Below are 288,358 nucleotides of genomic sequence, written 5' to 3'. Positions count from 1 at the left end.
AACGAAATACGGCGACAAATTCGCATAGCAAAATAAAATTGGTTAAAAGAAAAATGTGATGAAATAGAAACGCTACAACATAAACATGACAGCTTTAATGTAATAATGTACGGAGGAAAATAAAAGAATTAACTAGAAAACCAGAATACAAACAAAATATACTTAAAAAGGGAGATATAGTAATGGATACAGAAAACAAATTAATGGTATGGACAAACTATATAGAACAGCTGTTTAACGACAACCGAGACACAATAGATAACGAATATTTCGTTGAAGAGACTGGACCAGAAATAACTGAAAGTGAAGTAAAACACACCATAAAAGAACTGAAAGCTGTGAAAGCTGTAGAACCGGACAAAATACCGACAGAAATATTGCAACTTATAGCCGACTGCAATATACATGTAATTGTCGAATTATTTAATATCATATACAGAACAGTTCTATTACCTAAAGAATGGCTTCTATCAACATCCGTGACTATACCGAAAAAGAGAAACGCCAGACAATGTTGCAAACACCGTACCATCAGTCTAATGTGCCACATACTCAAAGTATTTCTTAAGATTATTTATCGTAGAATATACAAAAAGTTAGAACGAGACATTGGACAAACTCAGTTCGTGTTTAGAAATGCTCAAGGAACTAGAGAAGCATTATTTGCAGTAAATGTGCTAATACAGAGATGTTTAGATGTAAACCAGGACATTTATGTCTGCTTCCTAGATTATAACAAGGCATTCGATACGGTGAAACATAATCCGTTAATAAAACTACTAAGAACAAAGAACATCGACACACGGGATATAATAATAATAAATAATCTGTATTATGAACAAGAAGCTGTCATAAGAATAAATAATTTAAACACCAATAAAATAAAAATCAAAAGAGGCGTTAGACAGGGCTGTGTCTTGTCGCCATCACTGTTTAATGCATACTCAGAAGATATATTCAAAAAAGCATTGGAAGATGAAGTAGCAGGCATAAAAATAAATTGCCTACCCATATGTGAAATTAGATACGCCGATGACACAATACTAATAGCCGAAACTATTACAGATCTACAAAGAATTTTAGATAAGGTTGTTGCAACGAGTGAAGAATTTGGTCTGTCACTAAACATAACGAAAACTAAATTCATGGTTATATCAAAGAAAAATATTAGAATCACCAATCTACACGTAAATAATAAGACGATAGAACGAGTTCAGAAATATAACTATTTAGTGACAAACATTAGTGAAACAAACGATTATACCAAAGAAATCGGAATTAGAATAGAAAAGGCTAGAAGTGCATTCACTAAATATGAAACAAATATTATGTAGTATAGACAGAGACCTGAGCCTAAATCTTAGAAAGCGAGTACTAAAATATTATATATTTTCTGTTCTTTTGTATGGTGTGGAGACAAGGACTCTCAATAAACAATGCCTCAATAGATTGGAAGCATTTGAGATGTGGACGTATCGAAGAATGCTGAGAATCTCCTGTACAGACAGAATAATCAATGAGGAAGAAGGAGAATACATAACAGCAGGGAGATACTGGATTCCATCAAAATAAGAAAACTTCAATACTTGGGTCGTATAACACGTGGTGACAGATATGAACTCCTAAAATTAATTATGCAGGGAAAGATTCAAGGAAGGCGCAGCATAGGTAGGAGAAAAGTGTCCTGGCTGAGAAATCTCAGAGAATGGTTTGGATGCAGCTCAACTGAACTCTTTTGGGCTGTAGTGTCAAAAGTGAGAATAGCAATGATGATTGTCTACTTTCGTCGCGGAGATGGCACGTAAAGAAGAAGAAGAAGAAGAAGAAGAAGAAGAAGAAGGCGTACGACACAGTTTCCAGACAAGATGTATGCGAGAGAAACGGGTACCTAAGAAGTATGAGGAATATGTATACACCAAAGTAGGGACTTGTGTCGGATTGACCGAAAGTTTTCCAGTGATGATTGGTTTGCATCAGTGCTTTCCACTGAGTCCCTACCTGTTTAATTTTGCTATGGATGAACTGACATAAAACGCAAGGGAGTCTCCTTGAACAATACTTTTTGTTGATAATATTGTGTCAGTTAAGTAGTTAAGCAAAACAAAGCAGAAACAGAAAATTTAAAAAGAGAAGTGGAAAAGAAAAAAACAAAAATGGGAACACGAAAACGAAGAATAACAACACAATTTTTGAATTAGAGGTCGGTTGTCTTGAAGATGGTTCTTCTTCTTCTTTGGCCCATTTCTATCCAACTTTGGGCATAGGCCTTTCCCAAATCTGTCCATTTCCTTCTGTCCTTGGCTGCGCATTTCCAGTAATTTTATGCAGTTTTACCAATATCGTCCTTCCATCGCATCTGAGGTCTTCCTTTTCCTCTTCTTTCTGTCCACGGTCCCCAGTATTGTATTTCATCATTCCATTTTTTATCTTCCTGTCTCGCATTGTGGCCCGCAAATCTCCATTTTAACCCTGTTATATTTTCAGTTACATGTTTTACTTTTGTTTCCTCTCTTATCCATTTGTTTGATTTTCTGTCTTGTAGTTTTATTCCCAACATGGATCTTTCCATTTTTATCTGAGTTATTTCTATTTTGTTTATGTTGGCCTTTGTTAATGTCCATGTTTCTGATCCATAGGTCAGAACAGGAAGAATGCACTGGTCAAATACATGGGTTTTTAGGTACTGTTGTATCTTTGTGCTTTTTTCGAAGATAGTTAGATATATCGAAATACCGTTTTCAGATTTGGATTCAGGAGACAAAACTACATAAATCGTCTCTAAGCATTGCAGGTGTGGCAACGCACAAACGAACGAACTTTGCGAATTTATAAACGAAGAGTTTATGTTGAAAATATCGTTAAAACTATTACATTGTAAACAAATAAACTTTGCGCAATTTAAAAAAATGTTTCATGGTTTTGTTCGAAAAACTTTAAATTTTATCTAGTCTCAATACTTTTACTTTCCTTTCAGGTAAGAACATCAACTGTCTCTTCTCCTACATTTCGGGAATAATAGGTATCTATTCACCCCACATAAGTAGACCATCGAAAGTACATAGTGCACTAATTCAAATAAAGATTTGTGAGATTTTATATATAAAAGACGTTATGATCAGCTGCTACGGTTCCTTCTTACAAAAGTTCCCTGCAGCTTTCAATTGTTTACCGAATTTGCTCCCATTCGTTATCGAATTCTAAAGAAATGAACAATATTCATCACGAGTTTCAGTATCAGGTAAATTCTGTGCCGCCAATTTTTGCATTTTTTTATTTATAAGAAAATCTATGTAAACTTGTAAAAGATTTATGGTTTTATAATCAGTTGAAAAACATTTTTTTCAGTTCTGTTTTTTCGGTTAAATTTTTGTTACGCATCATTAACCAAAATGATCCATAATCTTGTTTTTCTACATGGTCTCATACCGGCATTGAAAGAAAAAATAATGTTTCTAAATACCAAATACTAATATTTCTAAATTGTATAGTAAGTTTTTCTTGGTTTTTATGATTTAATATAAAATTATTAACAGTAAGTATGTATATTGGCAATAAGGACAACGTACTATTAGATATTATATGTATTAACCAGAAGGAAATTTTTGCTTTTAAACAAATAAACAAGAAAAATAATCACGAAAATGTGTAATAGTAAGGTCATCTTTACACCTAAAGGTAGAAAGGCTTAGGACTAAGTACGTAAGTATGTAATAAATAAAGTATTGACGGTTAAGACCGCATTGGATTGTCGATGCCCAATTTATATAAAAACTGTGAGAAGAGAGCCCACTTCACATCCTGGACAGGTATTTTGCCACGTAACATGACATGCAATGGATGTACGTTATGAACTTCAAGGGAATTTAGAGGATATCTACAAAAACAAAAGAACTGGTGTATTAATAGTTACATAAAGAGAATATTATCTCTATCTACTATTTGAGCAACAATTTAATGTAATAAAAAGTAAACAAACACTCGTTGTCACAAGGGACTTGGACAATGGAAAAATGGGAATTCGGCATAACGATATAGTGCAGTCACTGAAGGTTTTCACCTCCGATTTCGTTGAACCCCCATCGATTTTCATGAAAATTGGTGAGTAATTAGAGGATACCTCAAGGAATAAAGGTGACATGACGCCAACTTGCGCTTTTACCCTGGGGGTGGATGCCACCCCTTCTCGGGGGTGAAAATAATTTTATTAAAAATAATACCATAAGTCGATAGAGGGACAAATTATAAGCAACATTTGTTATATAAAGTTATTAAAATAAATCAACATTTTTTGAATTATTAACGACCAAAGATTCTATTTTTTCGTAAAAAAATTCATGTTTTAAATCGGTTTTTCACGTATAATTCAAAAACTATAAGCTTTTACAAAAAAGTTATTATAGCTGAAATTGAAGATAATAAAAAATTGAATACATTTCTCACATGAAGAACTAAACCAATGTTAGTTCAAAGTGGCAATTCAATTGGCAATTGAATGTGTATTTTTTTCGACGAGTACTCAAATCTAAGTATTCAAGCTTAAATAACGGGAAAACGATGCAATGTATAAAATATTCCTGCTTCACATTTGCCAAAGTATTTCGGAATACCTATCAAATGAGCTTCAGAACAAGGTAATCGCGTCAAAATTAAGCAAGTTTTAATGAAAATAAAAGAACCGTTTCGAATTTTTTAGGAAAAAGTGAAAAATAAAACATACGCCATTTCCACAAAAATTAAAATTTATAGTAATCTTTACAAGAACTTCTTTATATTAGCATAAGTAATGTTTTCGATCATTTTGACCGGTTTAGAATGCATATTTTTGAAAAAAGGTATAATTTAAAAAAATCATAATTTTTAATATTATTTTAATTCTCATATTCTTTTGATAATAACTCCAAAAATACTCAATATACGTAAAAAATTATATATAACCAAATTTTAGTTTTTTCTGTGTCAAATATTTTACCTGTTTTACGTTTTCTATAGGGTAAACAATAACCGACATAGAAACGTTTAAATCTTAAATTTTGCTGTGGGAACCATGCAACCGGGATCATTTAACCTTTTATTTTTAAAAAAGTAAGGGGTTTAAAAGATTAAATTCAGCATACTTAAATAGAACTTGGAATAAACTTTCAAACAGTTTTTAGATGAACCTGATATCTTAAACACGAACAGAGTTATTAAAAAAAACAATAACATTTTTTGGAAAAATTTTTAAAAGATAAATTTTGAAAACATTTTGGCGCATAAATTTTAACGCTATAAACCTGTTCGGGGCTCATTTAATAGATATTTTTAAGTACTTTGACAAAAATGTTTAATAAGTTTATGTTATAAAATGCATCAATTTCCCGTTATTTCAGCTTGAAAAATATGCATTCAATTACCTTAACTCACCTTTAGTTAACATTAAAAGGTTTTTGTAGTAAGGGGTTTATTTCATTTTTTATTAGCTTCAATTTTGATAATTCTAACTTTTTTGTAAAAACTTACACTTTTTGAGTTATTGATGAAAAATTGGTTAAAAACATGCATTTTTCTCAAAAAATTAAAATCTTTGATCTTTAATAACTCAAAAAGTTTTGATTTATTTTAATAACTTTATGTAACAAATTTTGCTTGAAATTTGTCCCTCTATCGAATTATGGGGTTATTTTTAATAAAATAATTTTCACCCCCGAGAAGGCGTGGCATCTACCCCCAGGGTAAAAGCGCAAGTTAACACCATGTCACCTTTGTTCCTTGAGATATCCTCTAACCACTCACCAGTTTTCATGAAAATCGATGGAGGTTCAACGAAATCGGAGGTAATAGCTCATATCCACCTTCAGTGACTCCACTAATAAAGCAATTGGACTGTATGAGTATTTAACTATCGACAATAGTGGAGAGAGTCATTAGAAAGTGCAAACAATTTAAGTTTAAAATAGAAAAATAAATTATTCCAACATAAAAGAATTCTCCAATATACATCGGAAAGACCTACCCTTAAGCAAAGATCAATCATCGACTTATTTATAATAAGAGTGGTAGAATTTATTATTATTAATTTATGGTAGAAGTGGCAAGGAATGTTGTATTTAAAAGAAGGGTCGGGATAACGTGCCAACGATAAATTTATGGGAAGTTTTGCACAAACTTAGGATTCATCAGGCAGCAGGCAATCTTCAGTATTTTGAAAGAAATATACAGAAACAACAAGGCCTACATTCGTGTTGGTGTAGCCATCTAGTATTCGTAACGGTTACCCTATACTTTCGGATAATTTGCTCTCTCGTTTCCTCTGCATTTTTATTAATTCACAAGTTAGTATGTCCATTTTTCTCATTTGCATATCCAGTGAGAACACCCAAGCTTACTATGAGTTGAACTCATATTTTCAGTATTTTCCCAATATCTCTCATTTTTTCACATTATGTACTATGCGAGGTTTTTTGGTACACCGCAGAATGGTTCTGGTCAGATAGAAACAGTATCAGCTTTTTCTTTAGCAATCACGTAACCAGAAATTCTTTTATGTAATGCAATGGTAATCATGTTATGCCATTTCTGTTACACAGCAAGGAAATACATCTTCTTCCTGGATTCCTTTTGTCATTTACAGTCCTTTGAAAATCAACAATTTAAGAAGGCCATTAAGTTCTTTATTACTCATTATTTCTAGCAAAAGATCGAAATTACCACACGAGTAGGAGCTTGTCATCTGAATTGGAAATATCGTAATATCTAGTTACCATCAATCTTTGCACTTTTTAGTTTTTTCAGGAACTGGTCATTTTTGCTTGAAAAATGATAGAAGCATTTCCAAGGACTCTTGATAATTTAATGTGAGGTCGTTTACTCCTCCATGTGACTCGTTAGTATAGTAAGTGAGGATACCCTTTGTGTTTTGAGCTATTTCGTTCTTTAGAAACATCAAATGTCCAGACAGGCCGCTGAGATTTCACTTTTTACGACTATAATATTGTTTAAGTATTATGTTTATATGGGATTGAGAAACAATTATTGGTGTACTGAAAATTACATTTTGAATTAACTATTTATTTATTTAGCGTATGGCTCTATCACAGTTTTTGTATAAAAATAATAATAATTAATTTTTATAAACGAAAATTTAGTTGATAAATATATTGAATCGATTCATTGGTCGCCATTAAAAAATCGGACCAATTGCCACTGTACGATCTGATGGGGCATTCCTCCACCAAATGCTTAACCGTTTGTCTTTCAGCACCACAATCGCAATTTGGAGAAGGTATTTTTCCCCATCTAAAAAGTGAGTCAGAGCACCTACCACAGTTGGTTCTAATTCTATTTAGTGTAGTCCAGATCCGTCTTGGTTGATTGAAGCCCTCTGGTTTGCTTGTAATACATGGCATATTTCGGATGTCAGGTGGAGCATTCTTCTCCCAATCTTCTTGCCAACGGTAGGTTATTTCGAAATTCCTTTCAATTAGTATCCTTGCAGAATCCAGAGGGTTTTTTCTTGAACGAAGCCTACTTATGTCTCTGTCGTTAATATCAACGTGAGAGCGGAGTACAGGATCGGCGTTAATTTTTCTGTACTCCCTGACAAGAGCATGTTCTCGACTGATTAAAGGGCTTGAACGAGTCACTAATCGCGAGTATATGCAAATTTTAAACTACTATATCTTAACCAATTTTTGTCTTACGGAAAAACAAAATAAAGCCAAAATATTTATAAAAGCAAGACTTACATTTATTTACTCTTTGAGATTTTTCGTATCACTAATACTTACTTTTTATGTTATTTAAAAAAGGCATTTTTTCAAAATAAAAAACTGTTTTTACTATGAAACCAAATTTTTTCAAAACTAAGAACTTCGAACTGGTCAAACTTACAGATCATAAACAATAAATATTTAAAGTAAATGGTAAAGCGCTAACGATAAATTTTTTTGGGGTGCGAAATAGTGGCAGATTTTCATAATTTTTTTTTACTAAAAAAAGGATCAACTTTATTTGAGCGTAACTCGTATAGTTTGGGTGATAGAAACTTTAATAAAAAATAAAAATAAAGCTTTTTTTGAAACATTTAAAAAAAGTTTTAATTAGTTTTTCCCGAAAAAGGCTTCATTGTTTGGTTATTCCAGGTTGAAATATTCGATTTGGAATTGGACGAATAAGAATCATTTTTCATGAGCTTCAACCGTGCTTTTACTGTGTCGACAGACTTCATAGTAAGTACACCATTTTTTGTATCTTATAACTACATTTTTGCTACAAATATTTTTTTGATATCTAATATTTAATTCGATAAATACTTATTTTTGAGTTATTTGCGAAAAACCCGTCTGAAAACGTTGTTTTTTTGTTAAAAAATAAACATTTTTATTCGCAAATTACTTGAAAAGTATTAACATAGATAAAGAAACTCTATAGAACAAAATTTGCTTTACTAGTCAATTTAGGCATTTCCGGACTAAACGTACCTATCTTTTTCACCCCAAGGAGGGGTGTCGCCCCCTCCTGGGGGTCCAACTTTAAAGTGGAGTGTACTAGAACCTAAATCCAAACTGTCAAGCAAATACGTCCGTCGTGACGTTGATAATTTCACTCCAAAACTGTCATTTACTGAAACTTCATTTTCAATACTGCACTGCTTAAAAAACGTATGTATGCAAATAATATAACAACACATGTTTACATATATTAGACGGCAAGATAGGGCCCTTGACATATTGAGGCCCCCATAAGCTTGGTAAGCTTAGGGCGTGGGGGCCTCTGTTACGCCTCTGGATAATTGTATCGAAGTACTAAACGTAGGTAAAAATTAAAGAGAAACCCCATTTCTAGATTTAGTAATATTGTTCTAAAATTCGGCAAATTGCAATTCTCAAATCTTTCAATAGTCACGTACAAAGCATTATAGTTTATTGTCGTCACCATAAAAGTTCGTGAGACCGGAAAGGAGTAACTTTCTAGATAAGAGATAATTCACTTGCCGAATACGCCTATTTAGAAATTTACGTTTTTAAATTGAAACACCAAAGTAAAATCATATACCTATAACAGATTTTTACATAATATTAGACGACAAGATGGGGCCCCTGAATGATCGGGGCCCCCGCAGGCTTCACGCTGCGGGGGCCTCTGTTACGCCCCTGTTGATTAGACCCGTAGTAACCTGTGATTGTTAAGTCTGGGTAATGACGAAACAAGATGAAGCTCAACTCTATTATTATTAACCGATGTTGAGCTTGTATTCGTAGCTGTGATGTTGACTGCCAGCTATCTCACCACCTTTTAAAGGGCCTTCCTATTGGTCTCTTGCCTGTTGGTTTCGAATCCCTGGCTATACGGAATACGGACTATTCTCTCGCTGTCCATTCTCGTCACATGCTGATTCCACTCTCGTCTTCTCTGTCTTCCCGACCGTACTGTATCTTGTATGTTACAGTCTCTTATTCTGTCGTAAGAAAAATACTGAAAAAAGTATATGGCCCAGTGCAAGATGAAGACGGCACATGGAGAATTACGAGAAACAACAAGGTTAATGAATTAAATTAAGGTTATGACATTGTAAGATTTGTGAAAAGTCACAGACTGTCATGGCAAGGACATTTGCAGAAACAAAACGATGCAAAAACAACACAGAAAATATTAAAGTGGAAGCCGATAGGAAGGCGAAAAAAGGAAGGACCAGAACGATATGGTTGGACAGGGCCCCCGTTACCAAATGTGCAAAGTGTGCAATGCACACGGGCGCCATATGATAGGGGCGCCAAAACCCAGGATCAAAAATTGCAAAAAACAAACAAAAAAAATGAATTTTAAAATAAAAGTTGATAAATTAAATAGGATTAGGTATAAATAGGAGAAAACAGAAAGCTTCGGCCATATAATTAAAGGGCCTAAATACCATCTACTTCATCTTATAATACAAGGAAATGTGGAAGGAAAGAGAGGGATTGGTCGAAATCAACTTTCATGGTTGCGAAATATTAGACAATGGTGTGGAACCACAGTAGAAAAATTATTTCGCGCAGCAGCCGATAGAGAAAAGGTTCAGGAACTCGAATGTTCAGGAACCAAAAACCCCGTTTTTAGACGGTTTTTCGCAAATAACTCAAAAAAGTAAGCTGATATAATAACTATGAAGTCTGTAAACCCAGTAGAAATAGGTTTGTAGCTAATGAAAAATAGGTTTATGTTCGTCAAATTTTAAATTTAATATTTTATCGTGAAATAATCAAAAAATGAAGCACTTTCCGGGAAAAACTCATTACAACTTCTTTAAAATGTTTAAAAAAAGCTTTATTTTTGATTTTCAAAAAGTTTCTATCATCAAAAGTAAGTTACGCTCAAAATAAAGTTGATCCCTTTTTTTGGCAAAATAAATCGTAAAAATCACCCCCTAATTAGCATTCCAAATTAAATTAATCGTTACCGCTTTACCTATGTATTGTTTATTCTCGACACCGTAAAGTACAAGAGGACGGCTTCAGTAAAAAGATGTGTTGTTTATATAATATGTAAGTTTCATCGGTTCAAAGTGCTCATTTTTGAAAAGATTTGGTTTTAAAATAATTTTTTTATCTTGAAAAAAATTCCTTTTTTTTTCAAAATACATAGCTTAAATATTATTAGTGATACCAAAAATCTCAAGCAGTATATAGATATTGGTTTTTCTTTTCTGAATATTTTGGATTTTTTGTTTTCCTGTAAGACAAGAATTAGTTAAGATTATGGTTGTGCAAAATTTGCATACACTCGTGATTAGTGACTCGTTTAAGCCCTTTTAACTACAGCTTTTTTTAAAATAAGCACTTGAACCAATAAAACTTCAGATCGTATAAAAAAATACATAAGTAAAATAACTTGTGGTGAAGCAGTAACAATTAATTTCATTTGGGATGCCAATTGGGGGGTGATTTTCACGATTTTTTTACCTAAAAAAAGGGACCATCATTATTTTGAGCGTAAGTTACTTACTTTTGATGTTAGAAACTTAAAAAACCAAAAAAATCGGCGGGTGTAATTTCCTCACCAAAATAATCTTTTACCTGCGTTTATAAGGGTATGTCATAATCCCACAGGTATTTTCCTCACCAAGACCAAAATGGTTATTTCAGGTAGATTTTACTAAAAGGCATCCAATTGAATTATTTATCTACTATTAAATTACAGTAGGTACCTATAATTACAATAATTAATTAATTAGTTATAGTATTTTATTTTTAGTCACAATTGGAATTTTGACAAAAATGGAATGTTTAATAGAAAGTGAAAGCGGTAAACCTTACGCGGTATTGGTATTTGAAAATTTTATTTTTTATAAAGTGAAAGTTTTAAAAAGTGAAGAAGTATTCTGGAGGATAAAACAACTTGTATTGCGAAATTTTTTACTATTGGTGCAACTTTTACAATATCTAGAAGTAGCCGACAACATAATCATGAACCAGATTGTCAGAAGTTAGATCGAAAAATTGTTTATAACTATTGTAAACGTAAAGCCCAAGAGAATTGAAAAACCAGCAAAAATTATACGCCAAGCACTTGCAGCTAATTTGTCTGAAACAATTACTACGATTGTTGTCAGTTACATAAGAAAAAATATATAATTATCGACGAAAAATGATGCCTGGTCGACTTCCTTCCACTATTGATGAGGTTCAAGAATTTGTGACGGGGTGTGCTCAAAAAACAACCAAGAGACAAAATTTTCTCTTTATAAACTGTGTCAAAAATAGGATAATTGTATTTAGTTGTGAAACAAATATAAGACTTTTAGCCACATTGAATTTTATTATATGGATGGCACATTGCAATTATTCATTATTCATGGGCTAATTAATGGGCATTATATTTCTTTATTATACTGTTTACTGCCAAACAAAAGAACAGAAATTTACAACAATATTTTTTATTTGTTAAAATCAGAAATTTTTAAAGCTCTCAAAATTGAATTTAATGCTAGTCAAATTTTTGAAGATTTAGAAAAGGAGTGCAATTATTGAAATGTGTCCGAACACTGAAATATATGGTTGTAAATTTCACCTACACTAAGCTTGGTATAGAAATGTCTTGGTCTCTTGATTTAATATCAGAATATAAAAATGATTCTGAAAGAGGCTCAAACATACCTTTGGCCTTACATATAAAACCAGAAGACGTACCAGATTGTTTTGTGTTTGATTTAATGTCATGCAAACCAGGAAAGGGAGCGTTCAAGTATTACGTAACGCACTTTGGGGGAAGGGGGTCTTGCATAACGTTACGGCGCGTTACATGGGGGGAGGGGGGTCAAAAATCTTCAAAAACTGCGTTACGTAATACTTGAACGCCCCCAAATGAAATTTAAGATAGATATGTTGATTATTTAGTTTAAACTTATGTAGACGAAAATGCCATATTATTTTCCCCATATTTGTGGACAGAGGCAAATTCTTTTGTTATTCGTATCACGAATGCTTGCGAATTTTTTCATTCGCATTTTAATTTATCGTTTTGTAATACTGATGACACAGTATTAATAGCAGAAACCCCGGAAGATCTCCAAACACTGATAAACAGAATAGTAGAGTGCAGCGAAAAGTTCGGTTTATCACTTAACATCAAAAAAACAAAAATAATGATGGTGTCGAAATCTCCACAAAATTTTTCTGACATAACCGTACATGATCAAAGAATTGAGCGTGTTAGAAAATATAATTACCTGGGAACTGTGATTAATGAAAACAACGACAACTCTGAAGAAATCAAGATCAGAATAGAAAAAGCTAGAGCTACTTTTACCAAACTGAAAACAGTTTTATGCGGAAGAGAGCTAAGTGTAAATCTTAAAATTCGCCTGATGAGATGTTACGTGCTGTCAGTTCTTTTCTATGGAATGGAAGCTTGGACACTGAAAAAGATCGATACAAGGAAAATAGAAGCATTCGAGATGTGGATGTACCGCAGGAAACTGAGTATATCGTGGACAGAGAGAGTGACAAACATGGAAGTGTTGCGAAGGATGCAGAAAGAAAAAGAACTTGCGCTTACTATTAAAAAGCGCAAACTGCAATACTTGGGACATATAATGAGGGGACAAAAGTACCAGCTACTACAATTAATTATTCAGGGAAAAATAATAGGTAAAAGTTCCATTGGCAGAAGAAAACATTCATGGTTGAAGAATTTAAGAGATTGGTACAAGTGCAGCAGCTGCCAATTATTTAGATCTACGGTATCAAAAATACGCATAGCCTTGATGATAGCCAAACTTCGGAACGAGGACGGCACCTGAAGAAGAAGAATACGCATCCATCCATATATATTTTCTTTGAAAAGATTAAAGAATTTCAGGTAGATACGTATGTTAAAATTTAAAGTTTGCATATTGCAAAACCTATCAAAGATAAACAAGTTAAACTGAAATTGAAAAATATAGTAAATTTATTAATAAGATATCAGTCTAATCAAATGACTAAAATGGATTTTGTAAAGTGTCTGTCTTATTATAGTAAATATTAAATAATAATTTATACGTCTTTCATATTATTTATATTATAAACTATTATTATAATGTAAGGAAATCAATGTCTTGTATTCGGATTTCGGATGCTTTCATAAATAGACATTCTTAAATTAAACCTATATTTTTATTTTATTACCTGAGTGAGTTGGTGAGGAAAATACCTACCGGAATAATAGGAACCTTTAAATTTGGTGAGGAAAATACCTGTCGGATTATATGTTTTTACTGGTTGGTGAGGAATTTACCTCCGCCCAAAAAAATAAAGCTTCTTTTAAACACTTTCACTTTTTTATAAGCTATATTTTTGCTAAGAATATTTTTTTTCGATAATATATTTAGTTTTAGAGTTATTTTCGAAAAACAGTCTAAAAAAATGTTTTTTTTTGTTGAAAAATGAACATATTTGCTCGCAAATAACTCAAAAAGTCTTACTGAAAAAACTGTATAGAACAAACGTTGCCTGAATTAGTCATTTTATCTAATTATTTTTTTGAACGTATGTTTTTTTGCCCCTGAGAAGGGGTGAAACTCACATCCAGGGTAGAAGCACACATCGGCACAATATCACTTTTTTATTTGACATGTTAGCTGTGTGTATGCTAAATTTCATGTCAATCCAAGCGGTTCTTTAAAATTCGGAGGTTTTGCAATATTTTACCGTGAGTGTTTGGACTATAAATATGAGTTCTAAAGTTTAGTTTTTTGAAAAAGACTAAGTTTTCACTCTAATGGCATATAAAACAACACAATGCTATTCTACATCCCACCAGAATGAAAACAATGGGAACCTTCTCTGGTTACACCTCCGAGGCTTCTACAATTTGCAAGCCATACGGATGCTGAGACTAAGGAAGATGAGGGAATTCTACAATTTACAATTCACGTCCCATCTGCTCAGCGCGGTAAAGTTCCAACGAGAATGGTTCCCTTCATACTCCACACAGAGTAAATGTAAATCAAAAAATGAATAACCATTTTCAGTTTCGTTGCAAAACGAAAACACAGCCGAACCATATTCTAGTCCAATCAGAAAGTGCTGCAAGCACTCCTACCGGTTTCGAAACTTATTAGTCTCTCATCAGGAGGCACATATGCTGCTTTCCCCGATCCAACCAAAACAAACCCCAGCGTGCAGTCCCGGATTGCAACGAACGAAATGGCATAGATGCCCTAGCGGCAACTGCTAGCAAAAAGACTAAGTTTTCACTCTAATGGCATATAAAATAACACAATGCTATTCTACATACCACCAGAATGAAAACAATGGGACCCTTCTCTGGTTACACCTCCGAGGCTTCTACAATTTGCAAGCCATACGGATGCTGAGACTAAGAAAGATGAGGGAATTCTACAATTTACAATTCACGTCCCATCTGCTCAGCGCGGTAAAGTTCCAACGAGAATGGTTCCCTGGAGGTGTAACCAGAGAAGGTTCCCATTGTTTTCATTCTGGTGGGATGTAGAATAGCATTGTGTTGTTTTATATGCCATTAGAGTGAAAACTTAGTATTTTTGCTAGCAGTTGCCGCTAGGGCATCTATGCCATTTCGTTCGTTGCAATCCGGGACTGCACGCTGGGCTTTGTTTTGATTGGATCGGGGAGAGCAGCATATGTGCCTCCTGATGAGAGACTAATAAGTTTCGAAACCGGTAGGGGTGCTTGCAGCACTTTCTGATTGGACTAGAATATGGTTCGGCTGTGTTTTCGTTTTGCAACGAAATTGAAAATGGTTATTTTCCATATTTATTTTTCACTAACCATGACCATGGAGAAGAAAGGCACAAGAAAGATCTGAATGGAAGGACATAGTCAGACAGGCAAAGGTATATCCAGAGTTATGATGCACAAAAGAAGAAGAAGAAGGAGTTTTATTTTAAAAGATTTTTTCATAGTATTTGCTAAATTTGAAGTAAAACGCGCCACAAAAGAATACCTTTGATAAAGTTGGCAGTTTATGCTCTTTTGTGGCGCTTTCAAATTTAGTAAATACTATGGAAAAAATGTTCAACATAAAACTATAATTTTATTCTCCATCAAAATGAATAGTTATTTTCCTAACTAGTGCGGAAAGTGATACTTTCATGCACGAGACTGCCGTTGACCCGAACGACGCGATAGCGGAGTTCGGGCAAGCAGTCGAGTGCGAGAAAGACACTTTCCGCTTGAGTTAGACACAATATTTTTTCTAGGGCCGTACGTTTGAAAAAACGCCACAAAAAATAGAGTTGACAAGGTTGACAAAACTAAACTTTCAATATAATGGATTACCACGACGACAATATTGGTTTCCATGACGACGATTCAAAACCATTGTAATTATCTATTGATCTGACTTTTAAATATTATGTCAACCTAATTTTATTTCATCGAATTATCAGTAGTAATTGCACAAGAGCTCTAAAATTCTATATTAATTTTAGAGTTCGAGTGCAATTTGTTTCAATTATTTCATGAATAAAACTGTTCAAAACCAAAATTTTATTGTAATTTATATATGTAAGTACCAATTAGTGAAATTAAACACACAGTTGTTATAAATATGTACATATTTGACGGTTGAAAGTCATCACTTTTATAATTTTTAAAACATTTGTCATTAATGTCACTGAATGTATTTTTTCGTAGCAACAAAGGGCATCTGACGTAATATGCTTAACGACGGGAGATTATCAAAAATTATCACTAGTAATACCACTAGAGGTCAAATTATTTCCGGAAATTTTTTTGAGATCATGAATATTTTGAAAATTTCCCGAGTCGCAGACGAGGGAAATTTTCTAAAAATATTCATGATCAAAAAAAAATTTCCGGATATTAATTTGACTTCGCGTTGTATTCGGTAAGAAAATTCCACACCAAATTTGCATTTGAAAATCCAAAGCTGCATGAACAGATTAATAGCGGGCCATAGCTTTGTCAGCAATTATTTAGGCTTTCAAATTCGTAATTTCTACTCATTGTAGTTGCATGGGAATACCATTTCAAGATAGAAAATAGTATATTCTTCAATTTTACATAAGTTTTGAGTAACTACAAGTGATAGAAAATGAATCAAAACTAAATTATGTAAACAAATAAAAACCAGTCTGTCAAAAATGTTCTGTTATTGTAAACGTCAAAAAATTTCCACTATAATTCGCTGTTGGGTACCCCACGAGCAAAAAATTTCCGATAAAATACCTCCGTTGCCATGGTGATCTGTCAAAATAACGTATTTTGATTGGTTCAAAATTACAGGTGTGGAATTTTCACCTTAATTTGCATGTCTGTAGCTTTCTATTGGTCAGAATCTCCTATGAATGAAATAATCGCGTTAATTTCATAAAAACATAATAAGATAAATTTGAAATAAATTAGTAAATAATATCTAAATATTAGTTTATTACTTGTATTATAATATATTATAATGCCATATTACAAGGTATTTTACTTTCCCGCACGCCGTGCGAGAAAATTTACTTTCACGCACGCCGTGCGGGAAAGTGCAACTTTCAGAAACGAAATGCGTGCGTGAAAGTGGCTCTTTTAGCACGGCCGTAGAAAAATACATTTTTGCACCACATAATAGTCATATCAGCTATTTTGTTGCTGGAGTATTTTGTGTGCCACTTATTTTTGCCGCATTTTTCCTTCTTTTTCTTCAGCCTGTTTGCATCCACTCCTGCAGTGGCGGCTTTAGCGGGTAGGCAGGGTAGGCAACTGCCTACCCAAAATTTGTGGGCAACGCATGTGGAATTGTGGATCATACATCACGCAATGGGCCGAGCCGTGTATTACACTGCCAGAGCCGTAGTGACACAGCCGGCGTTGTTAGCAGGGCCGCGCGGGCGGGCTCAAGGTTACACACAACCGCCACCCCCTCCCCCCCCCACTCTCTCGTGCACGCTCAAGTCTCCCTCTCTCACTCACCCTCACTGGCCGTCGCCAATGCCACTGCCACAGTCTGCTTCAACTTTACGCAATGAATTGTTCTCATTTGAAGTAAAAACTAAAAGTGGGACCAAGAAGTTGAAAGTTCCCCAGCATAGCGACACAAGATAGGTCTCAAAGTACAAAGGAGTTAACTTTTTCAAAACCCAGTTTAGCTCAATTGTAGTGGCACTGCAAAAATGTGCTCAAAATAAAGTTAAGCCAAGGGAAGCTGCAGAAGCTAAAGGCCTCCTCACCCAATTTCGTTCTTTTGATGTAATTTATTTTCTTGTTTGCTTAGACGAAATTTTATGCTACCTAAACATACTTTCCAAGCAACTACAGTCATCAAACATTGACATTGGGAAAAGCTTAAGACTTATTAAAGCAACAATAGAAAGTCTATGTAAGATGCGAACAGATGACAAATTTGAAGAGTTATACAAAAAAGCTCAAGACATTTTTCAAGTTCAAGGAAGTGTGAGTGACGTTAGTGTGGAAAACAGACCTATAAGAAAGCAGACGCCATCCAGCAGTCTATCTGACTTTTTAGTTTTTGAAACTACCGGAAAAGGGAAATCAACGTGCAATGATGAAAGTGTTTCTAAAAAAACTCAATTTAAAGCAGAACTCTTTAGCATAGTTGATAATATTTCAGAAGAAATGGAAAAGAGATTCTCAGAAAATTCAAGTCTTCTAGCTTGCATATCATCATGTAATCCAAACTCACAAAATTTTCTGGATCCAAAAGAATTGTGTTCCTTTGCTAAATTTTGGGGAAAAGATGAAGAGTTTTGCATTCAACTAAAAGCACAGTGTGACTTAGGCAAATCTATGTTTTCCAAATGTAAAAGTACAGAAGATCTGTATAAAGAGCTTTTTTCCTTCGGTTCATTCAATGAGTTGAGATATATAGTGTCCGTTGTTCTAGTGATGCCTGTAAGTTCGGCGACAGCTGAAAGAAGTTTCTCATCGATGAGACGAATTAAAAACTGCTTAAGATCTACAACGATGGGGCAAAGACTTCACAGTTTGGGAGTGATTTCAATAGAAGGAGGACTTAGCTACAATCTCCTATGTCACCCTGAAATTGTTGTAGACGAATTCGCCGCTCAAAAAGGGAGAAGACTAAAGTTCCTTTTAAAATGAACTCCATCAGTTACATTTTTCTGTTCAATAGAAGGTTCAATTAAACAATTCATTAAACATTTTAAAATAATATGTACAACTCTTTTTCGAACACTGTAAGAATAACTAACTTGTGTAATACATTTTGTGTGATTTGCCTCGTCAATTTGATTTTGTCGTTTTTATTTCCCAATACTAATTAGGCTAAATACATTATATATACATAGTGCACTTACCCTAACAGAGTTCTGTATCAGGTACCGGTAAGTTTATTAAATTTATAACATAAGACTAGACTATAGAGGTAGGCCTACATTAAGTTTCTTGGAAAATATATATTAGTATAATTGTTACCTCCAGCTAGGCATTAACCACTTAACAAGTTGTTTGGAAAATTAAGTCAGAGAGAGCCTAAAAACTCACAATTTCGTTTGTCATTTCCAAAAAATTTTAAATACCCCCCAGACCCCCGGTAGCTTGCCTACCCAAAAATAAAATCCTGGAGCCGCCCCTGCACTCCTGATTAAAAGCCTCCCCATGAGGTGTCCAGTCTTCACTGTTTTGTGCTATTTGCCAGTTTCTCCCAACTTTTGCTTTAATGCCGTCTAACAATTCTTTTGGTGGTCTTCCTCTAGTACGACTGAGTTCGCGTGGTCTCCAATGTACAATATTTCTCGTCCACCTTTCGTTGTTTTGCCGTGCCTACGTGTCCTACCCAGTTTCATTTCACTTGCGCAATTCTTCCAATTATATCTTCCACCTTCGTCCTGTTTCGCACGTCCTCGTTTCGTATAATATGTTCTCTCAGAGATACTCCAAACATAGCTCGTTCGATGGCCCTCTGGGTTTCTTTTAATATATTAGCTGACAACTTTGTAAGTGTAACGGTCTACATTCCGTAAGTCATAACTGGTAGCATACAACTGTTGAATTCCCTTTTCTTTAGATTTTTTGGTATCTTTTTGTTTTTCAACACATGCCTCAGTCTTCCTGCTGATGGTCACGTCATTCGGATTCTTCTAGTTATCTCTGCCGTATGATTCTGTTTGTCTAGTTTGATCGTGTGACGTGTGACCTAGGTGTATACGCTCTGAGCTTCGCTGGTGTCGCTCCTAGTGGATTATAATTCAACTTTAACCGGTAATTTTTAAATTTATTATTAAATTGATATCGCTTAATATTTACAACGCTAAAAAGTAATTAAATTGTAAAAGATTTTTTTAAGATTTTGCTAATCATTTTGACGTTCTATTGATGAAATACTTATTAATTTCTTACTTCGGATACTTTCACAATTATCGTGTAGAGATGGCGCTAAGATTAATTTATAATTACATATTACGGAACATTAAAAAAACGTAAATTGAGTATTTAAAACGTAAGTATATTTAAGGTAAAAATATATACCACAGCTTTGACCAACTAATATTTTTTATAATTAATGTTTTTAATTTTAATTTTAAATTAATCACTTTGACATTTATGTCAAATTTCCAGTAAACGTTTACAGACTTGTCACTACTGGCGCTCGCGAATTTATAAATATCCCTTCTACGTACGAGCTCACAGCGTATACTGTTCGATAATTTCGATCTCACCTCCATCTAAGTTGATTGTGATATTTTGATTTGTTGTTTACCGCGTTTAGCGTTTTTTATTCCTGTTTCTATTATACATTTATTCGCTCAGTTGTGTAAACGGACAAAGGACATTTAATTAAATACAAAGAGGGATGACTTTATAATAATAATAGGGACTGCAAAACTTCTGTATGCAAAATTTGATAATTTTTGTACCAGTTTTCTATTAAGTATATTATTATGGTAAGCATACATTTAAATTTTATTACTTAAACTAAAACGTTATTAATGTAAGTAAAGCCCTCGCCGTCAATTTCCTTGAAATAAATCAATTAACCGTTGACAGAAATACAGGCTGTAACGCATTAAAAAATAACAACCGGCTATAAACACGAAAACACCAGAAATGGATATAAATGAGCTTATTAACGAAGCCACACACAAACATACGGAAGCTACTAAAAATGTCAACACATCGACCAACACTATTATTTCCAATTAAGAAGGCAATAATTTCAAGAAATTTAGGGGATGTAAAAACGTCTCGAAACGTGGATTTTTAAATGAAGTGATTTCTCTATTTTGATCGATGTTAATTTATTTTTGAATGTGTGGAAAGCTCTACATATACTTACACCAAAATCAAAATGAAAAAATCCATAATTGACTATATACTAGTTGAAGGCAATAGCACTAGAAAAATAATGGGTACATAGCAAAGGAGAAGTACAAAGGGCAAAGGAGAAGTACATAGAATACTCAAAATAGGTAGCGATCACTACCTACGTGGTCGTAACTAAAATACGTCAAGAAATAAAAAATAAAGAAAAACCAAGTAGGTACAGAAAAGGAAAAACCACTTATAAAAGAAACAATAAAAACGTATAAACTAAGAAACAAAGAAATGGCAAACATATTTGAGAAAAAGGTAAACAAAAAACTTAGAATAATAAAAGAAACAGAAGTGAAATGATGTAAATAATCTATGGAAATTATGGAACAACTCTAAGGATCTTCTATTGGAGGCAGCTAAGGAGATTTGTGGAACAAGTAAAAAAGACTCAACAAAGAAACAAACATTTGGTGGTACGAAGAAATAAAACAGCAAGTAAATGTGAAGAAAAACATGAAAGGCATGGAAACATGAAAGATAAAACAAATAATAACTCAGTGGCGGCTCGTGACCTCAGTATGCGGGTAGGCGACAAATATACCTTTAATATAATATACTCTATCGTCCCATCTACCGGCCAACGGCTTCAGGCGGATGAGCTGGTAAATGGCAGGGCACTCTGTTGTCCTGAGACTGAGAAATCGGTCTCGAAGGCGGAGGAACCAAGACAGTGGTCAACGGCGTCAGGATGCAGAAGGCAACGGGAAACCACTGCATTAAATATCCAAATGGAATCCCTTGTAAAAAAAAACATCAATGGCAATGTTCAAAACGAAATATTCCGGAGTAAAATGTTCCCCAATCGGATCTCCGGGGGGAACAGTGGCGAACGAAGTCGTAAAACTTAAAAATAAAGTTATGAGAATAGCTACTTGGAATGCAAGAAGCTTGTATACAGCCGGGAAATTAATAAACGTAACAACAGAAATGGAAAGACTACATGTGAAAATACTTGGTATCAGTGACGTACAGTGGAAAGGATCCGGCAAATGTCCAACTAGAAACGGCATGTTCTACTATTCGGGAACTGATGATACAAACCACCGTTATGGCGTCGGAATAATAGTCGAAAGGGAAGTCAACAAATCGGTACTAAGTTTTACCCCATATTCAGAACGAATCATAGCAATCCAGCTAAAGTCGAACAAAGGAAAAATTAACATTATTCAAGTCTATGCACCGACAGCAGAGAAAGAGGATGAGGAAATAGAAGAATTCTACAAGCAACTAGAATACATTCTGGAATCGACCAAAAAAGAAGAGGTGGGCAATTTCAACGCTAAAGTTGGTAAGGTGAAAACTGATGGACGCACTGGTGAATTTGGACTTGGACAACGAAACGACCGAGGTGAACGTCTCGTACAATTTTGCCAAGAAAAAGAATTTGTAATAATGAACACAATGTTCAGATTGCCAAACCGTAGATTGTACACGTGGACATCACCAAGGGATAATGCAGACAACATCGTCAGGAATCAAATCGATTATATACTAATCGGAAGCCGGTTTAAAAACTCCATCACGTCTACAAAAACCTATCCAGGCACTGATATAGAATCGGATCACAATCCGGTGGTGGCTGTAGTAAATATAAGATTCAAGAAACTATGGAAAAATGCAGCTAAACAAAAGATAGACGTTAAGCAACTGAAAGACGCAACTATACTGGAAAGGACAAGAGAACAGGTAAACAACAATCTTAGAAACCTCGCTGCAAAAAATAGGAACACAGGCAATGTAGAGGACAAATGGATGGAGATAGAAAAGGCCCGAAATTTTGTACCTCATGGAGGAAAGGCGAAGAAATAAAACCAACAAGACAAAATACAAAGAAGTGAACCGTGAGATTAAGAGAAAAATTAGAGAAGCCAAAGAGAAGTGGGTTCTGGAAAACTGCAAGGAAATAGAAGAATATGAAAGAAAGTACGATAGCTTTAACATGCATTAAAAGATCAAGGAAATAACAGGTAAAAAGTGAAACAAGCATCCATCGTAAAAGACAAAAAAGGTAAAATAATTACAGATTTAAATGAAAAACTGGCAAGATAGACAGAATACATTGAAGAACTTTTTGCAGACGAAAGACCAGAAATAGCAGTGGCAGAACCTACAGATGACACAACAGGGCCTGGAATCCTAAAAAGGGAGATAGAATTTTTTTCTCCCATAATCATCACTACGATGATGATTATTACAATTACAATCTGGTCATACTTGACTAATGAGCAATTTTAATCTAACCTAAATTATTACTGTTCCTTAAAATTAAGAGCTTGCCCCATAGCGTCTCTTATCTAACCTAACAAGATAGTGCACTATTCTAGCATACACACTAACGCGCACAAGCACTATGCTCTGCTTTTCACTATCACCTATCACTTAAACTAGTTCATAAGGTTTTGTCCTCTTCAGTCTTCTAACTTGCCCAGTAGTATCGAGGAGCTGGATTGCCTCAATATTCTCGTGCATGTGAAGTCGTTGCTCGTGACTTCCTGCCATCTTCTTAATGATTATATCCACAGTTTCCATTCCTAGGTCCTTATGGAGATCATTGTTTGTAACATACCAAGGAGCATCTACAATATTTCTTAGTATTTTGTTCTGGAATCTTTGTATTACTGTTATATTACTTGGTCTAATACACCCCCATAGTGGGCATCCATAAGTCCATACAGGTCTCAATATTTGTTTGTAAATTAGTAACTTATTATGCATCGACAATGTGGAGTTTCTTCCAATTAGCCAAAACATTTTTTTATATCTTAGATATAAAATAAAGATAGAATATGCTATAGGGAACACAAAATGGGGTAAAGCTGCAGGACCAGATGAAATTCCTGTAGAATTGTTGAAACTTATAGACGACGACACACTTGAAATAATGGTGAACCTCTTTAACACAATTTATAGAACAGGCATCATACCAAAAAAATGGCTCTCCTCTACTTTTATCACAATTCCGAAGACGAATAACGCCAGAGAGTGTTCAGACCACAGAACTATAGCATTGATGAGCCACACACTAAAAGTATTTTTAAAAATATTTCACAAAAGAATATTTAATAAATTAGAAGAGGACATAAGCGCCAGACAGTTTGGATTCAGAAGTGGAATGGGAACACGGGAGGCTTTGTTTGGTCTGAGTGTGTTAATGCTAAGATGTTTGGATGTAAACCAAGACCTCTACGTAGGTTTCATAGATTTTGAGAAGGCCTTCGATAAAGTCAGACACCAAAAGCTGTATGAAATCCTAAGAAGCAAAAACATTGACAGTCGCGACATTAACATCATATCCATGTTGTACTGGGGACAAAAACAGCAAAAATCAAGGTTGATAATGAGTTAACCGAAAAAATTGAGATTCTTCGAGGTGTGCGTCAGGGTTGTGTGCTTTCTCCACTACTATTCAATATATATAGCGAAACAATATGTCAGGAAGCGTCCTAGAGCAAAACATTAGTATGCACATTAACGGAGAGTTAAATAACAATATACGATACGCTGATGACACGCTAATAGTAACAGATAACCTAGTAAATTTACAGTATTTGATGGAAAACATAAACACTCATACCAATAAGTATGGTCTAAAACTGAACATCAAAAAGACTAAATTCATGATTGTAACAAAGAAGCTATACACCAATGTGAATTTAACCATATCAGCCAGTTGAAAGAGTTACGTCCTACAAATATTTAGGGGTTTGCTTCACTGATACTAATGACCAGACAAGAGAAATCAAGAGGCGAATTGAGATAGCGAGACAATCGTTTGTCAAAATGAACAAGTTCCTATGCAGTCGGGACATAAATATAAACTTAAGAACGAGAATGTTAAGATGCTATGTTTTCTCCGTTCTGCTGTACGGCATGGAAGCTTGGACACTGAAAAAGATAAACATCAAAAACATTGGCATTCGAGATGTGGTGTTACAGGAGAATGTGGAAAATACCATGGACAGAAAGAGTAACAAATCAAGATGTTTTGCTGAAGATGGGGAAGGAATGCGAAGTCATAAAAACCATACAAACGAAAAAACTGGAGTATCTAGGCCACATAATGAGAGGAGAAAAGTACCCTCCGTTAAGACTCATAATCCAAGGAAAAATCTTGGGAAAGAGAAATGTGTGACGTAGGAGGATTTCCTGGTTGCGAAATTTAAGGGAGTGGTATGGGTGCAGTTCAATACAGTTGTTCAGAGCTGCAGCCAACACAGTTAAGATTTCTGTGATGGTAGCCAACCTCCGATAGGAGACGGTACTGCAAGAAGAAGAAGATAATATACTCTACACTCTACTATACTCTACTATACTCTACTATACTCTACTATACTCTACTATACTCTACTATACTCTATATTTACTCGTATACCTATATATACAGTGTGTCGCATTTAAGATGAAGACACCCCTATATTGCGGCTATCAAAATAAATACAGATTTTAATGGTTCACATTTTTTAAGATAGTCAACTCAAATTTAAATTCTGAACGCGGCCTACTGCGAATCTAAAACAGGGCCGAATTTTCGATATTTTGCTTCGCGTTAGAGATATCGGAAAAATATATTTGGAAAAGTTGTTCCAAATAATATTCTAACCCCACGTACCAAATTTCATGACAAAATTTGCACTTTTAGTTTTTTCAGTATTTGTAGTCAGGATCCTAAAACATACAATTGACTATCCCGAGATGCAGCTCGGGACAACCATTGTCGAAGACGCAAAAAAATGTCGCCTTTAGCCCCAAAAAATTCCTTTTAAATTCTCGCCCACTACGGCCAGACAAGCCACAATTACAGCGCTGTGCTTAGTGTAAAGAGTGAGCAGTGAGAGATGCACACCATTCTGTTCTGTTCTATAGGGTAGTGCCATTATAGAAGTGAGTGGCACTACTACATGGAGCCTACAACAACTACAACTCCGGAGAGAAATTAAAAAGTGGCTTTTTTATTTTAGATACTTAGGTATGGTGTCAGAATTTATAAATTACAATTTTGAAATAAGTAATTTATATTAATAAATATTTTATTATTGTACATTTGAAGAGGTTAGGCGGCGCCTACCTTTCCTACCCCGACGGTGAACCCTCTATACTCTGGGTATAGAGATTTTTGAAGAGAAGAACTGAATAAAGATGGGTAAAATAAATGATAAGAGATTTAAGACAAAAGAAGAGGGGCTTAGCTCAGAAGGAAAAAAAATCAAAAGGGCAGAGAGACACTAAATCTCAAGTATGAGTATTCGGGCTAGCTTCCATACACCGAATATTGGCTTTAGAGATATAAGAAGAAAATTTGGTAATGAAATGATAGTAACTAGGAAGAAAATGAGACTATTAATACAAAAATGGAAGGAAAATAGATAAGAATGCTAGAGATAAAATAATATCGAGTTACAACAAAGAAAGAAGAAGAAAAAGGGCGCCAACTCGAACGAACAACTCGGCTCTCAGAACCAAGAAGTTGGACAGGTTCGAGATTTTGAAGTAACGAACAACAGGAACTCTATGACACTGGTTACAACCACCTGAAATACAAAATACTAAATACTGATCTTGTCTTGCTATGTTATATGCTGGTAATACAGACTGAAATAAAACACCAACCTTAATACATACAAATATATTAATAATAAATATTAAATGTTAACACTTTACATATAACGCAACGTAATAACAGTGATAGTGGATGGGGAAAAGATAAAATAGGACCGCAAAGGCCACTCAACAAGCAATTATCCACTATCACTGGCCAAGCAAAAGTATTAAAATCAAAATCCAAATCAAAAGTCCGTTGGAATAGCAAAAAGGTCTATATAAATGAGTTGGTCAGTGACTCTTTATATATTTTACAAAAAAAACCTACGAGACGTATTCCCTATTTAAAATCCGCGACAAAATTTTACAACCCGATTCCCTATTAAATTTTAAGATACAATTATTTATGATTATTAAACAAGACCTGATTTTATTTATTTTAACTAACTCCTACTTATACTGAATCAAAAAGAAAAAAAAACGACCTAAAACCCTATCTATCACGAAAATATATGTACTCTTCCTAATCGTATGCATACGAAAAGTTTACAATGTAGCAAATATATCTTACCCAAAAGTAAATACAGAAAAAGTAAATAAACTTAGCTTTTACACAACAGCCGGTTAAAAGTAGGGTTGCAAGTCCATAGAGATGAATTCTTTTGGCACGCTAACGCTGGTTGGCTGCTGTGGTGAGTAAGTCCTACTGCAAGGTCCTGGGTGAAGATGCTGGTTGTAGTAAAATCAGGTATGGTGTATTATCCAACAAAAACAGCCCACTCTAGGGATAAACCATCACAGAGTGGCTAGCAATCTAACTAGTACATAATTAACGTGATAGAGTCACGTTGTGTGACTAAATAACTAAGTTACGGGATCTAAAATAAAGTTTATTTAATTAGTTATGATGTATTTCAAGAACAGTAGCAGTACATATTGAACAGGCCCAAACAAAAACACCAAATATTAGGTAGGTTAGGTATTCATATGTCATGTCAAAATTTCTGAAGTTTACTTCAATTCAGACATGACAGGGACGTGCGCATTAGATGGGCGTGACAGAAGGCTGTATAGATACTCGTTAAAACTTTTTATAAATCACAGATAAAAAAACTTAAATAAAAAGCCTAACGATCAGGTATAAAAGATATTAAAATTTAGGTTTGGACACTAGAAAAAACTATGGCCTTGATTGAATGTTCCTTTCAAATATTTAAGGATAATATGAGCTATAATATGGAATTTATGTGGTAAATTACTCTAACAAAAGATCTAACTACAATGATGCATTGGATTTCACAACGAAGGAATGAGAGATAAATGTATTATGTACTTACTGAAACAAGGCAGGCACGCCGGAATATCCACTTCTGTTATGTGAAGAAGTCCAAAGACATGTTTAACTTTGGTTATCTAGTTTTGTAGATGGGATTAGCTGACGCTTAATTTCCTTCTAATTATTTGATTTCCATCGAAAATTTGTTTCAATCCCGTCACTTAAAAGTGAGAATAACCTCACTCGCGGCGCGCCATCCGCCCTTCGAGCCGTTTCCTGACCAACTGCTGTTCAATGTTATCGGAAATCGATTCGTATCGATCCGATAGAAACATGCGCGGTGCTTTCCTATTGCTTCGCTGCGAAAATAGGCACCTAGGCGATTAAATAGTAGGGTGGAGTGAAAACTGGCTCGAAAAAAAAATATCCTTAAATCAATTGACCTATATGTGGAAAAGTTGCCTAATATAATGGTCTATTCTAGAAAAAAAAAGTGGCTTAAAATATTGCCATCTTCTACTGCCCATTTGACCGTAAAATGTAAAAAATTAAAGATAAATATTTTTTAAAGCCGTGATGCAGCTCTTCGCTTATTTCCATAAAAAATTCGTAATTTTTGATGAAAATAACCCAGAACTCACTGCGTGGAGGTAGCTGCATATCGAGTTCCACCGCCTTCCCACCCCTTATTTGTACTTTTGTGATTAATTTTCATTAAAAACTTGAAGATATTGACTTTTTGTCTCGAATACTGGCAAACTAGCTCTAGAAGCAATTCGTGCCCTTAAAATCCATCCCTTGCTGTATTTCCACATACAGCAACTGACGCTTCTGTTACTAATTTGATGCACCTTTCCACTGCTTGCGTGTGGCATGGATATTTTGGAATTTCAATTTCAGCTGGAACATCTAAAATCATTTCTTCTAGTTCTTCATTAGAAATACATTTTGTCAGGGGAGGTTCTATTATTGTTGTCGACTGCCAGTCACTCATATCGATGTAGCCTTCATCATAAAAATTTAAAGATGGCAATTTGAATTCCCGTATTTCTTGTTGGTTTGCTGTTTTCCTACACTTCAATAATCTTCTAAGACCTAATTCTCTCACTGTTTTCGGCTGAACAGCGAACGGCTGTTCACCGTTCAGCGAAAGCTCAAGCTGTCTAATAATTCCATTCTTATTAAAAGTATTTACTGCTGTACCATCAGAACCTATAGCCTGCAAATTTGAAACGTCAAAATTATGCTCCAAAAATTCTAGAATGCTCTTCTTTATACTTTGCGAATTGCCAGATGCAGGAGTCAAATGACCAATATATTTGGATCCTGGTTCTGAAGCTAGGACTATATGCTCCTCAATCTTCGTTTTCTTGGACAAACTTCCTTCTTCACTAGTTTGAACTAACGTTTGGTCTTTTCTTCCATCAAAATATATTCCATATACCAATTCAGAACCGCCTTCTTTATCTTTTCTCTTGAGCTCAAATCGAGCTTTTGCCCTTTCTCTACGAATTTTGCTGCGGTCGACAATTTTTGATGAATCTTATGTAGTAATTATTCCTATATCTTTTTACTATATCTATATATTTAACGCTGCACTAACAAGAATAATTGCTGCCGTCCTATCAGAAACACCCGTTCTGTCACATGCCTGTGCTACACTTGGTAGTTTTATTCTCATCTGAGAAGTTGAAGGAGTATCGACCCTGTCTTCTAATTTAATGACATTTTCTTCTGATGAACTGTTGTTTGAAGTCTCTTCTTCTAGATTAGATGACACTGACTGGTATGCTCTGCCAATTAAAGATTCTTTGTATTGATCATCATATTCATCATGCCTGATTCTCCTTTCCTCGGTTTTACTTTTACGCTTCCATCTCTTTTCGAGTACTTTTGTAGTTTTTTGATCACCTCTACCGATTACCATTTTACACGAAGTTCTTTGGTCGGTTAGAAATTCACGTTCAAGTACAGGCACTTTTAATGTACAAGAACAGCTTAAAAAGTCTTTACATTTGCATAAAGACATATCAAAGAGTTTCTTTTCGGCCAATTCTCTAAATAAAACAACCTGTTTTGAATTATTAAGTTTACCGTCCTTTTTTAGCCGTTTCATTATGTTACGATATTTACCGTGGTATTCTCGAATTTTATGTAATATTTGTTGGTCTGATACAACACAAATGGAACTTTTCTGCCACAAGTTCTTCAAGTCTTTTATTAAACGGGAACAGACATCATCAGCGAAACTAGGTCTTTGTTTACTTTGTTGTAGAACAATTTCTTGTCGACGATATAAGTAACATTTAATAATATCCGCGTAGGTCGGCAACACATTGTTCTTAAATGCTTTTGGTACACCAAACACAGGGCACAATGAATCACTGTTAGCCTCGTTGGCGCTAACCCGGCGCAATGCAGTGTCAAAGAGCATGTAGTATTATTTCAAGGTCATTATATTGAGTTGCTATTTGGTTCTAGGAATGTTTTGTAATACCTTCTTGACGTAATTATCCAGTAATAATTATTCATAAGATATTAGTGACAATAATAAGATATTCTATATATATTTTTAAATATAGGGAAAATTCCAATTTTCAAAGCGGTTTGGGCAGTAGAAGTTTTAAGTTGTTTGACCTGAGATTTTTTTTGGTGAATACTGGTAGTAAAAGGCAACTTTTTCACATATAGGCTTTATGGAATTATGAAAAAAAAAATTTCGCTCCACCCTATTAAATAGGCGTCTCCAAAGAATTTTCTAGAGGGGTATTTTTAATGAAATATAATTGAATGAATCGAAAATCGTAATTAATTTTAAATGGTCCGTAGCATAACTGCTACAACGGGCCACCCCAGCAATAACTACAATAACTAGAAAAGTGAAAGAAAAAAGTTAAACATATTAGTAACAGCAGCAAAGACAGATAATTGAAAAAAATTCGGAGATAAAATGGAACAAGATATTAAAAGTAACCAAAAGCTATTCTACAGAACCCTAAAGACGATAAGACCACAAAAAAAAACAAGGAAGGTACAGCATTAAAGATAAAAATGAGAAATTAATAACAGAAACAAAACAAATAGTAAAAATATGGAAGCAACACTTTGAAAAACTATTAACAGATATAAACCAAGACAACATTAATGAAGAAGAAAATAAGATATTGGAAGATAAAGCAGATAACTCGATAAAAGAGAAAGAACTAGAAGAACCAATAACGACGTTGAAGTATGGAAAAGATTTGAATGATAACAACAAAAAGATATCTATGAATTACAACAGAAATCATAAATCACATGGGAAACAATGAAGAACAGTGTTACTAAAAATAAAGAATAAAATATGGAAAAATGAAATCCAGGCAGATTGGAAAGTGTCACTAAAAGTATCCATATACCCATATATAAAAAAAAGAGATAGAAGAGAATTGTAGTAACTACCGAGGATTAACGTTGCTATGTAAATGTATGAAACTCTTCGAAAAAATAATAAACAAACGATTAAGAGGCTACAGTAGCGATCAACAGGTAGCAACAAACGCGGTCCAAGATTGCGGCTGTAATTTTGAATAGTTTGTCGAGATATTTGGCACACTTATTCGTAATACAATAGAGAATGGCGGTACAGAGCCAAATTTGAGAAATATATTAGTATGTGGAAATTACTCTGTAATTAAATACAATATTAAAAAAACGAGCCTGTACCACCATTAAGAAGATGTAACCCTTATAGTAGGGTTATATTTTTTTTTGTACTAAAATTTGATTGATGAAAGAAAGGGGTAGTGAGAAACGGCTTAACAAGTTAAAATTAGAATGAAGATAACAAATTATTTATGAGGATGAGGATGAGACGTAAAAGCTCAGGAAGTGGAGATCGGCTTATTTTCGTGCTGTTGTTTAGGGGAGAAAGAGATAGTGATAATGGAAGAAACCAGAAAAATTAAAAAGTAATGAAATACTAAAAAGAAAAGAACTGACCTATGATCAATAAACCAAAGATGGGCGCCAGAAGTAAATGCCTTTTAGAGCCTTTACTTCGTTGATAGAACAGTGTGGGAGACTAGAAAAGAGAGAGAGAGAGAGAGAGAGAGAGAGAGAGAGAGAGAGAGAGAGAGAAATAAGGAGAAAGATATAAACAAACCAAATAACTTAATCCTGAAATAAAATATTATATGAACCCATATAGTTGAGAGATATTAGGTGCAGGTGAAATGATACAAACCCAATAGGTATACCTTATTTTTATTGTGTAAAAAAAAATATCTAGATATATGTAGAGTAAGATTTTGGTAACTAATGTATATATATATATATATATATATATATATATATATATATATATATATATATATATATATAATGTAAAATTTCTAGCTAAAAATATAAATAATGTATAATAAGGTAAAACATTGGCTTGCAAGATGAATATATAATAGTAAAATTTAATTAATAATATAAATAATGAATATGAGTAATGTTAAAATTTTGGTTGCCAAGATATAAGCAGATAACGTCAAAGTTTCCGACGATTTAACGATTTCTATGAGTTTACGTTTCTTTCAGATACAAACAATAAAGAGACAGAAAAACAATAGTGAGTGCTAGTCAACAGAACCAGATGATATTCTTCATAAGACCGTATTAATATACTTGTATATTATCTACCACAATACCTAAGTTACTATATAATGAACCCTATAGAGACCAATGCTTTAGGTCTATAAGTACTTATGTTCCCTTACATGCATTGAGATTTAGATGAAAAATTGACAAAATATTATTTGTTGTGTAGACACAACCGATAGTAAAAGATATTATAAGGGAAGTTAAAAAAATAATCTAGTACTTAACAACAAATGTCCAATAAATATATAATATATTGCGGAACACAATTCGGTCTATAAATGAGAACATTAATTAAGTACACTTATCTTTGTTCCAATCTAGATGAAATTCCTTCAGCTCTAATTCCAAGTGTTGGCTTATGGACGTGCCGGTTTATCAGACGGTAAGCGGCTCTATGAGTATACACATCTTGGGGAAGATTTACGTTCCGGATAATTAATAGGAATGTTATTCTTAGTGCATTTTCCATATAAGTTGTCTTTGTGGGATATTAAAAGCTTGGTTCTATTTTATAATTCTCTAGGTACGGCTAAAAAGAGAGGTTCTCATTAGGTATCTAGAAATTTTTTCCTGGATACAAGGTGAGACAGACCGGTTACAAAAGATAACCGAACATATTCTTCCACATAAATGGGAAGGTCATTTATCCAAAATGAAATTACATTATTACTTAAGTAATATATTTCTAAAAGTAGCTTTGCTAAATTTGACTTTTTAAGGTATAAAATTATTCATTTTGATATATGTGTTTCCTAAATTTCCAAAAGAAATTTTAAAATAAAATCACTTACCAGACGTTCATTTTAGGTATATTATATCTTTACAGATATATTTAGCTTGCTTTGTAATTGCAATTCCAAAATAGATTTATTCAATCTCTCCTATTCTTTTATGTATGACGTCTGCCGGTTTTTCTCCAACACATATTTGTCTTTATTTGACCTTCTTAAGTCGTTGGTTAGCTAGCATTAATTCTGTTTTCATTTTTCCTACCTCGATAATAAGGTAAACTTTTTGTTATTCGATGTTAATTATTACGGTTGTCGGGAGTGGCTACTCGTAAACGTAGCGGAACGCTACATTCCCCCTCCACTCGATATAATTTTCCTTCAGAAAATTATTCTGGCAAAAACCAAAACGAAGTTTATTCTTGGCAGGGTTAGTACTTTAATATGGGTCAGGAGTAGTAGCTCCTAGCAGTTGTAGCTGTAGTTACAGTCACAACCACTCCACAAAGTTAAAGATAGGATTAGTACATCAACTAACTAATCTAATCTAACCTAAAACATTAATTTTGAATTTGGCTCAAAGTGGGTAAACATCCACATTATACCACATATTCACACAAGGGAAATAAAAGGCAACACTTCTCATGCTTCCGAGCATGGAAGAGTGCGGGCACAAAAGTATGACACACTTGTGTGGATCCAACACAAGAGTGCATCAAGGTAAGTTCCCAAGATTTCGGAACCGGTATGGTTTACGGAGATCGCGAGAAAGGAACTTTTCCTTCCTTAACGTAGACAAGGACTAGTCTGATGATCTGCATCCAGACTTTATTTACGAATGAACCGTATACTAGGTATCTTAAAGTTTACTAATAGTTATTCTTGCTGTACCATTACTTACATCAATTAAACTTATTAAATCGTTCACATTAAAGGCTTAGATTACACGTAACCCCAAATTGTTATCAACGTGAACTAAAGGTACTAGAAAAAAATATTCCTGACTAAAACAAAGTATCCACCCAACTACATAAAGAACCATTAAATTTGGCCTTACTCACTATCGGACTCACTATCGATTTGGATATTAGCACCTAAGTTAATCCAAAGATGAACACAAAATTTATTGTTGACATATTCAACCGAGAGTAACCAGGATATTCTCCAACCGATTCAAAACATGGTATCAAAGATAACTTAAGGTAAGGAAATAGAGATGTAACATAACTCTCTTAGGTAAGATAAGATAAGATAAGATAAAGTGAAGTACGATACGCTAAGTTAAATATATTATATATCCAATGCAGATATAAACCAGGTAGTTAAGAATGCACAGCAAAACAAAAAATGGACAAACAAGACAGTTCCACAAATGGATAGCCATTATCGTATCCATCCAAATATGGTTCCGTCAGTATAATTCATAATCCATTCCCGAATTGACTTAATATAATCACAGGTAATAATCATTGAAAGGTAACCTAAAGATAACCTAACTTAATATCTGTATCCGATAAATTTATAGCCTAAGGCTACAGCTGATTTCAGTGTACGATATACCAAAACGTTTGATAATCAGTGTATTTTTATACTAACACATGTATAAGCATCAACACAAGTAAGTTCTTAACTACAATTTCACAAAGGTAAAACTAAAATTTAAGAACCAAAATCAAACAATTTCATCTGAAACCGTATATTTATAGATCAGTTCCTAAAATCAATGACAGAAGAGGTCCGAACTGGACTACTATAGTGGACCAATGAGTAAGAAAACGAAAACCAAATATTAGAGTAGTCACTAAACAACAGCTAATGAATGTATTTTCCAAAATTATTGATATAACAACCATCAACGAAATTAATATTAAAGGTATTGGGTTATCGCCTTGTACAAGAAAAAAAATCCATTGTATAACTTGATGAAGACTTAATCTATGCTACAGAACCGAAGATGGTCAACGACCATATTCGCCACATAGCGACTCCAGGTAAAAGTACATCCGTCACAAAATATAGCATGGATTACGAAATCCGCTAACGATCTAGTCCGGAATTTGATCAACGAATTCGAACCCACGTATTATGCTTAGATACACCTATATACCCATATACAACAAAATTTACTAATAAAAGTGAAAAGACAATATTTAAAAGCAATTTACCTATAACAGTCTAATATTTTGAGAAGTGATAATAATGGAATACCCTGTATAATGCATTTATTACACCAGACAAATGTTATGACATTCCCTGTGCAAACGCGGAGTCCATAATATATGTGAACAACTTAACTATCAAAGGTAAAATCAAGAGCAGAGGTAAAAATAATAATTACCAAATAGCAAAAATAAGAGTTTTTTTAGGAAACTAGCAAGTTGCAGACTGCGATAAAAGGTTCCAAAATTAATGCAGAACGCAAGTTAATACCTAATCATCCTCTGAGGTCGAGGACTCAGAATCCATGACTGTTTTATCAGGTAGGAGATCTTTGACATGAAAACGACCAATTCGTTTATTGGACGAATTGTCTTTTAGTTCATAGACAAGAGGCTATATGACTTTTAAAACCGTACATGGAATATACTTCTGACAAAATTTCGCCGCTATGGCATCATTTTTACTTGATTTCACAAAATTTCGTTTTAGGACTCGGTCTCCAGGATAAAAACGTAACGGTCTTTTCCTTAAATTATAATATTTCTGGGAACGTAAATAAGAAGATTTCAATCTCTTCCGAATATCGGCAAATATAGGGGGTAGGTTTTGGAGATCCTCTAGTCGATGAAGATTCTCAGAAACTTGTGGTAAAGTAGTTGCATTATCGGAAATTAAACCAAAATAATCGCCTGAGAGAGGAACATTTCGACCAAAGTTAAGATACGCGGAAGAACATTTAGTGACCTCGTGAGTGGAAGTCCTTATGGCTTGGGCAACAGAATGAATGTATTGATCCCACGACCTATGGTCCTCAAATGTATAAGACCTTAAAGCGGTAACAATACTACGATTTACACGTTCTGAGTGGTTCGCTTGAGGGTGATATGCAGCATTATAGAAAATCTTCTGCACCCTATATTTGCACATAAGAGTCTTGAAAGCGTTCGAGATAAATTGGGGCCCATTGTCACAGGAGATAATTTGAGGAACACCAAATACTAAAAATACTTTTTCTTCCAAATACTTAATAATTGCTGTGACTGTGGCTTTCCGAAGAGGGCAAACCAAAGGAAATTTGGTGAAATAGTCCACTACTACGAGACAATAAGTATTTCCTGTATAGCTACGAGGGTATGGACCAATTAAATCGAGAGAAATCATCTGCCAAGGGAAATTAATATTTCTAAAAGAACCCATAAGACCAGCTTGTGGTAAGTTACTTGGTTTACAAGTAGCACAAACTATGCATTTAGAGATGTACCTTTTAATGGATTTGCGCATGCCAGGCCAATAATATAACTCAGCAATACGGTGGTAAGTTTTATAGAAACCAAAATGGCCAGCAGTAACTTCGTCATGACACATACGCAAAATATTTTCCCTGTTTGGCGTAGGTACAACTATTTTCCATTCGGTCATATTCGATAATACCTCAACAGGACTTAAAATGTGTTTGTACAGCACATTGTTCTCCACCTTAAAATCGGGATATCTTTGTGGGTCTTGAGTAACCTTATCGACCATATTTTGATACCACGCATCAGGAGTTAACGAAGATAGATCTAAAACATTAATATCAAAAACACGGGAAAGAGCATCAGCAACCACTACTCCGGCTGCCTTTCGATGGACAATCTTATACGAATAGGCAGTCAGTTTACATATCCATCGGGAAAGTCTCTGAGAAGGGTTTTTCATGCTGTGAAGCCATACCAAAGAACTATGGTCCGTAATTATCGTGAAATTACGACCCTCTAAATAATAACGAAAAGCTTCTAAACCCTGAATAATAGCTAATAGTTCTTTCTCCGTAGTCGAATAGTTTTTCTGCGCCTTATTCAGTTTCTTACTTGTATAAGCTATTGGGTATTCAGAGCCATCTTTCACCTGAAATAGCACGCCACCAGAAGCGGTGTTAGAACAATCGGTCATCAGATAAAAATGTTCGTTAAAATTAGGTGAGATCATGACTGGAGCGCTCGTTAGTGCATCTTTAACGCGCCTAAACGCTTCATCGGCCTCAGGAGTCCAAATAATCGTTTGGCCTTTTTTCCTATCCTTCAGAAGATCAGTAAGGGGTGATAGTAAGGTAGAATAAGACGGAACAAACCGACGATAATATCCACACATGCCTAAAATTCTGCGAACTTGGGTGGTAGTTTTTGGGATGGGAAAATCTCTTATAGCGGCGACCTTTTCAGGGTCTGTCCTAAGACCCTGGTTATCAACCATATAGCCTAAAAACTTCAAACTTGGTCGACAAAATTGACATTTATCAAGATTAACCGTTAAATTGGCCTCTTTTAACCGGACAAATAATTTATTCAAAATTTCGATATGAGTAGAAAAATCCGGGGTGACTACCAAGATATCATCAAGATAATAAAACACGTAGGGCTCTAACTGAGGACCTATTACTATATCCATGAGACGACACATAGTTTGGGGAGCAGATACTAACCCAAAAGGCATTGTTACAAATTGAAACAATCCTTTACCATTGACGGCAAAAGCGGTATATTTCCTACTCTCAGTACTAAGAGGTATTTGTAAAAAAGCTTTTGAAAGATCTATAGACGATATGAACTTCGAGTTTTGAAGTTTGCTCAGAATAATATCAATTCGAGGGATCGGGTAAGCATCCCGATTTACTGTGATGCTGTTTAACTTACGTCCATCAAAACAGACCCTAAATGATCCATTCTTTTTTTTCGTGAGCCATAATGGACTACTATAGGAAGAGGTAGACGGTTCGATGATATTAAGTTTAAGCATTTCATCAATCTCTTAGTCTAAATCTTTTTGCCACGCTTGGGGTATCGGGTATTGGTATTGCCTAAATGGTGTGGGATTATGGAGAGGAGATAGAATTAAACTTGGAGATAGTTTCTTGTAACTGATTTTGTTCCTCATTTGATAAACTAGAAAAATCTTGTACGGCATTCAAGCTCGAAATATTAAATGAAGATATAGACATAGAAAAATCAGAGCAGTTAAGTGTGCTATTAAAAACATTAAGAAAGTCCATTCCAAGGATAACTGAATTTTGCACTGAGGGGATAACATAAAAAGTAACATTTCTGCGGATATTCGCTACAGAGACTTCTGTTACGAATTTGCCCGTGATAGGTTGTACAGTGCCATCAGCAGTCGATACTTGAAGAGAAGAAATCGGGTTAACTTTGACTTTATCGTTGTCTATTAAACGAAGAGATAAAGAACCTAGTAAAGATATGTTTGAACCACTGTCCAGAAGTGCTAAACAAGATTGACCTAATACTTCGATAGGGAGATACGGACGATTATCGTTATGTTTTCTAACTAATAGAGAATTTAAATCTAAGGTTGTTTTATCAATCACTATGGTGTTGCCAGAAAATTGAGATATAGGTAGACAGGTATCTCCTTCCTTAATTTTTCTGGAAGAAGGTAAAGGTAACGGAATTAACGCAGAGTTAAGTTCTTGTTCGAGACCAGGAGATGGGAGATTTAATGAAGATACTGAGAAAGAAACACTATCATTATCTGATTCGACATTAAAGGGTGTCTGCTTCAGAAAACTTAATCTTGAGATAGGTTGTTGTTTGAAGTTGTTGTCTTTTTGGACGAAATACCTTTCCCTTTTCGACTGGTAGAAGGTACGGGAGGGCTTGACGTGTTGAGTCCTGTATTGTTTATGGAAGTTACGGAATTCCCTGATGGAGAGACTGTCAGGGGAGGGCTCAGGGTACAATCCTCTAAACGACCGTTTCCCTGACAATTCCTACAGTTGGGTTTAGTGGTATTTTCAAGGCCACACCCAAAACAAAAGGGACGCAATCTGGGGTTTGGGCATGCAGAGAAGGCATGTCCCTGAGTATAACAATTCCAACATACGATCGTGGAGGTAACGGTAGATACATTGTGTTTCGGTACTTTATTTTGCCATGATCGATTTCGTGAAAAGGAATTCTGACTAGAAGACGGGAAAGGACGAGACGAAACTACAGTTGAGGGTTGATTAGACCAAGAAAATGTTTCTTCTAACCGCTTACATTTTTCCGTAAGTTCGTCGATACTACGGATTTCTACAAGAGCTAGTTGAGAGTGATATGAGGGTAACAAAGATTTCCTGATGATTCTTACCTTTTCGGATTCCGTGAGAGGAATGTCAAGACGACTACACAACCCAAGGATGTTGTTGATAAACATAGTAACGGGTTCATTCTGGAGTTGTTTCCGCTTTTTAATGTCATCCAAAAGATCATCTTGGTAGGAATATGGTAGGAAATCAGCTTTAAGTTTTTGCACCAGATCTTTCCAGCAAGAAAGGTTAGAGCGATTATTCATAAACCAAGTGAACGCAGGACCGGTAAACAACTCAGCGGAGGCTGCAAATAAGTCATCCTCTGGAATACATCTAGAGATTCGCAAACATTCAACTTTCTCTAAGAAAGCGACAACAGTATCACGATCACCTGTACCAGAAAAAGAAATACCCCATTTATGAACTTGGGCAGATTTAGAAAATGGGAAGGGTGACGCATTGTGTATGGGTGCATTTGGAGTGGAGGTAGCAGCTGGCTTTCCCCGAGCATCGAGATCACCTTCAATATCCAAGATTTTGACTGCGACGGTTTTCTGGTATAATTCCTGTTCATCGGTATCACACTCTAAGCGACTTACTCGTTCAGATAAATGAGCTACTCTAGACGACAATCTAGCAAAGGTAGGATCCAGTATTGTACCCCTGAATATCCCGATTTTCTGGGTAAGGTCTTTCAGTGTGTCCTCAATCTCCTCCTTATGTTTGTCAAAGGGAATACAGGAGGAAGAAATTTGCCGAAAACTCCTATTTTCCTTCTCCTGTCGCAGAGCTCCACGCAATATTTTGCGTTTAGCCTCGACGGTAGGATATTCAGTAACATCAATACTTCGGATTTTAAGCTCGTAATCTAACTCTTTTACCAGTAAATGATCAACTTTAAAAGTGGACATTTTAAAAAAGAAACTTTCAGTATCAAGACAAAACACCCCAATGAAGTTTAGATAGATAAACTCAATAAAAAAATTTTACAACTGGCACAAAACCCGCAAATTTAATCGAATACAGTAATCTAAAATTGAGATGAAAATCAGAACCTAATAAACATATATCTATAGCGCAAAATATATAATTGTGTGGATACAATTGCCAGTACAGGATATCATAATAATTATAAGATACCAAAAAATATGTAACGTATAAAAATGTAAAATTCAGTTTATTAAATATTAACGTCACCTTCAATAAACATTTATATTACCTTTTAACTTATGTTCGTATACCATCCAACAATTAATGCTATATCCTCAATTCTAAAATAATTTCCCTTACACCTGTATACTCTCTCAAAACAAAACAAAATTATACACTGTCTTTTACACTAAACACTGTCTTTTACATTATACACTATCAACTTTTTCTTTTTTTTTTATTCCAAAACAAGAAACAAACTGTAAGTGATAATTCGCAATAACCAAATTGAATAAGAGAATGTAGTGTAACTAACACTAAATCACCACCTAAATGAAAAACAATACCCCACGTTGGGCGCCACTTTGTAACCCTTATAGTAGGGTTATATTTTTTTTGTACTAAAATTTGATTGATGAAAGAAAGGGGTAGTGAGAAACGGCTTAACAAGTTAAAATTAGAATGAAGATAACAAATTATTTATGAGGATGAGGATGAGACGTAAAAGCTCAGGAAGTGGAGATCGGCTTATTTTCGTGCTGTTGTTTAGGGGAGAAAGAGATAGTGATAATGGAAGAAACCAGAAAAATTAAAAAGTAATGAAATACTAAAAAGAAAAGAACTGACCTATGATCAATAAACCAAAGATGGGCGCCAGAAGTAAATGCCTTTTAGAGCCTTTACTTCGTTGATAGAACAGTGTGGGAGACTAGAAAAGAGAGAGAGAGAGAGAGAGAGAGAGAGAGAGAGAGAGAGAGAGAGAGAGAGAGAGAGAAATAAGGAGAAAGATATAAACAAACCAAATAACTTAATCCTGAAATAAAATATTATATGAACCCATATAGTTGAGAGATATCAGGTGCAGGTGAAATGATACAAATATTTTTATTGTGTAAAAAAATATCTAGATATATGTAAAGTAAGATTTTGGTAACTAATGTATATATATATATAATGTAAAATTTCTAGCTAAAAATATAAATAATGTATAATAAGGTAAAACATTGGCTTGCAAGATGAATATATAATAGTAAAATTTAATTAATAATATAAATAATGAATATGAGTAATGTTAAAATTTTGGTTGCCAAGATATAAGCAGATAACGTCAAAGTTTCCGACGATTTAACGATTTCTATGAGTTTACGTTTCTTTCAGATACAAACAATAAAGAGACAGAAAAACAATAGTGAGTGCTAGTCAACAGAACCAGATGATATTCTTCATAAGACCGTATTAATATACTTGTATATTATCTACCACAATACCTAAGTTATTATATAATGAACCCTATAGAGACCAATGCTTTAGGTCTATAAGTACTTATGTTCCCTTACATGCATTGAGATTTAGATGAAAAATTGACAAAATATTATTTGTTGTGTAGACACAACCGATAGTAAAAGATATGATAAGGGAAGTTAAAAAAATAATCTAGTACTTAACAACAAATGTCCAATAAATATATAATATATTGCGGAACACAATTCGGTCTATAAATGAGAACATTAATTAAGTACACTTATCTTTGTTCCAATCTAGATGAAATTCCTTCAGCTCTAATTCCAAGTGTTGGCTTATGGACGTGCCGGTTTATCAGACGGTAAGCGGCTCTATGAGTATACACATCTTGGGGAAGATTTACGTTCCGGATAATTAATAGGAATGTTATTCTTAGTGCATTTTCCATATAAGTTGTCTTTGTGGGATATTAAAAGCTTGGTTCTATTTTATAATTCTCTAGGTACGGCTAAAAAGAGAGGTTCTCATTAGGTATCTAGAAATTTTTTCCTGGATACAAGGTGAGACAGACCGGTTACAAAAGATAACCGAACATATTCTTCCACATAAATGGGAAGGTCATTTATCCAAAATGAAATTACATTATTACTTAAGTAATATATTTCTAAAAGTAGCTTTGCTAGATTTGACTTTTTAAGGTATAAAATTATTCATTTTGATATATGTGTTTCCTAAATTTCCAAAAGAAATTTTAAAATAAAATCACTTACCAGACGTTCATTTTAGGTATATTATATCTTTACAGATATATTTAGCTTGCTTTGTAATTGCAATTCCAAAATAGATTTATTCAATCTCTCCTATTCTTTTATGTATGACGTCTGCCGGTTTTTCTCCAACACATATTTGTCTTTATTTGACCTTCTTAAGTCGTTGGTTAGCTAGCACTAATTCTGTTTTCATTTTTCCTACCTCGATCGTAAGGTAAACTTTTTGTTATTCGATGTTAATTATTACGGTTGTCGGGAGTGGCTACTCGTAAACGTAGCGGAACACTACAAAGAACAGAAAAATACAATTTCTTCAAATAAACTTTTTTATCCCTTGCCTAGATTTTGTGTCATTTTGGACCTACTTAAATGTTTTATTTCTAACAAGAATTCGAACATATTATACTTAATAACTAATTAGCCAACATAGAGAAATTGTCACTGTCATTTTGATAAACCTGCGCCAGATTTTCTCTTATCTGTTCTGCTATCTTTATCGATATCTATTCAGTGCAGTGTATTATTTTAATAATTCGTTATTGTTGTTTCATAGGAAAGTAGTGTTTATTTTTAGTTAATTTATTATATTTTTGTGTAATACATTGAAGTTGTTGGCCTATTTGAAAAAATAGATTATTGTTAATTGTGAGTTTTAGTTATATGTATGTAGGTAGGTAAGAATATTTTACATAAAAATATTTCGAATTCTAATGCGAGTATATGTATAAAGTTAGAGTACCTTTGCCGCTCTATAAACTAAATAATACGGCTCTTGTTTCGCTTCACAACGAAATGATTATTTATTATTATTATTATTTCGTGCAAATACCTATGTTAACATAAAGTTTTCACCCATTTTGGTTTATTTTTATAAATATTTATTTACTAATAACAAAATTGTTTTGTATTACATACTTCCATTTAACGCGCCTATGAGTATAATTGTCAAACTATTGATCTTAGATAATGTCAAAGATTACCACTGTTGTCAAAGTTTCGCAGACCTTACGAAAAAAGGTATGAAACTATCTCCCGAAGTTATATTGATGACGCGCTACTGTGCTCTTAAGAATAATGACAGAAAACACACTAGACGAAGCACAAAGTGGATTTAGAAGTGGTAGAAGTATACAGTATCATATATTTACTTTAAAAACCAGGTAACACAAAAAGCGATTAAAGAGAAACAGAAAATATACGTAGCATCTCTTGACCTAGAAAAGGCCTTCGATAAAGTACCAAGACAGAAACTATGGAAAATACTAAGAGAAAGAGGTATTGACAACAAGCTACTAAGAATGATACCAATGATATAAATTAGATAGTAATATCTATATTTTATATAATGTATTATTATAATAATAAAAATAGAGGTATATATATAAATGAGCTTATTAACGAAGCCACACACAAGCATACGGAAGCTAATAAAAATGTCAACACATCGACCAACACTATTATTTCCAATTAAGAAGGCATTACTTTCAAGAAATTTTGGGGATGTAAAAACGTCTCGAAACGTGGATTTTTAAATCAAGTGATTTCTCTATTTTGATGGATGTTAATTAATTTTTGAATGTGTGGAAAGCTCTATACACCCGTATACAATACATAAAAGTCTAATCTAGATTCTTGCATACCAATGGAATAGTGCAGTATAATATAATGAAATCAAGTGGTATTGTGTTAACTATGAAAAAATTTCCTCCTATTTCTTATTTCTTAATAAAATGTTCTTTTCTATCACAATTCAAAATGTTGTATCTCTTTATTTGTCATGATTTCTCCTTTTTCAACGAAAATTATATGTATAATGTTTACGTTTATAAATTCGAAAAGTCTGTTCGTGCGACGCCGCTCATGCAATGCTTAGAGCGGATCTAGCGATGGATTCTTATGTAGTTTTATCTCCTGAATCCAAATCTGAAAACGGCATTTCGGTATCTCTATCCCTCTTCTAGAAATTTGACCTCAAATTCGAAATTATGACGTCACAATCCTTCTTGAAATATATTTGTTTTTCGTTTGACGTAACTAAACGTCAACACAAAATTGAAACGTCAAATAAATAAATCTTATTATTAATGTTTATGTAATGTTAAATGACCGCTTCACTATTTTTTTATTTAAGCTGTCTACCCAATGATATGTATTATGTACATTATATTTATGTATATATTATATACAGGGTGTCACTTAAGTTGCACATATTGTACGGGAAACTTTTTTATTTTTAATTTTACGAAAAAAAACTATTCTTTATAAAAAGTTCTGCATGGCCTATAACCTGAGATTCAACCATCAGATATCAAATGTTATCTGTATTATACGAGGTATTTCAAAAAATATGAACTTCGCTAGAGAGTAATGTATTATTTATTTATTTTTATTGTTGTTGTTGTTGTTGTGTACCATTTGAGCTCTAAGTCGACTTGTTCACATGATGACAGTATGCAGGCCCGGCCCCAGGGGTGGGCGAACTGGGCGGCCGCCCAGAGCGGCGAATTTAGGGGCGGCAATTTTAAGAGGACAGCCAATTTTTGAAATTGAAGAAATAATATATGATGTTTTTAATATTATAAAAAATTAATATTATGAACAAGAGCATCAAAAATGCAACTGTAAAAACGAGAATTATTAAGTGAAGTGAGACAATAATAATTGCAAGGTTTATTCGACGGGAAATCGACAACACTGCCTTCTTCATCGCATAATAATAGTGGGACCAGAGCTAAATTAAATTCACTGAATTCAGTTAAAATTAAATTTACTGAAAATGGATATAATAATTTGAAAAATCTGGCTGAAGCTTATTGCTAAGCTGACAGAAGTTATTTTGCAAAAACTGAATTAACTGAAACTGAGAATACCTTTGGACGATATGAGAAGACAAGGGTATGATAATATGGGGCAAACATGAAAGGGAAGAACTTTTTGTCCCATATTCTAGTCATTCACTTAACTAAGTCGTGAACGATGCTGTTATAGCCTCACAGTTAGCAGTTTCTTTCTTTTCCTTAGTCACAAAAATTTACAACTTTTGTTGACCATCTATTCATCGTTGGGCTATACTAAAAAAATCATCTTTCTAGCATACCATTGAAATTTTGTCGAAAACTACGTAGATAGGAACTAGATGAGAATTTATTCAATTACTCCGATCAGATACCAAATTGAAGAAATCTACCTTGAAGAAATCTCTGCTCTTGTAGAAATCACTGTCAATAAAACCAACGATAAAATGGTTGCTCATGAGGCAAGCTGTTTGGAAAATCAAATACCATGATACATGATTTTACTTTTCATTGCTCTGTGGTAATAGGTATGGCATGGCATTTTACTTCACATCAACGTAGTCAGCAAATCACTGCAGAGTATTGATCTTAATTTGAGTGTATCAAGCTGTCAGTTTATTAGAAAAAACAGAAATCCATTTTAATTCTCTCAGAAGTGATTTAAAAACCAGGACTATTTGACAGACGCAAAAGAGTTCCATTAAAGTTAGAAATTGAAAACCCGAGAATCAGAGGCACACTAACATCAAGAAAGAGGAAAGTGAAAAGACAATTCGGCTATGAGGCTGAAGATGAAAGAATGGACGTAGATCCAGAGACACGATATATATGTTGACTTCTATTTGTGATAGATTTCAGCAAATTAAGAGTAGTGTAGGAAACAAAGGTTTAACCTTGCAAAATGGACACAAGTCCGGTTTTATTTTTTTCTGGTATATTAAGGGGTGCTTATTATAAAACTAACTTTTTCTGAAAAAATTTCGCTCCGGAACCCCCCTTTTCACCCCCTTAAAGGGGGTAATTTGTAGTTTTTGCGGGACATAGCCCTTCCTGTACCTTTTACAAAAATTTTTCTTTATAGAAATATAAAGAGGACTATATTTTCTACGATTTATTTCCCTACAGCATATGTCTATCATCCACCGTTTAGCGGGGGTGGCGCCCCAAATTTGACAACTTTTTAAAAAAGATGTTTTTAAAAAATATATATTTTTCCCTAACTGTAAAGGAAATTACGAAGAAATCCTGCGGTAATTATTCATAAATAAGTGACAGATTTTTTGGTATAGGTTTTACTTAAGGATAATTGCCCTATTTTTAATTACAGGGTGTTACATTTTAAAAAACCCCTTTTTATACCATCTGAACCATTTATGCTAGAGTAAAAAGACTTTCAGCGATTACCCATGTACTCGTGCTATTTACAAATTTGTATAATGCACCCCCATTTTTCCCCGGAACCACCCCAAAGAATAGAAGAATTATTAAATAAAGTGATTTTCTTGGAATCCTTCACACACAATGCCCTTTATTAGTATGCTTTATATATTATTTTGTGCACGTTATTATTACCCATGCATGGACACCAAAAGCGATTTCCTAGTGCAACCCCTGCAGCCAAAAAAAAGTAGATAAAATGGGGGGTTGGAAATTTTTTTTGTTTTTTGCTTTTTGATTTATATGGGCATATGCTTCATCAATAGTGCTTTTCAAAAATATATATAGTTATTGCAAGATCCCTGCGGAAACCACCCCTGTCCTTGAAAATATACTGCAGAAACTACCCCTATCCCTTGGCGGGCATGTTTTTACGATTTTATCATTACCTATGCATTATTTTTAAACAAAACTTATACAAGGTTAAATACCACTATTTACTCTAAAAATTAGGTCCTATTCATTTTTTTCGTATAAGCAACCGTTACGGCACAGTGGCGCCGTAAACTTCATATATGCTTTGGCGGGCTCCAGTTTTTGCTTTTTTTTTCGTCATCTGTTCGTTTTATTGATAAAGTACTTATGTAAAATAAAACAACACAGTGTAACCTACAAATTATGACCTATGCACATTTTACATTCTTTGCGCCCCAAAGCCACAGTGGTGGCCAAAAATCAATTTTTGCATATTTTCGCCACCTACACGCGTTTTATTGCATTAATGTTAAATTAATAGCACAATATTCACCCTTAAGTGGTCGCTAAGCAGTGGCGGATCCAGGGAGGGGCGATGGGGGCGATCACTCCCCTCTCAAACCAAGTGATAGTATATTTAAAGATTAAAAAAATTTTCATTTATTTTTATAGAAATTTAGCCAATTGGCACCCCCCTCTTAACGATGCTGGATCCGCCACTGTCGCTAAAGCATAAAAAGTACGCCATTCTTATAAAAATAATAATATAACATAAGTATTTCTATAAAAATAAATGAATATTTTTATAATCTTTAAATATAATATCACTTGGTTTGAGAGAAGGAGGGAGGTGATCGTCCTCATCACCCCCCTGGATCCGCCACTGCTTAGCGACCACTTAAGGGTGAATATGGTGCTATTAAGTTAGCATTAATGCAATAAACTGCGTGTAGGTGGCGAAAATATGCAAAAATTGATTTTGGGCCACCACTGTGGCTTTGGGGCGCAAAGAATGTAAAATGTGCATAGGTTATAATTTGTAGGTTACACTATGTTGTTTTATTTTAGATAAGTACTTTATCAATAAAACGAACAGATGACGAAAAAAAAAAAACAAAAACTGGAGCCCGCCAATGCATATATGAAGTTTACGGCGCCACTGTGCCGTAACGGTTGCTTATACGAAAAAAATGAATAGGACCTAATTCTTAGAGTAAATAGTGGTCTTTAACCTTGTATAAGTTTTGTTTAAAAAGAATGCATAGGTAATGATAAAATCGTAAAAACATGCTCGCCAAGGTATAGGGGTAGTTTCTGCAGTATATTTTCAAGGATAGGGGTGGTTTCCGCAGAAATGTTGCAATAACCATATATATTTCAGAAAAGCACTATTGATGAAGCATATGCCCATATGGATCAAAAAGCAAAAAACAAAAAAACATTTTCAACCCACCATTTTATTTATTTTTTTTTGGCTACAGGGGTTGCACTAGGAAATCGCTTTTGGTGTCAAAGCATGGGTAATAATAACGTGCATAAAATGATATATGAATCAAATTAATAAAGGGCATTGTGTGTGAAGGATTCCAAGAAAATCACTTTATTTATTAATTCTTCTTTTTTTTTGGGTGGTTCCGGGGAAAAATGGGGGTGCATTATACAAATTTGTAAATAGCACCAGTACATGGGTAATCGCTGAAAGTCTTTTTACTCTAGCATAAACGGTTCAGATGGTATAAAAAGGGGTTTTTTAAAATGTAACACCCTGTAATTAAAAATAAGGCAATTACCCTTAAGTAAAACCTATACCAAAAAATCAGTCACTTATTTATGAACAATTGTCGCTGGATTTCTTCGTAATTTCCGTTACACTTAGGGAAAAATATATATTTTTTAAAACATCTTTTTTAAAAACTTGTCAACTTTGGGGCACCACCCCCGCTAAACGGTGGATGATAGACATATGCTGTCGGAAATAAATCGTAGAAAATATAGTCCTTTTTATATTTCTATTAAAAAAATTTTTGTAAAAGGTACAGGAAGAGCTACGTCCCGCAAAAACCACAAATTACCCCCTTTAAGGGGGCGAAAAAGGAGGTTCCGGGGCGAAATTTTTTCAGAAAAAGTTAGTCTTATAATAAACACCCCTTGATATACCAGAAAAAAAATAAAACCGGACTTGTGTCCATTTTGCAAGGTTCAACCTTTGTTTCCTACACTAGAGCCATGGAGAAATTTTTGAGTTTTTGTACGACATAAACTAAATTAAGCATATGACTTCTAGTGATTTATCAAATAAATGTTTTAAGCTATGTGATGCTTTAACTTTTGACGAGTCAAAATATCTAAATTATGCTAAACTAAAAGATGCAGTCAAAGTATTTTTCACGATTGTGAAGCCCAAGGGTACACCTCTAGAGGCACTGAAAATGATTAGAGAGTATGATTTTGATTTCGCAGCCAACGTTAGTGTTGCTTTGAGGATTTTTGTAACCCTACCAGTGAGAGTGGCCTCTAGAGAGGGAAGCTTTTTAAAGCTAAAATTAATAAAAAATTACTTAAGATCAACTATGTCCCCAGGAACGTTTGAGTGCACTAGCAGCAATCTCTATTGAACACGAAATAGCTGAGTCCCTGGATCTTTGAGAATTATTAAAGACTTGAAAGACTTTCTCGTGCCAAGATAAAAAGAGTAGTACTTACTTGAAAAAGTAAGTGTGTAATTATGGATATGCATAGTTTTGGATATTAAAGCATGTTTTAATATAATAATAGTAATGTAGTAAAGTTTCATGAAAATTTTGCAAATATATGTATTTTTAAGCGTGTATCGTTCAAATACAGTGGAAAATGGCGTATTAAATAATTTAGCACAAAGCACACATCAATAAAAATACAATCGTGATTTAAGTTGGCGATCGCTGAAGGAAGGTGGTGAATCATGGGTCTACCAAAGGGGGGGAGGCGCGGTCGCCAATCTTGCCCAGGGCGGCAAAATCCCTAGGGCCGGGCCTGACAGTATGGTAGCAAGTGACCTGCTACTTGTCACTTGCTACCATACTGTCATCATGTGAACAAGTCGACTTAGCGCTCAAATGGTACCTAGAGCATATTACATGAAATATTTTGAACATCCATGCTGTTACAGCATGGATGTACTACAGTAGTTCGCATATTTCATCAATGTTTCTTTGACGGATTACTTTTAAAGGGGTTTTACCCACATATTTTTATAATATTGTATTTTGGTGGTTGGCATGTTAGATCACGTAAGCACTGATGATAATTGGTCAACCAATCGAAAACTAGTTCTGTGATGTAGCCCTTATAAGAGATTTTTAAATAATTATATACTTATATACCTTTTATAAAGGATTCTATTCGTTTTTGTATTATATGGTATACAGTAAACTACAGGAAAACTTTTTCCTTGTGGACATCCTTTAGAGCCGTTTGCTACGCTGACGATGCTGTCCTTATCGCCGATTCTGATGACAATCTCCAAGGCTACTGCATGCATTTAATACCAAAGCTAAAGAACTAAATATGCTCATCAACACCGAGAAGACTAAGTGCCTAATAATTTCTAAAGAACCGATAAGATGCAAATTAGAAATTAACTCCAAAACTGTGAAACAGGTGAATCACTTCAAATATCTTGCAGCGGAAATAACAAGCTATAGAAATATCTCAAAAGAGGTGAGAGAACAAAGCAATGAAAGCAGCTGGAATCTCGGGATAACTGAAAGAAATCGTATGGAAGAACAAATCACTAAATACTGAAAACAAAGTCAAACTATATAAGACAACAATAAGACCTATTATAACATATGTGACAGAGACAAGACCAGACACAAATAGAACGTTACAAATGATAAGAACAGTTGAAATGAGAACAGTAAGAAGTATACAAGGCAAAACTCTACGTGACAGAATAAGAAGTGAAGATATCAGACAAAACTGTGGAATACAGGACATAGGAAGGTGGGTCAGGCAGAGACGGAGATATTGGAATAAACATATAAAAATAATGGAGCACAGCAGACTCGTTAAAAGCGCAAAAACGAATAACCCAGTAGGTAAAAGACCACAGAGTAGACCACCAAAACGATGGCGAGAATGCTGGGCCTCATCGACCGGGAAAGACTTGATGGCAATGAACAGGCAGTAGCCTACTAGCATCATCGATCATGCTAGAAAGAAGAAGAAGAAAAATAAAAAGACTTATATAACTTTTTAGGTTTCAGCTAACAAAAACATTTCCAGGATGAAAGAAGTTCAAGACGGGGTGCCTGAAGGCAGCATTTTATCGCTGATACTATATAATATGTATTTTGTTTTAGATTTGTCCACTGAAACGAGAACAAATACAGTCCTATATGCAGATAACACAGCAATATACACGGCAGACAAACACAATACGGGAATCGTGGAGGGTCGAGAGACTTGAAGACTACCTATAACGAATTGCAGACTACACACACAAATGGAAGATAAAGATTAACACAGAGAAGACCAAGTTCATCATCTTTACACAGCAGTCCATACCAACCAGAAAAGAATTAACGATGAAAGGAAATAGAGCCCAGTAAAAAAAAAGCCATCAACTACCTAGGAGTCCATTTAGACAGAAGATTGAACTTAACAAAACACAAGCACATCCAAGAAGTCACGAAAAAGGGGCATTATTGGCGAAGACATTGATTCAAACCTACATATACAGGACCAGTCCTGTATCGCATGCCAAGAATATTCAATTATACCAGGCTTGCGTTAAAGCGGTGCTGTTATATGCAGTCCCTGTCTGGAGTTATATACAATTAATTCGGAACAATCCATGCTTGTTACTAGTCTAGCTTTAACGAAAACAGCAGATGAAACCAATGATACAAATAAGAATGTAACAGAATAACTCTTATCGTTAATATTTATTTTCATGTATTATATAATATTTTATTTATTTTTCTAAATTATTTATTTATTACTTTTGTCTATAATGCATTCAATCCAAACCCACATATTTCCACTGTATTGGGATTGCTCCTTATTAGTCCTGTCGCCAGGGGGGGTACAACGGCCTCGTTAATTCAGATGGACTTACTCAAGTTTTTTTATGTATTTTGACCCGTAGAACACGAATTTTTTGGGTAACAGTTGATCCGGATGTCGATAAGATTGTTATAGACCAAGAACTTGAGGAATCAAATAACAGCGATTTTTGGCAAAACAAAACAATATTTTGTATTTTTTGGGCCATTTTAAGTAAAAAATATTTCTACAAGTTTTTTCGTAGGATGCACAGTTTTTGAGATAAACGCGGTTGAACTTTAAAAAAATCGAAAAATTGCAATTTTTGAACCCGAATAACTTTTGATTAAAAAATAAAATAGCAAGTCTGCTTACCGCATTTGAAAGTTTAAGTCAAATTATATCGGTTTTGATTATTTGCATTGGTAAAAATTTGTTTTTTTATTGTTTAACAAAGCTATAAACACGTAGGGTTTCCCGTGCTTTTACATGCGTTTTAACGCATGTAACGTAGAAATAGACTTGATTGCACTAGTACCTATTCTACCTACTCGTTCGATTTTAAATGAGAAATCATAGAAACATCACTCACGCACTAGTTGTTTGTAGCTTTGTTTAACAATAACACAATAAATTTTTAGCAATGCAAATAATCAAAACCGACATAATTTGACTTGAACTTTCAAAGGCGCTAAGCAGAATTGCTATTTTATTTTTTAATCAAAAGTTATTCGGGTTTAAAAATTGCAGTTTTTCGATTTTTTGAAAGTTCAACCGCGTTTATCTCGAAAACTGTGCATCCTACTAAAAAACTTGTAGAAATATTTTTTGCTTAAAATGACCCAAAAAATACAAAATATTGTTTTGTTTTGCCAAAAATCGCTGTTATTTGATTCCTCAAGTTCTTGGTCTATAACAATCTTATCGACATCCGGATCAACTGTTCCCCAAAAAATTCGTGTTCTACGGGTCAAAATACATAAAAAAAACTTGGGTAAGTCCATCTGAATTAACGAGGCCGTTGTACCCCCCCTGGCGACAGGACTATATTGCCCGATTATGTATTTACCTAGCCTACTTCATAGGCGAACAGGTTGTGGCTTGGTAGGGGTTTCATCCATCGTGCTTCCATAAAGCATTTCCGGTACAATTGTAACTCTTTGAAAATATTTGAAATTTGAAATATTTTTTAAATTACCCCTAACATACGCGAATAAAGTTACGCTGCACATATAGTGCAGTCACTGAAGGTGGATATGAGCTATTACCTCCGATTTCGTTGAACCTCCGACTTACATGAAAATTGGTGAGTGGTTAGAGGATATCTCAAGTAACAAAGGTGACATGGTGCTAACTTGCGCTTTTCCCCTGGGGGGTGCCACACCTCCTCGGGGGTGAAAATTATTTTATTAAAAATAACCCCACAATTCGATAGAGGGACAAATTATAAGCAAATTTGTTATATAAAGTTATTAAAATAAATCAAAACTTTTTGAGTTATTAAAGATCAAAGATTTTAATTTTTCGTGAGAAAAATGCATGTTTTTAACCGATTTTTCATAAATAACTCAAAAACTATAAGTTTTTGCAAAAAAGTTATTATTATCAGAATTGAGGCTAATAAAAAGTCAAATAAACTCCTTACTATAAAAACCTTTCAATGTTAACAAAAGTGAGTTATAGGTAATTGAATATATATTTCTTTCGTCGAGTACCCACATCTAAGTATTCAAGTTTAAATACCGGGAAAATGATGCATTTTATAACATAAACTTATTAAACATTTGTCAAAGCTCATAGAAATATCTATCAAATAAGCCCTCGAACAAGTTCATAGCAATAAAATTTATGTACCAAAAATGTGTCAAAATGTATCTTTTAAAAATTTTTCCAAAAAATGTTATTGTTTTTTGTAAATAACTCCGTTAATTTTTAAGATATCAGATTCGTCTAAAAACTAGTTAAAAGTTGATTCCAAGAGCTATTAAAAAACGTCGAAGTTAGTTTTTTTACTTCTTACTTTTTAAAAAATAAAAGGTTAAATGGCCCCGGTTACATGGCTCTAGCAGCAAAATTGAAATTTTAAACGTTTCTATCCCGGTTACTTTTTACTCTACGGAAATAGTAAAATGGGTGTAAAGTATTTGCAACAGAAAAAACTAAAATTTAGTTATATATCATTTTATACGTGTATTGAGTATTTTTGGAGTTATTATGAAAAGAAAATGAAAAGTACGATAATTTTAAAAATTCTGATTTTTAAATTTATATCTTTTTTCAAAAATATGCATTCTAAACCGGTCAAAATTGTTGAAATCATTAACTATGTTAACCTAAAGAACTTCTTATGAGGATTACTACAAATTTTAATTTTTGTGAAAATGGCGTATGTTTTATTTTTCACTTTTTCCTAAAAAAATCGAAAAAGTTCTGTTATTTTCATCATAACTTGCTTAATTTTGATGCTATTAACTACTACTGGAGCTTATTTAATAGGTATTCCGAAGTACTTTGACAAGTGCTAAACAAGTATATTCTATAAAATGCATCGTTTTCCCGTTATGTAAGCTTGAATACTTAGATTTGAGTACTCGTCGAAAAAATTATACATTAAATTACCCATAACTCACTTTGAAACAGCATTAGTTTAGTTTTTTAAGTGGGGAGTGTATTAACTTTTTTATTATATTTAATTTTGGTAATATTACCTTTTTTACAAAAGCTTATAGTTTTTGAGTAATACGTGAAAAACAGCTTTAAAACATGCATTTTTTTTAAGAAAAATTAAAATCTTTGATATTTAATAACTCAAAAACTATTGATTTATGTTAATAACTTTATATAATAAATTTTGCTTGGAAGTTGCCCCTCTATTGATTTCTGGTATTATTTTTAATAAAAAAATTCACCCCCGAGAAGGGGTGGCATCCACCCCCAGGGTAAAAGCGCAAGTTGGCATCATGTCACCTTTGTTCCTTGAAGTATCTTCTAACTACTCACCAATTTTCATGAAAATCGATGAAGGTTCAACGAAATCGGAGGTGACTCCACTAATATGCAGTGTTTACTATTGAAATTGTAGATTCTTTGTTACACACAATCGGTCTTCAAGCACATGAAATTTTGATTTTAACATACCGAATGCGCATTTAATATTTTACGACCTTTGAAAATACGAGAAGTAAAAAAATATGTTAGAATCATTCAACACTCTTTGTGGGAAAGGCCACATAAGTTACGATAACAAAGGGCGAATTTAGAGAATAAATTGAAAGAATTCAAAGATTCATTATTAAAAGTGACAACACAAATATGTGGATATAGTAGAACTAGTAATACCAAGAAACAAACAAGCTGGTGTAGCGAAAATATCAAGAAATAAGTTAAAGAAAAGAAAAAATTGTGGAAAAATGATTTACAAAGTAGAAGTTAACAAATGACATATATACAAAATACAAAGAAATAAAGTTAAAGAACTGATCACAGGGGCAAAAAAGGATAGCTGGTAAGAGTTTGGAAAAAAATGCAGCAAAATAGTGAAGGAAATAAGAAGCTATTTTACAGAACACTGAGAAACATGAAAAAACCAAAAAGCGTAAATCTTAATCAAATAAAAGATCAACAGGGAAATATCATAACTCATAACAGACCAAGCAGAAATTATCGAGCTATGGCAAGAATATTTTACAGGGCTACTAAATACTGAAAATAAAATAGTGATAAATGAAAAGAAAAATGGGTTCGACAACATAACCGAATCAAATAAAACTGGAATACAAATTGAAGAACTAGAGGAAGCTTTGAGTAAAATTAAAGTAGGTAAAGCAATAGGATGTGATCAGCTAGATGCAGAATTATTAAAATTCCTAGGACTGAATGGAAAGAAACAATTGCTGGAAATACTAAATATGGAATGGAAAACTAAGAAGATTCCATCGGTGTGGAATATCGCAATAATCTCGCCAATACGTAAGAAAGGAGATACTAGGGTTTGCGAAAATTATAGAGGAATATCTCTCTTATGCGCAAGAATAAAAGTATATGAAATATCAATAGAAAGTAAATTACGTAAGATGATAAAGAGGACCAAGACTAGCAGATTCACAAAGTGGATTTAGACCAGCGCACGGTGTACAAAACCACAACAGTGTACTTTGCAACAAATAATTAAAAAAGCTATGATAGATTAGATATTAAAAAGGCGTTTGATATGGTGAACAGGACAGGAATCTGGCAGAGCCTAAAGAACAAGAATGTAGATGAAGAACTGTTGAAGGAGGTATATAGTCTGTATGAAAATACTAATAACCAAGTAAGAACAAGCAACAAAACTTAAAAAATCTTTAAAAATAACGATGGGGTCAGACTGGGTGGTGTATTGAGCCCATTATTGTTTATAAGCATGATGGACGAAGTAATGAAAGCTTGCTGGTCAAAAACAAATAATATATTGCAGGATACAGAAACATACAATTAGTGAAAGTCGAAGCATGCATATTTGCAGATGATATAGTGCTTATAGAAAAAACAGAAAATGATCTTCAAAAGAACATGACAATATGGACAGAAGAATTAAAATCATACGACTTACTAGTAAACACCGAGAAAACTAAAGTGATGGTAGTAACAAAAAACAAAACAAAATTAACATTAACAATGAAGGAAATAGAATCGAACATATAGAATTATACAAGTATTTAGGGATAAGTTTGAATAATAAAGGTACACAAGAAGACGATATTGGTGCTAGAATAAATTCAGTAACTAGAATATATCATGTACTATACAAAAACTTCTTGAATAGAAAAGAAATAACAACAAAAACAAAAATTATCGTATACCAAACAATGTACCAACCTATCTTAAACTTCGGGGCAGAAAACTGGGTACTCGACAAAAAACAAACAAAGCGACTGCAAGCAAGTGAAACGAAATACTTGATGAAAGTGCTGGTTGTTAGAAAAACAGACGGAAGAAGATAGAAAGACATTAGACAAAAACTAGAACCAAAATCACTAAAGGCTAAAGCAAAAGAAAAGAAACTGAAATGGTGGGGACACATGATCAGATTGAACGAAACTAGATAGGTGAAGAAGATATGGGAAGCGAGAAAAATAAGGAACAACCGCAGGGGACGACCAAGAAAAACATGGAACAATAGCATAAGCGAAGAAAGAGGTAAGATATGGAGTGAGGCGAAGGAACTAGCTAGAGACAAAAAAGAGTGGCGTAAATTTGTAGAAAAAATTTAAGAGAGCTTGTACACCTTGACACCTTCAGGTCAAAGGGGTTCCAATCAAAAGCCTCATGACCAATCAAGTAGTATGAGAAAGGTCCATGATTAGTATCCTTGGGGAAGCAAGTGGAACTCGGAATATTTAGTTAAACTTCCTTTACCAGTTGAGCAACGTCTGCTACGCCCATCAAGACAATTGAAAAAAACCTGTATAATTTATGTTTCGACATCCAGAACTCTTGAAGCACTTTACACGGATATGTTTGCAGTCAATTGATATTTCTTTCCAAGTAATTTAATTCAGAAATTGCATATACAATGTATGTAAGTAAGTCCAAATACCTTCGCAAGTAAGTCGTACAATTTTAGTATATTAAGGATTTCCACAGTTTTCACTGTATTCCTTCACTCAACCTTTTTTCCAGCTCTTTCTGTCTTGCCAGTCCCCTTCCTGTAGATTTCTTCTCGCCATTGCTTCGTCCATTCATCTCTGAAAGATCTTCGTAGTCTGCATCTCTTTCATCTTCCTATCGGGCTCCAATCTGTTATTCTGTTTATCTAACGATTTTGGTCTGCTTTTCTGACATGTCCGTATCAGGTTAATCTCTTCTGTTCGATATAGTCTATTATGTCCGAGTTCACTCCCATTAATTTCTATCTCTCTTAATCTGTATCTTATTTATATCTCTTCTTGTTACTCTACAGGTTCTCCTTAGGAATTCCATCTCTGTTACCCTTATTTTTTTTGTTTTCTTATTTATTTTCCAATTTTCACACCCTTAAGTGTGGATACTTCTTGTCATGGTATTATATATCCTTCGATTTGTTTTTTTGCTGATGTTCTTATCCCACAGTACCGGGTTCAATTTTCGTATGCAGTCTCTTGTTTGTCCTAGTCGAAATTTTATATCTTCTTCAGTTGTTATTTGTTTGATATTATAAAACCTAAATACAGTGGAACCTCGATAACTCGGATTAATCGGGACCGCGGCCGATCCGGGTTATCGAAAATCCGGGTTAGCAGGAGAATATGGTAAAAATTAATAAAGTACGGTACACTTACAGATAAACTCCGTTATAATTGAAATAACATGAAATATATATGCACAGTACACATCTATGTGTACGGAAGCGAACAATACAAGATTGTACTACATACAATACAGTCACAATCGGAACGATGTTATGTTATTTTAGAACAGTGAAGACTAAGACCATTGTTTGAAAGAAATTTTTAAATAGTCTTTTTTAAACAATGCTAAGACAGTTTGATTTAAATAAATAAAGGAATACTACTACAGGTGCCTGTGGTTTCCGATAATTCAAGACAATGAACCTCGCTCTGCCATGCCGCCGTGTGCCATGAGTCATTTTTATTATCGTATAGTTCAAATTACACAAATACACATTATCTCTGAAATATTATATTACATACAGTCGGAAAAATGAAAGAATATCCATGAACGATCACATCAATCACTTAATTTGCATTTGCTGTCTTTTTCTATAACAAAGGTTTGATATTTATAGAAAAAGACAGCAAATACAAAATAAGTGATTGATGTGATCGTTCATGGGTATTCTTTCATTTTTCCGACTGTGCATACATTTTTATTTTGAATTGTTGAAATGTTTGTGTGATGAAAATCGGTCCGGGTTAGCCGGACTTCCTGGTTATCGGGGGCCGACTTATCGGGGTTCCACTGTACTTGTACTTGTCGGTGCAGCTTTGTTTACCTTCGTCTATTTCCAGCTGTTTAATTTCTATATTCTCCGTTGTTAGGTATTCAGTATTCTTTAGGTTTATTCCCATCTTATTCTTTGTATACTCCTGTTCCAGTTTTCTCATCATAAAACTGAGGTCATCTTCGTCTTGTGCGATTACTATTTGGTCGTCAGCAAAACGTTAAATTTCAGTAATAGTCGATTTTAGTCTGCAGAATTGTAGAGCTAAGTCTTGAAAATCGTTTTGTGTGGCCGAATTGTTTGAAAATATAGTAACATATTTTCTTCTCTACTATATTTTATATTGCTATATAAAAGTGCATTCAGTATCTTTCAGGAAAAAGCTGCCGTGACCGCTGGAAAAATATACGGCCTACATTTGGAAAGTCGCTAAAATCTCCGAAACAAGGTTGGGGAAGATCAAAAAACCATTTTGGCAGCTTATCTTTCTTTTGTACTTTTTTTATATCTAAGAATTTATATGCAGAAACTAATGATAGCAAAAAAGAGACAAATGAGTAAAAAAGAACTTTAGAAACATCAGATGTCACGTCCTCAGAACGGAATCTCGAGAAAGATGATGAAGTAAGAGACATATTGCCTTCAGTTAACACGGAATAGTAAATAGTTGTACCAGTCCTACGAAAAGGAAAGACTTCTCAACAACAGCAAACGCAGCAAGGGAAAAATGATGTCAACAATGCTTTTTTAGAATGGGTGCCAATGAGAAAACAAAACATCTTGAAATCGGAGGAATATGACCCAGACTAGCTGTTTTTCAAGTCTGTGTTGTCTGATCTTAAAAAACCGACGATAAGCGCAGTAGTGTTGTCAAAATGAAGATCATGCAATTAATTAACGAGAAGTTAGACGAAGCCGAAAGAAATGCTAGCGCATCAATTTTGCCATGGGATTCTTAAAAAAAATGGGAAATGACCAGTTCTCAAACTTCTTATTAGATATCAACTGTAAATCATAAAATGAAGTTTTGATTTTGACGTTTCGACTGCCAAATCTATTCCTTGTAATTCTTCTTCTTTAAGTGCCGTCTCCTAATCGAAGGTTGGATATCCTAATCACTATATGTACTCTATCTACCGCTGCTCTAAAGAGTTCTATAGAACTGCATTTATACCAGTCCCTTAAATTCTTCCACCATGACACTCTTCCTATTCCTATACTCCTTCCGCCTCTTATCAGTCTGTATTATCAGTCTTAGTATTTCATATCGCTGTCCCCTCATTACGTGTCCCAGATATTGTAACTTTCTTATTTTTATTGTGTTTATTATTTCGCGTTCTTTGCCCATTTTTCGCAATAATTCCGTGTTCGTTTTCTTCTGGGTCCATACTATTTTAAGCATCCTTCTGTAACACCACATTTCAAATGACTGTAGCTTATTTATGTGTTCTTGCTTCAATGTCCAGCTTTCAAGCCCATATTGTAGTATCGAGAACACGTATCATCTCAGAGCTTTTACTCTCAGTTCTAAGCTAAGGTCTTTGTTGCAGAGGATTGTTTTCATTTTTACAAACGCATTTCTTGCTATTTCTATCCTGGTTCTTATTTCTATTGTTTGATCATTATTCTCTGAAATCAGGTTCCTAGGTACATATTTGTATTTATCAACCCTTTCTATCGGTACATTTCCCAAATGTATGCTTGTTTGTATGTTTGTTTTCTTAGTTATTATCATGTATTTTGTCTTTTTATATTCATTTTTAGTCCATATTCTTCACAGAAACTGTTTGTTTTGTTGAGTAGTAATTAGAGTTGTTCAGCAGAGCTTGTCATAATCACGGTGTCATCTGAATATTTTATGTTGTTATTAGATCTTCCGTTAATTATTATTCCTTCACTTTGAGATATTATTATTTCTTCAAAAATGTCTTCACTATATGAATTAAAGTGTAATAGAGACATAATACATCCCTGCCTAACTCCTCTCCTAATTTCAATTTCTGGACTGGGTTCGTTATCTATTACAATTTGTGCTGTTTGATTCCAGTGAAGGTTTGTTATTATTTGTAAGTGCCTTTTGTCTATGTTTTTTGTCTTTAGAATTTGGATTAATATTTCATGTCTTACTTTGTCAAAATCAACGTAACAAACATGCACATCCACATTCATGTCCATGCATCTTTGAGTTAACACATTAAAAGCAAATAACGTCTCTCTGGTTCCTAGTCTGTTTCTGAACCCAAACTGACTATCATCTATTTCTTCTTCCAGTTTTTTATTTATACGACCATGTATTCTTTTCAAGGATAATTTAAGAATCTTCTTCATGTACCATGTCCTTTCAGAACGTTGGTTACCGTCATAGCTATCTTAATTTTATTCACTGCCACCCTAAATAGCATGCTTGTATTATCACCATACCAATCTCGCAAGTTCTTCAACCATGAGGTTCTTCTTCGTCCATTGCGCTTGCCTGCTATTTTTCCTTGCATAATATTTTGCAGCAACCTATATTTGGGACGTCTCATTACATATCCAAAATAATCCAGCTTTCTCTGCTTGATGCTTTTTATGACCCCAATAGTATTGCTGAGACGTTCTAGTATTGTGGAGTTTCGAATCTTCTCCACCCAGGAAACTTTTAAAATTCTTCTATAGCACCACATTTCGAAAGCCTTAAGCGATTTAGATTGATTTTATTCACAGTCCAGTACTCGACACCATAAAGTAAGAGAACACGTAGCAGCGAAGTAGGCGGATCCTAAATGCCAATTTTAGGTCTCTGTTACATAACACCTTGGACATCCTTCTAAAAGTGGCTCTAGCCTGCTCTATCCTAGATCTAATTTCGCCGTGACTTTTTGCGTTACAATTTAATTGCTGTCCAAAGTAAACGATTTTATCAACTTGCTCAAGTTTGGTATTATTTACATAATATATAGACGGTTTTATATGCTGTTGTTTACTTATTACGAGTACTTTGGTTTTCAGTATGTTCAGATCCAGACCTGCCTCCCTACAACTCTCAACGACACTATAAAGTAGTATTAGCAGATCTTCTTGACTAGAAGCTAGGAGTACTGTATCGTCCGCATATCGCAAATTATTGATGACTTCACCGTTTACAAGTATTCCTTCTTATTTTTCAGAAAGAGCATTTCTGAAAATTCTTTCGGAGTAAACGTTGAAAAGCAGGGGTGACAAGAGGCATACCTGCCGTACCTACTCCTCTTTTAATATTAAGAGCCTGTGATTCCACACCATCTACTAAATCTGATGTATAAATTTGCAATTATTCGAACATCTCTGCCGTCCAAGCCGATGTACTAGAGCTTCGATCAATATAGAGTACTTAACACGATCAAATGCCTTTTGGAAGTCAATAAAACAACAGTATATGTCTACAGATATATCTCGACATCTTTGAGCAAGTACGTTCATCCCAAACAATGCTTCTCTTGTTCCAAACCCGTTACGGAAACCAAACTGTGTGTCATCCAGGTATTCCTCGGATTTTATTTATTTATTGTAGATACGACTATGTATTACCTTCAGAAAAATTTTCAATAAATGGTTTAACAAACTGATGGTTCTATAATCAGCACAGCCTTTTGCTGTTGTCTTTTTAGGTAGAGCTATAAACAGTGAATTAGACCAACCATTAAGTAGTTGTCCGCTGGTATAAATGATATTGAAAAACGAAGTTATAGCCTCTAAAACATTGCTATCATTTATAAGCTTGTATATTTCAGTTGGAATTTCATCAGAAGCAGTCGCTCTGCCATTTTTTGATGATTGTATGGTTTTGATTACCTCAGAGCGTGTTATTAGGTGTCCGTCGCAGTTAGTAATATCGGGAGGTGAACTACTCCTATCGTCTTAGAATAGGTTCGTAACGTAATTTTCCCATTCTTTAAATTTGTCCTCTACTTCAAATATTACTTTACGATGTTCATCTTGTAGCAATGCAGTTTGTTTCTTATTGAAAATACCAGCCGCTTCTTTCACTTTTTTTTACATGTTAAACGTGTATCTGTTTTCAAGTTCTTCAATGTCATGACACTGTTTGGCTAGATGTTGGCTCTTTTCTTCTCGTATTTTACGTCGAATTTCTTTTTGTATGCTGTTATAAAGTGTTCGTTGTTTTTCGCTAGTCGCCGTTGTTCCATCAAATCCAATATGTTTTCTGTCATCCAAGCCTGCTTTTTTAGCTTTGAGAATTGTCTGCTGCAATTTAAGAATGTGACTTATTAATTGTTCTATTAATTGTTCTGTATTCACTGCAATCTTTAGCGTTTGTATTTTCAGGGATAGCACAAAAGGTGGAGAGTAACCATTGTTTTGGTATGTTTCGTGTTTTGTACACTGTGTTAAACAAGTATACGATAATGTCTTAGGTTTCATCATTTATGAATTTTAAGCTTTCTACTGGGATTTGGTCTGGAACTACTGCTTTAATATTGTTGCTGTTTTTTAATGCCGATTTAATTTCTTTTTTTAATATCTTTAAAACCATATCATCTTCTACTTCGACTTCCATCTGCTCTGTTCTATTGTCTTTGAATAAACTCATTTCTGTCCATCTCTTTAATTTTTCGTTAGTACTTAACACAAGTTTACTCCTTGTGATTATCAATACAGTACAACCTGCCATATCCGGACCTCCTCATATCCGGACGGTTCTGCGCCGTCCAGATCTACCGAAATCTGCCGAGAAAGGCAGTTCTGCTGTTGGACAACGCACTAAAAGAAGAACTAAAAGATGGCGAAATAATGTATTATAGAATCTTTAAAAAGTGTCTATCGATGAAAGTTATTGACGGCGTTAATTACTGGAATGTATGAAGGGGAAAACGTTTCAGAGAATATAAAAGAAGTAGTGGTCTTGATATTCGGATTTTTTCATATCCGGATCGGTCTGTCGCCACATTGATCCGGATATGGCAGGTTTGACTGTATATAATTATATAATTAAACGTTCCAAATTGTCTTGTTATGTTGGAAACAAAAAAAGTTTGGTTTGTTGGTATGCATTAAGATTAACGCATCTCTATATATAAGATTAACAGAAAACATGGCTTGATACATTTATTATTCCCTAAGATATGACATTAATATTTCTCAAACGATAATTGCCAAGAAAATGCATAAAGTTCGCTCTGGCGACAAGTTAATTTAAATCCCGCCTCCAGATCACTTAAATTAAGTCATTTCAAAGAAGTGGGGGCATCTCGCGCCGCCTTTTGAGATATTTCAGGACCTTCCCTGAAATCTTCTGAAAGCTCTGCCAGTTTTCAGTGAATATTCGTCATCGAATTATAGAAAATCAGTAAACAAGACATTAATTTTAATCTTGAGTGTCGAGCGCGAAGATTATAATTGAAATAATATCAAATTTGAATCGGTTTTGACAGTTGTATTCGGGATTTGTACCATTCGTTGTTGTCGTTCTGTGTTTCCGTGAATATTTATATTAATTATTGCGGCGGCTGATGACAGATGATCCTGAGAACGTGAAGTGACTGCCTAATATTTCGAATGGGTAATAAACTTTCTCTTTTATTCTATTATTGCGGAAAATTCCGCAATATCTATATTATTTTATTTTTATGCACACTGACCGACCATGCCAAGATATCTTCATATTTGTAATTTTAACGCAGATAATATTAGATCAGGGCTGATCTGTTTTGAGGTGGATGTGAGAGGTGGCATTCGAATTTTTGCAGATAAAGTTAGGTGACAACTTCAATAATTATAATTGGTTATACATACGAGGTTAAAAATGTCTTAAATTATTACCCTTTCTGCATAATAGCAATAAATACAAAATAAGGGGACAAAATGACGTTTTTCAGCCACTTTGGTTGCACTTAAAACCTTCGTAATTCGCTAAAAAAATGCTTATAACATATTTAAACTGTCCACCAAATTTCACTAAAATCGACCTAACAGATTTTCCATAATAATTTTGCAATCTAATTTTTTTTAAAAAAGTTCAAATTTTTTAAAAACTTTCTGAACAAAAAGTAGACCATTTAAAAGTTTTCTAATTTTTTTACATATAAACATGCGCTCTACCTATCTAATATACCTTACAGAATTAAAATCGAATTATTTAAGCAGCCTCAGCAATGTTTTAAAGTTATAAACAATTTTTTGGCTTATAAACAAATTAGGGCTGTCGCCAGGGAGGGGTACAAGGGCCTACTTTATTTAGATTGGCTTACCCAAGATTTCATATGTATTTTGACTCGTAGAACACAAATTTTTTGGGTAACAGTTGATCCGGATATCGATAAGATTGTTATAAACAAAGAACTTGAGGAATTACATAACAGCAATTTTTCGCAAAAGAAAACATTGTTTTGTATTACATTATTTTTGTACTTGGGTAATTCTAAGCAAAAAATGTTTTTACAAGTGTTTTCGTAGGATGCATAGTTTTCGAGATAAAACTTTCAAATATCGAAAAATTGCAATTTTTGACCCCGAATAACTTTTGATTTAAAAATAAAATAGCAATTCTTCTTGCAACATTTGAACGCTTAAGTCAAATTATACCGGTTTCAATTATTTGCATTGCTAAAAATTAATTTTTTGATTGTTAAACAAAGCTATTTGTTTATAAGCCAAAAAATTGTTTATAATTTTAAAACATTTCTGAGGCCGCTTAAATAATCCAAAATTAATTCTGTATTAGATATGTAGAGTGCCTCTTTATATGTAAAGCCAACTTCTGAATGGTCTACTTTTTGTTCAGAAAGTTTTTAAAAATTTGAACGTTTTTAAAAAAATTTAGATTGCAAATTTATTATGCAAAATCTATTACGTCGATTTTAATGAAATTTGGTAGACGGTTTAAGTTTACTATAAGAATTTTCTAAGCGAATTATTAAGTTTCTTTCTAAGTGCCACCAAAGTGGTTAAAAAACATTGAAAAACAACAGGCTTATTTTGCCTCTTTATTTTGTATTTATTGCTATTTTGCAGAAAAGGTAATACTTTAAGACATTTTTAACCAGTTGTATATCATACAAAATTCAATTGTCTATATTTTATTTTTGTACGACTTTGTTCCAAAACGAATCGTTTTAAAGTTATAAGCAAGGAAAATAGAAAACATCGATGTTTTTCAAAATTTTTAAATATTTTAATTTTTTTTATTATTGTTCCGGGTATATTTAAGAAAGAGCATAAGTCAATTATTATTATTGAAGTTGTCACCTAACTTTATCTGCAAAAATCCGAATGCCACCTCTCACATCCAAAATAGACGTTTTTTCATAGATCAGCCCTGGTATATATTGTCCAAAATATTTTTTATTTTTTATTAATATTTATTTTATTTATACGCACAACAGGCCGTTTAGACCTAGAGCAATTTTATAAAACAATTATAAGATTAACGAATTGCAATTATTTTAAATAAAACTCGAACCTAAGCATATACAAAATTATTAACTACTATGAAGAACCTGATGAACAATATTTCTCCATTCACTTCTATTTTGTGATTTTCTTTTTCAGTCCCCACCTTCACGTGTTTAAGGTCTTCCTCCACTTTATTAATCCACCACGTTCTGGGTATACCTAAATCTGCTTTTGGGGCGGATTAATTTTTTGCTCATTTAGACCACAATCGAAGAGGAACTGTTTTTTAGCATCCTTAAATTTTTAACATAATTAATTGCCACTTTTTCAACATGTGATATTGCGGTTTTGTAATCTTTTTACAAAAAATTGTGTTTTTTATATTTTTTTTCATTACAACTCATAACTGTTATAACTGATATCTAAATGAATGTTTTATGAAATGTATATGGTGCTACCCCAATATTTTTTGCTTTAATTGAATTTTATTCAACTGTTCTACTAGCACATTGTTTGGTCTCGACCACCAGCGCCGGATTAACCATTAGGCGGACTAGGCGGCCGCCTAGGGCCCGAGCAATTGATGTGGCCCGCATCTCGCTCAAATGCATTTATTAATATTGAATTATTTAAGCAGTAATTTAAAAAAAAATGTAAAATGTTAAATAAATCAAATAGGGCTATCTGAGACAAAAAAAGAGAATGGTTAATTTATGATCAATCAAACTCAGTTTTTTGCTTTTAGTATGATACAATTGATCCAAAAGATGGCATAACCCAGACATCCAAAGTGAAAGTTATCCTCCAACACCAAATTGTTCTATATGGTCCACATAATGTTCGAAAAAAGTCACACCATTTTGAGCGTCGGGGTGAGGGGGGAGAAATCGGTAAATTCGTAGTTTTTTTACGTTTTTCGTCAATATTTCTAAAACTATGCGGTTCAGCATAAATAACCTTCTATACAAAAATGTTCTACATTAAATTTGAAATAAAAAATGTCCTATGCATAATCCTTCTAAAATGAACGGTTCCAAAGTTACGGAGAGGTAGTATAGATAGTATATCTGGTCCAAAAAAGGCCTAACCCAGATATCCAAAGTAAAAGTTTTCCTCCAACACCAAATTTTTCTATATGGTCCACATATTGTTCAGTAAAAATTTACACCCTTTTGAGCATCCGGTTTGTGGGGAGATGGGGGAGAAGTCGGTAAATTAGTAGTTTTTTACGTTTTTGTTTACTCCTGTTTGTCTGCCTCTTATTTTGTTTCAGTTGTTGTTGACTGTACATTGTCTTTCCACCTTTTCGGCGACCTTCCAACGGGTCTTCTGCTAATACGGCTTGTTGTTTTTACAGATGTTCGCTAATCTATCTGGTTCCATTCGGTTTACATGTTCGTTCCAGTTTTTCTTTCTTGTTTTTATCCACCTGTTAATATTTTGAATTTTGCATCGTTCTCGTATACTTCTGTTGCTTTGTCTGTCTCTTAATGATATGCCCGCTATTGATCTTAATACGTTCATTTCGATATTGTTGATTTGTTGTTTCGTCTTTCTTGTATCGGTCCTTGTTTCCGCTGCATATGTTAGGATAGGTCTTACTGTTGTCATAGTTATTAATCAATGCTGTTGTCTTGTATACTTTTATTTTGCTTTATGCCATATGGTGCCATATGGTTTCTCGAGGCAACCACTTACTCTTGCCGCTTTTGTTGCTTGTGTTGTGGTCTCTGTTCTTATATTCCTGTCACTAGTGATCTCTACCCCTAGGTAATTGAATTTCATTACTTGCTCTACAATTTTTCCGTCTATTTCTAACTTGCATCTACGCGGCTCTTTACTTATCACTATACATTTAGTTTTTTCTACTGATATTCTCATATTAAGTTTATTTGCTGTGATATTGAAAGTGTGGAGCTGCCTTTGTAGGTCATCCTCGTTATCAGCAATTAGTACTGCATCATCGGCAAAGCAAATGTAGTATCGTGATTTTATGCGCTCCCATGTGGTATCCATGTCGGTCCCATGGTAACATAAAATTTAAAACAAAAAAGATCCTATACATAATTGTTATAAAATCAACGGTTCCAGAGAGTCACGGAGGGTGAAAAGTGGAGGTTTTGGATACTTTTTATATTTTTTAGGCAATTGATCATGATTTTGGGTGGTGAGGTTGATGTTTCTTCAAAGGCTTATCACTAACATACCATCGGCCATTGAAATAGCAAATTTTATTTACAAAACCCAATTCTGTTAAAGAAAATTTCCTTCATCGGTAATAATATTATAAATTGCCAATGGTATATAAAAAGTATCGAAAACTTCCACTTTTCACCCTCCGTAACTCTCTGGAACCGTTGCGTTAATTTTATAACAATTGTGTATACGATCTTTTTTGTTTTGAATTTTATGTAGAACATTTTTTTATAGAACATTGTTTACTCTAAAGCATAGTTTTAGAAATATTGACGAAAAACGTAAAAAAACTACTAATTTACCGGCTTCTCCCCCATCTCCCCGCCAAACCCGACGCTCAAAATGGTGTGACTTTTTTCTGAACATTATGTGGAGCATATAGAACAATTTGGTGTTGGAGAATGACTTTCACTTTGGATGTCTGGGTTTGGGTCTAGTTATACCATACTATCTGTATTCTGTCAAATATCAGGAAAATACAACCGACTTCAAGACAAATTAAGCAATTATCTTCAAAGGCATTTTTATAGTCCATGTATTAATCATTCCCTCAATTTGGTAATCAATTTTGCAACCAAGTTTTGCAACCAAGTTTTGCTTGCTGGTAATAATTTTTGGTATGGTGCGTTCTTTTTTTTCAATTTCTACCCACCTATGGGCCTTATATAGTCCATTCACTCACGGTAAAATATTGCAAAACCTCCGGATTTTAAAGAACTTTTGGATTTGAAAGAAGAGGTGATTGACATGAAATTTGGCATACGTATAGCTAACACGTCTAAGAAAAAAGTGATATTGTGCCGATGTGTATTTTTTCTCTAAGGTTGAGACCACCCCTTCTCGGGGGTGAAAAAATATACCATCAGAATACGTCCGGAAGTGGATAAACTGACTAATTCTAAGCAACTTTTGTTCAATAGAATTTTTCATCAAGTCTTTACATTTCGAGTTATTTGCAAGTGAATATGTTCATTTTTCAACAAAAAAAAACACGTTTTAGACGGTTTTTCGCAAATAACTTAAAAAGTATTTTATCGATAAAAAATATTCTTAGCAAAAATATAGCTTTTAAAAAATTGAAAAAAGGTGTATGTGTGCAGTCTGTAAACCCATTAGAAGCAGAGTTGTAGCTTATGAAAAGCAGCTCCTCTTCAAATTCCAAATCGAATTTTTCAATGTGAAATAATCAAAAAATGAAGGACTTTTCATAGAAAACTCATCATACCTTTTTTAAATGTTTAAAAAAGCATTATTCTTGTTTTTTAAAAAAGTTTTTAGCATAAAAAGTAAGCAAGATACGCTCAGAATAAAGATTATCACTTTTTGGGTAAAAAAACTGGTGAAAATAACCCCCTAATTAGAATCCCAAATGAAATTAATCCTTACCGCTTCACAAGCTACTTTACTTATGTATTGTTTATATGCTCTGTAAGTTTTATTGGTATAAAGTGCTTATTTATAAAAGGGCTGTAGTAGAAAGGCCTTGAACAAGTCACTAATCACGAGTTTATGCAATTTCCTTTATTTAGCTTAATGCATCGACCACTAATGACCATTAGCATGGTACAGTGGATTTCTCCTATCAGGTACCTAGTGTAATGTGTAGTGTGTGTTGAGTAAATGTCTTGTTACTTAGCAAAGTCGACGTCATTGTTTTTGCAAATAATTGTATCTGAACGTCTGCGGTCACTCCGGTGAGTACCGATCCCACAATAATAGAAACTATTTTCATTTATTAATTTTTAATAAATGAAAAATTCTCTACTAGTGTATGCAAATTTTGAACAGTCACATCTTAACCAATTTTTATCTTCCAAAAAAGCAAAAAACTAAAATATTCAGAAAAGCAAAACCTACATTTTTTTACTCTTTAAGATTTTTGGTGTCACTAATGATTTTTAAGTTATTTTGAAAAGAAAGACATTTTTTTCAAAATTTCAAAAAAGGGCCTAGCCGGGTAAGATGGTGAAAAGTGCCCCCAACCCAATCTAAATTCCATATAGGCCACTTTATAGCACATATAGAGGAATTCACTTTCTGAAATTTTTAGCCCCCTAGGTGGTCACGTGACCCCCCTAGAGCCTAATTAGGCTTTTTATGTTTTTATTTTTTATCTCAGCCGCATTAAGAGCTAGCCAAAAAGTTTATTTAAAAAAGTTATAAGTTTCAAAAAGATCTATATGAAAATTTTTTTTTTATTTTTTTGGCGGGAAATTCGAATTTTTAGAACAATTTTAAACTTTTAAATAAATCTGAAAAAAAAACTAAGACACTCGTTTTTACGAAAATTAGTTATAATGTGTATTTTTACACAATCTTTCACCCTCAATTTTTTCAGATTTTTAAAATTGGTGAAACGTACCTTTAAAAATAAAAAACCGCATTTTTTCGGTTTTTTTTTTTCGTTTTTTTGATACAATTTTATACATATTTTTCAAAAAATTTAACACCGTCACTAGAATAGGTAAAAAACTGAAAAATAATTAGGATTTGCTTCATAAAAATTTTTTGTAACGCCATCCATTTTCAAGATACAGGGCGTTGAAGAAAACAAAATTTTACATATTTTTTACGATTTTGCCGAAACTACTGGCAACATTGTAATAAAACTTGGCGGGTTTTAAGAGGTAGTTATTGTGCATGTTTTGACATACAACTAAGGATTTAATATTCATCATTGGCGCGCATAGGGGTAATGGTCTGAACTTTTCAAAGAAAAAAAGATAGTACGCCACTGACATATTTCAAATTAACAATCATTTTTGAATTCCTCGTTCAATTTGCAATAAAGAATCTATCTTCTCATTTTTTCATACGACGCGCTGTATTGCTGCAAAAAATAAAATATCTTAACGCTTCCAAAGTATTCGAATTAATTTTGATAATGGATGTATGAGTTTATTATGTATGTAGATGTAGAAACTACTAGAAGTTCGAATACTTTGTAAGGGTTAAGATCTTTTATTTTTTGAATAAAAATGGCGCGTCGTATGAAAAAATAAGAAGATACATTTTTTGTCACAAATTGAACGAGAAATTAAAAAACGATTGTTAATTTGAAATATGTCAGTGGCGTACTATCTTTATTCTTTAAAAAGTTCAGACCATTACCCCTATGCGAGCCAATGATGAATATCAAATCATTAATTGTATGTCAAAATATGCACAATAACCAGCTCTTAAATCCCGCCAAGTTTTATTACAATGTTGCCAGTAGTTTCAGCAAAATCGTAAAAAATGTGTAAAATTTTATTTTCTTCAACGCCCTGTATTTTGAAAATGGATGGCTTTACAAAAAATTTTTATTAAGCAAACCCCAATTATTTTTCAGTTTTTTACCTATTCTAGTGATAGTGTTACCTTTTTTGAAAAATATGTATAAAATTGTTTCAAAATACGAAAAAAAAACTGAAAAAATGCGGTTTTTTATTTTTAAAGGTACGTTTCACCAATTTTAAAAATCTGAAAAAATTGAGAGTGAAAGATTGTGCAAAAATACACATTATAATTAATTTTCGTAAAAACGAGTGTCTTAGTTTTTTTTTCAGAGTCATTTAAAAGTTTAAAATTGTTCTAAAAATTCGAATTTCCCGCCAAAAATTAAAAAAAAATTTTTTCTTATAGATCTTTTTGGAACTTACAACTTTTTTTAATAAAGTTTTTGGCTAGCTCTTGATGCGCCTGAGATAAAAAATAAAAACATAAAAAGCCTAATTAGGCTCTAGGGGGGTCACGTGACCACCTAGGGGGCTAAAAATTTCAGAAATTGAGTTCCTCTATATGTGCTAAAAATTGGCCTATATGGAATTTAAATCGAGCTGGGGGCACTTTTCACCATCTTACCCGGCTAGGCCCTTTGTTTTACTTTAAATCCCAGTACAGTGGAACCCCGTTAACTCGGATTAATCGGGACCGCGGCCGATCCGGGTTATCGAAAATTCGGGTTAGCCGGAGAAAATGGTAAAAATTATTAAAATATGGTATGCTTACAGATAAACTCCGTTATAATTGGCACACAGACACTTGTAAACCACGTTCGCGTTCCACACATACAAAGCGTCGTCGAGAGTCTCATTTTTAGCTTTCTTAGCTTTGCACCGATTGTCCAAACTGTCTTTTGTTATCATTTTGAAACAAAAACAACATTTTAAGTTTTATTGCCATTACGTAGACAAAAAATCACGAAAACACAAAATCTGAATATATTTACGCGGAACGAACAATGCGACTTTACTACACACACACAATACCGTCTCGCAACGAGAACGAACTTACGTTATTTAATAAGAGTGAAGACTAAGACCATTGTTTGAAAAATAATTTTTTAATAGTTTTTTCTAAACAATGCTAGACAGTTTCAAGTAAATAAAGGATACTACAGATGCCTGTTGGTTTCGATAACACAAGAATGAGCGTTGTCTGCCATGCCAGTCATTTTTACTAAGGTATATTATGTATCAAATTACACAAATACACATTATCTCTCATTGTATAATGTGTTTGACATTGAAAATTGAAACGAATGAACTACATATAATAGGAATTAGCTAAAGCGACAAATTTTTACGAAGAAAGTTTATTATGATAAATAAAATTAGCCTGAAAACTATAAGATATTATAGTATTCGAACAATATGTTTATAAGGAAAGATAAAAGAAAATATTTTAAGATGTTGAAAAGAAATTGGAAAATCCAGCATAAAGGACATACATTTTTATTGTTGTAATGTTTGTCTGATAAAAATCGGTCCGGGTTAGCCGGACTTCCGGGTTATCGGGGGCCGACTTATCGGGGTTCCACTGTATTTTGAAATATAAGCACTGTGAGCCAGTGAAACTTACAGATCATATAAATAATATATAGGTTATAAGTACAAACTACGCGGTGATTTTAAAAAATTTTTTGCCAAAAAAAGGAATCAACATTATTTTGCGCTTTACTTGCTTAATTTTGATACTAGAAACTTGTTTAAAAAAAAAACGAAAATAAAGCTTTTTTAATAACATTTTAAAAAAGTTGTTACGAGTTTTCACCGAAAAGTGCTTCATTTTTTGATTATTTACGTTGAAATATTTCAACGTAATCAAATATTAAGTTTTATGGTACCTACCTTCTTGGAGTTTAGTACTTTGTTACCTCTAGACCACATTTTTGTGAACAATGGATACTTCTCTTCATAATTTGTTAATTGTCAAACTTGGAATTAAATCTCAAATAAACTAAAATAATCGTTGACTAAAAAATATGATGATTATAACTAATACTTGACTAATAAAACTAAAATAATGTTCATTTTTTTAAATACAAGTTAACCCTTACTTGCAATCCAGTAAAACATCCTGTGTAGTACTTAATTCTACTCTCTTTGATTTTCAAACTACCCTTCTTTGATAATATCTACTGGAAGCAGCTCCTGAAAACATTTAATTTAGTGTCGTTTCGGTCTACTCCAGGACCACGAAGATTTTTCCATCTTTCTCATGACAGTTTTCCTCCTGTGTCAGTAGGTTTTAATTTTAATCGAATATTCCTTTTCGCTTTCTTTTGACTACTTACTAGCGAGACGAGGAACTGATAAAGTGCGAAGGATAAGGTTCTTAGTAGATTTCACCTTATCTCTGAGACCTTGACGATCCTGGATCTTGGAGATCACCAGGTGGAATTTCTACTTGTTGCAATTTTTTTCCTTGGATTTCCCATTTTAATTAGGATGATATTCTTAAGTTTGGAAAGTGAATGCTATGGATAAGTCTTTGAGGGTTTATACGTTTTAGGTTACTATAAAATATCGTTCTCCGTTTTTCGTCTATGTAACAATGCCTTTTAAGTGTTCATGTAACTCATGGTTGTGTCCAAAATTTTCCGTTTATTTCAAATTTTCACCCGTGTGGAGCTGCCCCCCCCCCCACTACTTAAAAATAGGAATATTGAATCGATTTTTGCGGCAGAATCACGATCTATTTATGAGCTCTTGAAATGATATAGTTTCGATTTTTGAGCTCATCCCTTCACCCCCAAACAACCCTTTAATTGAAGAAAAATGCTGAGAAAACTTAAAATATATCGTATTGCGGATATAATTTCTATAGCTTATATAGTCTAAGAATAAACTATTAAATCACGTGAATTTCGATTATTGAGCTAGAACCCCTTCGCAAGAAAACTACCCCATCTTCCCGGCTTAAGAGAGAGTGGTACTTAAAATACATTAAATTAATTATTTGGCGACTACATATCAAATAATTATAAGGTCCCAAATTACGCGCATTTAGATCAGTAAACTGCAATTTATTTTGTATAGTGCAGTCACTGAAGGTAAAAATCAACGATTACCTTCAATTTCGGTGAACCTTCATCGATTTTCACAAAAATTGGTCAGTGTTTAGAGGATACCTCAAGAAACAAAGTTCACATGGTGCCATCTTGCGCCTTTATTCTGAGGGTGGATACCGCCACTTCTCGGGGGTGAAAATTATTTTATAAAAAATAACTGCACAAATCAATAAAAGGACAAATTATAAGCAACATTTGTTATATAAAGTTATTAAAATAAGTCAAACTTTTTAAACCCCCCCCCCCACATAATGCACTATTACGGGAGTTTAACTATTGCGTAACGCAATTTTTGAAGATTTTTGACCACCCCCCCAACCTGCGTTACGTAATACTTGAAGGGTCCCTTATTAAAGATCAAATATTTTAATTATTCGTGAAAAAAATGCATGTTTTGAAGCGGTTTTTCGTAAATCACTGAAAAACTGTAAGTTTTTACAAAAAAATTAATAGTAGTTTAATTCGTATAGCTTATATTCTAAGAATAAACTCTTAAATCACGCGCATTTCGACTATTGAGCTACATCCCCTTCGCAATAAAACCATCCCATACTCCCGGCTTAAGAGAGAGTTGTAGTTAAAATAATTTAAATTAATTATTTGGCGACTACACATCGTTTAATAATTTATGAGCTCGCAAAATATACGATCTCAATTACTGAATTGCAATTTTCTTTCTATAGTGCAGTCACTGAACGTAAAAATCAACTACGACCTTCGATTTCGGTAAATCTCCATTCATTTTCACGAAAATTGGTGAGCAGATAAAGGATACCTCAAGAAACAAAATGAACAATAACAACTTGCGGTTTTAGCCTGGGGTGTATGTCATCCCTCCTCGGGGGTTAAAATTACTTTATTAAAAATAACCCCACAAATCGAGAAAGGGACAAATTCTAAGCAAAATTTGTTAGGTATATAATCTTATTAAAATAAATCAATACTTTTTGAGTTATTAAAGATCCAATATTTTAATTTTTGTGAAAGAAAATGCATGCTTTAAAGCGATTTTTCATAAATAACTCAAAAATTGTAAGTTTTTATAAAAAAATTTTAATCACAAAAATTGAAGCTAATAAAAAATATAATAAATTGCTTACTTAAAAATAATGTTAATTTAAAGTAAGTTATAGGTAATTAAATGTATATTTTTTCTCCGACTATTCAAACCTAATGATTCAAGCTTAAATAATGGGAAAGAGATGCATTTTATGTAACACTTACTAAATACTTGTCAAAGTACTTAGAAATACCTAGGTATCAAATGAGCTCCAGAAAAAGTTGCTAGCATCAAAATCTATACTCCAAAAATTTTTCCAAAAAATTGAATTTTTTGTGAATAACTCAGGTTATGATATCAGGCACATCCAACTATTTGAATGGTAATTTCAAGAGCTATAAAACTGTATTTCATTTAATCTTTCAAATACTTTATTTTTTTAGGATAATAGTAAAGGGCTCCTGTTACATTGTTCTCGTAGGAAAATTTAGGCTTAAACGTTTCTATCTTCGATATTTTTATTCATACAGAAATCGAAAGACAAGTAAAATTTTTGCTAATAAAAACAACTCAAATTTCGTTACCTATCATTTTTACGTGTATCGAGTATTGGAGTTATTATCAAAAGCAAATAATTTAAGTAAATAAAAAGTAAAAAATTTTGATTTTTTTAAATCATACTTAAAATAATAACTTCAACAATACTTTACTTTACTTTAAGTAGAACTCTTCCAAGCCGGGAATATGGGATGGTTTTCTTGCGAAGGGGTTGTAGCTCAATAGTCGAAATGCGCGTGATTTAAGAGTTTATTCTAAGAATATAAGCTATTAGGTCTGGATCCCGCGTATGAAAAAAAAGTTGATTAATAGCAAGCTGAAAATTTGTTAATAGCTTAAGGGTGTCTAGTCGAATAAACTTTGATATATGGGAACACTGAAACAGGGGTAGTTTTAATTGTGGAACAGGTTAAAAATTTGGAACGGTCACAGCACGAAAACGGCACATTTATTTTGTCCGACAGAACAGACTTAAACTCTCCGAACAGAGATTAAACTCTCATGAAAAAATCAGACTGCTATTTATTACCTGTCATAATTCCTGTCATTTGACACATTCTACATGTTCCACTCATTAAAACGCCCATTTGGTGATAAATAGCAGTCTGATTTTTGCATGAGAGTTTAATCTCTGTTCGAAGAGTTTAAGTCTGTTCTGTCGGACAAAATAAATGTGCCGTTTTCGTGCTGTGACCGTTCCAAATTTTTAACCTGTTCCACAATTAAAACTACCCCTGTTCCAGTGTTCACACATATCAAAGTTTATTCGACTAGACACCCTTAAGCTATTAACAAATTTTCAGCTTGCTATTAATCAACTTTTTTTTCATACGCGGGATCCAGACCTATATACGAATTAAACTAGAATAGAATAGCTTTATGGACAAAGCTTGATTAAAGTCAGAAAAAATAAATAAATAATATCTAACAATAACAATAACAAATACAATTTTCTGAAATTTGATAAATTTGAGAAATATTCAAAATAACATAGCTAAAAGGAACTACAACGTTAACGGGGTTTTATTATTTGATATGGTCAATAGACATCTATATAAAAAACCGCGGAGTGCTACCATTTAAAGGGGTGCGTTTTTGAGAAATGGGTGAATTAGTCCCTGGGCACAGGTTACATTAGGGTGAGTTCTATGCACTTTTGGTACAAACACGTCTACATAAAAATTGTTCCTGGTTAAATTTCCTATCCAAATATAACTTTTTAAAGTCAAAGATACTTTTTTTTACAAAAATATATTCAAAAGAAAAAGCACAAAGAAACCCAAAAGAAAGAAATTTTGTTTTTGTCCCATAACTTTTGTCCACGAGGATATAGGTATAGACATTGCTTCACAGAAAAAAAACTTACATATTTTCTCTTTAAAATGATTTTTGGTAGAGGTCATTAGGATTTACAGTTTTCGAAATATAATTTTTCAAAGTTCGCCACTCACAGAAATTTTGGGCAATTTTACTTGTTATTTGGCAAATATTGTTCTGTAACTTTTTTCAGCGTAACTTTAGGTATATGCAATGTACACGTAATAGGAATAGAAATCAATTTCCTTTAAAATGGTCTAATGTATAACGTTGTACGACTTTTTTTAAAGAGATTATGGTTTTTCAAGGTATTATACTTTTAACGATTTTTTTATAATATAATATAAAAATAAAATAAAATTATTATATAATATATTTATATAATACCTAATATAAAAAAATATTACTTTTTCCATTTTTACGATTATTTTTGAAATTTCTCATTATAACTTTTTTTTTCTTGTACATGAATATACTATATACTATCTATATATTGCGCAACAAAGAGGGCTTACTTTCTGTTCTTTAAAATGGTGTAGCATCTAATTATATTTAAATACATAATGGAAACCGAGTGATTTCTTGATATTTTTTTACGTGTATTATTTAAAATTATTTCTTTTACAAAAATTACATAACATTAGTCTTAAAAAACATCACTTTAGTTAAAATTATTTAAACGTTGACATTTAAAAAATTTTCAAAATCCAAGTCCATCTCTTCGTTAGCATTAGCTTCAATATCTTCCTCTGACACCTCAGTTATCTTAGAGTTCCCACAATTAGTACCCATGCACATGCACCCTTTGCAGAATATTGAACAACTAATTCCTATCTTCCTACAACCGCAGTTTTTTGTACATCCTTCGGTACATTTACATGCTATTTTTTCAAGCAAAGCTTGTGGTGCAGGAGCTTTGACAGTAAATATTGGAATTAATCCAAATTTTGAAGTTTGCCCGGCCGAGTCAAGTGGATCCAAAGTATTACCTATAAAAAATAAGATTCAATCATAACACACAATCACATAAAAAAGTTATAATGAGGAATTGAAAAAATAATCCTAAAATCAAAAATCGTTGCAAGTACTTATTACAATTTGAAAAAGCATATCTTATTCAAAAATAACCCTAGAATTTTTTATAATACACCATTTTAAAGTAAACAGAATAAGCTTTGTTTTTTATTATATAATATAATACCATATATAAAAAAAGTTATAATGGGAAATTTAAAAAATAATCGTAAAAAATATAAAAACTCGTTAAAAGTATAAAGTCTTTAAAAAGATAACCTCTTTAAAAGAAGTTGTACAACATTATACAGTAGACCGTTTTAAAGGTAATTGATTTCTATTCATCTTACATGTACCTTTGCATATACCTAAGAATACGTAGAAAAAAGTTACAGAACAATATTTGCGAAATAACAAGGAAAATTGCCCAAAATTGCTGTGAGTGGCGAACTTTGAAAAATCATATATCGAAAACTGTAAATCCTAATGACCTCTACCAAACATCATTTTAAAGAGAAAATATGTAAGTTTTTTTTCTGTGAAGCAATGTCTATACCTATATCCTCGTGGACAAAAGTTATGGGACCAAAACAAAATTTCTTTCTTTTGGGTTTCTTTGTACTTTTTCTTTTGAATATATTTTTGTAAAAAAAACAATCTTTTACTTTAAAAAGTTGTATTTAGATAGGAAATTTAACCAGGAACAATTTTTATGTAGACGTGTTTGTACCAAAAGTGCATAGAACTCACCCTAATGTAACCTGTGCCCAGGGACTAATTCACCCATTTCTCAAAAACGCACCACTTTAAATGGTAGCACTCCGCGGTTTTTTCATACATAGAGATTCATTGACCATATAAAATAATAAAACCCCGTTAACGTTGTAGTTCCTTTCTATAGTACATAATCAATAGCCTAAAATCGTCAAATATAAAAAAAAATATACATAAATACAAAATATAAGTTAATAAAGTAAAGAAAAAAAACAAAATCGATATATTGCAACAATTTATAGAAATTGCAAAGTGAATATACAACAAAGTAAACTATTTATAGACATAGGAACTAATAAGTTTAAGCTGCTGCATGTGACACCCAAATATAGATAAATTTGGTTACTTGTACATTACTGTAATTTCTTAGTTAGTCATTAAGAAACTCTTCTACTGAATAATATGGTCGTTTAGATAGATGAGCTTTTGTCATTTTACGGAACTTGGGGAAAGATGTTGCAGATTTGAGTTGTAAAGGAAGATGGTTGTATAGTTTTTTTGCGGAATATAATATAGATTTCTTTACTAACTCAGAGGACGGGATCGGTAAATAGACATCAAAATTTGAATTTCTGGTGGAGTAGTCATGACGAGGCCTTGCTGGAAAGACATGCATGTGTTTACAAATTAAGCAAACAGTTTCTAAAATATATAAAGATGTAAGGGTTAAAATGCCGTGATCTTTGAAGTAACTTCTGCAATGTGTTGTTCTTCTGAGGCCAAACAGATACCTTATTGCTCTTTTTTGTAATTTAAAAATAACATCTAATTGGGCAGCTGTACTAGAACCCCAAAAAGGAAGACCATATCGAAGATGAGACTCGAACAAAGAAAAATATGTTAGTTTAGAAGATGCTAAATTGAGTTCTTTCGAAACAGATCTTATAGCATAGCAGGCTGAGGCGAGTTTCTTACTTAACACATCGATATGAAGGGACCATTTGAGGTTGCTGTCTAAAAAATACCAAGAAATTTTACAGAATCAACGGTAGAGATCTGGCTGTTATTAACAAGCAGGGGTTGAAGAGCACTTTTATAGGATAATGCTACTGTCTTATCCACGTTAAAAGAGAGTAAATTAGAGTCAGATTAGGTTTTTATCGTAAGCAAATCAGAAGTTATAGTTGCATGAAGAGATGCAATAGTTGAGTTGCTCCAAGTGATACTGGTATCATCAGCAAAAAGAAAAATTTTTCCATCGATTTTTAAGTTAGTGATGTCATTTATAAAGATAAGGAACAGTAGAGCACCCAATACTGAACCTTGTGGTACTCCTAATCTTCACAAAATTTTCATGATTTTCAAGGGATTTTTCCATTCCATTATATCTATTTGGACTTTATTTTCTATTTTCAATAATCGTACTATAGTCTTCTCTATGACAATTGAGTTTATTTCGCTTTTTTTTCAAGTTAGTCCTGTCGCCAGGGGGGTACAACGGCCTCCTTAATTCAGATGGACTTACCCAAGTTTTTTTATATATTTTGACCCGTAGAACACGAATTTTTTGGGTAACAGTTGATCCGGATGTCGATAAGATTGTTATAAACAAAGAACTTGAGGAATCACATAACAGCGATTTTTCGCAAAACAAAACATTTTTTTCTATTTTTTGGGTCATTCTAAGCAAATAATGTTTTTACAAGTTTTTTCGTAGGATGCATAGTTTTCGACATAAACGCGGTTGAACTTTCAAAAAATCGAAAAATTGCAATTTATGAACCCGAATAACTTTTGATTGAAAAATAAAATAGCAATTCTGCTTACCGCATTTCAAAGTTCAAGTCAAATTCTATCTGTTTTGATTATTTTTATTGATAAAAATTAATTTTTTTATTGTTAAACAAAGCAATAAAAACATAGTGCTTGAATGATGTTTTCAATGCATTTCTCATTTAAAATCGAACGAATAGGCGCGCATACAGACAATTTCTACGTAGATTACGTAGGTATTGTCCTTTTCATGAGCATTTTTCAGTGCGTAACAAATTATAGGGAAAAGGGTAAGTCCGTGATAATACACATTTATGACATTTATTCTAACATGACATTTTAGTTAAATCTGACAGTTGTCACATTTTATTTTCAATTTGGAATAAAAACAAATCAAATTTGTTTCTTGCATTTATAAAATGGTACAGTGGAACCTCGATAACTCGGATTAATTGGGACCGTGGCCGATCCGGGTTATCGAAGATTCGGGTTAGCCGGAGAATATGGTAAAAATTAATAACATACGGTATACTTACAGATAAACTCCGTTATAATTGAAATAACATGAAATATAAATATATGCACAGTACACATCTAAATTATGTATAGTTGTGTAGAGCAGGGGTCACCAATTAGTTTCCCTGAGGGTCCGCTTCGAAAACCTATGACACTTCCGGGGTCCGGATTTATGCTGCCTGTGTCTGACTGTTCTGATTCGGTTTCTTTTTGGATTATTGTTAAAAAATATCCCCTATAAACAAATCGGAAGGGTGCCGAGCGAAATTTTTGGGCAGAAATTGTTTAATATTTTTTTTAACAAATTCAAAATATCACCTTTTTTTGTCCGCGAAAATATGTGTTTAGCATTTTTGGGTCATCTTAAATAAAAAAGATCTGTCATTTTATTAAATCTTAAGATCAAGCATTGCAAATGCATATTTTCGCATTTTTCAGATTTTAAATCGCTTATAACTCGAAAACTTTTCAGAAATATGACAAGAGACCTTTATTGCTTATAATTACCCAAGAAACCTAAAAATACATTTTTCGAGGCAAAAAAGTAATTTTGAATTTGCTTAAAAAATTGTTTCACCCGGCACCCTTCTGAATTGTTTAAAGGGGACATTTTTGAACAGGAATCCGCAAAGAAATCGAGTCAGAAACGTTTTTCATACGAAAGTGACCTCACACATGGACTAATATGGAAAGGAAAACTAATAATATCTGATTGTTTTTGGTTACTGTATACTTTTCTGTAAGTTTTCCTGGTACAATAAAAAAATATAAATTCATTGTGTATTGTTTTGATGTTATTATCAGTATATTTTGAAAACAGCAGTAGGTATTGTAAATTGTTACTGAGAATATCTTAAAAATTAGGAATTTATATTTTGAATGCCAATGAAGTTTTTAGACATCTTCAATTTTGTAGAAAGGAAACTGAGGAATTTAAAATAAATAATCATAGTACAAAATGCATTAACATATTATCTTTTCTACATTAGTTTCAATGCAAGGTGTTTGTTGCAAACTTATTAAATCTGAAAATTATTTTAATTAAATGCACATCTGAAAAGTACTCCTACTTAATAGTAGAGAGGAAATGAATATAAAAAATGCACACGACAATTTTATATTACAGCTTAGTTAATTTCAATAATGATTAGGAAGTATTACAATAAGAGGGAAAACTCTTTACAAAATTAAATTATCAGAGAGAAAAATGACATTTTTTATGTACAACCTATCTGAAGTTTGGAGTGAGTTTAGTGCAACTGAGTCTCATTAGGGAGTTGAGATACTCATCTGTTAAGTGAGATCTCTACCGATTTTTAATAATAGTCCTGTCGCCAGGGGGGGTACAACGGCCTCCTGTATTCAGATGGACTTACCCAAGTTTTTTTTATGTATTTTGACCTGTAGAACACGAATTTTTTGGGTAACAGTTGATCCGGATGTCGATAAGATTGTTATAAACCAAGAAGTTGAGGAATCACATAACAGCGATTTCTCGCAAAACAAAACATTTTTTTGTATTTTTTGGGCCATTTTAACCAAAAAATGTTCCTTCAAATTTTTTCGTAGGATGCATAGTTTTCGAGATAAACGCGGTTGAACTTTCAAAAAATCGAAAAATTGGAATTTTTGAACCCGAAAAACTTTTGATTAAAAAATAAAATAGCAATTCTGCTTACCGCATTTGAAAGTTCAAGTCAAATTATATCGGTTTTAATTATTTGTATGGGCAAAAATATATTATTTTATTGTTAAAACAAAGCTATAAACACCTAGTGCTTGAATGATGTTTCAATGATTTCTCATTTAAAATCGAACGAGTACGTAGAGGAGATAAAAGTGCAAGCGGGGCTATTTGTAAGTAGCATGCATTAAAACGCATGTATTAGGCACGGGAAACAGTATGTGTTTATAGCTTTTTTTAACAATCAAAAAATAAATTTTTAGCAATGCAAATATTGAAAACAGATATAATTTGACTTAAACTTTTAAAGGCGGTAAGCAGGATTGCTATTTTATTTTTTGTTCAAACGTTATTCGGGTTCAAAAATTGCAATTTTTCCTTTTTTTGAAAGTTCAACCGCGTTTATCTCGAAAACTATGCATCGTACGAAAAAACTTGTAGGAACATTTTTTGGTTAGAATGACCCAAAAAATACAAAAAAATGTTTTGTTTTGCGAGAAATCGCTGTTATGTAATTCCTCAACTTCTTTGTTTATAACAATCTTATCGACATCCGGATCAACTGTTACCCAAAAAATTCGTGTTCTACGGGTCAAAATACATAAAAAAAACTTGGGTAAGTCTATCTGAATTAAGAAGGCCGTTGTACCCCCCCTGGCGACAGGACTATAAAGTTCATTCTTGATAAAGCGGATTCGCACACATAAGTTGAGCCAAGCATAGTACACAATTTCATGGCCAAACATTTTCAAAATTGCCAAACACTAGGTATATTCTGAATTTATTGACGGTCCGCACAAAACTAGCTCACGGTCCGGATGCGGACCGCGGTCCGCTAATTGGTGACCCCTGGTATAGAGTATAGAGTTTAGAGTATCGTTCGTTTCTTGGTAAAAGATTCTATTTAAAACTCTATAAAAAGTTCTATTTTTTAGTCCACTGAAATATTCTCAACTGCTCAAAATTGGCAAAGAAGACGAAAACCTTTTGCAAATATGTTTTCGACCCTCAGGAATCCGAATCTGAAATTAGTTTTGCGAGAAAATGCCGGGAAATCCGGAAAAATCGTAAAATAGAGCTTTTCTGCAGTTTTCTTGAAAACTACAATAGCTAGCGGAAAAATAATCAAACCATCGTGTTTATTGGACGATTTTATGTAAAAATAGATGTGCTTTTTTGCGAGAAAATGCCGGAAAATCCGGAAAAATCGTAAAATAGAGATTTTTTGCAATTTTCTCGACAACTACAGTAGCTAGCGGAAAAATAATTAAACCATCGTGTTTATTGGACGATTTTACATAAAAATAGATGTGCTTTTTTGCGAGAAAATGCCGGGAAATCCGGAAAAATCGTAAAATAGAGATTTTCCGCAATTTTCTCGAAAACTACAGTGGCTAGCGGAAAAGTAATCAAACCATGGTGTTTATTGGACGATTTTACATAAAAATAAATGTGCTTTTTTGAGAGAAAATGCAAGGAAATCCGGAAAATTGTAAAATAGGAGATTTTACGCAATTTTCTCGAAAACTACAGTAGCTAGCGGAAAAATAATTAAACCATCATGTTTATTGGACGATTTTACATAAGAATAGATGATTACTAAAAAATAAAAGTAATCCCAACGATAAGGAATTAAATTCTTGTGTAAAGTGATAAAAACTTGTGTGATATCGAATATAAACAAAGCAGGTTTTACAGTAAGTGGAAACAAAACAATATAATATTATTGTGAATGGTGTATTTCTACAGCAAAATAAAGCATATTAATAAACAGAATCAGCTGAAAGTAGAAAACTTTATTATAATATAATTAATGTTATTATAAACAGATAACCAGGGCCGGATTTTGATTTTTACCTAGGAATAAAAGTGCTGGAAAATTAGTAACGGCCAGCGCGGGCGCGGGTGGGAATTTGAACTGTGAGTAGAGCTCTCCACGAAACTTCACTCGTGACGCATTGACTAATAACTCTAGCACGAAAAATAACTAGGAATTAAGAACAATGAGTTCAGATAGCGAATTAGCTGATGAAATGAAAAGGAGAAAGGAAGAGGAGGAACATGATGAAAATGATGAGAAAATTAGCAATGGATATAAAAGACATAAAAAATAACAATATACATCTGGAGACGAAATCACACAACTAAAGAATGAAATTAAATAACTGAAAGATCAACAAAGCGGCTACAAAGATGAAATCAAAAAGCTGCGAGAAACAAACGAAACAGCTATAAAACAAATAGGTCAATTAGAAAAAGAAATTAGTACCTAAAGCCAATGAAAAAATAGAGAAATTGGAAAATGAAAGAAAGAGGAAAAATGTAATAATCATCATCATCAATGGTGCTACAGTTCTATGAAAGAGCCTCGACCTTCCCAAGTCCTATTACGCCAGTCAGTCCTATCCATTGCCAACCGTTGCCAGTTTGCTGCGCCTATTTTTCTACCATCCTCATCTACGTCATCTTTCCATCTAAGTTTTGGCCTACCCCTATTTCTACTTCACAAAGGTTGTGACATAAGGATTCTTCTAGGAGGGTTGTTATGCTGTGATCTTGCTAGATGTCCTGCCCATCTTAGTCTTCCTATTCTTATAAGAGATACTACGTCTTAAAAAATGTAATAATACAAGGAATAAAAATTGATACAAATGATCAGAAAGTTTTACGAGGGGCTATGGAGAATTTTATAGAAAAAGAGCTACAAGTTTCAGTAGATGTAAATGGAGCAAGGAAAATAGGAGAAAATACTGTCATAGTGGAACTTAACAGCGTGAAAAACAAAATAGAAATAATGAAATATGTCAAAAGAAGAAAGAATTATCCAGAAAGAAATTAGAAGCAAGGCTATGGTAGAGAGGCATAATGGAAAAAATGGAAAAATAGGATACCAGAAGCTAATCATTAATGGTGAAATATGGACATGGAATAGCAGTCAACAACAACTCATAAAAGAGAAAAATATACAACCAAAAAACTAGCAATACAACTAAAGCAGACTGAAATAACAGAGACGACATGGCAAAGTAAAGGTAAACGAACATATTTATATTAGTAGGAACATGGAATGTAAGAGGAACATACGAAGAAGGAAAACTGAAACACCTAGTAGATGAATGCAAAAAATTTATTTTTCAATAGCGGAGGGAAAAATTTTTTCCCTCCGCTATTGAAAAATAAATATTTAGCATTCATCTACTAGGTGTTTCAGTTTTCCTTTTTTTTCCCTCCGCTATTGAAAAATAAATTTTTTGCATTCATCTACTAGGTGTTTCAGTTTTCCTTCTTCGTATGTTCCTCTTACATTCCATATTCCTACTAATATATGTTCGTTTACCTTTACTTTGCCATGTCGTCTGTGTTATTTCAGTCTGCTTTAGTTGTATTGCTAGTTTTTTATAGAATAGTTATTTAATAGAATGTTAGGCACAGGATTTGTAGTAAACAAAAAGTTGAAAGATCTAATCGTTGACTTTAAACCAATTTCAGAGAGAATATGCATACTAAGAATAAGAGTAAAATACCAAAAAATAACATTTTTAAAGATACATGCACCGATGTGGGGTGTAAGAATGTGTTAATAGAGGTAGCACCTTTTATTGGAACGACCACATGAAACGTCGTCGACGGGAGATTGTTTTTGATAACTGGTCCTCATAAGGCACTCAACTCTCACCACTTATGGCTCCACGTGCCACATCTTGGGTAACTGCATTGGTCTGCAGGCTAAACTAAGTGAGGGTAGCCAGACATGGTGATAGGTTGGACAGTGGCAGCTGGTTGTTACAAAACTGACCATGCGGCGAGAATCATAGCCACAGAAACGGCACATATACAGCGTTGCAGAATTCAAAGGGAAACCACTGCACTATTTTCCCAAGAGAATTTTTTCCCATAACGATGACAATTTCAGTAAGTGAAGATGGAATGTGTAGCGACCCGACTCACGCCATCTCGGTTCCGGGTCGGATGGTGTGAAATTTGCTACCGGCTGCCAAGGTGTGAGGGACCAGGCACCTGGCAGAAATTGTGAGAATGAATCCAAATTTTCATTTAATTTAAGAAAATGTCAGCGAATTGGTACATGGTACGTCCAGGGACTGATCCAAAACCCAGGAAAGTTACACATAATTAAAAAAGAAATGGCAGACCACAATCTTTCGGTACTGGGACTCTCTGAAACTCACTGGAGAGGTAAAGGGCATTTTAAAACAACTGCTGGCAACGTCGTCTATTTTTCAGGCCCAGGTAACAAAAGTACAAATGGAGTCGCAATAATTGTACCCTCTAAACTTAACGACTGCGTAATTGGATATAATACTATTGATGGCAGGATAATATCCCTTAAAATGAGAATATCAACCAATACCCTACACCTTGTCTAGGTATACGCTCCTACAACAGCTGCACAAGAAGAAGACATCAACAGGTTCTATGGTGGTCTAGAAGAAACTGTTCGTGCTATTACGAAAAGTGAACTCATCATAATTTTAGGAGATTTTAACGCCAAAGTGGGGTCATCTAATGAAAATATTGAAGGAGTGCTGGTCAAAAATGGACTGGGACAGAGAAATGAGAATGGCGACCGTCTAGTGGAGTTCTGTGTAGAACAACATCTTGTAGATCAACATCATAGACCTAGAATGTAGAAACAACAAGGAATCAAATAGACTGAATCCTAATAAGATCAAGATGGAAGTCGTCGGCCATCAACTGTCAAAACATATCCTGGCGCAGACTGTGGAAGCGATCATCAACTCCTGGTATTGAACGTTCGACTTCGTTTTTAAAGTTCCCAAAAGAAGACCCCAGAGAAAAGTCATGTCTCTAAATCCATCAAAAATCAATGACTTCCAACACAACCTAGAAGAAGCTCTCTCTTTAGACCAAGTAGATAGTGACCCTGAAAGCACTTGGACAATACTGACGGATGACCTTGCTGTTATGGGTGAATATTTTCGCAAATGGAGGCTACGGCCCAATGCAACGAAAACTGAAGTGTGCTGTTTCCATCTGAATAATGCCCAAGCCAACAAAAAACTCTCCGTTCACTTTGAAAACAGACTACTCGCTCTAATAACTCAACACCAAAATATCTTGGAGTGACTCTTGACAGAACCTTAAGTTTTAAGGAACACCTACAAAGAACGGCAGAAAAACTGAAGACGCGAAATAATATAATCCAAAAGCTATGTGGCACCACATGGGGATCCTCAGCCTCCGTTCTCAGATCATCCGCTCTCGGACTCGTATACTCGGCGGCTGAATATGCTTCGCCGGTATGGCTCAATAGCAAACACACGAAGATCATAGACACCCAATTAAACCAGACAATGCGAATGATCTCAGGTACAATTCGACCAACACCGAACTATTGGCTTCCCATTCTGAGTCACATTCCACCGCCTAAACTAAGAAGAAGTCATTCTCTTCTCAGAGAATATCGAAAAATCGAGGCTAACCATCAACTACCCATCCACCATGATAAGCTTGATATCGAAATGAAAAGACTGCGCTCCAGATATCCCCCATTGTTAAGGGCCACCTCCCTACATCAGGAACATTTCGACCTCACCAACGCTTGGAGAAGACAATGGGAGAGCGACTCACCACAGGAATCACACCAAATGGCCTGTATCGATCAGAAACCGCCAGGCTTTGAACTGCCCCGCAATACATGGACGGCGCTGAACAGAATAAGGACAGGGACCGGTAGATGTGCTGACAGCTTGCATAGATGGGGAAAGGCCCTTACTCCTGAGTGTGATTGTGGTGCGCAACGGCAGACCATCCGCCACATTATTGAGGAATGCCCCCGAAGGCGATACCCTGGAGTTTTCGATGAGTTCCTGAATGCGACCGAAAATGTTTTACAGTGTATTAATACATTAGATGTTCGTTTGTGATACTTCATGTAGTGTTTTATATACTTTTTTTAAAATTATGTGTTCTTGTTGTATCTATGCCATACGATAAATAAATAAATAAGCACTTGGATTTATTTCAAAGATAAGGTAATCGAGGCTGCAAAAGACTATGAGACAGCGGTTTCCACTGGCCGTAAGCCATGGATATCCGATAATACGTGGACTGTTATTAAACGCACAAAATAACACAAAGCTAGACACGGAACAAACGATGAATACAGAGAGTTATCGAAAGAAATCAAAAAACAGTGCGGCAAAGACACAGCTGATTATATCTCTCAAATATGCAGAGAGATAGAGGAACATGGCTGTCGAAATCAACCGAGGGATTTATTCCAAAAGATCAAACTCCTTACCAGAGAATTTAAACCTCAAACGTGGTCTGTAATAGATAAGGAAGGTAATCTAAAGACCGATACTGACGAAATATTGGAAAAATGGCGAAACTACTGTGACGAGCTATATAAAAATACCGAGGTATCAGCAGAAAATCAGTGGCCCTCTAACTACCCTAGAGAACCTACTGTCTTACTCGCTGAAGTCAAAGATGCAATTAAATCACTAACGAGAAATAAATCCCCAGGCATTGATTCAATACCATGTGAAATACTATAGTTACTAGGTGACAAAGGACTACATATCATCCATTCTATCTGTGTCGCTGTTTGGAATTCAGGAAAATTGCCATCTGATTGGTGCACCTCAATTTATATCCCGCTACACAAAAAAGGAACTACTACCAGATGTGAAAACTACCGCACACTGTCACTAATAACACATGCTAGTAAAATCTTGTTGCATATCATCAAAAACAGATTAAAAACCTATCTACATTACCAAATACCTCAGGAACAAGCGGGATTTGTAAAGGGTAAAGGTACAAGGGAACAAATCCTGAACCTGAGACAACTTATTGAAAAGTCTAGAGAATTTCAAGTACCTATGATTATATGCTTCGTTGACTACCAAAAGGCATTTGATTGTGTAAGCTGGATAAATCTGTGGTCAATTTTAATAGAAATGGGCGCACCAATGCACCTGGTGACACTTATTAAAAATCTGTACCAGTCTAATATAGCGATATTACGACTAGATCAGAAGTTCTCAAACCAATTCAAGACCGAGAGAGGTGTTAGACAAGGATGCGTGTTGTCACCTGACTTATGTTTTAACATTTATGCTGAACATGTCATAGAAGGATGGGCCTTTAGAAGGATAGGAAAATCTCCAACTTGAGATTTACTGATGACACTACACTTATAGCAGCAAATGAGCAAGAAGAGTTGAGCACGAAAGCAATAAAGTCGGTCTGAAAATCAATAAAGCTAAGACAAAAATAATGGTGGTCGACAGATTCGACACTATTCAACTGACTAACATGTTACAGGAATACCAGATAGTAAACACCTTTGTCTATCTCGGGTCTAGTATAACTAACGATGGCAACTGTGAAGCAGAAGTTCGGAGACGTATTGGTATGGCAAAAAATGCCATGAGACGCCTAACTAAAGTTTGGAAAGACAGATCAATCTCTCAAAATATCAAGATGAGACTGGTGAATGCCCTTGTATTCTCAATATTTCTATGCGGAGCAGAGACTTGGACTCTTCGCGCATGCGAGCGCCAAAAAATTGATGCCTTTGAGATGTGGTGCTGGAGAAGAATGCTGCGCATACCATAGACAGCTCATAGAACAAACGTTTCCATTCTAAACCAACTCAATATTAAAAAAAAGCTGTCTACAATATGTCTGCAACGAATTCTGCAATTCTTTGGTCACGTGGTTCGCAGAGGTGATGACAGTTTGGAGAGATCAATAGTCTCTGGAAACGTTCCGGGGAGAAGATCAAGAGGACGCTCACCAACTAGATGGTCCGATCAAGTAAAGAATTCAGCTGGAAACTCATTCTGCGAAGCTCTTAGAGTAGCTGAAAATAGAGACCAATGGAGAAAGATTGTTAGGAATATTGGAAGAAATCACGATCCTCAGTAATGGGGAAACGACAAGAGAGAGAGAGAGAGAGAGAGAGAGAGAGATGCACCGACTGAAGAGAAAAACATAGAGATAAAGGAAGACTTCTACAGTCAAATAGATACAGTATTCGAAAATATTCCCAAATACGATATAAAAATAGTACTAGGTGATGCTAATGCCAAAATAGGAAAGAAGAAATATATACACCCACCATAGGAAAATAAAGTATGCATGAAGCAACGAATGAAAATGGTCACCTCTTAATAGATTTTGCAAAAGAAAGAAACATGATCGTTATGAGCACGTACTTTCAACACAAAAGAATATACCAAGGAACATGGAAATCACCACATGGGAAAACCATAAACCAAATAGTTCATGTGCTCGTCGAAAAAGACATGGAAAATGTATAAAGAACATAAGAACATATAGAGGACCAGATGCAGACACAGATCACTTTATAGTCGGAATACAACTGAAACAGGTTATACCAGTTCTTAGAAACCAACAGAAAAAAGGTACAAAGTAACTAAACCTATTAGACTACTGTCAGAAGAAGAACAAAGTAAATATGAAAGACTAGTCACTAGAGAACTGGAAAATATTGCAGAAAATGGAAACATCGAACAAAAATGGATGCAAATAAAAGTATGTATGACCAAAGTAGCGCAAGTCAGTAATAGAAATATAAAAGATGGATTCAAAGAATGGTTTGATAAGGAATGTAAAATAGAACTGGATGAAAGAAATAAGTTAAGACTGAAAATGATGCAAGTGAAAACACCAGAGATGGAGATAAAATACAAAGAACAAAGAAAACGAACTAAAAGAATCATACGAGCAAAGAAGAGAAAGTAAAACGAAGATAAATTGAAATGCATAGAGGAAAACTATAAAAATGAAGAAGTCAGAAACTTATATCAAGGAGTAAAAAAATGAGAAAAGGGGGTTCCAAAGAAAACCTGTACACTAAAAAAACAAAAATGTAAGGAATTTAGTAAGCGACAAAGAAATACTGAACAGATGGAGAGAATACTTCGAAGAGCTTCTAAATAAAATTCCCACAACAGAATATGCAGAAGAAGAAGAAGAAGAAGAAGAAGAAGAACCGAATGAAAGTATTGATCAGGAAGAAATACAAGAAAGACCACCTAATGAAAAAGAAATAAAAGAAATAATAGAGAAACTAAAGAAAACAAGAGCCCAGGTAAGGATGAAATAACAGCGAAATGTTTAAATATGGAGGACCAGTATTAATTAAGCATTTGGAAAAGCTGATAAAAGAAATTTGGGAACAAGAACACATACCAAAAGAATTGACTGAAGCCACACTGTGTCCAATTCGCAAAAAAGGCGACACAAGTTTATGCCATAATTACAGGGGAATAGTCCTACTAAACGTTGCATATAAAATACTTGCAGTACATATAAAAGACAAGATAACACAAAAGATAGATAATGACATAGGAGAATATCAATGTGGATTCAGAAGAGGAAGCAGCACGGTGGATCAAATTTTCCTACTGCATGAGATACAAGCGGGAAGCTACGAATACGGGAAATCTACAATGGCCCTTTTCACTGACTTTAAACAAGCTTTTGACAGAGTGAAACGGAAAGAAATATACAAAGCACTATGTGAAATTGGAATTAGTGAAAAATTAATAAAGATGGTAAAAGTTACACTCAGAGAAACAGAGAACAGGGTTAAAATAAATTGAAAGGTAACAGATAAGTTTAGGGTCGGTGCAGGGGTACGACAAGGAGACCCACTGTCATCACTGTTGTTCAGTATCCTTCTTGAAATGGTCATCAGAGAAGCCGAAATTAACAGGACTTGACTTGTATACCAACGAAAACAAACACCAATGCTTGGCATTCGCTGATGACATAGAAATGATAGCCAGAAGTAAACAAGAATTAAAAGAAATACTAAAAAGACTAGAGGCGATAGGAAGAAAGAAAGGGATATACATAAACGAAGAAACGACTAAATATATGGAATGGACAGAACGAGAATACACACAAGGACAATATCTGACAATAAACACAGAGGCAAAATATATGAATTCGAAGAAGTAGAGAGATTCCAATATCTAGGAGCGACATTCACTAGGAGACCAAATATAAAAGAAGAAATCCAAGCGAGAATTATGGCTGGTAATCGTTGTATCTTTGCTCTAAACAACTTCTCCACTTCCAGCACTTTTATTCCTAGGTAAAAATCAAAATCCGGCCCTGGTTATCTGTTTATAATAACATTAATTATATTATAATAAAGTTTTCTACTTTCAGCTGATTCTGTTTATTAATATGCTTTATTTTCCTGTAGAAATACACCATTCACACGAATATTATATTGTTTTGTTTCCACCTACTATAAAACCTGCTTTGTTTATATTCGATATCACACAAGTTTTTATCACTTTACACAAGAATTTAATTCCTTATCGTTGGGATTACTTTTATTTTTTAGTAAACATCTATTCTTATGTAAAATCGTCCAATAAACACCATGGTTTGATTATTTTTCCGCTAGCCACTCTAGTTTTTGAGAAAATTGCGAAAAATCTCTATTTTACGATTTTTCCGGATTTCCCGGCATTTTCTCGCAAAAAAGCACATCTATTTCTATGTAAAATCGTCCAATAAACACGATGGTTTAATTATTTTTCCGCTAGCTACTGTAGTTGTCGAGAAATTGCGAAAAATCTCTATTTTACGATTTTTCCGGATTTCCCGGCATTTTCTCGCAAAAAAGCACATCTATTTTTATGTAAAATCGTCCAATAAACACTATGGTTTAATTATTTTTCCGCTAGCTACTGTAGTTGTCGAGAAAATTGCGAAAAATCTCTATTTTACGATTTTTCCGGATTTCCCGGCATTTTCTCGCAAAAAAACACATCTATTTTTATGTAAAATCGTCCAATAAACACGATGGTTTAATTATTTTTCCGCTAGCTACTGTAGTTGTCGAGAAAATTGCGAAAAATCTCTATTTTACGATTTTTCCGGATTTCCCGGTATTTTCTCGCAAAAAAGCACATCTATTTTTATGTAAAATCGTCCAATAAACACGATGGTTTAATTATTTTTCCGCTAGCTACTGTAGTTGTCGAGAACATTGCGAAAAATCTCTATTTTACGATTTTTCCGGATTTCCCGGCATTTTCTCGCAAAAAAGCACATCTATTTTTATGTAAAATCGTCCAATAAACACGATGGTTTGATTATTTTTCCGCTAGCTATTGTAGTTTTCAAGAAAACTGCAGAAAAGCTCTATTTTACGATTTTTCCGGATTTCCCGGCATTTTCTCGCAAAACTAATTTCAGATTCGGATTCCTGAGGGTCGAAAACATATTTGCAAAAGGTTTTCGTCTTCTTTGCCAATTTTGAGCAGTTGAGAATATTTCAGTGGACTATTTTCTTCCAATCCGTAACTGTAGATGTACCGACCGACATCATATGATGCTGCAATTGTTTTTAAAGATTCGCCTTTATCAATCCTATTTAATGCTTCTAGTTTCTTTTCCATTGTCACTACAACATTTTTACGTTTTGTTGCCATTACGTAGACAAAAAAAAACACACACATACAGAACGGAAGCGAACAATACGACTGTAATACTACACAATTGGGTCACAATCAGAACGATGTTATGTTATTTAAGAACAGTGGAGATTAAGACCTTTGCCTAAAAAAGAATTTTTTAAATAGTCTTTTAGTCTTTTTTATACAATTCTAAGACAGTTTGAAATAAATAAAGGAATACAGGTGCCTGTTGTTTCTGATAATCCGAGAAAATGAACGTCGCTCTGTCGCTGTGTGCTATGAGTCATTTTTACTATCGTATAGTTTATATTACACAAATACACATTATCTCTCAAATATTATATTAATACATTTTTGTTGTTGAAATGTTTGTCTGATGAAAATCGATCCGGGTTAGCCGGACTTCCGGGTTATCGGGGGCCGACTTATCGGGGTTCCACTGTATTTTCTTTGATTTGTATAGTGTTATAATTTATGCAGATTATATTTGTAATATTATTATCTAATTAAAAAAATTATATTTTTTATTATGGCGCCATATATCGACAAGTAGAATAACTAGAATAAATGTTGTAAATGTCTGTAATCACGGACGTGCCTTTTTTTCTGTCACATACAATTTAATGCGTTAGAAAGAAATCGAAAAACTGTGACGCACTGAAAGATGATCATGAGAAAAAGAATACATTAAAACGCATGCATTGGGCACGGGAAACACTATGTGTTTATAGCTTTGTTTAACAATAAAAAAATTAATTTTTAGCAATGCAAATAATCAAAACCGATAGAATTTGACTTTAACTTTCAAATGCAGTAAGCAGAATTGCTATTTTATTTTCTAATCCAAAGTTATTCGGGTTCAAAATTGCACTTTTTCGATTTTTTGAAAGTTCATCCGCGTTTATCTCGAAAACTATGCATCCTACGAAAAAACTTGTAAGAACATTTTTTGCTTAGAATGACCCAAAAAATACAAAAAAATGTTTTGTTTTGCGAAAAATCGTTGTTATGTAATTCCTCAAGTTCTTTGTTTATAACAATCTTATCGACATCCGGATCAACTGTTACTCAAAAAATTCGTGTTCTACGGGTCAAAATACATAAAAAACTTAAGTAAGTCCATCTGAATTAAGGAGGCTGTTGTACCCCCTGGCGACAGAAATAAGTGTAAATAGATACAGTCATACAGTCTCCACTTGTGGATACAATCTATTAAATTCTCGTATTTTTATTCTTGTATTTAAGATTTCTATCCATTTTTTAGTTTTTTTTAATGTTTACTTCCTTTCGAAATATTTTTTTGTTCCTAAATGAACATTTGTTGTATGATATTGCCTGCTTTTAAAAATATATTGAAAATATAATTAATTTAAGAACTGGAAGTATAGTAAGTACGTTCATTTCTGGAGGGATATTTTAACTTTTGTTTAACTATACAGGGTGTAACAAAAATACAGGTCATAATAAATTTAATCACATATTTCGGGACTAAAAATAGTTCGATTGAACCTAACTTACCTTAGTACAAATGTGCACATAAAAAAAGTTACAGCCCTTTGAAGTTACAAAATAAAAATCGATTTTTTCCAATATATCGAAAACTATTAGAGATATTTTATTGAAAATGAACATGTGACATTATTATAGCAGTAGTATCTTATCAAAAAAATTATAGTGAAATTTAGACACCCCATAAAAATTTTTTGGGTGTTTTGTTCCTTTAAACCCCCCCCCCCCCCCCCAAACTTTTGTGTACGTTCTAATTTAATTATTATTGTAGTATCATTAGTTAAACACAATGTTTTAAAAACCTTTTTGCCTCTTAGTACTTTTTCGAAAAGTCTAGTTTTTATCGAGATATTTTGAATATTTGTCAAATCCTCCACATATTTGTATATGGTTAAGTACGATTATGGAGACTTGGTAATAATATGAAAATTTATTTATGATTTACATTTTTAGGTATATTTTGAACCATATTAAAAAAAAGCCACATCTCGATAAAAGGTGCCTTATCGAAAAAATACAAAGAGGCAAAAAAGTTCTAAGAACACTGTGTTTAACTAATAGTATCGCAGTAATAGTTTAATTTGGAACGTACACAAACATTTGGGGGTTTAAAGGAACAAAACCCCCATAAAATTTTTATGTAAACATATTAAAAATGAAGCCGCAACTCGATAAAAACTGCCTTATTGAAAAAATACTAAGAGCCTAAAAAGTTTTAAAATTATTGAATTTAATTAATGGTACCACAATAATAATTTAATTGAACGTACACAAAAGTTTGGGGGGGGGGGAGTTAGAAAGAATGCTACATGTCCATTTTCAATAAAAAATCTCTAACAGTTTTCGATATATTCGAAAAAATCGATTTTCATTTTGTAGCTTTTTTATGTGCATATTTGTATTAAGGTAAGTTAGGTTCATTCATTCGAACTATTTTTGGTCCCAGAATATGTGATTTAATTTATGACCTGTATTTTTGTTACATCCTGTATTTACGCAATAAGATTCACTGGATTATAGTACAACTGTAACCGCATCACATCGATATGGTGAAAATAAGAATTCAATTTATTTCAGATTAGGGATCCCATTGAAAATGACTGCGTCTTAAAAGGAAAAAAAGTAAAGGTGCCAAAATATAGTTGTGAGAACAATTCAGTTAAAAATGTACACATTTGACGGACATGTGACAGAATTTAGTACAGATCAGGATTACAATAGCCGGAGTCATTGTTCGGAGAACTCTCGTCAGTTTTCTGTCACCAGTCTTTTGAGATTGGGCCACAAAAGACGGACCTCCGGTTCCGACCAGGATCTTGATTCGACTGAAGGTGAGCTCCTTTATAATTTTTTTATTATTATTATTTTGATTGTTATATTGTTTGCTGAGTGTTATGGGGAAACGGGAAGTGGAGTTCCGTAGTGGAATGTCAAGGTTGAAGGTTGATTTTTGGAAATTCTGGTTCGGAAATAACGAGCGAAAGAGTTGGCTATTGTCGAGAAGGGTGAAGGTTAGTTGATTTTGCATTGTAAAGTTTCAACAGTATCGATTACATCATAGCATTTTTATGTATAAATAATGACCCTGAAAAATTACATTCCCATAAGTTATAGGGATAAAAGGGTTTAAAAATTTCAATTGTATCCATTTACAACCATATTTTTATTTGTTTTCTGTATTTAGTCATCACAACGATTTTTACCTTACCCACTGAGTAGAGTAGAGTAGAGTAAATTTTACTCTTTAGTACTTTTACTTTTTAGTAAAAATTTACTCTACTCTACTCTACTTAGGGGGTAAGGTAAAAATCGTTGTGATGACTAAATACAGAAAACAAATAAAAAATATGGTTGTAAATGGATCCCCACTGTTACTGTATATTTATATATTAGCGCAGTAAATGAACGGGAAATTCGGCGATATCGTGTAATTTTGAGGGGCAACTCCGAATTGCATGAAAATTTGGAGTTAGGTTCTACTTACCCTCCCCTTCAAAGTTGAAATTGTGCCGTTGGCTGCTTTTACTTGGGGGGTGAGAGTAACCCCTTCTCGAGGGTGAAAAAACACAGGTTCAAGATAAGACCGGAAATGGATAAATTGACTGATTTTAAGCCACTTTTGTACTATAGAGTTTTTTACGTAAGTCAATACCTACTTTTCGAGTTATTTGCCATTGAAAATGTTGATTTTTCGACAAAAAACTACGTTTTCAGACGGTTTTCTGCAAATAACTCAAAAAGTAAATATTTTATCGAAAAAAATATTCTTATCAAAAGTGTAGCTTATAAAAAAACCCAAAAAAATGGTGTATCAGTAAAGTCTATCAATCAAATAAAAACAAAGTTGTAGCTCATGAAAAATACGTTCTTATTCGTCTAATTCCAAATCGAATATTTTAAGGTGAAATCACCGAAAAATTAAGCACTTTTCGGGAAAAATCCATTTAAACTTTTTTAAAGGGTTTTTTAAAAAGCTTTGTTTTAATTGTTAACAAAAGTTTTAGCATTAAAAATAAGCGAGTTACGCTCAAAATAAAGTTGGCCCTCTTTTTTTTAGCTCTCCAAATGAAATTAATCGCTACCACTTTACAAACAATTTACTTACCTATCTATTTTTTATATGATCTGTCAGTCTTACCGGTTTAAAGTGTTTATTTTTGAAAGGGATATAATTGAGAAAGCTTGAATGGGTAACTAATCATGAGTGTATGCAAATTTTGAACAGCTATATCTTAACCAATTTTTGTCTTACGGAGAAACAAAATGAAACTAGCATATTTAAAATAGCAAAACCTACATTTTTTTAATCTTAAAGATTTTTCTTATCACTAATACTTTTTAAGTTATTTTAAAAAAATAAAATTTTTCAAAAATTTTTAGAAAATTTTTTTTACTATAAAACCAGATGTTTTCAAAAATAAGCACTTCAAACCAATCCAACTTACAGATCATATAAACAATACACATACAGTTAAAATAGATGGTAAAGCCAAACGATTAATTTCATTTAGAGTGCTAAATAGAGGGAGGTTTTCACGATTTTTTTTTTACCAAAAGAAGGGGCCAACATTTCTTTTTAGTGTAACTCGTTTATTTTTGATGCTGTAAACTTTTGTAAAAAACAAATAATAAGCTTTTTTTCGATACTTTAAAACTGTTAATAAGGTTTTCCCGAAAAACGCTTCTTTCTTCGGTGATTACGCGTTGAATTATTCGATTTGGAATTAGACGAATAAGAACGTATTTTTCATGAGCTTCAACTTTGCTTCTACTCAATTTGTAGACTTTACTGGTACACCATTTTTTTCGTTTTTTTATAGGCTACACTTTTGCTAAAAATATTTTTTTCGATAAAATATTTACTTTGTGAGTTATTTGGGAAAAACTGTCTGAAAACGTAGTTTTTTTGTCGAAAAGTCAACATACTCGAAAAGTATTGACTTCGTAAAAAACTTTATAAAACAAAAGGTGCTTAAAATAAGTCAATTTATCCATTTCCGGCATTATTTTAAGCACGCGTTTTTCACCCCCGAGAAGGAGTAAATGTCACCCCCCAAGTAAAAGCAACCAACGGCACAAATTCAACTTTGAAGTGGAGGGTAAGTAGAACCTAAATCCAAATTTTCATGCAATTCGGAGTTGCCCCTGGAAATTACACTCCAAAACGGTCATTTATTGGGCTATATACAGTTACTGAAATTACACAACCAGGATATTCGTCCTATATTGCTCATTTCCAAAATTTTCCCTTGTTTTATCAGTTACGGGACTCTATATACTGACTTTTCATACAATGGTTTGTATAATATTTGTATATATTTAAATTAACGTGATCAATTTTTTATCCTTCGCCTTTTTCTGTAGTCATTTGTCATTTTCAATTCATCTTTTTCATAATATGCTTAATCTTCTTCTTCTCCAGCCTGTTTGCATCCAATCCTGGACAAAGGCCTCCCCATGAGCTCTACTCTTCTGTGTTTTATGCTATTTGATGCCAGTTTCTCCCCACTTTGGCTTTGATCTCGTTTAGCTACCTTTTCTGTGGTCTTCCTCAACTAACACTGTGTTCGCGTAGTCTTCAATATAGAATGTTTCTCGTCTATCATTTGTTGTCTTTTCATGCCACGTGTCCTACCCAGCTGTATTTCATTTGAGCAATTCTTCCAATTACGTCTTCCAACTTCGTCTTGCTTTACGTTCTCTGAGAGCAACTCATAACATAGCTCGTTCGATGGCCCTCTGTGTTGTTCGTGATCTATTGACTGATAACTTTATAAGAGTCACGGTCTCCATTCCGTAGAGTAGATCATAACTGGTAGAATACAACTGTTGAATACTTTTTTTTCTTTAGATTTATTGGTATCTATTTGTTTTCGTTCTTTATCCTCCTGCTGCCTAATTCATTCTAACTCGTCCAGTTATCTCTGCCATTTGATTATGTTTACCTAGTTCGTGATCGTGTGACCTAATTATAATATATACTCTTCGACACTTTCGATCTCACTTCCATCCATGGCTGTTGTGATATTTTGATTTCCCATCACTTTGGTTTTATTTAAATTCATTTTTAAACGACCAGGTTCCGACCAGGATTTTGATTCGACTGAAGGTGAGCTTCTTTACAATTTTTTTTATTATTATTATTTTAATTGCTATATTGTTTGCTGAGTGTTATGGAGAAACAGAAAGTGGAGTTCTGTGGAATGTCAAGGTTGAAGTAGATTTTTGGAAATTTTGGTTCGGAAATAACGAGCGAAAGGGTTGGCTATTGTCGAGAAGAGTTAAGGTTAGTTGATTTTGCATTATTAAGTTTCAACAGTATCGATTACACATAGTATACATTGCAATTTTATGTATAAATAATGACCCTGAAAAATTACATTCCCATAAGTAATAAAAGGGTAAAGGTATAAAAGGGTTTAACCATTTTAATTCTATCCATTTACAACCAAAGTTTTTATCTGTTTTCTATATTTAGTCATCATAACGACTATTACCTTAGCCACTGCTAATGTACAATTGAATATACTCGTACAGTTACTCAAATTTCACAACCTTGATATTCGTCTAATCATGTCTACTTCTTAAACTTTCTTTACCTTATCAGTTGTGGGACTTTATATTGTGATTTTTGATACTGTCTTGTAATTCACGTAATTCATCTAGTTCATAATATGCTGAGTAGTCTTCGCTATAAACCAACCCTATAGAATAGAATAGAATAGAATACTTTATTTGTCCTGCAAGATCATTTACATGATCGTCAGTTTAAAATACAAATATATGCATATATAAAATATCACTTAAAAATTATTATAAGATAAAATATAAACAGTACATAGAATTAATTATTTACATCACCCATATATTCGCTTACACTATAGAAACAATTTTGCAATAGGTACGATTTTAGTTTGTCTCGAAATTTATTTGGGTTTATTTCAGATCTAATACCATTGGGAAGATGATTGAAAAGTCTTATACCCATAGAATACTGGGATTTTTCGTATCGTCCAGTATTATGTTTTGGTAGTCTTATAAAGTCATTTTGTCTAGTGGGGTACTGATGATAATAAGAGTTTGAATGAAACGTAGTTATATTAGATTTTACATACAGTATACATTTAAAAATATAAATAGAAGGTACTGTTAAAATGTTATATTTTTTAAAATATTGTCGACATGAAAACCTGTATGGCAAATTGAAAATTAATCTAATTATCCTTTTCTGAGAGACAAATACTCTTGTACCACTCACAGCACTACCCCAAAGATTTATATTACAGGCCAAGTGAGAATACACAATTGCATAATAAATATTCAATAACTGTTCAATTGTAAAAAAACTTTTTAATTGTAAAATTGCGTAATAGCTACTATTATTTTCTTGCAAACGTGATTAATTTGAGATTCCCAGCTCATATTACTATCTAGATACAAACCCAAAAGTTTAGTGGTAGTTGTCGAATGAACCATGCTATTACTTTGATAGAGAACTGATGAATTGAGTTAGATCTATAGTATAATTGCATGCTAGTGGTCTTTTTAGCATTAACAACCAAAGCATTCTTTTTACACCATCCTTAAAGAAATCCCCCATTTCCTTAAAAACGCGTCCATTATAGCCATATTGAAACCAGGAAAAGCAAATGATCAACCCCAAAACTACCGACCGATTGCACTGCTGAGCTGTGTCTATAAACTGTTGGAACGCTTAATCTACAACAGAATTAGTAACACCATATTGAGAGTGATACCTATTGAGCAAGCAGGGTTCAGACCTAACCGCAGCTGCACAGATCAGATCCTATCCCCAACAACACATATCGAAGCAGGTTTTCAAAGAAAGCAAAAAACATCCGTTGCTTTCATTGACCTATCAGCTGCATACGACACCGTTTGGAGACAAGGACTAATCTGCAAACTGATCCGTGCCATCCCGTGCCAAAAGGTAACCAAACTCATTGATAGCATGCTCACCGACAGACCTTTTCACGTCACAATGGGCAACTTAAGAAGTGTCCAAATGAAGCTCAGCAATGGATTGCCACAGGGATCTGTTTTGGCACCCTTACTCTTTAATTTATACATCGCGGACCTACCTAGGACAACTTCGCAGAAATTTGGGTACGCTGACGATTGGGCCATTGCAGCAAGACATAATAACATGAATGTTAGAGAAACAATACTGACGGATGACCTTGCTGTTATGGGTGAATATTTTCGCAAATGGAGGCTACGGCCCAATGCAACGAAAACTGAAGTGTGCTGTTTCCATCTGAATAATGCCCAAGCCAACAAAAAACTCTTCGTTCACTTTGAAAACAAACTACTCACTCATAACTCAACATCAAAATATATTGGAGTGACTCTTGACAGAACCTTAAGTTTTAAGGAACACCTACAAAGAACGGCAGAAAAACTGAAGACGCGAAATAATATAATCCAAAAGCTATGTGGCACCACATGGGGGTCCTCAGCCTCCGTACTCAGATCATCCGCTCTCGGACTCGTATACTCGGCGGCTGAATATGCTTCGCCGGTATGGCTCAATAGCAAACACACGAAGATCATTGACACCCAATTAAACCAGACAATGCGAATGATCTCAGGTACAATTCGACCAACACCGAACTATTGGCTTCCCATTCTGAGTCACATTCCACCACCTAAACTAAGAAGAAGTTATTCTCTTCTCAGAGAATATCGAAAAATCGAAGCTAACCATCAACTACCCATCCACCATGATAAGCTTGATATCGAAATGAACAGACTGCGCTCCAGATATCCCCCATTGTTAAGGGCCACCTCCCTACATCAGGAACATTTCGACCTCACCAACGCTTGGAGAAGACAGTGGGAGAGCGACTCACCAAAGGAATCACACCAAATGGCCTGTATCGATCAGAAACCGCCAGGCTTTGAACTGCCCCGCAATACATGGACGGCGCTGAACAGAATAAGAACAGGTACCGGTAGATGTGCTGACAGCTTGCATAGATGGGGAAAGGCCCTTACTCCTGAGTGTGACTGTGGTGCGCAACGGCAGACCGTCCGCCACATTATTTAGGAATGCCCCGAAGGCGGTACCCTGGAGTTTTCGATGAGTTCCTGAATGCGACCGAAAATGTTTTACAGTATATTAATACATTAGATGTTCGTTTGTGATACTTCATGTAATGTTTTATATACTTTTTTTAAATTATGTGTTCTTGTTATATCTATGCCATACGATAAATAAATACACCATCCTGTAAAGTCTTCTGATATAACATTTAGTAAGACAGTTAATTCCTCAACACTTGAAGCAGATGTAGCAATAGTTGTGTCATCTGCATACATAAATATGTTATTTGATCTGACATATTTGGGCATATCATTAACATAGCATATGAATATTAAAGGTCCCAGTATTGAACCCTGAGGAACCCCAATATCAACATCACCATAATATGATCGACAGTCATTAAGTTTAACGAGAATTTTCCTAGAATGTAAATATGATGACAGCCATAATGAGAGCTGACCCCGAAAACCAATATTTTTTAACTTCTCTATAGCAACTCTTACGTTTATAGTATCAAATGCCTTTGAAAGATCAAAGAAATATATCAGATATATTCCTCAGAGTAGAATGAAATGTATGTAATTTTAGCATTCAGATTTTTAGAGGGCTGTGTGTTTTTTGTGATTTTTTGCAAACCCTTAAATTCTTTCTAAAATAGGAAGGTAGTATAGTATGTTTTAATCTATAGTGGAGGAGTTTGCTAGATTTTCACTTGAATCCTAGTTCATCCTGGACTTTCGGTAGAAACACTTGAATTTGAATAGATCATCAATCTGGGGCTTTTTATAACATTTGTTATAATGAATTTATCGATGTTAATTCACTCGTCTGCTACTTCGTCAGCCAAAGACATTACTTAGAAACTATTAGTAGGGGAGGAAAGTATGCTAAATGTACAGTCACTCGAGCGCTTTGGGGACCTATTGGGTTGTGAAGAGTAGGTTCTAAAACCAAAAAAAGTTAAGTAAAGTTTTCCATTTTAGTGGGGACTTTCCATTTTTAATTTAATTTTCCATTTCCAACAATCGTTTTTCCGATTATAGCGCCATCTATCGATATTCGAAAAAATGTTTCAAATAAAAGTTACTTATTTTAACGTAAGAAATCCGAATCTATAATAAAAAATGGGGGCTCCTATTTAAAATTTTAAAGTAACCCCCCACTCCACATCCGTGGAGGGTCATATTTGGTGCCATTCGATAGATTTTTCAAATATATTGAATAAGTGTATTTTTCAGTTTTTCGATCTGATGTTCATTTCGCGAAATATCGCGGGATTCGTACTTAAAATTTTAAATTTACCCCCACCCCTCTATTTGGTATCATTCGATAGATTTTTGACAAACATTGAGTACGTATTTTTTAGTTTTTAGATCTACCGTTTATTTCGCGAAATATTCGCTTTTTTCTTTTGAAACTTTTTGACTCACCCATTTCCTTACGCCCCGCCCAAATCGTCAGATTTTTGAAATACGCTGTTTTGCATATACTTAACTTACCTTATCTTAATCTGACGATTTCGATTTTTTCTAAGGATAGATTTTTTCTTCGGTCCCCCCTTAACTCCCCTGTGTTTAGAGCCAATATATGGTAGAGGTACATCTACAGGGTACCAAGGTTCTCCCCATATGATAATCTGACGCGCTCGAGTTACTGCAAAAATCCTCGCTTGGGCTCCCCTACAAACTTGAAAAACTTGAAAAACTTAATACAAACTTGAAAAAAGCTTAAAATCTTAAAATGCTTAAAAAAAGAGAAGATAAAAATTCAAAGAAATTGTATGGCTGTAACTATGGTGAAGATACCTTATAGTCCAGAAAGTCACTGCGCATCCGCTAGGAAAAATATTCTAATTCGGATTTTTTGCACAATCTTACTCAAAAAGGACCCCTTTTAACAAATTTGCATGTTGCCAGGACCAACAGTTGGTCAAAAAATTTTTAAACGTTTTTTTTTTGTTTTTTTTCCTAAAATTATTTTTTTTGCATGAAACAAATTTTTTTAAAGTTTTTTGGATCATTCCAAACAGAAAAGGTCTTTAGTGACTTTTCTCTAAAGTTGATAGTTTTTGACATATAAGCGATTAAAAATTGAAAAATTGCGAAATAGGCCATTTTTAACCCTCAAAAACTATGTGAAAAACTGAAAATTTGAATGTTGCCAAGGTAGGTAGATATTCTTTAAACATCGATTGATGAAATCCCGAAGAGTTTTTTGCAATACAATATCAAAAACCCCTTTGTTTTTTAATTGCCAATCAAGCGTGCGCGACACTATTTTCCACCGTTGCATGTGTACAGTATGGTGCAAATGAAAGGAATAAATTCGTTATTTCGTAAACCGGTGACTTTAAGGAAAAATCCTAAAACAGGTCGGTTTTTATTTTTAAGTTATGATATTGTGGCATATATAGTATACTAGTGACGTCATCCATCTGGGCGTGATGACGTAATCGATGATTTTTTTAAATGAGAATACGGGTCGTGTGCTGGCTCATTTGAAAGGTTCCTCAATTCTCTCTTCAGTAATATAAACATGTACATAATTATTTATACAGGGTGTCCAAAATTTTTTTATTAAATTAAATCATTTGGCAAATTGACAAAAAAATCAAATTATTGGACACCCTGTATAAATAATTATGTAAATGTTTATATTACTGAATAGATAATTGAAGAACCTTTCAAATGAGCTAGCACACGACCCCTATTCTCATTTAAAAAAATCATCGATTACGTCATCACGCCCAGATGGATGACGTCACTAGTATACAATATATGTCACAATATCATAACTTAAAATTAAAAATCGACCTGTTTCGGGATTTTTCCTTAAAAGTAGCCGGTTTACGAAATAACGAATTCATTCCTTTCATTTGCACCATACTGCATACACATGCAACGGTGGAAAATAGTGTCGCGCACGCTTGATTAGCAATTAAAAAACAAAGGAGTTTTGAATATTGTATTGCAAAATACTCTTCGGGATTTCATCAATCGATGTTTAAAGCATATCCAGGGCCCCCGTAAGGGCTACTGGCGCCTGTGTGCAAAAAAGGATTTTGGCGCCCCTTAAGAGCGTAGACGCAAAATTTCCGACCAATGCTTTTGAAATGCATTCATTTTTTTTTCGAACCTTGAAAAAACTAATAAAAATTTTTGAAAAATTTAAACGCAGAAGGAAAGATTACATTATTACCGAGGGTCTAAAGTCGCTGAAAACTTCTTTAATAATTATTTTAATAAGTTACAGGGGTGAAAAAAGGGAAAATTTAGTGTGATTTATAATTTCAAATATCTCATTCAAAAGAAACTTTTTATTTATTCCGTGATAATGTAATCCTTCAATGTGCGTTTAAATTTTTCAAAAATATTTATTTCTCAGCATTAGAAAACAAATGAATGCATTTAAAAAGCATAGGTTCGAGATTTTGCGCCTATGCACTTAACGCATTTTGGATCATGTTTTTTATTTATTGAAGTTAAACTTCTTTAGGCGCGATTGGGAATAATGTTTAGAGTTAATTTTTATAATAATGACAGTATGAAGTAGGTACGCGTACACAGACAATATTAATAAAAACGATAGTCTGAAGTTAGTTGCTAAATATTTTAACTTCTTTATAAAATCAAAAAGCTAATTGGGGTAGCGATATTTTCCGAGACTTTGCTGTTACAATTTCATTCATTACATCGCTAAAATTTATACACACGATCAAATATTTCTTGTTCAATTGCTAATAGTGCTAGCCCAGACAATATTTCTTGAAGTATTGTCGATCTTAAATAATTTTTAACCTCGAAAATGATGCTACAATACTTGTCTGAAGCTACAAATACCTACATAATATACCTATGCAATGTCAAAAGAATTCTTAGTGAAATGCTTACGTTTGGAAGGGTAGAGATTAAATTGTTTTCAAATATATATTGTAAAATTCTTAAGGGGTCAGTATCATCAGGCAATGAAAACAACTTAAACGCTTTAATTTCATTAAACAAATCATTGGAGTCGATATCCTGATTAGGTATCCTGATCTGTCAGTCGTTCTTCAAGGACAAAACAACGTTTTAAAAGATCGCTGTCACTTAATTTGAATATGTCGCTAAAAATCCGAAAATATTATTAGTAGTAATTACACGAGAGCTCTAAAATTATCGATTTGTATCCCGAGTGACACTTTGACAGTTTTGATTTCACGACCCGAAGGGGAGTGAAATTATGTCGAAAGTGTCACGAGGGCAAAACAAATCGATAATTTAAGGGCTCGAGAGTAGTTCGGTAAGCTTATTTCATGAATAAAACTGTTTTTTTAAATAATTTTAACTAATAGGTATTAAAGGGCATCTGATGTAAAATACTTGACGACGGGAAATTATCAAAAATTATCGCTGTAATTTTTATTTTTGTAGGTTTCTATTGGTCAGAATCTCTATGAATGAAATAATCATACTCATTTAATAAATCAAATCGGTTTTTTAAAAAGCTTCAATTTTGATCTAAAATTTTTAAGAAAAAACTAATTTGAAAGGTGATTCTTAGATCATGATTATGATCATGTCTCATCTTGGTGTTCATAGTCAAACAGTTTTTATTTAAATTTCCTCCTGACCGTTGGCAACGGTGGAAAGTCTTCTTAAATTTCGAGAGACAGTACTAGTTATTTCGCTTATACAAGAATTTCTTGAAATGATTGGTCAGATTTATATTGCTGAAAGTGTTCAACTAAAGTTAGGTAGGATTGGCATACTTTAATATTAATTGTAGCACTTTGCATTTGTTTGCTGATAATATTTATATGAAATAAAAGTCATACCAAATAATAATTCCGCAAATAAATTAAAAATTTTGTGCAGACGTTAAGAGGGAACTCGTTTTATGTCTAGCATCAATGTGAAAGGAATTCTATTCAACTACTTCTAGAAGATTTTTGCAAACTCTAATTAAATAAAGTTTAGGGGGCATTATTGAATTAATTCTGCTCGCCCATCTTGTCCCACTTAGAGGCTTTAAACTGTAACCCTTAACATTTTCTCAAAAGATCCCACCTTTTTGCGGATAACGAAATAAAATTATATAACTCTTGCACAAGATTAAAAAACTGTATTGTAGCTTGTAGCATCTGATACTTTAGAAGCGTCATTTACTGTTAAGTTCAAAGTATGAGCTGTACAAGGTACAAAAAGGGCTCTCAGATTAGCATCAAGAATGCATTTTGGAAGCCCAACTAGCTTTCCCTTCATGTTTGCTCCATTATCATAAGCTTGTCCTCTAATATTTTTTATATCTAAATTTAATTTTTTCAAAATTTCTGCCAAAAATGTATAATATATCCCTTCCCCTAAAGAGTCCAGTATTGGATTAAACGAATTAAAACTTTCCTTAACTTCAACCTTTTTGAAGGGGTGTTAAGGACAACATGTCTCATAACAAGAGTAATTTGCTCAGTATGACTAGAGTCTGGTGTACCTACAGTCTAATATTATTTCGTGTGTATTTATATCTAATCGTGTTTAATTTCTCAACTTTTATTTTAAAATAAATTTTTGATTTTTGTCTTTTTTTGTAATTTTTGACCCTGGGTTTTGGCGCCCCTAAAGGATTGCGCCCGTGTGCTTTGCACACTTTGCACATATGGTAGCGGGGGCCCTGAGCATATCTACCTACCTTGGCAACATTCAAATTTTCAGATTTTCACATAGTTTTTGAGGGTTAAAAATGGCCGATTTCGCAATTTTTCAATGTTTAATCGCTTATATGTCAAAAACTATCAACTTTAGAGAAAAGTCACTAAATACCTTTTCTGTTTGGAATGATCCAAAAAACCTAAAAAAATTTTGTTCCATGCAAAAAAAATAATTTTAGGAAAAAAACAAAAAAAAAACGTTTAAAAAATTTTTGACCAACTTTTGGTCCTGGCAACATGCAAATTTGTTAAAAGGGGTCCTTTTTGAGTAAGATTTTGCAAAAAATCCGAATTAGAATATTTTTCCTAGCGGATGCGCAGTGGCTTTCTGGACTATTAAAGAATATTCGTGGCAAAACAAAAAACAATGACGTTTGAATGATGATAACCGGATAAGAATATTAGAATAGAGTCACTAGGTCCATATACAGCGAGGACGTTTGAGTTGGAATAAATTCATTATCTCGAGAATTTGGAGAAAAATTCTGAGATAGGTCGATTTTTATTTTTAAATTAGGACTTTTTGCCATATATATCATACTAGTGACGTCATCCATATAGGCATGATGACGTAATCGATGATTTTTTTAAATGAGAGTAGGGGACGTGTGATAGCTCGTTTGAAAGGTTATTTAATTCTGTATTCAGTAACATAAACGCTAACATAATTATTTATATAGGGTGTCCAAAAAAAAATTTTTAATTAAATTAATTGAGACAAAAAGAAGAATGTATGTAATTCATTTATTTCAAAACACGTTTTAATGGTGTCAGAAAACAGAATTGGCAAATAATCATTGTTTTTCGCTTAAATTCAATGTTAAAGCTGCCACCCACCTGTCTTAGCTGTTTGAAGATTGCAATTAAGCGAAGAGCAATGCTTATTTCTGAAGTAAACATTATTACCTGTTTCTTGACAGTAGTAAAATGTTTTTTAAATTAAATAAATTACTTACATTTTTCTTTTTACTTCAATAATTCTTTTAATAAAAAATTTTTTTGGATACCCTGTATACACAATTATGTTAGTATTTATATTACTGAATAGAGAATTAAATAACCTTAGCTATCACACAACCCCTATTCTCATTTAAAAAAAATCGTCTATTACGTCCTCACGCCCACATGGATGATGTCACTAGTATGATATATACGGCAAAAAGTCATAATTTAAAAATAAAAATCGACCTGTCTCAGGATTTCTCTCCAAATTCGCCCATTCTCGAGATAATGAATTTATTCCAACTCAAAAGTTCTCACTGTATGTACGATTTTATGTAAAAAATATTATGTTAAAAAATACATTGCTCACCATTTCTTCTTCTTCTGCTTCTTCAGGTTTTCCCTTTTCAGGGATCGCTGTTCCTTACCCTTCTTCGCCACTCATTTCTGTCCATCGTGTCTTCTTCACCTAAACCTCCACATAGTCCTTCCATCTTCTCCTCGCTTTTCTCTACCTCTCTTTCCATCAACTTCAACCTTGTCAGTCTTTTTTTAACCTTCTTGAAAACAGTTCAATCCTTCGTCCTACATAGTTTTCATTCTGTAGTCGCCCCTGTGCCTGATAACTTCATCTACAAAATACTCTGCGAATGCAACAATTTCTACGTGGGAGCAACCGCAAGACCACTAAGTTTCAGAATAAACGAGGATGAAACATAATCAAAAATGGGGACTTCGATACATCACAGGTATGCAAACATGCCTGGGACAATGAACACAGAGTACAGTGGAATGATGCATAAATAATCATGAAAGAAACAGCCGTGAAAAAGAGAAAAATCAAAGAAGCACTCCCTATCCTCCTCAATGAAGAAAAATGTGTAGTAATCCTATCAGCAGAATGTAGCAGGATTTGGTTGCCGATACTAAATGAAGAAGTCAACAACAAGAATATACCAACAATACGGATAATAAAATCTAGGACACATCGTCTACAATCATACACAATACATATGCAACACACAATGCACGAATACCACACACAAAAATATAAAAAGCACAATTTCTTCTTTACGTGCCATCTCCGCGACGAAGGTTGGCAATCATCATTGCTATTCTCACTTTCGACACTACAGCCCGAAAGAGTTCAGTTGAGTTGCATCCAAACCATTCTCTGAGATTTCTCAGCCAGGACATTTTTCTCCTACCTATGCTGCGCCTTCCTTGAATCTTTCCCTGCATAATTAATTTTAGGAGTTCATATCTGTCACCACGTGTTATATGACCCAAGTATTGAAGTTTTCTTATTTTGATGGAATCCAGTATCTCCCTGCTGTGCTGTATCCTCCTTAGTACTTCCTCATTGGTTATTCTCTCTGTCCAGGAGATTCTCAGCATTCTTCGATAGGTCCACATCTCAAATGCTTCCAATCTTTTGAGGCATTGTTTATTGAGAGTCCATGTCTCCACACCATACAAAAGAACAGAAAATACATAACATTTTAGTACTCGCTTTCTAAGATCTAAGTTGAGGTCTCTACTACACAATATTTGTTTCATATTAGTGAATGCACTTCTAGCCTTTTCTATTCTAATTCGGATTTCTTTGGTATAATCGTTTGTTTCACTAACGTTCGTCCCTAAATAGTTATACTTCTGAACTCGTTATATCGTCTTATTATTTATGTGTATATTGATGTTTCTAATATTTTTCTTTGATATAACCATGAATTTCGTTTTCTTTATGTTTAGTGACAGACCAAATTCTTCAATTGTTGCAACAACCTTATTTAGAATTCTTTGTAGATCTGTAATAGTTTCTGCTATTAGTATTGTGTCATCGGCGTATCTAATTTCACATATGGGTAGGCCATTTATTTTTATGCCTGCTACTTCATCTTCTGATGCTTTTTTGAATATTTCTTCTGAGTATGCCTTAAACAGTGATGGCGACAAGACACAGCGCTGTCTAACGCTTTTTTGATTTTTATTTTATTGGTGTTTAAATTATTTATTCTTATGACAGCTTCTTGTTCATAATACAGATTATTTATTATTCTTATATCCCGTGTGTCGATGTTCTTTGTTCTCAGTATTTTTATTAACGGATTATGTTTCACCGTATCGAATGCCTTGTTATAATCTAGGAAGCAGACATAGATGTCCTGGTTTACATCTAAACATCTCTGTATTAGCACATTTACTGCAAATAATGCTTCTCTGGTTCCTTGAGCATTTGTAAATCCGAACTGAGTTTGTCCAATGTTTTGTTCTAACTTTTTGTATATTCTACGATGAATAATCTTTAGAAATACTTTGAGTATGTGGCACATTAGACTGATGGTACGGTGTTCGCAACATTGTCTGCCGTTTCTCTTTTTCGGTATAGTCACGAATGTTGATAGAAGCCATTCTTTAGGTAATATACCTGTTCTGTATATGATATTAAATAATTCGACAATTACATGTATATTGCAGTCGGCTATAAGTTGCAATATTTCTGTCGGTATTTCGTCCGGTCCTACAGCTTTCCCAGTTTTCAGTTCTTTAATGGTGTGTTTTACTTCACTTTCTGTTATTTCTGGTCCAGTCTCTTCAACGAAAAGCACAATTAATGCAGGGCAAAGAATCCATTGTCATATTTTGTCAGCGGTAGCATGACTCTTGCCTACAATACCACGGCCAAGTAAGTCAACCTCAATTTTGAAAAAGCATAACCTCTTCAACAACTTGGCGGTTAGTATATACCCTTGTTAACACAATTCTTAAATAATCTTTTTTTGAAAACGATTTCCGAACAGGTAATCGAAAAGTGAATTCTTTTATTACGAGGAAAAACGAAAAGCCCCAGATACAAAGTTTACTACCTTTTAAACAATTAGAATAATTGAAATAAAATTATAATAAACAATATTTTAAATCTATAGTCCTGTCGCCAGGGGGGGTACAACGGCCTCGTTAATTCAGATGGACTTACCCAAATTTTTTTTATGTATTTTGACCCGTAGAACACGAATTTTTTGGGTAACAGTTGATCCGGATGTCGATAAGATTGTTATAGACCAAGAACTTGAGGAATCAAATAACAGCGATTTTTGGCAAAACAAAACAATATTTTGTATTTTTTGGGTCATTTTAAGCAAAAAATATTTCTACAAGTTTTTTAGTAGGATGCACAGTTTTCGAGATAAACGCGGTTGAACTTTCAAAAAATCGAAAAACTGCAATTTTTAAACCCGAATAACTTTTGATTAAAAAATAAAATAGCAATTCTGCTTAGCGCCTTTGAAAGTTCAAGTCAAATTATGTCGGTTTTGATTATTTGCATTGCTAAAAATTTATTGTGTTATTGCTAAACAAAGCTACAAACAACTAGTGCGTGAGTGATGTTTCTATGATTTCTCATTTAAAATCGAACGAGTAGGTAGAATAGGTACTAGTGCAATCAAGACTATTTCTACGTTACATGCGTTAAAACGCATGTAAAAGCACGGGAAACCCTACGTGTTTATAGCTTTGTTAAACAATAAAAAAATAAATTTTTACCAATGCAAATAATCAAAACCGATATAATTTGACTTAAACTTTCAAATGCGGTAAGCAGACTTGCTATTTTATTTTTTAATCAAAAGTTATTCGGGTTCAAAAATTGCAATTTTTCGATTTTTTTAAAGTTCAACCGCGTTTATCTCGAAAACTGTGCATCCTACGAAAAAACTTGTAGAAATATTTTTTACTTAAAATGGCCCAAAAAATACAAAATATTGTTTTGTTTTGCCAAAAATCGCTGTTATTTGATTCCTCAAGTTCTTGGTCTATAACAATCTTATCGACATCCGGATCAACTGTTACCCAAAAAATTCGTGTTCTACGGGTCAAAATACATAAAAAAAACTTGAGTAAGTCCATCTGAATTAACGAGGCCGTTGTACCCCCCCTGGCGACAGGACTACTAAGACTTTTCGTTAATAAACTGCTTTCTGGCTGCATTCCGTATCTCCGGATTTTACAATATATAATCACAAGAGACGACGAAAATAGGAGAAAGCAAATAGAGGACGCTTAGGCCACGCATTTACCTTCCCTTCGTCAAGGAAAAGGACCGAAAGACAGTTTCTAAATACTCAAACTGAGTAAAAATGAAAAAGATAAAAAAGATCAAGGCAGGTTTTGTTTATATTTGATTCAGAGTTGGACCACCATCTCCACATAGCTATTTCAGCATCCTTATGCCTCATCAGTGAAGCTCAGAAGTCTCAACTCTGAAGGAAATACAAACAATTCTGCCAATTTAAGGCAAACCATCGCAATGCAATGAACCCACCTCTGAGACGCAATTTAGCGACATCTCTCGTATTACGAGGAAAACAACGAAAAGCCCCAGATACAAAGTTTACTACCTTTTAAACAATTAGAATAATTGAAATAAATTATATTAAATAAATTATAAATAAATTTATTTCAATTATTCTAATTGTTTAAAAGGTAGTAAACTTTGTATCTGGGGCTTTTCGTTGTTTTCCTCGTAATACGAGAGATGTCGCTAAATTGCGTCTCAGAGATGGGTTCATTGCATTGCGATGGTTTGCCTTAAATTGGTAGAATTGTTTGTATTTCCTTCAGAGTTGAGACTTCTGAGCTTCACTGATGAGGCATAAGGATGCTGAAATAGCTATATGGAGATTATGGTCCAACTCTGAATCAAATATAAACAAAACCTGCCTTGATCTTCTTTATCTTTATAATTCTTTTAGTTAAAATGTAATTATGTGACTTAATCCTCTTCTTTGTGTGCCGTGCTTGTTTTCAAGCGTTGGCTATCGTCGTATTAACAAGCTGATGAAATGTTTTTTGGTTGGCAGCTATGTGAATCAATTCCTCGACCGTTCGACCTGTCCATTGTCTAATGTTACGCAGCCAGGAGAATTGTTTTCTTCCAACCAGGGCCTATTTTACCACTAGGCCCATGAGGCATCTGCCTCGGGCCCGCATTTTAAAGCTAATGGGGAAAATTCTTCGCGAGTGGATAGTGTACAGTACAGTCCTAAATGTAGCCATTTTTATTGCTACGTTTGTAAACTGATTTCCACGAAAATTATTGTTCTTCTAACTTTCGATGGGTGTGTCGCATTTAAGATGAAGACAGCCCAATATTTTGGCTATCAAAATAAATACAGATTTGAAGTTTTGCAGTCATACAGGTTGAAGGTTCACATTTTTTAAGATCCTCAACTGAAATTAAAATTTTAATGGCGATCTACTGCGAATCCAAAAACAGAGTAAATTTTCTATATTTTGCTTCACGTTAGAGATATCGGAAAAAGTTATTTGAAAAAACTCCCAAATCTTATTCTATTACTCTAACCCCACATACCAAATTGCATGACAAAATTCGCACTTTCAGTTTTTTCCCGAGCACTAAAATTTAGTGTTGCCCAAAATCGGTCTTGGTCTTGCAGTCTTGGTCTTGTTCTTGCATTTTCGCAAGACCAAGACCAAGACCAAGACCAAGACCGCTTTATTTTAGCAAGACCAAGACCAAGACTGACCGTGCAAGACTTGAGCAAGAACAAGACTAAGCCTGCAAGACTCTTGCGTCTTGCAGTTAGGATTGAGTGTCGTTTTAGTGAATATAGTAGTTCGGGTATATGCTTAGAGACTATGAGATGCAAAAAAAGGTAAAAAAAATTTGGAAAATTGGACTTATGCGCATTATGAACAATACAATAAACATACATAGTGAATCAAAATATACATTAACCCTCGTAAGGCGGTGCGGGGTGCAGCTGCACCCCAGACCTCGTTTTTCTCACCTATCTTTTTTAATAATTTTTTTTTGATTTTTGTCAATTTTTTTATTCGCATTAAATTCAATTCTAAACACATTACACCCATTGCAGAATCTAAAACGTTTTACGTTTACGTGATTTTTTAGAAAAATGACTTTATTGTGCAAATGATGAAAATTTCATATCCTGAATTGGACATTTCTGGTGTTCCACTTGGAGCTAACAGAGCTACGGGACAAGGTCGGTGTTACTTATGTCAGAGAAAAAAGACCGAAAGTCCCGACATAACTGTATTTTGTGTAAAAACTTTGTGTTGGTCACTCTGTGAAAAATTTCATGTGTTTATCTTGCAACGATAATAATTTTTTTAAGAAGAAATGGGTACTTTGTAAAATTATATTTCATACTATAATAAACAAGTCCTAATTATCTTTCAAATCAATTTTCCCGACGTTCACATATAAAAAAATGGATATACAGATGGGGTGCAAATGCACCCCGCACCGTTGTTTACGTAAGAATCTAAGCACCGCTGTACGAGTGTTAAAAGAACACTTGACATATTTATTTGACACGTACTCAGAGGTCATAATAAATTTGTACAATGTAAAAATAAAATATTTTATAATACATTCTTTCTTATATGTACAATAGCAGACGACGCCTTCGCTCTGAAATTCATTGTAATTGTCTAGATTTTGAGAATAGGTCCTTTCATAAAATAATCTTGTGTTTTGACGCCGACAGTAATAAATATCCTTTTGAAACTTGTTATGATGTCACCAAAGCTGATATAATACGACACCCACTTAATTGTTTTTCCTTATCAGTTTAAAGACTAAAGATATCGTAGGTATATAAACTTTTTGCAGAGTGTGCAATTATTATATCAATGGGTCAAACAAAATACCATTCTAGATAAATGTTCTTTAATACAGTCAAGGTTATGCCATTTATTGGATTTTTTGTGTTTTAACCATGTTTTAGCACATGTAAGGTTATTAAATGCAAATGTTTATTAAGAAACAGACTGACTCCCGTGGGACATCGTAGATAGCTCAGTTAGTGAGAGTATAGGCAGGGATAGTTTAGATCGTGGGTTCAAACCCCACCCGATGTCAGTTGTTTATACATTTATTAATTTGGTTGGTTTTGTAACTAAAGGAACAGAATCATGAAAATTGGAACGAAGGGGTTTTAAAGAATGATATATTTAATGAAAATATTTTCATCTATTTCCTACTTCCGGTTATACCGGAAGTTGCTTATAACTTCATTTTTTTGAATGGGAGAACCTGTATATTTTTACCTACATTTTTAAATTCTCCTCGATGTCTTCGTTGTTAAAATGTTTTGTAATGTTATATAAGGTAGTTTAAAAGAGAGTTAAATTTTTTTCTTAATTTCGCAGCAATATTCACACCCTGTAGAATTGTAGTAGTTTGACATCCAAAACTATATTTATGTTCAGATGATTTTTAATATAATCTACTATTGTTAAGAATTGTTAGTATACCCCATTCCACGAATATACGACTCTCTTGGATTATCGCGACAACGGATATTTTACTGTGCAAAATATGAAGGACGAAAGAAAATTGCAAATTATATTGTTGTTTATTGGAGTAATTATTAGAGCAAAATACTTTCGTACTTCTTATGTTGCATACTAAAATATTCGTCGACGCAATAATCTAAAACAGTCGTATATTCGTGGAATACACCATATAGCTAAATTTTTAATTTTAGAATACAGGGTTGGTCGAAACTCGGAATGAGTATTTTCTGAGTTTGCTTAAATGGAGCACCCTGTATTTTAGTATTGTAATGATATAATATGGTACTTTTTTATTTCTTAAGTATTTCCCATACCTAACTGCTTTAGTTTGTGAGTTATTGGTGATTCAAGCCAAATATTATTTGCAACAAAAAATATGTGAAATTTTATTAGGTTGGCCGTGAACATAAAATGTTCGCAAATAATTCAATAGCAAATAATTTTTCGGAAATATATACATATTAATCTAGAGTCTAGAGTCTAGAAGTCTAGACTGATCCTAAAAATTACCAATAATTGTTGAGCTATTAAAATACCTACGTAGTTAAGATTGTTAGTGCGATTAACAATTAAGCACAAATTAAGGCAGTTAGGTATAGAGAATGCTTAAGAAATAAAAAAGTACCATAAAATATCATTTCATTACAATAGTAAAATACAGGGTGTTCCATTTAAGAAAACTCAGAAAATATTCATGCCGAGTTTCGACCAACCCTGAATACCAAATTCAACATTTACCTATAGACTATGATTAATTTATGATTAATTATTTATATGGGAAATAAGCCACAATTAAAATGAAAAAATAATTTTATTAACGTTTCGACGCCCAAATCGGGTGCCTTTGTCAAAATACAAAATATTACTAAATAAACAAAAGTGTTGTTGCTAAGCAAAAAAAATTCTTCTAATAATTTATTTAATCTGACTCATTTATATTGGCAATTCAGACATATATTATACATTTTAAAGTAGAAGATTTTAAAATTATATTGCCAACATTTATGAGTTGCGTTCCTTTCAACATTTATAAATGTTGGCAATATCATTTTAAAATCTTCTACTTTAAAATGTATAATATATGTCTGAATTGCCAATATAAATGAGTCAGATTAAATAAATTATTAGAAGAATTTTTTTTGCTTAGCAACAACACTTTTGTTTATTTAGTAATATTTTGTATTTTGACAACGGCACCCGATTTGGGCGTCGAAACGTTAATAAAATTATTTTTTCATTTTAATTGTGGCTTATTTCCCATATAAATAATTAATCATAAAAATGCCACAAGGAAATAGCTTCAGAACAATAGTAGACTATACGAATATTAAAAATCATTTAAACATAAATAAAGTTTTTGATGTCAAATAACCAATTCTACAGGGTGTGAAAACTGCTACGAAATTAATAAGAAAACAGTAAAATCCTGTATAAAAGGTATATTTAAATTACCTTTAAATATACCTTTTATACAGGATTTTACTGTTTTTTTGTATTACATGGTATACAGCCAACTACAGGAAAACTTTTTCCTTGTAAATTTTTAATAAGAAAACGTAATTATCTTTTAAACTACCCTATATAATATTACAAAACCTCATATTTCAGAAAGAAGACATGGAAGAGAATTCAGAAATGTAAAAATATACACGGTGTCCCATTAAAAAAACGAAGTTATAAGCAACTTCCGGTATAACTGGAAGTAGGAAATAGATAAAATATTTTCATTAAATAGATCACTCTTCAAAACACTCCATTCCATATTTCATGATTCTGTTGTCTTTAGTTCTGGATATATTTTTAATAGGAAAGTTTATCTGCCTCACCCTGTATGTTAAGTCAAGCTGAAAATGTACCTATACTGTTACGTTGTTCTAAGATCTAAAGTAACGTTTAATAAATAGTAATATGCTAGTGGGCAACTGCGAGACTTGCAAGACTCTTGCTGCAAGACCAAGACCAAGACCGGGAGAGCAATACCAAGACCAAGACCAAGACCAGGTGTATTGGTGCAAGACCAAGACCAAGACTCTTTAAGTCTCGTCTTGGTCTTGCATTTGGGCAACACTACTAAAATTCCCAAGATGCATCTCGGGCGCGGCCCAGCCAATTTTAAGTTTTAGGATTCTGACTACAAATAATAAAAAAACTAAAAGTGCAAATTTTGTCAGGAAATTTGGTACCTATGTGGGGTTAGAATAATATTTGGAACATCTTTTTCAAATAACCTTTTCCGATATCTTTAACGCGAAGCAAAATATCGAAAATTTACCCTGTTTGTGCAGTCGCATAGGTTGCGTTTAAAATTTAAATTTGAGCTGAGTATCTTAAAAAATATGAACATTCAACCTGTATGACTGTGCATTACTTCAAATCTGTATTTATTTTGATAGCCAAAAGTCTTCATCTTAAATGCATGTATGTCATTTTCGTTAGTAAATAATTTGGTTGTTGAACTATAAAAAGATAGATCGATCTTGGACAAAAATTTAATGGTTGCTATTATTCGTTGAAGCACGTTTCTTCCATATTATTTTTCTTCTAAATAACTTTTTTCCACTAATGTTAAAATTTGTCCTGCTGTACTACTTCTCTTTACTATGTACCAATTGATTAAATACGTTCAGGATATCGCTTATGTTGAATAACTGTCCTAATAATATTTTTCCAGTCATCATACGCATCGAAACTTAGAAAAACAATAATTTCGTGGAAATCAGTTTACAAACGTAACATTAAGGGGGGTATGGTTTGAACTATTTAATTTTTTTGTTATTTCAAATAAAAGTGCATATTTTCAAGAATACTCTCTGAAAATTTCAAAATAATCGAAGTAAAATTACCAGAGATACAGGGCGTTGAATATCCCTACCTTCGACTCGCGTTGCCGCGGCTTCGCGCCAGCACGCTTGAGTGTAATGAGAAACGTTAAACAACTGTTCGCCTTCTCTTTTGTAGATTACTCCGGAATTCAAAAAACATATTCCAATGTTCATCACTTTACGATTTGGCAGACAAATCAGAAGATGAAGATGCAGTTGTCAAAACTTTAAACGTATTTTTCTCAAAACTGCTTTTTCAAATGCGGTGGACATTGTAACTGAAAAACTACTTGACCGATCTACCTGAAATTTTGCATAGATTTTCTTTAGACATTTCGTGAGGTAACAACGTCGAGATATTTTTCGTTTTGTGCTTATTTTTTGTTCAACAATATTAAATCTGTTGGTTTTCACAAAATTTTTATAAAAAATTTCGTATTTTTGACTTCTGAGTGATACCAAAAATTCAAAGATCATTAAAAATAAAAAAACGTTGTTACCTCGTGAAACTCATAAGCTAATTAAATCTTTTTGAATTTTTTGTTTCGTATGATCCAGTGATGAGTTCTGATGTCCACCGCAAAATCCATTTATTTTTGAGCTGCCTGCCAAAATTTGTCGCCAATGGCTTATTTTTAAATATTTTGGATTGAATTTTTTCTTAAATATTCTTTGAATTGTACTTAATATGTTGATTTAATTTAAAAATAAAATAATTCTACCATAGCTTCGAAAAAAAATCACAAAAATGTGCTTGATATGTTGATTTCAAACCATACTCCCCCCTCCCCCTTAAACACGGCTACATTTAGGACTGTAGGTACACTAACAACTCGCGAAGAATTTTTCCGATTAGCTTTCATTTTATAAAAAGTTTCATTTTGCAAATGTCTGGTTTTATTATTATCTAGTTGTGTAACACATTTACTAATTTTATCAATATATTGATTCGATCTATTATTTTTAACATATTGTTGAAATTCCAGATTTAAATGTTTTGGCCAATCCCCTATATCGCTAGGAAAAGAGTCATTGACATTTTCGTTTTCTATATGTATGAGATGACCGAGAGGTACTTGTGACAGTTAAAGTCGCTTCACTAAGGCGTGAAGCACTGTTGTCACAGGTGAAGAATGTTAAAAATTTATTTTGTTATTGCAATAAAAAATTTTTTGCTGATCATTCCGGGCCCCATTAAAATGCGGGCCCAAGGCATGTGCCTCACGGGCCTAGTGGTAAAATAGGCCCTGTGCACATTGCCGCAGGTGCGCCTCGTCTACTCATAGCCCCTATCAAAGAGTTGGTAGTAACATTGCTGGCTTAATCCCATAATCAGGGCCACTTTATCCATTAGGCAATATAGGCAGTTGCCTAGGGCGGCACATTATCTGAGGGCGGCAAAAATATATAAAGAAATAAGATAGATAAAAAGAAAAATTCAATTTGACGAGGGGGTCGATGATGAACTAAACTTTTCGGCTAGTGATAAGATGAAAATCCACACATTCAATATATTATAATCGACACTCTGATAAGGGACCTGAATAGACGTATGGAATCTTATCGACTTATTTATCAACGTTTCCGTGTTATTAACATATTTGCCAAAATTAAGCAATGAAGAAATTATTAAAGAAGCGCTGAAAATCTGATACACAATAAAGACGACAGTCACTGAAGGTGGATATGAGCTATTACATCCGATTTCGTTGAACCTCCATCGATTTGCATGAAAATTGGTGAGTGGTTAGAGGATATCTCAAGGAACAAAGGTGACATGTTGTCAACTTGCGCTTTTACCCTGGGGGTGGATGCCACCCCTTCTCGGAGGTGAAAATTATTTTATTAAAAATATCCACAGAATTCGATGGAGGGACAAATTCTAAGCAAAATTTGTTACATAAAGTTATTAAAATAAATCAAAACTTTTTGAGTTATTAAAGATCAAAGATTTTAATTTTTCGTGAGAAAAATGCATGTTTTTAACCAATTTTTCATAAATAACTCAAAAACTATATAATATTTTACAAAAGAGTTATTATTACCAAAATTGAAGCTAATATAAAATGAAATAAACTCCTTACTGGAAAAACCTTTTGATGTTAACTATACTTAGAAATATCTATCAAATGAGCCCCCGAACAAGTTTATAGCGTTAAAATTTATGCACAGAATATTTTTCAAAATTTATCTTTTAAAAATTTTTCCAAAAAAGTTATTGTTTTTTTAATAACTCCGTTAATTTTTAAGATATCAGGTTTGCCTGAAAACCATTTAAGAGTTAATTTTATTGGCTATTAAACCACGTTGAATTTAATCTTTTAAACCCCTTACTTTTTTAAAAATAAAAGGTTAAATGGCCCCGGTTACATGCTTCTCGCAGCAAAATTTAAGCTTTAAATGTTTCTATCTCGGTTATTTTTTACCTTACAGAAATAGTAAGAAGGTAAAATACTTGATACAGAAAAAACTAAAATTCGGTTTACATAAAATATATCACTGTTTACGTGTATTGAGTGTTTTTGGAGTTATTATTAAAAGAAAATGAAAATTACGATAATTTTAAAAATTCAGTTTTTTTAAATTATATCCTTTTTTCAAAAATATGTATTCTAAACCGGTCAAAATTGTTGAAATCATTACTTATGCTAATATAAAGAAATTATTCTAAGGATTACTTTTAATTTTAATTTTTGTGGAAATGGCGTATGTTTTATTTTTCACTTTTTCCTAAAAAGTTCTAAAGGATTCTCTTATTTTCATCATTCATCACATAATCACATGCTTGATTGTGATGCTATTAACTTATACTGGATTTCATCACAATCAAAAGTGCTTGATTGTGATGCTATTAGCTTATACTGGAGCTCATTTGATACGTACTCCGAAGTACTTTGACAAGTGCTTAGCAGGTATATTTTGTAATATGCATAGTTTTCCCGTTATTTAAGCTTAAATACTTAGATTTGAGTACTCGTCGAAAAAAAATATACATTCAATTACCCATAACTCACTTTGAATTAACATTAGTTTAGTTCTTTAAGTGAGGAGTGTATTTAGCTTTTTATTATTTTCAATTTTGGTAATAATAACTTTTTTGTAAAAGCTTATAGTTTTTGTGTTATAGGAGAAAAACAGCTTTAAAACATGCATTCTTTTACGAAAAAGTAAAATCTTTGATCTTTAATAACTCAAAAAGTATTGATTTATATTAATAACAAATTTTGCTTAGAATTTGTCTCTCTATCCATTTATGGTATTATTAAAAAAAATCACCCTCGAGAAGGGGTGGCATCATGTCACCTTTGATCCTTGACACATCCTCTAACTACTCACTAATTTTCATGAAAATCGATGGAGGTTCAACGAAATCGGAGGTGAAAACCTTCAGGGACTGCACTAAGTGGATTGAAAGACATTTTCCCTAATTTTGACATTTATTTGCACATTTATTCGTGGATCCCAGTTGCCGATGTGTCCGCTGAAAGGTCATTTTCGAAAATGTCAAGAATTAAAAATAATTTCCCATCAAGTATGACGCAAGAAAGTGTTAATAATTTGTCGATTTTGTTAAGAAAAAAAATTTTGTTTGAAAAGTCTTTTTTTGAAAAGAAGTCTTTGATGTGATTGATCTGGAATGACAATTTTTTCTGTTATAGTTATATATACATTGTAGTCTAAGTCCCTTTTTAGTGTATTCTTATTTAAATAAAAAAATGTGCAATTTTTTTTCGCAAAAATGGTACATGTTTGAAGGGCGGCTACTAGAGAATTGCCTAGGGCGTTAATTGACCTAAACGCGGCCCTGCCCATAGTAATCCCATATCAACACAATATTTAACTTAGACATGCCACAAGAATTGTTTCAGAACCATAGAAATCATAGTGCTCATTAACCGATCATTTGTAATTTTATTTCCAGTTTATAGCGTAAATTCAAAGAAATATTCTTAATATATTTATATACAGTGTATCTGCGTAACTTGGAACCGTATGGAAAACAAGTTATTTTAATAACAATTTTACGAAACAAAGTCATTCTTTATAAAGTGCTCTGCATAGTCTAAAACTTAAGACGCATCATCAGATATCAAATATTATCAACAGTATACGAGGTATGTCAAAAAATATCAATTTCGGTCAAGAGTAAAGTGACTTTATATTTCACAATATCGAAAATTATTATTGAGAAAAGTTGTTTGTAATTAAAAATTATGTTATAATCTGCAATTACACTCTTGTAATTGAAAAAAAATTTTGAAAATTTTCCTCAAATCACGGACACCCAACATCAATTTAATTATGATTAATTATGTTATTATGAAAATAATAAAAAGCTAAATACACTCCTCACTTAAAGAACTAAACTAATGTTAATTCAAAGTGAGTTATGGGTAATTGAATGTATATTTTTTTTCGACGAGTACTCAAATCTAAGTATTTAAGCTTAAATAACGGGAAAACTATGCATATTACAAAATATACCTGCTAAGCACTTGTCAAAGTACTTCGGAGTACGTATCAAATGAGCTCCAGTATAAGCTAATAGCATCACAATCAAGCACTTTTGATTGTGATGAAATCCAGTATAAGTTAATAGCATCACAATCAAGCATGTGATTATGTGATGAATGATGAAAATAAGAGAATCCTTTAGAACTTTTTAGGAAAAAGTGAAAAATAAAACATACGCCATTTCCACAAAAATTAAAATTAAAAGTAATCCTTAGAATAATTTCTTTATATTAGCATAAGTAATGATTTCAACAATTTTGACCGGTTTAGAATACATATTTTTGAAAAAAGGATATAATTTAAAAAAACTGAATTTTTAAAATTATCGTAATTTTCATTTTCTTTTAATAATAACTCCAAAAACACTCAATACACGTAAACAGTGATATATTTTATGTAAACCGAATTTTAGTTTTTTCTGTATCAAGTATTTTACCTTCTTACTATTTCTGTAAGGTAAAAAATAACCGAGATAGAAACATTTAAAGCTTAAATTTTGCTGCGAGAAGCATGTAACCGGGGCCATTTAACCTTTTATTTTTAAAAAAGTAAGGGGTTTAAAAGATTAAATTCAACGTGGTTTAATAGCCAATAAAATTAACTCTTAAATGGTTTTCAGGCAAACCTGATATCTTAAAAATTAACGGAGTTATTAAAAAAACAATAACTTTTTTGGAAAAATTTTTAAAAGATAAATTTTGAAAAATATTCTGTGCATAAATTTTAACGCTATAAACTTGTTCGGGGGCTCATTACATATCATTCGGTATGAACGGATCAGAACTCTGTTATTATTTACTTTACGAAAAAAAGTTATTCTTTATAAAAAGTTCTGCATCGTCTAACAGCCAAGATACAATTATAAGATATTAAATTTTGTCAATTTTAAAAAGGTATTTCAAAAAATATGAATTTCGCTGAAGAGTAAAGTACCTTTATTTTTTACAATATTGAAATTTGTTATTATAAAAAGTTGTTCAGAATTAAAACTATATTTCAATATGCAATTGCATCCTTCTAGTTGAAATATTGTGAACTATAAAGGTATTTTACTCTTGAGCAAAATTTATATTTTTTGACATACCTCGTATAAAATTGAAAAAAAATCTTATGATAGCATCTTAGTTTTTTGACTATTCAGACATTTTTATAAAGAATAATTCGTAAAATTAATAATAACGGAGTTATCATAAATAAAAATGATGTTAATGATGTTGGGTATCCGTAATTTAAGGAAAATTTTTAAAACATTTTTTGCAAGTAGAATAGTGTGATTGCATATTATAACATAATTTTTAATTACAAACAACTTTTCTTAATAACAATTTTCGATATTGTGAAATATAAAGTCGCTTGACTCTTGAGCGAAATTCATATTTTTGGACATGCCTTGTATATTATCGATAAAATTTGATATCTGATGATTGCATCTTAGGTTTTAGACTATGCAGAGCACTTTATGAAGAATAACTTTTTTTCGTAAAATTGATATTAAAATAGTTTCCCATATGATTCCAAGTTACGCAGACACACTGTATAGCCACAGTGTAAAAAATTGTAGCAAAAAATTAATACTAAGTACAATTTTAAATTATACATACCATGGAGTAAAACTTACCGTCGCATCGGATACATTCGTCTTAACCATCTCTGAAATCAACCAAGTATAGATACCTCCGAAAAATAATGAGTTTCGCTACTTTCAACCGCTTGCCATTTGTATCTGTATCTTTCAATTGTCAGATCAAAGTAATTTTAAAACACAGTTCAAACGAGACCAAAGGATGTTTTCAGTGACGTGAATAATGTTGCGGCTTTCTAACTCTAATATGACTCAACACTAAGAAAGTCTAAATTAGTAATACTTTTATGTAAGTTTATTAAGTTGTAGCAATTAATATGAACTTTATAAATAAAACCACGCCTCAAATCAATATTAATAACAAAAAATTGTTGATGGTTTCGATGGATACTTGATGATAATTAATTGTAAATATAATTGTTAACTGATTATTGCTGTTTTCCAACTTTTCAAAAATCCTATTTACTATTTTTGAACTGCAATTGTTTATTTAAATGAGTTATACATAGGGCATTTAAATCAAATTTACCAAATACTTTAAATGCAAAACCCTTCGATCAGTACGTATTGCCGGTTCTGACATATCGAACTGAAACATAGGCTTTTAACAACAGCTTCACAATAATTCATAAACTTCAAGTGACTCAGAGAGCTATGTAACGGAAAATGCTCAGCATTAAGCTCAGTGATCGCAAATCCCTTGAAGAATTAAGAAGACGATCAAAAGTAATAGATGTGATCCAAAAGATTGCCATGTTAAAATGGAACTTATGGAAAAGTATGTATGTCGTCGAAATGTGAAATAGTTAACAACACTAAGAATTACAACACTACCAACGAGGATATCTGTTATTTGAAGGAGAATTGGAAACTGTTATTGAAGTAAAAACTTCTTTAGCGACGCTGTGCACTTTTTGGATAGAGAAAAGCATTGAATTCGCGACCGTCATTGCTTCGCCGAAATAAATTCTGTCCGTATACAGTGATAAGCGTGCTAATAATCGACAAAATAACGCAAAAGATGGAAAACATAATACATTGTGAAATAAAAAGAGATGAAACTAGTGGAGGTGGAAATTATCGATAAAAACGTATAAATTAACATTACATTACATAGTTTCCCACCTTTAGACGTCTGTGATAGGAGTATTTTATAAATTTCTCGTGTCACAGTGACACTTGTCATACTCCTCCGATACGTCCAAAGGTGGGAAACTGTGTAATATAATGTTAATTTATACGTTTATATCGATAATTTTCACCTCTACTAGTTTCGTCTCTTTTTACTTCACAATGTATTATGTTTTCCATCTTTTGCGTTATTTTGCCAGATATTAGAGCGCTCACCACTGTATAATATGTATATGTATACACTGCGTCCATAAAGTAACGCATAAATTCATTATTTCGTAAACCGGCAACTTTAAGGAAAAATCCCGAAATAGGTCGATTTTTATTTTTAGTTTACGATTTTTTTGGCATATATATCATAGTAGTGACGTCATCCATCTGGGCTTGATGATATAATCGATAATTTTTTAAATGAGAATAGGGGTCAGGTAATAGCTCATTTGAAAGAGTATTCAATTCTTTATTCACTAATATGTATAAACATTAGCATAATTATTTATACAGGGTGTTAAAAAAAATTTTAATTAAATTAATTGAGACAAAAAGAACAATGTTTGTAATTTATTTAATTAAAAAATACGTTTTATTGTTGTCAAAAAACACAAAAAAAAAATGTTTATTTGACAAATAAACATTGATTTTCGCTTAAACGAAATGTTCAAATTGCCAAGAGGTAGGTGGGTGGCAGCTTTAACATTGAATTTAAGCGAAAAGCAATATTTATTCAAAAAAAAAGGTAGGATGTAGAGTAACATTTTTGGATGTTGTTTTATGTGCTATTAGATTAAAAACTTAGTTTTTTGCTAGCAGTTGCCGCTAGGGCATCCCTGCCATTTCGTTCGTTGCAATCCGTGACTGCACGCCGAAGTTTGTCCTATACTAGTTGGATCAGAGAGAGCAGCATATGTGCCTCCTGATGAAAAACTAATAAGTTTAGAAACCGTTAGAGGTGTTTGCTGCACTCTCTGATTGAACTGGAATAATAATGCGGCTGTAGTTTCGTGTTGCAACGAAATTGAAAATGATTATTTATTTTTCAATATTTATTTGTCCAATAAACATTTTTTCCTATTTTCTGACAACAGTAAATCGTATTTTGAATTAATTAAATTATTACATATGTACATTCTTTTTTTTTTGTCTCAGTTAATTTAATTAAAATTTTTTTAACAACCTGTATAAATAATTAAGTTAATGTTTATATTAGGGAATAAAAAATTGAATACCCTGTCAAATGAGCTATCACATGACCCCTATTCTCATTAAATAAAATCATCTAATACGTCATCAAGCCCAGAAGGATATAATAGAAATATGCTTTATTGTCACTGAAAATTTTTACAATTGTATGGACAAAGCTTACATACAGTCAAAAGAAAAATAATATCAATAACAAATAACAACTAGAATTTACTAAAATTAGATAAATCGTCAATTTACAGTATATAAGCTATACAAGCAAAGACAAAAACAAAGACAAAAAATTGCACAATTTATATAAATTGCAAATATTGAACATACTTACAACAAATAAAATATGTACAACATTAGGAACTGACAAGTTTAAGCTACTGAGTGTGAAACCCAATTTTCTTAGTTATTCATTTTTCAAGAAATTTTACAGAATCAACGGTACTGATCTGGCTGTTATTAAGAGGCAAAGGCTGAAGAGCTCCTTTATAGGATAATGCTACTGTTTTATATACGTTAAAAGAGAGTAAATTAGAGTCTGACCAGGTCTTTATCGTCAGTTAATCCGAAGTTATAGTTTTGTGAAAAGATGCAATAGTTGAGTTCAGCAAAAAGAAAAATTTTCTCATTGATTTTTAAATTAGTGATGTCATTTATAAAGATAAGGAGCAAAATATGACCCAATACTGAACCTTGTGGTACTCCACATACAATGTTTTTGAGACCAGAGTCAGTATAATTTGCTCTAACTAGTTGTTTCCTATTATTCAAGTAGGATTGGAACCAATTCAAAGAAATACATCGAATTCCATAGAAATTTAGTTTTTTAATCAAGATGTCGTGATTTACACAATCAAAAGCTTTGGCATAGTCACATAAAACAGTGGCAGTATAAAGATTATTGTTTAGTGCTTGGTAAACCTCAGGTAGTACAGAAAACACTAGTATGATATATGACGTCACTAGTATGATATATATTCCAAAAATCTTAAATTAAAAATAAGAATCGACCTGTTTCGGGATTTTTACTTAAAGTCGCCGGTTTACGAAATAATTAATTTATGCGTTACTTTATGGATGCACTGTATACAGTAAGGATGTTTCGATTGGAATAAATTCATTTTCACGATATTGGGCGATTTTGGAGATAAATCCCGAAAAATTCCCTTTATATTTTTTCAAATTTAAAATATACAAACAGTGCGAAAATTATGTGCAACCTTTGTTGTTTGACTTTTTCTATATTAATATTTCTCCTATTGACAATGTTATTTGTTGACTTACTCCTTCCGATTATTTGAAAATGGTTCAAATATTAACACATTTAGTGCATTAAGGGTCATTATCTTTGACGCTTTTAAAAAACAAAAATTGGATGCCTCACCCTTTAAGATGTGTAATCAAACACCAAAAGATTTAACCCTCTTTCTACTATTGACAAACAACCTAATAATTTCACGTCATCAATCTCGACGAGATGTTTGAAAAGTCGGTTTCCGACGGCTTATTGATATATATTTTCCCCATAAAAAATGTTTGAATTTCAAACGCGCAGAGCGGCATCATGGACTGTCATCTCGCGAAGTGTGACATACAAAAACAACTGCGTCTCGCCCAGGCTGCTCTGTCTAAATTTCCAAATTGATGCCGCCACTAAACTGTGTTAATTTTAGTCTTTTTATTGGCGTTTTACAATTTTTTTATGCACGTTCCTGTGTTTAATTTTGAATTTTATAGTCGTACCTTTTAATTTTAATGGGATTTTGTGAAAAGAAAATTTATATGGTCGTTAATTCGTACTGGTGTTTTAATATGTGCCCTCGACTTGTTGGCATCCGGACTATGGTAAATAAAAATGTATTTTATAATCTATGAATACATTTTACCAAAAATAATGTTTACAACGCATATTTACTAAGCAATTGTAAGACATAAACCTACATAAACAAGGGGGTTTCTATCAAGAAGTTAATAAATACAGATAATCTAAACAGAATAATACAAAAGATTGCAGAAACAAAGAAGGTTTAAGTAAAACGAAATCCAAAATGCTGGAGATATAAAAAATACTAGACCCTTTGTAAAAGGTATATTTAAAATTAAAAATAGAAAAAGACTGTTTGACTTATACACACTTCCATATAAATCAAAACTGGAACTGGTGTATGTTTTCAAAAAACTGATAGTGTGTAAATAAATTTATTATAATTCAGCTTAGTACTTTCAGCATTTTAAATGCTGAAAGCTCAGAGCTATCGTCTCATAGTTGTAAATACATACCTCAAAAGAAGAGAAATCATTGAACAAACACATTCCAATTTTAAAACTGACCCAGTGGTCAAACCACTGGTCAAGGTAAAAACCCTTAAAAAATATATAAAATAATCACATTTAATGTGTTTTAAAAATCGCTACCATTTTACAATTAACAGCTTTTACTAAGTGATTATTTTATACATATTTTAAGGGTTTTTACCCTGACCAGTGGTTTGATTCCTGGGTCAATTTTAAAATTGGAATGTGTTTGTTCAATGATTTCTCTTCGTTTGAGGTATTTACAACTATGAGACGATAGCTCTGATGGTGGCATTTAAAATGCTGAAAGTACTTAGCTGAATTATAATAAATTTATTTTTCTATTCTCATACTATAAATATATCAATTATGATGTCACTACCTGTATCATAATGAATTTCATTATGATACAGATTTTCATTAAGATACAGATTTTTAAACAACAGAATCGCGATATGGCATTCGCGATAAAGGTGGTACACGCGCAGTCGCGCAGTGACCAATGGCAAGTCAAATACATACGCTTTGACAGTTCTCAATATGTAAACAAACCGTCAAACTGACAAACTACTGAATGTATTTGTGTTACAGAATTAATAAACTTGAATATATTTTTTGTTGTGAATGATCATAGAAAAAATAGTGTATACAACTTGAATTTAATTATCATTATGAAGCTCGTACTCTATACGAAACGAGCCGTATGCGGCGAGTTGAATAACCCTCATACTCGCTTCATAATGACCATCATTAAATGCTCGTTGCATAATATACTATTACACACTATCAGTTTTTTGAAAACATACACCAGTTCCCGTTTTGATTTATATTTAAAATTCCCCAAATAAGGGTTACATTACTTCACAGAACGTTTTCAGATTAAAAAATCCATCATCAATAAAAGCCAATAATGTGCATGCCTGAGCCACAAAAATGTTTTGGGTAAAAACCCTGTAAATGTTGAAAATTGTTATTATATACTACATATTTTTAATAATATTTACTGATGTTGCAAATATTCCTGGATATTACCCAGGGCAACACAGGACTCTTCCCACGTGGTTGGAAGTTAAAGAGGATTAAAACTTCACATATTGAAGTTGAATGGCAACGGTATCTCCCAACCAATACGTGAGGTTTCAATCCTCCTTAAATTCCAACCACGTGGGAATAGTCCTGTGTTGCCCTGGGTAATATCCAGGAATATTTGCAATATCACTAAATATTATTAAAAATATGTAGTATACAGGGTGTCCCGAACAGATTGGTCATAAATTATACCACAGATTCTGGAGTCAGAAATAGGTTGATTAAACCTCACTTACCTATATACAATTGTGCACGCAAAAAAAGTTACAGCTCTTTGAAGTTAAAAAATGAAAATCGATTTTTTTTCACATATCGAAAACTCTTAGAGATTTTTTATTGAAAATGGACATAAGGAATTCTTATGGCAGTAACCTCTTAAAAACAATTAAAGTGAAGTTTGTTCACCCCATAAAAATTTTATGGGGGTTTTGTTCCCTTAAACCCCCCAAACTTTTGTGTACGTTCCAATTAAACTATTATTGTGGCACCATTAGTTAAACACAATGGTTTTAAAACTTTTTTGCCTCTTAGTACTTTTTCGGTAAAACAGTGTTTATCGAGATATTTTGAATATTTGTCGAATCCACCACATAGTTGTATATAGTTAAGTTCGATTATAGAGACCTGTTAATAATCTGAAAATTTATTTATAATTTACATTAATAGGTATATTTTGAAAAAGAAGCCACATCTCGATAAAAGGTGACATCAAAAAAAGACTAAGAGCCAAAAAAGTTTTAAAAACACTGTGCTTAACTAACGGTGCCACAATAATAGTTTAATTGGAACGTGCACAAACATTTGGGGGGTTTAAAGGAACAAAACCCCCATACAATTTGTATGTAAATATATTAAACAAGAAGCCGCATCTCGATAAAAACTGCCTTATCGAAAAAATACTAAGAGGCAAAAAAGTTTTAAAAACGTTGTGTTGAACTAATGGTACCACAATAATAAATTAATTGGAACGTACAAAAAAGTTTGGGGGGTTTAAGGGAATAAAACCCCTATAAAATTTTTATGGGGTGGACAAATTTCACTATAATTTTGTTTTTAGATGTTTCTGCGATAAGAATGAGACATGTCCATTTTCAATAAAAAATCTCTAATAGTTTTAGATATATTGAAAATAATCTGTGACGTTCCGCCCCTTATAGAATCGATTATTGATGGGAAGATATTATTTAACTATCCAAAATATTATTTAATTATTTTCAGAAATATTAAGCCTGGCAGGCAGATTTAGAAAAGGAAGTAGATTCGATGCTTGCTTTAAATATCATAGAACCTTCAACATCGTCCTACTGTTCTCCGCTCTGGTTAACGAAGAAGAAGGATGGATCCTTCAGGATCTGCTTTGACGGTCGAAAACTAAACAGTATCACAACTAACAGGGATGCTTATCCTATCCCCAGAATAGATGTGATTTTGAGCAAACTTCAGAATGCCAAATACATCTCTTCTATTGATTTGTCTAAGGCCTTCCTACAGATCCCACTGAGTGAAGAGAGCAAGAAGTATACTGCTTTTGCTGTCAGTGGTAAAGGATTATTCCAGTTTGTCACCATGCCTTTCGGTCTTGTTTCTGCTCCTCAGACAATGTGTCGTCTGATGGATTTAGTCATTGGTCCACCGTTAGAGCCCTATGTTTTCTATTATTTAGACGATATTTTGGTTGTCACTCCTGATTTTTCCCTTCATATGGAAATTTTAGATAAGTTATTTTTACGTCTTAAGGAAGCTAATCTAACGGTCAATCTGGATAAATGTCAGTTTTGTCGCCCTAGTCTTAAGTTCTTGGGTTATGTTGTGGATAACCAGGGGCTGAGGACTGATCCTGAGAAAATAGTTGCTATCAAAAATTTTCCTATACCAAAGACCACCACCCAAGTCCGTAGGATATTGGGAATGTGTGGCTATTATCGGCGATTTGTACCGTCCTACTCTACTTTGTTGTCACCTCTTACTGATCTTTTGAAGAACAGGAAAAAGGGACAGACCATTACTTGGACTCCTGAGGCTGACGAAGCTTTTAGGCGCGTTAAAGATGCTTTAACGAGCGCTCCGGTTATGATGTCACCTAATTTTGATGAGCATTTTTATCTAATGACAGATTGCTCTAATACAGCTTCTGGAGGCGTATTATTTCAGTTGAAAGATGGCTCCGAACACCCCATAGCGTACACTAGTAAGAAGTTGAACAAGGCCCAGAAAAACTATTCAACTACGGAGAAAGAACTCTTAGCTATCATCCATGGGTTAGAAGCTTTTCGTTATTATCTGGAAGGTCGTAATTTCACTATAATTACTGATCATAGTTCCTTAGTATGGCTTCATAGTATGAAAAACCCTTCACAGAGGCTTTCTCGATGGATATGCAAACTGGCTGCCTATTCATATAAGATTGTCCATAGAAAGGCAAACGGGGTAGTGGTCGCAGATGCTCTTTCACGTGTCCATGATATTAATGTCCTAGATCTGTCCTCGTTAAGTCCTGATATGTGGTATCAGAATATGATTGATAGGGTCACTCAAGACCCACAAAAAATATCCTGATTTTAAGGTAGAGAATAATATTCTGTACAAACACATCTTAAGTCCGATAGAGTCCTTATCCAATATGTCGGAGTGGAAAATAGTTGTACCTACGCCAAATAGGGAAAATATTCTGCATATGTTTCATGATGAAGTTACGGCGGGTCATTTTGGTTTTTATAAGACTTATCACCGTATTGCCGAATTATATTATTGGCCTGGTATGCGGAAGTCTATAAAAAGGTACATTTCTAAATGCATGGTTTGTGCTACTTGTAAACCAAGTAACCTACCACAGGCTGGACTTATGGGTTCCTTCAGGAACATAAATTTTCCTTGGCAGATGATCTCAATGGATCTCATTGGACCTTATCCTCGGAGTTACAAGGGTAATACCTATTGCCTGGTAGTTGTGGATTATTTCACTAAATTTCCTTTAGTTTGTCCCCTTCGCCAGGCCACAACTCCAGCAATTTTAAAATATTTGGAGGAACAAGTCTTTTTGGTGTATGGTGTTCCTCAAATTGTGTCATGTGACAACGGTCCTCAGTTTGTATCGAAGGCCTTTAAAGATCTTCTAGCTAAATATAAGGTTCAAAAGACCTTTTATAATGCTGCCTACCATCCACAAGCAAATCATACTGAGAGAGTAAATCGCAGTATTGTCACAGCTCTAAGGTCCTATACTTACCCTGATCACAGAGCTTGGGATCAATATATTCATTCCATAGCTCAAGCCATAAGGACTTCTGTCCATGAAGTTACCCAGTGCTCTCCAGCATATTTGAATTTTGGTAGGAATGTGGCTTTATCAGGTGATTATTTTGGTGTAATTTCAGACAATTCCGAAAATCTTCCTCAAATATCTGAGAAACTTCATCGCTTAGATGATCTCCAGACGTTACCTCATATTTTCGCAGACATTAGGAAGAAGTTAAAAACTTCTTACCTAAGGAACCAGCAGCACTATAATTTGAGGAAACGAGATCTGCGATTCTTTGTTGGTGATCGAGTCTTAAAGCGCAATTTTGTCAAATCCAATAAGGGTGATGCCATTTCTGCAAAGTTTTGCCAGAAATATGTCCCATGTACTGTCTCAAGGGTAATATCTCCTTTGATTTATGAATTAAAGGACAATTCGACTAATAAGCGAATTGGTCAATTTCATGTAAAGGATTTACTGCCTGACAACACCATGGACGATGTGGATTCTTCAACTTCATCGGAAGAAGATTAGCTTAACAGGGTTGTTTAAGCTAATATCTTCCTGTGTTTGCCTTTAATTAGTTTTATTATGGTATAGTATTTTAGTTTAAATTGTTAATCACCAGATAATGCCTGACCATAGCAATTTTTATCCTTCGGCATGGCTTGATGATTTCTCACGTATTAGTTATTAGGTACCGAATTCTTGTGTAATACCGCTTGTATGAGTTTATTATTATTTTTTTTGTATTATAGATTGCATTTGAGTCATTATCGACAAATATTCTCAAATACTAATCCAGCCAGTAGTATTACCAAGTTAATAACCTCCACTTGTACTCTTAGTTTTGTACTCAACCTCTCAGAATAAAAGGGCTGTTGATTATTATATATTAAGATATTTGGATGTGTGGGCTCATACAAGTATTCTTGCTTAATATAGATGGAGCTATGTTACACTACCATATCTTAGATTATGTGTTATATCTTGGATATTTGATTACATACCTATTATTTTTTTTTATTGTTTTTATATCATGTCATTGGATTTGCCATATTGGAAAGAAGTTGTGGTTGTTAATTTGTTATTGGGTTACTTTATTGATATTTGTCACAGGTACCTTAAATACTTTATATTAATTCGGATTCTTACTTCCTCCACAGGATGATTCTGGAATGAATTTGGAATTTTGATTTATAAATGAATTCTTGAGTCCTTCATATTTCTTCTTATGAACTAGTCTGTTAATGCTCAAAGTTGGTGAATACGTGGGTTCGAAGTTCAGCAACTGATCACTGCTATCCGATTTCGTAATCCATGTCTTTCTTGTCAGAGTAGGCAGATGTTTATCCATGATAATATTTCTGGTTGGGAAATGGTGTACAACACTTCCTAACCATTCTTGTGCAATTGTTCCAAATATTCCAGGCACATTTTCACACGATAATAGGGAAGTCTAGTTTGCTTATTTTATGTCTCTTAGTTCATAGTATATTGATGCTTGACTTTCCATAGACGTAGAGTCGTAATGTTAGTGATTAACCCACTGGGACAAATTATTGATTTTCTTTTTAGTAGATTCCCTCTTCTTTCCTTAGGCATTAATTGTTGCTTAGATTCAGGAATATCTCCTGGATAATCCTATGTATGTTCACATGAATATACAGTCTTATGAAAGATTGGGAGCTCGTTCCCGTCATATTTTGTATTTACCATGGAGTCATAGAACTTATAAGTTCATCCTTTATTTTTACTATTTAGTTTCGATAGGCTCATATTACCGGATGAGGGTAGATCTAGAGCTAATTTAGTTAGTTATTTAGTATTAGTGAGAATTGGTCCATAAATCTTCCTGATCGTTCTTCTTTGGATATGCTCCTATAAATCTGGTGTCCATTGCTAGTCCGATTTTGGATTAAGTGTCCGATTCTTCACTTATTTTGTTTATTTGGTTGTATAGGTTCGTATTACCGGATGTGGGTGTACGTAGACCTAATTTATTTATATGATTTAGTATGGATGTGAATTGGTCCATAAATCTTCCTGGTCGTTCTTCATTGGATATGCTTTTGTGAATCTGTTGTCCATTGATAGTCTGACTTTGGATTGAGTGTCTGATTCCACATTTATTTTGGTTAATGTGTTTGCATTCCTTTGGTATGTTCACTATTTATATTAGTTGGTATTGGTGAAAATTATTCTATAAATATTCCTAGTTGTTCTTCTCTGGATATGCTATTACGAATCTGGTGTCCATTGCTAGTCCAATTTAGGATTGAGTGTTTGATTCTTCACTTATTATAGTTATTGATTTCATTGGTGACTTTAGTATATGTACTTGCGTTATGGTATGAATTGGCTCTCACCTTTGCCTGGTTGTTCGTCCTTGGATATACTCCTTATAAATCTGATGTCCATGGATAGTTCAACTTCGGATTTACTGCCAATTCGACACTTATTTGTCATTATAAATTATGTCTCATCTTTAGCACTTTTACTAGGACTTCGGGTCATATTTTGCAATTTCCGTTATTTGCTGCAGTGACCATCCTACTTTCCCTTGATTATTAGTGGTGATTATTTGTAATCTTGCGAATCAACGGGGAATGATACACTAAGCACTACTACTCTAGTTTAATATTTTGAAAAAAAAAAAAAAAAAAAAAAATTTTTTTTAAATAAAATTTTTTTTTCTGGTGGTTGAAAGGGAATGTGACGTTCCGCCCCTTATAGAATCGATTATTGATGGGAAGATATTATTTAACTATCCAAAATATTATTTAATTATTTTCAGAATTATTTTCTTTCAATGTTTATTCAAATAGAACTTAAACCCATCTCAGAATTTTTAAATGCTTGATGACGTCACATTTAAAACGTGGCAACATTGGTTTCCCCACTTTGACAGCCAATGCTTAGTAGAGGGGTACGAAGGATTCAGCTGTGAACGTGAGCCTTGGATTGCCATTGTTTCTCGAGTGTTCGGTCTGAATCGTAGTGTGCGGGGTCATTAGACTCAATTATTCACCTCTAATTCTCAGTTCCAAATTGATTAAATATTACAATAAAAGTATAGTGAAGTTATCCAGCAGCAGTGGATTTGAAGAATTTTAGAGCATACTATATCCAATGAGTTCTACCCCGGTAAATACACATTTTATTAAGTATTTTATTCAGCCATTTTGGAAGTCCTTGACATTTGCTAACTAAGTTTCACATAGTCTATTTTCATGGTTTTTATGTTTTATTTTCATGGATCAAACTCATCTAGAGATAATTCAATATTCGTTGTTAATTTGTGCTTCCAGTTGGAAAATAGAGCTAATTTAAACTCCATTTTTTATATTCCTTTCAAGTCTACAGAACTCCTATCTTTTGAACGATGATCAAATAAGTATCCATCGCTTAGTCTTACTATATTTTATCCTTGTATAATATATCTATATACCGGTGTATATATTATAATAAAATATTCTTTCACAGTAATTATATTTTGTATTTCAATTGGAAATTACTTGTGTTATTTGACCAAGGTCATCTGATAGCAACCTGATAAAAGGTCAAGCTGTCTAGTCATTCAAGTTTTTGGACTTAATGACCTATTTCTTCTTATTCCCATAGGAATAAAAACACCTCCTCGTATCTCTTGCTTCTTTTTTTTGACATTGGTAGATTGGTAGTAACACCACACTGTGTTTTTTTTAGCACCTACCATGAAATCTTAAAGCCACCCTACAACAACACCAAGGCCAGACCACACAGAGAGAAACAATCAATAGGCGACCAGCCTGGATTATTTCCACATTTTCTTTTTTTGAGTACCTCCAGCTGCTTTCCAACAGTTTTGAGTACCTTCAGCTGCTTTCTACCAGTCTTCCTCTCCTGTACCTCCAGCAGGACAGCTGCTAGCGAGAGTTAGCACCCTTGGGTGCTCATTACATCAACTTCAAGATTAGGAAAGAGTGGTTTGTTTGGGAACATTTACTGTGCTCTTATTAAAGACAGACTGGTTTTGTGATATTTAGTACATTTTTTTTTATAGTTCAATTGCACACACATTTTTCCTGCTTTATATTTTTTATAGGTTTTTTTTTCTTTACAACATAATATTTAATTGATAGCGTTCCCCAACACTCTGCAATCTATAAAGGTATAAATTTCTGAGCTCAGATATTTTCCCTGATAATAGTAGTCGGTACTCTTATCTTGATTATTTTTAGGCTGTGTTCCACTTTTGTATAATTATTTAAACTCATTCCATTATTTTAGTATATGTTTAATTAAATTTTTAAAAATTAACTTCACATATTAGTCAAAATTGTAATTATTAACTTTATTTAACTTGAACTTATTAACTTTACTTAACTTTAACTTATTAACTTTATTTAACTTTAACTTTAATTTATTAAATTCATATGAACTTCTGGATTCTAATCCCTCAGATTAGTTTTTGGTTTCACTTGTTATTATTACTATTATAAACCACGAGTTAGGAAAAGGATCTGTGTATCCACTCGTAGGTTTATTTATTCAATAAGGCTTGTGCCTGTCCCACTCACAGTGAGGTATTTATATGTTATATATAGTATCAGGTAGTATTTAATTAAGGTGTACGTATTATAAACGTACAATTATTATTTGGTGAGGGTTCTACTAACCTAGTTGTAAGTTGTACTTCCTGTATTAGAGGTACCCGTAGTCAGTTTTTCTAACCTTATAAAGAGTATTCTTAGATCATAGTTGTATGATGATTTTGTAATTGACTTTCACTAGTATCACTTTTTCCTGTCATGTTAGAGTTACACACTAGTTACTTGTCCTAACTCAGAGATTGTTAAAAAGATCTAGTAGTTACATTCAATAAATATACATTTATTGTGATTTTTTTTTTCTTATTACTCCTTTATTTTTAGTAGTATATTTTATAATTTAATAATCTTTAATAACTTTTCACATACTTGTACTACAAATTTAACATACTCTATAGCAGCGTAGAATACCTGGAAGAGCGTTAACCTAGTTATCCTTCTTCTGGCGCCCAAAAATTCATTCTATTTTCAGTATATTATTATATTTACTCTATCTATTTTCTGAACATTATCTTCATATCTTCTTTTCGAGCCATCATTGTCACTTCCTTTAATCTATTGTCTGGCCAAAAATAGCCGTGCAAATTGGCCGAATCCTTCCTTGAGTGTCAAGTGGCCCTTCTCATACATATTTAGCTAGCCATTCAAGTTATATCTATCTATTAATGATTTCTCATCTCTAGTCCTGTATCAATTCGATATTCTTTGTCTTGGCATCCTTCCATACAAATACTACTACAAAGTTGTATTTTAGTTACTCCAGCTTCTTCAACGGAGAAGCCACACATTTTTGTCCTTTGGCTACATTAAGTAGATCTTCTTCTTTTTACTACTTCTGTTGGAGTTTACCACTCCCTTTTCATTCACTCCAACAGAAAATCATCAGCTAGTTGTTACATTCGCTAGCAGCTGTCCTGCTGGAGGTACAGGAGAGGAAGACTGGTAGAAAGCAGCTGAAGGTACTCAAAACTGTTGGAAAGCAGCTGGAGGTACTCAAAAAAAGAAAATGTGGAAATAATCCAGGCTGGTCGCCTATTGATTGTTTCTCTCTGTGTGGTCTGGCCTTGGTGTTGTTGTAGGGTGGCTTTAAGATTTCATGGTAGGTGCTAAAAAAAACACAGTGTGGTGTTACTACCAATCTACCAATGTCAAAAAAAAGAAGCAAGAGATACGAGGAGGTGTTTTTATTCCTATGGGAATAAGAAGAAATAGGTCATTAAGTCCAAAAACTTGAATGACTAGACAGCTTGACCTTTTATCAGGTTGCTATCAGATGACCTTGGTCAAATAACACAAGTAATTTCCAATTGAAATACAAAATATAATTACTGTGAAAGAATATTTTATTATAATATATACACCGGTATATAGATATATTATACAAGGATAAAATATAGTAAGACTAAGCGATGGATACTTATTTGATCATCGTTCAAAAGATAGGAGTTCTGTAGACTTGAAAGGAATATAAAAAATGGAGTTTAAATTAGCTCTATTTTCCAACTGGAAGCACAAATTAACAACGAATATTGAATTATCTCTAGATGAGTTTGATCCATGAAAATAAAACATAAAAACCATGAAAATAGACTATGTGAAACTTAGTTAGCAAATGTCAAGGACTTCCAAAATGGCTGAATAAAATACTTAATAAAATGTGTATTTACCGGGGTAGAACTCATTGGATATAGTATGCTCTAAAATTCTTCAAATCCACTGCTGCTGGATAACTTCACTATACTTTTATTGTAATATTTAATCAATTTGGAACTGAGAATTAGAGGTGAATAATTGAGTCTAATGACCCCGCACACTACGATTCAGACCGAACACTCGAGAAACAATGGCAATCCAAGGCTCACGTTCACAGCTGAATCCTTCGTACCCCTCTACTAAGCATTGGCTGTCAAAGTGGGGAAACCAATGTTGCCACGTTTTAAATGTGACGTCATCAAGCATTTAAAAATTCTGAGATGGGTTTAAGTTCTATTTGAATAAACATTGAAAGAAAATAATTCTGAAAATAATTAAATAATATTTTGGATAGTTAAATAATATCTTCCCATCAATAATCGATTCTATAAGGGGCGGAACGTCACAAATCGATTTTCATTTTGTAACTTCAAAGGGCTGTAACTTTTTTTATGAGCACATTTGTACCAAGGTAAGTTAGGTTCAATCAAACTATTTTTGACCCCAGAATATGTGGTATAATTTATGACCAATATTTTCGGGACATAATAACAATTTTCAACATTTAAAGGGTTTTTCCCCAAAACATTTTTGTGGCTCAGGCATGCACATTATTGGCTTTTAATAACACTGATGGTGGATTTTTTATCCAAAAACGATCTGTGATGTAATATAACCCTTATTTAGTGAATTTTAAATATACCTTTTACAATGGATCTAGTGTTTTGTGATTTATAAGTAAACGGACGATAAATAAATAGACGGGGCAATCTACAACATGCATTCCACGACATGTGAATGTATCAAGGTAAAAATCCAACGGATTTGATTCCTAGTACTCAATTTGTGAGTAAACGAACGTAAAGGGATACTGTTTAAGATTTAGTTTAGATACAGAGACCACCACCATCCGCTTATGTATATTTTGTCCTCTTGGACTCCTCAGAGACATAGATTGCAACAGACGCAACAGCGACATCTATTATAAGCAAAACGAAATCCAAAGAGCCGGAGATCTAAAAATTTCTTACGTTGAAAAGCAAATTTTGGTCACAACTTAAATCCGAGCTTTCTACAATTTACACAGAAAACGGACGATTAATATGCGTGGGTAATTAGTCGAGGAAATGAAACTGAAAAAATGGCAAAACCTCGCAATTTTTTCGTCCAGCATCGACTTGTACAAAAATTTGGGTTTAGGCTCATTTCACCCTCTAGTTCATTTTCTATATTGAGCCGTTGTACGCTTTTGGTTTTTTAAGGGTGAAAACTACCCCTAAAAAACTACTTGTAAAAAAATATAAAATAACATTTTAAACTTTAATATTGTCAACATTTGGTTCTTATTAGTTACATAATGATTGTTTTATGCTTTAAGATATACTATCATAATATTTCAACCCTTAAAACCACCCTGGTTGGAGCTATATATAAAAAATTACTTATCCTAAAGAATAATATCAGTTTGCATCGATTTACTTAAAAATGTGGGATTATAATCATCTCACCCTGTACTTCATATTCTATAACATGCTCAAGGGCGTCGATTATTTTTAGGGGTGTACACTACCCCTTATTGTCAAAAATTATATAAAACATTGTAAACTTTAATATGGAAAAAATTTGGTTTTGATTGGCTAAACATAATGATTGTTTTATGCTTTAGGATATAATATCATAATATTTCAACCTTTAAAAACCACCCTTAAGAACATTACAATTTTTATAAGTAGATAATTTAATAGATCTATAGAGGAAAGAACCTAGAATTAAAAAATTACAAAAACATTTATTTACACAAAAATACGAATTTACAAATATGTAGAAGTACAAATAATACAAATAGTTTTTAAGTCATCTTCCAGTAAACGAACCAGTTCTGTGGTAGTATACACGCATTGAAAATGTTCCAAAAGCAGACTATTCGAATATTTCGAAAAAAAATTGGTTTTATAAACATAGCTCCTTCATTTTTGGCGGTAAAAGGTTTTTCAAAAATGATTTTGTAGGATTTTTGAAGAGCTATAAGACTGTGTAAATTAAATTCCGTTAGATCTCATAGTTTTTATTTGGGGTGGGTTTAAAGGGCTTGAATAAGGGGACGGCTGCTCGTAAATAGAGGTTTTAAACAGCTATATACTCGCTAACTATTCACTTTAATGAAAATCTATGTACAATATAATTTTATAAAAAAAAGCTACAATTTAGTAGTCTATCATTTTTTTTGTATCTCCAGTATTTTCAGAGATATTTTGAACTAAAAGGTGAAAAATACGAAATTGCAAAAAATCTTTTTTCTTTTAAACTTAATTTTTTCTAAAATTAGGCCTTTTAAGGAGGTCAAACTTCTTGGGTGTATTGGTAATACAAATATTCAAGGAATTACAGAAAGGTGAAGAGCAATTTTTAATTAGGAGGGTAATTAGGGGGTTATTTTCACTGATTTTTTCGTAGAGAAAAGCAGGTACCGACCTTTTTTTGATCATAAGTCGCTCTATTTGTATGTTAGAATTTCTTTATTATTCTTCTTTGAAAGGTTTAATTGAATACTTAAAAAAAGGTAATTTAAGTTTTCCTCGAAAAATACAAAGTTTTCCCGTTATTTGGCTTTGAATATTTCAAATTATGCATTTGACGAGAAAAGCTAACCTTTAAAATGCCGTGTCTCGGTTTGTGTTAGTATTAAAGATATTATAGAACAAGAATTTAGGTTATGTTACTAAAAGATACAATTTTGTTATCAACAGTTTTTTTTATTAAATGCATATTTTTCGAGGTATTCTCAAAAAACCCTCTAAAAAAGTCGATTTTTTCGACGAAAAACTGTTATTTTCAAGATCGAATAACTCGAAAAATATTAGTTTTACTAAAAAACATTTTCTTCATAGATCTGCTATTTACATCGATTTACATGGTTAAAATGTAATAAAAAATTCCCACCTCAGAGATGGGTTGGCAACCACCCCCAAGGTTTTAGCGTACAGGGGCATGATATAAACCAGGGGTCACCAATTAGCTGACCGCGGTCCGCATCCGGACCGTAAGCCAGTTTTGTGCGGACCCACATTAAATTCAGAATATACCTAGTGTTTGGCAATTTTGAAAATCTTTAACATTAAAATTGTGTACTATGTTTGGCTCAACCTATGTGTTGAACATTAGAGTTGCAGAAAAAAAGACAACCAGAATCAGGAAGCATCACATCCGGACCCGGGAAGCTTACTAGGGTCCTGAAACGGACCCTCAGGGAATATAATTGGTGACCCCTGATATAGACAATGATCCTTGGACTATTCTCTACCTTCTGTGAAAACTTCAAGTAAATCCATGTTGGACGAAAAAATTGCGAGCCAAAATGCTTCATTTCCTCGACTAAATAGGTTTACTTCAAGAAGAAGTAGAAAAATTAAACAGATGGGCGGAATACTTCAAAAATCTGTTAAATACGACTAACAAGAGGAACTAAAGGAAAATGAGAATTGGCATGAAGATGAAGAAGACACGTGCAAGGATCCAACTTTGAATGAAGATATTAAAGATATAATAAGAGACAAAAAATAACGAAAGGGCAGGAGAAAGTGGTATCCCAGCTGAAATTTTTTAAGGACGACAGCGAAAGCCTTAAAAAAATATTCCGATTGACATTAGCAGTTTGGCAAAAGGAAGAAACGACGAAACAAAGGGATAGCGCTCTTATTTCGGCTGCCCCAAGTAGAAACACTGTATATCCATTTTTTTTCAAAATCACTTTTATTGCATTTTTGGATTTGGGGTGTTGTTATCTACCAATTACCAAGGAAGAAAAAAATAAAAAATTAGTAGAACCACAATTTAACATTGCTATGAAACACATTATATCACATTCCGTCTTCACTTCACCAATTTAAAACACATTATATCCATATCCCCAAGTATAAACACTGTATATACGGGATATACAGTGTTTTTATTTGGTTTTTGGGATTTACAGTGATTTACCGTGTGAATCGCATGATTTACATTTTACATTCGCCAAGACCATTGATATTTCGAAGGCAATTTTTAGTTGTTTGTTAGTTATTGATGGTTATTGTGATAAGTGCAGTAGAAATTTGTCGTTTATAAAATATTTAAGTTTATTGTATTAATTATTTAAAATATATTTTTAAAATTAAACTGGGTGCTACCTATTAATTATCAAATATGAATAAAAATCGAATAATATTTTGACCTGCTGAATTCGAATTTATATGTTTCTTTTGCGCCGGAAGTGACGAGAATTTATTATAAACAATTTAATTGTTTAAGTAATTATAATTCGTAAACTAAAAAATATAAATAGTCTTTACAAAATGAATTTTGTTCTTAATAAAATCTACAAAATAATGTTTGGTAAACCTTGACTAATAATTAGAAACAGAGCAGATGCTGCAAAAACATTGCAAAATTACAGAATTTAGTCGATTTTTCACTTGTAAGTCGGCTGAATTTTGAGTAAGATAACTTTATAATAGCCCAAATTATTAAAAAAAACTACAAGCTGTAAAACTAAACCTTAATATAAATATTATATATACAAAGTTATATCAATAAACGAATTTTTTATATTAAAAACTGCATAATATAATTTGTTTATATAGAGAATTTAATATAATTTGTATAAATATGTACCTATACAGAAATAATAGAGAAACTTATTTCTTTGATTCCTGAAAACTAAATTGTTGCAATTTGTTATATGTTCGTTAAAGGAACTTGAATAAAGTATCATTTGTGGTACTTAATGTCTTTAAAAAGTGGGAAATTGTGTACTATATTTTCAGGTTTCCCAAATAAAAACACTGTATGTGTTCAAAACCTAGTCAGGAAATAAAATTCATAATATTTACTGAAAAACAGGAGTATTTTTTACTAAATTAATGTGTGTTCGCTTTTATTTCAAAGAAAATTCCACACCTGTAATTTTGAACCAATCAAAATACGTTATTTTGACAGATCACCATGGCAACGGAGGTATTTTATCGGAAATTTTTTGCTCGTGGGGTACCCAACAGCGAATTATAGTGGAAATTTTTTGACGTTTACAATAACAGAATATTTTTGACAGACTGGTTTTTATTTGTTTACATAATTTAGTTTTGATTCATTTTCTATCACTTGTAGTTACTCAAAACTTATGTAAAATTGAAGAATATACTATTTTCTATCTTGAAATGGTATTCCCATGCAACTACAATGAGTAGAAATTACGAATTTGAAAGCCTAAATAATTGCTGACAAAGCTATGGCTCGCTATTAATCTGTTCATGCAGCTTTGGATTTTCAAATGCAAATTTGGTGTGGAATTTTCTTACCGAATACCACGCGAAGTCAAATTAATATCCGGAAGTTTTTTTTTGATCATGAATATTTTTAGAAAATTTCCCTCGTCTGCGACTCGGGAAATTTTCAAAATATTCATGATCTCAAAAAAATTTCCGGAAATAATTTGACCTCTAGTGGTATTACTAGTGAAAATAGAAATTTGAAAAGTTGAGTCCTTTACGTTTTCTACTCTGGTGAACATTTTTCGAATTGGCGCTTACAGTGTTTCTACTTGGGACAGCCGATTTGTCCTATCTGCAAAAAAGGCGACAAAATGGAGTGCAAAAATTGTGGAGGCGTAGCACTACTAGTAGTCTACAAAATACTTGCAAAAATTGGGAATCGATAAATGAAATAGATATTATGAAAACAAAGTTGTCGAAGAATACCAAGGAGGGTTTAGACCAGGAAAAACAACTACTAATGATAAAATAAATATCTACCTTAAAATTAATTTAAAATAATAGCCGAACAAAACGAATGAATAAAACTTCGAACTAGGTACATATTATGTTATTTATCAAATTATTATATTATATTATGTTCAAAATACAAATATTATTATTTGAAAGCTGTATAATTGTTTAAACAAGTTAAAAAAATTAGTTATAATAAATAATAGTTATAAGTTATTAATATTTATAAATTACTGCAAAAATAAGGGTTTTTTGCAATTATCTCCAATTGTTTATATATTTCAAATTAGAAACTATTAAGATCTAGAATATTTATTTGAAACATTTTTCTCTAAAATCTACAAGGAATGTTTTATAGGCAAAAACATGATTTTTTTAACCTTTAAAATCGTTTAAAAACTAAACAATGTCGGATATTGAAGCAATTGAGAACGAGAAAAATTTGTAATGTTCTTTAGTTATGTCGAAATACTGTAAGTTAAAAAGGTGCAAAATAAATTTCTCCTTTTAAGATTTTAATATAAATACTATTTTTATTTTGGAATCATCTTATATATCAAAATAGCCACAATCCTTTAGTATTCACTATTCAGATTCAGGTAAATACATTTTACTTCCAAAATCATAATATAAAAGGGCAAAGGACTGGTCATAAAATTGATATCGGTAAATCCGTATCTGCTGGTTCGCACATTGTGTCTCAAGCTAGTAAAAGCAATTCAAGAATTCTTGAAAACTGACTAAACTCTGTTGCCAAATCTATCCGCTAAAAAAATTTTCTAATAATTTTGATTTTTCGGTAGAAAATAAATCGGCAGATTAATTTGAAAATTAAGAATTTTGATTTTTCGGTAGAAAAAAAGGAGAATTAGGTAGATCGGTAGATTTGACAGGTATTCGGTAGATCTACCGAAAAATCAGTAGCTGTGGCATCACTGTAATTGAGGTAAGTCTGGCCTCCCATTATGAATTTCTAGATCCGCGCCTGGCCATACCTACATGTAAAATTAAAGTTGATGATCATTGCCAAAAAATATTATCATTTCTACATATTTTCCGGTCAATCTAAGCTATTTTTTTCTAGGGCTGATAAGAATAGTGTGTATTTATTATTAAAATCTAATGTGTTGCATTTTTATTTTTAAAAGAACTAACATCTGTGAAATTCTGTGAATTATCTACCTCGACAAATCGTATGAACATCTATTTCTGGGTGCATGCTTTGTTAAATGATATACCTCCCTCTATTTCAGCTACTTCTCAGCGACCTGTAATCCTGTAAAACTCTTCATAGCCTTCGTCCGACTCCGATATCAACCGATATCAACCGAGTAGATACAATATTCAAAATCAAAATAGGTACTCGCTCTGATACGATTGGTACGAAGTAACGAAGTAATCAGAGTAATCAAAGTAATCAAAGTAACGATTAACATCTATGTATAGTAATCGTTACTTTCGGTATTCGTAAGTAACGAGTACTTTGTATCGAATAGTTACTTTTGCAACATCACTATTGTTGGCATCCCGAGTATGGTAAACAAAAATGTATTTTATAATCTATGAATAAATGTCACCGAAAATAATGTTTACAACGCATATTTACCAGGCCGTTGAAAAACATAGAAGTCTACATAAACAAAGAAGATGTGTATAAACGATTTATAAACGATAAAACAAAGAAGATGTAACCAAAGAAAGTATTCCATCTGTTGTCAATCTGGTGGTACGGAGGCGATATTTATTGTTGTTTTCTGCGCTACTTCGATTGATAACTTAGTTTATAAACAAAGAAGTTTCTACCAAGAAGTTAAGAAACCCAGAGAATCTAAACAGAATACGAAAATGAAAGACACTTAATATTTCATCCGGTTTCAGAAGCAACCACCTTCCTCTTACGTACGTTTCACCCTACCGCGATCTTCAGAGAGTAGTCTGTAGTCGTGTAGTCTGCTCTGAATTCTGAATCAAACGAAAACGAACTGTCTGAACTGTCTTAAAAGCAAAAGTATACAAAATAATTTCCTTGTAGACGCTAACGACATCTATTTAGCACAATGAGAAGTATTAGATCCAAAAATCTAAAACTTATAACATATTTATTTTGTTAAAATAACATATTTAAACCATATATTATGGGGTTACCACTTTAAATGATGTGCTAGTTTAAAACTACTCTGTAGAATGTAAGTATTCCCACAAGTTTTTTCATTCTAACAGTCACAATTTTAACCTTTTTCTTTAGTCTAACGTGGAAATACTTCATTCTAGGCACTGAAGATGTTCTGAATTAGAACGAAAACGTTTTGCAATCCATTTGGATGACTTTTTAGATAGTTTTTAAATAAACGATTTTATACTAGAATATAAGTTGAAGTTTTTACTTCTGTATGAGTTTTTTAAACTATGGTATACAGCCAACTATTGGGTTTTTCCCATTGATTCTAAAACTTATCGTTGCAACCAACATTCTGGCGACAACCTAAATCGTTTGTAAACTTTGTAAACCAAATGTAGCTTTGCAAATTTTAGAACACATGAATTTAGGTTGTTACCAAAATACTCTGAGCTTATTAGCAAAATTCATGGAAAAGTTATTTACCAGCAAGTTTATTGCTGGAATCGAATTATAAGATCCTATATATTAATAATATAGGTATGCAAAGTCCGCAGATAGTGTGCCACTTTTTTTATAAACAAAATGGCGCCGACAAATCGTATTTTTTTCAATAATTGCTCTATAACTCCGAAGATTTTAACTTTACAACAAAAACACCCAAATAAAAATTCACCGCAATTAAATTCTGCATAGAGATTTGTTTTTCCCGATTTCCTCCGACGAAAATTTTGCTCGGAAAATGCGGGTTTTCCCAACAAAATCTCTAATTTTCAAATAAAGTTTTAGGTAAGTAATTATTAATCAATAATTAAATAACTTAATGACATCAAAGCTTTCTTGGTATAGATTGTAATTCCAGAAGCCGGTGAAAATTAAACGAATATTTTAGCAACAATTCAATTGGTAATTAACAATTTACGATCGCAGTAATAACCAAAATAATCATGATACATTGATCAAACTTATTAAGATTATAAAGATGAGATGCTTATTTAATATTTTATCGACAAAATATAAATTTTTCGTTTTTGAAGTTATACTTCTTTACGGGCGTAATGACGGTGAAATTTTATATGGGAAAACCTAGCGACCGGGCGCATGCGCATTATAACTTTGTTCTGATTGGATGTTCAAATGACATGACAAAAATTATCCAATATGGCAGCTGTGGCACAGCTGTGGGACTGCGTTTGGTTATAATGTATGCTTGTTGCGTTTTAAAATTTGTAGGAAGAGAAACAACAAACAAAAAGTTAGTTAATGGTTATACTGCCTTTTTAAATAGTTTTCATATTATATTTTTGGACTTATTTACATAGAAGAGATGATTGTTTCATGCCAATGTGAAAGCTCATCAAACTGTGCCTAGTATGAGTGCCGCAGATCTCGCTTATTCGAAGCTAAAGAATCTTTCACTGGTAAGTGTTTTATAAATAGTTGATCAAATTTTGTTATGATATTTGAACATAGCCACTTTGCACGACGCAAGTGATTGCGAAATTTATTAGTCGTTATACGGGCTCCGATACCTACCTTGAACCTACCAAAATACATAAGTAGTATGTAATACTTTTATTTACATAATTTATATTTATATTTACATAATATATTGTCTTCTTACTCTATGTTTTGTTGTATTTTTTCAATTCTAAATCATTTCAATTCAAAATCAAAATAATTTAATTTACATAAGTTAAAAATGTCAAAAGGTTAATCTGTTTAGTTAGACGATCTTCGCACATAATGACAAGCTGTCTCTGTGGCGCAGTTTTAATGCGAGAGAATCCCAATACAACGCAAATACCAGCCGCGTGGTAAGTTGGTTCGAATCCCAATAGAAACTTTTATTTTTTTATTTTTTTTTATACATTTTATGATTGTAAGTATATTTATTATATAATTTTATTTTCAGAAAATATGTATTTAGTTAAAAATTTTTCCGACAATTAATGTTCAGAAATCATTTGTGACATTTTTAGTGTGTTTGTGTGTGTTTTATTTTTTTATTATTTTAATTTTTGGCACTGTTTTAATCAAAATGTTTGAGAAGTAGTAAGTATAAATTAATTTAATATTTAAATAAAATATAAATAAAAAGTATATTAATTTCGTTTATAATCATATAATCATATAATAGAAGTATAACTTCTTACGTGCGTACAAAGTACACACACATTATTTTTGCATAATCTTTTAATTTTGAAAAAAAAATAGTTATAATACGCTGGTCTAATTAGTAAAGTACAAAGAAAGGTTATTTACCAGCAATTTTATTGCTGGAATCGAATATTATGATCCTATAGATTAATAATATAGGTATGCAAAGTCCGCAGATTGGGTAGCTTTCGGCAAGTTAAGCTTTATCTTGAAGAATAGAGATATACCAATGTGTCTAAAACGAAGAGTTTATGACAAATGTATCTTGCCTGTAACTACATATGGACTGGAGACCATGGCCTTTACAAAGAAAACCTTAGAGCAGCTCAGTACAACTCAAAGAGCGATGGAGAGGGCCATGCTAGGGATTAGTTTGAGAGACAAAATTCGAAATATCGACATTCGTGAAAGAACAAAGATTACTGATATCGCAGAACGTATAGCAAGGCTCAAGGGGCAATGGGTCGGACATGTTGCCCGAGATAATCCCGAAAAATGGACACAGAGACCAACAAACTGGAGACCAAGAGAGAACAGGCGATTAGTAGGCAGACCGCAGAAGAGGTGGGCAGATGATATCAAACAAGTCGCGGGCAAACAGTTGATGAGAATTGCCAAGAGTAGAAATCGATGGAAGCGAATGGAAGAGGCCTATGTCCAGCAGTGGACGAACACAGGCTGAAGAAGAAGAAGAAGAAAGTCCGCAGTTAGTGTGCTACTTTTTTTATTAACAAAATGGCGCCACCAAATCTTGTTTTTTTCAATTATTGGTCTATAACTCCGAAGATTTTAAATTTACACCAAAAACACTCAAATAAAAATTCACCCCAATTTAATTCTACATAGAGGCATGTTTTTCCCAATTTGCTCCGACGAAAATTTTCCCCGGAAAATGTGGGTTTTCCCAACAAAATCTCGAATTTTCAAATAAATTTTTTGGGCAAGTAATTAGTTATTAATAATTAAATAACTTGGTGAAATAAAAGCTTTCTTGGTATAGATTATAACTGCAGAAGCCGGTGAAAATTAAACGAATATTTTAGCAACAATTCAATTGTAAATTAACAATTTACAGTCGCAATAACAACCAAAATAATCATGAGACATTGATCAAACTTAGAAAGATTATAAAGATGTGATGCCTATTTAATATTTTGTCGACAAAATATAAATTTTTCATTTTTTTGCATAATCTTTAAATGTTTAAAAAAAATAGTTATAAACAAATTAACATTTCTCAGAAATTGTTTATTATATTATTATTTAAAAAAATACTTAAGATGCGTATTTCAAAGGTCTTGAAAATGAATGCTTTAAAAATTTTTTCCAACCATTTGCAAAAAAAGTGATGAAACAGCAAAATAAACATACGATTACTCCGTTGTTTAAAATTTGTTTTATTTGTTTCTAAGCTTAAAAGTGAGTTTATGGTACAAACTAATTACTCTCAAAAAATACCAAACATTAGTTCAATGGTTATATTTTAATCAAAGATTAAAAATGTTTTTTTTTGTAACTTTTAGCGCGAAAGTAGGCTTGATACAGAGCCGTGGCGCTTTGGGTTATAATACATAATTTTATTTATTAACTAGTGCAGGTCGCGCGACGGTCGTCGTCTCGAGTGAAAATTTTAGCTACGGTACTGTATTAGTCTACTTTTGCGCGTGTAAATTACAAAAAAATATATTTATTATCTTTAATTAAAATATAAATATTAAACTAATAATCTATATTTTTTGTAAGTAATTAGCTTGTACTTTAAACTCACTTTTACGCTTTGAAAGAATTAAAAAACATTATAAACAACGTAGCAATCGTATGTTTATTTTGCTGTTTCATAACTTTTTTGCAAATAGTTGCAAAAAACTTTTAAACATTGATTTTCAGATCTTTGAAATACGCATTTTATCTATTTTTTAAAATTAGAATATCATAAAAACTTTCTGAGAAACGTTAATTTGTTTATAACTATTTTTTTAAACATTTAAAGATTATTCAAAAAAATTAAAAATCTATATTTTGTCGACAAAATATTAAATAGGCATCTCATCTTTATAAGATTTCAAAGTTTGATCAGTGTATCATAATTATTTTGGTTACTATTGCGACCGTAAATTATTAATTAACAATTGAATTGTTGCTAAAATATTCGTTTAATTTTCACCGGCTTCTGGAACTATAATCTAAACCAAGAAAGCTTTTAAGTCACCGAGTTATTTAATTGGTAGATATTTACTTATCTAAAACTTTATTTGAAATTTAAAGATTTTGTTGGGAAAACCCGCCTTTTCCGAGGAAAATTTTCCTCGGAGCAGATCGGGAAAACATGTCTTTATGCAGAATTTAATTTCGGTGAATTTTTATTAGGGTGTTTTTGGGTAAAGTTCAAATGTTCGGAGTTATGGAGCAAAAATTGAAAAAAACACGATTTGGGGGCGCCATTTTGTTAATAAAAAAAGTAGCACACTATCTGCGGACTTTGCATACCTATATTATTATTATATATAAGCTTCGATTCCAGCAATAAAATTGCTGGTAAATGACTTTTCCCAAAAATGGCCTATTCTCCGATAATCAGCCCAGACTAAAATGTTAATAAACAGATAGGAGTTTTAAATTTTCTTATTTAGGACTTCTCATTCTCATTGTGTTAAATAGATGTCGCAAAGCATCTACAAGCAAATTATTTTGTATAATTTTGCTTACTAAGACAGTTGGTTTTCGTTTTAATTCAGAGCAGACCAAAGGCCTCTGTGGAGATCCTAATAGAGTGAAACGTACGCAAGAGAGAGAGAATGAAATATCTTTTTAAATCAAATATGTCTTTCATTTTCTCTTTGTTTTACTCATACTATGAGTAGGTACACGGAATCAACATTCGTGGAATTTTACGTATATAAATTGACGATAATATGTGGAATACAATCTCAGAGTCCCCTAGTCTGCTTCATTTACTTATCGTTCGTTTGCTTTGCGAATTATAGAAAACACGTATTTAGGTTGTCACCAGAATCTTGGTTTCAGCGATAGAAGTTTTAAATTTTCTGATGTAACATTTTCTCTTTATTGCTTTATCAAAGAAAACAAAATCCGTATCCTGCAGTGATTTCCGAACCATCAGCTCAATGAGCCATATTTTAAAATTATTACTAACAAGCTGAAAATGCGAGCATCATCATAACGAAAACTTTGTTTATTTACGTATTTTAATTCATAATATGGAAAATTGCTATCATGAAAAGTAGTTTAGAATTAATAATTATGTTTTAATGTGCAATTATATAATTCTAATTTAAATGTTATGAACTATAAAGGTAGTTTACTCTTGATCGAAATTCATATTTTTTATATACCTCGTATAAAATTAATAAAATTTTATATATGATGGTTGCATCATAAATCTTAGAACATGAAGAGCTTTTTATGAAGTATAACTTTTCTTCGTCAAATTAAAAATAAAAGAGTTATAAATGGAAATGTTGTTGGTATCCATAATTTGAGAAAAATCATCAAATATTTTTTTCCATTAGAAGAATGTAATTGCACATATCAGACCATAAATTTTTATACCAAACAATATTGTTTCATATACTGTCGGTTCGCTAAACTCAGACACAACTGGCTAGTGATTTTAGTCAATAATTTTGCCAATTAGGCAAAAAAAATGATTACTAATTAGTTAATAATTACTAAATAATTAGCAATTTTGCCAAGTTTGACGAAATTCGCAAAAAACAAAAAAATTACCTACTAAAATAACTAGCCAGTTGTGTCGAGTTTAGCGAACCGACTATAGTTTAATTTCATAGCAAATGGAACAGTCCATTTATCATAAAGGGGAGGCCGTATACTCGTATAAACCTTTTTAAAGCTGTTAATAAATTATTGCTTTTAAAATATACTCAAATTGTATTTTTGAACATCTTATTTATTTTATATAATAATTAAATTCACTATCAAATGTCATTGATGTTTTATTAATACCTACTTAATTTAAAATTTAGTTTGACATTCACGAAGTGTCAAACTCAAATGTAAATAACCTATGCTTTGCTTAACAAATCGAGATTAAAGAACTAGCCTACTTAATAGCAACGATTTCAGCTGGACGTGTAGTGTGTCGGCAGAAAATAAAACCATTGTGACGTCACATTTTAGATTTTGAGGTCGATTATCTCGAAGACGGTTAGAAATATCGAAATGCCGTTTTCAGATTTGGATTCAGAAGAAAAAACTACATAAGAATCCATCGATAAATCTGATCTGAGTATTGCAGGAGAGGCAACGCAATAACACACACACTTCTGCGAATTTATAAACGAAATGTTTTCGTTGAAAATTATACATCAAACGATATATAGACTGTGCGAAGAGAAAATCAGCCATACACAGTTTGGTTTTCGGAATGCATTGGGTACGAGAGAGGCTTTCTTTAGTATACAAGTGCTATTTCAACGATGTAGACGTAAATTGCGATGTTTATGCATGCCTCATTGATTACCATAAAGCGTTCGATAGAGTAAAGCACGACAAGCTGATGGAGATACTTACCAATATTGGAATAAACACCTGTGATTTAAGAATTATCAGCAATCTGTACTGGAGTCAAACATCAACTATTCGGACAGAGGCAGGAGAATCAGACGATATCAAAATCAAACGTGGGGTCCGTCAGGGATATATATTATCACCACTGCTGTTTAACATCTACTCTGAGCAAGTCTTTCAAAAAGCTGTGGATGATGTTGAAAACGGAATTAGAATTAACGGAGAATGTATCAATAACATAAGATACGCAGACGACACTGTGGTATTCGCCGACAGTTCTGAAGGCCTCCAGGAGTTAATGAACAGAATCACAGAAGTCAGCCAGAGATACGGACTTTCACTAAACACTAAGAAAACAAAATGTATGATGATCTCTAAGAAGGAACAGCAATTTGGACGAATCAATGTGATCGGTCAACAAATAGAAAGAGTAAAAACATATACCTATCTTGGTACGAACGTCAATGAAAACTGGGACCATTCCATAGAAATTAAATGTAGGATAGAGAAAGCAAGATCTGCATTTCAAAAAATGGCTAAGTTATTCAAATATCATGAGTTATCATTGCCCATAAAAGTCAGGTTACTGCGATGTTATATCTTTTCTATACTGTTGTACGGAGTTGAGTCGTGGACTCTCACAGACGCCACCTGCAAGAAAATTGAGGCTTTTGAGATGTGCCTTTATCGTCGAATTCTGAAGGTATCTTATACCAACCACGTTACTAATGAGGGTGTTTTGCTGAGAATGCAAAAAGAAAAAGAGCTGTTAAAAAAAGCAGCCAAAATCGAATACCTCGGTCACATCATGAGAAACAGCGAAAGATATGGACTACTGCAACTAATCTTGCAAGGAAAAGTGAAGCGAAAACGAGGACCAGGAAGGCGAAGGATTTGATGGCTGAAGAATCTACGCACATGGTTCAACACAACAACCACAAGTCTTTTTAGAGCAGCAGTGTGCAAAGTACAGATTTCCATGCTGGTCGCCAATATCCGAAACGGATAGGCACTACAAGAGGAAGAAGAAGACTTTCTCATTGTGCTAAACAGTTATGAGGTAAATGAGAATTGGCAAGAAGATAAAGAAGGGACATGGAGGAACCAACTTTGAATGAAGGGAAAGATATAGATAATATCAGACTTAAAAAATAACAAACGTTCCTGTGTTTAATTCTGAATTTTACCGTCGTACCTTTTAATTTTAATGGGATTCTGTGAATAGAAAATTTATGTGGTCGTTACTAGTTCATACTGTTGTTTTGATGTTACAAAATCCTGTTGTTATTTGTGTTTGTGTCCCTGTTTTTATTTTTGTTATGGGTTGATTGTATAGGAAATTAGCATATTTATAGCATTTAATTAGGATAAAACTAAATACATTCCAGGAACAATTTATTTATTATTTTATTTTTGATATTATGAGATCTTACTGATCTTAGGATTGATAATTCACAGAAAATGACGGCAATTCAGTTTGCTAACCGCGTTTTCATGAATCTCCTTATTCAGGCCCCTAATGAGTAGGCAAACACTTATACACAAGCATTAAAATCCTTTAGATTGTCACTTTTACCATTAAAAATATTTAACACACCAAAAACATTATTTGTAAGAAAATTGTAAAATATGCTTTTGGTCTATTGATTCTATTCATAGATTATTTTCATCCATTATGGTAATTAACCTTTTTAAAAACCATATAAAAGCAAGTAGATGGAATTCTTAAGGAGAAACTGCAGAGTAACAAGAAAAGATAGAATAAATAATAACATAGAGATTAAGAAAAGAATGGGAATCAACTTATTAGACCAGGGCGCATCTGCTGTAAAAATATTAGTACATTTGGACGTTGAGAGGTGACTCAAATTTTTTTGCAGAAATTGCTTGAAAATAACTCAAATAATAATATTTGAGTTATCCTCCCTCTCAAAAAGGTCCGGAAGATTGTTTAAATAATCAAAATGTCAAAAAATGAAGGAAAAATTCGATTTTTTTCTTCGTTTTTTTATTATAACTTTAAAAGTATTCATTTCCGAGAAAAGTTGTACTGAAATAAAAGTTGCGTAATTAAATTTTCTACAATATAGAATTGGTTAATTATTTAAAAAATAGTCACCCTTGTTGCAAAATAGCAATAAGTGCGAAAAAAAAACATACAAAAACAAGTATTCGCATTTTACGTTTTTCAACCATTTATGCTACACTTAGGACCTTCATATTTCACCCAGAAAAACTTTATGATACAGTAAAACAATATTGTAAATTTCATTAAGATCGGTTTAATAGATTTTGCAAAATAAATTTTGCAATCCAGCTTTCGCAAAAAAAATTTATTTTTTCAAAATGTTACAGGACTGAAAATAAAGCAGATAGCAAGTTGAAATTTTTTGCTTATAGAAGTGTACTGTTCCTTTCATTTACAATTTGCAAAACTAAAAGCGATTAACTACCACGGCGTCAGGAATTTTTTTAAACAAACAATAATTATTGGTGCTACGCGCAGGACAGCGGATAATTTGCTCTGATTGGGCATTCCATTGACCTTTGATAATGATTGATACATTTTAATTTTTATTACATTTCGGTATAAATAAATAAATTTGTTTCTGGCAAAATAAAAACACATACTCTATCCTTTGAAATAACACTTTTTTTAGCAAAAACTTTCTTTGTTCATATATTTTAACTTAGAGAATAAAAGTTTATTATTTTTAAACATATGCAATTGTTTAAACAATATTTCACAAACAATAATAAAATTAGTTTGATTTTTGTGGAATTAAAATATTAAAATACAACAAAATATAAAGTAAGAAAATAATATATTAGATAAAGATTGGAAGAAATTTTGATGGAAATCAACTTGTGTGAATCGAACACCGCTGTCCTGCTCGTAGCACCAAAAATTAATGTTTATTTAAAAAATTTCCCGACGCCGTGGTAATTAATCGATTTTAATTTTGCAAATTGCAAATGAAAGGAACAGTACACTTCTATAAGCAAAAAAAATTCAACTTGCTATCTGCTTTTGCGAAATTTTTTTTGCGAAAGCTGGATTGCAAAGTTTGTTTTGCAAAATCTATTAAACCAATCTTAATGACATTTACAGCGTTGTTTTACTATATCATATAGTTTTTCTGGGTAAAATATGAAGGTCCTAAGTGTACCATAAATGGTTGAAAAACGTAGAATGCCAATACTTGTTTTTGTATGGTTTTTTTCGCAATTATTGTTATTTTGCAAGAAGGGTGACTATTTTTTAAATTTTTAACTAATTCTATATTGTAGGAAATTTAATTACGCAACTTTTATGTTAGTACATCTTCTCTCAGGAATGAATAGTTTTAAAGTTATAATCCAAAAACCATTAAAAACATCGAATTTTTTCTTCATATTTTGACATTTTGATTATTTAAACAATGTTCCGGACCATTTTGAGTGGGAGGATATCTCAAATATTTTTATTTGAGTTATTTTCAAGCAATTTCTGCAAAAAAATTTGAGTCACCTCTCAACGTCCATCTCAAAACAGATGCGCCCTGGACTATATATAGAAGCACATTTCTTCAAAAAACGTAAGGTAAGGTCGCCAATTAAGGCCACCTTAAGGTTTAAACATCTGTAATATTTTATTCAGGAACAATATGGGGGAAAACTCTTGTATACGTATTGCCTAACATTTTAGCTATCTAATTTCAGGATAAAATACTTACTAAATAAATAAAGAAATATAAAATTTCAACATTGAATAAATCTGGAATTATTTGGCCTTATTAGGAACTGGTAGCTTAATAAGGCCAGTTTCATTTTTTACGCAAATTGAGGTGGATAATAAATTTTAAGGCTAAGAATTAAAGAACAAATACAAAATTTAGTGAAATAGTATATTAAGTATGGAGAACGGTAAGGGTTTTATACCGATCGAAGACAATTGTTTGGACGAGGAGCGGGGCGACGACTCCAATTATTGTCTGAGATCGGTTACCCTTAACTTTCGACATGCTTATAACGTTTTTTGCACGATTGATACCATTATAAATTATAAAATTAAACATTTTCGTCATATTGACTAGTTTCATTCATTTTATCAAGATAGATACTTTGGTTGTTAGGTAGTAACTAGGGTGCATAACAACAATGGAGAATTGAGTTTTTATTTAGTTGTCAATAATTTTAAGTACAATTTTGATTATTATAAATTAAAATATGAGCGAAAGTGAATTTGAAGAAATTGAACGGGCTTGGGAAGAAGGGTGTTCCGCAATTATTCCCGAAAAATCCAAAATCCGTTATCAAAATACCTACCAAAGTTTTAAAAAATGGTGCGAAGACAAGAATTTAAGAATCGAAGAAAAGACTCTATTGGCATATTTCGTTCAAAGACATGCAGTTGAAAGCTCCTGGAAGCCTCTGGGCAGAATATTCAATGATTAAATCCACCGTTTTTCTTTATGATGGCATTGATATTTCCAAGTTTTCAACTTTGATCGCGTATTTGAAGAGAAAAAATGTTGGATACTACTAATGTATGCGATTCTGCAGGAGTTTCTGTTAGAAGTGAAACCACAGCCCAAACAAGTGGGATTTCATTAAATAATTTAACAAATTGTACCATAAGTTTCAATATTAATAAATAATTCGTTAGTTTTCTTTTTTCTTTCAAAAAATAAATTAAAATTAAGTGATTTTTTAACTCGACGGTAAGTGAATTACTTACCGTCGAGTTGGAGTACTTACCGTCGAGTTGGATTACTTACCGTCGAGTTGCTAGTAAATGTCACCTACTGACGTAAAATCTGTCACGGTAAACAGTCAAAAATTATCAATCGTGCAAAAAAAACTTTTATTCATATTAAAAACAAAAATTTGTCAATACATTAAGCACACATATCGCACATTTACACACATCTAGGACAATTGGCTTTATTAGGACACTGTCTACTTTTTTTATTTAACATAAAAAAATAATAAAAAGCAATATAGAGAAAAAACAGTTTCAGTTGCTTAAAAAGAATTAATTTACTATCGCTTTACAAAGAAAAAATAATTGACTTATATTCATTAAGTACCATTTTAGTAATTTTATAACTTACCTAAAATTTATAAACGAACTTCCGCACCGTAATAAACACGTGTCTAGTCTACTTGGCGCTGCTATGTGATACTACCGACTGAATGGCGTAGACGATTTTGACTGGGAAAGACATTTACGGTGACCTCTAATATATAATATCTATATTTAAGAAAATATTTGCAATTGGCCTAATTAAGACACTGGCCTTATTTGGCGACACTATATACAAACTAGGCTTTTATTTAATCGGTCCTTAACTTTATCTTGATGTTCAGTTGTTCTAGTTTTAACATATTTTTAGTAGAGGCATAACTATTTGATCATGGAAGTCTCTAAAATGTGAACCATATTATCATGTATAAGCAATCTACTATATCACTTTGATCTCCAGCGCAACAGATAAAGCTAACATATTTCACTACATTCGGGCAGGGGTCACATATCTGATCCAGATGTGATATATCAAGAATTATCAATGTGTTTTTTATGTTTAGATATCATTTCTTATTCGAATTCATTTTTAATATTATTTTTTAGAAACATCATGTGAAGAAAAGCTAAAGAAACCAAGAAGGAATAGAACAACTTTTACAACAGCACAATTAGCAGCTTTAGAAAAAGTTTTTGAAAAAACACATTATCCAGATGCTTTCGTTCGAGAAGATTTAGCAACAAGAGTTAGTCTTAGTGAAGCCAGAGTACAAGTAAGTAGACTTTGTTTTAACATATTGTTTTCATTTTCACAATCGTCAGAACAATGGGACTCAACCATCGTGGACGACCGTTTAGTCAGTTTTTTACGATTTTGTGATTCTCGAATAAAACTCGAAATTTGGCTACGTTTATCAAAATGTTACGTCTAGTCGACTCTTCTCTATGCAGTTGAAACATGGACATTTAAAACATTAGGGGAATGGGGGGCATGACGGGGTTGCGAGGTAAGACGGGGTACCGCACAAAAACAAGAAACTACACGTTGGTGAAGAGCATGCAGTAACTCAATAGGAAGACTCATTCGACTAACGGTCACTGCAAGAGAAACCGTGAATGAGAGTGCACGCGTTTTTTGTTTACAAACGGAAAACTGTTTTAGCGCTCCGTTGATCTAATTTTGTGTAAGGACATCCATCGTTATTTTAAGGTAATTATGATCACCTCATTAATGTCTTTTTTATCGTTGTTTACTAGTATTCTTATTTTGAGAATGGCATATTGTTTGTGTGAATACGTTAAACATTTAATTAGTGAATTTTTTTTGTTCAAAGTTACCTTTTGAGGCAAGATGGGGTATTGGGTGCGGGGTATGATGGGACATTGGTGGTAAGTCTGGGTTAATTTAAATTTCTTAATAAATAACATTGGATTATTGTTTTAGATAATACCATGGTACGTACTTACAAGAAAAAAACAAAAAGAGGAGAGTGGTCGAGAGATGCTATGAAAACAGCCATAGATAAAGTGACATCGTCAGAACCCTGGGTAGGCTGCCAGATCTGTGTATGTTGAGCTCACAATGCTTGTGCTGGGGTGGACAATGAAGATCTGGAGCAAATGCACATTTTTGTTTGTTTTGTGAGAATTAATTGCCATCACCATCATGCCCCAATTCCATTACCCCATCATACCCCATAGTATCCCATATAGCACACAACGTCCGATGTACGTCCATATAACGTACATTTAAAGTTCAAACGTCCATGGACCAAAACTGGACGTACTATGTACGTACATTACGGGACGTCCATTGGACGTTTGTTTTCAACGTACATTGGATATCCATTTCTGGTCCATGGATATTTTACACAAAACGCGACTATTATATTAAGTCCCAATACAAACTAAATGAGAATCTTCTTGACAACGTTGTCGCTCTTCGCGCTATCGGTCGTGAAAGGTGTAGTATTAGGCAGGTACTTTTAGGGGATTATCGCTGTTAATTTGTTGTGGAATACTGAAGGATGGTTTATTTATGATAATTCACAGAATGGCAAACGCGCTTGTAATATACAACAACGGTACTGACTCTAAAAATAGTTTGGAACAGAAACAGAACAGTCAGTCAGCCATTGTTTTGATTTGCTTGTCTAGATAATGTTTAGAAGAAATGCGTTCAATGTGCTTCCCCGTTTAGGATTTTGTCCTCTTCAGGGTTTGAAGTGAATGTATTGTGTTGGCAGTAAAGCAAACAGTCCGAAAACCGCACTGGGGCAAGTGTCGTGTCCTGGTGTTTTTCCTTGGTTATGCCGGACGGTGGTGTCCAGAAGGCTAAAAGTCAACAGAGAAGAAAGTTTTGATGGATTGTTGTTGGTTCCATAGACATTTACGTGTACTGTCCGTGCTTTGCTCTAGACCAATCTCCCTAGAAACCTTTGTACAACGACAGGCAAGCCTGCGTCCCTCGTCGGCGGTCAGGAGGTGGCTTTTGAGCGCAGCGTGGACAGTGAGCGTTCGAGTGGAGAAAATAGTTGCGGCTATTTTCTTGGGACGAACAGGTATAATTGTGCAATGAAGTTGGGAAACCGCAAAAAACCAACTTCTCCCTGTTCGGGGTAGGGAAAAGGATGTGTTACATGTGGGTACGGTAGGCTAACGGGGTAGCCTCAAGGATGTTTTCGTACTCCACCGGGAGTTCGTCAATGCATGTTTGCATTAGAGCGGACGGTACATGAATCTTTTTGTGTTTGGGCTTTCGGTGGAGTACGTGGCCGGAAGATGAACAGAAACATTTGAGAGATTCTTGTGTGTCGGAAGGGGGGCCGTTGATTACTTTGATTGTGAAGTTCCTGTTCAGAGAGTTTATTCTCTCGGTGATTTTGGGGGTGTTCGAGATGTTATGGATATTTGAAACAGAAACAGAACAGAGATTAAACCTCTTTTAATGTGCATGCTTCCTAGGGCGTCTATCTGAATCTCGTCTTTATGAAAATACATCCTGTGATATATTTATGTTTTCTGTTTATCGTGCAAGTGCAGTCGTGCATAGCATTAATGAAGTTCCTAGTTCCTATAATAAAGTATATATATTATAATGAAGTTATAGTAAAGAGAAATAAAAAAGGTCTTTTGTGTAATATTTTTAAGTATCTATAAGTTTAGTATTATAAGGAACTATTTCCTATAAAAGCTTTTTGCTATGTATTCACAAAATTATGGACACTGGATTGCTTTCTAAAAAGTGCCCTACAAATGTCCATAAGACGTACATTAAATGTACATAAGGTGTACACTGAAAGCTCCAATACAACGTACAATGTACGTTTGTAGCGGACGTTCTATGGACGTCCAATTTTGTGAACTCTGGACATTCGTTGGACGTCCATCGGATGTCCATTGTACCTTAGCGGGACGTCCATTGGACGTTCCAATGTACACAGATGTACGTCCATTGGATGTCCATAAAACGTACTTGTGCTATATGGGATGGGGCAAGATGGTTTTTCATAATGTTCTTATTAATGGCTAATTGTTGAAAAATGTGATAGGTTGATTTTCCAAAGATTGTACCCAATCATAGTTAAATTAATGACGTAACGCGCCATCAATTAGTAATAGTAATAAACGTAGTAATTATGTTGTATTTTTGTTATTTTCCTTAGCTACCCCATCATACCCCTCCTTCCCTTAAACGTAAATAAGATAGAGGCCTTTGAAATGTAGATCTACCGGAGAATCCCCAAAATTTCATGGACATCGCATACCTCAAACAAAGAAGTGCTGCATAATACGCAAGGAAAGAGAACTTTTCAATACAGTGAAAGTTAGAAAAACATCATACCTAGGCCACATATTGAGAAATAATAAGTACCAAAATGCTCAACTAGTAATGAAAGGAAAGATCGAGGGAAAGAGAGAACTTGGAAGGAAAAAACTATCGTGTCTAAGAATCATCCGACAATGGACAGGGCTAAATTTTGAACAGCTAATAAAAACAGCTGAAGACAGAGAAGAGTTTGAAATTCTTCTTCTTCATGTACCATGTCCTTTCAGAACGTTGGTTACCATCATAGCTATCTTAATTTTATTCACTGCCACCCTAAATAGCATGCTTGTATCAACACCATACCATTCTCGCAAGTTCTTCAACCATGAGGTTCTTCTTCGTCCTGGATTGCGTTTGCCTGCTAATTTTCCTTACATGATATTTTGTAGCAACCTATATTTGGAACCTCTCATTACATGTCCGAAATACTTCAGCTTTCTCTGCTTGATGATTTTTATGATCTCAGTAGTCTTGCTGAGACGTTCTAGTATTGTGGAGTTTCGAATCTTCTCCACCCAGGAAACTTTTAAAATTCTTCTATAGCACCAAATTTCGAAAGCCTCAAGGCGATTTAGATCGATTTTATTCACAGTCCAGGACTCGACATCATAAAGTAAGACCGAGAACACGTAGCAGCGAAGTAGGCGGATGCTAATTTTGGGTCTCTGTTACATAACACCTTGGACATCCTTCTAAAAGCGGCTCTTGCCTGCTGAATCCTAAATCTAATTTCGCCGTGACTTTCTGCGTTACAATTTAATTGCTGTCCAAGGTAAACGATTTTATCAACCTGCTCAAATTTGGTATTATTTACATATGTATATAGACGGTTTTATATGCTGTTGTTTACTTATTACGAGTATTTTGGTTTTCCGTATGTTCAGATCCAGACCTGCCTCCCTACAACTCTCAACGACACTATCAAGTAGTGTTTGCAGATCTTCTTGACTACAAGCAACGCTAGAAGCTAGGAGTACTGTATCGTCCGCATATCGCAAATTATATTGATGACTTCACCGTTCACAAGTATTCCTTCTTGTTTTTCAGAAAGTGCTTTTCTGAAAATTCTTTCGGAGTAAACGTTGAAAAGCAGGGGTGACAAGAGGCATCCGTGCCGTACTCCTCTTTTAATAATAATAGCCTGTGATTCCACACCATCTACTAAAATTGATGTTGTTTTATTCCAATATAAATTTGCAATTATTCGAACATCTCTGCCGTCCAAGCCAATGTATTTTAGAGCTTCGATCAATATAGAGTGCTTAACACGATCAAACGCCTTTTGAAAGTCAATAAAACAACAGTATATGTCTACAGATATATCTCGACATTTTTGAGCAAGTGCGTTAATTCCAAACAGTGCCTCTCTCGTTCCAAACCCGTTACGGAAACCAAACTGTGTGTGATCCAGGTATTCCTCGCATTTATTGTATACACGATCATGTATTACCTTCAGAAAAATTTTCAAAAAATGGTTTAACGAACTGATAGTTCTATCTATAATCAGCACAGGTTTTTGCTGTTGTCTTCTTAGGTAGAGCTATAAACAGTGAATTAGACCAACCATTAGGTGGTTGTCCGCTGGTATAAATGGTATTGAAAAACGAAGTTATAGCCTCTAAAACATTGCTATCATTTATAAGCTTGTATATTTCAGTTGGAATTTCATCAGGACCAGTCGCTCTGCCATCTTTTGATGATTGTATGGCTTTTATTACATTAGAGGGTGTTATTAGGGGTCCGTCGCAGTTAGTAAGATCGGGAGGTGAACTACTCATATCGTCTTCGAATAGGTTCGTAACGTAATTTTCCAATTCTTTAAGTTTGTCCTCTACTTCAAATATTACTTTACCATGTTCATCCTTTAGCAATGCAGTTTGTTTCTTATTGAAGATACCATCCGCTTCTTTCACTTTTCTATACATGTTAAACGTGTCGTATCTGTTTTCAAGTTCTTCAATGTCATGACACTGTTTGGCTAGATGTTTACTCTCGGCTTCTCGTATTTTACGTCTAATTTCTTTTTGTATGCTGTTATAAAGTGTTTCGTTGTTTTTCGCTAGTCGCCGTTGTTCCATCAAATCCAATATGTCTTCTGTCATCCAAGCCTGCTTTTTTAGCTTTGACCTGCCTTGTAAATTTCTCATATAGATTTCTTTTACTGTTGTTACGATTTTATTTACAATTATTACAATAGTTTGCAATTGCAGTAGCCAACCTCCATTAAGAAGAGCAGACAGTTTAAAAAGAAGATAGGAAACAAATTATGATGACAAAAAATATTCATCCCCGATCTAATATTGTCATCACTTTTTGTATACATAACGTAATGTTTTAAATAAAAAGAAAAGGATAAATAAGATGAAATTTTATCTAGATAAATAGACGGTTTGTGGAATGAAATCTTAGATTCCCCTTAATATTCTTCCGATTTGTCGTTCGTTTTTGCTTTACTTTACTTACTTAGTCCTAACCCTTTCTACCTTTATGTGTAAGGCTGGTGGAGTTGAGTTTGGCATTGTAGTTATGCTTTCCGATGTTGTGTTAGGTTTCTTGCTCTTTCCAATGTCAATCCTTTCTTCTCGACTTCTTTCCTGATTTCATCTACCCACATAACTCTTGGTCTACCTCTGTTGTTTTTCTCCTGCACTCTCGTTTCGAACACTCGTTTTGTTAGTCTCTCGTTCTAGTGAGGCAGATTCGTGCAAATATTATAAGAATTGTGCATTTAATGATAGAAGCATATAATTTGGACCACATATACTACAAATATAGAGGTATAAAATTAGATATATGAGGCTATCTCAGATTTTACCTTTTACACAATTGGCGGGCATTTAAAATGGCGACGATACATATGTGACTAATAGCACGATAACTTTTAAACGAAATGTCCGACTTCAACCAAATTTGGTATATGGGTTATTTTTTTGATGTATGAGATCGAGATTCCTAAACCGAAACAATTGGTTTACCAAAAGTTGTATTTTTCCTGAGTTTTTATGTAAAAATATGTTGCTTTTTTTAAATCTTTCACCCTGTATATATTAATTTTTCAAAAATCTAATACCGGCATTGAAAAGAGCATAACAATATCTTTTAGGGAATATTTTGAACTTTTTAGTTATGTTAATTACCATGTAATAAATGCATAACTCTGTGGCTTGGTTCTAAAAGGGTCAATGTCAAATTTTTGTTTTTTTGTACAGCTTTCTTTTGAATTTAATATTGACCAAACAAAATGAAAAAAATTGAAATTGGCCATTTTAACACCAAGTCACATAATGTGGCTTAATGCTAAAAGAGCCAATGTCAATTTTTTGCATTTTGTTTGGTCAATATTAAATTCAAAAGACAGCTGTACAAAAAAAACAAAAATTTGACATTGGCCCTTTTAGAACCAAGCCACAGAACTTATATTCACATGTACCTATGTGCGGCAAATTCGTGCAAATATTATGAAAATTATTGTGCATTTAATGAGAGAAGCATATAATTTGGACCACATATACTACACATAAAAAGGTTCAAATTTAGATATGAGGCCATCTCAGATTTTGCCTTTTACAAAAAAGGCGGGCATTCAAAATGGCGACTATACATATTTGACTGATAGCACGATAACTTTTGAACGAAAAGTCCAATTTCAAGACCAAATTTGGAATATAGGTTCTTTTTTTTATGTATAGGATCGAGCTCTTGAACCGGAAACATCGGTTTACCAGAAGTTGTGTTTTCCTGATTTTTTTGTAAAAATATGTTATTTATTTTTTCAATTCTTTCACCCTGTATATACTAATTTTTCAAAAAGGTAATACCGGCATTGAAAATGGCGTAAAAATATTTTTTAGGAAATATTTTGACCTCTTTATTTATATTAATTACCATTTAATAAATGCATAATGTATCTTCACATGTAGGTACGTATGTGCTGCAGATTCGTGCAAATAATAATATAAGAATTATTGTGCATTTAATGGTAGAAGTATATAATAATTAAATTCAAATTTAAATTTAAGGCTATCTCAGACTTTGTCTTTTACAAAAATGGCGTGCATTCAAAATGAATCTGCCGCCCATAGGTACATGTGAAAATACGTTATGCATTTATTAAATGGTAATTAACGTAACTAAAAAGTTTAAAATATTTCCTAAAAAATATTTTTACACTCTTTTCAATGGCGGTATTACCTTTATGAAAAAATTATATATACAGGGTGAAAGAATTGAAAAAAACAACATATTCTTACATAAAAGAACAGTAAAAACACAACTTCTGGTAAACCGATTATTCCTGTTCAAGACCTCGATCCTATACATCAGAAAAAGAACCTATATACGAAATTTGGTTGAAATCTGACGTCTCGTTCAAAAGTTATCATGCATTTTTGTACAAGACAAATTCTGAGATGGCCTCATATCTAAATTTGTACCTTTATGTGTGTAGGTCCAAATTATAATATAGTTCTATCATTAAATAGAAAATTGGTTCACATATCAACTGCACTATTCGACATTCTTCACACGTGCCCGAACGATCTAAGTTGTCCCTCTACTATATTCTCATTGATTGGTTCTAGTTTTAGGTTTTGTCTGATTGTTTTGTTTCGTATTTTCTCTGTCTTCTGGTTTTCTCTGTCTTGTTTTCAGTAGGTCTTTAGATTTTCAGATCTAAAATTTCGAATTGTTTTAACCAGATGTCGCTACAGCGTCTAAACGAAAATTATTGTTTATAATTTTGATTGGTGAGACAGTTCGTTTTTTTTTTGTTCAGGGCAGACAATAGGCCTCCTTGGGGAGCTCAAGAGAGTGAAACGTACGTGATAGGATGATGGTCTACCTCTGAAACAAAATGAAATATTAACTGTCTTTCACGTTCTATTAGTTTTAGTTCTATCTGAGTACGGAGAACCAGGAATCGATGAAATTTTATCTAGATAAATATATAAGTATGGAATATAATCTTACACTCCCCCTGGTCTTCTTCTTATTTATCGTTCGTTTGCGTTGCAAATTGTATGAGGCACAAATTTGGGTTGTCACTAGTACTTGTAACCCGATCAAAGAACAATCTGACCCCAAAAAAAATAAAGGAAGGATGAAAATTTGGGAATAGGTAGTTTAAATTGTCTATTATTATATAAGAAAAAGTTTACAACTCTACATCCCCTCCATTTTATAAAAAAGGAGGGGAATACCCCCTCTCGAAGATGAAAAAAATACATTCAAAATAAGATCGGAATTAGATAAAATGACTAATTCTAAACAACTTTTCTTCAATAGAGTTTTTCACTAAGTCAATACTTTTCGAATTATTTGCGAGTGAATATATTCATGTTTAACAAAATAAAACATGTTTTTGGACGGTTTTTCGGAGATAACTCAAAAAGTAAGTATTTTAGCGAAAAAAATATTCTTAGCAAAAATATAGCCCATAAAAAATTGAAAATAATGCTGTATACATGAGGTCTATAGACCCAGTAGAAGCAGAGTTGCAGCTAATGAAAAGTAGGTTCTTCTTCGTCAAATTCCAAATTGAATATTTCAATGTGAAATAACCCAAAAACGGAGCACTTTTAGGGGAAAACTTATTTGAACTTTTTCAAAGTGTTTAAAAAAAGGTTTATTTTTGTTTTTTGAAAAAACTTGTAATATTAAAATTAAGTGAATTGCGCTCAAAATATTGTTGTTTTTTTTTTATTTTTTGGTAAAAAAAAATCGCGAAAATCACCACCTAATTAGCACATATACATTTTAACATTACCACTTCACAAGTTACTTTGTCTATGTATTATTTATATGATCTATAAGTTTCATCGGTTCAAAGTGCTTCGTTTTTAAAAAGCTGTAGTTAAAATGGCTTGAACGAGTAACTAATCACGAGTTTAGGCAAATTTTGAACAGCCATAGCATAACCAATTTTTGTCTAACACGAAAACAAAAAATCAAAAAATGTTCAGGAAAGCAAAACGTACATTTTATTACTCTTTGAGATTTTTGGTATTCCTAATTGTTTTTAAGTTAATTCCATAAACAATTACGATTTTTTTCAAAATAAAAAAAAATGTTTTATTTTAAACCAAATTTTTTTCAAAACTGAGCACTTTGAACCAATGTAACTTATAGATAATATAAACAATATATAAGTAAAGTAACTTGTAAAGCGGTAACGATTAATTTTATTTGAGAAGCTAATTAAGGGGTGATTTTCGCCATTTTTTTACCAAAAAATAAAAGGGACCAACAATATTTTGAGCATAACTCACTTACTTTTAATGTTAGAAATTTTTTAAAAAACAAATATAAACCCTTTTTTAAACACTTTAAAAAAGTTGTAATGAATTTTCGCCGAAAAGTGCTCCGTTTTTTTATTATTTCACATTGAAATATTCGATTTGGAATTTGATGAAGAAGAACCTACATATCATTAGCTGCAACTCTGCTTCTACTGGGTCTGCAGACCTCAAGCATACACCATTTTTTTTTCAATTTTTTATAAGCTATATTTTTACTATATATACTAAAATATTTTTTCGCTAAAATACTTACTTTTTGAGTTATCTCCGAAAAACCGTCCAAAAACATTTTTTTTTTTTTGGTTAAAAATGAACACATTCACTCGCAAATAACTCGAAAAGTATTGACTTAGTAAAAAAACTCTATGGAACAAAAGTTACTTAGAATTAGTCATTTTATCCAATTCCGGACTTATTTTGAAGTACATTTTTTCACCCCGAGAAAAAAATTTTCACCCCGTATTTTCCAATTTTTGTAAAATGGAGGGGATGTACAATTGTAAACTTTTTCTTATATAATAATAGACAATTTCAACTACCTATTTTCAAATTTTCATCCTTCCTTTATTTTTTTGGAGGTTTTCGTAAAATATTGCGTTCCCTGACCGGGCTATTGGTTCCAGTTGAAGTTTTTAGATTTTCGAATATGCAATGCCTTTGAAGTGCAATTTTTGTGATTATGGATGTTATTGATGTTTCAACAGCTTTATATTTCACATTTGACTAAAATCACCGAAACTAGTCATATTTTAAGATTAAGACCCTTGCAAACCTTATGCCTAAATATTTTCACAAATTATCACATTCATTGCTGTTTGTGATTTTTTTTGCAACACAGCATTGGATTTTTATAACTATGATCCCGGGATTACGTAAAAGTTGTACTTATTTTTTATGTATTTTCGTTCACCCAGAGACAAAAGTGGGAAAAATGTGGTTAACTTTAGATTAGTATATCACAGTCTGGAAGCCAAGAATGTTTAACCTTTTTGTTGCATGTTTAGGTTTCTATCACTGCGGACACTAAATCCATTCGCAACAATGTTTAAGATGATCTAAGAAAACCTTATTAGATAAATTTAAATTAAGTCTAAATAACAACTGTAACTAAAAAACATTTTTTAATTTTAGGTATGGTTCCAAAACCGGCGAGCAAAATTTCGAAGAAACGAGAGAAGTCACAACTTCCAACAAACCTCTACGACCAAGCTACCTACCAAGGCGTCTCCGGTCTCTTTAAAACCAGACTTATCCGAAAAAGCATTATTCCCATACCAAAATCAAGCGACTTCAAGTCATTCTACAACACATCCACATCCAGATCTTCAGTATGTAATGCCATGGAAGTGCTCTTATTCACAATACAACCAACATGATCTCTACACGAATAATTTTAATAATCTTCCGAGCCAAACATGTAGTTTTTTATCAAATTCTCATTTTAATTATGGAAGTTTATCGTCTAACCCTATGTGCAATACTTTAAATATGTCGTCTCTGAGGTACAGACCTCAAGACTTTAGTTTATAAATTTAAAATACAGTATAAATGGTGCCACTATACTATGCGGTCTACCGTCACCGTCCTGCTATAGCTTGCAATCTACCGAACAACACCATAATCTTTTCTCAGAAGGTTTTGCATACAATAATGAAAGGCAACAAACCGTTTGTAGGCAAAATTTTTATAGCCCGATCAGGGAACGCAAAATTTTACGAAAACCTCCAAAAAAATAAAGAAAGGATGAAAATTTGGCAATAGGTAGTTGAAATTGTCTATTATTATATAAGAAAAAGTTTACAATTCTACATCCCCTCCATTTTACAAAAATTAGGAAATACGGGGTGAAAATTTTTTCTTGGGGTGAAAAAATATAAGTTCAAAATAAGTCCGGAATTGGATAAAATGACTAATTCTAAGTAACTTTTGTTCTATAGATTTTATTTACTAAGTCAATACTTTTCGAGTTATTTGCGAGTGAATGTGTTCATTTTTAACCAAAAAAAAAATGTTTTTTGACGGTTTTTCGGAGATAACTCAAAAAGTAAGTATTTTAGCGAAAAAAATATTCTTAGTAAAAATATGGCTTATAAAAAGTTGAAAAAATGGTGTATGCGTGAGGTCTGCACACCCAATAGAAGCAGAGTTGCGATATGTAATTTCTTCCTTTACATAAGTTAGCTCTGCATCTCGATGTACGGCGTTGTTGGTGATATACCACGGTATATTTAAAATCATCCTTAGTATTTTGGATTGGAACCTTTGTATAATTTCTATATTAGAATTTGCGGCTGTTCCCCACAGTTCTATCCCATAGGTCCAAATTGGCTTCAACACCGCTTTGTATAGGAGTAATTTATTTTGTGTTGATAACTGGGATTTTTTTCCTATTAGCCAGTATATGTCTCTCACTTTATGGCCCAATTGTTTTCGCTTGGAAAATATGTGTCATATAGGTGGACAGGTTCCTCTACGGGTTGTAAATGTTACATGTATCGACTTTTGCTCATTTGGATTAATTCTCCATTTTTGTAACCATTTTTCGACTTCAGTTATGTTATTTTGTAGTAGTTTTGAGGCGATGTTTGGATTCTTGTTGGAGCATAAGATCGCAGTATCATCTGCAAATGTAGCTGTTGTTGTGGCAGGTGCTGTTGGAAGGTCGGCAGTATAGAGTAGGTACAGGACAGGATCCAGTACACTTCCCTGGGGGACACCCGCTGTTATGGGTTGGAGTTCTGATATTTCATTGTCGTATTTGACTCTAAAGCGTCTATTTGTAAGGTATGACTTTAATATTGTGTAATAATTTAGAAGCAAACAACTCCTCAGCTTATAGAGCAACCCCTGGTGCCATACCTTGTCGAACGCTTGTCCTATGTCTATGAACAGGGCGGAGCAATATCTGGATGCTTCGAGGTCTTTATGGATTCTGTTTACTATTCGATGTACTTGTTGAATGATAGAATGTTTCTGCCTGAATCCAAATTGGTGAGTTGGAATCATTCCCTTGTCTTCTAGGAGAGGCGTTAGTCTTGTTAATAAAAGTTTTTCGAACACTTTGGATAGCACTGGTAGTAGACTGAGGGGCCGGTATGATTCTACCCTTTCAGGTGGTTTGCCTTGTTTTAAAATAGGCGTTATTTCGGCTACTTTCCATTGTGGCGGTAAATAGCTGATTTTCATGATTGAATTGAATAATTGTGTTGAAAGATATGTATATCCTACTTCCGTCAGTTCTTGCAATATTTGTCCTGTGATTACGTCGTACCCTGGAGCTTTTTTAGGGTTGGTATTGAATCTTATTGTGGATCTTATTTCACTTTTTTTAATCTTTTTTCTGGTAATTCTAGCTGGTATGGTTCTTCAAGTGCTTGGTTTATTGTTTCCTCTTGGTTGGGGTCAGTTGTTTCATTGGGAATGAACACAGTTCTTAGGTGGTTTGCAAATGTCTCTGCTTTTTCCTTTGGTGTTTTTAACCATCCGCCCTGCTCTTTTTTTAATGGTGGTATATTGTATTGGGGTCTCTTTAATTTTCTAGTAGCCTTCCATAGGGAGTAGTTTGTTTGTTCCGTTGTATCTAGTTGTTTTATGTGTTCACTGAATTGTAGATTCTTTTCTGTTGCTATCATTTCTTTTAGCTCCTTATCAGCATTGTTTAACTGCGTTTTGTTTGCGGCGCTCTAGTTGCTTGCCACTGTTTTCTGAGTTTTCTTTTCTGGGCTATTTTCTCTCTTATTGATATTGAAGTGTATTCACTCTTCATTTCATTGTTGCTGGGTGTTGTTGAGTCCCAGGCAGCTTGTTGTATAACTAAGTTTAGGTGTTCTACTGCATATTCGATCTCCTCATTGGTCTTTAGGGAAATGTTTAGTTGAAGTCGCTCCTCGACAAGTTGTTTAAAGATGTTCCAGTTTGTTTTTCGGTTGTGCAATACACATGGTTTTTCCCTGTGGAGATTTTTTTTTATTAGTGTTATAACAACTGGCGAATGATCGGAAGAAAGTTCATAACATGACTCCGCATGCATATAGTTCCTGTTAATTTGTTTAGTTATGCTAAAGTCCAGAAGATCGGGTGTTTTATTTAAGTCGGTTGGCCAGTACGTTGGTTTTCGTGTTGCTACTACTTCTAGATTATCGTTGTTTATTGCTTTGTATAGCTCTCTTCCTCGGGTCGTATCTAGTCTAGAACCCCAACTCTGATGCTTGGCATTATAGTCACAGCCACAAATGAATCGGTTGCCTAATTCGTCGAAGAACTCTTTAAAGTCTTCTTTTGCTATTTTGTGCTTTGGAGGGCAATAAACCGCAGAGAAAGTAATGGGGCCTGTCCAGTCTTCTACAACTATGTTTGTGGCTTGTATGTATTCTTTTGCAAGACAAGTTGCGAGATGATGTTTGATTGTGTTTTTAATAATGATTGCAGTGATGCAGTGCCACCGTGGACGGTTCCATCAGGATACATGGTATGGTAAACTGTATAGTATGGCATTTTTAAGACATTCTTTTTTGTGAAGTGCGTTTCTGATATTAATATTAGACCAATTTTATGACTTGTCAAGTATAAACTAAGTTCATGTTTGTGTTGGGCTAATCCATCTGCATTCCAGATCACAAATTTCAGTTTGTCTGCCATCACTTCATGAACTTGTGAAGTGGTAATGTTAAAACGTATATGTGATGCTAATTAGGAGGTGATTTAGCGATTTTTTTACCAAAAAATAAAAGGGACTAACGATATTTGGAGCGTAATTCACTTACTTTTAATATTACAAGTTTTTTTTTAACAAAAATAAACCTTTTTTTAAACACTTTAAAAATTTAAAATGAATGTTCCCCTAAAAGTGCTCCGTTTTGGGTTATTTCACATTGAAATATTCGATTTGGAATGTGACGAAGAACAACCTACTTTTCATTAGCTGCAACTCTGCTTCTACTGGGTCTACAGACCTCACGTATTGGCTCCGTGCGTCTCCCCTCTACTTACAGTCACGTGACACGCTGTCAGATTTTGTCAGGACGTTTTAACATTGAGTCTTATGGGATTATTTTGTTAAACTTGAATATTTCATTTTGTAGTGATAATAACCGAATACAATTGTTAGAATTCATTAGTTATTAATTTATACTGTAATTTATAGTGCAACAAAAATATTTTCTTTTTCGTTAATAAAGATTTAAGGCGGGTTGACATTACTAGTGAATAACGAACGTGGCTCACGCTTACGTATTTTGCCCGTGCTATTGTAAGATAATTTATTGTCTATTTTCAAACTCGAGCAGTACATTTAGTATCTACGCATTGCATAAATACAAATGCACTGCTCGAGTTTGAAAATGGATAATAAAATATCTAACAATAGCACGGGCAAAATACGTAAGCGTGAGCCACGTTCGTTATTCACTAGTAATGTCAACCCGCCTATATTGACAGAAACTGCGATAGTGAGGTTATGTATACAAAATCAAACTGATAATCAAGATTGGAAATAGAAGAATTTCTATCAGATTAAGTGCGTTTTTATTTTCTGTTTATATTAATACATAATATAACTAGCATGACACGGCATTTTTTTAATGTCTCATTTAAACATACACAAAGCGTCCTGATAAAATTTCAAAAAACCGCCACCATGAGCAGGTCGGTCGATTTTGCTTTGACACTTTGTTAACGCTCAGAGCGAATACACCATTTTTTTCAATTTTTGATGGGCTACATTTTTGCTAAGAATATTTTTTTCGCTAAAATACTTACTTTTTGAGTTATCTCCGAGAAACCGTCCAAAAACATGTTTTACTTTGTTAAACATGAACATATTCACTCGTAAATAACTCGAAAAGTATTGACTTAGTGAAAAAACTCTATAGAAGAAAAGTTGTTTAGAATTAGCATTTTATCCAATTCCGGTCTTATTTTAAATGTATTTTTTTCATCTTCGAGAGGATCTTCTGTATTCCTCTCCATTTTTGTAAAATGGAGGGGATGTAGAATTGTAAACTTTGTCTTATATAATAATAGATAATTTCAACTACCTATTCCCAAATTTTCATCCTTCCTTTATTTTTTTTTGGGGTCAGATTGTTCTTTGATCGGGATGTTATTGCAAAGTAATAATAAACATTTTTCAGGAAAATACCATAAACTTATTTATTTACTATCATATAAATAACACCATAATCTTTTTGGTTAGGGTACCTGCATGACTTTTTTAAGCTAGAATTATTGCCTGCCTCTTAAATTGAATAAGCCGGTTTATACGCTACGATAAATGCGAACAATTTGTCGTAAAGATCGAGTTGTTTCAATGTATCGTCATGTGTAAACGGGACATCGCAGCGATTTATCGGAATTGGATTGCATGTTTCGCCGTCCCCGGATCAACTTCGGAGAATCGTACCGACTTGTCTGAACGTGTAAACAGGATGCAACGATTTCTTGCTACAATTGTCTTAGTTTGTGTTGTTGCCCAGTCAGAGACTAGAGACACAGAGTTTCCGTCTATTTTGTTAGACGAAAATGCAAAGAATCAAGAGATACTTGTGCTATTTTAACTCCTCCAGAGTTTTTGAGTGAGATCATTGAACTTTATAAAAGTCACACGTGACTTTTGACAGAAATAAAAAAGATGTAGCATATTATACTGAGCTCGTAAAAAAATACCCTTAGTTTGATCCATCGGCAGATCGAAACACCATTATAAAAAATTTGTGCATTATGTACGTGTACATGAAAGAACTGTTTCAAATCGGAAAAATCTGGGATGGGCACGGATGATATAAACCTACTTAGTGGTACTTTGACCTTTTTTTACTAAACATCCGAGTAGTACTGATAGTATTGTTCTGAAGCTATTTCCTTGTAGACCAGGGCCCATCTGTAAAAATATTAGTACATTTGGACGTTGAGAGGTGACTCAAATTTTTTTGCAGAAATTGCTTGAAAATAATTCAAATAATAATATTTGAGTTATCCTCCCTCTCAAAAAGGTCCGGAACATTGTTTAAATAATCAAAATGTCAAAAAATGATGGAAAAATTCGATTTTTTTCTTGGTTTTTTGATTATAACTTTAAAAGTATTCATTTGCTAGAAAAGTTGTACTAACATAAAAGTTGCGTAACTAAATTTCCTACAATACAGAATTGGCTAAAAATTTAAGAAATGGTCACACTTGTTGCAAAATAGCAATAATTGCGAAAAAAACATACAAAAACAAGTATTCACATTTTACCTTTTTCAACCATTTGTGCTAAACTTAGGACCTTCATATTTCACCCAGAAAAACTTTATGATACAGTAAAACAATACTGTAAATTTCATTAAGATCGGTTTAATAGATTTTGCAAAATAAATTTTGCAATCCAGCTTTCGCAAAAAAAATCATTTTTTCAAAATGTTACAGGACTGAAAATAAAGCAGACAGCAAGTTGAGTTTTTTTTGCTTATAGAAGTGTACTGTACCTTTGATTTGCAATTTGCAAAACTAAAATCGATTAACTACCACGGCGTCAGGAATTTTTTTAAATAAACATTAATTATTGGTGCTGCGCGCAGGACAGCGGATAGTTTGCTCTGATTGGGCATTGCAATGACCTTTGATAATGATTGATACATTTTAATTTGTATTAACTTTCGATATAAATAAAAAAAATTGTTTATTGCAAAATAAAAACACATACTCTATCCTTTGAAATAACACTTTTTTTAGCAAAAACTTTCTTTGTTCATATATTTTAACTTAGCGAATAAAAGTTTATTATTTTTAAACATATGCAATTGTTTAAACAATATTTCACAAACAATAATAAAATTAGTTTGATTTTTGTGGAATTAAAATATTAAAATACAACAAAATATAGAGTAAGAAAATAATATATTAGATAAAGATTGGAAGAAATTTTGGTGGAAATCAACTTGTGTGAATCGAACACCGCTGTCCTGCGCGTAGCACCAATCATTAATGTTTATTTAAAAATTTTCCTGACGCCGTGGTAATTAATTGATTTTAATTTTGCAAATTGCAAATGAAAGGTACAGTACACTTCTATAAGCAAAAAAAATTCAACTTGCTATCTGCTTTATTTTCAGTCCTGCAACATTTTAAAAAAATGAATTTTTTTTGCGAAAGCTGGATTGCAAAATTTATTTTGCAAAATCTATTAAACTCATCTTAATGAAATTTACAGTGTTGTTTTACTATATCATAAAGTTTTTCTGGGTAAAATATGAAGGTCCTAAGTATAGCATAAATGGTTGAAAAATGTAAAATGCGAATACTTGTTTTTATATGGTTTTTTTCGCAATTATTGCTATTTTGCAACAAGGGTGACTATTTTTTAAATTTGTAACCAATTCTATATTGTAGGAAATTTAATTACTCAACTTTTATGTTAGTGCAACTTTTCTCAAAAATGAATAGTTTTAAAGTTATAATCAAAAAACCAATAAAAAAATCGAATTTTTCCTTCATATTTTGACATTTTGATTATTTAAACAATGTTCCGGACCATTTTGAGTGGGAGGATAACTCAAATATTATTATTTGAGTTATTTTTAAGCAATTTCTGCAAAAAAATTTGAGTCACCTCTCAACGTCCATCTCAAAACAGATGCGCCCTGGACTATTGTGGCATTTTTATGATTAACTATTTATATGGGAAATAAGGCACAATTAAATTGAAAAAAAAATAATTTTATTAACGTTTCGACGCCCAAATCGGGTGTCGTCAAATTACAAAATACTACTAAATTAAACAAAAATGTTGTTGCTAAGTAAAATATTCTTTTAATAATTTATTTAATCTGACTCATTTGTATTGGGAATTCAGACATATAGTCCTGTCGCCAGGGGGGTTACAACGGCCTCCTTTATTCAGATAGACTTACCCAAGTTTTTTTTATGTATTTTGACCCCAGAGATTGTTATAAACAAAGAACTTGAGGAATTACGTACCAGCGATTTTTCGCAAAACAAAACATGTTTTTGTATTTTTTTGGTCATTCTAAGCAAAAAATGTTTTTACAAGTTTTTTCGTAGGAAGCATAGTTCTCGACATAAACGCGGTTAAACTTTTAAGAAATCGAAAAATTGCACTTTTTGAACCCGAATAACTTTTAATTAAAAAAATAAAATAGCAATTCTGCTTACCGCATTTAAAAGTTTAAGTTAAGTTCTATCGGTTTTGATTATTTTCATTGCTAAAAATTAATTTTTTTATTGTTAAACAAAGCTATAAACACATAGTGATTGAATGATGTTTCCAATGCATTTCACATTTAAAATCGAACGAGTAGGCGCGCATACAGACAATTTCTACGTAGATTACGTACATTAAAACGCATGCATTGGGCACGGAACACACTATGTGTTTATAGCTTTGTCTAACAATAAAAAAATTAATTTTTAGCAATGCAAATAATCAAAACCGATAGAATTTCACTTGAAGTTTCAAATACAGTAAGCAGAATTGCTATTTTCTTTTTTAATAAAAAGTTATTCGGGTTCAAAAATTGCAATTTTTAAATTTTTTGAAAGTTCAACCGCGTTTATCTCGAAAACTATGGATCCTACGAAAAAACTTGTAAGAGAATTTTTTGCTTAGAATCACCCAAAAAATACAAAAAAATGTTTTGTTTTGCGAAAAATCTCTGTTATGCAATTCCTCAAGTTATTTGTTTATAACAATCTTATCGACATCCGGATTAACTGTTACCCAAAAAATTCGTGTTCTACGTTTCAAAATACATAAAAGAAACTTGGGTAAGTCCATCTGAATTAAGGAGGCCGTTGTACCCCCCTGGCGACAGGACTAATATATTATACATTTTAAAATAGAAGACTTTAAAATGATATTGCCAATATTTATGAATTGCATTCTTGGGACGACTTTATTGAAATATAGTTCATTCGATTACATGAAATCAACCCCAACTCAAGAATATCCTTCACAAAAAAATCATGGCATGTGATCTGTCTTTAAAAAGACAATCAAATGCAACGATGACAGTAAAATTCTCGCGTTAGAGATTCAATAGTAAATCACGAGGGAAAAACAGGAAAAAACCTCGTGATACTATCCCGTCATCGTAAGTATTTGGTCTTACATTTAATTTACTCTCAAGGAACTAATACCAAATTCTGACATTAATATGTTTAAATTATAAATAATATTAATAATACATAGATATACAATAAATAATACTAAAATATAAAATATGTACTAGCTCGATATGTTATTGACTTACTAATCGTGGTATTTTCTTTCTATTGACTTCCTATTTCAGTATGGGTAACCACTTCCTACTGCATTCTACTGAGGAATTTGCGACACAATTGGTTTCCTTTAGCATAATTAGAGCCGCTTCTTTGATTTTTCTCTTTTTACTATGTGATTCTTTCAGGACTATACTTGAATATCTCCACTGAACCGTTCATTATCCCATGCATGTTGACATATTTGAGATCTATCAAATTCTCTATTTTTAATATAAGACTGATGTTCACTTATTCTAACGTTTAATGGTCTTGATGTTTCACCTAAATAAAATTGTTCGCATTGACAAGGTATTTTATAAATGCAATTCTTTGTTCTTTCTTGTTCATTGTTAGGTTTAGTTTTAGATAGAATAAATCTCAATGTGTTTTTTGTTTTGAATGTTGTTGAAATGTTGAATTTATTTTCTAATGTTTTAAGTTTCTCGGATAGTCCTTTTATATATGGTATTGATATTTTCCTCGTATTATTTCTTGTGAATGTTGTAGGATCCCGTTCTAAGTTGTTCTGTTCCATTCGATCCAATCTTGACAATTCCTTATTTATAAACGATAAAGGATAATCATTTTTTAATAAAACAGATGTTAACAATTGTTTTTCTTCTAAAATGAATTTTCGTTAGAACAAGTAATTTTTTCTCTATCATATAAGGATTTAATGATTCCCTTTTTAATAATATAATATAGTACTGATAGTACTACTTCCTCCATGGCTACGGCTTTAATGGAGTCGATAGTTGGCGACGACAGAATATGATCAAAAATCGTTACAATTATCGAAGAGTGTAAACAATAGGTACTCCACTCTTCGATTTCTCGGAGCAATAAATTTGTCGTGAGAATTCTCGACGATATATCGTAGCGTGTAAACCCACCTTATTAATAATTAGTCTGTATTGTTTTGTAAATAGTTGGGGTGATTTTTTTATAAATTATTAGTCCCCTTTCATTTTACATTTATTTTCCTCCAAATGTTTATTTCGGTATTTTGTGCAAATCCTTCAGGAATTTTCAGTTTGCGATCAATACACCTTACATTATAATAGAGCTATGACGGTATACCTTATCCTCGGGGTAGATCACATAATATAATAGCACCGTATAACTTTTGCCGTTTACGTTAGGTGCGGTATAATAGTTGGCTGTTAACAATTACCTCTTTCCAATAATTTGAAATACAGGGTAACAGTCACAAATTACATACGTCAAAGATTTAGCGATTAAATTTTCTATTCACTGCGGGAACCGGACATATCCGTAAAATAATTTCGGGCCCGTACAACGGGAACCGGCTAAATACGCGTAGCCTTTTTCGGCATTCTCTGCGGCTAGAGAAAAAACAGGTTTTTTCCGTTTTTTTTTCAGACCACTGAAAAATTGGAAAAAATGGGAAAATTTAAATATTTTTTCATTGAGACTTGAAACGTGAAATAATACCAATTTTAAACTCGTTTAAATATATTTTGTAAAAATAATAATAATTATATCTAAGATATAAGTACAAACATGACGTATGTACGGCCAAAAATTATAATTATTATCTAATAATTCAAAGTATCAAAACCGAAACTACAAACGTAGAAAGTACATTATTTAACCAAAGCGCTCAGTGGTATATTTTAATCTGAGTCTGAATCTTCACACCAAGCATCTGATTCAGACTCGAACCCTGCCTCATCATCCTGGACGGATAAAACAACATGATTTTTGTTAGTTTTTTTCTAAAAGTGGATCTGGTCTAGCATTGTAAATGAATATCTGTTTTTCGTTTATAACCAAATTTAAATGAATAGCAACAACTTCTGAATTGTATCCTGTGATAATATATTTCGTTTGCTTGTATGTATGAGGCTGTGTAAAGACCAGTTTCTTTCTGAAGAGGCGGAAGATGGAGATCCATTTAAAATTCGGGAGGCGATTGGCATAAGTGGTTGAGATGTACACAAACCTTGCCACCATATAACGGGATGAGTATTATTCGCACTATCCCATAAAGAATTTAGACCAAAAGAATCCAGTTTTTGTTCTAAAATTTGCCAGATTTGCCACCACCTTCGCTACATCTAAATTTAGTGAATGAGCCATTTCAAGAATGTAAGTTATAGCTTCCATTAGTTGGTCTTCATTGTTCTCCTCTAAAGCGAGCACCAAGGAGATTGACTGCAAAGTGAATCTACTTAGAACAAAATTCGTAGCGTTCTTCAACATATTTTAGCAAGCTTTCGATAAGAGAACTAGTCTGGTCAACTTGTTGAAGAATATTTAATATTGTTTTTTTAGAATTAAACACAAAAGGCACTTCTGATAATATAGATATATCCAATTCTACAAATTTATCGATTTTAATACGGGATGCAGAATTTGTTTAGTATATTGTAACAAATTTCAATTTTTCCGTATTTTTCCTTTTTTCCTGTACCTACCCAATTTTTCCGGAAATTTTAAATCTCTAGCTGCGGCAACCGCATGAATCAGATATTGTTTGCGTATTGTATGTTGCCCATAGAAGAGAGTTAGGCATGTTATATCAAAATTTACAACACATTTAAAAATTCCTACATTTCAAGAATCTAACACCAACAAAATAACAGTCACAACCGGGTTGATCAGCGCAGGCATGGCATGAAACAGCCCCTTTCCACGAATATACGACCCTCTTGGATTATCGCGACAACGAATATTTTACTGTGCAAAATATGAAGAACGAAAGTAAATTGCAAATTATATTGTTGTTTATTGGAGTAATTATTAGAGCAAAATACTTTCGCACTTCTTATGTTGCACACTAAAATATTCGTTGTCACGATAATCCAAAACAGTCGTATATTCGTGGAATACACCATACCAGAGACCATACTAATTTTTTAGCTAGCCGCAGTGAAAAGGTTAAATTTTTAAAGAGGAAACTATCGGTTTCCTCATACCTGAGTTTTAGCATCACAATCTCCGGTAAACTAAAATATAGTATTACCTTACCTGGTATTTAAAGTAGGGTGTAATAGTTGCCTACTTTCCTTTACCTATTTTCTCGGATATCATCAACTATAAACTAGATAAGTATAGATTATACCTACGGCAGATACTTGACACCTTTTAGCTTTACAGCTGAATTGGTTATGCGAAATAGTGTATAACATTTGAGATATGGGGTAATATTAACTGTTTCTGTTACGTATGTTTTAACACTCATCTGTTGAAAAAAAAAACAAAAATTTCCCTCTAAACTACAGACATGATTAAATTAAAACGTTTAAGCTAATATAAAAATTTGTTTTATAGTGTTAAGAGAAACTGTATACTGTGTGATGATGATATACAACAAATCAAATTTTAAGTGCGATTATGGTAAATAAAAAATAGAAAGTACAATTAAGTTTATTTCTGTTCTCTCCAATCCAATCGAAAATTCCTATAATTCTGTCTGTCCATGTTTATTTGAATAGCTTATAAATACCTCGTACAGATATTCCCAAGATATGGAAAGTGGCCGAGGTCATAATGATACTTAAACCAGGAAAACAACCAAATAGAATATTATCGTACAGGCCGATTTCCTTACTGCCTGTATTTTTGAAGCTATATGAGAAGCTCTTGCTGAAAAGGCTGAAACCTCTCATAGACGCTAAAGCTCTAGTTCCATTACACCAGTTTGAGTTTCGAGAAAGTCATTGAACTATCGACCAAGTCATAGAGAGGTTACTAGAAGAAAAGAAAGTTTGCTCCGCTGTCTTCCTTGACGTGGCGCAAGCTTTTGATAAAGTATGACACGAAGGACTTAAATAGAAATTAAGTAGGATTTTGCGAAGATACTCATTTAAATTTTATATATCAGATAAAATTTTTAAGGTTAAGCAAGAAGAAGCCTACGGGGAACTGAAATAAATCAATGCAGGTGTACCACAAGGTAATGTAATAGGACCAGTCCTGTATCTATCATACATTAGTGATATCTCTGAATTAGATCATAACACAATAGCTACCTTTTCTGATGATACTGGCGTCTTGGTCTTAGGTCAAGATCATGAAGAAACAGCAAAAAAACTACAAGCTTCTGTTAACAAACTTAACAAGTGGACTATATGCTGGAGAATTTAATTAAACAAAATAAAGTCAGTGCACATTAATTTTACAAACAAGAAAAATCAACACAGTGTTAATGTAAATAACATGGAGTCGCTAGATGATGTATCGCACATTATGCCGATACAGCAAAATATTTGGGTATTACACTAGACGCTAGGCTACGCTGGAGGGCCCATGTTAAAAAGAAAAGAGACCGTTTAACATCAAGAAGTATAAACAAATGTATTGGCAATTGGGAAGACAATCCACTCCATCAATCTGTAACAAAATACTTTTATATAAACAGATTCTATAAAACCTATATATGGACATATGGCATCCAGCTGTGCGGTTGTGCTAGTAAGAGTAATGTAGACATCATCTAGCGACTCCAAAACAAAGTTCTAAGGAGCATTGTCAATACTCATTGGTACTATATATAGGAACATATACCTTTTCTATTCCATAGGTTCCTAGAAATGAATACTGTTAACAAGACCATTGAAAAATGTGCCAAGATTCACGAAGAACGACTTTTTCAACACGTCAATGTTGAGGTCATCCAGCTCCTCGGTAACACGGATCTGGCTAGAAGACTCAAGAGGAAGAAACCCTTCGAGTTACTTGTGAACTTAGAACTTAGGCTACGGCTCCACGGGCTGGAAATTGACGCTAGCAGTAGCCGCAAAACGACCTCAAGGTTCCACGAAACGGAATAGGAATAGCCGAACTGAACCGACTACGCACAAGTCCTGTAGTCGGTACAGTTCGGCTATTCCTATTCCGTTCTGCGGAACCTTAAGTTAGTTTTGCGGCTACTGCTAGCGTCAATTTCCAGCCCGTGGAGCCGTAGCCTTAGATTACTTGACAAACTCTTCCACACGTTAATATTTGTGCAATAAATTAACAGAACCTAAGGGATACTCGTGAGTTTGTCCTTAGTTAAAAAAAAACATGTAGGTATATTATTGGAATCCGTAAATATGAAAGGAACTTCAAATATGTGATAATGTGACGGAAATGGCCACCTCCTCGATATTTTATGACAAACAGATGACCTCGTATGACAACTAAGTAATTATACATAATAAGAGGTCAAGCAAGATTACCATTTCTATCGCAAGATCACAATCTCGATCTTATGATTATTTCCTGTGGTTTTATATTCTGAAAATTTATTGTCCAATTTTAACCAAAGTCTGGTGATCTTGCTGGCCATACAAGAACGGTGATTTTATCTCGACAAAAAAACAATAAGTTGATAGCTGCATTGTTGGGCCTGACGTTATCTGGATTGAAAATACGGTTATCTAGTTCTCGTAGATAAGACACTGTAACGGTTTTCAAGGCATTATGAATGTATTAGTTACTGTACATTTAGGTTAAAAAACACAACAAAGACAACCTGGGCACAGCGTCCCGACAATTTTATGAAGTTTTTTACGTTTCATATAATCGAAAATGATTTTTACATTCTACTATCATTTTGTTTACCGCCCAATTGGAAGAAGTGTCCACATTTTTAAACAAAATCTTACAGTTATTAGGTTTGGATTTGCACCCAAAAGTTATTGCAGCTGATTTTAAGAATGGTATATAATGCTATAAGAACTTCTTCTTCTTTACGTTCTTTAGAATTTTTTATCTTGAATTACCTATCACTTTAAAGTAGTAAATCTAAGTGTGAGAAATACTGAAACAAATCAGCTGCATGGAGAAAAGAATATAACCCAGACCTATGTTGTCTCAAAAGATACCAATGCCAGACCACTAACAACTGCGAGAAGTGTCCTTGCAGACTTCCCACATACTCAACATCGTCCTGTGCTTATCACCGTCGGAATATCAATTCCAATAATTAGATCATATCCTCGACCCAGGTGGAATCTTAGAAAAGCAAACTGGAAGAAGTTCTCTAAACAACTAGACCAGACCTAGAGCTGGGTTTCTCCAACCAGCAAACATTATGAGTGGTTTGTGGGTGCAGTAATAAGAGCTGCCAAGGAAACCATCCCTAGGGGGTATCGCAAAGAATATGTGCCCGGATGGACTGAAACATGTGAAGACTTATACACGAAGTTTCTCGAAAGTGGTGACCGAGAAATAGCCGATGAGCTTTTACACAACATCGATACAGCTAGACGCCAAAAATGGATAAAGACTGTCGAAAACCTTGACTTCAAAAAATCAAGCCGGCAGGCATGGTCCCTGTTGCGGAAAATTGGAGGAGCTAACCAGCTGGAATCCAGAGAGTCTAAAATGTCTCCTAACAAGGTTGCCTCCCATATAGTATCTCTATCCAGAGCTCCACGAGATCGAACACATACTACCAACGTGAAAAGAGACTTAAGGGCATTAAAACAAATGAACGGAACGAACTCCGAATATTCAGCAAGAATAGGTACTTATTTCTGAAATCACACATGCGCTAAAAGAAATGAAATCAGGTAAAGCTTCTGGGTTTGATGGTATCCATCCAGAGTTCTTGATACACAGTGGTGCATACACGAAACAGTGGCTTGCAATGTTCTTTAATGATATACTTCAATCAGGTAACATTCCTTTCTCACTTAAGCGAACAAAGATAATTGCAATTTCGAAACCGGGCAAATCAAACGATAAGCCAGAAAACTACCGCCCCATAGCTCTACTCAGCATGGTATATAAACTATTAAAAAAGCTTCTCCTCAACAGAATTAGTCACAGGATACTAGAAAATGTCCCCATTGAACAAAGCTGGCTTCCGCCCTCATCGAAGCTGTACGGACCAAGTACGGATCATTAACAACTTTTATAGAAGCTAGTTTTCAAAAGAAACAAAAGACAGCAACAGTATTTATAGATCTAACAGCAGCATATGATACTGTTTGGATGCAGGGAGTAATATATAAACTGGCCCGTATTATCCCCTGCAGAAAGATAATTAACCTCATTGACAATATGCTGACAAACAGAGCCTTCTATGTTATAATGGGAAAGGAGACGAGTAGACAGATGAAACTTAAGAACGGTCTTCCACAGGGTTCTGTCCTTGCCCCTTTACTTTTCAGCCTATATATTGCTGACATGCCTGAAACCGAATCTCGGAAGTTTGGATATGCTGACGACTGGACCCTTGCAACAAGCCACCAATCTTTAGAAACTACAGAAATCACTCTCACGAATGACTCATCCATCCTCAGCAAATACCTTAAGAAATGGAGACTACAGCAAGTACTACAAAAACTGAAGTATCAGCTTTTCATCTCAACAACAAGCTGGCAAACAGAGAATTGCGAGTGTATTTTAATAACAAGCTGTTAAAACACAATAAATACCCGAAATACCTTGGGGTTACTCTAGACAGAACGCTCACATTCAGAGAACACCTGACGAAAACAGCAGCAAAATTGAAAACACGCAACAATATAATACAGAAACTCTGCGGCACTACATGGGGGTCCACAGCATCAACATTAAGATCCTCTGCTCTTGGCCTGATATATCCGGTGGCAGAATACTGTGCTCCAGTGTGGCTAAATAGCAGGCATATCCACCTGGTCGACACCCAACTAAATCGTGCTGTGCGTATGATAACAGGCACAATTAAGCCCACCCCTACAATGTGGCTACGTACCCTTAGTAATATAGCACCACCCAACCTACGCCGCGAACATGCATTGGTTAAAGAATATAACAAAATAATGGACAGTCGCCAGCTTCTAGTCCACAAAGACATCCCCGATATTCTTGGAAACCGTCTCCGATCCAGGTTACCCCCTCTACAATCTGCTCAAGCGCTGCAGCAATCCAACTTTGACTTAAATACCCGATGGAGAGAATATTGGGAAAGTAGGCTGCTTGTAGACGAGACAAAAACAAGCATATAGAGAAAATCTGCAGAGAAATTCAACTACATGCCGACACAAATAACACCAAGGAACTCTTTGATAAAGTCAGACTACTCACACGTAAATTCAAACAGAAATCTTGGTCTATCAAAGATGATGAAGGTAATGTACAGACGGATTTGGACAAGGTTATTGATGTTTGGAGGGCGTATTGTAAGTCTTTATACGCCAATGTGGACCAGATGCCAGCGGACACCCCGTTTGTACCTGACTGCCAGACCTCCACTTTCCATTCTCCTTCAACAGAGACACACCACACTAGTTTTGAATCTGAACCTGACATACTTTTTTCCGAGGTAGAATTCGCTTTAAAAAGACTTAAGTTAAACAAAGCAGCAGGATATGATCTCATTACTGCAGACGTCTTGAAGCATCTTCCGGAATGTGGAGTGAAAATATTACATCGATTGTGTAATGAAATATGGCACACAGGCGTTTGGCCTGAGGATTGGAGAAAGACCATAATCATACCTCTTCATAAGAAAGGTTCAACAAATAATTGTAACAACTACAGGCTATTAGCTCTAATATCACACGCCAGTAAGGTGATCCTCTACATACTGCAACGGCGTCTAGAAAACTTCATAAGTTGGCAAATAGCACCTGAGCAGGCTGGATTTGTAAAGAGCAGAGGTACTAGAGAACAAATCCTTAATGTAAGAAACATCATAGAAAAAGCCAGAGAATACCAGATCCCGATATTTATATGTTTTGTCGATTATACAAAGGCCTTTGATAATGTTAGATGGGACAAACTATGGAACATATTGACGACAATGGGTGTACCTAAACACTTGACTCACCTTATTAGCAAACTGTACCAAGATAACCTGGCATATATTCGAATGGACGGATACCTGTCTGACAAATGCACTTTGGAGAAGGGAGTACGCCAAGGATGCGTTTTATCTCCCTTATTATTTAACATCTATTCGGAGTTCATAATGCGCAGAGTCTTGGATGGTTGGGAGGGAGGAGTAAACCTAGGTGGTGTTAAGATATCTAACTTGCGTTTCGCAGACGACACTACACTTCTAGCCTCTACTCCAGAAGAAATTATTGAATTATTAAAAAAACTCGAGGAAGAAAGTGCTAAATTTGGACTCATGGTTAACTACAACAAAACCAAAATCATGGTTATTGATCGCCAACAACAGTTTCCTGAAACCCAAACTATTGCGGGATGCGAGGTAGTCTCATCTATGATATATCTTGGAGCTCTAGTTAACAACACAGGCAGTTGTGAACCCGAAATTAGAAGACGCATTCAACTAGCAAGAGCAGCAATGAGTGAACTAAACGGGGTCTGGCGTGATCGTCACATTACTATGACAAACAAAAAGAGACTCGTTTCAACTCTGGTCTTTTCCATATTTTACTATGCATGCGAGACATGGACAGTCAAAGAATCAGATAGACGACGTATAGAAATGTGGACATGGAGACGCCTGCTTCGAATTCCATGGACGGCTCGCCGTACAAATGTCTCGGTTCTGGATGAAATTAAACCGGATCAGCGTCTCTCCAGTACCGTTTACTCTAGAATTTTAAAGTTCTTTGGTCATATCCATCGGAGTGATCACAAAATGGAGCGGTTGGTGGTCCAAGGAAGGCCTCAGACTCAACGCCAACGCGGAAGATCTCCACAGCGATGGGCGGACATTACTAAAAAGCTTCTCAACAAAGAGTATACTGAGGTAATACATGTAACTGATGACCGCGACCAGTGGAGAAATATTATCAATCAAACTGTCCGAGCTGCTGAAGCCCAATTATGAACCACAACACATCTACTAAGATGTTAATGACTATGATGATGAGGACAGATCCGCATTACCATAGTCTACCGGACATCATAGGGAAACCTGGCGAATTTGAACGTCCCCGTAAGATTTGGGCAGCCCTTAATCGAATTCGAACAAACTGTGGAAAATGCGCCGACTCCCTCTACAGATGGGTTAAACTCCCCTCGCCTTCTTGTGACTGCGGCGCTGCAAGACAGACGATCAGTCACATTGTTCAGGACTGCCCACGCAGAGCATACACAGGCGACCCTATAGACTTTGTAATGGCAACCGAAGGGTCAATCAAATATATAAAAAAATTGGACATCTGTTTGTGATGCATTGTATAATGCATAAATCTAAATGTATTCTGTGATGTATTTAAGCCATACGCTAAATAAAAAAAATGAACTGAAACAAATAAAAACAGTATAGTAATAATGTATTTACTACATAATAAATTAATACAATTTATATTACTACGATTATGTTTATTCTAAGATCAATTTTACATTAAGGTGATACAGTAGCGATCAACAGGTAGCCAAAACGCGTTCCAAGGTTGCGACTGTAATTTTGAATATTTTTTCGAGATATTTAGCACACGTATTCGTAATATAATAAAGAATGGCGGTACAGAGCCCAATTTGAAAATTATATTAATATGGGGAAATTACTCTTTAATTAAATACAATATTAAAAAAGCGAGCCTGTACCGCCATTAAGAAGAACAAAAAAATACACTTTCTTCAAATAAACTTTTTTATCCGATGCCTAGATTTTGTGTCATTTTGGAACTACTAATGAAATAAAAAAATTTAGTAGTTCCAAAATGACACAAAATCTAGGCATCGGATAAAAAAAGTTTATTCGAAGAAAGTGTATTTTTTTGTTCTTCTTAATGGCGGTACAGGCTCGTTTTTTTAATATTGTATTTAATTACAGAGTAATTTCCACATATTAATATATTTTTCAAATTGGGCTCTGTACCGCCATTCTTTATTATATTACGAATACGTGTGCCAAATATCTCGAAAAAATATTCAAAATGACAGCCGCAATCTTGGAACGCGTTTTCGCTACCTGTTGATCGCTACTGTTTCCTCTTAATGCGTGAAATTAATAAACGTAATTTCAATTATAAATGTAATAAAAGTTAGTTTCCACATTAACAGAAATAAACAGAATAATATAATTTTGAATATACGGATTGTACCGTTACGAATTTGTATAGTTACGAACTGTCACCGTTACGAATTATCAGTTACCATTTGTGAGGTTACGAACTGTCGCGTTACAAGATGTCTCGTCACGACATACAATGTATTGCTAATAGAATAAAAAAGAATAAAAACGGAACTATTTCAAGATTTAATTCCTTTGTTTAATTTATTTGTTTAATTTTCTATAATAGTCCAAGAGGCAGCGCTGAAAAATTTCTCTGAATTTACTAAAGCTAAATTTTTCACAGTTAATTACTGTGATTGTGTCGAGAAACATACTGCGGTCGGTCAAGCGAAACGTAGAACAGGTGGTACTGACAGCATGTCAAAGTTGCTTACCTGCGGAGGTAATTACATCCATTTACTAAGGCTGAAAATCAGTACACACATTCTAAATTGAATATAAATAAAAGTTACATATTATAGTCAGTCAGCTGTATGACGGCACAGAGCCGGTCGGTCGGCCCAAATGAATTTACAGGGCTATTCACTATATTTTGACCCGCCTCTAAACTGCTTTATTTACAGAATTAGAAAAAAATGTAAAATACAAAACTTATTCAATTTTTAAATTATGATTTTTTGACATATATATCGTACTAGTGACGTCATCCATCTGGGCGTGATGAGTAATCGACTATTTTTTTAAATGAGAAGAGAATAGGGGTCGTGTGCTAGCTCATTTGAAATTCTATTCAATTCCCTATTGAGTATTATAAACATTAACATGATTGTTTATACAGGGTCTCCAAAAAAATTTTTTAATTAAATTAATTGTATAATTAATAATTCAAAAAAAAATTTGGACACCCTGTATAAATAATGATCTTAATGTTTATATTACTGCATGGAGAATTTAATAAGATTTCTAATGAGCTAGCACACGACCCCTATTTTCAGTTTAAAAAATAGTCGATTACGTCATCACGCCCAGATGGATGACGTCACTAGTACGATATATGTCAAAAACTCATAATTAAAAAGTCGAATAACTTTTGTATTTTACATTTTTTTCTAATTCTGTAAATAAAGCAGTTTACAAGGGGGTCAAAATATAGTGAATAATCCTGTACATTCATTGGGACCGACCGACCGGCTCTGTCCCGTCATACAGCTGACCGACTATAATAACTTTCATTTATATTCAATTTAGAATGTGTGTACTGATTTTTAGCCTTAGTAAATGGATTTAATTACCTCCGTAGGTAAGCAACTTTGACAAGCTGTCAGTACCACCTGCTCTACGTTTCACTTGACCGACCGCAGTATGTTTCTCTACACAGTCACAGTAATCAACTGTGAAAAAACTAGCTTTAGTAATTTCAGAGAGATTTTTCGGCGCTGCCTCTCCGTCTGTAAGGGCATGTTCATCTCGGGGACCAATTTATGTGTTCAAGTAAGATAGAATAAGAATAGTGGGTCGAATCTAAGTATTACCATTTATTTTATGTAAATTTTTGATGAAAATGTTATAATAATTCTTTTCTAATTTTAAAATTACAGCCAAAAAGTATTTCAATATTAGAATCAATAATTTTAAACATAATATTCATAGACGAAAACTGTAAATAACTATTCATTTAACATGATGTTTCCTTCATTATATATAAATTTCATTTTGTGAATAATATCAAACGTAGTACGCTCAACAGTTTCACACATTTTTTCCGAAGTCTTAACATCAATCTCTGAGGCAGTCCCTTTCGCAACATCCACTAGCAGTTGTTCATACATTTTAGTCATTTCTTCCAACACCATATCAGCCATTACCTTGATGGTTTCGGTGTTTTTCTTCACACGATCCATTTTGTTGTTTTCCATGGTTTTAACGAATTCGCCGAAGTCTTGCATTTTTAGTTTGAAGTTGTCTATTTTATTATTAAGCTTCTGAATTGTAATTTGAGGTTCTTCTTCGATTTCTTCCACTGTGGGGGTTGTTACTTTGACTAATTGCTCACCTTCCATTTTGTTTTGTTCTGAAAGAAAGAAAATACAATAATAATAAACTGGTATATACTTAAATGAAATGTACAAAATATTTTTGCTCCGGATTTTAAAGAACCGCTTGGATTGATATGAAATTTGGCATACACATACCCATAGCTAATATATCAACGAAAAAAAAAGTGATAGGGTGCCGATGTGAGCTTTTGCCCTGGGGTGAGTATCACCCATTCTCGGAGGTGAAAAAATATACGTTCAAGATAAGTCCAAAAATAGATAAATTGACTAATTCTAAGCAACTTCTTGTTCTATAGTTCTATAGTTTTGTTCTATATTTCACTAAGTTAATATTTTTCGAGTTATATGCCAGTGAATATATTTATTTTTCAAAAAAAAAAAACACGTTTTTAAATGGTTTTCGCAAATAACTCAAAAACTAAGATATCAAAAAAAATATTCTTAGCAAAAATATAGCTTATAAAAAAGAGAAAAAAAATGGTGTAGGTACGTATAAAGTCTGTTGTAGACCCAGTAGACACGGACTTGTAGCTAATGAAAAATAGGTTCTTATTGTAATAATAAAACACTGAAAACGTTTGTTCAAAACGGCAGAGTGCCTTTCTCAAGTGATTTAGATTACTATGGGTTTGCCTTTTTAAAGTCTTTAACTGAAGAGGTTGAGGAGTGGGGAGCTGTTTGTCTAGAGTTGGTCATGCAGAATTATACATATCTGTATTTTTTAATTTATTAATTCCCATAGATTCTAATAAAGATAGCGTAAGGCCTTTATTTTGAATATGCAGAATTTGAAACTGTTCATTAGAATAATGATTCTGATCTAGAATCTAGAAGGTGAAGTGCGTATGTAGAAGTGTCTGTTTTTCTATTGTTGAAAGCCCTTTTGTGTTCTGCTATCCGTTTGTCAAAGGTTTTGCCAGTTTGACCGATGTAAGTTTTCGGACAGTCACCACAAGTTAGTTTGTAAACACCACTCTGTAGTTGTTTTCTCTTTCGGCTCTTATTGTTCTTAATATATTTGCTTAAGTTGTTGTTAGTTCTGAAAGCTGGTGTGATTCCTTTCTTTTTTATGTATCTGGCTATTTTTGTTGTTATCTTGCCAATATTAGATAGAGCAGAACGTACTGGGTTCTTTCTGTAGTGGTGGACAGACTAATTTCAGGGCTTTCTTATAGAGTTTTGGTTTAAAATTTTGTTAATTGTTTGTTCGTTATAGCCATTGTTTACTGATATTTGTTTAATGATGGTCAGTTCTATCTCGAAGTTATTTTTTGACATGGGAATTTCTGTCAGTTTATGTATCATGCTATGGTAGGCTGCTAATTTGTGTCGTGTAGGATGGGATGATGAATTGTGTATAGTTGTGTCAGTATGGGTAGGTTTATGATATACGTAGAACTCATGTTTGTTGTGTAGTCTGGTAATTGTTACATCTAGAAAGTTTATGGGCTTATTCTGTTATGTTTCTATTGTAAACTCAATATTACTATGAAGTGAATTAATGTATGATAGAAATTGGTCAAATTCTAAATCGAATAATTCAACGTGAAATAACCAAAAAAATGAAGGTTCTTATTCGTCAAATTCTAAATAGAATAATTCAACGTGAAATAACCAAAAAAATGATGTACTTTTCGGGGAAAACTCGTCATAACTTTTTTACCGCGTTTAAAAAAAAGCTTTATTATTGTTTTTTAAAAAAAATGACTAACATTAAAAGTAAGCAAGTGACGTTCAAATTAAAGCTGGTCTCTTTTTTTGGTAAAAAAAATCGTGAATTTCTCCTCTCAATTAGCATCTCAAGCGAAATAAATCGTTACCGCTTCACAATTATGTATTGTTTATATGATCCATAAGTTCCACTGGTTTAAAGTGCTTATTTTTAAAAAAACATGGTTGTAAAAAAAATTTCTATAATTTTGAAAAAAATTTCTTTTTTTCAAAATATCTTAAAAATTATTAGGGATACCAAAGATTTCACACCGTAAAAAAAAGTAGGTTTCGCTTTTCTGAATATTTTGGATTTTTTGTCTTTCTGTATGACAAAAATTGGTTAAAATAATATGGCTGTTCAAAATTTGCATACGCTCGTGATTAGTGACTCGTTCAACTTTTAGCCCTTTTAAAAATAAGCCCTTTGAACCGATGAAACTTCTTATTCTTCGTTAAGTGCCGTCTCCCAACCGGAGGTTGGATATCATCATCACTATCTTTACTCCATCTACCGCTGCTCTGAAGAGTTCTATAGAACTGCATTTCAACCATTTCCTTAAATTCTTCAACCAGGACGCTCTCCTTCTTCCTATACTCCAGAGATACAGTAATGAAAAACAAAAACAAAATGTTTATCTAAAATCCCTACATTTTTGTATGACATGTTTTTTCGTATATCTTATCATTTTCGAGTTAAATAGGGAAAAGGAAGATTTTTAAGAAAATTTAAAATTACGCTCTATAATTTGATCTTAATGTTTTCAAAAACCATTCATTTTAAACCCGTCCAACTTTTTGAAAATAGAAATATCACTATAATAAAAGGTATTATAGAAGGAAAACAATGTATTTAAATTCTGGTGGATGAGGGGTTAAACATACTTCTCATTTTTTCTTAAAATACATTAGGGGAGAATGAATACGCGCTGCGAATGAATGGGAGAATACGCGCTTTTAAATAATTGCTGACACTGGCGACACGTTACCGACAATGCAGAGAAGAAGCGACATCGTTGCAGATGTTTATTTAGTATTGTTTGATTCTTGTGTGAGCATAGTAGACTTTTTGCAGTAATCATTATAATACACGTGGTTTACAAAATTCAAGGTAAATTGGTCCCAATATGTTTTTAAACTATTTTATGCAAACTAAACTTGACTACCCAGGCCCGGTCCCAGGGTGGGCGAACTGGGCGGCTGCCCAGGGCGGCAAATTTTAGAGGACAGCCAATTTTTGAAATTGAAGAAATAATAATTTAGGTTTTTAATATTATAAAAAATCAATATTATGAACAAAAGCGGCAAAAATGCCACTGTAAAAACTAGAATTAAGTAAGTGAAACAATAACAATTGCAAAGTTCGGAATTACAATTCGACGGACAATCGACAACACCGGCTTCTTCTTCATCGCATAAGAATAGTAGGATCAGAACTAAACTAAATTCACTGAAATTCACTAAAAATTAACTTTACTGAAAATGGATATAATAATTAGAAACATATGGCTGAAGCTTTGTCCAGCCACGCTAAGTCTCCAGTTCCTAAAGTTCAAAATTCAGAAACTGGTCATTGGAAAAATGTAATACAACGACTTATATCAATAATACAGTTCTTAGCACATCAGTGTCATCCAATGAGGGGCGATTCTAATAAACATTTTCATCAAAACAATGGTAATTTTTTTAAGCTTTTCGAGCTCTTTAAAAATTTTAATTCTGTGTTACAAGAGCACATTAAGGGAATAACTAATGGGAGTAAGAAGCAGCATCACTACTTGGAAAAACGTATTCAAAACGAAATTATTCAGCTCCTCCATGACTAAATCTAAAATAAAATTTGAAACTTTTTGAAATGAGCAAAGTATTATAGCATAATTTTAGATTGTATATCTGATATTGCTGGGGTGAAACAGATGGCTATTGCTGTACATTTTGTCGATTTAGGTTCTTGTTCACAAAGTGTTAAAATTGAAGAACATTTTTTTGGATTTGTGTCTGTAGTGGAAACCACTGGCTTGGGAGTTACAGAGTCCCAGAATGAACTGGGAATACCTTTGGAAGATATGAGAGGACAAGGGTATGATAATGGGGCAAGCATGGAAGTGAGGAACTTGGGAGTTCAAACCAGAATTTTGAAAATGAATCCTAGAGCATATTTTGTCCCATGTTCTAGCCATGCACTTAACTTAGTCGTGAATGATGCTGCTAAAGCCTCACAGTTTGCAGTTCCTTTCTTTTCCTTAGTGAGAAAATTTGCTATGTATAGCAAATGATATGGTTATAACGAATTCAAAATTTATGCACAAAAACATACACAAATATACTAGAGAAATGTCATCGAGAAAAGAAAAATCCATAATAGACTATTTCCTAATAAAAAGAAAAGACCTAAAGATGATAAAAGACGTAAAGGTAAAAAGAGAGGCTGAAATAAGCAGTGACCATTACTTGCTTATAATGGACCTAAGGGTGTACACACATAACACAACAGAAAAAAGAAAGAAGATAACTAAAGAAAAAATAAAAAGCTACAAATTAAGAGAAATAGATAGTAAAGAGGAATACCAGAAGAAGTTAACCAAACAGTTCGAGACTATAAAGGCAATTAACACAGGAATAGAAAATAAATGGAAGCAATTTAAGGAAATCATATTGAAAACAGCAAAAGAAGTATGCGGAACAACTAAAATCACAAACATATATTCGAAGAAAAGTAAATGGTGGACAGCGGAAATACAACGTAAAGTGAAAGAAAAGAAAAAAGTATGGAAAATGTATCTAAAAACCAAATCGGAGGACGATTTCGAAAAATATAAAATGGCCAGAAACGACATTAAACAAGAAATTAAAACGGCAAAAAAGAAGTCTTGGGAAGATTTTGGACACAAAATGAATGAAAACTATTTTAATAACCAAAAATTGTTCTATGGTACATTGAAACAGCTAAGACAAAAGAAAACGCATAGATTAAGAAACATAAGAGATACAGAAGGAAATATATTAACTACAGAAAGAGAAATAATGCAAAGATGGAAGCAGTACTTTGAAGAACTAACATAATGGAAACAATATCAACATGAAAGAGAGGAAGACATGATCGAAAATACAGAGGAAATGCAGCAAATAACAAAAGAGGAAATTGCAGAAGCCATTGACAAATTAAAATTGGGAAAATCACCAGGCCAAGATGAAATCACAGCTGAAATGTTAAAGCACATGAGTGAAAATTCAAAAGAAAAATTCCGAGAACTAATAAATGAAATAATCACAGCAAAGGAAATACCATCTGATTGGAAAACAGATATAATAGTACCACTGTTTAAGAAAGGAGACGCAAGAAATTGCGAAAATTATAGGGGTATTACATTGACAAGCGTTCCTTCCAAAATATTCAATAGAATAATTGAAAAAAGGCTAAGGGAAAAACTAGAAATAAAACTAGAAGAATCCCAGCATGGCTTCAGAAAAGGAAGGAGTACCCAAGATCTGATATTCATATTGAGACAAATAGGAGAAAAACTATTGATGAAAGGCAAAGAGATACACATATGCTTTATTGATCTGAAAAAAGCTTTTGATAGAATAAGAAGGGAAGATATATGGAAATGTTTAAAGAAAAATGGAATAGAAAAGGATATGATAGAAATAATTAAAGCCTTATATAAAAATAATAAAATAAAAATAAGGACTCACAATCAAGAATCTGATGAATTCTAGGCAAAGATAGGACTAAAACAAGGCTGTGTACTAAGTCCATTACTTTTCTCAATGGTACTAGATGACGCAATAAAGCAATGCAAGGAGAAATCTAAAGACATGATATTGGGAAAATGGAAAATGAACAATGTATAAATACAAGAATTACTATTTGCAGATGATATGGTATTGTTAGCTGACACGGAAGAGAAACTGCAACAAATAATAAACACTTATATAAAAGAACTAAGAAAAATGAACATGGAAATAAACACAGATAAAAGTAAAACAATGGTTATGGCAACTACAAAAAAAGTGATAAAAATTAAGGTAGCAGGACAAGTTTTGGAACAAGTAAACAGCTACAACTACTTAAGTACAATTATTGAAGAAGATGGTAAAATAGACAAAGAAATAAACAATAAAATAGGAAAATCAGGGACAATTTATAATACATTAAGAAATACGTTCTTTGGAAAGAAAGAGGTACCCAAAGAAGTCAAAACACAAGTGTACCAAAAAGTGGTTCGACCATCAATCGTCTATGGGAGTGAGTCGTGGACGCTAACAAAGAACTACAAAAGAAAAATCAAAGCTACAGAGATGAGATTCTTGAGAAAAATAGAAGGGGTCACATGAAGAAAGACAAAATAAGAAACGACACAATAACTCAAGCTCTAAAGATAAAACCCATAGAGACAATTATAGGGGAACGACAGTTAGGATGGTTGGGCCACATCCACAGACTAAACGACACAAGAATAACGAAAAAAGTATATGAAGTCAGAGTACAAGGGAAAAATAAAGTAGGTCGCCCAAGAATGAGATGGGAAGAACAAGTTAGACAAGAAGCAGAGAAGAGAGGACTGCAATGGAGTATGGTAAAACAATTGGCTCAAAATAGAACAGCATGGAAAAGAAGTATCAAAGAAGCACCACAAGATTAAAACATATGGACAGAAAAATGGGTCAAATAAGTAATTTATATTTATTAAAACTGTATTGTTAAAATAAAAGTTTTGTATAATTATTAAAATGTATTGAAATGTAGATATTGAACTAGTTGTAAACAGCCCAACACCGAAAGGTACGAATGGGCTTAACTGATTAAATAAATAAAACAATGGTAATTTTTTTAAGCTTTTCGAGCTCTTTAAAAATTTTGATTCTGTGTTACAAGAGCACATTAAGGGAATAACTAATGGGAGTAAGAAGCAGCATCACTACTTAGAAAAACGTATTCAAAACGAAATTATTTAGCTCCTCCATGACTAAATCTAAAATAAAATTTTAAACTTTTTGAAATGAGCAAAGTATTATAGCATAATTTTAGATTGTATATCTGATATTGCTGGGGTAGAACAGATGGCTATTGTTGTACATTTTGTCGATTTAGGTTCTTATTCACAAAGTGTTAAAATTGAAGAACATTTTTTTGGATTTGTGCCTGTAGTGGAAACCACTGTCTTGGGAGTTACAGAGTCCCAGAATGAACTGGGAATACCTTTGGAAGATATGAGAGGACAAGGGTATGATAATGGGGCAAGCATGGAAGAGAGGAACTTGGGAGTTCAAACCAGAATTTTGAAAATGAATCCTAGAGCATATTTTGTCCCATGTTCTAGCCATGCACTTAACTTAGTCGTGAATGATGCTGCTAAAGCCTCACAGTTTGCAGTTCCTTTCTTTTCCTTAGTGAGAAAATTTGCAACTTTTTCTCAGCATTTATTCATCGTTGGACTATGCTGAAAAATCATATTTCTAGTCTAACATTGAAACCTTTGTCCGAAACCATATGGGAAAGTAGGATAATTGATGCAATTACTCCAATTAGAGACCAAATTGAAGAAATTTACGATGCTCTTGTAGAAATCACTGTAAATAAAAATAACGATAAAATGGTTGCTCATGAGGCAAGCTGTTTGGCAAATCAAATCCGTGATCTTACTTTTCTTTGTCTTTGGTAATATGGCATGACATTTTACTTCACATCAACATAGTCGCATATGCAGAGTATTTATATGGGAGCGTATCAAGCTATCAGTTTATTAGAAAAATCGGAAATCCATTTTAAGTCTCTCGGAAGTGATTTAAAATTCCAGGGCTATTTGGCAGACGCAAAAGGGCTCATCAAAGTTAGAAATTGAGAATCCGAAAAGGAGGCTGAAGATGAAAGTATGGACCTAGATCCAGAGACACGATATAAAGTTGACTTCTATTTAAAAATTATAGACACAACCGTTAATGCATTAAGCCAGTGGTCGGCAAAGTGCGGCTCCGGAGCCGCATGTGGCTCTTTGGCTCCTTAGGTGCGGCTCTGGCACAAATATCCACGGAAAGCGCAATATTTTCTTCGAAAAAAACTTTGCCTATATCTTATGCTGATAAATTAGCTTTTATCAAATTTACAAACTTTAGCATTTGTCAAAAATCCTCTTAATGCTACGAAAATCGAGTTGAAATTTTCTTCTTTTGAAATTGGCAGTAATAGCTTTGAAGTACAATTTCTGCGTTTAAGAACAAGGATGCATGGCTAGAGTTGCACAAGTTTGACTTGAATGTGTGAACTTGACTTGAGTTTGACTTAATTTCAAGTCAAACTCAAGTCAATCCTCCTGACAAATAATTCAAGTCAAGTCAAACTGGTCAATAGTACAAGTTTGAAAATTCAAACTGTTTGTCAAACTAGTTTGAGAGAGTTTGAAAAATAATTTATTTAGTAGATATACTTTTTTGTCGAGATAGATATGTTAGTTGCCAATTAAGATAAGAACATTAATAATACAATGAGTGCCATATAAAAGTAACTTGATACAAGAAGCGATTATAGTTTATCGAATTATCGAAAACTAGTTCTGTAATGTAGCCCTTTATAGGGAGTTTAACAAATATACCTTTTATAAAGGATTTTAGTCGTTTTTTGTAATATATGGTATACAGCCAACTACAGGAAAACTTCTTCCTCGTGGATATGGTATATACTCGGCTTAACAAGTTTATTTGAGCATTTAATAAATTGAGGGGTCCGGCAGTAAAAAATGGTAAGTGGCAGTAAAGAAGTTTTGAGTTTTGATGTGTTGAATTAAAAAAATATATTCTTATATTTTTTATTAAAAAATATAAGAGTATGGAGCATGTTAAAACTAGCTGAATATGTTGTTAATACGTAGGCAAAATATGGAAAACCAAATATTTTTTTATAATGATTAATTAGAAAAGTAGGAAAATACAACTTAACATTGTTTACCTAAAATATTTGAAATAGTTTAACGTAAAGTGTTAAGTGGTGTTGACTTAAGGTGGTATGACACAATGTTAAAATTTATATAGTTTTTAGGTACAGTTACCGTCACTATTTCAAAACCAATCTTCAACTTAGGGGTATGTTCGTGAACTGTAGACTTTCTATTTTAATAGTATCTAGTTAAAATTTCCAAAGAAAGCAGTATATTTTTTATAACTGTACTTAAAGGAGTCCTTGTCATAACTTACGTCGTAACTTGTTGTAAAAATTCGTTTTGCATAATAATTTTTGAACTTGGGTAGAAAATAACTATCAGAAACGATTAACTATGCAAAAAGCTTTATTTTAAATAAAATTTCATTGTCCGTACTGCCATAATTTTTAAATTAACTGTACCTAAAGGTAAAAATTATTGTTAAAAGCTGCAATCTGGGGATTTTGTTAATATTACAGCAATAAGTTGGCATTTTTCTAGTGATAAATTAGTTCCGCTGTCACTTAATAGATGAGAAGATGAGTTCACGTGTCATTTAGTAGATGGCAGCAGTGATGTATTAAATGGCGACAGATGCGCGTTTGCCGGATTTTAAGAAAATCTGCAAACAATTGAAAACGAGTTGTATAACCACGGAAATACGATAAATCACGCGGTTTTGTTTAGAAAAGTGGCCCCTCCCAGTACACATTTTGGGCCTTGTTTGACTTTCAATCATGATTGTATAACGTCACAGTGTCTTAACAATACAAATATACATTTTTTATGCTTGAAACCGTGTGGTTATACAAATGGTTGAAAGTTAAACGAGGCTCAAAGTGTTTACTTGGGGATTATACTAGTTTTGACATAATACATAGATAACATAAGCTCTAGTATATATGTTATGTGGGGCGTATCTAAAAAACAGTTTCAGTTTTATTCACTTTCTGGCAAATTTAATTTTTATAGGGCCGCAAATAATGTATTGCTCGGATACAATTAGCGTCTCTTTGTAAAGACGATGACATCGACATTTTTACACACATTACACATGCCAATGACCTTTAGTATTTGTTGAGGCATTATCCTAATAAAAGAATTGTAGACAAAACAATATTGTATAGTCATTGATTAATTTATGTCAAATATTTCAGTAAGTGAAAAAAAATATTGAAATTTACTGGATTAATAATTAGATAAACCGACATGCAGACGATACAGTTGTGGTTGCTAGCAGTATTGATGAACTTCAGCATCTTATGGACAGGGTACCTACAAAGAGCGAGTAAAAAAAGAGAATTTAACCTTCAACAAAAATGAACACTGGTGAGCAAAACTCAACAACCTGCCAGACAATTGAAAATAAAAACCAATTCAACACGTACAATTATATGTATACCTATACAGTCGTCAACTCGAAATGGGATCAAACAAACGAAATACGATGTAGAATTGAAAATGCCAGAGTTACATTTAACATGAGAAATATATTCAATAATTGCGACATATATGTCCCACTAAAAATATGGCTGCTAAAATGTATTTCCAGTCTTGTTGTATGGAGCAGAGACCTGGACAATAACGGAAACATTATCGAAAAGGCTAGAGGTATTCGAAATGTGGGTGTACCGACGTATCCTCAAAATATTCTGGACGACCCACACCACCAACGAAGAGGTATTGCGCCGAATGGGAAAACAAAAAGAAATATCTTTCACAATTAAAAAACGAAAACGTGAACACCTCGGTCATATATTATGAGATATGATAAATATCGTATACTGCAGCTGATAATATAGGGTAAAATAGAGAGTAAACGTGGACCCGGAAGAAGAAGACACTCATGGCTTCAAAACTTACGCCAAATGGTTTGGACTAACATCGATCGAGTTATAGACACGCTGTAAACAAAATTAAAATTGCTATGATGATAGCCAACGTCCACAACGGACAAGGCACATGAAGAAGAAAACTTCCCGTGTTGTCATTCCAACATACAAATCAATGGTATCACCCTTTAGAGTTCCCAAAGCTTCATATACCTGAGCACAGAGCTAAACAGTCAGCTAGACTAGACCACTCAAAAAATGCTCTGTAACCCCAAGCTATCAGTCACAATAAGATTGAGAACACTAAAGTGTTTATGTGTGGTGTCTATTACTGTATGGCTGTGAGACCTGTGGTCTCACTATATTCGAAATGTGGATGTACCGCAGAATGCTAAGAATAAGCTGGACCAGCAAAACTACAAATGAAGAAGTACTGGAAATAATGAACACACGTCCTCATCTGGTCAATACAATCAAAATTAGAAAGACGTCATATCTAGGACACATAATGCGCCATAGGGAATTTGAGCAGTTTCAGGTAATATTAGAAGGCAAAATCGAAGGTAAACGGGGTATAGGAAGAAAGAAAAAATCCTGACTCCGAAACATCAGAGATTGGACCAACACAACAGGGAATGACTTAATCCATCAATCCCAGAACAAAGAGAAATTTGCCATATTGATCGCCAACCTCAATAGAGAAGGCACTTAGGAGGAGGAGGACAACGCAAGAGACCCTAAGAGGTAGTTTTCTGTCCCGATTAAACCCCGATTAGTGTAACTTGTGAAGTGGTTACGATTGATTTGATTTAAGATGATAATTAGGGGCTGATTTTCCCGAGGTTTTTTACCAAAAAAAGGGACCAACTATATTTTGAGCATTTGCTTAGTTTTGATGCTACAAACTTAAAAAAAAAACAAAAATAAATATTTTTTAAATACTTTAAAAAAGTTCTAATGAGTTTTCCCCAAAAAAGTGCATCATTTTTTGGTTATTTCACGTTGAAATATTCACTTTGAAATTTGACGGATATGAAACTACACTTAGCTACAACTTTGTTTCAACTGGGTCCATAGAGTTCATACATATATAGACCTGCATCCCGCGTACCTAAAAAAAGTTGATTAATAGCACGCTGAAAATTTGTTAATAGCTTAACGGTGTCTAGTCGGACAAATTTTGATGTATGGGAACACTGGAACAGGGGAAGTTTTATTTGTGGAACAGCTTAAAAATTTGGAACGTTAGACTACGAAAACGTTCCATGTATTTTGTCGGACAGAACTTCCAATTGATTTTACATGTAAAAATCAGACTGGTGTTTATCACCAACTGGGTATTTTAATGAGTGGAACACGAACAACATGTCAAATGACAGTAATCAAGTCGGGTAGTAATATAGTAATAGCAGTCTTATGTTTGCATGAGAGTTTAATGAAAGGGTAACAAATCAATTGGATGTTCTGTCCGACAAAATACCTGGGATTTCTTCGTAACCCCTGTTAATTATAATGCCCATTTGGTGACAAATAGCAGCCTGATTTTTGCATGAGATTTTAATCAAAGGGTAACAAATCAATTTGAAGTTCTGTCGGACAAAATACATGTGACGTTTTCGTGGTCTGACCGTTCCAAATTTTTAAACTGTTCCACAATTAAAACTTCCCCTATTCCAGTGTTCCCTCCCGTACATCAAAGTTTGTCCGACTAGACACCGTTAAGCTATTAACAAATTTTCAGCTTGCTATTAATCAACTTTTTTTTGGTACGCGGGATCCAGGTCTAATACACCATTTTTTTATACTTTTTTAGAAGCTACATATTTTTGCTAAGAATGTTTTTTCGGATAAAATACTTTTCGAGTTATTTGTAAAAGCCGCCTAAAACGTGTTTTTTACTCGCAAATAACTCAAATATTAATTAAGTGAAAAAATCCTATAGAACAGAAGTTGCTTAGAATAAGTCAGTTGGGTACCCTGAGATGGGGTAAAACTCACCCTCAGGGCAAAATCTTACATCGGCACACTATCAGCTTTCTTGGTTGACATGTTACCTATGTGTAGGTATGCCAAATTTCATGTTAATCCAAGCGATTATTTACAATTTAGAGCAAAAAGCGTGATTTAATGTATATATTTCCTACTTGTATTTCAAACAATTACAAATTTCTTTATCAGTTTAAAATAAATATTTTTGATGCTGTTCTGAATAAAATCATTTTTTTGGTAAAATTGTGGCTTATTTCCCATTAAAAATAGTTTATTATAAATATTTTAGACCAGGTAAAGAATTAATAATTATTGTCGTCTGAAGACAAATATTACAAATATAATCTAAATACAATAAGTGATCAAATATTTCCAAATGAAACGTTTTGTATCTATTACCATTGTTTAAAAAAAGATAAAAATTTGTCTAGTTATACAATGCTATCTATTAATAGTAACAATTTACCATTTCCAGGTAAAAAATTAAACACCCTCATCAAGTACAATACAAGTACGATTGAAGGCGAACGGTACCGATCGATCGGTAACGATCATAAGTTCTCTTTAGTAGGTACTTGGTAATGGCAACAACGCCGTCGTTAATAGAATTAAAATTCGTCGTTATTAAAATGTTCGAATATATATACGTGCTGCCATCTACTGAAAGAAATTGTTAAACGTTAGTTCCTATGATCAACCACCATTTTGACTGCGGCGTTTACATACCCCCTTAACATAATTTGGTAGGTACTAGGAATTCATTTTAAATTTGGATACCATTTGTAGTAAACAGCTGGAATCAATTCTCAAAATGATTTTACATCTTTCGGGTTTTCTAAAACGTTTAAATAAAAATAATAATATAGCGCTGGAGAGAATTTATTTTCATGTTTGCAAGTAAAAAATGTTAAGTTTTTATGCAAAGTGAACGTGGATGTAAACAATATTAAGTACATCCCTTACCATTTTTTACTTGCGAACATTTATTCTAAGTTTATAAAGAAATTGTCTTCTTTATAGAAACTTGACCAAGCTCTTCACTAAATACTTGAAATTCAGGATCTTTATCTGAGTTGCAATCATCGTAGTTCTCAGAATTGTCACTGTTAAAAGCAAAAAAGCCATTTAGATTTGAACAACCTGCATTATCATCATCATTCTCTTTGCCTTATCCCTATGCGGGGTCGGCTTCCCTAATTGCATTTCTCCACACAATTCTGTCTTGGGTCATATCAATGTTAATCCCCTTTACCAACATGTCCTGCCTTATCGCCTCCCCCCAGGTCTTCTTTGGTCTTCCTCTCCTACTCCTTCCAGGAATCTGCACTTCAGCTATTCTTCGTATTGGGTGATTAACGTCTCGACGTTGAACATGACCGAACCATCTTAACCTATGCTCTCTCATTTTGGCATCAATTGGTGCCACACCTAGACTTCCCCTAATATACTCATTTCTAATTTTATCCTTCTTTGTCACTCCACTCATCCATCTAAGCATTCTCATTTCCGCCACATGCATTCGTTGTTCCTCTTTCTTTTTCACTGCCCAACATTCAGTTCCGTACATCATAGCCGGTCTTATGGCTGTTTTATAGAATTTTCCCTTCAGCTTCATTGGAATTTTTCTGTCACACAACACACCACTCGCTTCTTTCCACTTCATCCATCCAGCCCTAATTCTACTGCATACATCTCCATCTATTTCTCCATTACTCTGTAATACCGATCCTAGGTACTTAAAACTATTGCTTTTCACAATCATTTCACCATCCAAAGATACCATTTTATTTGTAGTAGCTCCATCTTTAAATGAACATTCCAAATACTCTGTTTTTGTCCTACTAAGTTTTAAACCTTTTTTCTCCAGAGCTTGTCTCCACTGTTCCAGTTTTTGTTCTAAGTCTCTTTCACTATTTCCTACTAACACGACATCATCAGCATACATTAAGCACCATGGAATGTTACCCTGCAGTTTCGCTGTTATCTGGTCCAAAACTAATGAGAATAAATACGGACTAAGCACAGAGCCTTGGTGCAATCCTACTTTCACATGAAATTTATCAGTCTCTCCCACACCTGTCCTAACACTAGTCGTTACTCCCTCATACATATCCCTCACAATCTTTACATATTCACCAGGGACTCCTTTCTTATTGAGTGCCCACCACAGAATCTCTCGAGGAACTCTATCATATGCTTTCTCAAGATCAATGAATACCATATGAACGTTTGTTTCTTTACTCCTGTATTTTTCCATCAACTGCCTTATAATGAAAATTGCATCTGTTGTTGATCTACCCTGCATAAAGCCAAATTGATTCTCGGATATTTCGGTTTCTTCACGTATCCGTCTGTCAATTACTCTTTCCCATATTTTCATGGTGTGGCTAAGCAGTTTTATAGCCCTGTAGTTTGTACATTGTTGTATATCTCCCTTGTTTTTGTAAACAGGTACCAGTATACTGCTTCTCCATTCGTCTGGCATTTGTCCGACTTCCATAATTCTATTAAATAGACCTGCTAGCCACCTTGTTCCTGTCTCTCCCAATGCTCTCCATACTTCCCCAGGAATATCATCTGGTCCTACCGCTTTTCCTTTCTTTATTTTTTGAAGCACTTGAGCCACTTCCTCGTTGGTTATATTGGTGACCATTGGTGCTACTGTATCCGTTGACTCTACAGGCTGTCTGTCAAATTCCTCATTTAATAAGCTGTCAAAGTACTTTCTCCATCTCTTTTTGACTTCCCTTTCGTGAACTAGTATTTTATTATTTTCATCTCGGATACATCTAATCTGATTAAAATCTTTTGCTTTCCTTGCTCTCTGTTTGGCTATTTTATATATCTTCGTTTCGCCTTCGCTGGTATCAAGTTGATCATATAGGTTTGAATACGCTTCGGCTTTGGCTTTTGCTACTGCTACTTTCGCTTCCTTTTTCGCCACCATATAGTTTTGAAGATCTGTGTCGGATCTGGTTTCTTGCCACTTTTTATATAATTTTCTCTTCTCTTTTATTTTTCCTTGTACTTCGTTTGACCACCACCAAGTCTCTTTATCCTCAAACTTTTTTCCTGACGTTTTCCCAAGTATTTCAATTATCATGGACAAACAACCTGCATTATCATGGACACATAACATTATTTTCATGCTTATGCATGTCCCTTACCAAATTTTAAGAAATTAATCTGGCTCCATCTATTATTAGGAGGACAAACCAAGTAAAATTTTTAAAATCTTTAAAATCTTTAAAAATTTTAAAATTTTTAAATTTGTAAAATCTTTTACATACGATTTCGCGAAAAATCAAAATTTGTCCCTTACCATTGTTTACTACCGAGCCGCTCAATTATATATTATATAGTATCATTATGGTTATGGTTATAAAATGCCTGGTTACTCGTGTGTATTTCGCAGATGTTCATCTGCGACAGGAAGAGGAATAAGTTTATTTAGATTTCCTAAGAGTAATAACAGGTAATTGTTATTGCTTTGTAATTGTTGCATATTAGCTATTAGGTATATAATAGTCTTGATTTGACTTAATTATTGACTTGATTAATATTATTGATAATAAATTATGACGAAAGTGTTTCATTTCCTTGTATACATTACCCCTACATAATGCATAAAAACTCTGCCAAGCAACAAGGGATATTTCAAAAATATTAAATTTGGTGTCACTGCATGTATTTCAATAACAGACGCAAGTCTCGGAAGGGCCAGCCAGGTCAAAAAATAAACAGATGTTGTCCGGATGTCATTTCATTTAAAGAGATATCCTATTTTTACGAAATAAAAGAAAGGTATGTAGGTAAAGAGTTCTATTTATACACGAGAATTTCTGATTTAAACGACACAAACAAAATATTATTCAAACTAAAAATTGTTGGAGGTTACTTAGGGTGACCAAACGTCCCGAAAAAACGGGATTGTCCCGTTTTTTAACGATTTGTCCCGGGGTCCCGAAAAAGTCTCTCGGGACGTAATGTCCCGTATTTGCGTTGGGTTGATTTTATGTATCTGATTTACTTTCTCTCTTTAATTCTTCTTCAATCTCGCCATTTGTTTCATTCTTATTTCTGCTTCTCTTGTTACATTGTGGTCCAGTATTGTTCTCATTATTTTTCTTTCAAATTTCAGAAGGCACTCTTCCTCTTTCTTTTTAATCGTCGTTGTTTCCATCCCATATGTAACAACATCATCCAGCCTCAAAAGTCCACTGCTGAACATAGGCCTCCTCCCCTCGTTTCCAACCCCATCTATCCTGCGCCGCCCTCATCCAGTTTTTATTTACCTTTCTGAAGTCGTCAGTCCATCTTGTAGGCGGTCGACCGACGCTTCTCTTGTCTTCTCTTGGCCTCCATTCCAATAACCTCTTCGTCCATCGCCCATCTGTCATTCTGGCTACGTGTCCTGCCCATCTCCACTTCAACCTGGCTATCCTCTCGATGACGTCAGTCACCTTTGTTCTACATCATTGTACTATTGTGTTATTGTACATTGTGTTATTGTACTATGTAACAACAGGTCTTATTAAAATCTTACATTATAAGTTTACATGATACTTAGAGCCTTGTTTCTCAGCAGATTTCTATTCAATCTATATGTTTTTCTGCCTTTCAGAATACTTTCCTCTGTTCTCTCTCTCCTGGCTTTTCCTATTGTTACTCCCAAGTAGCTAAAGGTGGATAGAGTTTCTAGTTTATTGTTCTGTGTTGTTAGATATTTCTTAGTTGTGTCATCCTTCCCTATCGTCATGTATTTTGTTTTGTGCTGGTTTATCTCTAGTCCTATTCTCTTCGCTTCTTTATCTAATTTTACAAATGCTTTTATAAGTGTCATCTTCGTCTTCGCTATGATGACTAGAACATCTGCATATGCTACTAGTTGAAGTTGTATAATCCGTAATAATGTTTTTGTTTGCACAGTTTGTCCTCCGTATGATTACTTTCAATATAAGAATAAATCGTGTCGGGGAGATACAATCACCTTGTTTCACGCCTTTGTTTACATTGATCTCCTTAGGAGTTGTTCCGTTAAAACTGATCCTTGGTCTGGTGTTCTTTAGGCTCACTGTCAGCATGTGTCTTAATCTTTCTGGGATTCCAACATTCTCTAGCTCCTCCATCATTTTCGTCCGAATGATTGTATCAAAAGCGCTTTTGAAATCTATGAATATTAGGTGCCTTTCTCTGTTGTATTCTCTCGATTTTTGAATTATTTGCTCCACTGTATGTATGGAATTAATCGTCGTTTTCCCGGTCTGAACCCGTTTTGATATTCTTTTAATATTCGTTCAGCGCATGATTTAAGTCTCATGTTTAGTATGTTTGCTAAAATGTTATAATATGGTGTTTAATAAAGTCATTGGTCTGTAATTCTCGCATTCCTCCCGATCTCCTTTTTTTATACAGTGATGAGCGCGTTAATAACCGGCAAAATAACGCAAAAGATGGAAAACACATTAAGTTGTGAGATAAAAATAAATGAAACCAGTGGAGGTGGGAGATTTAGCGATAAAAACCTATAAATTTATATTCTACTTATTATTTCCCACCTTTGAACGCATCGGACGAGTTTGGCAACTGCCACTGGGAGAGTGGCAGTTTTAGTTGGCATACCCCTCTGATACGTCTAAAGGTGGAAAACAATAAATAGAATGTAAGTTTATAGGTTTTTGTCGCTAAATCTCCCACCTTCACTAGTTTCATTTCTTGTTATCTCACAACTTAATATGTTTTCCATCTTTTGCGTTATTTTGCCTGTGTTCCAATCGTCTGGTAGTCTGATTTGTCCATATTTGTTGTATTGGCTGGTTAATTTGTTTATGGAATTCTGCTCCTCCTGTATTTTATTAATTCCACAACTATTTCATCTTCTCCTGATGATTTTCCGTTTCCTAGGATTTTAATATTCGTTTTTGTACTTCTGTAAAAATTTCTACTTCGTCGTTATTTTCTACGGCCTTACTTTTTCATCGTAGTGTGTTTCCTTCATACTAAATAGCATTTTTTTGTAATACCTATTATTCCCCTATTCTGCTGATCTGTTTGTCTTCAAATAGGGTTTCTCCTTTTTGGTTTTTTTAGTCCTCTTGTGTTAATGCTTAAAATTATTTTCTACCGGTTATTTTTCTTCTTTTTATTTATTGAGTTGGCTTTGTTTCTTGCTATTTTGTATTCTTCTGACGGGCTGTTGATCCTTGTCATTATGGCCGAGTTTTTTAGTGTTCTGCATAGATTTAAGTGTTTTTATTAATCTAAGGTGTTCTGTCTGTTTCGCAGTCGTGATCGTACGTAAATTACAGTCAAAGGTAAATTGAAAAGGATATAATGGTAACAAATTAGTTAAAATATGCTTCTATTTTAAAAGATGTTATGTTGTATTTCCCATGTTTCAATCGTCCCTACCTGTTTGGGTATCGTCCTAAACCCTCCTGGCGCACCCAGGAGGTGGGGGGTTTGGGGGTTAAACCCCCTTTCCACCAGAGCATATGAAAAATATAATTATGAAGAATCGTAGGAAAATGTAACTTGTCTTTCAGAAATAACACAAGAAAAAGTCGGTGCCCAAGCCAACCCCCTCCCCCCGGAGAAAAATTCTAGGTGCGCTACTGCTCCTTGGATGTGTCCGTCCCGTTTTTTCAAGTTTATGATTTGGTCACCCTAAGGTTACTAGATTAACAAATAATTCGTTGAATGGTTTTTTATCATCATCATTAGCCTCTCTCAATCCACTGCTGGACATAAGCCTCCCCTGTTTGTCTCCAAAGTGTTATATCTTGTGCTTTCTGCATCCAGTTTTTTGTTGTCTTTCGTAAGTCGTCTTGCCATCGTGTTGGTGGTCTTCCGCTGCTACGTTTATCGGCACTTGGTCTCCATTCAACTAGTTTGCGAGTCCATCTTCCGTCCTTCATTCTGGCAACGTTGGTCCAGCAATGGGCTGGACACGTTGCCAGAATGCCAGAATGCCAGAATTTTTTATCATACAAATTTTAATTTAATCTACTTTAACGAAAATTTATGAAGGAAAAACAAAATATTATATTTTTAATAGAGTAGGTTTAATAAATTTTTTGCGACTTTGCAATGTCGTTTTAAAGAATTAGTTCACATTAGCTCAAATAAATCAGTATATTTATTAATTAATTCTGCTTCGACTACAGACTGTTTCTCTTACAGAGAACAGATTAGCAGAGTACAGATTCCGACCTATCCAAATAAGTCAAAACAAAAGTCGGTAATTGGAAATAAACACGTTGCGCAATATGATATTCAAACTTCAAACTGTTTAAAAAAGTTTGATTTCAAGTCAAACCTAAAGATATCGAAATCAAGTCAAGTCAAACTTTTTTACAAAAAAAGTTTGGTTTTCAAGTCAAGTCAAGTTTGTTGAATAAAATCAAACTAGTTTGACTTGATGCATCTCTATGCATGGCCCTCTAAATTCGAAGTCTTTGTGTTGAATTGGAAATATTGGAAAAGAAAAAAATGTTCAACACAAGTGGTCTGCTTTGAATCACCTGGAGAAGGAAGACATGATCATTTTCAACGCTTGGAATAGTATTCCTAATTCTTATGATGAGCTGAAAAAGCTCACGTTTGCTGTTATTTCCCTTCGGTTCTACATATCAACATTAAAAAAAATGGATTTTGCACAAAAATGTTTGTAAAAAATGCAGTGTTGTAGTAAATAAAACCTTACAAAACGAAAGAATATAGAAGTTTTTACGATGATTAGAAACGAATATATCATCAAAAAAAGAAAAAAACATGTTTTAATTTTTTGGGGGGTTATGGATGGGCTATGGATTTAATTTTTTGTTGAATACTTATTGATGTACCTAGAACATGTGTTTTTTTGGAATTTCACTGGGAGCATTTTTCGCCAACTTAACCGACTAGGCCCTCTAGAGGTTTATTTAGTGTAATAAAAGTTTGCTAAACATGCAGATTTGGCTCCCAATTTTTTTTAATTGTTCTAATGTTCATATTTGTCTCTTTGGCTAAAAAGTTTGCCAGCCACTGCAAGTGATAGATTTCAGAAAATTAAGAGCCATGGTGAAATTTTTGAGTTTTTGGGTATGCCAAGGGGGAGGGGTGGCGGTCGCCGATCTTGTCCAGAGCGGCAAAATCCCTAGAGCCGGGCCTGTGACTACCTAAAGAATAACTGCATGTGATTTGTTTTTTTAATCACCTGGTTTTGGTAATTTTTTTCATAGGTTAAAATTTTCTAAACAAAACGGGTAATGGGAACCATTAGGCGTTTAGTGGCTCCCATTACCCCATTAGTGACTCCGATTGCCCGATAACCTTCAAAATATATTTTTTTATTACAGATGCCGAGAAATCGAGAAAGGCAGACTGTAAAGGGTTCTTGGAGTTTAGAAGATTTACAAAGATATTGTTAACAAATCTTCACCGTTACCAGAAACACATGTGCCTACAAAGAAAAGGGCGAGAGCGAAACAACATTCTGAAATCCTTACAGTAACACCAATAAAAAGAGTATTGGAAGAAAAAGAACAAAAGAAGCAGAATAAAAAAGAAAAACAAAAAGAGACTGAAAAAAACAAAAGTAAAAACACAAACGAAAAAAACAAAAGTAAAAATACAAACAAGAAAGCCAAAATACCCACAAATAAAACCGATAAACGATCAAGGGTAAAACGTCAAGATTTTGAAGACTCATCGGATAAAGAAAATGTCAGTGATAAAGACATTTATGATGATAACTCGGATAATGAAGATGAAACAGATTTATGTTTTATCTGCTATGATTCTGGGACAAGTGGCAGAACTGTGGTATCGCTGTACAGCTTGTGGTCGATGGGTACATGCAGATTGTTCGGGTGTTGACACAGCTAAAGATTATCTCTGTGACTTTTGTTTAAACAAAATGAGTTGAAAACAATTTATTACTATTTTTGTTATGAAAATTAAAAATTTAATACAGATAAAACTTAAAATAAATAGTGATTTCTATTACCCGACCTATTGGGGCAATTGGAACCATTCACTATTTTTAATAATTTCATAATAACTTTAACATAACTAAATAAATTGACGCAATATTAATAGCGAAGGATAATTAACATTAGCTCTTAACCTAGACCGATTTTTTATATAACCTGAAATTTGTTTTTTATTAAAGAATATAGTTAAGTGGTTCCCATTCCTCCATTCTCCCCTACTCATTAATTTTTTTGCGGCATATCTCGCTTAGTTGGAATGTAATCCAACAATAAATAATGACATTTAATATTGCTGATTGTAAAGGTCTTTTGAAGCATTACAAAAGGTATTGGTAACATTATACACCTAAAATCGACTGTTTCTCTGTTATTTCAAGTTGAATACACCGATTTGAGCATGCACCAAAAAACCTTATCTCTTTTTGTATTATAACTAGAAGATTTATGAATTAACGAATCTCTTTGTTTTTTGTATAACCTACAAAAATGTTTTATATAGTTTTTTAGTTAGGTGCATAGTTTTTAAGGTATTCGCAAAAACCCGTCCGAAAAGGTGTCATTTTTCAGTCTTCTTCATGTACCATGCCCTTTCAGAACGTTGGTTACCATCATAGCTATCTTAATTTTATTCACTGCCACCCTAAATAGCATGCTTGTATCAACACCATACAAATCTCGCAAGTTCTTCAACCATGAGGTTCTTCTTCGTCCTGGACTGCGTTTGCCTGCTATTTTTCCTTGCATGATATTTTGTAACAACCTATATTTGGGACCTCTCATTACATGTCCAAAGTACTCCAGCTTTCTCTACTTGATGCTTTTTATGAAACGGCTAATTTTCAGCCACGAATATCTTTAAAAGTATTGAGATTTCAAAAAAGAATATACAATAGTTTTATAATTAGAGTTAGGTTATCTAGCCACTTCTGTGGTTATTTTGACCAAACAATTTTCCACCCACTTGAGGGGGTAGGAAGCGCACCCAGGGGGGGTTTTGGGGGTTAAAACCCCTCCCAAGGCATATAAATGATAGTAGGAAAATGTAACTTTCTGCACCCAAGCCAATCCGCCCCCCCCTCCAGAGGAATCCAAACCCCCCCCCCTCCAGAGGAATCCAAACCCCCCCCAGAGGAAAATTCTAGGTGCGCCACTGGTATATTATATCGGGCAGACTTTGTTTATTGAGCTATTCCCTACTTACTTACTGTGAAAATATCAAGTAAATCGATGTAGTAGGATGGAATTCGAAGCCAAATACCCTCATTGGATCAAAGGTGAGATAAAATGTTTGGAAGATCAAAGGCGTCCAGTAAAAGAACAAAAGAACATTTTTAAAGTAGTAAACTTTGTACCTAGGGCTTTTCGTTGTTTTCCTCGTAATACGAGAGATGTCGCTAGATTGCGTCTCAAAAGGTGGAATCAGTGTATCGCGATGGTTTCCCTTAAATAGGCAGATTGTTGATATTTCTTTCAGAGTTGTGACTGCATAGCTTCACTGAGGATGCATGAGGATGCTGAAATAGCTATATGGAGATGGTGGTCCAACTCTGAATCAAATATAAACAAAAACTGCCTTTATCTTCTTCATTTTTACTCAGTTTTGAGTATTTATAAACTGTCTTTCGGTCCTTTTCCTAGACGAAGAGAAGGTAAATGCGTGGCCTAAGTGTCCTCTATTTGCTTTCTCCTATTTTAGTCGTCTCTGTGCTTATATATTGTAAAAGCCGGAGATACAGGATGCAGCTAGAAAGCAATTTATTAACGAAAAGTCTTAGATTTAAAATATTGTTTATTGTATTTTTATTTCAATTATTCTAATTATTTAAAAAGTAGTAAACTTCTCACAATAAAACACTGAAAACTTTTGTTTTCTATACTTCCACAAAATTTATTATTTACAACTATTTGACTACAGCTGTTTCGGCAGAGTGCCTTTCTCAAGTGATATAATTTAAAATGTGTTTGCCTTTTTAAGTCTCTAACTGAAGAGGTTGAGGAGTGGGGAGCTGTTTGTCTCGAGTTGGTCATTCAGAATTATATCTGTATTTTTCAGTTTATTAATTTCCATAGATTCTAAAAAAGATAGCTTAAGGCCTTTATTTTGGATATGCAAAATTTGAAACTCTTCATTGAAAGAATGATTATGATCTAGAAGGTGAAGTGCGTAATCATAATCATTCTTTCAATGAAGAGTTTCAAATTCTGCATATCCCAAATAACGGCCTTAAGCTATCTTTTTTAGAATCTATGGAAATTAATAAACTGAAAAATACAGATATAATTCTGAATGATCAAATCGAGACAAACAGCTCCCCACTCCTCAACCTCTTCAGTTAGAGACTTAAAAAGGCAAACACATTGTAAATTATATCACTTGAGAAAGGCACTCTGCCGAAACAGTTGTAGTCAAATAGTTGTAAATAATAAATTTTGTGGAAGTATAGAAAACAAAAGTTTTCAGTGTTTTATTGTGAGATAAAATGAACTTCCATCAAGTAACGGTCGAATCCATCAATTAGTAGTAAACTTTGTATCTAGGGCTTTTCGTAATACGAGAGATGTCGCTAGATTGCGTCTCAAAAGGTGGAATCATTGTATCGCGATGGTTTTCCTTAATTAGGCAGATTGTTGATATTTCTTTCAGAGTTGTGACCGCATAGCTTCATTGAGAATGCATGAGGATGCTGAAATAGCTATATGGAGATGGTGGTCCAACTCTGAATCAAATATAAACAAAAACTGCCTTTATCTTCTTCATTTTTACTCAGTTTTGAGTATTTAGAAACTGTCTTTCGGTCCTTTTCCTAGACGAAGAGAAGGTAAATGCGTGGCCTAATGTCCTCTATTTGATTTCTCCTATTTTCGTCGTCTCTGTGCTTATATATTGTAAAAGCCGGAGATACAGGATGCAGCCAGAAAGCAGTTTATTAACGAAAAGTCTGACCCGTTGTCCTAGGTGAACGACAAACGCGACACGACGCGACGCGACGTGAAAATATCAAGTAATGGTTGTATTTGTGTGTGGTCTACGTTTGCGTGTTAATTAGTGTACGACAAGATGCGACGAAGTGCGAACTTGTTTTGTTCGCGACGAGACACGACGCAGTGTGACGCCCCATTGCTTTTTTCAATTGAAATTATGCTAAGCAATAGTTTTTAAAATAAATAAAAGCTAACAGTAACTATATAAGTACCAGTGTTTTTCATTAACATACCTTAACAGTCAGTAACAGCCTCTCTTCAATTGAAATTGGTTTTTGAAAATTACTTAATGACAGTTGAATACTGGGTTTAACAGCTGCCATAATATAATCGAAAGTGCTTGGTAATAAGCCACAATACTCTTTAAACCAACGTGGATTATTTTTTCTTAATTTCGAATATAAATTAATTTATAAATGAAATTTATAAATGAATAAACTCTCCAAATTTATTTCATTCTCAATATATCATATTTGTTGTCTTTCTTCTTCGTTTATGGATTTTTTTTAAAGCTAAGTATTTAAAATATGAATTTTCCGGTAACACTGCCGTATACTTCCCCATACTTAAGAATAGGAATGATTTGACATTGTCACGTTTGTCCTAGGTTGAGCGATGGAAAGCGGCGCTACATAAGCCACACGTCGCGTGAAGTACTGGTCGCATCGTATCGCAACGCATCGCATCGCGTCGCGTCGTTTTCCGTCGCTCACCTAGGACAACGGGTTAGATTTAAAATATTGTTTATTGTATTTTTATTTCAATTATTCTAATTGTTTAAAAAGTAGTAAACTTTGTATCTAGGGCTTTTCGTTGTTTTCCTCGTAATACGAGAGATGTCGCTAGATTGCGTCCCAAAAGGTGGAATCATTGTATCGCGATGGTTTTCCTTAATTAGGCAGATTGTCTTCACTGAGGATGCATGAGAATGCTGAAATAGCTATATGGAGCTGGTGGTCCAACTCTGCATCAAATATAAACAAAAACTGCCTTTATCTTCTTAGAACATTTTTTATTCGTTTATTCCAGAGAACGCGGCAGTTCTCGCTAGTGACGCACATCATATGCGCCCCGTCCCCGCAGGGCTGATTGGCGCCCGCGTGCGGGACATATTTTAGCGCCCTTTAAATCTACTATACAAGCTGAGTGGGGGAGGGACGCACCAAACTTTTAGATTGTATAATATACGTAAAAATAATCAAAAATACCTCATATGTTGTTATTCGATTTTCATTTGTTTCCGGGATACGGGGTGTTAAAATTTTTCTTACAAACTGACGATTTATTTATTGCTCTAAAACCGGTTGAGGTGTGCAAATGAAATTTGGTGGGTTTTAAGACATAGTTGGTGCACATGTTTTGACACACAATTAAGAATTTTATATTCACCATTGGCGCGCGTACGGGTAATAGTCTGAAATATTTTAAAGATAATTATGAAGAGTTGTTCAGCATTAAAAACTATGTTTCTATATGCAATTACATCCTTCTAATTGAAATATATTGTGATCGAGAAAGGCACTTTACTTTTAATCGAAACTCATATTTTTTTACATATATATCTCATATAAAATTGAAAAAATTTGATAGGATTTGATGGTTGATCTTAGATTTTAGACCATGCAAAACTTTTTAGAAAGAACTTTTTATCGTACATTAATTGTACTTTTCAACAACGCCCTTTTCATTTATTAGAAAGAATGTGATAAGTATTTTATTATTAATAATTAGCCCTTTCAGTTATTACAAATAATGTGATAACTATTTTATTATTATTCATTAATTAATCAATAACAATAAAAGAGTTATCGCATTATTCGTAATAAATGAAAAGGGCGTTGAGTATCTGTAATTTGAGAAAAAAAATTTCAATTAAAAGGATGTAATTGCATATTAAAACATAGTTTTTAATTAATTCCAAACAACTTTTCATAATAATAATTTTCGATATTGTGAAATATAAGGTACTCTTGATCGAAATTCATATTTTTGATACTCATAAGATTGACACAATTTTATATTTGGTTGCATTTTAGTTTTTAGACTATGCAAAGCATTTTATGAACAATAAATTTTTTCCGTAAAATTAATAATAAAAAAGTTTTCCATATGGTGCATAAGTTACGCAGACACAATAATGTCTTAATTATTTTCTTATTTTTCAAAATAAATTGTAAATTGTGGATTTTATTAGAGAAAACCCGATTATAACTATTTAAAATGAATTATTATTATTCTATGCAATGATTATGATATAGTCGATTCGCTAATCTGAGGCACAACTGTCTACACTACAATCACAATAAAAATGCACTATATAGAAATCAACAAACCAAGACACGTTGAATCGTTGAATGTTCGAGGAGCACTCCCAAATCATCATTTAAGAGTACTCCTCGTGCTTGTTTATTTCTATTGCATCTTTATTGTGATTATAGTGTAGACAGTTGTGTCTCAGATTGGCGAATCGACTATACTTACCATTTTCACAATTAATTTAATTTCCACACCACTTAAAATAACAACAAATAAAAAATATGTGTAGTTGCTGGAGTAAAACTGCTAAGTTGCGTTTTATTGGTGTTAATTTATGTTTCTACTCGTCAAGGAGTGTGATTTGATGTTTATTTGACTATTTTGAGTATCGCTTTAGTTTACAACATAAAATCGATTGGATGGTATGCCACGCCTAATTCAATTTACTTCAAAGAAAAAAATTAGGAAGGAACAACAAAATGTAATATATTTTTGACAGAGTAAGTTCAACATTTCGGGACGGGAATAATTATTTTTTCAGTAATAACACAATATTTGATTTTTGAGATTTCTCTAGCTGTTCATGAAATAAGTAAAATTGTATATAAAAAATGAATATCTCATTTAAAATAAATATTTCTTAAAATAAAAATGTATACCATTTTTATTCAGTTGCAATGCGAAGGCAAAACAATCTTACTTTTCAATTAGAATACGGAGTGCAGTCCAGTCCCTTGAACCGCGATTTTCGGCTCTTATTGGAGCCTTCATCGGAAGGAACGTAGGCACTGTTCTCCATATTTTAACTGATTCGCATCGAGAGGTTTTCCCACCCATTGCAACTGAATTGATGATAGTAGGTGGCTAGCGCCATCTGGCATTGAAAGACGAAGTAGTTTTCAATCCTAATAGTAAATTATTGATATTGAAAATATTAAAAATATTACTAAAAGATTTTTAAATTGAAAACTTATTGGTACACTTTCCTGGTGACACCTCCAAGACTTCTACAATTTGCAAGTCAAATGGATGCTGCAGTGAAGACGAGAGGGAAGGAATTCTACACTATACAATTCACATCCCCCGTCTGCAGCTGGTAAAGTTCCAACGGAAAAATGCACCTAGTTACTCTACGGAGTAATACGACTATAAAATAAAAATGTATACCATTTTTATTCAGTTGCAATGCGAAGGCAAAACAATCTTACTTTTCAATTAGAATACGGAGTGCAGTCCAGTCCCTTGAACCGCGATTTTCGGCTTTTATTGGAGCCTTCAGCGGAAGGAACGTAGGCACTGTTCTCCATATTTTAACTGATTCGCATCGAGAGGTTTTCCCACCCATTGCAACTGAAGTGATGATAGTAGGTGGCTAGCGCCATCTGGCATTGAAAGACGAAGTATTTGCATCACTTCAGTTGCAATGGGTAAAAAAAACCTCTCGATGCGAATCAGTTAAAATATGGAGAACAGTGCCTACGTTCCTTCCGATGAAGGCTCCAATAAGAGCCGAAAATCGCTGTTCAAGGGACTGGACTGCACTCCGTATTCTAATTGAAAAGTAAGATTGTTTTGCCTTCGCATTGCAACTGAATAAAAATGGTATACATTTTTATTTTATAGTCGTATTACTCCGTAGAGTAACTAGGTGCATTTTTCCGTTGGAACTTTACCAGCTGCAGACGGGGGATGTGAATTGCATAGTGTAGAATTCCTTCCCTCTCGTCTTCACTGCAGCATCCATTTGACTTGCAAATTGTAGAAGTCTTGGAGGTGTCACCAGGAAAGTGTACCAATAAGTTTTCAATTTAAAAATCTTTTAGTAATATTTTTAATATTTTCAATATTAATAATTTACTATTAGGATTGAAAACTACTTCGTCTAAATATTTCTTATTTACCAAACCTTCGGTTTGGCGCCCCTTTTCGGTTACGCACGCGTGCGCCGCACGCGTTGCGCGCCCGGTTACGGGGGCCCTGGCGCCCCCCTATATGCGATATTATATTTACTTATATATACGCGAAGTTTTCGATTCTGTTAACCTTACTGAATTGAAAAATGTGATCAAATCACATCTTAAAGTTTAGTAAAAACCCGCCAATGCCATATGTCAGCCATCCATGTTGGTCCAAGGGCGTGGGTTTTAAGCCTTCCACACCACAATTGGGGTTTATTTATCGTGCTTGTTTAAAATTTCAACAATTTAATCCCGACCTCTGGCTGGCAATGGAATAATGCAGGGGGATTCCCTGAGTCCTCTATTGTTCAACCAAAACATGGATGAAATAATAAAAAAGTAAGAACTAAAAAAGGATATTTCTCGAAATGGGAGAAAAACAACTTAAAATAATCTGTTATGCAGACGATGCAATCAAAGTGAAGGTCATTTATAACGTATGCTGCACCAATTTAATATAACCGCCAGAAAATTTAACATGTTAATTTCCACAAAAACACCAAATGCATGGTTATATAGTCGGTTCGCTAAACTCAGACGCAACTGGCTAGATATTTTAGTCGATAATTTTTTTGTTTTTTGCCAATTTTGCAAAAATTGGCAAAATTACTAACTATTTAGTGATTGTTAACTATTTAGTAATTATTTTTTGCCAATTTTACTAAAATTGGCAAAATTACCGACTGAAATATCTAGAAAGTTGCGTCTGAGTTTAGCGAACAGACTATAACAGCAAATCTACTCAGGTATAAGTTAGAGTTGGAGGGTCAGATAATAGAACAAATCACGGAGTTTAAATGTCTAGGAATCATTATCAATAGCACTATTTAGCTATGAAAAGCACAAAACAGAAGTGGATGCATAGGCGCCCATACACACGGGCAGGGGGGGGCCGTGCCCTCCCTAGCTTTTCGGGAAAGAACAAAAATTAAATTTTTATTACATAAACGTATTTTTGTCATTGTATTTTCGTAATTTTGAGAGATAAATTGGAAACAACATATTTATTAATAAAAAAATTCACATATTGGATAATTAATAGTTTAACAGAAAATCTGTGTGTCTGCGACAGCGGTCTATATGGAATGCGCATAATACACATTTCGAACATTGAAAGAGATCTGATTAGAAACGTAAGAACATAATATATACTGTAATCGACACCCAAAATTACAAATTAAATGAATCATTTATAATCCTGCAAAGAAAATCATATCAGCAAGAAATCCGATCTCTGACCGATAATCACTAATGAGCCATTTGTCTTTAAGAACTGGCACTATAAAGATAAAGTGTAAAATCTGTGAAGTGATTATATTTGTATTCTATATCAAGTTTTGTGTACACCGAACAGAACCATCTTCATAAGCAGAAATAAATTCATATTGAAAAATAATTTTTAAAATTGATTGAACATAGTTAGTCAAATTTTAGTTTGCAAAAGTATTTTTTTAGTAAGTAGATTATTTTAAAGTGTACATTATGATGAACAGAACAATTTTATTTAAATGAAAAACAGGTGATCTTTCATGATGAATGAGTGTTATATACAGGGTGTCCCAAAAGTAGCGGAAAGGTCGAATAATTCGCGAAATGAACATCAGATCGAAAAACTGAAAAATATGTGTTAAATATTTCTCAAAAATCTATGCGATGACACTAAACAAGTCCACCACTTCAACCCCTGTGTGTGGAGCGGGGGGTAACTTTAAAATCTTAAATGAAACCCCTAATTTTTGTTGCAGATCTGGATTTTCCTTGTAAAAATAAGCAAATTTTATTCGAGCCATTTTGCGAATTGTGGAAAGAGTGCGCTATAATAAAAAAACGATATATCGTGATACCATAGCAAAATTAAAGAAACGGTCTAATATCTCGAGAAACATACTTCCAAATGAAAAACAAAAAACACGTGTTTAATATTTTTCAAAAATCTATAGAATGATACCAAACAGGATTTTTCATTCCACACTCTGGAGGTGGGGGTAAGAGTTAACTTTAAAATCTTCAATAGGAACCCCCGTTTTTTATTGTAGATTGAGTTTCTTCCTCAAAAAATAAGTACTTTTATTTTATTCGAAACTTTTTTTAGAATTGTTGACGGATGGCGCTATAATCGGAAAATGCGATTTTTTTGCGCCATATATCAACGATTCTAAAAATGTTTGGAATAATATGTGACTTATTTTTCATAAGGATTCTAAATCTGCAAAAATAAAGGGGGCTCATTTTTAAGATTTAAAAGTAAAAACTTGGTTTGACACATACTCATGGTTAGTCTACTCGCCAAAGTTGACGGCAGGGCTTTGCAAGCATTGTATTCTTTTCAAACGGGTTTTAAAGAGAGGCGCAAATTTTGTGGTATTTACCCATGACATTTCCATTTAAAAACTTGGTCTAGTATTTAAATATATGAATAATTTCTCACAACAGGGTTCAAACTAGGTTTTTTTGGTGGTTTAAACTACAATAGACTCTCTCTATAACGAGAACTGAAATGGTGGACTAATTATTTCGTTATAAGCGGATCTCGTTATATCAAACAACAATAATATGATGCCTTGTTTTGATGCCTCTTACGTAGTTTATTAGGTGTCGATGGTCAACCTGAACAGTAAACAATGAGACTTCGCCGTCATAAATTGTAAATTTCCTATAATATTCAATATCGGTCGATAAACAGGCAGAAGTTTATTACAGGTGGCCGAGTATATTACAGCACTGGCCTCGATAATAAGACAGATGTTGGGCATTTCTATGTACAGGCAGTTGGGGCATTTATTTATTTATGACCATTACAACGCTAAAAACAGGTAAAGACACGTATTCTTCGATTTCAATTTTCCTCGTTGTAACCAAATATGCCTCGTTATAGAGCCTTATAGTTCAATAGGAATTTCATGGGACACCTAATGTACCTCGTTATAAGCGAAACCTCGTTGTATCCGTGTTCGTTATAGAGAGAGTCTACTGTATATATTGTCATCCGAAATTTCCAAATTGTAATGTGCAACATCTTCACGTTTGGCCCCCCTAAAAATTTTTATATGGGCTCCCTTGAGTGGATGATCAAGTGAATAAAGCAAACAGAGCCGCAGGTTGCGTGAATGAAACAATATGGAGAAATAAAATATCAGAAAAAAAAAGAATGTGTGTGTACTTTGTACGCACGTAAGAAGTTATACTTCTATTACATGATTTAAACGAAATTAATATACTTTTTATTTATATTTTATTTAAATATTAAACTAATTTATACTTACTACTTCTCAAACATTTTTATTAAAACAGTGCCAAAAATTAAAATAATAAAAGAATAAAACACACACAAACACATTAAAAATGTCACAAATGATTTCTGAACATTAATTGTCGGAAATTTTTTTAACTAAATACGTATTTTCTGAAAATAAAATTATATAATAAATATACTTACAATCATAAAATGTATAAAAAAAATAAAAGTTTTTATTGGGATTCGAACCAGTTATCAGCGCGGTTGGTATATTGGGGTTCATTCGCCTTAAACGCTTCGCCACGGATTCAATGTGTCATTATGTGCGAAGATCGACTAACTAAACGGATTAAGCTTTTGACATTTTTGAATTAAATTAAATTATTTTGATTTTGAATTGAAATGATTTAGAATTGAAAAAATACAACAAAACATAGAGTAAGAAAACAATATATTAGGTGAACATTGATAGAAATTTTGATGGTAATCAAATTATGTAAATAAAAGTATTACATACTATGTATTTTGGTAGGTTCAAACAGGTAGGTACCTATGATACATTTATAATTATTACGTACCTGTTGCTTTTAAAAACTATTTAAATGTCACTAGAATTATAAAATTTTTTGTTTCTGTCCTCACAACAATAAAACTAATATATTATACATTTGTTTACTTTCATATTGAACAATTATTTATTATTGACAGATCATTTCAACACCCAATCAGAGCCCGTATAACGACTAATACCATACTGTCGGTGTGCGCATGCGCGCAGATCAATATAAATTCACCCTCAATCTCAATCGCGCCTAAAGAACTATAACTTCAAAAAATAAAAAGCAGCATTTACAAAACAGTCATCAGACCAATAATGACATACGCGGCAGAAACACGAACTGGTACAGAAAGGACAAAAATAATGCTAAAAAGAGCAGAGATGGAAACCCTTCGAAAAATCGATGGTAAGACCCTACGGGACAAAGCTAAAAGTGCGAAAGTGCAGATATACGACCCAAATTAAAGGTTGACAACATTAATAACTGGGTAAAAAACAGAAGAGTAGAATGGAATTACCACATAAGCCGAATATACCGCAACAAATATGAGTAGTAAGGACGGCGAGAGACCCCTAATAGGGAGACGATCAGTGGGAAGACCACTAAAACGATGCAATGATAACTTACTGGAGGCACATTGAAAAGACAGACAGTCATGTCTACACAAAAAGAAGAAGAAGAAGAAGAAGAAGAAGAAGAAGAAGAAGAAGAAGAAGAAGAAGAAGAAGAAAAAGAAGAAGAAGAAGAAGAAGAAGAAGAAGAAGAAGAAGAAGAAGAAGAAGAAGAAGAAGAATAAGAAGAAGAAGAAGAAGAAGAATGTTTAGAGTGAAAGAGGCTTAAGCCCAATTTTTGTATGTATAATATACAGTATGTCCCTGTAAGTTGTATCCATATGGAAAACTTTTTTATTATTAATTTTACGAAAAAAAGTTATTCTTCATAAAAATCTCTGCATGGTCCAAAACCCAAGATTCAACCATTAGACATCAAATTTTATGAATGTTATACGAGGTATGTCAAAAAGTTTGAATTTCACTCAAGGGTAAAGTATCTTTATTTTTCACAATATTGAAAATTTCTATTGTGAAAAGTTGTTTGGAATTAAAAACTATATTCGTATATGCAATTACATCCTTCTAATTGAAAAAATTTTTTTTTGAAAAATTATATTATGGATAACTAACATTATTTTCAGTTATTTCAATTCTGATAAATCTTTTATTATTAATTTTACGAAAAAAAGTTATTCTTCATAAAAAGTTTTGGATGGCCCAAAATCTAAAATACAACCATCTTATATCAAATTTTATCAACTTTATACGAGGTATGTCAAAAAAGATAAATTTAGATCAAAAGTAAAGCACTTTTATAGTTCAGAATATTTCAATTAGAAGGATGTAATTACATACTGAAACATAGTTTTTAAGTCTAAATAACTTTTCATAATACCAATTTTCGATATTGTGAAAAATAACGTATTTTTCCGCAAATCGCCAGGAAATTTTGACATTCCTGTCAAAATTTCTTGAAGAAAAAGTCAGGACTTCCTTACTGTAAGGAAATGTCATTTCCTTACTGTAAGGAAATGATATTTCCGTACAGTTGTTAGTGTTCTACATAAATCCATAAAACGTCTGTATGCATTTTCGTACTTTTCTCTTGATTTCTTTGGCTATAATTCTAATGAAGCAGTATTCACTGCCTCAACCAGCTCTGGAGGAGTCCCAGGAATGGAAATTTCATCATCACTTATCATTTTACTTTCGAGAACACCAGCAATTAAATTTATAAGCGTCAAGTTTGACAATTCAACCTCAATACGTTTCCATAGTAACCCAAGTAATTTTATTAGGAATTTCAAAGCACCATTTATTTGGGAATAAAATTATCGCGTTTCTTTTAAATCAATCAATATCTGTCGAATTTTAAACGATTTGCGGAAAAATAGTATGTTTACCTCGTAGGAAAAGCCACATTCCTGGACTCTGTGTTGCTAAGTCTCGGCTTGCGCCTCGACTTAGCAATCTTCACAGTCGTCCAGGAATGTTAAGCTTTTCCTACCCGGTAAACAATGTACTATTACTCTAGAGCGAAATTCATATTTTTTGACATACCTCGTATAAAATTGATAAAATTTGACATAAGATGGTTATATTTTAGGTTTTAGACCATGCAGAACTTTTTATTAAGAATCAGTTTTTTTCGTAAAATTAATAATAAAAGAATTATCTGAATTGAAATAACTGAAAATAATGTTAGTTATCCATAATTTTTCAAAAAAAAAATTTTAATTAGAAGGATATAATTGCATACTAGAATATAGTTTTTAATTTCAAAAAACTTTTCATAACAGCAATTTTCATTATTCTGAAAAATAAAGCTACTTTACTCTTGAGTGATATTCAAACTTTTTAACATATCTCGTATAATATTCAAAAAATTTGATATTTGATGGTTAAATCTTAGGTTTTGGATGAAGCAGAGCTTTTTATGAAGAATAACTTTTTTTCGTAAAGTTAATAATAAAAAAGTTTTACATATGGATACAACTTACAGGGACGTACTGTATATGAAAAGATGTCGAATTCATATTTCTAGATTGGATTGACCATTTAAACAGTTTTTTTAACAAACTCTTTCAGTTATTTACATTGCAATATCATTTTATTTGATTTTTTAACGATTAAAACAAACCACTAGGTATATTCCAGGGATATACCGTAAATTGACTTTCATTTTCACCGGCCCAATTAGCAGCCTTAACCTTAATTTATTATAAGAAAGAAAGTGGGTACTTACAATGTCTGTATGACTGTATGGGCCAACAACTGCTCTATAAATCTTCCACAAATTATTAGTAGCTGCGTATAATATTCTGTATTACAGTTTATTAATATATACTTGAAATATTATCTCTGATTATTTGAAAATATCAAATTCACAACACAACGAAATTTGGATATCACAACTATGAATCATTCCACTTTTGTATATTCTCAGGGATTCGAAAACAAAGATTTGCGCATGCGAAAATTTGAAAGTGAACAACCTCTGCCTTTATCTGTTTTGCAGGTCCGTAGTTGGTACCGTTTATCATTTTATATTATGTGATTCAAAACCAGAACATCTTCAAATTTCAAATTTGTAACTGCAACGCTAATAATACTTGATGTGACGTGATAATATAATGAAGCTTTAAAATTCGATTTCTAAGTAGGTACTATACGATTGAGTACTCTCGATTTCTAGTTTCTAACTTAATTATTGTATTGTTTTCTCCTGGAAGCAGGACCGCTTTATCCATTAGGCAACATAGGCAGTTGCCTAGGGCGGCACATTATGAGAGGGCGGAAAAATACTGTACAAAAAATATTTATATATAAAAATTATGGATCTAGGTTCTGTCATTAAAGAGTATGAAGATCTTTCAAATTACTTTACCGCAAGGAAGTCAAAAATGGTGCCCAAATAAAGCATATAAAGAAATAAGAAAGAGAAATTCAATTTGACGAGGGGGCCGATGATGAACTAAACTTTTCAGCTAGTGATGAGATGAAAATCCACACATTCTATGTTATAATCGACACTCTGATAAGAGACCTTAATAGACGTCTGGAATCTTATCGACTTATTTATCAACGTTTTCGTGTTATTAACAGATTTGCCAAGATTAAGCAATGAAGAAATTATTAAAGAAGCTGAAACTCTGATACAAAATAAAGACGACCAAGATACATCATTCATACATGAATGCATTCACTTAAAGGGTCATTTGGATACCACAATAAAATCACCAATTGACATTATCTTAATATTTAAAGAAGAGTTACTGCAGTCACTGAAGGTGGATATGAGCTATCACCTCCAATTTTGTTGAACCTTTATTGATTTGCATGAAAATTGGTGAGTGCTTAGAGAATATCTCAAGGAACAAAGGCGACATGGTGTCAACTTGCGCTTTTACCCTGGGGGTGGATGCCACCCCTTCTCGAGGGTGAAAATTATTTTATTAGAAATATCCCCAGAATTCGATAGAGGGACAAATTCTAAGCAAAATTTGTTACATAAAGTTACTAAAATAAATCAATACTTTTTGAGTTATTAAAGATCAAATATTTTAATTTTTCGTGAGAAAAATGAATGTTTTTTACTGATTTTTCATAAATAATTAAAAATCTATAAGATTTTACAAAAAAGTTATTATTACCAAAATTAAAGCTATTAGAAAACGAAATAAACTCCTTACTGGAAAAACCTTTTAATGTTAACTAAAAGTGAGTTATAGGTAACTGAATGTATATTTTTTTCGGCGAGTACCTACACAAATCTAAGTATTCAAGCTTAAATAACAGGAAAATGATGCATTTTATGACATAACCTTATTCAACATTTGTCAAAGTACTTAGAAATATCTATCAAATGAGCCCCCGAACAAGTTGATAGCATTAAAATTTATGCACCAAATATTTTTCAAAATTTATCTTTTAAAAATTTTTCCCAAAAAGTAATTTTTTTTTAAATAACTTCATAACTCTTTTAAATAAATGGCCAATTAATGGCCATTAAACCACGTTGAATTTAATCTTTTAAACCCCTTACTTTTTTTAAAAATAAAAGGTTAAATGGCCCCGGATACATGGTTATCTCAGCAAAATTTAAGCTTTAACCGATTATATCTCGGTTATTTTTTACCTTACAGAAATAGTAAAAAGGTAAACTATTTGATACAGAAAAAACTAAAATTTGATTATACATACATCACTTTTTACGTATATTGGGTTATTTTTTAGTTATTATCAAAAGAAAATGAAAATTACGATAATTTTAAAAATTCTGATTTTTTTTTAAATTACATTTTTTTTCAAAAATATGCATTAAAAACTGGTCAAAATTGTTGAAATATATGCATTCTAAACCGGTCATTACTTATGCTAATATAAAGAAATCTTCAAAAATTGCGTTACGCAATAGTTAAACGCCCATTACAGTGCGTTACGTAGGGGGGGAGGGGGTCAAAAATCTTCAAAAATCGCGTTACGTAATACTTGAACGCTCCCTAAGGATTACTATACATTTTGATTTTTGTCGAAATGGCGTATGTTTTATTTTTCATTTTTTCCTAAAAAGTTCTAAAGGGTTCTCTTATTTTCATCATAACTTGCTTAATTGTAATGCTCTAACTTCTACTGAAGCTCATTTGATATGTACTCCGAAGTACTTTGACAAGTGCTTAGCAGGTATATTTTATAAAATGTATCGTTTTCCCGTTATTTAAGCTTGAATACTTAGATTTGAGTACTCGTCAAAAAATATACATACATTCAATTACCCATAACTCACTTTAAGTTCTTTAAGTGAGGAGTGTATTCAGTTTTTTATTATTTTCAATTTTAGTAATAATAACTTTTTTGTAAAAGCTTACAGTTTTCGAACGTGGAAAACAGCTTTAAAACATGCATTTTTTTACGAAAAACTAAAATCTTTGATCCTCAGTAACTCAGAAAGTGTTGATTTATATTAATAACTTTATATAACATATTTTGCTTGGAATTTGTCTCTCTATCGATTTATGGTATTATTTTTTTACCCCACGTAAAGGGTAGTTTTCACCACCACGGTAAAAGCGCAAATGGGCATCATGTCACCATTGTTCCTTGTGGTACCCTCTAACTACTCACCAATTTATATGAAAATCGATGGAGGTTCAACGAAATCGGAGGTAAAAATCTTTAGTAACTGCACGAAGTGGATTGAAAGATATTTTCCCTAATTTTGACATTGCTTTGCACATTTATTTGTGCTTCCCAGTTGCCAACGTGTCCGCTGAAGGTCATTTTCGAAAATGTCAAGAATTAAAAATAATTTCCCATCAAGTATGAAGTATGACGCGAGAACGTGTTAACAATTTGTCGATTTTGTCAAGAACAAATTTTTTTTTGAAAAGTCTTTTTTTTGAAAAGAAGTCTCTGATGTGATCGAACTGAAATGACATTTTTTCTATTATAGGTATATAAACATCGTAGTTTAAATCCCTTTTTAGTGTATTATTATTTAAATAAAAATTTCTGCAATTTTTTTTCGCAAAAGTGGTACATATTTGAAGTGCGGCTACTAGAGAATTGCCTAGATTAAGATTACTAAGATTAATTATCTTTAGGTATGAATTTTTATTTGATTCCAAAACTTTGGATTATAATCATCTGTATTTCCATGTTCTCGCTATATAGCTGACCATCTCAATTTCATTGTAGTTTCATGTTTCACTATGTCTTTCACCTTAGTTTTTGTGTGATGGTGTCATTGGGTATTCTGTCTCTTTTAGTGATTCCAACCAGGACCCTTTCCATGACTCTCTGGACTACTCTTAAACTTTGCACGTTTATTAATGTTATAAAGTCTCCGCTCCGTATGCCACTACCGGTAACAAGCATTGTTCATAATATACATACTTTTCTCTTCAGACAGATGGATATATTTTAAATATTTCCCGTAAATATCTTCCTTTTTCTAAAAGCAGCCCACATAAAACCTATTCTCCGCTTTATCTAATGTGTTTGGTTGATCTTTCGTTTCTGAGCTACACACCAGGGACATATGGGCAAGGTCGTGCGGCGCACCACGGCGCCAAGGCGTTAAAGGCGCTCTTTGAGTCAGCAAAGTTAAATAAACATCCAATTCAAAACTAAATATTTTGGAAGTAAAAAAAAAACATTGCAAAAAATAACTGTCCACTCATTCCCAAACATTACTATTGCGTTACGTATATTATTAACTATACTGATCTCTTTAGCTTCAGCCGAGAGATCATTTTCTAAACTAAAACTAATTAAGAATTACTTAAGATCTAGAATGGGTCAGGAGCGGCTAGAAAATCTTGCGTTCTACAGATTTCTACATAAATTTCTAAAGAATCTGAGTTTTTTAAGGACCTGAATATTGAAAATCTAAGTAATGAATTTGTCAAAGGTAAAGCAAGAAAAGTTCAATTCTATAAGAAATTTCCGTTGGTTTTCATCATAATAAGTGTATTTTTGTTTAAAAAAAAATCTTAATATAAATATGTTTTGTTTTTTGATCTTCAGTTTTTTAATAATTTTAAGTATCTAATGATTTATAACTTTCACATAGTTTTTATTCTGTTCTGTTTTATTGTGCAATATATTTTATGTATTGTGAATATAGTGTTTTATATATTATTTTTAGTAACTACTATACAGGGTGTCCAGAAACTCTACCAACAAATGAAGACAGAAGATTCTTCAGATAATTTAGCTCAATTCACCTAGTCCGAAAATGTTTCTTTTCTAAGGGAGCCAGAGCTCTTTGAAAATGGCGTTTTGTAATTAGTTTTTTTTTAAATACCTCCAGAACGCTACAATTTAGAAAAATGAAAATTGGTGCGTATATTTATCTTCCAGAGATAAATCGGTTCCATCCATTGCGATATCTGGTACCGATCATAAGCGTCCGTTTTGGGCAGGGCGACGGTTATTTTATCACATAACTTTTTTGTTTTAAACTTTTAAGCTATTTTGACACTGGATTATTAAATTGTGAGGTATTCTAGTATTAACAGGTACTCTTGTTTTAAGTCAGTAGGACATACGGTTTTCTAGAAAAATCGATTTGAAAATTTTTCGTTTTTTGAATTTGAAAAAAAATTTGAAAAATTTTTTCAAAAAAAAACGGTGTATTTTACCAACTTAAAGCAAGAGTAACTTTTGGTACTAGAATACTTCATAACTTAATAAGCTAGAGTCAAAAATGCTTAAAAATTAAAGACAAACAGGTAATGCGATAAAATAACCGTTGACCTACCCAAAACGGATGCATATGACCCGTACTAGAAATTCGCAATTAATGAAACCGATTCATCTCTGAAATATAAATAAACGTACTAGTTTTCGGATTTCTAATAAATAGTTTTTTTTTGAATTTTTTTTGGAAATTCAAAACAAGAAAAATTTTCAAATCTATTTTTCTAGAAAACGGTGTATCCTATCGACTTAAAACAAAAGTACCTTTTAGTTGTAGAATGCCTCACAATTTAATAATCCAGAGTCAAAAATGCTTGAAAATTAAAGATAAAAAAGTTATACGATAAAATAACTGTTGCCCCACCCAAAACGGGCGCCTGTGACCAATGCTAGAAATTCGCAATACATGGAATCGATTTATCTCTAGAAGATAAATATGTGTACCTACCAATTTTCGTTTTTTTTTTTCAATAGAAGCGTTCTGGAGTTATTTAAGAAAAACTAATTACAAGACGCCATCTTCAAATAGCTCTAGCTCCCTAAGGAAGCATTTTCGGACTAGGTGAATTGGGTTAAAATATCTTAAAATTATTTGAGGAATCTCCTATCTTCGTTTGTCGGTAGAGTTTCTGGACACCCTGCAGTTTATATTTAAACCAGGAGGAGTAAACTAAACAGACAGATTCACAACCAAGAAAGGCACTAGAAAAATCACCAAATACATCTTCTTTTCGGGTTGATCATGCCGGTCTTTGACGGTTATCCGTAAATATTATATTATACTAATATATCGCTAAAGAGTTCTAAAAACAACCGTTTTTTATATAAAAGCAGACTAAAATCTAAAAGTTAAAGGAATGGAATAACGCAGAAAACACAATCAACTCAACAAAAACTCAATTAACCTATGAAATGCCAGTAGTGTCAAAATTTCATAAATGTCATTAGTGTCAAAATTTGATAAAAGTGGAGTAAGTAAACTTGCCTGAGGTTGGACCAATTACAAACAAGCTTTAAGGCGCGGTAAATTTGAATTACTCCTCTTGATTTAAAAACAGATCGTAGACTACTAGAAAAAACAGAGATGAAAATACTTCGACAAAAAAACAGGGAAAAGTCTGCTGGATAGGGAGAGAAGCCAAAACATAAGAAGAGTATGCAATGTATAAGATATAAATGGATGGGTGGCAAAACGAAAGCAAGAGTGGAACGAACACATTAGTAGAATGGCGGAGAATAGGATAGTACGAATAGCACAAGATAAGTCACCAAATGGACGAAGAAGTATTGGCAGACCCAGAAAAAGATGGTGCGATAATCTAAACAATTTAGGAGGCTAATATTGAAGAAGAAGCAGGCTTGAAAACCTGTATACAAGAAGGATAATATATTATTTTTTATAACTGTACTGTGTACTTATTTTTTTTTTGAAAAAATCTAGGTAGATGTATAAAAAAATTCAGAGTTTTCCACGTTAAAATGTGAAGGAGTGAGTGATTATAATATTTCTACCCTGATAATTTTGATAAAGGCGCTTATCAATATTTTGCACGACGGCGCCGAAGTTACTTGGCGCGTCCCTGCTACACACAACCAAACTTATATGGTGTAGCGATCACGCTACTAATTAAATTAATTTAATTAAAATTGGATTAAAAAAATACCCCTCTAGAAAATCCTTGGGTGACGCCCGCGAAGATCCAACAACGACCTTTCGCTGCACGTGCACAGACGCGCCAATAGGAACAAAATCGATTTTTGTCGATTTCTACTCTAGTTTAGTTGGTCACGAGCTCGCAAATAGGCAACACATCGTCATTATTTAGGTGACGGAGTTTGAGCAAAAATTGGGAAAAATCTAACTAAAAGGCCTCGAGCATCAGCCAATAACCCGTGCTAATAATAATAAATCAGTAGTTATATCTGGAGACTTATTTACAGGAAAGAAAAAAGGTTATAATACCGCCGATGTGTTGTTTGCTTCAAGTAAGTATATTGATATATTTCTCATTATTTCGTCGTCATAAAATCCAATACACCATCCTAGAGATTCTGTTCGTTATCTGTTGTTATTAATTTTGATTAAGAAATAATTTAAATTCCAAATTATAGCTCATATTATCCTTTAAATCATTTGCAAAGTCAACAGGGCAGTCAGTCAAGGCCAAGTTTTTAGTGTTAAATTTAAATTCCAATTTATTTCATGTGTTATCATTAGGCTTTTTGCCTTAAAACCTTTTTAGATAAAAAGTGTCCACAAGAATCATACAGCTTTCTGTATTCTGCGCATGTTCATTCTTCGCGCAAGTCTGTCATGATTGCATTAAAGTAGCTTCAGGTTTTGGCATGACATATAGATACCTAACCTAATATTTAATGTTTTGTTTGGGTCTGTTCAATCTGTACTGCTACCCTTATTGAAATACATAACAACTAAATTTAAATAAACTTTATTTTAGATTCCGTCACTTAGTCACGTATTTAGACTCATAGTCATTTTGTCACGTAGCGTAACTTTACGTCAATCTACACAAATATGTACCAGTTGGATTGCTAGCCACTGTGTGATAGTTTACCCCTAGAGTGGGCTGTTTTTTTTTTGTTGGATCATACACCATACCTGCTTTTTACTTCACCCAGGACCTTACAGAAGGACTTATTCACCACAGCATCCCACCAGCTTTATTGTGCCAAGAGGAAATTCATTCCTATCTGGACTTCAACTTCTTAATAGGGGCTGTGATAAGATAAGTTTGTTAACCTTTTATATACTTTTGGTCACTATATAATATATTTGCTACAGTGTAAACTTTTCGTGTGCATACGAGAAAGTAAACTACAGTAGGTACATATTTGTTTCATGATAGATAGGTTTTTTTGGTCGTTGTTTTGTTTTGATTCAATATAAGTAGTAGTTTCAAATAAATAAAATTAGGTTTTGTTCAATAATCATTATAAATAATTGTATCTTAAAAATTTGATAGGGAAGGGGTTGTTAAAATTTTTGTCGAGTTTTTTAAATAGGGAATATGTCTGGTAGGTTTGTTTGTATAAATATGATATAAAGAGTCACTGACCAACTCATTTATATAACTCATTATATAATTATTAATATTTTGCTAGGTGAAATACTTACTTTTTGGTAACCGTAGCGTTCTAGTCGTGTGTATTTCACTCTAGGTTAGTTCAATTTAGGGAATAATTACTAACTTTTAGTTGTAAGGACTTTGTGCTATTCCAACGGACTTTTGCTTTGGATTTTCTATTAATACCTTTACTTAGCGCAGTGTGTAGTGGTTAATTGCATGTTAGTGGCTTTTTGGCTCCTGTTTGACCTTTACACCACCACTGCCACTGTTATTGTGTTTATAGAGTTATATGTAACTTGTAATATATATAACATATTTATTGTTAATATATTTGTTATTAGAAAGGTTGATGTTTTATTTCAGTCTGTATTACCAGTATATAACATAGCAAGACAAGGTTAGTATTTAGTATTTTTGTATTTCAGGTGGTCGTAACCAGTGTCTTTTAGTTCCTGTCGTTCGTTGCTTCAAAAATCTCGAGCTGTTCAAATTCTGGACCCAAAACTTAGGTTTTTTTTTCTTTTCGCTACAGTTAAGTAAGACTGAGCTTTCAAATACTGTGTCCCAGAAGTTGAGCTGTCCGAGTTGGCGCCCATTTTCTTCTCTCTTTATCGTCCCCTTTATCTTGATCTATCTCCAGTGGTTTTACCTAGTTGTATTAAGTTTTTGTATTAACAGGTCTCATTTTCTTCCTAGCTACTATCATTTCATTATCAAACCTTTTTTTTTATATCTCTAAAGCCAATATTCGGTGTATTGAAGCTAGCCCGAATACCCACTTGAGATTTAGTGTCTCTCTGCCCTTTTGATTATTTTTTTCTTCCATCGGACCTAAGTCCCTCTTCTTTTTGTCTTAAATCTCTTCTCATTTATTTTCCCCATATTTCGTCATTCTTTTCTTCAAAAATTTCTATACCCAGAGTATAGAGGTTTCAATGGAACCATCTGATATTTCTTATTATTTCGTGCGAATTTAAAAAAATTAACACCTGAAGTCAAACCATATTTATTTTAAAGCAATTTAATAACAAATACATAACAATTAAATAAAACAATAAAGTATTTAAAAAACAAATTGAAACTGGTTATTTTAAAATCAATAGCATCAAAAATTTCAATGTAAAACGAATAATGTTTAAATTGTTTTTATTAATTTTTTTGTTTTTTTTGTAGTCAGTGTTATCATCTCTAGTCCTTATGCGAGCTTCAGTTTACGTGGGCACGCTCCTAATCAAATTATCAACATTTTGTTGTGGTAGGTTGCTCCATTCTTCAGGAGCAGCTTGTACTAGCCGTGCGATGTTTTGTGGATTATCCAGGCGAGCTCTAATTTTTCTTTTAACCATATCCCACAAATACTCTATAGGGTTAAGCTCGGGTGAGCAAGCAGGCCACTTCAAACAAAGGATATCTTCTGCTTCAATGATGTCTCTAGTCACTGTATTGGTATGTGGAGGTCCATTATCATGCATGAAAATAAATGTTCTCCTGTTGCACCTCTCCAGAGCCTAACTACAGGTTATCAACGTACCTGTGAGCAGTTAAAGTTGATTGGATGAAAATTAAAGGAGATTGTTTACGGATCACAATTCCGCTCCAGAACATTACACTTCCCCTTTTATATTTGTGAACAGATCTGACATTTTTCGTTCTTGCTTGTCTTTCTCGACCTCTAAGTACCTACATGATTTCGTGGGTTTTTCACAAATCCTGACATTTTCTGAAAATACCACATTTTGTCAATTCTCAATGTTCCAGTTTTGGTGATGAAGACACCAATTTAGGCCATCAATCTTGTACTGCCTGGATAGCTCGGGAACCCATAACTGCCTCCTGCTGTATACTTCTTGGCACGAACTCTTCTTCTTATCGTTTCAACTGAAACAGTTACACCTTCCAAAAGCTGCCTTTGGGGCTGCAGGTGAGAAATGGTTGGGTGTCTTCCAGCTGATTGGACCATTAAACGATCGTGGCGAGCCGTTATTACTTTTTGGCGACTTTCTCTTGCTTTATTTTTGAGCTTTCCTAGTTACGCCTAGCTCTGCAGCTATGTTCCTCTAAGAACAATACTTGCTCCACAAGACCAATAATCTTTCCCCGTTGTAAGTTCTATAACCCCACGTGAGGCATATTTTCGTTTTTGGGCGCAAAAGTTACGTTTTCGGACAGTCACCACACGTTAGTTTGTACACACCACTCTGTAGTTGCTTTCTCTTTCGGCTTTTACTGTTCTTAATATATTTGCTTAAGTTGTTGTTAGTTCTGAAAGCTGGTGTTATTCCTTTCTTTTTTATGTATCTGGCAATTTTTGTTGTTATCTTGCCAGTATATGTGAGAGAGCAGAAGGTACTGGGTTCTTTCTGTGGTGGTGGATATACTAATTTCAGGGCTTTCTTATGGAGTTTTTGGTTTAAAATTTTGTTAACTGTTTGTTCGTTATAGCCGTTGTTTACTGCTATTTGTTTAATGATGTTTAGTTCTATCTCGAAGTTATTTTTTGTCATGGGAATTTCTGTCAGTCTATGTATCATGCTATGGTAGGCTGCTAATTTGTGTTGTGTAGGATGGGATGATGAATTGTGTATAGTTGTGTCAGTATGGGTAGGTTTATGATATACGGAGAACTCATGTTTGTTGTGTAGTCTGGAAATCGTTACATCTAGAAAGTTTATGGAGTTATTCTGTTCTGTTTCTATTGTAAACTCAATATTATTATGAAGTGAATTAATATATGATAGAAATTGGTCAAGTTGTCTGTTAGTTCCTGTAAAGCATACTAGTATATCATCCACGTATCTCCACCAATATAAGAACTGTTTAAATACGGGATGTTTAGAAATTGTTGTTTTAAGTTGGTTCATAAATATATCTGATAGCAATGGGCTTAGAGGATTACCCATAATAAGTCCTGCACTGTTGTTTGTGTATATTTGATTATTGAAATTTGAAATAAATGCATAATCAAGACTATTGAAATTTGCATAAATCAAGACTATTTTGAATTCAATAATCAAATATACACAAACAACAGTGCAGGACTTATTATGGGTAATCCTCTAAGCCCATTGCTATCAGATATATTTATGAACCAACTTGAAACAACAATTTCTAAACATCCCGTATTTAAACAGTTCTTATATTGGTGGAGATACGTGGATGATATACTAGTATGCTTTACAGGAACTAACAGACAACTTGATCAATTTCTATCATATATTAATTCACTTCATAATAATATTGAGTTTACAATAGAAACAGAACACAATAACTCCATAAACTTTCTAGATGTAACGATTTCCAGACTACACAACAAACATGAGTTCTCCGTATATCATAAACCTACCCATACTGACACAACTATACACAATTCATCATCCCATCCTACACAACACAAATTAGCAGCCTACCATAACATGATACATAGACTGACAGAAATTCCCATGACAAAAAATAACTTCGAGATAGAACTAAACATCATTAAACAAATAGCAGTAAACAACGGCTATAACGAACAAACAGTTAACAAAATTTTAAACCAAAAACTCCATAAGAAAGCCCTGAAATTAGTGTATCCACCACCACAGAAAGAACCCAGTACCTTCTGCTCTCTCACATATACTGGCAAGATAACAACAAAAATAGCCAGATACATAAAAAAGAAAGGAATAACACCAGCTTTCAGAACTAACAACAACTTAAGCAAATATATTAAGTGGTGTGTACAAACTAACGTGTGGTGACTGTCCGAAAACGTACATCGGTCAAACTGGCAGAACTTTTGACAAACGGATAGCAGAACACAAAAGGGCATTCAACAATAGAAAAACAGACACTTCTACATACGCACTTCACCTTCTAGATCATAATCATTTTTTCAATGAAGAGTTTCAAATTCTGCATATTCAAAATAAAGGCCTTAAGCTATCTTTTTTAGAATCTATGGAAATTTGTAAACTGAAAAATACAGATATAATTCTGAATGACCAACTCGAGACAAACAGCTCCCCACTCCTCAACCTCTTCAGTTGAAGACTTAAAAAGGCAAACACATTGTAAACTATATAACTTGAGAAAGGCACTCTGCCGAAACAGCTGTAGTCACTTAGTTATAATAAATTCTGTGGAAGTATAGAAAACAAACGTTTTCAGGGTTTTATTATTAGATAAATCTAATTAAAATGAAATAAGTAATCGGTGTTTATCTTCCACATTTACTTCATAGTTAACATTTCAGTTAACAGTTTAAAGTGAATACTTCTTATGGGTACCCAAAATAATAATGATAACACTGGTAAACACACAGTTTGCTGCCGGAATTTTTTTACTGTTTCTAGGTAATTTGGGTCTGCTGAATCCAAAAATGCCACCATATTTGCTCCAACAGATCGTTTTCAGAAAATACGACAACAAATCACATTTCTAACGTAGGGTAATTTAACGCAGCACTACCTACATACATGTAGTGCTGCTACCCATGAAATAAACCAAATACGAATAAAAAGTAAGATATTTATTGTACAATAATGTGCTTACAACAATCATCACACATATCTGCCAAAAAAACTTAACTTTTTCTATCTAACCTAACCGGCAACGTCGCAACAAAAATATTTTATTCGGTGTCACCTAAAAACTTCCATTTATATGATTTTCTTGCAAAGGCTTTAAAAGAGCGGTCCCTTTGAAGACTCCAGCAGTAATCCGCCATCATGTGATTGTCCCATCTCCCTGATACCCCTCTTCCATCGTTTTGATATCCTGGTGGAAGCGTTCCCCTTGTTCCTCACTAGGGTCACCAAGATTTTCTGGGAAACGATCTAAGTGGCTGTGGAGGTAATGAATTTTAATACTCATATGACAACCGTGTTTGTTAAAATTGTTGAGCATTTCTTCCACTCTAATGCCCAATTGGTATACTTCCATATTTGTTGCCATTATGTAGGACACACTTTAAACTTCGTTTGGAACTGTCGATAAAAAGACGCCAGTGATCTGGTGTATATTCCGATACACCCATTTTTTCTAACAGTCCTTTAATATTGTTATAAAAAACCATATCATCTGGCTGAGAAAAAAAGGCAAAAGATCTTTTATCTCTATTACAATAGTATGTAATTTTGGTGTCTTGGTGGAGACCATTATTTTCTTTTAGTCTGAAGGTAAGCAACTCGGAAGAATCCTTTGGAAGGTTCAAATTTCTGATAAGATTCCTGAGTAAAGCACTTAGGACGTGTTGAATCCCCTTCAAAATCACTGTCGTCTTCCTCAAATCTATTAGTCTGCAGTTCGTCAGATAACGTTTCGGCATTATCCTCTGGTAACATAGGTAGACTGCTAAATATTGGAATGGGTATTTGCTCAAGCTGATGTGGAATTGGTCTTATTGCTGAATCCAGGTTAGGATATGTTCATTGGCCCATTTGTCTTAGAACTTGTTAAGTTTGTTTATAAACATATTGCAATTTATAGTGGTGGAATATACAGAAATGTAAGAATATTTAAGTATTTGATAAGTATGTTATATCTCGAAAACTAGAGCTGATACAAAGAAAAGGTTTGTATTTTTGGAATCAGCACAGATGAATTAACTAAAATCAGTTGATTTTTTTCGGCAGCAAGACAAAAATTTGTTTTTGTTGGGCTGTGTAATGAATAAACATAAAATGATGATGAATAAAATAGACTAAAATAAAATAGTTAATCTTCTTTTATTAGTATAATAATGAAAAGGAAAATAATGAATACATTCTATATAATTTATTTAAGGCATTATATCAAACACGGTGACAAAAACGACTATGTCGAAATAGTTGCCATATACGTCTACCATCACATTGGACAGTTTAATATCCCTGTATACCAACGATTTACCATAAATGTGATTAATGCTTGAGAAATGTCATATTTCCAGTCCCACAAAAGGGATTTGCGATATCTAATGAAAGATGATACGAAGCTGGTTTTGTTGAATATAGCATGATAGAACGACGATACTTTAGTAATAAGCAGACATGAAGTTTCAATAGTAAGTATATAACGCGCTATAAGAAGTAGTCAACTCTGTCGCAAGTTCCACGTGCCGTTATGTATTGTCTTTCGTTTTTGAAATCTATATTTATACATGTGTGATAAAAATAAATTAGAGGGATTAAAAAGTAGAGGGTGTCTGAAAAAATTTAAGGAAGTCAGAACAAAATTGAGAGAGTCAGAAAAAATTGTAGGAGTGTGTCAGAAGGAATTGTAGGGTACCAGAAAAATAAAAAGGAGTCAGAAAAAAAAAGCAGGAGGGGTCAGAGAAAAATAGAGGATATCAGAAAAAATTGGAGGGAGATACGATAAAATAGGAAGAAGTAAAAAAATTGAGAGCGGACACTATAGGCGGCAATTGATTGCATCCCCCGTCGCATGGCGACGCGCGACGTGTAAAATCACTAGTCGATATAGGTATATAAATTTATATTATTAGAATAGATTAAAATAATATAAATATTTAATAATACGTATTGTTCATCCTCGATCGAATACTTGAGTGACGTATTTCGTAAATATGAGATAATGTTTAAATGATAAGATAAAGATAAATATAGTTTACTGACAGTCTGTTAGGTACCTAATTTTTATTTGCATTTTCTTAATAGGTAACTTATTTGCATAACTTATTTTCATTTTTGAAAACATTACGAAATAAACTGAAAATAATTTCAACAGCTTTGATTTTCATGTCAGTAAAGTTAGCAGCTCCATTTTATAAGCCGAATTCATAACCCAGTCTATATAGACATTTCAAATAACAAAAATTGCCGGAGAGCCAAATTTTGGTGGAGAGCTAGGGTATATCATAACAAATAAAGTTTAAAAAGTCCCCATCGATCCCATGTGTGCTTCAAAAGTTATTCGGGGTCAAAGGTCAAAATTTGAGATTTTTTGGATTTTTTTCGAAAACGGTAAGTTTTATCAAAAAAAAACCTTAAACGAAAGTTGCAGATCTTAAAATTCTCTACAAAAATAGTCATTACTATTTTTTTCCTAAGAGTTGCCATTCCTGAGATATCGCGATTCAAAGAGTCACATTATACATGATATGCACACGTTTCCACACCACCTGTGAGGTAGTGTACTCGGCGCGTTTGTTTTACCGTGGTTTCCCCTGTAGGCCTACCCCAGGTAGAGAAAAATTTTTGTATTTGCCATAGAACCATGTCACATCAACTTTTTCAAAAAAGATACTTTAGATTCACATTCATAATCAAAATTTCGCACATTTATTTTGCTGTACCCAACCACACCAGAGTTTTGATAGACCTGTATAGGTACATATGAGCCTTTGCTGCAAAATCTTTTGCCGAAAGAACTTCAGTTACTCGTGGCATCGGCTCTTCTTGTAATACTGAATAATTTTTGTGAGTCACAACTTGGATAATACCCATTATATGAAGCGTATCATTGCCGTCCAAAGTATTTACATTAATGTCAGCATTGTCTGCAACATATTTGATGAATGTGCCTGTTTCTGGTGGTAAAATGTGAGGTGGATGACTGAAAACTGCTGCAGCTTCATAGTTCATTGTTTCACTGTAAGAGGCGCATAAACCAAGAGACGAAAAAATTTGTATGAGACGTTTCGAAGTAAACCGCCGATGAAAAAAAACTGAAAGACCCAGCTGTAGTTTAGATTTAAAGGTTCTAGGCCGAACAGCTGTCATGATGCAGTGGCTAATATTCGTACAAACTAATTTTAGATGATCTAAATTATGACGCTTGTTTTTTAAGATGACTTGTTCCAAAAAATATGACAATGATTCGGGAATATCGTTATTTATACCCTCGAACATTCTACCTGGTGGGGGGTACATAGTATTATCGAAAACACAAGATTGAATATCTTCACGAACAATTACTGCTGCGGCTTTCAAAGTTTTTAACCGCTTGTCTTTTTCATCCAAGTCTTTTTTATCAGACCAAACTTGACTTAAAATATCTTGGTAATTGTCAATAAAACAAATAAATGTTAATTTTCCAGGCTTTTCTGTAATAATAATTCTACTACCATACTTCAATTTCAATCCTATTTTTATAGTTCTGTCATCTAAAACTACATCTTGACAAATATTCCTTAATTCATCCAACGAAAACTGGCAATCATCACTCGTTTGTATGAATTGAAACATTTTCTCCATCGCAGAGTTTACAGTTTCATCTTGTGGACGGCCAATTTTACGACCAGTATTAGGTTTTAAGAAACATTTGTAACAACTGTCATGGTATTTTGCATCAGCAGCGACTAAATCATACTCAAAATTAATACGTTCAAGAACAGCCTTCGAAACATCATCAGAACGATCTTTAGCTAATTTCAACAGGGATTCTTTGAATTTTAGTGTAGTCACGTTACGAATTATTTTTCGAAGATGCTGTGCTTTCTTTATCTCAGATTCTTCATTGGCTTTATTGCCACAAAATAAAGAGTATTTTTTAAAACAAAAATGTGATTTACTTACTCGCGTTCTAGTATGAGGTGGACTTACTTTTGAAGTACTAGCCTGTTCCTCCTTGTCTTTTCAATACAGCGATTTAAGTTTTCCGAATGTATGATTTTCTGCAATTCACGTGTATTGTAACGGATTTTTGAGTTCTTAAATACTCAAGAAACTCATCACCTCTCTCCACACTAGCCTCGATTAAATTTGGCATTCCACGATCAACCACAACTGTTTTAGTTTCACTTAAAAGTTTATTGCAAATAAAGCAAAACTGAGACATTTTTAAAACTATAAAATTGTACAAATAACGGTAACGGTACTAAATGGTAGACGCTTGTAATAAGTACTTATATTCACTTGAACTGAACCTTTAGCACTAAAAGAAACAGATAATATTATGAACCAGACCTACGGAAAATACTGTAGCCATTGACAATCTGTTCTTTTTTAAACAATGGTGTAGCCAAATGTTTTTCAAGGCCACGTGGATAGAGGAAATTCAGTTTGGGACTGATTACCTTTTGAAGAAATATTTTCAGAATAGTATAATATACTATATAAAAGAGACACAAATAGGCATTTATACTTGTCTTACGGGCCACATATGTATATACGTGGCTTATATGTGCATATAATGTATAAAGTAACTTTTAAAATCGCGATATCTCAGGAATGGTCACTCTTAGGAAAAAAATTTGAAGGACAATTTTTGTAGAGAATGTTAAGATCTACAACTTTGGTTTGAGGTTTTTTTTTGATAAAACTTACCGTTTTCGAAAAAAATCCAAAAAATCTCAAATTTTGACCTTTGACCCCGAATATTTTTTGACGCACACATGGGATCGATGGGGACTTTTTAAACTTTATTTGTTATGGTATACCCTAGCTCTCTACCAAAATTTGGCTCTCCGGCAATTTTTGTTATTTGCCAAGCATTTTGATGTCTAAGTTGACCGGATTATCAGACCAACACTACAAATATGTGATCATTATCATACAGCCTCAAAAGTCCACTGCCGAATATAGGTCTCTTCCTCGTGTCTCTAGCCACGTCTATCTTGAGCCGCTCTAATTCAGTTTTTATTTAGCATTCTTAAATCGTCAGTCCATCTTGCAGGTGGTTAACCGATGCTTATGTGTCTTCTCTTGGTCTCCATTCAAATAACCTCTTTGTCCATCACCCATCTATCATTCTAGCTGTGTCCTGCCTATCTCTATTTTAGTCTGGCTATCCTTACTATGACATCAGTCACCTTGGTTCTTCTCATGATCTCTTCGATTTTTTTCTGTCTCCAGAGTTATTCCTAACATGAACTGCTCCATCCTTCTCTGTTTGACTCTCAGTTTGGTGGCCGAGGTTTTTGTTAAGGCAAGTATTTCTGCTCTGTATGTCAAGACTGGGAGGACGCACTAATAAAATACCTTTTTCTTTAGGCATGTGGGTAACTCATTTTTAAAAGTTTATCTCAATTTTCTATGTTCACCCAAGACTGATTCTTCTCTTCAGTTCATGAGTCTGATTATCCCTGCCAATTGTAATTTCATGTTCCAGGTATTTACATCTATGATCTACGAGTTGTTTCCACCAATATTGATGTTCTGGTTCGTGCCAAATTTGTCATTATTTTTGTATTCGAGATGTTTATTAAACCTGCATTTTCTGTAGCCACAACGAGTTCCTGTACCATCTCTCTTGCCATCCAACAAATATGTGATAATGCGATGGAAATGGCCATCTTCCCGATATTTAATGACAAATAGATGACCTCGCATAAGAATTAATTATACATAATAACAGGTTAAGCAAAATAGCTACTTCCGTCGCTACATCAAAATGTCGTTTCTGGCACTTTCCTGTGGTTTTATATTCTAAGAATTTATTGTCCCATTTCAACTAACGTCAATACCATACATGTTCAATGGAACCAAGATCCGGTGATCTTGCTGGCCATAGAAGAACGTTGACGTTAGCTTGACGGAGAGGCATTAAATTGATTGCTGCACTGTTGGTTCTGGATTATCTTGCTTGAACATGTTATCTAGTTCTCTTAGAAAGGCACTGTAATGGTTTCCAAGACATTATGAATGTATTCCTGCATGGTTCTAAAAAATTCAGAATCTGGTTCTTGCACCTGGTTATAAAAACAAAAACAGTGAAGTTCTATGGTTGCGCTGTATATTTATTTGGTTTGCAATTTTTAGATCCATCGGAAGTACGCAATTGTTTCTCTTACAATTTTTCGAAATTAAAAACTTGAAAACGAACGTTTACTACACTTTTCCGATTATTTAGTGACCAATTATATTTCCGAAGATTCAGTTTTTCCACCCAAAAAGTGGGCTGAACTTAGTGACAGCATAGAAAGGAGCACGAACGCCTGTGAATCTTTCCACTCAAAATTTAATACTAGTTTCGATGCCACGCACCCATCAATTTTTAATTTAATAATGACTTAATACAATTTCAAACAGATTCTTCTTCTTCTTTTCGTAGGACTACAACCCAGGGTGGATCTTGGCTGACTGCACAACTCGCTTTTATCTCGAACGGTCGTCCATGACAGTTGGGTTCATGGGCGCCCATACCCATGGGCAGGGGGGGCCGTGCCCCCCCTAGCTTTTCGGTTGCTGTAAACTATAAGTATATGGTTATCCAAAGTATACAAAATATAATGTGCAACATCTTCACGTCTGCCCCCCCCCTGAAAATTTTATATGGGCGCCCGTGGTTGGGTTAGTAGGTCTACTGTTCTTGATGTTGTTCTGAAGCTATTTTCTTGTGGCATTTTTATAATCAAGTATATTCAAATGGGAAATAAGCCACAATTTTACCTAAAAATGATTTTATTAACGTTTCGACGCCCAAGTCGGGTTTATTTATTTGTTTATTTTACTGTTCTTGAATCTGACCATATTTATGTTATCTCTCCATCGCATTCGTGGGCATCCTAAGGGTCATCTCCCTGTTGGGACTTCCTCCCAGATTAATTTAGTGAGGCAGGAGTCTATGGACAAGACCAGCCCATCTTAGGTGTTGTGATTTAATACTTTGGACGACGCGAGACGTCGCTAGCATTATATATCTGTTTGACTACAGCGTTTGTTGTCAATCGATATTGGTTAGAATTCGGGTCTTGATGAGGTCCAAAGATTCTTCTGATGATTTTTCTCTCAAAACATCTAATTTTTTTTTCCATTGTTTTTATAGCATCCGCATCGCATGCCCATACATGAGCACCGGTCTAATTACTGTAATATATTGTTATGCTCTCCCTTTTCTATTTATTTAGATTAATTAGCAAATTCTTAATTTGATTGATTATCCAATTTTATTTATTGTCTATGTAAAGACATAACTAAATTCCAATTAAATTTTCCAATCAATTTTATTATCAGGGCTAATTTTGTATTTGATACAATACCTGTAATCTGTGGATTCTAGTATTTCTAGTTGCTTACTTCTTCCAGGGTAGAAACAGGGAAATTGACAACACTTAAACAAATTCATATAAATGTAATCTATTGTTTTTATCAAATGCCGTGTACATATGATTCAAAAATATTAAAATTTAACTTTATTGCAACAATTCCTAACTTAATAAATTAAAACTCTAACTCTGATATCTCCTTGTTTTGACAAAATTATTTATTTAATTAATTTCTTATTTCCTCATACTAAATTGAATGAATTTTACTTTTCTTCTTTTGAATTGATTTCTCAAATTTGAAATGACTAACTGCGTTACAAAAAAATTGTTCAATAAACAAGTAAACAAATATGGCCTTGATATAAATAGCTTTTCTCCATTCAGACAAATGATTTGACTAACCTTTTATTCTTCACTCCCTCGTTTTCTGGATCGCGCTGTCCTTAATTCTCTCAACACGTACTCTCTGGTTGTTGCGAAAAAGTCCCCCTCGTCAAAACTGCTTCCAAGAAAAACACACAGGACTTGCTCGAATATCTCGGGCACAAACGGATAATAATCAGCTACTCGATCTAGACAAAACAAAGGAATCTCCCTCGGACCAGGAAAATTAACTCTTCAACTGGTCGACGATTTGGTTTCAACTTGACTCTGCTCGCAAAGGCTGATCACACCACTCTACACTGATTATACACTTTTAAAACTCGAGTGCTTTCTTCCGATGTCAATTCTCCGAAGGATCTTAAAAACGTTATTGTCCTGTCAACGCTCTCTCCACTATCTAATCACCGAAATGTTTTGTCAATGTCCTGTCAATTTCGTCGAATAATTATCACTAATCGTTTTAATTTTTCCGAAACACTTGTTTACTAGTAAAATTAAATTCTAAACAAATTTGGCCATATACAGGGTGATGAAAAACTATCATTTCATGGTCGTTGATATAAATTTAATTTTTTTGAATTTCCTTTAAAAAAACCATTCCACAACAATATATTCTGATTTTTAAGGTTTGTGTTATATTTAATAGTGTTATGTTATTGTAAATATCTTATTGTATGTCTGTGAGGCATGGACGTTTAAAACCACAATGCTAAATAAATTAAAAGCATTCAAATTTTGGTGCTATCGATGAATATATCGTGGGTCTCGCACACTTCCAATGAAGATGTTTTTCAAATAACTTCTGCTCATAAACATTATAAAAAGGAGAAAACAGAATACTTCGGCCATATAATTAGTGGACCTAAATACCATCTACTTTGCCTTATAATACATGGAATATTGAGGAAAATATATGGAATGGTCGAAAGAATCTTTCATGGTTGCGTAATATTAGACAATGGTGAATAGAATAGAATTTATTTGGTCAATATACAAAATTTGTTTTGTCTTTGCCAAGTCAAAAAAATAGTGATAAATACTACATACATTATAAAATTTTTGTAAAATTTAAATTTAAACATTATGACAAACTGATATTTAATACTAACAATTTAGGAAATGACAAACACTCTAAATAAAAACGTAAAAACTTGAAATAACATAAAAACATAAAATACTGTCATAATAGGCAAAAATTCTGGCCAAACTAGCACTAGTGTGTAAAAGCTGTACCTACTTCCTAGAAACTTGCAGTTTTTTGCATTCTGTTCAGGATGACTTCAGGAAAAAGGTCTACTATTCAAAAATGGGTGGAAATGCATAATTGTACTTTACAGTGCATAAAATGCATCCAATAGTGCATCAACATGCCAAAATTAGTATACTAAGGACCAAATTTTGTTATTAGGGAGTTTTTGGGGTCACTAAACATGAATACGCCATCAGAACCGACCCCCGGATCACCTGGTGCCCAAGGTCACTGCAAGAGAAGTTATCTTCTGGAGTTTCGAGGATTTTTGGCACTAAATTGATGTAAACGTATTACTCATGGGTTTTTGTGATCGCTAGACACGAATATGCCATTAGAATTGACCTCCGGAGTACATGGTGCCCAGGGTCGCTACTAAGGCACGTCATCTTCTAGGGTTTTCGGCATTTAATTGATGCAAATGGATTACTGGAGTTTTTTTGTGGTCGCTATATACAAATATGCCATCAGAACCGACCCCCTGTGCACCTGGAGCACAAGGTCACTGCAAGAAGTTTTTGGGTTTGCTGAACACGAATATGCCATCAGAACATACACCTGACCAGTTGGTGCCTAGCCTAGGGCACGTCATCTTCTAGAGATTCGAAAGTTTTCGGTATTAAATTGATGCAAACGAATTACTCATGACTTTTTGGGGTTGCTGAAATAAATGGTAAGTAATTCGTTTGCATCAACTTAGTACCGAAAACTCTCGAAACTCCAGAAGATAACGTGCCCAAAACACCAGGTACCCTGGTGTCCGCATTCATGTTCAACGACCCCAAAAACCCATGAGTAATCCGTTTGTATCAATTGAATGCCAAAAACCCCCGAAACTCCAGAAGATGCCCTGCCTTCGGCACCGGGTGCTCAGTGGGTTGTGTCTGATGGCATATTCATGTTCAGCAAACCAAAAATTCAAGAGTAATCCGTTTGCATTAATTTAGTGCCGAAATCTATCGAAACTACAGAAGACAACGTGCCTTAGACATCAGGTTCTGCGGTGTGGTGTCTGTTCTGATAGCATATTAATGTCAAGCAACCCCAAAAAGCCATGAGTAATCCATTTGCATCAATTAAGTACCGAAAACTCTCGAAACTCCGGAAGATGACGTGCTCTAGGCACCAGGTACCCTGGTATCTGTTCTAATGGTGCAATCGTGTTCAACAACCTCAAAATCCCATGAGTAAGTAATCTGTTTGAATCAATTTAACGCCGAAAACCCTCGAAACTTGAGAAGCTGACTTGCCTTAGGCACCAGGTGCTCTGTAGGTCAGATCTGATGGCGTATTCGATTTCAGCAACCCCAAAAACCTATGAGTAATCCGTTTGCATCAATTTAGTACCGAAGACTCTCGAAACTCCAGAAGATGACGCTCCTTGCAATAACCCTGGGCATCAAGCTCTCCGGGTGTCAGTTCTGCAGGCATATTCGTATTTAGCGAACTTAAGAACCCTCCAGTAATCCATTTGCATCAATTTAATGCCGAAACCCTCGAAACTCCAGAAGATGACGTCCCTTGCAGTGACCCTGGGTACCAGGTGCTCCGTGGGTCTATTTTAATGGCATATTCGTGTTTACCGACCTCAAAATCCCCGAGTAATCCATTTGCATCCATTTTAAGCCACAAATCCTCGAAACTCCCGAGGATGACGTGCCTTAGTAGCGGTCCTGGGCACCAGGTACTCCGGAGTTCAATGCTGGTGGCACATTCGTGTTTAGTGACCCCAAAAACCCGTAAGCGGTCCGTTTGCATCAATTTAATACCGAAAGCTCTTGAAACTCCAGAAGATGACGTCTCTTGCAGTGACTGTGGCCACCAGGTGATCCAGAGGTCTGATTTGATGACATATTCGTGTTTAACGACCTCAAAAACCCCCCCGAGTAGTCCAGTTGCATCAATTTAGTGCCGAAATCCTTCGAAACTCCAGAAGATGATGTGCCTTAGTAGCGACCCCGGGCACCAGGTACTCCGGAGGTCCATTCTGATGGCATATTCGTGTTTAGCGACCCCAAAAATCTGTGAGTATTCCGCTCGCATCAATTTAATGCCGAAAACCATCGAAACTTCAGAAGATGACTTCTCTTGCAGTGACCTTGGGCACCAGGTGATCCGGGGGACAGATCTGATATCGTAATCGTGTTGTGACCCCAAAAATCCCCCGAATAATAAATTTTGGTCCTTTTGTTATAGTAGTATACTGATTTCGACTTTATTTTTATATTCATGCACTTTTGGATGCATTTTATCCATTTTAAAGTGCAATTATGCATTTCCACCCATTTTTGAATAGTAGACTTTTTGCAGACGTTATCCTGAACATAACGCAAAAAACTGTAAGTTTCTAGGTGCTGTATTTAAAAATCAATTTATTCGAGTGTTTTTAGTGCTAAATGCAATGGTATAATAGGTATTCTGTCTTTGAATAAAAACAATGCTTTAGGAAGTGTAATTTTATTTTAACCTTAAATGATTGTATGTAAGTGAAGACTTTTTACTACATCTGGCAAAAAATTGTACAAACCAACATCAATCGAATTTTTTATACTTTTTGTCGACCTAAAACCTTGTGCTCTAATGGCATCTCTAGATCTTGTATCGTGATCGTGGAAGTTGGAAATTACTTTTGTTGGAATGAATTTCAATCAGCGTCTTATATAGGTAAATAGAGTGGAGGTAGTGACATGATACCTAACTCCTGAAATAAAGGTTTACAGTGTTCCCTATACTGTTCTCCTGCAAGTATCCTTACTATTCACTACTCTCTTTTGTAGTTTATTTTGTCGGCGTGACAAGAGCCACCTTAAACAGTTATTCCGTACTGTAAATGGCTATGGACCAGTGCAAAATAGATCATTGTAAGGGTACTTTTAGGAATCATAAAAACTAAGTTGCGTATTAAAAATATAAGTTGTAGCAAGTTTAGGACTTAAGTAGTCTGTACGAGCACTCTAAAATTAAACTCAAGTGGTTCCACAGTAGAAGAATTATTTCGCGCAGCAGCCGATAGAGAGTGGTTTCAGGAACTTGTAAACATGAAGCTCAACGTCTGAATAAGGACACAGCCAGTGCCGGATTTACCACTAGGCCGACTAGGCCGCGGACTAGGGCCGCAAGCAAAAGGGGGCCGCAGCGTTTTGTAAAAAAGAACTTTTAGGTAAAAAAATTTTACTAATTGAATTAAATCAGTAGGTAAACAATATTTCAAATAAGAGAATGGCTATTCTACTAAACACGTGGTACGGTATTTTACAACGTTTTGACAAGAGTAGCAAAACATTAACTGCTACAGACTTGAATGTGACTTGCAACATACAAATCTCTAAAGGAGTATGCATTGAGTCTGAGAGACAACTTTGATTCCTATAAAAAAAAAGAGGAAAAGAGTTGTCTAAAAATGAAACCTATATTCTTGAAATAAAAAGACGCCCGAAAAGAAAAGCTTTCCCTGGATAAGACCAAGAAGATAAATCCACTGAACCCCACTTTAATGGCAAAGAAAACTTAAAGATTCAGTGTTGTAATTGACAAGCTTTATTCAGAATTGAATGAAAGGTCCGAAGTTTATGTCAGTCTTAATGAAGAATTTGGATTTAAAACAACTTATCATCAATTTCCAATGAAGAAATCGGGGTAAACGTTTCTATTTTTACTAAAAAGTATCGAATCGGCATTGGACCGACTTTGGAGAAGAGTGTGTACAGTTCAAAGGCTTTGTTGAAGGTATATTTGATGAAGAAAGAGAACCTCATGACAACAAGATTACCAAGCCTCCGAGAAATACACTTTTGGAGTATCTGAATATCATTCATGAAAAACAGTTAACAACATTATTTCCGAATATGGCCACGGCTTTGCGCATTCTACTATGCATCATGACATCTAATGCATCTGGAGAAAGTTCATTCAGCGTGTTGAAAAGAATCAAAAACTACTTGAGTAAATCGACTTCTGACGAAAATTCTAGATTGTCTAGTTCGGCCAGTTTTGTTTCAAATGCTGAGCTTTTTCAAGCCTTAGACTTTAAAAATTTGATTAAAGATTTTGCAGACAGAAAAGCTAGAAAAGTGAGTTTTTAGAGTTTAGATATGATATTTATAATAAGAGAAGAATAAATAATGAATTGAACGATCTAGAAGTTTGTTTGTTGTATTCTTATGCCTGGTTGCACCAACAGATCTTAAGCTTAAGGCGTGCATTAACGAAACATATGCGTTGCACCATTGAGTCTTAGATCAATTTTCAGCTTGCTACAATGGATTGTCATGTGGATTGCATTGATAATAATTGGAAATTATGGGGCAACATATGTGACACTTAAATCGGCTCTATCTATAAGCTGAGCTGGGTTATGCTGGAGCTTAAGATTTGTTGGTGCAACCAGGCATTCATATTTTGCTTGTTCTTTTACTTATAATGTCTTTTTTTAACTCGGCTTTTTTTAGTTTTTTGTTGTCAACCGTACTTTTCCCTTCGAATGAAAAAAATGGTAATTTTTTAACAATTAACTACAATACTAATTATTTATACTATAATAATTTTAGCAATATTAATAATTTTACAAATAACTGCTGTTGGCTACCATTTTGAATTATATATTTTTTATCTTCTTCTTACGGCCGGTTTCACAAAGTAAAGTTAACTTGTGGTTAAGAGATAACCAGAGGTTCCCCCATTATAATATATTGGGGTAAACTCTGGTTATCTCTTAACTTTACTTTGTGAAACCGGCAGTTAAGGTGCCTTCTCCATTACTGAAGGTTGGCAATAACTACAGCAAATTGTTCTCTGTCTTGAGCGGTTCTTAGTATCGAATGTGTGTCCATGGCTGTCCAGTCTCTCACGTTCTTCAGCCAGGACCATTTTCTTCTTCCTGAACCTCTTCTTCCTTCCACTTTCCCTTCCATTATGAGTCGTAAAAAGTTGTATCTTTCTCGTATGTAAATTATTTCCTAGATAACTCGTTCTTCTGTTTTTCATTCGAAAAACCAACATCTCAAAGGCTTCTTTAAATATAGAATTCTTTCTATAAATTTTCTTTTTCGAAATTTCTATAAATATAGAAATTGTTAGAGCTGTTCTGGGGTTTCAGACAAATTTGCAAACCAAGATTATTCAATTAGTAAATACATTTCAACCTATTTATGTCCGTATTCAAATAGAACATAGAACATTAGAGGAATTTCTTTCTATTCATTTATGTTTTGTGTTTTATCGAATTTTAAAAAGTAAAATTAAAATAAACGTTTTCATTATTATTATTAAGTCTTTATACTTTAATCGTTCTTTAATTACATAATCGTGAAGTTATCGGGGGCCGCTCGATACTACTGGCCTAGGGCCGCAAATACCCTAAATCCGGCACTGGACACAGCACCTAAAGAAGAAGAAAACCTGTTCTTTATTTACTTTTTTTATATTTAATGTATGTGTTTTACTTCACACAGGAAATAAGCGAATTTACTAAGTGGATCGAATTTGGGTATGACCATATTTATTTGATGTAAACTTTTGATAAAAAAATAATTCTTGTCTTAAATTAAAATAACAGTCAAAAAGTATTAAAACGTTAGAATCAATAATTTGAAATATTCACAGACGAAAACTGCTAATAACTATTCATTTAATACGATGTTTTCTTGAAGCTCGTTCCAAAAAAGTTCCATTTTGTGTTGAATGTCGGACACGTCACGGTTAATAAGTTCACACATTTCCTTCGCCATGTCATCCATCTTTGATTTAGCGTCCTTGACGAATTCAGTTTTTTTCCTTTCGTTCATTTTACTGTTTTGCATGTATTCCAAGCATCCGCCGAAGGCTTGCATTTTTAGTTTGAAGTTTTCTAGGTTATTTTTAAACTTCTCAAGTGCTATTCGAGGGTCGTCTTCGATTTCACCCACTGTGGGGATTGTTACTTTGGCTAATTGTTCACCTTCCATTTTGTTTATCTGAAAGACAAAAACAATAATAGTAATATAAAATGGTCCTCTAAATTGAAGGAACAAAATATGCAAAGGCAACGGTCTACTATTGAAGAAATTAGTTTTTTTTTTTGAAAAATGGCTTTGGCAGAGCCAATTAGCCAGAGTAATTTGTGATTGATTGCAGATTCATAGTCATAAATTTCTTATTTCATAACATAAGTTCATACTACAGTATTATTTTTATAGATACATAGGTACATTGTGTTGCTTTTTTTTACTTTGTTTTTTTTATTATTTTATTGTATATTTTTAATCTATATTTTAATTTGTATGCGAAACACTATTTTTAATCCTTTTTTTAACTTTTTTTTATTTTTCTATTCTTTTTATTTTTTTTTATTTTTTTTTTAATTTTCTATTCTAGAAATTAGTTAAAAAATACGTTTAACTTTCAATGTAGGTAACAGTCCTTTATAGTCCATTTACTCACGTTTTTCTCTTGTATATTTTAAAGAACCGCTTGGATTGACATAAAATTTGGCAAACACATTTTAACATGTCAAAGAAAAACAGTGATAGTATGCCGAACTGTGCTTTTGCCCTGGGTGTGAGTATCACCCCTTCTCGGCGGTGAAAAAACATTCGTTCAAGGTAAGTCCAGAATTTGACAAAATGGCTAATTCTAAGCAACTTTTGTTCCATAAAGTGTTTTCACTAAGTCAATACTTATCGAGTTATTTGCGAGAGAATATTTTCATTTTTCTACAAAAAAACCACCTTGTTAGACCAGTGCCGGTTTAACCTAACTTCGGGCCCTGGGCGCTGAATATTTAGGGGCCCCTTTAATTGCTACTCGTTGTCAGATTTTTTTACAAGAAAACACATTCATGCATTTAAACCCGTAAAATCTATACGTAAAAAATATTCCAAAAAATACATTTAAAAATGTATAAAAAACAGAAAGTTACACAAAACAACACATGACAAACAAAAATATGTATATTTTAAAAAAATATATTCTAAAAAATACATATGAAAAAAATTAGGTCACTTTTTTGCTTGACTAGGCATTAGCAATCTGTCAGATAATACTATCACAATTCAGTTGCTTCAGGTCTTCATTTTCTATACTAAATATTTATATGCGTCTATATTTTCTTGATCCAAATTTGGCGTTAAATATATTTTTATTCTTTTTAAAGCCGAAAATATTGGGAAATGTTGCCTTTACAATCTTTACATCCTGGATGACACCAATTTTTATAAATGTTTATTCAACTTTTGGCATAATGTTGTAGAATGGGTAATTTCATTATGCAAGTTCTCTTTGTTTTCATCAACATATTTTTTATATTTCACATATAAAGTATTAATAATTGACGTCTTGACTGCTTCTTTATCTAGCGTAGAAAATCATCTAACAGCTGATGTAACATCTTTGTAGCATATATCTCCGTCTTCGCAAAAAATTATTTTTGGCTTCTAGTTCAATTTCGCTTGACATATTTCTTACGTCTCCAACAAATCTCAAAATAGATGTCATTATTTCTAGTCCAATTGACACGTTAAGTCCACAGTTTCTTCATGTTCACGTATTGCTTTTGCAATAACTCGTTTCAAAGTTTTTGTCCAAATCAGTGTCAATAGAGCTGTCTCAAAGATTTTATTCTGCAGTGTCTTGGCTTCATTTTTAATTGCTAATTTTTCGTCTCTGTTATTACTTAACTGGAAAAAATAGGTTTGATGGATCGCTAGTTTTTAACTAAAGCATTTACAGCGTTAAAAGTTTCTACAAGCTTTGACTTCCATTACTTCCAAGAATTCATTGCAAATTTGGTGAGACAGATAGACTGAACCTTTTCATTTATTCTCATTCCGTTGTAAATGCTCAGCTAAGAAGTAGTCTTTAGCCTAGTATACAAGACAACTTAAGTAATTTCCTTTATGATGACTCGTTAAATCCTCATTGCATCAACGTAACAACAACTCTTCTTAGGACGTTTATCCAATAATCAGCTTCGCATTTTACTTGTTATTTCAAAGCAGGGTCTATAACTCCAATCAATGATGATCTTGTTATCAATGTAACCATAGAGTTCAGATGAAATTTACTTTCTTCGTGAGATTTGAGCAAAATATTCGAATGTTTCCAGTGGGTACATCGAAACTCAGTTAAACTATTTTTTCAAGTGAAAATAATTTGCACGGGTAACAATAAACAGCTTTAACACTTCGCGTCGTATATTAGTTAATCTCTATTTTCTTTGCCTCCATTGGGTTTTCCTCTATAAAAGTTGCTTTTATTTAATCTTCTATAATAAGCTTTTTCTCCATCTTCAAAAATTTTTTCACAATGTTCTAAGGAACCACTTTTTTGTTTAAAAGTTCAAAGTTTTTATAAAGTCATCAGACTTAAAATCAGACCATTTCGAAAACGCAGGTATTTCTTCGTCTTTTTTTCTATTTTGGAAAATACGTAGATTATTTAGAGGACTTTACTTTTTTATCAGTAAAAGGAACGGGTCCTTAGCGCCCTTAGTCCCAAGCGCCCAGTGCATAAAACGGCACTGTGTTAGACGGTTTTTCGCAAATAATTCAAAAAGTAAATATGTACCTATATTCCTATATTGTAAATAGTCCATTTAGTCACGGTTTTTCCTGTAAATTTTAAAGAACCACTTTGATTTACATGAAAGGCATACACATAGCTAACATGTGTGCCGATGATGTCCGTTTGCCCTGGGAGTGAGTCTCGCCCCTTCTCGGGGGTGAAAAACATACGTTCAAAGTAAGTCCGTTTGTTTCAAAGAAATCCTAATGATTTTGAAGTGTTTAAAAAACCTTTATTTTTGTTTTTTAAAAAGTTTCTAGCATCAAAAGTAAGTTCTACTAAAAATGTTGGTTTGTTTTGGTAAAAAAAATCATGAAGATCACCCCCTAATTAGAATATCAAATGAAATTAATCATTCCTACTTCACAAACTATTTTAGTTATGTATTGTTTATAATATGTATAAATGATTTGTAAGTTCCATCGGTTCAAAGTGCTCATTTTTCAAAAAAAAAATGGTTTTAAAGTATTTTTTTTATTTTGAAAAAAATCCTTTTTTTTTCATGAAATTTTTGTAATACTAAAAATCTCAAACAGTAAAAAATGTATGCTTTGCTTTTCTGAATGTTTTGAATTTTTTTGTTTACTTGTAAGACAAAAATTGGTTGAGATATGGATGTTCAAAATTTGCACACACTCGTTATTAGTGATTCATTGAAGCCGTTTTAACTACAGCCTTTTGAAAAAAAAACTTTTAAGCCCATGAATATTACAGATCGTATAAACAATACGTAATAACAACAATAACATGATAAATAAACCCAGTTTCTCACTGAAGTTGTTTGTCACATATCACATGGACTACAACTTGTGCATGAGGGTTATATTTTGATTATATTAAACAACATTAATTTATCTCTAAAGTTTACAAAAAGGAATCAAATATAGTCTTTTCGCTCATCTGTCTTCAAATTTGGGCTCCTCTTCTCACTAATTCAGCTACTGTTAAATTTTTTATGGGACCTACAAAAATATCTCATAAAATTCAAGAAAGGATTGCAAAAAATTTCCGATGGGATTCTTCTGGCGGAGTTCGTTTTCTATGAGAATTATCATGACTTTTTGAAGGTGTTTTATCCATTTTTACAATAATTTTCAGAATTTCAAAATTTATTAGTGACATTTGTAATAAATCAGGATTTATTAGAAATTAGGAGGTGACTTTTACGATTCTTATTTAGCAAAAAATAAAAGGGACCAACATTATTTTGAGCGTAACTTACTTACTGTTGATGTTAGAAACTTTTTTATAAAACAAAAATAAAACTTTTATTAAACACTTAAAAAAATTGTGATGAGTTTTCCCCGAAAAGTGCTTAATTTTTTGGTTATTTACCAAAATTTGTTTATTTTATAGGTTAAGAACGTACTTTGCATTAGCTACAACTCTGCATCTACTTCGTCTACAGACTTCATATACACTCACAGGCACAAAATTCCGCCACCCAAAATTTTTGATTAAGTTTGACAATCTATAACTTTATTTTTAATGTTGTTCTGAAGCTATTTCCTTGTGGCATTTTTATGATTAATTATTTATATGGGAAATAAGCCACAATTAAAATGAAAAAAATAATTTTATTAACGTTTCGACGCCCAAATCGGGTGCCGTTGTCAAAATACAAAATATTATTAAATAAACAAAAGAGCTGTTGTTAAGCAAAAAAATTCTTCTAATAATTTATTTAATCTCACTCATTTATATTGGCAATTCAGACATATATTATACATTTTAAAGTAGAAGACTTTAAAATGATATTGCCAATATTTATGAGTTGCGTTCCTGGGACGACTTACTGAAATATATAATATATATAAAAGGACTATCCGAGAAACTTAAAACAATAGGAAATAAATTCAACATTTCAACAACATTCAAAACAACAAACACATTGAGATCTATTCTATCTAAAACTAAACCTAACAATGATCAAGAAAGAACAAAGAATTGCATTTATAAAATACCTTGTGAATGCGAACAATTTTATTTAGGTGAGACATCAAGACCATAAGACGTTAGAATAAGTGAACATCAATCTTATATTAAAAATAGAGAATTTGAAAGATCTCAAATATGTCAACACGCATGGGATAATGAACATAGAGTTCAGTGGAGAGATTCAAGTATAGTCCTGAAAGAGTCAGATAGTAAAAAGAGAAAAATCAAAGAAGCGGCTCTAATTATGCTAAATGAAACCAATTGTGTCGCAAATTCCTCGGTAGAATGCAGTAGGATGTGGTTACCCATACTGAAAGAGGAAGTCAATAGAAAGAAAATACCAAGATTAGTAAGTCAATAATATCGAGCTAGTACATATTTTATATTTTAGTATTATTAATATTATTTATAATTTAAACATGTTACAAGTCAGAATTTGGTATTATTTTTTTTTTTTTTTTTTGAGAGTAAATTAATGTAAGACTAAATACTTACGATGTCGGGATAGTATCACAGGGTTTTTCCTGGTTTTCCCTTGTGATTTACTATGAAGTCTCTAACGCGAGAATTTTACTGTTGTTGCATTTGGTTGTCTTTTATGACGTGTTAATTTTTGGTTAATTTTTTATGACGGATATTCTTGAGTTGGGGTTGATTTCATGTAATCGAATGAACTATCTTTCAGTAAGTCGTCCCAGGAACGCAACTCATAAATATTGGCAATATCATTTTAAAGTCTTCTACTTTAAAATGTATAATATATGTCTGAATTGCCAATATAAATGAGTGAGATTAAATAAATTATTAGAAGAATTTTTTTGCTTAACAACAGCTCTTTTGTTTATTTAATAATATTTTGTATTTTGACAACGGCACCCGATTTGGGCGTCGAAACGTTAATAAAATTATTTTTTTCATTTTAATTGTGGCTTATTTCCCATATAAATAATTAATTATAACTTTATTATTTGTACTCCGATTTTCACGATTCTTGCATCAGTTTGTAGATACATGTATTGATGTCGTTTGATATTATTTCGGTAATAAAAATTTTTTGCTTAGACGGCATTATACGGGGGTGAATGGAAGCGTTGTATTTTCTTCTAAATTTAAAAAATTCTGTGGAATAATTGGAGGGCTGATTTTGTTTCATACTCCTTATTATGCTGGATGTATCACTAATGTTTTGTTTTTTGAGTTATTCGAATATCTCTTTTATTGTAAGAGTTGTAAATAAAAACACTGCTTTGAAGGTTTATTTAATTAAAAATATTAAACGCACTAAAATTAACAAGACATAACAAAATTAATAACAAAACAAAACAAGTTAATAGCGGGTATGTCCACCTCTTGCAGCAACGACTGCTCGCAATATGTATATATATATATACAATATGTATATCAATCGGTTTTAAAACGTCTTGCGACGTTGTCCGATGCCTAATTTCCATGACACTCTATCATCCCATTGGCCCTCTCTAAGATCTCTTGCGCTCATCGCAATTTGATATTATTTCGGTAATAAAAATTTTTTGCTTAGACGGCATATATACGGGGGTGAATGGAAGCGTTGTATTTTCTTCTAAATTTAAAAAAATCTGTGGAATAATTGGAGGGCTGATTTTGTTTCATACTCCTTATTATGCTGGATGTATCACTAATGTTTTGTTTTTTGAGTTATTCGAATATCTCTTTTATTGTAAGAGCTGTAAATAAAAACACTGCTTTGAAGGTTTATTTAATTAAAAATATTAAACGCACTAAAATTAACAGGACATAACAAAATTAATAACAAAACAAAACAAGTTAATAGCGGGTATGTCCACCTCTTGCAGCAACGACTGCTCGCAATATGTATATATATACAATATGTATATCAATCGGTTTTAAAACGTCTTGCGACGTTGTCCGATGCCTAATTTCCATGACACTCTATCATCCCATTGGCCCTCTCTAAGATCTCTTGCGCTCATCGCCTTCGTTACTCCCTCTCTCCAAGATTTCTTGGGTCTTCCTCTCTTTCTGCGGTTTGGTGGTACCCATTGCATAATTATTTTAGGGAGTCTTGAGTTATCCATCCTCTGGACGTGTCCGTACCATATCAGCTGTTTTCTTTCTATGTCTGTTGTTAGAGAGCCGTCAACCCCCATTCGCTGTCTTATCTCATCATTACGTATTCTCTCTCTGCGTGACACTCCTACTGATCTTATAAAAGCGTCCATTTCTACTGCCTCCAGTTTTCTTCTGTTGTTTTCGGTTATCCGCCAAGTTTCTGCTCCGTACAATAGACTGCTTTTAATAAGAGATTCGTAGATATTGTGTTTTCTTCTTTTTCCTATTTCATGATTCCACAGTACGCTGTTTAGACAACCTATTGTTTTTCTGGATTGTGTTATTCTTCTCTTTATTTCTTCATCATCTTTCCCCGTTGTGTCAAAAACGATTCCTAGATATGTGTAATGGTCGCAGGGCATGATGATTTCATTATTTTCTAATGTGATGTTCGATAGTTCGGTACCTATTGGCAGGTATTTTGTTTTTTCTGTATTAATTTCTAGTCCCCACTTTCCATATTCTTCTTGTAATTTCCTTGCCATGTACTCTAAATCATCTTTATCGTTTGCTATAACAACCTGGTCATCAGCAAACTGCAATGTATATAAGCAAATCTCTCCAAGGTCTACGCCCATGCATCTGCGTTTTCGTTTCCACTCTTTCAATGCTTTTGCAACATATATTTTAAATAAGGTCGGTGATACACAACACCCCTGACGTAGACCTTTATTAACCAGGAAGCTTTGCGATAATCTGTTTCCAGTTTTATTTGTGATGTTGACCCTTCATACAAATTTCTTAAGGCTTTTATTAAGGTGACACTAATATTCGTCTGTCGTAACACGTTCCAGAGTTTGTTTACAGGAACTGTATCGTACGCCTTCTGCAAGTCAATAAACATGAGGTGGGTTTCTTGATTTGTGCTTAATTTTTTTTTCTATTAGTTGTTTGAGGCAGAAGATATTATCAGTACAGCTTCTTTCTGTTCGAAAACCGGATTGTTCTTCTTCCTCTTGGTCTTTGTACTCCTTCTCAATGCGGTCTCTAATTATTCGTCCATACAAACGGCTGAATGTACTAGTTACTGATATCCCTCTATAGTTTTCACATTTAAGCTTATCTCCCTTCTTATGGATCGACGAAATATAAGCAATTTTCCACTCGTCGGGTACGGAAGTTAATAGCGGGTATGTCCACCTCTTGCAGCAACGACTGCTCGCAATATGTTTGGCATCGAATAAAGATGTGCTATCCTTGCCTGGGGAATAGCTCGATATTCCTCTACCATGGCCATAACTGTACCAAATTTTCTGGAGGACTAGGATGACGGCGAATAGCTTTTTTTAATTCATTCCATAAATGCTCAATAGGATTGAGATTTGGGGTGCATGCGGGCCATTCTAATCTTATCAATCCAACCTCTATATTTTATGAGTCAATCAGTGATTTTATTTACAAAAAATGATACAGCACTTACAAGAAAAGAGATATTCGGATAATTTAAAAAAAACGATGGGCACCAAAAGGACGGCGGAAGAGAGGAAGACCTAGGAAAAGCTGGATAGAAGGAATCCATAGGGAAATCGGAGAAAGAGGCTTGAACGAAGACATGTGCTACGATCGAGAGCAATGGCGATTGGGAATCGGAAGACGTCGTAGAACGTTATGAACCGATTATATATATATATATATATATATATATATATATATATATATATATATATATATATACATAAAATTTTGGTGAATGCTCCGGGATAATACATATAACATGACTATTAAATAAATCTTCCATTTTTCCACAGAATTTTTTAAAGTTAGGAGAAAATACAACGCTTTCATTCACCTCTGTATAATGCCATACAAGCACAATTTTTTGTTACCGTAATACTATCAAACGATATCAATACATGTACCTACAAACTGGTGCAAAAATATTGAAAATCGTAGCGCAAATAATAAAGTTATAAATTAATCAAAAATTTTGGGTGGCGGAATTTTGTGTCGGTGAGTGTATTATATAACATCAATTTCTTTAATATTTTTTTTTACTTTTTTTATAAGCTATATTTTTGCTAAGAATTTTTATTTTTTCGATAAAATATTTACTTTTTGACCTATTTGCGAAAGACCGTCTAAAAACGTGGTTTTTTTGTTGCAAAATGAACATATTCACTCGCAAATAACTCAAATTGTATTGATTTAGTATAAAAACTGTATAGAACAAAAGTTGCTTAGAATTAGTCAGTTTATCCAATTCCGGACTTACTTCCAACGTACGTTTTTTTACCCCCGTGGAGAGGTGAAACTCACACCCACGGCAAAAGCGCACATCGGCACAATATCACCTTTTTTCTTGGACATATTAGCTATGTACCGGGTGGTCCAATAAGCCGATCTCTCGGCTATATTCTCTCGGAAACTATTCATGTTATAACTTTAGGAGAAAAAATTCCTTAGTAAAAGTAGCCAAGAGAAATCGCTGGAAATAACTTTCAAGTTTCTGGGTTAACCGCCAGGGGGCGTAACCTGTGAAGAAAAATTTGAAAACCAGTTTTTTGTGAAATATGCCCAATTATACCAAGTGTTAAGTAATTAAACTAGAAAGAGGCCTAAATTCTGCACAAAGTTGTTCAAGTACTTTTTTTTTATTTTTTCAAATAAAGGGTGGGGGAGAGTGGGAAAGTATTTGTGGATAAATACCTATAGCTTTGGTTTGGATCAACCGATTTTAACGAAATTAGTGTCATTAGAAAGAGTGTGGTTGAATTAATTTATATCTACTATAAAATAATTGCATTTAGTGTTTATTGTCATAGGTAGAGGGTACTTTCAAATAAAAAAAATTAAAATTTGTTTTTCTTCAAAATGTTTAACGGAAACACCTATTTATTGTAAATTATAATGGAACTGGATTAAATTCGTAACAAAATGGCGCAAACCGCATGTTGATAGCTTTTTTCGAACTCGAGATATGAATAAAAACGCATAAATATAAGTAAGTATAGTATTGACTCACCCTGTATTATAAATTAAAATAAAAAGTAAGTCAGTAGGTACTTTCAAATTTTTTTATAGCAGAATAATCTTAATGTTGATTCCTATTTTGACCATTGTTATTTCATACGATTAAAAATAGTTTTTTCGAAACTTAGTAGGCTACGACAATGAATTTGTTCATATTGTTTATTTATTATTTGTTTATTTATTGTTCATATTATTACAGCAGTAAAAACATTGTTAAGAAGTGTTAGGTATATTATAATTCGAATTGAAGATTGCACTTTTTTCAATAGATATTAATATTGGTAATATTAGTAATTAATTATCAGTAGGGAGCGGATTTCATGCTAAATGCATATTGCATGCATATTTCGCATATTTGAGAACTTTACTAAATTTTGCATACATTTAAAGAAACATGCATATTTTGTGCCTATTTAAAAACATTTAGGTAAAAAAAAATTAAATTTGTTAATTCGACACAAAATATTTCCCCGCACAGGCTGTTCCTATCTATTAATTCGAGAACTACCTGAAGAGAGTACTAGCGAGAGACTACCTTTTCTTAGAAAATACCCGATCTTTACACAAAGTACTTATAGTACGCCGTTATAAATGATTGTACGATGTTAAAATGATGAAGGATGGTTTACCAGGAAATCCGAATTTTAGTTACTTTTATTATATTTAGTACAATTTGTATCCCAATTTAATACATAGCTATAATTCTGGTGATTCTTTCAAATCCCCTATTGTTAAGAGAATTTACACCTTTAACCATAGTTTTACGATTTTCTAACGGAAATTGAAATATTCATGCTTTAGATCAGATCCCGTCTTTAAACGGCTTTAAAACTTTGGAGGACATAATATGCGAAATTTTTAATGGACATTTTGAAATTGATTTTGGTGCAGAATTTTCGGCTTTAACAAGTTATTTTAAATACGCCCCTTACTTCTGTTGATGTTGAAAGGAGTTTTTCTAGTTATAAAAATATTTTATCTGATCAAAGAAAATGTTTCCTCGTAAAAAATATGGAAAACACATTGTAGTGAATTATAATCGAAGATATAATAGTGATATTGTTGTTTTATTTTAAATAGGTAACTATTGGTATCAGTTTTTGTAAAAAATATGAATAAATTGCATATATAAAAAATAATGATTTTATTTGAAAGATAATAAATAAGATTGCCGCCCCCCCTTTAAAACAACCCCCAAGGATAGAATAGAACAGAAAATTTGTGGTTTCTCGATATGCGCATTGTTTGAATTTTGGTGCATATATCTTGCGCATATTTCGTAATTTTTTACTGCATATATATGCGCATATTTCATCAAAATTGATCGCATATAAATCCGCTCCCTAATTATCAGTACTCATAATTTGTGATAAGTATGTCAACTGCAGAATTGTATTATACAGAGTGTAACGAAAATACAGGTCATAAATTAAATCACATATTTTGAGACCAAAAATAGTTCGAATGAACCTAATTTACCTTGGTACAAATATGCACATAAAAAAGTTACAGCCCTTTGAAGTTACAAAATGAAAATCAATTTTTTCGAATATATCGAAAACTATTAGAGATTTTTTATTGAAAATGGACATGTGGCAGTATTATGGCAGGAATATCTTAAAAAAGAATTATAGTGAAATTTGTGCACCGCATAAAAATTTTATGGGGGTTTTGTTCCCTTAAACCCCCCCAAACTTTTGTGTACGTTCCAGTTAAATTATTATTGTGGTACCATTAGTTAAATTCAATATTTCTAAAACTTTTTTGCCTCTCAGTATTTTTTCGATAAAGCAGTTTTTATCGAGTTGCGGCTTCTTTTTTATTATGTTTACATAAAAATTTTATGGGGGTTTTGTTCCTTTAAACCCCCCAAATGTTTGTGTATGTTCCAATTAAACTTTTACTGCGGTACCATTAGTTAAACACAGTGTTTTTAAAACTTTTTGCCTCTTTGTATTTTTTCGAGAAGGCACTTCTTTTTTAATATAGTTCAAAATATACCTAAAAATGTAAATCATAAATAAATTTGCATATTATTACCAAGTCTCCATAATCGTACTTAGCCATATACAAAAATATGTGGTGGATTTGTCAAATATTCAAAATATCTCGATAAAAACTGACTTTTCGAAAAAGTACTAAGAGGCAAAAAAGTTTTTAAAATATTGTGTTTAACTAATGGTACTACAAAAATAATTAAATTGCAACGTACACAAAAGTTTGGGGGGTTTAAAGGAATAAAACCCCCATAAAATTTCTATGGGGTGTCCAAATTTCACTATAATTTTTTCTTAAGATACTACTACCATAAGAATGCCACATGTCTATTTTCAATAAAAGATCTCTAATAGTTTTCGATATATTGGAAAAAACTTTAAAGGGAAAACGACCAAACTGGATTTTCATTTTGTAACTTTAAAGGGCTGTAACTTTTTTTATGTGCATATTTGTACTAAGGTAAGTTAGGTTCAATCGCACTATTTTTGGTCCCAGAATATGTGATTAAATTTATGACCTGTATTTTTGTTACACCCTGTATAATTGGAGTTTATTTCGAATGTCACCAAAATGCCGCTATTACCTCACGTATATATTCTTTAAGATATCCTGACAGGAGACATTATGGCAAACAAGTATTTGAAAGAAATGCAAGAAGATTAAGAGAAACTGGTAGTTTTCATTGTCCTTGTTTTAAGCGACGTAGTAGAGGTAGAGGTATGACCGAAGATAATTCAATCAATGTTCTTGCTTTAATTCAACATAATCCACATATTATAAGTAGGTAGTAGGCAAATCTCTATAGGATTAAACATACCCAAAACTACTGTTCTAAAATGCACTTTACATCAACAATAAATTGAACAAGAAATTGACTAAGTTATTCAAGGTCAAATTTGACTACAATTCTACATCCAATTTTGCCGTGAATAAAAAGAAAATAAAGAAATTTGACAAAATAAAACATATCCAATTGTTCTATTTCATCAAATTCCTTCATTTTCTTTTACAAACCATACATTTTGTACTCGTCAAATTTGGCCTTGAATAACTTTGTCAATTTCTTGTTCAATTTATTGTTGATGTAAAGTGGACATTAGGATTTTAAAACATCACAGGTTGGTTTTTCATATTATAAAGTGAACGTTTAGGTTAGAAACTTGGAATTCCCTTTAAACTTTAGATTCAACTGTTATTTTAATATTCCGATAAAAACGGCAACACGGCGCTTTTATCCTTTTATCCGTTTCTTAAAAATACTTATGCACGATTTATCTTGTGAAACAATTGAGAATTTTTCAAGATTTTTTGAGTTTTAGTAAATATAGTGGTTTCTTTTTCACCAATATTTATTGTTCTGTTTTTTAGACTGCATCCTTATCATGTAGTTCTCTACCAAGCTTTAGATGAGAGAGATTTTGATGCAAGGCTGGATTACTGCAATTGTATGTTAGGTCTGCTAGAAGAACAACCACAAAAGCGCATATCATGTCAAAGATTTTGTGGACAGACGAGGCTACGTTTAATAGTGCGGGTGGTGTTAATCTGCATAATATGCACTATTGGGCTGAAGAAACTCCGCAGTGGATACAAGAGGTGCTGCTTCAAGGTAAATGGAGTCTTAATGTTTGGTGTGGTATAGTTGATGGAAATATCGTAGGTCCATATTTCTTTGATAGAACTTTAAATGGCGAAACATATGTGGATTTTCTGGAAAATCAGTTGCCTGTTTTATTGGAAGATATTTCCTTACAAACAAGAAGAGATACGATATTACAACATGACGGGTGTCCTGCGCACTTTTCCAGGCGAGTTTATTTGTATGCAAGTTATCCAAATAAATGGATTGGAAGGGGAAGTATATTTTCATGGCCAGCTAGATCTCCAGACTTAACATGTCTGGACTTTTATCTGTGGGGAAGATTGAAGGACTTCAGTTTGGTGTACCAAACTCGACCAACCACGCGAGACGACATGAAACAGAACATTATAAACGCAATAAATAGTATAACAACAGCTGAGCTTGAAGCAGCTGTTATGTTTACACGCGAAAGATTACATCTTTGTGTGGACAGCGATGGAAAACAATTTGAACATTTAATATTGGACATTAAGTTTTAATGATCGAGATATTTGTATATCTTTCTTTCACAAATTTAATTTTAAGTTATAATAATGGGTGAGTCAATACTATACTTACTTATGTTTATGCGTTTTTATTCATATCTCGAGTTCGACAAAAGCTATCAACATGTGGTTTGCGCCATTTTGTTACGAATTTAATCTAGTTCCAGTATAATTTACAATAAATAGATGTTTCCATTAAACATTTTAAAGAAAGACAAATGTTAATTTTTTCGATTCGAAAGTACCCTCTACCCATGACAAATAAAACTAAATGCAATTGTTTTATAGTAGATGTAAATTGAATCATCCACACTCTTTCTAATGACACTAATTTCGTTAAAATCGGTTGATCCAAACCAAAGTTATAGGTATTGATGAACAAATACTTTCCCACTCTCCCCCACCCTTTAGTTGAAAAAATAAAAAAAGTACTTGAACAACTTTGTGCAGAATTTAGGCCTCTTTCTAGTTTACTTATTTAAGACTTGGTATAATTGGGCATATTTCACAAAATACTGGCTTTCAAATTTTTCTTCACAGGTTACGCCCCCTAGCGGTTAACCCAGAAACTTGAAAGTTATTTCCAGCGATTTCTCTTAGCCACTTTTACTAAGGAATTTTTTCTCCGAAAGTTATAACATGAATAGTTTCTGATATAAGCCGAGAGATCGGCTTATTGGACCACCCGGTATATACATTCGGGTGCAAAAAAATCGATCCACTGAAAATTTGGTCATTTTTGATGTCTAGAATTTTCTAAATCTGTTGTCCGATTTAAGTTATTTTTTTACCATGTTATAGCCTTATTCATTAACAATATCGCTGTAATAATATTGTTGCTAGACAGGTAAACTGTCATTGTATACCGGGTGTACGAATACGAATCAAACTGTGTTTTTTTCTCAAAGTTCGCATCACCCTGTAGGTAGATTATTCAAATGTATTTCGCATCACCCTGTACAAGGTGTTTCGAAATAAATGAGGAAAACTTTAAGGGGTAATTTTACACATGGAAATAATGAGAGTTTGCTTTATAATCATATGTCCGCAAACGCTTCGTTTCCGAGATACGGGATGTTCAATTTTTTTTACAACTGACGATTTATTTATTGCTTTAAAACCAGTTGAGATATGCAGATCAAATTTGGTGGGTTTTAAGACGTGGTTATTGCACATTTTTTGACATACAATTAAGAATTTAATATTCACCATTAGCGCCGAAAGGGGTATTATGACCGATCATATTACCCGTATGCACGCCAATGGTGAATATAAATTTGCACGCCAATGGTGAATAAGGCTATAACATATTAAAAATTACTTAAATCGGACAACAGGTTTAGGAAATTCGAGACATCAAAAATGACCAAATTTTCAGTGGATTGATTTTTTGCACCCGAGGTATGCCAAATTTCATGACAATCGATATTTCCATTTAAATTTCGATATCTCTATTTAAATTCACTATGAAGATTAAGCATATGCATCACAATATAGGTATTTCATTTTTGTAAAAACTGAACAAACAAAAGCAAATGATTTGAATCATCCTTAAAATTAATAGTGAAGGAATATTCATGTACAAAACAATCTCAAAGGATTCAAATCAACCTTGATTTTAACGACAGTAAAAGATTCATAATCTTTATTTAATTCTACTACCTATAAAAAAACTATAAAAATATGCGCTACACTTTCATTTTCGGACAGACTGAATAAAACAACCCAAAAAGAATGAAAACACCTGTGAACTTGACAAGGATCGGTGATTAAAAAATCCTAATTAATTTGACTATATAGAACAGCGATACTCAACCTTTTTTTTCCCTGGGCCACATACTAGCTATTGCCACAGAGGTGGAATAGTATACAGGGTGTTTTATTAAGAAACGGAAATACTTAAATGGCGAATAGAGGTCACTGAGGCGGTTCTTAGATATTCTACATTTATTGCCCTACCGATTTTTATAACCGAGTTACAGGGTGTTTTTATCGACTTTGCCCATTTTTGCCTGGACCATAACTTTATAATCACCTTGTATATTTTTTGATATTTGATATAGGTATGTCTTATTTAGAACCCAAACCATAGAACTACTAATCAGAAGAAAAATCCAAGTCCGGTTTTAAAAATTATACTTAAATTCATTGTGACCTTGAAACCACATCCTGTATTGAAATTTTCAAAACCCATTTGCACATTTGAAAAGAGCACAAAGAACTGAGTTTATAGGTTCGTTTTAATGTTTTTCGCAGAAAATTTAATCATTTTAATTTTGAAATGAAATATGTTTATTAAAATTTTTAAGAACTTTGAGATTACAAAGCTGGTTTTTAAAGCACTTTTAATAATAAATTATTGAATTTAATGAATACATTCTCATTTTAACACTAATCAATACTTAGTTACTACATTGGAACGGCCCACTTACTACTAATCACAAATACAGGTCCAGATTAACAAAAAATATAAAGTGATTGTGACCTTGAAACAACACCCTGTATATTGAAATTTTCAAAACCCGTTTGAAAATTTAAAAAAACCACAAAAAACTAAGTTAAATGGTTCACCTTCATTTTTTTCGCAGAGAATTTAATGACTTCAATTAATTTTGAAATTATGTCGAAATTTTTAAGAACTCTGAGAACTCACCGCAAAAATTTCGATTTAATTTCGAAATTAATGTCATTAAATTGTCTGCACAAAAAATTGAAAAATATACAGGGTGTTGTTTCAAGGTCACAATTATTTTATATTTTTTTTGTTAATTCAAACCTGGGTTTTTCTTGTGATAAGTAAGTGTCGTTCCAATGTAGTATATAATTATGGATTATTTTTAATATGAATATTTATTTATTAAATTTAGTAATTTATTATTCAAAGTGCTTTAAAAACCTGTTTTTTAATCTTAAGAGTTCTTAAAAATTTTAGTATATTTAATGTCAAAATTAAAGTCATTAAACTTCCTGTGCCCAAAATTAAACCGAACCTGTAAACTCAGTTTTTGTGCTCTTTTCAAATGTGCAAATAAATCTTGAAAATTTAAATATACAGGGTATTGTTTAAAGGCCACAATTACTTTATATTTTTTTGGTAATCCGAACTTGGATTTTTCTTGAGATTACTAAATGGATTGTTCCACTGTATCTAGTAAATAAGTGTTCATTATTTTTAAAATGGGTATTTGTTCATTAACTTTAATAATGTATTATTATCTAAAAGTTAATAATACCTGCTTTTTAATCCCAGAATTCTTAAAAATTTCAATATAATTTCCCAATCACGCGCAAACACGCCTTAAACACAGCGGCACACTATCAAATAATTTGACAAACATGTGAAATTTGACAAATAATTTGATCGTTTACAGGGCCTTTTAGTGAGCCTTCGGGCCGCATGAAAAACGCTAGAGGGCCGCATGCGGCCCGCGGGCCGCAGGTTGAGTATCACTGATATAGAAACACAACCCACACTTTATTTTTCCGAAAACTATACAAAACAATCCCGAAAGTGTTAAAATCATCTTTTACCTTGGTAAAAATATAAAACTAAGAACATTTTAAATTAAAGTGAATATGTACCACAATGTTTTTCTCATAAACGCAAAAAACCTGAAATGTATTGAAATCATCCTTAGGAGATTTAGCAAACTTTATTCAGTTAAAATCAAAACACATATTAAAACTATAAAAACCATCACCAAAGGAATGAAAGAGCATTTTAAAATACACACTATAAAATTATGTCTGCATACTTTCATTCTTTAAAACAGCGAAAATAAAACAATTAAATTTGCCTTAAAAACATACGTCACACTACAGTTGTTTTTAACAATACCTATACGAAACAGAAACAAACCCAACAAGTTTCTGCAATCAATCACAAACAAGTCTGGCTAATTATGGCTCTGCCAAAGCCATTTTTTAAGCAAAAAAACCCAAAAAGTTACGTCATTACCAATCATAATGGGGATAAAAACCACTTTTTTATTAATACGAAAAGATCATGTAAGTACATAGCCTGAAACTATACAGTGCTAGTCAAAAGTCCGTACCCCCCCTCGTATCTTTTGAATAGTTATTCCTATAATAGTGAAATTTGGAGGGAGGAAATAAACGGACGTAAGCTTCTTAACTAGTCATGAAAGGTGACGTAATAGTGACAGATGACGTTACAGAGCCACTGTGACCGATAATTTTAAATGGGACCTTATGGCAAGTGATACCTCGCTTAAAAGGTATTGAAAATACCTATTCAGCCATACTATTTTTGTTTGAGTTTAAGCTAATTTTGATGAATAAATGAAATAAATATAAAATTGTAGTTTCGCATTTAATTAATAAAAATTCAAAATTCCGCATATGATTACTCGTCAAACAGGTTGACGTTGACGTAAAAACTACTAGAGAATTAAAAAACGTCAACTTTTTTGACAAAAAATCCATAGGCGGACATTTGAATTTTTATTAATTAAATTCGAAACTATAATATTATATTTATTTAATTTATTCACCAAAATAAAAATCAACCTAAACCCAAAAAAATTAGTATGACTGAATAGGTATTTTAATTACCTTTCAAACGAGGTATCACTTGCCTTAAGGTTCTATTTAAAATTATCGGTCACAGTGGCTCTATAACGTCATCTGTCACTATTACGTCACCTGTCATAACTAGTTAAGAAGCTTACGTCCGTTTATTTTCTCCCTCCAAATTTCACTATTATAGGTATAATCGTTCAAAAGATACGAGGGGGGGTACGGACTTTTGACTAGCACTGTATAGTAGGTACTAGTACTAGAATTATTTATATAAAATAACATTGGAAAATAAAAAAGGTCCAATCATATTTTTATTTGGCCGCAATGCATTTCCCGATTTTTTTTACTTTTGAACAGTAATTACTAATTTTTTAGCATATATGTATTTATATAAAAGAGAGAGAGAGAAATATACTTTATTGATACTTTGTACCAAAAGGCCATCTACCGAAGTCTTTCAGCCATATTCATATATATGATTTAAGTACATAATTCGATAAAAAAGACCAAATAATATCTTACCAGTCAATTCTTTTATTCTTTATAGCGCGAATAACTTTTATTTCTCACCAAAAACTTGAAACAAACTAACTGCATCTGTAAGCGCAGTTCCTCTTTTATAGTTCCGAAAGAATAAATTAATGTTTCAAATATTTAAAGGCCCCGTCTCACCATCAAATAATTGACAGTTAATTTGATCAAACTTGACAGTCAAACTTGACTAGTGACACAAACTATACATACTAACTGTCACTTTGTGTCACTAACTGTCAAGTTTGATCAAATTAACTGTCAATTATTTGATGGTGAGACGGGGCCTTAACAGTCTTGAGAGAAATTCGCGGAATATTTATATCGGAGGATGCAAATGGTACTACGACCAGAGAACAACGACCACAGCTACGACCTCGACAAGCGATACAAAAATAGTCGTATATATTTCAAATATTTAACAGTCTTGAGAGAAATTCGTATAATATATCTGGGGATGCAAATGGTACCGTACGACCTCGTCTCGTCGAGCGATACAATCGTCTTGGAGAAAATTGGCGTAATTTGCTGGCCGGTGCAAAAGGTACGAGCGAGTTGATCACGTGACCAATGGTAGTGACAACAGTAAACTAGAAGAAAGTAAAATGAAGGATTTAAAACATACTGTGATCTACAAGAAATATAATATTTTAGTTAGGCCGAGGTACGACCTCGTCCAGCCAGCTATACAAACAATGATGTATTTACAGCCTTGACATGACAGAAATTCGTGTAATATATCGACGGATGCAAACGGTACCGTACCACCTCATCGGGCGATACAATTATTATTTACGGTCTTAAGGAAAGTTCGCGTATATGCTGGCGGGACCAAAAGGTAAGAGCGCGCTCGCTATTTTTATAATGAAATTAAAGATTTATGAATGATGAACTGGCTGCTGGTATGAGCACATTGTGAAATGTTATGAAATAAGGTGTCTAATGCTGTAATGCTCATAATCTTTTTGAGGGTTTTATTAACTACAGTTTGTGGGCGACCGGTTTCGGCGTTTACAATTTGTACGCCATCATCAGGCCCTTAGAAACTGAACAAAGATATCAGTACAAGATACATTATACTTCTTGTACTGATATCTTTGTTCAGTTTCTAAGGGCCTGATGATGGCGTACAAATTGTAAACGCCAAAACCGGTCGCCCATAAACTCTAGTTAATAAAACCCTCAAAAAGATTATCAGCATTAGACTTCTTATTTCATAACATTTTTAAAGATTTATGAATCTTTTACTGTCAGTAAAGTCAAGGTTGATTTGAACATTTTGAGATTTTTATGTGCATGAATTTTTTTTCGCTGTCAATATTATAAGCTTCGTTGACATTGGTTAAGTGACTTAATGACTTGAATTCAAGTGAATTGAACGCTTTTTGAACGTTTAAACCCCCAATTAATCTGACTTAATTCATTTCACTTGAAAGAGTCGTCAGTTGAAGACGCTTCAACTTTTCGTTCAAGTCGACACATTCAAGATGGCTGGCACTAGATAGACGGAGGAAAAATCGTTTCAATTTGTTTTAGTATATGAAAAATATCCATGTTTGTGGAACACAAAAAGTTTAGTTTATCAAATGAAACATGAACACTTTTTTAAGCCTTCAATTCACTCGAATTCAAGTGATCAAGTCACTTGAGCCATGTCAACGCAGCTCTAAGGACAAAATGTCGCCTGTCAGAATGTTCAGTGTGTTTTAAATGTATTCATTTTATTCGAATCCTGAGAAAACTAATAAGCATTTTTGAAAAATTTAATATTCCAATCAACAAACATGTTCTCGTGGAATTTTGAGAATCAAGGTCGATTTCCTTGAAAATTTGGATTTAGGTAGTATTTATAACCGTCAAAATCTACCCTACCCCGAACCGGCGTTTTGCCCTGGGCGTGAAGACAACACCATCTAGAGATGAATTTTTTTTCAATCAAAATAACTATGGAAGTCGATAGATTGACCAATTCTAAGTAAATTTTATTTTGTTCTATAAAATTTTTTGCGAAGTTAATACTTTTCAAGTTATTAGCGATTGAAACTGAAACTATGCATTTTTCATTGAAAAAACTCACCCGTTATAACCGATTTTCGTGAATAATTTTAAAAAAAATTAATTTTGGAGAAAAAATCATTCTGAACAAAATTGTAGTTAATAAAGAACAAAGAGACTAGCGTCGGAAAGATCTATGAAAACCCAATAACCCAATAACCTGAGTTATTGCTCTTTAACAGATGGTTATTTTCGAAGAAACTCGAAATGGAGAACCTTCAATCTCAAATAACTCGAATATGGTGCAATTTTTTGGGAAAATATAACAGATATATTTGAAACCTCATTAAAAAACCTTTCAAATAAGCTCCTATAAAATAGTCCGTTCTCTAACGGTAAAATATTGCAAAACCTCTAAATTTTAAAGAACCGCTTGGATTGACGATGAAATTTGGAATACACATAGCTAACAAGTCAAAGAAAAAAAGTGATATTGTGCCGATATGTGCTTTTGCCCTGGGGATAAATATTCGTCCAAGGTAGTCAGGAAACGGATAAACTGGCTAATTCTAAGTAACTTTTGTTCTATAGAGTTTTTTCACTAAGTCAATACTTTTCGAGTTATTTGGCAGTGAATATATTCATTTTTTCAGCAAAATAACCACGCTTTTAGACGGTTTTTCGCAAATAACTCAAATAGTAAGTATTTTGTCGAAAAAACATTCTTAGCAAAAATATATCCTGTAAAAAATTTAAAAGAATGGTTTATATATCACGTCTCTATACTTAATAGAAGCAGAGTTATAGCTAATGAAAAATAGGTTCATATTCGTCAAATTCCAAATGGAATACTTTAACGTGAAATAACCAAAAATAAAGCACATTTAGGGGAAAACTCATTACAACTTATTTAAAGTGTTTAAAAAAAGCTTCATTTTTGTTTTATAAAAAAAATTTTTATCATTAAAAGTAAACAAGTTACGCTCAAAATAAAGTTAGTCCCTTTTTGTTTTGGTAAAAAAATCGAGAAAATCACCCCCTAATTAGTATCTTAAATGAATTTAATCGTTACAACTTCACAAGTTTCTTGACTCGTGTATGTATTGTTTATATGATCTGTAAGTTTCATCGGTTCAAAGTCCTTATTATTGAAAGGGCTGTAGTTAAAAGGGGTTGAACGAGTCACTGATCACGAATGTATGCAAATTTAGAAACACCAAATCTTAATAAATTTTTGTCTAACAGAAAAACAAAAAAATACATGATATTCAGAAAAGCAATGCTGACTTTTTTTGTTTTCCGAGATTTTTGGTATCTCTAACAATTTTTAAGTTATTTTGAAAAAAAGCATATTTTTCAAAATTAAAACTTTTAAAAATTTTACTTTGAAACCAAATTTTTTCAAAAATAAACACTTTGAATCGATGAAACTTACAGATCATATAAACACAACATAAGTAAAATAATTTGTGGAGCGGTAACGATTAATTTCATTTAAGTTACTAATTAGGGGGTGGTCTTCCCGATTTTTTTTTTGCCAAAACAAAAGGGACCAACTTTATTTTGAGCGTAACTTGCTTAAATTTAATGTTAGAAACTTTTTGTAAAAACATAAATAAAGCTTTTTTAAAAAACTTTAAAAAAGTTAAAATGGGTTTCCCCCAAAAAGTGCTTAATTTTTTGGATATTTCACGTCGAAATATTCTATCTGAAATTTGGTGAATATGAATCTATTTTTCATTGGCTATAACTCTGGTTCTACGAGATCAAGAGACCTAACGCATATAACATTTTTTTTACTTTTTATAGGCTATATTTTTGCTAAGAACGTTTTTTTTTTGACAAAATACTTACTTTTTGAGTTATTTGCGAAAAACCGTCTAAAAATGTGGTTATTTTGTTGAAAAATGAACATATTCACTCGCAAATAACTCGAAAAGTGTTGACTTGGCGAAAAAGCTCTATAGAACAAAAGTTACTTAAAATTAGTCAGTTTACCCATTTCCGGACTTATTTTGGACATATATTTTTTCACCCACAAGGGGGTGAAAGTCACCCCCAGGGCAAAAGCACACATCGGCACAATATCACTTTTTTTTGATATGTAAGCTATACGTATGCCAAATTTCATGTCAATCCAAGCGGTTATTTAAAATTTAGAGCAAAAACCGTGATAGAATGTACTAAAAGTTTTTGCATAAGAACTGACTGACTTGTGACGAAAATAAAGTCATCGCTCTCCGCTTTTTTTTTTAAATGTAACAATTAAACCCTCGTCATTACAATCCTAATCGAAATTAACACCTTCCCACTTGAAATTAACTTTATTTGGGTACAATTGTTACGATCCAACTGGCTTGACCCGTTTGGAATGCTTAGTTTAGAAAAAATAGTTGAATAAACCGAAAATGACAATTTTATAATTGAAAAAAAAAAGTGTATTTTTCTTAAATAAACCTAAAAGTATTCATAATACAAAAACAAAAAAATCATAATTTTCATTAAAAAAAATCCTACAATTAACATGTATTTGAAACATTTTTTCATATTATGAATAGTTTTAGATTTATTTAAGAACAGTGCACTTTTTTTAATTATAAAAATGTCATTTTTGATTTAATCAACTATACCTAATAAAGTCAATTTCAAGTGGGAAGCTATTCATTTCTATTAGGATTGTGATTGTAATGACGAGGGTTTAATTGTTACATTAAAAAAAGTAGTAAGCGATGACTATTTTCATCATAAGTCAGTCAGTTCTTATGTAAAAAACTTGTATCGAAGCTCGTTTGAAAGGTTTTTTAATGAGCTTTAAAAGATATCTGTTAAGTTTTCCCAAAACATTGCACCAAATTCGAGTTATTTGAGATTGAAAGTTCTCCATTTCAAGGTTCTTCGAAAATAACGATCCTTTAAAGAGCAATAACTCTTTAAAGAACTTTTGTTCTCTATCATTTTTGTACGAAATTAAATTTGAAGTTATTCATGAAAAACAGTTATAAAACAGTGAGTTTTTGCAATGAAAAATGAATAGTTTCAATCGCTAATAACTTGGAAAGTATCAACTTTGCAAAAAAATTTTATAGGACAAAAAATTTACTCATAATTGGTCAATCTATTGACTCCATAGTTATTTTGATCTAAAAAATGTTCATCTCCTAGATGGGGCTCTTTTCACCCCCAGGACAAAAGCCCGGTTCGGCATAGGGTTGATTCTGAAGAAGAGGGTCAACTGAGCTTAAATCAAAATTTTCATTAAAATCGGTGTTGGTTCTCAAAATTCCACGGTTTTACAGTTTTTCACCGCTGATGACTGCTCTATAAAGGCAAAATGAAAAATTAAATTATTACCGAGGGTCGGAAGTCCCTGAAAACTTCTCTAATGTTTATTTTAATAAGTTACAGAGGTGAAAAAAAGAGAAAATTTAGTGTGATTTTTAATCTCAAATATCTCATTTAAAAGAAACTTTTTGTTTATTCTAAGGGATTTTCGCCCCTCGGTACTAATGTAATCTTTCATTCTGCGTTTAAATTTTTCAAAAATATTTGTTAGTTTTCTCAGGATTCGACACCATGAATGCATTTACAATGCATTGATTCAAGATTTTGCGCCTACGCTCTCAATACGAAAAGAATATGTAAGTACACGGACATAGCCTAAAACAAGTACTACAATTATTAGTACTACTACTACAAAATAACATTCGAATCGGAAAAGGTCCAATTATACATTTTTCTTTGATCACAATGCTTATCCCAATTTTTTTTACATCTGCACAGTAATTAATAATTTTTCTAATATGATTTATAGTCCTGTCGCCAGGGGGGGTACAACGGCCTCCTTAATTCAGATGCACTTACCCAAGTTTTTTTTTATATATTTTGACCCGCAGAATACGAATTTTTTGGGTAACAGTTGATCCGGATGTCGATAAGATTGTTATAGACAAAGAACTTGAGGAATTACATAACAGCGATTTCTCGCAAAACAAAACATCTTTTTGTATTTTTTGGGTCATTTTAAGCAAAAAATATTCCTACAAGTTTTTTCGTAGAATGCATAGTTTTCGAGATAACCGCGGTTGAACTTTCAAAAAATCGAAAAATTGTAATTTTTGAACCCGAATAACTTTTGATTAAAAAATAAAGTAGCAATTCTGCTTACCGCATTTGAAAGTTTAAGTCAAATTATATCGGTTTTGATTATTTGCATTGCTAAAAATTTATTATTTTATTGTTAAACAAAGCTATAAACACCTAGTATGTGAGTGATGTTTTCAATGATTTCTCATTTAAAATCGAACGAGTAGGTAGAGTAGCTACAAGTGCAAGCGAGGCAATTTCTACGTAGCATGCGTTAAAACGCATGCATTAGGCACGGGAAACACTATGTGTTTATAGATTTTAGACCTGGATCCCGCGTAAGAAAGAAAAGTTGATTAATAGCAAGCCGAAAATTTGTTAATAGCTTAACGGTGTCTAGTCGGACAAACTTTGATGCACGGGAACACTGGAACAGGGGAAGTTTTAACTGTGGAGCATGATAAACGTGTCGTCCTGACAAGTTTATGATTGTGAAAAATAGCAAGTTGTTTTTAAGTTTATTCGATAGCCAACGTTATGTAATATATGAGAAAATGTTTGTCCGACAAAAATGTTGGGCATTTTAACGAGTCCGACACGTATAACATGTCACATCACAGGAATTATGTTGGTGATGAATAGCAGTCTGATTTTTTGCATGAGAGTTTAATGAAAGGTTAAAAAAGCAATTGGAAGTTCTGTCCGACAAAATTAATGGGAAGTTTTCGTAGTCGGACATTCTAAACAGGTAAGATATAGACAAAAATGCTGGTGATAAATAGCTTTCCGGCAAAGACGAAATTTAATTAAGTAAATTATTCCTTACCAAGAATGACTGTCGTCGGAAAAAAATAAGGGGTAGATTTTGTAGTCGGACAATTTAAAAAAATAATTTTTGAAATTTCAATAAGGGGTGATTATTCTATGTCAAAAGTACCTGCAATCAATTACAATCGATATCTTTCGATTTATCTCAACATCATTTAGATACCTCACTGTAATACATTTATAGTGGATCAAGCAAATTATATTATGGATTGAGTGGTCTAGCTATTTTTGTCTGCCACATGCGCGAGGTCGCTTGGTTAAAAGAGATAGAGAGACCACCTATCGACTTTTTGCACTGTATTATCTGTCTACCCTTATGCCTATGAATACATTTCCCTTTAAGAAAAACTGTCACTTTTGACAATAATTCATAATAAATTGCAATCGTAACTTCAAATTTAAACTAATCGATTTATTTTGGCAGCAAATTATTTTTAGCCATGTGACATATTAATTACATTATTTCATTTGTAGAAAGTTGAGAAAAATTACGTTATATAATTTTAGTAATAATTTATTTAGGTACCCTTTTTCAATCAAGCAAAGCATTATAGCACGAAGAATGATATTCAATGGAATTTTCACAATTATCTGGCAACTGAACCTCATTGAATTGATGACCAAGTATTTTACTAACTTTGTAAAATGTTCGAAAATTACTCAAAAATGTTCCGTTGAATGGTTTCACTTTTGATTTGGCGACTTAAAATTTAAACTGTTGACACTCAAAAATAGACACAAAAACACTCCATAGTTAATATAAATTTTAATTTCCAACACACGTGGCAAACAGAAACTCAGAGACCATGTACTTTCAAATACTACTTTGTATAGCACAAAGTGTCACACTGACAAATGCAGCCTTCTAATACATACTTCTAAAAGCATAATGTGTCATATTTACGTCTATTCTTATAAGCACCGAAGTTTTAGACTCTTCACATTTTTCAATGTCGTTTACAGGGTTAAGATTTGAGTATGGAAAAAAATGTATACAATGTTTTTTGTAGGAAATTTTCCGTACTTTCTGATGCGCCTAATTAGAAAACCCTAAGAGATTGCTTTCATATGTCCTTTGACATTTTTTATTATCATTTTGAGAATATCTAGAACAAACTCCACCCAAAAAAATAATTGTTTTGCAATATATACATGCATTGATACTTTTCTCACTGTTTTTGGAGTGTGCATGTATATATATGCACATGCAAATATGTGAATATAAATAATAATATACAACTAAAATAGCTTTATCAATATGTGACTAAGTCGTTCTGAGAAAATGTTTTTTATTTATTTCCTTCGATTTGCCCAAACTTTTTGTCCGACATATAACTTTTTGCTTTACAAAATATAGTTTGTACATAAACAAATCAAAATTAGCTTGCTATTTATCACCAACATTTTTGTCTATATCTTACATGTTTAGAATGTCCGACTAGGAAAATTACCCATTCATTTTGTCCGACAGAACTTCCAATTGCTTTTTTAACCTTTCATTAAACTCTCATGCAAAAATCAGACTGCTATTCATCACCAACATAGTTCCTGTGATATGACATGTTCTACGTGTCGGACTCGTTAAAATGCCCAACCTTTTTGTCGGACAAACATTTTTTTATATATTATATAAGGTTGGCTATTGAATAAACTTAAAAACAACTTGCTATTTTTCACCATCATAAACTTGTCAGGACGACACGTTTATCATGCTCCACCGTTAAAACTTCCCCTGTTCCAGTGTTCCCGTGCATCAATGTTTGTCCGACTAGACACCGTTAAGCTATTAAATTTTCAGCTTGCTATTAATCAACTTTTTTTTCTTACGCGGGATCCAGGTCTATTTGTTTAACAATAAAAAAATTAAATTTTCGCAATGCAAATAATCAAAACCGCTATAATTTGACTTAAACTTTCAAATGCGGTAAGCAGAATTGCTACTTTATTTTTTAATCAAAAGTTATTCGGGTTCAAAAATTGCAATTTTTCGATTTTTTGAAAGTTCAACCGCGGTTATCTCGAAAACTATGCATTCTACGAAAAAACTTGTAGGAATATTTTTTGCTTAAAATGACCCAAAAAATACAAAAAGATGTTTTGTTTTGCGGATCAACTGTTACCCAAAAAATTCGTATTCTACGGGTCAAAATATATAAAAAAAAACGTGGGTAAGTCCATCTGAATTAAGGAGGCCGTTGTACCCCCCTGGCGACAGGACTATTAAGTACAATTCGATAAATAAAGTGAAAATATTATCTTACCATTCAATACTGTACAACGCAAACAACCTGTACTTCTCACCAAAAACTTGAAAAAAACTAAATAAATCTATAAGCGCTGTTCCTCTTTTATAGTTCCGAAAGAGCAAATGTTACAAATTATTTAAGTCTTGACAAAAATGTAACATGCCGGAGGATGCAAACCTTATGTGGCAGTAAGCACCACACTCTCTAGTTTGGCCTAGGCCAAATGGAAAGATAGAAAGAATACTTCAAGAATCTACTAAACACAGAACAGAAAGCAGAAAATCAAGATAATGAAATGGAAGAGGAAGAATGGAATATAGAAAGAGAAGTAATAAATGAAGAGATAACTAGAGAAGAGTTAGAAGAAGCAAGAATACTTCAAAAATCTTCTAAACACAGAACAGAAAGCAGAAAATCAAGATAATGAAATGGAAAAGGAAGAATGGATTATAGAAAGAGAAGTAATAAATGAAGAGATAACTAGAGAAGAGTTAGAAGAAGCTATAAGGAGACTAAAGAACGGCAAAGCACCAGGAAGAGATAATATAACATCGGAAATAGCGCTTAGGACAGGACATACTAGTTTGGCCTAGACCAGGTGTCGGCAACCTGAGGCTCGCGAGCCGCATGCGGCTCTTTGTATGTGAAGCTGCGGCTCTTTAGTTCTACACGCAAATATTATTTACTTTACCAAAATAAATAAATACCAAAATATCGCGATAAAACCAGTGCAACTGTTGACACGACTACTTCAGCAGAGTTACAAAAAAAATTAAAGATGAATTTTCTGGCAGATTTGAACAATACAAAACCAACAGAACCACTCCAGCATTCATAATAAATCCTCTCAACGCAAATAGTAGCGAAATCCACGTTGAGCCATTTAGAATATGTAATGGATACTGGATCTTGAGAAATGCAATTGATCGATTTAAAAAGTAAAGCTTTGTGGAGTGGAAAATTTACAGAATTGAAAAGCAAGTTGGAAGAGTTGGAGGTCCAGAAATGTATGTACGTAACGCAATAAAAGTGGACAGCTTTGAAAGAAATGCCGCGAATTGAGGGACTTATATCTATTCGACGCATGGAATAGTCTTCCAGATTGCTAGTGCTACAGTGAGGTAAAGAAGTTTGGCATTTGGAGTGCTAACTATCTTTGGATCGACATATTCTTGCGAGAAAGCGTTCTCTTGCATGAATATAATTAAAAGTAAACTAAAAAGCCAACTAACAAATGAAAATTTAGAGTCGTGTTTGGAACTTAAAACAACAAGTTATGAGCCAGATTTATCCAAACTTTTTAGAACCATGCAAAGCCAACGCTACCATTGAGATTATTTGCTTAATTGTTGGTCATTGAAGTACAAGTTAGTGTAGTAAGTGAATATTTTTCTTTTAATTTTTTACTTGAATAAATGAAATGTAAGAAAATATATACATATATGAAATACACTATATACATATTATGAATAAATAGATTAATTTTTTTATCAAAGAATTTTATTTATGCGAGTACTATTTATCGTTAACAAAAAAAAAAGTGGCTCTTTAAAACCTTTGAAATTTTGTAAATTGGAATTTTTGGCTCTTCCGACTCAAAAGGTTGCCGACCCCTGGCCTAGACCAAACTAGTTTGTCCTGAAATCGGGTTTGGCCGGTAACATATACATTGTAAATTATGATTCGAGAGTGCTCCTAATAGCATTTAACAATTTAACGTGTCTTGGTTTGTTTACTTCTACTGCATCTTGATTATAAATTTAGTTACAGGTATGTGGCCAGTACTCTTTTGTAGTGATGTAACGAATATTCGCATTCGCATTCGCATTCGCGAATATTCGCATATTTTTGCATATTCGCATTCGCATTCGCATTCGAGAAATTTGTGCGAATGTTTTGCGAATATGAAAATCAGATAAAAAAATAATTTGATGTCTAATATTAGGTTAATAATATTGTTCTGAAGCTATCTTTTACGGCATTTATGTAATTTACTGTTCTAGTTGGAAAATAAGCCACAATTTAACTTGAAAAATAATTTTGTTGAAGTTTCGACTTCCACTTCGAAGGTCGTTATCTAAATATAATAGATAACGACTTCCGAAGTGGAAGTCGAAACGTCAATAAAATCATTTTTCAAGTTTTAATTGTTAATTATTTCCCAATTAGAATAGTAAATAAGGTTATTAAAATCAAAATCTATTCACTTTTCATTTTTCTATTAAGAAAAGGCGACAAAGAGCAATTTGAAAACAACAAATTATGCAATGTAAACAAATAAAACAAATTATTCCCTAAAACTTTTATTAGCCTGAAGCTTTTAATTTTAGACAATCAATCAATCTTGAACGAACTAAGGATTATTCAGCTACCAATATATAAATAATACTATAAATAGTCTATGTTTTTTTAAGTCAACAGTTTAAACAAACAAAAATAAACAAGTTAATAATCAAAATTTAAAAGAGGAATATTAAACTTTAAAAATAAAAGTCTCGACGCCTTTTCTCCTTCAAGTCTGTTTCGATGTGGTGTATAAAGAAGTCCAGCGCCACTAAATAAGCGCTCGCTCGGGACACTTGTTGGTGGTGTAACTAAATATTGCCGTACTACAGGAAAAAGAAGATCGTACCTTCCCTTGTTAACTTTCCACCATGTTAGAGGGTCGACGTCACCTGCCACGCGTTTTTCCAATGAGTATTCAGTGAGAGTTTTACGGATTAAAAGATGGACAGGGTTTTGAAAACTAAGAAGAGGCATGTCGTCTTCACTATCACTTGTATCCATCAGTAAACTCATCTTTTCTTTTAGAGACAGACTGTTGCGAGTTTCGTGATCTTCAGATTGATTTAATTTGATACGCTTTGCATTCGGGTAAGATGAAT

General features: G+C 33.2%; 4 protein-coding genes and 2 long non-coding RNA genes across 6 annotated transcripts in view; 2 read left to right on the top strand and 4 right to left on the bottom strand.

Moving 5' to 3' along the window:
* Positions 1 to 26,388: 26,388 nt before the first annotated feature.
* On the bottom strand, positions 26,389 to 27,938 carry LOC126884527 (uncharacterized). Its single transcript, XR_007698082.1, has 2 exons — positions 27,656 to 27,938; positions 26,389 to 27,196 (listed from the first exon to the last, which is right to left on the bottom strand). It is a non-coding gene; the product is annotated as an uncharacterized LOC126884527 (long non-coding RNA).
* A 36,088-nt stretch (positions 27,939 to 64,026) lies between these two features.
* On the top strand, positions 64,027 to 173,600 carry LOC126884526 (paired mesoderm homeobox protein 1-like). The gene is made up of 4 exons (XM_050650468.1): positions 64,027 to 64,257; positions 97,241 to 97,494; positions 162,050 to 162,216; positions 172,700 to 173,600. Exons 2-4 carry the CDS (start codon positions 97,329 to 97,331, stop codon positions 173,096 to 173,098), a joined length of 732 nt encoding a protein of 243 aa, XP_050506425.1. The 5' UTR covers positions 64,027 to 64,257; positions 97,241 to 97,328; the 3' UTR covers positions 173,099 to 173,600.
* An 18,404-nt stretch (positions 173,601 to 192,004) lies between these two features.
* LOC126884525 (uncharacterized) lies at positions 192,005 to 230,195 on the bottom strand. The gene is made up of 2 exons (XM_050650467.1): positions 229,978 to 230,195; positions 192,005 to 194,778 (listed from the first exon to the last, which is right to left on the bottom strand). The coding sequence occupies exon 2, from the start codon at positions 194,765 to 194,767 to the stop codon at positions 194,375 to 194,377; it is 393 nt and encodes a 130-aa protein (XP_050506424.1). The 5' UTR covers positions 194,768 to 194,778; positions 229,978 to 230,195; the 3' UTR covers positions 192,005 to 194,374.
* A 6,339-nt stretch (positions 230,196 to 236,534) lies between these two features.
* LOC126884524 (uncharacterized) lies at positions 236,535 to 238,368 on the top strand. Its single transcript, XR_007698081.1, has 2 exons — positions 236,535 to 236,921; positions 237,395 to 238,368. It is a non-coding gene; the product is annotated as an uncharacterized LOC126884524 (long non-coding RNA).
* Positions 238,369 to 257,036: 18,668 nt separating this feature from the next.
* On the bottom strand, positions 257,037 to 276,466 carry LOC126884522 (uncharacterized). Its single transcript, XM_050650466.1, has 2 exons — positions 276,313 to 276,466; positions 257,037 to 257,516 (listed from the first exon to the last, which is right to left on the bottom strand). Exon 2 carries the CDS (start codon positions 257,505 to 257,507, stop codon positions 257,184 to 257,186), a length of 324 nt encoding a protein of 107 aa, XP_050506423.1. The 5' UTR covers positions 257,508 to 257,516; positions 276,313 to 276,466; the 3' UTR covers positions 257,037 to 257,183.
* A 10,080-nt stretch (positions 276,467 to 286,546) lies between these two features.
* LOC126885504 (zinc finger BED domain-containing protein 4-like) overlaps positions 286,547 to 288,358 on the bottom strand; it is a 3,268-nt gene continuing 1,456 nt past the window's right edge. The window contains exons 1-2 of the mRNA XM_050652084.1: positions 288,106 to 288,358; positions 286,547 to 286,688 (exon numbers count right to left, since the gene is read on the bottom strand). The exon at positions 288,106 to 288,358 is cut by the window's right edge and continues 1,456 nt beyond it. Coding sequence (XP_050508041.1) covers positions 286,547 to 286,688; positions 288,106 to 288,358 — 395 coding nt within the window. The remainder of the gene's footprint in view (positions 286,689 to 288,105) is intronic.

The sequence above is a fragment of the Diabrotica virgifera genome, chromosome 5, assembly GCF_917563875.1.
Source record: "Diabrotica virgifera virgifera chromosome 5, PGI_DIABVI_V3a".
Classification (NCBI taxonomy): domain Eukaryota; kingdom Metazoa; phylum Arthropoda; class Insecta; order Coleoptera; family Chrysomelidae; genus Diabrotica; species Diabrotica virgifera.
The sequence above is the reverse complement of the archived record's forward strand: the minus strand, read 5'-3'. Positions and strand labels throughout refer to the sequence as shown.

What these genes read in the sequence shown, in the direction of transcription:
- LOC126884525 (XM_050650467.1), bottom strand. Translation starts at nt 194,767, where the DNA reads ATGGAAGGTGAGCAATTAGTCAAAGTAACAACCCCCACAGTGGAAGAA.
- LOC126884522 (XM_050650466.1), bottom strand. Translation starts at nt 257,507, where the DNA reads ATGGAAGGTGAACAATTAGCCAAAGTAACAATCCCCACAGTGGGTGAA.
- LOC126884526 (XM_050650468.1), top strand. Translation starts at nt 97,329, where the DNA reads ATGTACACATTTGACGGACATGTGACAGAATTTAGTACAGATCAGGAT. An exon ending in GGATCTTGATTCGACTGAAG is followed by an intron (nt 97,495 to 162,049) that starts GTGAGCTCCTTT and finishes ATTATTTTTTAG; the next exon opens with AAACATCATGTGAAGAAAAG. An exon ending in TTAGTGAAGCCAGAGTACAA is followed by an intron (nt 162,217 to 172,699) that starts GTAAGTAGACTT and finishes TTTTAATTTTAG; the next exon opens with GTATGGTTCCAAAACCGGCG.